The sequence below is a fragment of the Tripterygium wilfordii genome, chromosome 4 (assembly GCF_013401445.1).
Source record: "Tripterygium wilfordii isolate XIE 37 chromosome 4, ASM1340144v1, whole genome shotgun sequence".
Lineage (NCBI taxonomy): Eukaryota > Viridiplantae > Streptophyta > Magnoliopsida > Celastrales > Celastraceae > Tripterygium > Tripterygium wilfordii.
This window is the reverse complement of record NC_052235.1, coordinates 333,825-541,016: the sequence shown is the minus strand read 5'-3', so window position 1 is coordinate 541,016 and position 207,192 is coordinate 333,825. Positions and strand designations below refer to the sequence as shown.

At 37.8% G+C, this 207,192-nt stretch overlaps 32 protein-coding genes, 3 long non-coding RNA genes and 3 pseudogenes across 67 annotated transcripts; 23 read left to right on the top strand and 15 right to left on the bottom strand.

Moving 5' to 3' along the window:
* Positions 1–226: 226 nt before the first annotated feature.
* LOC119997455 (dynamin-related protein 3B-like) lies at positions 227–12,078 on the top strand. Of its 6 annotated transcripts, XM_038844493.1 has the most exons (26): positions 228–812; positions 1,379–1,661; positions 1,797–1,825; positions 1,941–2,042; positions 2,466–2,534; positions 2,633–2,692; positions 3,359–3,472; positions 4,079–4,127; positions 4,348–4,457; positions 4,850–4,942; positions 5,049–5,141; positions 5,242–5,379; positions 5,928–6,014; positions 6,724–6,822; positions 6,981–7,023; positions 7,698–7,801; positions 8,062–8,160; positions 8,317–8,359; positions 9,044–9,192; positions 9,455–9,553; positions 9,727–9,769; positions 10,473–10,603; positions 10,728–10,871; positions 10,961–11,013; positions 11,416–11,515; positions 11,618–12,078. In XM_038844493.1, the coding sequence occupies exons 1-26, from the start codon at positions 459–461 to the stop codon at positions 11,723–11,725; spliced, it is 2,796 nt and encodes a 931-aa protein (XP_038700421.1). In that variant the 5' UTR covers positions 228–458; the 3' UTR covers positions 11,726–12,078. The 6 variants fall into 6 exon arrangements, with proteins under 6 accessions (XP_038700423.1, XP_038700424.1, XP_038700425.1 ...); XM_038844495.1 differs by lacking the exons at positions 8,062–8,160; positions 8,317–8,359; positions 9,044–9,192 and having other exon boundaries at positions 227–812; XM_038844496.1 differs by lacking the exons at positions 8,317–8,359; positions 9,044–9,192; positions 9,455–9,553 and having other exon boundaries at positions 227–812.
* A 1,139-nt stretch (positions 12,079–13,217) lies between these two features.
* On the bottom strand, positions 13,218–15,927 carry LOC119997581 (protein TIC 55, chloroplastic-like). Its single transcript, XM_038844704.1, has 3 exons — positions 15,479–15,927; positions 14,899–15,001; positions 13,218–14,820 (listed from the first exon to the last, which is right to left on the bottom strand). Exons 1-3 carry the CDS (start codon positions 15,925–15,927, stop codon positions 13,702–13,704), a joined length of 1,671 nt encoding a protein of 556 aa, XP_038700632.1. The 3' UTR covers positions 13,218–13,701.
* A 1,021-nt stretch (positions 15,928–16,948) lies between these two features.
* On the top strand, positions 16,949–19,751 carry LOC119996498 (annotated as a pseudogene).
* An 894-nt stretch (positions 19,752–20,645) lies between these two features.
* Positions 20,646–24,679, top strand: LOC119996500 (aspartyl protease family protein At5g10770-like). Of its 2 annotated transcripts, XM_038843157.1 has the most exons (4): positions 20,646–20,679; positions 21,857–22,154; positions 23,036–23,473; positions 23,719–24,679. In XM_038843157.1, exons 2-4 carry the CDS (start codon positions 21,950–21,952, stop codon positions 24,537–24,539), a joined length of 1,464 nt encoding a protein of 487 aa, XP_038699085.1. In that variant the 5' UTR covers positions 20,646–20,679; positions 21,857–21,949; the 3' UTR covers positions 24,540–24,679. The 2 variants fall into 2 exon arrangements, with proteins under 2 accessions (XP_038699085.1, XP_038699086.1); XM_038843158.1 differs by lacking the exon at positions 21,857–22,154 and having other exon boundaries at positions 20,655–20,679.
* Positions 24,634–26,340, bottom strand: LOC119996501 (aspartyl protease family protein At5g10770-like). The gene is made up of 2 exons (XM_038843159.1): positions 26,163–26,340; positions 24,634–25,985 (listed from the first exon to the last, which is right to left on the bottom strand). Exons 1-2 carry the CDS (start codon positions 26,260–26,262, stop codon positions 24,814–24,816), a joined length of 1,272 nt encoding a protein of 423 aa, XP_038699087.1. The 5' UTR covers positions 26,263–26,340; the 3' UTR covers positions 24,634–24,813.
* A 934-nt stretch (positions 26,341–27,274) lies between these two features.
* On the bottom strand, positions 27,275–29,083 carry LOC119996502 (protein ENHANCED DISEASE RESISTANCE 2-like). Its single transcript, XM_038843160.1, has one exon. It carries the CDS (start codon positions 28,289–28,291, stop codon positions 27,413–27,415), a length of 879 nt encoding a protein of 292 aa, XP_038699088.1. The 5' UTR covers positions 28,292–29,083; the 3' UTR covers positions 27,275–27,412.
* Positions 29,084–30,022: 939 nt separating this feature from the next.
* Positions 30,023–32,966, bottom strand: LOC119996337. Its single transcript, XR_005467847.1, has 4 exons — positions 32,808–32,966; positions 32,632–32,722; positions 31,656–31,697; positions 30,023–30,258 (listed from the first exon to the last, which is right to left on the bottom strand). It is a non-coding gene; the product is annotated as an uncharacterized LOC119996337 (long non-coding RNA).
* Positions 32,967–34,778: 1,812 nt separating this feature from the next.
* Positions 34,779–41,080, top strand: LOC119997938 (probable protein phosphatase 2C 59). 2 transcript variants are annotated; one of them, XM_038845172.1, is made up of 9 exons: positions 34,779–35,095; positions 35,235–35,470; positions 37,880–38,007; positions 38,596–38,694; positions 38,851–39,009; positions 39,522–39,608; positions 39,711–39,802; positions 40,272–40,346; positions 40,590–41,080. In XM_038845172.1, the coding sequence occupies exons 2-9, from the start codon at positions 35,391–35,393 to the stop codon at positions 40,746–40,748; spliced, it is 879 nt and encodes a 292-aa protein (XP_038701100.1). In that variant the 5' UTR covers positions 34,779–35,095; positions 35,235–35,390; the 3' UTR covers positions 40,749–41,080. The 2 variants fall into 2 exon arrangements, with proteins under 2 accessions (XP_038701100.1, XP_038701101.1); XM_038845173.1 differs by having other exon boundaries at positions 34,779–35,113.
* A 1,953-nt stretch (positions 41,081–43,033) lies between these two features.
* Positions 43,034–48,377, top strand: LOC119997939. Of its 9 annotated transcripts, XR_005468099.1 has the most exons (9): positions 43,039–43,760; positions 43,849–43,927; positions 44,033–44,336; positions 44,745–44,860; positions 45,948–45,990; positions 46,166–46,756; positions 46,862–47,332; positions 47,601–47,873; positions 48,092–48,377. It is a non-coding gene; the product is annotated as an uncharacterized LOC119997939 (long non-coding RNA). The 9 variants fall into 9 exon arrangements; XR_005468102.1 differs by having other exon boundaries at positions 43,034–43,760; positions 44,033–44,118; positions 44,211–44,336; positions 44,745–46,756; XR_005468095.1 differs by having other exon boundaries at positions 43,035–43,760; positions 44,745–45,990.
* A 1,948-nt stretch (positions 48,378–50,325) lies between these two features.
* On the bottom strand, positions 50,326–51,873 carry LOC119998006 (zinc finger protein CONSTANS-LIKE 4-like). The gene is made up of 2 exons (XM_038845273.1): positions 50,938–51,873; positions 50,326–50,845 (listed from the first exon to the last, which is right to left on the bottom strand). The coding sequence occupies exons 1-2, from the start codon at positions 51,607–51,609 to the stop codon at positions 50,525–50,527; spliced, it is 993 nt and encodes a 330-aa protein (XP_038701201.1). The 5' UTR covers positions 51,610–51,873; the 3' UTR covers positions 50,326–50,524.
* Positions 51,874–53,906: 2,033 nt separating this feature from the next.
* On the bottom strand, positions 53,907–54,866 carry LOC119997718 (protein GLUTAMINE DUMPER 5-like). The gene has a single exon (XM_038844894.1). The coding sequence runs from the start codon at positions 54,652–54,654 to the stop codon at positions 54,169–54,171; it is 486 nt and encodes a 161-aa protein (XP_038700822.1). The 5' UTR covers positions 54,655–54,866; the 3' UTR covers positions 53,907–54,168.
* A 10,546-nt stretch (positions 54,867–65,412) lies between these two features.
* LOC119996277 (transcription initiation factor TFIID subunit 10-like) lies at positions 65,413–68,271 on the top strand. The gene is made up of 6 exons (XM_038842854.1): positions 65,413–65,582; positions 65,687–65,751; positions 66,568–66,630; positions 67,411–67,468; positions 67,550–67,600; positions 68,017–68,271. Exons 1-6 carry the CDS (start codon positions 65,484–65,486, stop codon positions 68,095–68,097), a joined length of 417 nt encoding a protein of 138 aa, XP_038698782.1. The 5' UTR covers positions 65,413–65,483; the 3' UTR covers positions 68,098–68,271.
* Positions 68,272–68,972: 701 nt separating this feature from the next.
* LOC119996578 (glutamate receptor 2.7-like) lies at positions 68,973–73,793 on the top strand. The gene is made up of 5 exons (XM_038843267.1): positions 68,973–70,196; positions 70,551–71,902; positions 71,996–72,308; positions 72,393–72,799; positions 72,945–73,793. The coding sequence occupies exons 1-5, from the start codon at positions 69,899–69,901 to the stop codon at positions 73,551–73,553; spliced, it is 2,979 nt and encodes a 992-aa protein (XP_038699195.1). The 5' UTR covers positions 68,973–69,898; the 3' UTR covers positions 73,554–73,793.
* Positions 73,794–73,998: 205 nt separating this feature from the next.
* LOC119995925 lies at positions 73,999–79,149 on the top strand (annotated as a pseudogene).
* A 707-nt stretch (positions 79,150–79,856) lies between these two features.
* On the top strand, positions 79,857–85,917 carry LOC119997903 (ubiquitin carboxyl-terminal hydrolase 18-like). Of its 2 annotated transcripts, none has more exons than XM_038845133.1 (11): positions 79,857–80,398; positions 81,250–81,469; positions 81,538–81,626; positions 81,930–82,015; positions 82,132–82,294; positions 82,438–82,561; positions 83,155–83,312; positions 84,182–84,266; positions 84,482–84,694; positions 84,972–85,033; positions 85,144–85,917. In XM_038845133.1, exons 1-11 carry the CDS (start codon positions 80,127–80,129, stop codon positions 85,730–85,732), a joined length of 2,061 nt encoding a protein of 686 aa, XP_038701061.1. In that variant the 5' UTR covers positions 79,857–80,126; the 3' UTR covers positions 85,733–85,917. The 2 variants fall into 2 exon arrangements, with proteins under 2 accessions (XP_038701061.1, XP_038701062.1); XM_038845134.1 differs by having other exon boundaries at positions 80,127–80,398; positions 81,250–81,445.
* Positions 85,918–86,295: 378 nt separating this feature from the next.
* LOC119997841 (PHD finger protein MALE STERILITY 1) lies at positions 86,296–88,920 on the top strand. Its single transcript, XM_038845044.1, has 3 exons — positions 86,296–86,806; positions 86,913–87,201; positions 87,294–88,920. Exons 1-3 carry the CDS (start codon positions 86,509–86,511, stop codon positions 88,678–88,680), a joined length of 1,974 nt encoding a protein of 657 aa, XP_038700972.1. The 5' UTR covers positions 86,296–86,508; the 3' UTR covers positions 88,681–88,920.
* On the top strand, positions 88,732–103,306 carry LOC119996071 (annotated as a pseudogene).
* LOC119997091 lies at positions 90,916–92,945 on the bottom strand. 2 transcript variants are annotated; one of them, XM_038843889.1, is made up of 2 exons: positions 91,383–92,945; positions 90,916–90,993 (listed from the first exon to the last, which is right to left on the bottom strand). In XM_038843889.1, the coding sequence occupies exon 1, from the start codon at positions 92,158–92,160 to the stop codon at positions 91,408–91,410; it is 753 nt and encodes a 250-aa protein (XP_038699817.1). In that variant the 5' UTR covers positions 92,161–92,945; the 3' UTR covers positions 90,916–90,993; positions 91,383–91,407. The 2 variants fall into 2 exon arrangements, with proteins under 2 accessions (XP_038699817.1, XP_038699818.1); XM_038843890.1 differs by having other exon boundaries at positions 90,986–91,001; positions 91,391–92,945.
* A 495-nt stretch (positions 103,307–103,801) lies between the features above and the next one.
* Positions 103,802–110,488, bottom strand: LOC119995858 (probable cyclic nucleotide-gated ion channel 14). The gene is made up of 8 exons (XM_038842311.1): positions 110,350–110,488; positions 107,485–107,589; positions 106,872–107,406; positions 105,964–106,176; positions 105,575–105,876; positions 105,336–105,447; positions 104,916–105,152; positions 103,802–104,828 (listed from the first exon to the last, which is right to left on the bottom strand). The coding sequence occupies exons 2-8, from the start codon at positions 107,511–107,513 to the stop codon at positions 104,091–104,093; spliced, it is 2,166 nt and encodes a 721-aa protein (XP_038698239.1). The 5' UTR covers positions 107,514–107,589; positions 110,350–110,488; the 3' UTR covers positions 103,802–104,090.
* LOC119995859 (serine/arginine-rich splicing factor RSZ22-like) lies at positions 109,354–113,579 on the bottom strand. 2 transcript variants are annotated; one of them, XR_005467737.1, is made up of 7 exons: positions 113,459–113,579; positions 112,797–112,899; positions 112,291–112,379; positions 111,570–111,792; positions 111,338–111,451; positions 110,350–110,863; positions 109,354–109,667 (listed from the first exon to the last, which is right to left on the bottom strand). XR_005467737.1 is itself a non-coding variant. In XM_038842312.1 (6 exons), the coding sequence occupies exons 2-6, from the start codon at positions 112,883–112,885 to the stop codon at positions 110,827–110,829; spliced, it is 552 nt and encodes a 183-aa protein (XP_038698240.1). In that variant the 5' UTR covers positions 112,886–112,899; positions 113,459–113,579; the 3' UTR covers positions 109,354–110,826. The 2 variants fall into 2 exon arrangements, 1 of the variants encoding a protein (XP_038698240.1); XM_038842312.1 differs by having other exon boundaries at positions 109,354–110,863.
* A 578-nt stretch (positions 113,580–114,157) lies between these two features.
* On the top strand, positions 114,158–116,557 carry LOC119996206 (cytochrome P450 714A1-like). Of its 2 annotated transcripts, XM_038842757.1 has the most exons (5): positions 114,158–114,209; positions 114,302–114,519; positions 115,019–115,245; positions 115,329–115,588; positions 115,685–116,557. In XM_038842757.1, the coding sequence occupies exons 2-5, from the start codon at positions 114,402–114,404 to the stop codon at positions 116,502–116,504; spliced, it is 1,425 nt and encodes a 474-aa protein (XP_038698685.1). In that variant the 5' UTR covers positions 114,158–114,209; positions 114,302–114,401; the 3' UTR covers positions 116,505–116,557. The 2 variants fall into 2 exon arrangements, with proteins under 2 accessions (XP_038698685.1, XP_038698684.1); XM_038842756.1 differs by having other exon boundaries at positions 114,168–114,519.
* Positions 116,558–119,067: 2,510 nt separating this feature from the next.
* On the bottom strand, positions 119,068–121,563 carry LOC119997953. Of its 2 annotated transcripts, none has more exons than XM_038845199.1 (4): positions 121,449–121,563; positions 120,241–120,871; positions 119,567–120,090; positions 119,068–119,466 (listed from the first exon to the last, which is right to left on the bottom strand). In XM_038845199.1, exons 3-4 carry the CDS (start codon positions 119,688–119,690, stop codon positions 119,141–119,143), a joined length of 450 nt encoding a protein of 149 aa, XP_038701127.1. In that variant the 5' UTR covers positions 119,691–120,090; positions 120,241–120,871; positions 121,449–121,563; the 3' UTR covers positions 119,068–119,140. Both variants share the same exon structure in this region; 1 of them encodes a protein (XP_038701127.1).
* An 8,184-nt stretch (positions 121,564–129,747) lies between these two features.
* Positions 129,748–131,647, top strand: LOC119995804 (probable WRKY transcription factor 17). Its single transcript, XM_038842249.1, has 3 exons — positions 129,748–130,581; positions 130,966–131,091; positions 131,203–131,647. The coding sequence occupies exons 1-3, from the start codon at positions 129,854–129,856 to the stop codon at positions 131,378–131,380; spliced, it is 1,032 nt and encodes a 343-aa protein (XP_038698177.1). The 5' UTR covers positions 129,748–129,853; the 3' UTR covers positions 131,381–131,647.
* A 1,232-nt stretch (positions 131,648–132,879) lies between these two features.
* On the top strand, positions 132,880–136,240 carry LOC119997868 (exocyst complex component EXO70A1-like). 2 transcript variants are annotated; one of them, XM_038845093.1, is made up of 2 exons: positions 132,880–134,665; positions 134,732–136,240. In XM_038845093.1, the coding sequence occupies exons 1-2, from the start codon at positions 133,385–133,387 to the stop codon at positions 135,434–135,436; spliced, it is 1,986 nt and encodes a 661-aa protein (XP_038701021.1). In that variant the 5' UTR covers positions 132,880–133,384; the 3' UTR covers positions 135,437–136,240. The 2 variants fall into 2 exon arrangements, with proteins under 2 accessions (XP_038701021.1, XP_038701020.1); XM_038845092.1 differs by having other exon boundaries at positions 132,882–136,240.
* Positions 136,241–139,392: 3,152 nt separating this feature from the next.
* LOC119996363 lies at positions 139,393–140,672 on the top strand. The gene is made up of 2 exons (XM_038842957.1): positions 139,393–140,026; positions 140,143–140,672. The coding sequence occupies exons 1-2, from the start codon at positions 139,707–139,709 to the stop codon at positions 140,516–140,518; spliced, it is 696 nt and encodes a 231-aa protein (XP_038698885.1). The 5' UTR covers positions 139,393–139,706; the 3' UTR covers positions 140,519–140,672.
* A 749-nt stretch (positions 140,673–141,421) lies between these two features.
* Positions 141,422–142,886, top strand: LOC119996365 (putative peptidyl-tRNA hydrolase PTRHD1). Its single transcript, XM_038842959.1, has 2 exons — positions 141,422–141,774; positions 142,642–142,886. The coding sequence occupies exons 1-2, from the start codon at positions 141,439–141,441 to the stop codon at positions 142,822–142,824; spliced, it is 519 nt and encodes a 172-aa protein (XP_038698887.1). The 5' UTR covers positions 141,422–141,438; the 3' UTR covers positions 142,825–142,886.
* Positions 142,854–143,903, bottom strand: LOC119996366 (uncharacterized N-acetyltransferase p20-like). Its single transcript, XM_038842961.1, has one exon. The coding sequence runs from the start codon at positions 143,521–143,523 to the stop codon at positions 143,005–143,007; it is 519 nt and encodes a 172-aa protein (XP_038698889.1). The 5' UTR covers positions 143,524–143,903; the 3' UTR covers positions 142,854–143,004.
* Positions 143,904–144,450: 547 nt separating this feature from the next.
* On the bottom strand, positions 144,451–146,339 carry LOC119996361 (F-box protein AFR). The gene has a single exon (XM_038842956.1). The coding sequence runs from the start codon at positions 145,671–145,673 to the stop codon at positions 144,570–144,572; it is 1,104 nt and encodes a 367-aa protein (XP_038698884.1). The 5' UTR covers positions 145,674–146,339; the 3' UTR covers positions 144,451–144,569.
* A 427-nt stretch (positions 146,340–146,766) lies between these two features.
* On the top strand, positions 146,767–151,959 carry LOC119996360 (pentatricopeptide repeat-containing protein At5g10690). Of its 2 annotated transcripts, XM_038842954.1 has the most exons (12): positions 146,767–147,089; positions 147,158–147,340; positions 147,412–147,544; positions 148,296–148,393; positions 148,580–148,741; positions 148,849–148,917; positions 149,189–149,324; positions 149,661–149,893; positions 150,500–150,577; positions 150,936–151,004; positions 151,270–151,446; positions 151,627–151,959. In XM_038842954.1, the coding sequence occupies exons 1-12, from the start codon at positions 146,871–146,873 to the stop codon at positions 151,897–151,899; spliced, it is 1,830 nt and encodes a 609-aa protein (XP_038698882.1). In that variant the 5' UTR covers positions 146,767–146,870; the 3' UTR covers positions 151,900–151,959. The 2 variants fall into 2 exon arrangements, with proteins under 2 accessions (XP_038698882.1, XP_038698883.1); XM_038842955.1 differs by lacking the exon at positions 148,580–148,741 and having other exon boundaries at positions 146,768–147,089; positions 151,627–151,946.
* A 254-nt stretch (positions 151,960–152,213) lies between these two features.
* LOC119996364 (54S ribosomal protein L24, mitochondrial-like) lies at positions 152,214–165,325 on the top strand. The gene is made up of 3 exons (XM_038842958.1): positions 152,214–152,547; positions 154,056–154,483; positions 165,185–165,325. The coding sequence occupies exons 1-2, from the start codon at positions 152,351–152,353 to the stop codon at positions 154,477–154,479; spliced, it is 621 nt and encodes a 206-aa protein (XP_038698886.1). The 5' UTR covers positions 152,214–152,350; the 3' UTR covers positions 154,480–154,483; positions 165,185–165,325.
* Positions 165,326–167,123: 1,798 nt separating this feature from the next.
* Positions 167,124–169,445, bottom strand: LOC119996272 (serine/arginine repetitive matrix protein 1). The gene is made up of 2 exons (XM_038842849.1): positions 169,307–169,445; positions 167,124–168,863 (listed from the first exon to the last, which is right to left on the bottom strand). The coding sequence occupies exon 2, from the start codon at positions 168,810–168,812 to the stop codon at positions 167,442–167,444; it is 1,371 nt and encodes a 456-aa protein (XP_038698777.1). The 5' UTR covers positions 168,813–168,863; positions 169,307–169,445; the 3' UTR covers positions 167,124–167,441.
* A 2,923-nt stretch (positions 169,446–172,368) lies between these two features.
* LOC119997863 lies at positions 172,369–177,334 on the top strand. 6 transcript variants are annotated; one of them, XM_038845083.1, is made up of 6 exons: positions 172,369–172,524; positions 173,998–175,225; positions 175,691–175,741; positions 175,814–175,912; positions 176,109–176,273; positions 176,941–177,334. In XM_038845083.1, the coding sequence occupies exons 2-6, from the start codon at positions 174,023–174,025 to the stop codon at positions 177,073–177,075; spliced, it is 1,653 nt and encodes a 550-aa protein (XP_038701011.1). In that variant the 5' UTR covers positions 172,369–172,524; positions 173,998–174,022; the 3' UTR covers positions 177,076–177,334. The 6 variants fall into 6 exon arrangements, with proteins under 6 accessions (XP_038701011.1, XP_038701008.1, XP_038701013.1 ...); XM_038845080.1 differs by having other exon boundaries at positions 175,688–175,741; XM_038845085.1 differs by having other exon boundaries at positions 175,688–175,741; positions 176,109–176,292; positions 176,941–177,079.
* A 502-nt stretch (positions 177,335–177,836) lies between these two features.
* LOC119996114 lies at positions 177,837–180,547 on the bottom strand. Its single transcript, XM_038842638.1, has 2 exons — positions 180,298–180,547; positions 177,837–179,993 (listed from the first exon to the last, which is right to left on the bottom strand). Exon 2 carries the CDS (start codon positions 179,606–179,608, stop codon positions 178,340–178,342), a length of 1,269 nt encoding a protein of 422 aa, XP_038698566.1. The 5' UTR covers positions 179,609–179,993; positions 180,298–180,547; the 3' UTR covers positions 177,837–178,339.
* A 1,958-nt stretch (positions 180,548–182,505) lies between these two features.
* Positions 182,506–185,657, bottom strand: LOC119996008 (COP9 signalosome complex subunit 5a-like). The gene is made up of 6 exons (XM_038842505.1): positions 185,169–185,657; positions 183,874–184,155; positions 183,650–183,797; positions 183,290–183,372; positions 182,898–182,975; positions 182,506–182,798 (listed from the first exon to the last, which is right to left on the bottom strand). Exons 1-6 carry the CDS (start codon positions 185,595–185,597, stop codon positions 182,709–182,711), a joined length of 1,110 nt encoding a protein of 369 aa, XP_038698433.1. The 5' UTR covers positions 185,598–185,657; the 3' UTR covers positions 182,506–182,708.
* Positions 185,658–186,622: 965 nt separating this feature from the next.
* Positions 186,623–188,855, top strand: LOC119996055. Its single transcript, XM_038842556.1, has 3 exons — positions 186,623–187,807; positions 187,889–188,693; positions 188,782–188,855. The coding sequence occupies exons 1-3, from the start codon at positions 186,623–186,625 to the stop codon at positions 188,853–188,855; spliced, it is 2,064 nt and encodes a 687-aa protein (XP_038698484.1).
* Positions 188,856–191,066: 2,211 nt separating this feature from the next.
* LOC119997406 (HBS1-like protein) lies at positions 191,067–198,147 on the top strand. 5 transcript variants are annotated; one of them, XM_038844403.1, is made up of 12 exons: positions 191,067–191,388; positions 191,504–191,718; positions 191,812–191,909; positions 192,196–192,351; positions 193,393–193,470; positions 194,886–195,256; positions 195,352–195,462; positions 195,548–196,035; positions 196,670–196,838; positions 197,352–197,486; positions 197,589–197,723; positions 197,812–198,147. In XM_038844403.1, the coding sequence occupies exons 2-12, from the start codon at positions 191,675–191,677 to the stop codon at positions 197,941–197,943; spliced, it is 1,917 nt and encodes a 638-aa protein (XP_038700331.1). In that variant the 5' UTR covers positions 191,067–191,388; positions 191,504–191,674; the 3' UTR covers positions 197,944–198,147. The 5 variants fall into 5 exon arrangements, with proteins under 5 accessions (XP_038700331.1, XP_038700327.1, XP_038700330.1 ...); XM_038844399.1 differs by having other exon boundaries at positions 197,244–197,486; XM_038844402.1 differs by having other exon boundaries at positions 191,068–191,388; positions 191,504–191,672; positions 197,244–197,486.
* Positions 198,148–198,660: 513 nt separating this feature from the next.
* On the top strand, positions 198,661–201,983 carry LOC119995830. Of its 2 annotated transcripts, none has more exons than XM_038842287.1 (3): positions 198,661–199,059; positions 199,783–200,839; positions 201,556–201,983. In XM_038842287.1, the coding sequence occupies exons 2-3, from the start codon at positions 199,941–199,943 to the stop codon at positions 201,563–201,565; spliced, it is 909 nt and encodes a 302-aa protein (XP_038698215.1). In that variant the 5' UTR covers positions 198,661–199,059; positions 199,783–199,940; the 3' UTR covers positions 201,566–201,983. The 2 variants fall into 2 exon arrangements, with proteins under 2 accessions (XP_038698215.1, XP_038698213.1); XM_038842285.1 differs by having other exon boundaries at positions 198,665–199,059; positions 201,591–201,983.
* A 2,195-nt stretch (positions 201,984–204,178) lies between these two features.
* Positions 204,179–206,745, top strand: LOC119996519. The gene is made up of 7 exons (XR_005467877.1): positions 204,179–204,324; positions 204,566–204,670; positions 205,052–205,115; positions 205,265–205,697; positions 205,790–205,858; positions 205,968–206,581; positions 206,677–206,745. It is a non-coding gene; the product is annotated as an uncharacterized LOC119996519 (long non-coding RNA).
* The last annotated feature ends 447 nt before the right edge of the window (positions 206,746–207,192 follow it).

Sequence of the window (207,192 nt, the reverse complement as noted above, 5' to 3'; positions counted from 1 at the left end):
ATTTTGCAGAAATACAAAAAAAATTATCTGCTGATTATTTGATCTATAATTATATTATTTAGAAAACCGATTTAAATGGGCCGCTGCCAGCTCGCGGGCTGGCACGATTCCATTCTGTATATAGCCATTGTTTTGGGCTGGGCCCGTTCTTTTCATTTAAAAACAATTCCAACCGAAAAAAATAATATAACTAATAATTTAAGCCGACCGACAATGGCAAAAATCATTTAGCGCTTTCTCCGACAAATATTCGGAAAGCAGTATTCGTTTCCCTCTCAAAGCAACTTAGTACGCAAGCTACTACTGTCACTGTCCCTCACATATTTTGCTCACCAAGAATGTTGCCCGTCACTTTAGGGTTTATCTATTCCTAATTTTATCATCTACTGAAACATCGCCACCTCTTCTGTTTCTTTTCTTTTTTAATTCTTGAAAATTTTCTCAAATTTTGATTAAAGATGAGTCAAGGAGCAAATTCGGAAGCAAGCATGACGATCGGTTCGTCTGTGATTCCGATCCTCAATAAACTGCACGACATAGTTGCGCCCGTCGGGGCCGAGTTGGCGAAGATATCACTACCGCACGTGGCGGTTGTGGGGAGCCAGAGCAGCGGGAAGTCGAGCGTTCTGGAGGCGTTGGTTGGCCGTGACTTTCTCCCCCGTGGCTGCGACATATGCACTCGCAGGCCGCTCTCCTTGATGCTTGAGCAGCGATCGGTGGCACCTGGCGATGATCACAGGGAGTGGGGCGAGTTCCGCCACTTGCCAGGCAAGCGGTTCTACGATTTCTTGAAGATTCGGCAGGAGATTCAGGTTACGTAAATGGAAAATTCAATTAAATACGCGTTCTTTGTTGTAATTGGCTAATTGTGGTACTTTCTTAGTCGGAAATTATGAAGTAACGTACGTATTGTTTTATTTAAATTTACTTGTGCTGTTGCAAAAATTTCTCTACGAGGTTAATATCTTTTTTCGGGGGTAAAATTCTGAAGTTAACATTATGATTTAAATAGTTGTTTGTGAGGGATGTGGTGGTTCAGGAATTTTTTGAAGGGTACCTACTGGTGTTGTTGCTCTACTAGAAAAATGTACGTTTTAGGAAAAATGGATGGACGGTTAGAGTAGTTTTGTTGTGTTGTGAGTTTTGAAACTCTTTGTTCCTTTTTCGGGTATACTGATTGAGAACCATATTTCTAATTATTATTGAGATTTTAAATAATACCCTATTACCACCCCGAAACATTTATATATCACATGCCTTTTGTAAAGTTTGATGATACATGCCTTTAAATGACCAAACAATTTATTTCTAGTATGGTTCCTGTAAAGATTATTTAGAAAGTCCTCTCTGCATGCCTCTTTTCCGTGGGTTATCACAGGCTGAAACTGAGAGAGAAGTAGGATTTAACAAAGGGGTCTCAGATAAGCAAATTCGGTTGAAGATTTATTCTCCAAATGTGCTTAATATGACACTTATTGATTTACCGGGCATTACCAAGGTTCCTGTGGGAGATCAACCCAGTGATATAGAAGCAAGAATCAGAAAAATGATAATGGAACATATCATCCAAAAGAACTGCATCATATTGGCAGTTACTCCTGCCAATTCTGATTTGGCTACTTCTGATGCACTTCAGATTGCCAGAGAGGCTGATCCAACTGGTAAGTACAGCAGTTTGAGTTTGGCATTTTCTCAATGTTTCTCAAAATCTTATGCTAGTTATATTAAGCCACTTTCTTTGTTAGTTATTCAATTTTGTACCTTCAGTGTCAGTGTGCTGACATAGACATTTGCAGGTTCTCGAACGATTGGTGTGATAACCAAGGTTTGCATTTTTCTCTGTGAGCATAAGAAGTTTATTTTACCTTATCTTTGATTGCAATACTGATATACCTTCAAGTAACAATTTTAGTCATGTTGTTTTCTGTCTCTCTGTGTAGCTTGATATAATGGACCGAGGCACCAACGCCTGTAACTTTCTGCTCGGAAGGGTCATTCCACTTCGCCTTGGTTACGTTGGTGTCGTGAATCGTAGTCAGGAGGTATATATTAAAAACTATCATTTGCTGGTTTCTGTTGTTGAATTTAACAATCACCATTCAGTTGCTATCTATACAGCTGCAATTGTGCTGAAAAATGTGTCACATTTAACTTTTTGATGCTGATTCATTCCTCTGTATTCCACATAGATTACAAAACTTTTATTTTAAATACCTTTTTTTTTGGACTTTTTTTTCTTATTGTTTCACAGGTATTGCTGTGAAACTGATCCAATTTACAATTTGGAATTGTTCTGTGTTGTTAAGGTCAAATTATGATGTTAATATTTTGGTTTGCCATCTGGGAAACCATCAATCACACTCAGCCTATATAGTTCACATTTGATGATGTGTGCGTTCATGTGTGTACTGTTGGACTGAGAATACTGAGTTTATATCTTACATCTGTACATTCAACTGATGCAGGATATCAATGAAAACCGGAGCATTAAAGAAGCACTAGCCCATGAGGAACGCTTTTTCTGTGATCATCATGTAGTTTTTCACTTTCTCAAGTGATGATTTTGAGCTAACAGTGATACACTTTTTGCTTGATCCTGAATGCTTTGCATGTATTTAATGCCGAAATGCAGGTTTATAACGGTCTCAGAGATTGTTGTGGCATTCCACAGTTAGCAAAGAAACTGAACCAGGTTTTTTGTTCCCCTTCTTTTGGTGTCAATGTCAGCACTCACTTTTTGTTCCCGTTTTTCAAAAAATAAACATTTCTTACTGCAAAGTTGGAACATGGGAAGTCACTCTTCCGAGTTGTATGGCCAGATTATCCATCCTTAAGATTGTTATATCAGATAAAGATTAATAACCAACCGTCTTTATTTGCATGATGATGAACTATGTACTTTTGTCTTGTGGTCATGGAATTGCCAAACAAGAGCTAATACTCCTGAGGCAAAAGGCCTCCGAAATATACTTGTCATCCTTCACATTCTTATTAATGTTGGATGTTGCTACTAGTATCTTTAAACCTAATATAAATTTTTTCAGTTCGCAGCTTAGAAATCTGTAGGTGCATCTTAGAAACTTAAATAGCATTTTTGTATACATGGGGCATTGAAAACTTGTGTACGACTTTCTTTTGGCGTCCATAATTTTCCTTTTATTCATTATGCTTCACTAAGTGAGAGCGAAGAAAGTTGTTTTTGATGGCTATTAGGATTTGCAGTATTTGTTATGTCATTTAGCTTATTAAGATTGAAGCAAGTATTGTTGTTACTGCATACAAATAAAAAATAGTCTGCTTCTGTTTTTTTTTTCTTTTCTTTCCCTCCTCACTTGTGTGTGTTGCTATTCTGCTTCAGATCCTGGAGCAGCATATTCAAAGAGAACTTCCAAGTTTGAGAGCTGAATTAAATTCTCGTAAGATTATTGTTGCAGAAGAGCTGCAGATATATGGAGAGGTTGTTGAATCAAAAGTGAGTTAGACAAGACAACAGTGACATTCTGAAAACCATCTTCATATCATTCTGCTATACATGGTGTACTGGCAGTATGTTTCTGGAATGAGATTATTGGAAGCAGGCATAGCCTGCTTCAAAATTATACTAACTGGTTGTATCGACCATTGCATCCTCGTATAGTTATTCTGTCATGTGCGTTTTGAGTTTTAATCCTTTTTGTGAGTGCAAATTGGATTGACTGTTACATGTAAAACACAAATTTTGTTAGCTGATATGGACCTATTTCCAGTCTCTGTACCGGAAAGTGTTGACCAGTGCTTATGATGGATCATTATTAGAAGTATTGGATGATCATCGATGCATTTCCATCCATTAATTATTGGCCTGTCTGCTTACTTTTGTGACAAGCTTCTGACTAGTTGAATCTGATGCCCTAAACAGAATTGCTCGCTTAAGTTGCTTTGTAAACAGTTGCTGCCTGCTTTGAGTATATAAAGCAGTACAGTACATGGATGTAGATATACATTTTTAAATTATTACATATGCCTTGTGGCTAGCCATCTAAGAGATTGTAATTTTCTTTGATTATAACTTTTGTTGCTGATAATTATGTCTATCTAGGCAGAACAAGGAGCAATTCTGTTGAGCATTCTGACACAGTACTGTGCAGGTGAGACCTCACTCTACAATATACTTTATTACCCTGTATGCTCTTTAACTTTTGAATTATATGTGTGGTGTGTATTATAATACTCTTCGAAAAAATCAACTTTTTTCTCCTATCTGCAAAAAATTGTGTCACATTCAAAGTCGAACATTTTGGTTTTCACGAGCTGTTGGTTTTGTTTCTTTTTTTTCCCCTCCAGGGTGATATTTACAGTGTTTTACAGATTTTATTGCCATTTTGGATGGAAAAAATGAGATGATGTCGTCGAAAGAGTTGTTTGGGGGAGCTAGGATCCTCTACATTTTTCAGACAGTTTTTGTAAGGAGCTTGGAGGTATGAAGTTGACTGTCAGTCTGTCACAAACACCCTTTTTTTTTAAAACAAAAATTCTGAACATAAACCTTTGCTTGACTTGTTTTGATTTTTATGTTGTAGCCCAGAACAGAAAATAACTGTCAGTCTGCATTCATATTATTAAGAGAGAACATACAAAAGCTTTTGCCTTTTTTAGCATAAATTTTAAGATCTACAGTAAGTTAAAACCTGAAGCATTCACAAGGGAATTCTTAAAGCTTAGAGACATTTTGTGTAATTACTCTTTTCAGTGATTGACAATTTGACATTACACAGTTATGCATTTAGGCTATGATTACTGGAAATCTTGATATTTTAATTAAAAAGACAACTGTTGTCCAAGCAAACACTAAGGGTTCCATCGTATGCAGGAAGTGGATCCCTGCGCAGATATATCTGATGAGGATATTCAAACGGCCATTAGAAATGCCAGTGGCCTGAGAGGTGCTTTATTTGTGCCAGAGGTAAGTAGCATCATAACTACATCTTGAATCTCTTTGCTTTGACCCATTTGTTGAGAATATGATTTTGTACGAATTCTTGGTTAAAATTGGTTTTGTGATTTTTCAGGTGCCATTTGAAGTTCTCGTTAGAAGACAAATTGCTCGGTTATTAGATCCCAGTCTTCAGTGTCTACGATTTGTCTATGATGAAATGTTAAAGGTGGTAATACTGCCTTTATTTTCGATGGTGCTTGTGACTTTCCATATTTTTTAAAGAACTTGAACAGCATGTGGCTGGAGTAAGATATTTTCCCTTGCAGATAGCTCGTGCTTGCAGAGTTACTGAACTGCATAGGTTTCCACTGTTAAGACGGTGTTTGGATGAAGTCGCGGGAAAGTTTCTGCGAGATGGTGTAATACCTGCTGAGAGAATGATTGGAAATCTTATTGAGATGGAGGTCATTTGATCCCCTCCCTCTCTTTCTTCTGAAAATAATCTTAGGTCGATTCACATTTATGCTATGTTAAATTTACTCCCAACTTTTAGTGGCTCCAAAAAATGACCTTTAATAGTAAAAAAAAAAAATTGCTTTATTTGAAACTCTAGGTATTGAGGTTCAAACTATGTAAACAACCTCTCCAAAATTATGGAGGGAAGGGTGTTAACATTCGTGCTCCTCAAACCTAATGTGGCGGGGGACTTGTGCCTTAGTTTTGACTTTCTAGCTCTCCGCATGGTGGTGAAATGTGAAACTGATTGATTCTTTAGTTTGTGGCCATCATTAGAAGCTATTATATCTCAGTTAGGCTAGAAAATCTTAGTAGTCTGGCAAGTATAATCTTATCTACTTTAAAAACATAAGGTAACCTTTCTTGCACCGCTGCCTTTTTTTATTTGACCCTTCTATTGAATAAATATGTCATTATCACTTATGTGATTCTCTGTGCCTTGAATTTGTAATTTTTTGACTGCATTCCTAGTCAAGAAGTTGTTTTCTTGATTTAGATGGACTATATAAACTCTTCACATCCAAATTTTCTTGGTGGAAAGAAAGCAGTTGATCTTGCCCATCAGATGATGAGGTCAATACAGGTATTCACCACCACTTTAGTAGAACCAATTTAATTATTTCTCTCCTCTTTTTTTTCTGATAAGTTGTGGTATTATTTTTTAAATTGTTCATCTTCTAAGTGAATAAATCATGTTCTTTTTACCAAACAGGTTATTGTTAGACACAATTGAACGAGTAAAAAGTGAAATTTAGATCCAACCAAACGTATTGATATTCAAATTGCAATATCAAATTCGACGATCCTTAATAGTAATTTTCAACATAAAATTCATTTTAAATCCGCTGATGGATCTTCAGCTAGTTTTGTCATTTTAAAATTGCATTGGATAATGTTTATCAGAAACTACCTATTAAAGAATAAGTATGGAGGCAAGCCGATGATTTATTTGAATTTTTCTTGCTGATTTTATTTACAATTTTGCACACAAATTTGATTTAAACGTGATAAATTCATAGGTTGGATTAAATTCATATCTGGGCTCTGAATTTATTGTCTAATTAGTTCTCTGATTGTCATCTTTGTTTTGTAATCTGATCTATCAGCAGCAATTTTCATGATTCTATGGCTTAAAGTTATGAGATTTAGCCGCTGTGCTATATCTTGTACGTTACCTGTGTTATAGGGTGGCGCCATCGTCTTGCCATTTTCTCCTTTGAATTATTATTACAAGGATTTTTTTGGGTTGCTGGTTAGTAATTGGTTATGCTTTTACACCATATTTTACTCAGGATGGAGTGGATGTTGAAAGGTTAACCACAGCTGAAAAGGGCCAGAAATCGCAACTTCTTCTTCCTAAGTCTGTTGCTACTGGTGCCTCAACAAACCAGGTAATGCAAAATTTTCAATAGAAAAATCTTACTGTAGTAAAGAGTTCTTACCAAAGGAAATGGAGTCTTTTTAGAGGGAACAGGGATCAACTCCAGATAAGATCCATTTGTGAAATCATTAGGCCAATGTCACTTTCCTTGTGCTTTGGTATTGGCAGGGAAATTGCAACCAATCAAGTAATGAGAGGTCCTCGGCAACCGGTAAAGTTTTCTATTCATGATTTATAGGTTAATTTATTACTCTATTTTTATGCCATGTATCGCATTAATTGTACTTTCCAGAAAAAAATATAGTATTTGTCATTATATGTGATGAGAGGAAATTGTCTCATTCCTTCTTCAATTTGGGAAAGGGTGAGGCTGGAAAGCTGTAGGTGTGGATCTCTGGATCATGGTTGATCTTACTATGGTTTTTTTCCCCCATCTCGAACTGGCCTACATAGTTAAAATCAAGAACAAAATCTCAAGGTTGTAAATCACAAACATCGAGCAGTAGCTTTGCTCATTGAGATGTCAATGAACTTCAGTAATATACATTTCCTGTATTAGCGATATCACTCTAAAGCAATCACAGCTCGAGAATTAAGTAAACAAGAGGTGAAAACAATGTTGAGAAGGATTGTGTAATTTGAAATTTTGCTATTTTATTGTCCCTTGCCAGTAGTTCATATTGATTGTAATTAGAAAGCTCCCAATTTGTTAGATAAAACTGTGTTGCGGAAACTTTTTTTATAATTGAAAGTTCAGAAAAGACACTGAAGTCTTAAACTTTAGGCAATGCACAAGTATGGTACGGCTGCTGCCATAACATGTTAGTTGTAAGTAGCTGCTGAAACTTTCCGATAAGCAGTAACCAAGTATTGGTGATAATGTAGGTGGTAATTTTTCCTCAAGGACTTGGGGATGCCCAATTAACAAACCCTCCAATGAAACATCTCATAACGTGGAGCAGATATCATCAACGATTCAATTGAGGGAGGTACTAATGTGCTTTGCATTTAACTGTATATCCGTTTCTAATATTAAAACAATTTATTGCACATCTGATCTATCAGCAGCCATTTTCATGATTCTATGGCTTAGTTATGAGATTTAGCTGCTGTGCTATATCTTGTACATTACCTGTGTTATAGGGTTGCGCCATCGTCTTGCCATTTTCTCCTTTGAATTATTATTACAAGGATTTTTTTGGGTTGCTGGTTAGTAATTGGTTATGCTTTTACACCATATTTTACTCAGGATGGAGTGGATGTTGAAAGGTTAACCACAGCTGAAAAGAGCCAGAAATCCCAACCTCTTCTTCCTGAGTCTGTTGCTACTGGTGCCTCAACAAACCAGGTAATGCAAAATTTTCAATAGAAAAATCTTACTGTAGTAAAGTTCTTACCAAAGGAAATGGAGTCTTTTTAGAGGGAATAGGGATCAACTCTAGATGAGATCCATTTTTGAAATCATTAGGCCAGTGTCACTTTCCTTGTGCTTTGATATTGGCAGGGAAATTGCAACCAATCAAGTAATGAGAGGTCTTCGGCAACCGGTAAAGTTTTCTATTCATGATTTATAGGTTAATTTATTACTCTATTTTTATGCCATGTATCGCGTTAATTGTACTTTCCAGAAAAAAATATAATATTTGTCATTATATGTGATGAGAGGAAATTGTCTCATTCCTTCTTCAATTTGGGAAAGGGTGAGGCTGGAAAGCTGAGGTAAGCTGTAGGTGTGGATCTCTGGATCATGGTTGATCTTACTATGGTTTTTTTTCCCCATCTCGAACTGGCCTACATAGTTAAAATCAAGAACAAAATCTCAAGGTTGTAAATCACAAACATCGAGCAGTAGCTTTGTTCATTGAGATGTCAATGAACTTCAGTAATATACATTTCCTGTATTAGCGATATCACTCTAAAGCAATCACAGCTCGAGAATTAAGTAAACAAGAGGTGAAAACAATGTTGAGAAGGATTGTGTAATTTGAAATTTTGCTATTTTATTGTCCCTTGCCAGTAGTTCATATTGATTGTAATTAGAAAGCTCCCAATTTGTTAGGTAAAACTGTGTTGCGGAAACTTTTTTTATAATTGAAAGTTCAGAAAAGACACTGAAGTCTTAAACTTTAGGCAAGGCACAAGTATGGTACAGCTGCTGCCATAACATGTTAGTTGTAAGTAGCTGCTGAAACTTTCCCATAAGCAGTAACCAAGTATTGGTGATGATGTAGGTGGTAATTTTTCCTCAAGGATTTGGGGTATCCCTTCAAAATTTTGGAACAGGGCATCATCTGGTCCAGGGGGATGCCCAATTAACAAACCCTCCAATGAAACATCTCATAACGTGGAGCAGATATCATCCACGATTCAATTGAGGGAGGTACTAATGTGCTTTGCATTTAACTGTATATCCGTTTCTAATATTAAAACAATTTATTGCACATCTGATCTATCAGCAGCCATTTTCATGATTCTATGGCTTAAAGTTATGAGATTTAGCCGCTGTGCTATATCTTGTACGTTACCTGTGTTATAGGGTTGCGCCATCGTCTTGCCATTTTCTCCTTTGAATTATTATCACAAGGATTTTTTTGGGTTGCTGGTTAGTAATTGGTTAGGCTTTTACACCATATTTTACTCAGGATGGAGTGGATGTTGAAAGGTTAACCACAGCTAAAAAGGGCCAGAAATCCCAACCTCTTCTTCCTAAGTCTGTTGCTACTGGTGACTCAACAAACCAGGTATTGCAAAATTTTCAATTGCAAAATTTTCAATTGAAAAATCTTACTGTAGTAAAGAGTTCTTACCAAAGGAAATGGAGTCTTTTTAGAGGGAATAGGGATCAACTCCAGATAAGATCCATTTTTGAAATCATTAGGCCAGTGTCACTTTCCTTGTGCTTTGGTATTGGCAGGGAAATTGCAACCAATCAAGTAATGAGAGGTCTTCGGCAACCGGTAAAGTTTTCTATTCATGATTTATAGGTTAATTTATTACTCTATTTTTATGCCATGTATCGCATTAATTGTACTTTCCAGGAAAAAAATATAATATTTGTCATTATATGTGATGAGAGGAAATTGTCTCATTCCTTCTTCAATTTGGGAAAGGGTGAGGCTGGAAAGCTGAGGTAAGCTGTAGGTGTGGATCTCTGGATCATGGTTGATCTTACTATGGTTTTTTTCCCCATCTCGAACTGGCCTACATAGTTAAAATCAAGAACAAAATCTCAAGGTTGTAAATCACAAACATCGAGCAGTAGCTTTGTTCATTGAGATGTCAATGAACTTCAGTAATATACATTTCCTGTATTAGCGATATCACTCTAAAGCAATCACAGCTCGAGAATTAAGTAAACAAGAGGTGAAAACAATGTTGAGAAGGATTGTGTAATTTGAAATTTTGCTATTTTATTGTCCCTTGCCAGTAGTTCATATTGATTGTAATTAGAAAGCTCCCAATTTGTTAGGTAAAACTGTGTTGTGGAAACTTTTTTTTATAATTGAAAGTTCAGAAAAGACAATGAAGTCTTAAACTTTAGGCAAGGCACAAGTATGGTACGGCTGCTGCCATAACATGTTAGTTGTAAGTAGCTGCTGAAACTTTCCCATAAGCAGTAGCCAAGTATTGGTGATGATGTAGGTGGTAATTTTTCCTCAGGGATTTGGGGTATCTCTTCAATATTTGGAAACAGGGCATCATCTGGTCCAGGGGGATGCCCAATTAACAAATCCTCCAATGAAACATCTCATAACGTGGAGCAGATATCATCCACGATTCAATTGAGGGAGGTACTAATGTGCTTTGCATTTAACTGTATATCTGTTTCTAATATTAAAACAATTTATTACACATCTTGTCTGAATAGTGAATTTTAAAACACTTTGCTCTTCTTATTGCTGTTGGTTAATACAGCCCCCATCAATCTTAAAGCCACTTGAAGGGACGGAGGAGGAAACTGTGGAAGTAATTGTAACAAAATTACTGTTGCAGTCTTACTATGATATTGTCCGGAAAAACATTCAAGACCTTGTTCCAAAAGCCATAATGCACTTTTTGGTATACTATTTTCTCGTCGTAGAATTTTAGATATTTGCTCGCTTTCTTCAAAGCGTTATCATTTAGGTGTTATATGAATGCTTGTACAGGTCAACTATACCAAAAAGGATCTTCATAACACCTGTATACAAAAACTCTACAGGTATCTCTTTCTTTGCTAATTATTTATTCTGCCAAAGTTTCTTACTCTCTGGTGCGCTCTGGGTAGTTTAGAAACTTCTTTGATTTATTGTGATGCAAACAGCCAGTAGAGGAAAACTTTATTGGTCCTGCCTGCCACCATTGGTGGGCGTACCTAAAGGATATTTGCAAAGTGCTTGAATAACGTAATATCTTAAATTTTCTATAAATGGATCATCGTGGCAAGAACACCCATCTCTTGGCTTTGGAGTTGGGCACTATGATAATTGGGCCTGTAAGACATGAATTATGTATGCCATTCCCTCTATTTTCTACACGAACACGGTTAGAACTATTTTTAGACGATTGAGCTATCGTTTGGACTTGCCGTACTTTTTAGCATTTGTAATTGTTAAATATGCAGAGAGAATCTTTTGGATGAGCTATTGCAGGAGCAGGAGGATGTTTTTGTAAAGAGAAAACATGCACGGGACATGTTCAATGTCCTGCAGCAAGCTGTCCAGGTTGGTTAAGTGTCCCAGATGCTGGACTGTAAACTTCGTTTAGATCACTTCAAATTGGCTCCCACATGTGAACTGTACCTGACTGTATACATTTTCCCGCAGACACTGGATGAGGTTGAATCTGAAATGCAATCCAAAAGCACAATTTCAAGCATGGGTGCTGAGACCACCACTGGATTACCAAAGGTTTCAGGCTTTTCTGGGCACTAGATGCGGGCCCACGCTACACGCGTTTTGTTTGAATACTGAATAATAAAATTTGATCATGGAACGATTTATTCCATTATAACCCCATTTGGTGTCTAGTGTGGGTTTTGTGCTGGAGAAAGATGGAAACACCCAATTGACCATAGATTACATATACAATTGATTGATCAAGTAAGCTTGAAAAGCTACTGAAATGAGCAAGGGCGTAAGAGGCAATTATTACACATAAAGACTGTAAGGTGGGTACTCATTGAAATGGCAAAATTAGAATCATCTTGGGAGTGAATGTATTCCATTCCTCGAGTACGGTTCAAAGTAATGGACATTAACTTCTCGAAGAGAATCAATTTTTGTGATAGCTTGTGTAGGTACGCTCTCAAAGAACCTTCTTGATAAGTATTTTTGTGCCTTTGTAGGGTCGCTGCTACAAACTGCATTACCAAATCAAATTAGATGAGAAATAATTCATTGCAGGGCAGCAACCCCAACAAATTTCTAAACAATAAACCTTATATATATATATATATATATATATATATATATATATTATGTGTATGCATATTTCCAATTTATTTCAAGGTGATTTGGTTCCTAATTAGAATAACAATCCATTCAAGCAAACAAAATACCGTTGGAATTGCCTTGACAAGCTCTGCATGTCTCAGCCCTTGAACAGTTGGAATAGTCAAGAATACTTATTTCATTGATCTTTTTATGTTATTCCATTGATTTTTTGATCGTCAATTTCAAGTGAGTGTGCTCTGAATGTTGAGGCCTTTTGTTCAAGTGGGTTATAATGAGATTATTGTTGAACTATTTTTATACAAAAGTTGTTGTAATTTTGAAGGGCTTTGAGGTGGATTAATATCTTCATATTGTACTTATTTATTCTATAATTTTTTGTCATTTTGGTTGTTGTGAGATTGATTCTTGAACTTAAAATAATGACTTTTTATCTATTCCACTGATTAAAACAATAGAATAACATTTTGAGATTGATTCTTGATTTGAAAATAATATATTTTTGCCTATTCCACTACTTAAAACAATGGAATAACGTTCTGAGATTGATTCTTCAACTTAAAACAATGGATTTTCACATACTCCACTGATTAAAACAATAGAATAACGTTCTAAGATTGATTCTTACACTTAAAACAATGGATTTTTAGCGATTCCACTGATTAAAACAATGGAATAACGGTGTGAGATGAATTCTTGAACTTTAAAACAATGGATTTTTTACCTATTCCACTTATTAAAACAATGGAATAACGGTATGAGATTGATTCTTGAACTTAAAACAATGGAATCTCACCTATTCCACTGATTAAAACAATGGAATAACGTTATGAGATTGATTCTTGAACACCTTTTGCAAAATTAAAGAAGTCCTCAGTAGGATGGAAAAACACAACACATGAGTTGGATAAACGGATCCTCCAAGTTGCAATCATGCAGAGACACACATGAATAACTAATAAGAGATGTCGAATCAAGAGCAATTTCACTATTGTTTTTTTGTATTACCTGGGAGCAGACATGAACACGGAAAATAATAAATCAATTTTAGAATATTACCTGGCAGCACACACGAACATGGAAAAAATAAACAGGCCATTCAGCGAAACCAAAAATTTTGGGCAGATCCAACGGATGGAGGATAACAAACTCGATAAACCCATATAGAAGCTTAAAATAGAGAGAAAGCTTCGTACCAAACAGCAAGAACTACCCCAATAAATCGTAGGAACTGAAATCTCATCCCACGAATAACAAAGAACGCGTTTTCGTACCGATAATAAGGGTGAGGGAGATGAAACAGTAAAGGTTTACTTGTAACGGATGGAAGTGGTGTTTCCTGGAAGAGGCATTAAAAGGCATGTTAAAGGAGATGGATAAGGTACATTATCACGTGTGAGTACTACCACATTTCTTTTACTTTTTTCCCCCTAACATAATCATGAGCATTTGCTGAATCACAATCTTCTGTGTGTTCTTACGAAGTTTGTTGTGTTCATTGCAATAGCAGTTGAGCATGCATAAACTCCAGCCAGGCACAAGCTTGCAGATACCAGGAAAAAAGCCTTCCACTGCCTTTGAGAGAGTAAAATAGCCAGCGCTGTCAGCGTAAGAGCTGCCACAGAAAGACCATTCTTCCAAGCAGTGAAAGCTTTGACAACGCTGCTGCATTCCTTGCAGTGGATCACATGCCGAAAATATCGGTTGGAAAAATTTGGAGTATACATTGTTCCAATCCCACCCTTAGCCGGGGAAGAAGCAGAAATTCCGGCAAAAAGTCCAGCTGGAGCATGTTCTACAACAGCAGGAAGTTCAGGAAGAGAGATGGTGCTATGTCCAAAATGATAGGGCATCCCATGACCAACTTTGTCCATCCACTTTCGGTACTCGGCAACCCATGTATCTGAGGACTTCAAATTAAGGTATAATTCCTTTGTGGGAACCTTCTCTTTTATTAAAACCTCGTTTTGAGATGACAGGAATCCCATGTCTTGCTCAAAAACCTTACTTGCATTCTGATGGAAGTACCATTTGGGAAACAGCTTTGCCAGGGGAGACCTCTTTGTTCCACCAAACCTTACAATGAGCATGGATTTTCCTTGTCCAGTAGGTCTACATAAGAAGAGGCCAGTGAAGTAGTGTTTTTCTCCCTTCTCATCAATAAGCTCTCTGTTATTTTGAAGAACACACGGTGCTTCAAACCGTAAGAAATTCGGCAAGGTGTGATCCTTCTCTTTACCCCACCACCCTGCAAAACCTCGATCAGTACGTTCAGTCACCTCAAAATGAAGAGGCTGAGCATCTTCCCTTCTTGCACTCCAATCTGTCCTATCATGTGATATTGGGATATGGGCTGGATCCATCAGGTTCTCGAGTAGTATAGAATGATCATATGGAAGCTCATGGATGGTTGAAGTATCTTGAAACCCTGGTCTAGCAAAGTTATCAAACCAAGGTAGTTTGCTAACATTTGGGGGAGTCCTTCGCGACATCCATACCCACACGACTCCCTGTGACTCCCTTACTTCATAGGTCTTGAGACATGCAGATCGAGGAATTTTGGCATTTGAAGGAAGCTGCGTTACAAACTTTTGTCAACAACATTAGCCTGGAGAAGGTGGAAATTAAAGGGCATATGATATGATGTTACGTACCTGAGGAATCCTTACACAAACACCCTCACCTTCAAATTGCCAACCATGGTAGAGACATTCTAGTTTTCCGTCAATCAACTGACCTTCTGACAGTTTAGCTAGTCTTCATCAAACCAAATGCATATCATCAGAAGATTTGGGAATGGTTTCTCCACTCTACTTATGCACGCAGCTTTTAACACAGACATACACACACAAACACTTCTCTTTAATTTAGGTGAAAATGAGATCATTAACTCATTGCCATTATATGTCAAATATCCTGCAATCCCTAGGATTTATGTTCATGTGATGAGTGAAATTCGTATTCTTGTAATTAAGCAGCAAAAGAAAATCCATATGACGGTGGATTCTAATACAAAGGATTAAAGTAACAGAACTTAATAATTTCATGATTTTAGGATGCAGATTAAGTATTAAAGGCAGCTTCTTGTGGATACTATTCAAATGAATCAAATCTCCTGTTCTTTCCACATACTTTCCCTTGATTTTTCTTGGTAACCAAACAGAAAATAGCACCCGTTCAATCAAGGCAGCTAAGAAGAAAGTTACTGAAAATTGAAGATTCCAAGAATTTTACCTGTGGGGGCACCGATCCTCGTAACACCGAAGCTCTCCTTTACCATCTTTATAGAGAACAATTTGCTTATCAAATACAGTGAGTCCCAGAGGAGCGTCATCGGGAACATCCTTGGTGAGATACAGAGGATACCACTCCTCTGTCCAATCATAGTCTGCCACCACCCTCTCCCCTCTCCTCTCTTGCTCACTAGCAGGACCTACAAGAACCTCTTGATCATCACCATCTATTCTCTGCTTATCAAGTGGAGGCACAGCAGTAGAACTTGCCATATCTCTGATTGCATGACACTTTGAGTGGTTTGATTTCATGGGTAACGGAGGCCGAAGAGATGTAATTGATGTGGGTATTAGCTTATTAGGTGAGAGTGGGATTGAGAGGGAAGAGAAAAGTAAGGGTTTGGAGAGAGATGTGGTGTGAGAGAGGAACAGTTGCACTGATAGAGCCATTTTCAGGGCTTCTCGGCTCCGCGAAGGGAGTAAAACTGTAAAAGAAAGAGGGGGAGGGGGAAGGGGAGGGGGAGTGTTAAGTGCGTAGAGAACGATGAAAGTGATTCACAAAGAGGACAGAATCTGGGTTTGGTGGATGCATGGTGTCACTTCTCCGGCCACAATCTTTGGCTTTGAAAAGTCTGTGGCGTGACTTAGATTAGAGCGTCTATAAGTTCTATTTCAGAATTATCAGTCCAATTTTAGTTTGCCGTGATAGCGTGCACGACTCTCTCCTTGTTTAACTTATGTGGGAAAACAATAATCTTACTCTGTAAATTCAAATTTCCTGTCATTCTCTCTCTCCATTACTCCATGGTAAGAGCAACTCCAGTCGTAAACAAAATATCAAACACTTCAAAATCATTTTCTCTCTTCTTCTCTATCTTGAGTGACATAATTTAATTGATTGAATAGGTCTTATAATATACATTATTCATAAACACTTTATACTTTCCAACACTTCAAACTCATTTCTCTATTTTCTCTCTCTTTCTTTCCATCATCCCTCTTACTTTTCATCACCTCTATCTTCATTTTCATCACCTCTCTCTTCCTTTTCATCATCTCTCTTCACTATTCATCAATTATATCCATACGTCATATTTCAAGTGTCATTTTCCACAACAACCTATAAAACAAGTGTCATTATCAGTGTATTTTCAAGTGTTCAATTTCATCCATTGTAGAACTCTAACACTCTAAGTTTTCCATAAAGTTCACTTTTAGACACTTGAAAACTATGTTTCTAAGTGTTCATTCGACATGCTCTAATCTTACTATGAACAAAATGACAATTTTTATATATATAAGGATTCAATTATACAAAATGTTCGTATTTATAAAAACTCTTTGGTCTGTCAATAAAAGTTATTTTATTGGAAAAAATAAATAAATTTGTTGAACGGTTGGACCCGTTTTGGTTTTGGATCCTGACCCATCTTTGATTTTTTTCAGCCCGTAACTACTACCCCTGGTGTCTTTCAGCTTTAAAGCAAACTACCCCTTCGATTGTTACCATCATTGACGCCTGCAGTTAAAAGGACACAACGTTGGTAGGTCCAGAAAGCTAGCCGCTTTAGATTCCGTGGTGTTTTCTATGGTTTACTAAATTGCCATTGTCTGCGCAGCTTTTTGTCTGTGTATTGTCGTGCCTTTCAAAACTCCCAGCAAATTTGGTTCTCTCGACTCTGTACGAAATACGTCAATGTGTATGATCAAAGTTGTTGAATTTACTAGTTTTCTGGAATTGGGCAGGCCCGAAGAAGAACAGGAGATAGTTTAAACCTGTTGTTTTACGCAAGTAAGTTTAGCTATGGTTTTCACTCATGAATGAGGTCAGTAAGCGCACTCGTTGAGAGCTCTACGCACTCTATTAACAAAATTTTGGCAGCACATTCTTGGGCAATAAGATCAGGAACTGTTTCCGAGGTTTACACTGCAAACAATATCCTGAGTGGGTACACAAAATGCGGCGAATTAGATGTTGCTCAGTCTCTGTTCGACGAAATGCCGCTCAGAGATACCGTTACTTGGAATACTATGATAGCTGGATATGTCAACTCTGGGAAATTCGAGACTGTTTTGGAGGTTCGTAAAGATATGGAACGATTTGGGTTTAAAGCTGATTTATATTCCTTTGGGAGTATGCTTAAGGGAGTGGCTTCTACTTCTCAGCTTGAGGTTGGGCAACAAGTGCATTCGATGATTTTGAAATTGGGTTATGAGGGAAATACTTATGGTGGCAGTGCTCTCAGTCTTTTGAACATGTATGCCAAGTGTGATAGAGTTGAGGATGCATATCAGGTGTTTCAATGCATACCAGAACGGAATTCTGTGTCATGGAATGCCCTTATTGCTGGATTCGCTCAAGTTGGTGATCTTGAAGCAGCATTTTGTCTTTTTGATTGTATGGAGCGTGAAGGTGCGAGGCTTGATGACAGCACATTTGCTCCACTTATGACAATGCTCGACAGTACAGAGTTGTATACCTTAACCAATCAAATGCACGCATAGATCATCAAACATGGGCTGAGATTTTATAATACTGTGTGTAATGCGGCAATCACTTCATGTTCAGTATGTGGTTCCATTGAAGACGCTAGAAAAGTGTTTGACAGTGCTGTTAACAATGGAGATTTGGTTACATGGAATTCTATGTTAGCTGCTTACGCAGTGCACGGTAAAGAAGAGCTGACTTTTAAACTTTTTTCTTGACACGCAAGCACTTGGTTTTGAGCCAGAAATGTATACTTATACCAGTGTCATTAGTGCTTGCTTTGAAGAAGCACATAAAAACCGAGGAAAGTCATTGCATGCTTCGATGATGAAAAAGAGATTCGTACAAACGGTGCCAATCTCTAATGCATTGATTATGATGTATCTCAAATCAAATAATAAGTCTGTGGAAGATGCACTCAGTGTCTTTGAATTGATGGAATTCAAAGATCGCGTCTCTTGGAATTCTATTCTTACAGGTTTCTCGCAATTCGGGTCTTGTGAAGATGCCTTGAAATTATTTGGTCATATGAGATCTTTGCAGGTAGAAATTGATCAATATGCCTCCTCAGATGCTGCTCAGACTTAGCAACCCTTCAACTTGGTCAGCAGGTGCATGCCTTGGCAATGAAATCTGGTTTTGAGTCCAATGACTATGTCTGCAGTTCATTGATTTTTACGTACTCGAAGTGTGGGATTGTCGAAGATGCTAGAAAATCCTTCAACAACACTCCCAAGCACAGTGCAATAAGTTGGAATTCAATAATTTTCTCTTATGCACAACATGGGAAGGGTAATGTTGCACTTGACCTTTTCTTCCTGATGAGAGAGAGAAAGGTGAAGCTAGACCACATAACCTTCGTTGCAGTTCTAACTGCGTGCAGCGATGTTGGTTTGGTAGAAGAAGGATATGGTTTCCTCAAATCAATGGAATCTGATTATAACATTCCACCTCGGATGGAGCATTATGCTTGTGCAGTTGATCTATTTGGACGGGGCTGGGCGTCTGGACAAAGCATGAGCCTTGATAGAATCAATGCCATTTGAACCTGATGCAATGGTGTGGAAAACTTTAATGGGTGATTGCCGGATTTGTGGAAACATTGAACTAGCTAGTCAGGTTGCAACTCATCTGCTGGAGGTGGAACCTGAGGAACACTGCACTTATGTTCTCCTTTCAAACATGGATGGGCGTCTTAAGAAATGGGATGAGAAAGCTAGTATAACGAGGCTGATGAGGGAGAGGAAGGTGAAAAAAGTTCCTGGTTGGAGTTGGATAGAGGTTAAGAATGAGGTCCATGCTTTCAATGCTGAAGACAGATCCCACCTTAACAGCGATGAAATATACCAGAGACTGGGAGAAATGACACAGGAAATCATGTGGTTGGATTCCCTTGCAAGGTCAGTTGTTTTACATGATTCTCTGATCATTACTTGCTGAAGAAATTGCTTATCGACCTCTGAATTATGAAGAATTGAAGATGCGGGGGTCCTAGAGGCCATATTAAGATAACCCATGTAGCCAGGCGAGGTTGTCCAGTGTCTACTTGCCGCAGGCCCAAGTAAGCCCATTACGACCTTCAGCTTCAAAGGCCCAATTTTAATATCATGAGTGGAAGTTGAAACTGACCCATTTATCTCCCCCAAACCTAAAACCCATAATAACATCTTCGCTGAGCTTCGATTGCTACAGGAGGCGATACTCATCTCCGATTTCGTCCCCTGCAATCTTGCCAAATTCTCTTTCCACTTGATAGAGACAGAATCTTAAAGCGAAAGAAGCAATCATGGAAGACGTTATGATAATGAACGAGATCGAGGCCACAGTGTCTATGTAAGTCCCGCATCATAAGAGACATTGCTAATCCTATGTTTTCTTGTTGAGAAAGTTCGTAGAGAAAGGGATTTATCCTTGTATTCTTGTAGACTCAATGAGATGTGAACATCTTCTGCGCATACAGATACTTCATATTGAAATTCACTTTAATACTTCCTTTTGTAGATATCCAGTATGGGTATGTTATATTGAATTATTATTTGGTTTTTATTTTATGTTGCTTTTGGTTAGTGACGATGAAGATGTTCACCAAGAGGATAGCATGGATTTTGACACTGGATTTGGCAACATTATAGTTGTTGACAATCTCGCGGTTGTTCCATTGGAAAATTTTAGAAAGCTTGAAGTAGTTATTCGGAAAATCTATTACCAGATTGGTGTGATTAAGGATGATGGCCTTTGGATGCCTATTGATCCCAAGACCCAGAAAACCTTAGGTTACTGCCTCATTGAGTATAACACCCCTCAGGTATTTTAATGTAGTACTGTTTTTTAACAAATATTTTGTCTTCGATATATTTTATGTTCTGCATGTTGAATTTGTTTCTGTTTTATTTCCTAATATGGTTTTTGTTGTACCACAGTTCATAGGACTGTGTGAACTTTTATGCTTTGCCATTGACAATTTTATTGTGCATTTGTATATTATGCCATCCATTGCTCTGTCAATCTCAGGGGAAATGGAGGATAAAAAAGTGGGGTTTTTGACTTTCTTACCAATTATTCTTTGCATTAAACTGGTATTTTCATTAGTGCTGTGAGATTTGGCAGTTTCTATGTAAGGTATTGGGTATGTTCTTTACTTGATCTGATTAATTTTCTTATCTGTCTCTCTTGTAGGAAGCAGAGCTTGTCAGGGGGAAAACACATGGATACAGGTTAGATAAATACCATATTTTCGCTGTCAATATGTTTGATGACTTTGTTATTGTTAATGGTAATGGGGTTTGATTTCTCTTACTTTGGCATTAAAGGCAATGGTAGTTGGGAGAACATGCAAGGAAGTGTGAATGCTGCTATGATTTGAACTTTGTTTTGAGTATGAAAATGAAAGAAAGTGGCTTTGAATTGAAATTTGGAAAAGAGAAAAGGCAAATACTTTTTTTATGGGTGACATCCCAGCTTTTTTCCACTCTATGACAAAACAAGATTCCAATATCTCTCTTCAATCTTCCGCACTGATTCTAATTGTTAACTACCCACTTGAAAAATATATTAGATTATAATCAAAGACCCCAAAACCTAACAAGATCCCAACCCTATCAAGAACCACTTATTGGGCCTCACAAGGCCGCCCGCCACCCATTTCACACAGTTTCTGGTTGGCATTGACAATGATTTGCACCCCCAAGGCCTAGGATTCGTGGAATGTCCATTATGGTTAAAGGTGATTTGTACTGTCTAACTGTGAGAATGGGAGAGACTGATGGAGAAATTAAGTTAGAACAACTCAATAGTTTAAGCTGTTAAGGCCTAGGATTCGTGGAATGTCCATTATGGTTAAGCCAGAGACATTATAGCGGTTAAGATTTCTAGCTAGCTAAAATGGATTTTTATCTAACTCATTAATTTGGACTTTGGTTTCGTGGGATTTTCTACGAGGTTTGTTCAAGCAACACTTTTAGTTCATATTATTTTAATGTTGTATGTGGTCTTACGTGGACTCCTCAATTATTAGTTGGATGCATTGCAATTTGCAATGATTTGATTTTTATTTACAATTTGAGAAACCAAAAAAAAAATAAATTATGGCGAGATTCTCTAAAGTACTATAAATCCCACGTTAACTAAAAAAATATATTTATTAAACATAACATGATTAATAACATGGATACCCCAGGCTTCTAGCCGGATTAATCGATGCTATTGACATTAACGTTGAAATTTAGTAGGTTTTGGAATAAGATTAATCATACCTTTTTCCTTCTCTTTTTTTTTAATAGTGTAAGATTCATATTAGTTGTATTCATATATAGGTATCGCCAATAATATATACTATAACGACTTCTCCACTACAAGATAGGTTCCTTATAACTTTAATATTCCTTATATAAGGGTAAGCATGGAAGGGGATATTGGGTCTCACTTGCAAGTTTGTTAGAAGACAACATAATTGAAAGAAGGAGGAATATTATTGGGGTCCATGCCATGGCCTCTCTAAGCAGGCTATTGTTCTTCTTCCATGCTTTGTTTGTCTCTATGTTCTTCCTCGTCTCTTTGGAGAACACCACCACTGTCTCTGCCTCCATTGATGGTAGAAAAGTTACTGATGCAGAGAGTACTAACCACCACCACACCATTAAAGTTAGCTCTCTTTTCCCAACCAGTGTCTGCAACCCTTCTACTACCAAAGGTTAGTTATATATTATCTCTGTCTCTCTCTCTTTGTCCTTCTCATCTTGTTCCTTCATATTTGTATTCATACACTCACACATATGTGTGAATGTATAATATAATAGTTACATGAATACATGGAATGGATTGTTTTAAATAGTAACTTTATGGGTATTTTCAATTTTTTCTTTTACAAAGAGTGGACTTGGGTTGGGTGACTGAAAAATCATGAAAATTAGGAGAGTAAGGCTCCTCCTCCTCCACAGAAGTCACCGTGATGTCATGTCACCTTCGATCCATTTTGTGCCTAAGAGCATGATGTGTGATTCAAAATACTTAATTTTCCATAAATTAGTTATATATTTCCATAAGCAAGTTCAAAAAAGTCAATAAATCTTGACAGCTTAATATGGAGTATATTTTAAGTGTCAGGCTATGTGTGAAGGGGAAACCACAAACTTAGATGGGATCTGGATAAAATCTATATATATATATTTTAGCATCCAAAGATTGACTTTTTTTTATAAGTAAATAAAGGCCAACTTGTGCTTGTCTTAGTCAATAATGATGAACTTCTGAACAAAAGGAAAAGGGGTGCTATTGGCTATTGCTATTAGATTTAGAGGTGGTTTTTGTGTTTGGACACCGAGAAAACACGATGATATTTTTGTTCACAAGGGTGGTTTTTACTTTTTATGATATCAACGTGTATTCATTTTTGAAGCTTCACTTGCGGACCTCGCATTCTTAAGACATAATAATACCTTCTCTCTCTATGGTTGCATGTTATTTTCCAAATTTAATAGCGAGCTATCAATCCAATCATTTATATATTTTTTATCATTGGATTTATTCATTGAAAAACAATTGTTTTTATAAATTCTTTAATTTTAATTTCAGTATCTAAAGGAGGATCAACTCTCAAAGTTCTGCACAAGCATGGACCATGCTCCAAACTCCACAACAACAAAGAAAACACACCAAACCACTCTGAAATTCTGAAACAAGATGAAGCTAGAGTTTACAAAATTCGTTCCCGGATCGCCAAGAAGTCCAGCCTCAACGAATTAGAGCAGACGAAGGCCGCAAACCTCCCTGCAAAGTCGGGCAGCAGTCTCGGCTCAGGCAACTACCTAGTTACAGTAGGACTTGGGACCCCAGCAAAGCAGCTTTCCCTCATATTTGACACAGGAAGTGACCTAACATGGACACAATGTGAGCCTTGTGTGAGGTCTTGCTATCAACAGCAGGACCCTACTTTTGACCCTTCTGAGTCCACAACTTATAGCAACGTTTCTTGCTCCTCTTCCACCTGTACTTCCCTATCTTCTGCCACAGGTAACAATACAAATGCAAATGCATCCCTCTTTTTATACATATAGAACACAGATACATACTTGCTGCGTACCATACATACTTCTGAGCCGGGCTTTTTCCGAGTCTTGGCTCTTTAAACAAGCCCAGTTATTTACCAAGGCTTCTAAGAAAGCCTGGGCCTTGGAGACTTCAACAACGAATGGGCTTTAACGGGCCGAATGAATTTTTTTAAGAAAAACTGTTAATTCTCTTGTTAATCCACGTAGGCAACTCACCGGGCTGCTCCGCTTCGACCTGCGTTTATGGTATCCAGTACGGGGACTCCTCATTCTCCGTCGGTTTCTTCGGCAAAGAACGGATTACCTTAACGTCGACCGACGTATTTGATGACTTTTACTTCGGTTGCGGCCAGAACAACAACGGCCTCTTCGGCAGCACCGCCGGCTTGCTTGGTCTCGGTCGGAACAAACTCTCCTTGGTCTCTCAAACTGCTCAGAAATACAACAAGATCTTCTCCTACTGCCTCCCGTCCACTCGCAGCTCTACCGGACACCTCACCTTCGGCGGATCTCCGTCATCCTCCGCAAAATACACTCCTTTCTCCACGATCTCCATGGGCGCATCCTTCTACGGCATTGATTTCACCGCCATCAGTGTAGGAGGCCGCAATTTATCGATCTCGAGCTCAGTCTTCTCCACCGCCGGTGCAATCATCGATTCCGGCACGGTCATAACTCGTCTCCCACCGGCGGCGTACTCTGCGTTGAGAACGGCGTTCCGGCAGAAGATGAAGAAGTATCCGATGGCAAAGGCATTGTCGATACTGGACACGTGCTACGATTTAAGCAACTATACAACGATTTCAGTGCCAAAGATCGGCTTCTCCTTCAAAGGCGGAGCACAAGTGAAGATCGATGCGACGGGAACATTGTATGCGAGCAGTCCTTCGCAGGTGTGTTTGGCGTTCGCCGGGAACACCAATGATACTGACGTAGCAATCTTCGGAAACACACAGCAGAAGACGATAGAAGTGGTGTACGATGGGGCTGGGGGAAGATTAGGGTTCGCTCCTGGGCGTTGTAAGTAAGATTAGCGTGATTAAGGGAGGTAAGGGTGATCAGTACTTTAATTAATCAATTAATGAATAAATAGATTGCAACATTGTCAAATAAAATGGGAAATAAGAAAAGATATAAATTGCTATTCCCATTAACCTCACGAGAGAAATGAAAGTAGAAGGGGTGTTTTTCAAATCTTTAAAACTATAGGGGGTGTACCTAGAAAATACCCAAACCATAGGGGTGTCTATAACAATAACCCAAGTTTTAACAAGTGATAGAGGATTGATGGTCCTCAGCCCATCAATTGCCACAAGCACCAGCCCCAAACTCTACCTTTCTTTCATTGATATCAAAAAGAATGTTGAGCATCCTCTGCTGATGATTACCAATAATGGTCAATTCTGTTTCATCTTTGTTTCCTGCGAAAGCCAAGCAAACCTGCGAAGCATTGTTCTCTACCCAAATCACTGCTTCAGGTTCCAAATCCACGCTGATTTTATCAAAATGCAGCACCATTTTTGGGGCGGTGAAGTTCTGGTAGCCTTCCAGGTTATAGCAAGTGCTTAACAGCGGCAATACTGGAGGTGCAATTGGGTATCCGGACATTGATTTCATAAATGCTGAACGAAGTTTTGAATACACTGAAGGAGGTAAGCGAGTGATGACAGTCCCTGAATCCAATATTGTGTTTGTTGAAGAAATCTTCAATCTTTGGTTGCGAATTGTTATCCCAAGGAGTTTCACAAAGTATAAGTAAGGCCTTTTGGCGTCACTTAATAGTGGTGTGAAATTACTAGTTTGACAAGTTTTAAGTGCCTGAATACCAAACAGGAGATATCCAGTTGAGGAATCCGAGTGAGGGAGACAATAGCAGAAGATTTTGGCAAAACTGGTGGAAGTTTGAGCCATTAGAGAAAGACCCTTTTCTCCACCAAGCCCTAGAAGCCCAGCTGCTTTACCAAAGCTTTTGCTGTTATTTTCTCCACAACCAAACACAAAGTTTAGGAACACTTCTGAGGGTGAAATTGTAAGGGTATCTCTGGCATAGTATCCCCTTGAAAAAGACTTATCGCCATAGGTGCTATTGTAATCACATGAAGCTGCAACTTTACAGGAAGCATTGGAGAAAGTTGAGGATTTGGAAGGGTCAAAAATTTGGTCATCCTGATCATAGCAAACAGGACATGGAAGGCACTGCATCCATGTGAGATCGCTGCCAGTGTCAAAGATTAGCTTATAGTCACGCCTGGGGGTGCCAAAACCAACCGTGACAAGATAATTTCCGGCACCTAAAGGAGGACCAAATAAGGGCAGGTTAGTACCCTCACCGTTCTTATCTATATTGTACTTATGGTTGGATGCTATGGAATTCATAGACTGAATTCTGTCTTGGTCCAGGAGAAGAATTTGGTGATTATCGGTAGATGAATATCTGTGGGTTATTTGTATGCCCTTAGATTGTTCTGCAGAACCTGAAAAAAGAGTAGCCATAGATTAGGCAGTTAGGCACTCACATGAGTCAGAATTTTAATGAGTTGAGAAAAAAATCCTTAATAGATTAAAAGCCATTCTTTATATGCTGAAGAATTTAGCAAAAATGATTGAATTGAACCATATAATTTCGAGAAATAATGTTGAAAAAATGTCACCTGTAGCAGCTTGATGATAATTAGCTCTGGAAAAACACATCTTGACCCGAAAAAGAAGGCATAATAGGACCAACTGAAGCAAGAAGTTGTGTCTCTCCATAGATCCAAGACAACAAGTGAAGAAGGTGGTTGCAGTTGTCACCACTCACCACAATATAGTTTCTTAAGACGTTTAAAAAGGGCAAAAGATGTTCAAAGATAAGAGCAGAAGACTTCGCGAGATTAAAAAAATAGGAGAAGACTTTGACTCGTCAATCGTCGTACTTCAAGGCCCGTCAAAGTAAACCCAATTGCTATCTTGACAACTGGCTTAGGGCCCCACCAATCCTGTCAAAACTGGGATAGGGGGCTGAAATTATTCCAGCAATTTCACCTCATCTCCACCATCTAATGCAACAATACATTGATTTGACAACGCTACACTTAATGCATTCAATGATGGAGATGAGATGGAATTGTTGGAATAATTCCAACAAATCCTTTTCCGTCAAAACTGTTATCAACTTTCTCTCGTCTGGACCAAATAAGCACTGTCAAAGTAAACCCAATTGCTATCTTGACAACTGGCTTAGGGCCCCACCAATCCCGTCAAATAAGCAATGTTCTTCAGTAAGTGTTAAATTTAGTACACCTATTTTACCACCCCATTTAATACTCCCCTTGAGTTGCTCTTAGGACTTGGAAGAAAAAATTTAGAGAACAAAAAAACACACACACTAGTGTAAGTATATTCAGAGATCTAGCCAAACGGTGAAAATAAAAGGAAATTTTCGGAATGGAAATAGGCCTAGTGAAAAATTGAGTGAAGCGTGGAAGTTGGGCTAGTTAAGGCTTGGTGTCATATGGGCTTTCACTGAAGTGGGCTGAGCTTTACAATTGATTAGGGGTTAAGCTGTAGGGTTCTTTGTAGTGGGCCTGAGCTTGACAATTGAGTTGGTTTCCTTAGTTCTCGGTTTCAAGCATTTGCTTTCCCGGAGGCAGGTACTACTCACTGCTGTCATCAAAATCTCTGATACAGGCTATTTGCATTTGCACAATGGTGATTGGTTAGCTCTAGTGTGGATGGCACAGAGATTTCTTTAGCCTGCAGATGAAATTCAAGACCCTTAAGATATGGCAGTGCAACATATTATTATTCATTCCAGATCACTCTTGGAAGATTTTTATCAACAAATCACTAAAGAGGGATCGGGAAAAAAGAAAAGCTTAGCCTTAGATTATTATTTTAAAAAATAAAATAAAATGTTATGTTAACAATTTTCATTGTCGTCATTGTAAACCTTGGCCGGCGCGTGGGGTAAATCAACAACAAGAGCCGATGACATTTCCATCTGGCAAACCCTAACTGCACCGATTAACCTCTCAGGCAACTCCTCCTCCGATTGTGCCTCAACTACGAACCCCATATCGATTGTCACGCTCATTGCGTATCCCAATGCGAGATGCAATATCGCCCTCGCGATCGTCGAGCTTCCTATATCCACATCGATTTCCAAATAGTTCTCTCCTCTATGGTAATTACATGTCAAGGCCTTACCTAACAGGCACGCACTGTAATTCCCCACCGCCTTCTTTACGATCCAAGGGCCCTTCACGATCCGGTTCACGATCTTAAATCGCTGGTTCCGGAATGCATCGTCACCGTTGATGAATCGATCAAGTAAGGAGCCGGAGGGGATAGGATCCTCCGTGGCGAAGTAGAAAACAGCGCTGTGTTGGTCCTTACCGGGAACCTGGAGGTTAACGGCGAAAATGAAACTCTTCAGGGACTTGCCTCTGGCTTGGGCCTTCTTTAGGGCTAAGGAAACGCGGTTATCCGGGCGAGCGAGTACGTTTTCGAGCTTCGTACTCGACTTGAGCCAGTCCATGCCAGCGGGAAAGAGCATGTAGTCGCCGGCGGGGGATTTTTGCCGTTTTGTGAAGTAATTTATAGAGCGGAGAGAAAATACGTTGCCTGGCGGTGACGCCCAGCCATTGATTCCGGTATGTAGGTCCACGTGGGATAAGGATCCGCCGTTGATAGATTCAGAGATCCAATCGGCGATTGAAGTTGTTCTGGCGGTGGAGTTGTCGGATCTGGAGGATTTACCGGTGACGGAGGTCCGGTGTTTCTGCGTCGGGGGGCTCATTTGATTTTCTTTCGCTCTTCTCCGTCTCTCCCGATACGAGACTCTCTCTTTGGAGACAGACTGCGTCTCTCAAGACTCTCCCCGAGTCCCCGTTGAAGAGTGGAGAGAGTGGCGGTATAACTAACGAAGGAGATGGAACAAATGTGCCTCTGGATTTTGACAAAACCACTAAAATGTCCCTGTAAGTATTTCTTTTTCGATATTTTTTAAAATACAATTGTTTTACAGGGGAAGTGGAAACATCAGACGATAATGCTGCATTTTGTGCGTTGAATTTGGATGGGATCGACACCGACTTTATTACTCAAAGATGAGTTGGGGTGTTCTAAAGCAAATACAGTTGCCTTATTATACTTGCCATCTTCTTCTTTTGTCCTTTTTATTTATATTTTCTCCTAAAATGGCAATTGTGTGAATTCGTTGCAACAAGCAGAGAATTTGGTCAGTCTACAAAAAGATAACGATGTGGGGTTGGGGACGAGCGATTTCATTTTCTCAACTTTATTCGATGTTGACGATCAAGATTGTGACACGTCATAGAGAGTGGACAGCTAAAAAATTAGTTTGTGAGTGAGGACTGATTATGTCACACGAATTTGACTCATGCAGATTTCCACTGGACGGTTACCCTACCACCTTGTGACAGGCACAAGTCAGAAGCTGATCACAAACAAAAGCATGGAACCGACTCCCTACAAAATCAAAATAGATTTCTGCAAGCCGTTCACGTGATCCAATACAGCTAAAAAAAATACAATTTATGTCAACGATGACATTTTCTTTTTGTAATCTGGTGAATTGATCGATGATCATAAACAATATTTCTGTCATGTTGCTACTCGCCATATATGATAGAGCTATTATTTATTTTATGGCTTTTTTAGTAGTACATGTGCATCATGCCACGTTTTTTGTATGGGATTTCTAGTCAATCAAGCAAATGGTAAGTACAATTGTACAAACTAAGTTATGGGTCCTTATTAAGTTATAATGGATACCTAAAGCAGTACTATACTTTGCTACTCATTTTTCCTAGAATCAGGCTTTTGGTTTCACCAACTTCTTCAGGATATATTTTCCTCGGCCCAATAATTTCCGGAGTAGATCCCTAATTAAGTCTAGAAAGTTATCGAAATTCATGTTCCAATCAAATTCATATCACCTAATTCTATAGTCTCCATACAGTCCATGTCAAAGGTTCAGTAATTGCCGTCCCTAAAAATCTCCCTATGAAAAAACTCTCGTCTTACCAACTCGGGCATTCTAATTTATCAACACTCGGCTGTTACAGAAAGTCCTAACCCTCAAGCTGCTTGTGGAACGTTTCTCGAGGAATGCTTCTTGTTCCAACTCTTAACTCTAAAGCTGCAATTATGAACTACACGGGCGGACTGTCGTACCTCAAGAAATGGACGGAAGGAGAATGAGTATTGATTATAGGAAACCCAAGACAAGTTACCGAAACAAGTCAACAAACTCATGAGGCAAATTTCCCACGTAACACGAATATAGTCCTCATATAAGGGAGGGGAAGAATGAGGCCCATCCCAAAATTCCAAAAACAAATTAAAAGACTGATATCAGCCTCCAGAATCGAGTCAACCCCCAAACTATCCCATTCCGGCATGTCAGGAAAGACCATAACATTAGCCAGAATTAGCGTTTTGAAATAAAAAGCTTGCCGCAGATGATGGACTAACTCTATTGGGAGCGCATAAACAGTACAATACAGAAGACAAACTCAGAACGGTGTGCATTCATTTGATCCCTGGAATATAGCTAGGTCTTAAGAAATAACTGTATAATACAGCAGCCAGACACTATAAAACTGCAAAAATATAATGTACACACATCTACTCCATATAATGTAAAGAAGAATGGAAGTTACTTGGTAAATGCAGTTTCTTACAATCTCGTATGAATGTTATATCTGCACAGTCCAATTCAGCATCAGAAGAAAGAACTTCCTGTCAACAAAGGAAAATGGCTAGTCAGTATCCCTTGGAAGACATGGGAGTCTCAGAAACAATAGACTCATTTTCACCAAAGAACGGTGAGATTTCAAACTTGCAACAACTCAAGGAGCTGATTCTCACCGTCATCAATGGGTAAAAAGTCCCAATTAGGTAGGAAGAGGAGTTAATATGAATGTACGAGATGGAAATGCAACAGCATGACAAAGTCATACATGTAAAGACCACATTCAAGATGACACCTACTAATAATTATCATCAAATTCTTGTTCCAAACATTTTGGGGTCCGTTACACGAATCCCTAAGAGAAATGTGTTGAAGTCCACTAAACAGATTCCCTTCCTGCAATTGCTGGTCTAAAACTAAGTTCTCCACTAGTCATATCATATTGAAGGCTACATAAATTGGGAAAAAATGTATTCGCCAAGCATATAGATGCATACAAGGCTTCTCAAGGGACATCACAACTTTAAGTGCCACGGCTATTATCAGGGTTGGGGGGCAAGAGATGGAATAGGTACTTGACAGCAATCCATTAAAGCAATCCATGAAAGTTGTATCGTATGCATCTCCGGTCTGTCTCTAACTGATAACTGGAAAGGTGGAAAAGACATGCTATTATAGGCCATGAACGTATGGACAAAATATGTTTTAAGCCAGAACATACTTCCAACAAACATTTCAGGCCTTCTTTTTCACTATGGTTCAAGGTCCACATCAAGAAGCATTGTTAAATGCACCTAGGAGCAGTTAGCTGAAACAAAGGCAAAACTGTCCATGGCTATATAGTTTTATTCAATACTAAATTAATGATCAAAAATTAAACAAGTTATCGATATAATTTTAAAAGTGAAGGAGTTAACTTATCTAAACACTATACAAGTCTAGTAAATCCTTTAAAAACAAAAAACAAAAAACAAAGAGCATTGAATAATATTACTAGGCTTCTTTCCACACAAAAATTTGCATATGAGTCATCCTTGAGCATTGAACACGGGACCACCTTAAACTCCATGAGTAAACTATAAGAAAACATTTCCTCTATTAAAAATGTGTGCCTAAGCCCATTCATGAAAGGTCTAGATAAGTGAAGAATCCTAGGCAAATTTAATCATGAATTTGAGTATATTAATCACCCAAAATTTCAATGGACCACGATGAAGAAGTACTTTTCCCTTTCAAAAATAAGTGTTATGATAACACAAGAAACCTTAACAGATCAATAAGACAACATGGATGCTGCAGTGGCTGGACCAAAAGAAGCACCAAGTAAAGAAACAACAAAACAGTATCATGCCACACAGAATCAAATTCCATACATGATACACCATTTAAATAAAAAACATTGTCATCATGGAAACAACAGAACGAGAGAAGAGTTGAAACTAACCAAATTCATTATGCACCAACTTGAAGAGAACCCCGCATGCCACTTATCAAAATAACAACAACAACAACAACAAAAATTAGTAGTAATAACTAATAATAATAGTAGCAGCAGCAGCAGAAACAGTAGCTGAAATAAATGCAAAAAAGTAGATAAAGAATATCCTTGAACATGAAACCAAAAGGGATTGAAAGTTTAAAACTAAAACTAAAACTATACTTAATTGGATTAGACCATAATTAGAATGTGAAGCCTTAGTTACTCATTACTAGTATAATATGGCAGAAAAGCCCAGCCTAATAACCTTCTTATGAATTCAGTGTACATTATAGTTTTCGTAGCAATAAAATCAGTGTAACGAGTTTAGTCACCTTTTCTCCTTTCAGAGAGCTTAAATGGAAAATCAGAAAAATATTGCAAAATTATAATGATGTTCACCCAGTAATCAAAATTGCATGTTATCTCCAGTTCCACACCACTAAACAAGAATTATAATCAAACATGTAGCATGTATGCTGATATAAAAAGCACAGACAAGTGCTAATTAACCACCATGAGAACTTATACACTTCTTTTGAGATCTGTGACAAACCCTAGTTCTCTATTTTCAAATCTAACTTCGTTCAAACTTCAATTCCAGTAACTCATACATAGATGACATGTGGCCAATGCACAAGCAACTGCAAAACGTACAAAGCATCACAGCGAATCTTGTCTCTAACATAAAGTAGCACTACCAAAGAGGAATTCTAAGACAAAGAAATTTGAAAGAAATTTCCAAAACTGTATTTAAGCAAAAGGCAACCGCAAGTTACACTATCTACAAGTTCAAAACCCTAGAGTTCACCATCAATTTTAGTTTTAACAAATTTCCAACGTCGAGAAATACGAATTCCACTAGTGCACAAAAAAATGAAACAAAAACATAACTAGACGGTTAATCAATGACGACAGTGAAAAATCAATGAATTCAACAAACCTTGGCTACGTCTGAAGTAACGAAGTGATCCTCAGTGCGTCTTTCTTCTTTGAGGCTGTTTATCAGTGGCCAGTCTATAAATCCAATAAACCTAAAAAAACCATGAAAACTCAGGGATCTACAGTGCTTAAATCGTTTAATTAATCGGCTACATAAACAGATGAGTCTGGGAGTACCAAAGCGAAAACGTGAGCTGCGATCAGGATGACCGCCAACAACGGTACCAATTCGAGGAACCATGAGGGAGTTAGTGAAGGTTGTGCGTTTGCCATTGCAGAAAGAGATGGAGCGATTGGCTTAGTAGAGTGTAGAGAAGCAAATTTTTATCATTTTTACCTCTGATACACGTTTTTGTGCGTCTGGACCTTAACCCGGCCCAACCCAAGAGGTTATTGCACCATTTTTGTATGCGACGTTTCGAGCCCATTGACCTACCTCCATTGGGCTTGCCTTCAAGCCCACCGCGTCAAAGTTCGCTCGAGTCCTATCCTATTTCACACTTGACAGCAGCTGCTTGGTGTCCCTCGCCACGAAACGTGCCTTTGATGGTTTCGTGAGTTCTTCTTTCAACCAATTGGGACCAATGAGGAATGTCTCCATTGTACTTGTTGCATAAGAATTTGCCTCTTTTAAGCTGGGATTTTCTCAATGTTTGTCAATAATTTAAATAGTTCTCGTCCTTCACTCAAATTCCTGATTCTGCCCATGCTTGCTTCTATATGGCTTATAGTTTTTTTGCACAGATATATAGGATTGAGCAGAGTACGTATGCCAAGTCGAGGAAGGAATCACTTGAAAGTGAATTCGGGCATGTTCTAGGAACTCATAGCTCCAAGAGCGTTTCCTTGATGTGTGTTATGGTAATTTTCTCGCCTGATTCTTCTTAGAAGAAAAGCTAGTAAGTTATGATAGTTTAGAAGAGTGGTCTATATTTTGCCCTAGATTAAATGCCAATGGAGAGCTCATGTCTCCTTCAAAACCAGTAGACATACAAGCTAGGGGAAGGTCGTTTCAATATGTCTTATATACTTTCCCTTTCAAGAGGGGAAGGATGTAAGAAACTTTCAAACTCTCATTTATAGCACAGCCATATGATATGTTTGAATTCAAGACACTTTAATCTTTCCAGGATTTAAGGACAAAGCATACCAAATGTTCTATATATTAATTTTCCACTATTATCTCTGTTTTGGGCTTTGGGTCTAAACATTTCCCTAAGCCGTCTCCGTGATATTTAGGTATAGAATATGTGTTTGTTATGTAAAAAAGTGTTTGGACTTCACTTATATATCACTCGGTTGGTTATGCCAATATAATGTGGTCATGTTGGATTACAAGTCTTAACACTTCATCTATTTGTAGGGCGAAGCACGACAAGTGGATATAGGTAAAGATCAGGTCCAATAAACGGAGACTTTGCTCTAATACTATATTAGAACTTCAAGTCTAAACGCGTTTGCTATGTGAGAGACTAAGAGATATTTGAACTTTACTTAAATATCACTTGATAATCCGTTACTAGAGTTGACATTTTGCGTTTGTATTTATCAATAATATTTTGCCAAAAGAGAGAGTATATGGTTTAGTAACAATAGCATTTTGTCTTGTATAGTTCTAAACTGAATTTGGTCAAGATATTTTTGATATGATCATTCTATGATTGAACAACCGAAAACTACTTCTTAAATTGCATAAAAGTGCTTTTGATTTAGATATGCCCAGGATTCATTTGTCTAATTCTTCCTCAAACCTAGGATTGGGACTGGGTTAATTTTATCGACCAACCGACTCATTGAATTTGGTCGATAATATCACTCGACCAATGTAAAGGTGGATCAGTTGATGGTTTTCAAAATACACAAAAATTGGTTGGCCGATAATACTATTAAGTATTTAAGTTAACTTTATCGTAAACTACTCCTAACATGATAATTATAAAAGGAAAATTTAACATGCTAATCGCTCACAACAAGAGAACCTATATAAGTGCTCTCGATGTGTGCCACGTGTTAGATTGAAACGACATGATGAGCCCATCCAGCTGCAATACACTATTTTTTCAATATTTGTATTGACTTGGTCCAATCTCTCACTATAAGACTGACACGCCTAAAATACACACCATTTTTAGGCGACAGAGAAACAAACCCCGTATTTCAAGCCAACTGGGTGACGGATTTCATAGTTCTTTTAATTATTTTTATTTTTATTTTTTTTTTGTGTTGCAATTCTTTGATTTACAATTTTGGAGGTTTCTGCTGGAAACAACCCAAAAACTGAAACGAGAGAATCATCATTCTCTCCAGTTTTCCCTTCCATTCTCATATCCTTCTCTCTAGCTTTCCACCTCTGGAACGACAACTTTCCTTCTCGTTCTCGTCGTTTTCCATCTTTAACGCCTTTTAAAGCCTCTGGGGTTGTTCCTTTTTCGCTAATGGCTTTTCGTTTGTCTTCTCTCCTCCAGGTACCCTAGTTTTTTTTGGTGAGATTTTAATTTAATTAGAAATTCGTTGTTTCGTTGGATTGTGTGTTGTTCATGCGTTTTAGGCATGTTAAGATCTGTGCATTATTGTTGAATTTGAGATTTGTATGTGTTTCTCCAGGTCAATCTCGATAATTCGTGAAATTCTATTGTCGTTGGATATCGCTGGCGTGCTGGAGTAGCGCTATTGTTGTTTTTGCTGTGGTCTTTGTTGTTTTGTTTTGTGATTTTGATCAAAGAACATTAGAGGTGGACAGTTTTGGTTTCAGCAAGAACGATGGGCTATCTTAACTCCGTCTTATCATCGTCGAGTCAGGTTTATGCTGAGGATGGACCTGTGAGCGGCGGTGGTCTCAGGTCAATTCTAAATTCTATCATCATTTTTTGTTAGATATATAGAGAGAGGTTTTTATTCTGTTTTATTTTTTTTCTTCTATGTTTATGCTTATCTAGAAAATAAAATCTGTGTAGTGAGTATCAATAATTCATGTAAGGTTGTGGCATGCATGTTGACTACTGGTTAATGCTGAATCATGGCCTTATTTATTTATTGTGGATTTGAATTCATGTTGTTGAGTATTGATGCAGATGGATTTTGTTACCTAAATTTATGACATTGTATGCGTGTTTCATGTATCGATTAGAATGACTATGCAAGTGTATGATAGAAAAGGCTTTAGTTGATCAGGAATGTTCTGTTAAAACTTTTGAAAACTGAGATATTATCTCTCTTTCCTGAATTATGATGTAGAAGGAGCCTTTTATTTCGGTGTTTGCTGTAAACTGTACGAGGAACAATCTTGATTGGCATAGCATAAGGCCATAACCCATAAGCTTTAAATTAAGAAAGATGAAGGAGATAAAATAGATTGAATTGGTTAATGTCATTGTCTGGAAGTGTATATGTTGATTTTCTGGGAAATAATTGTTCCATAAATTTGGAAAGGTCCGACATATATTCACTCCGAGATTATTTATTTTTGTCGATTTCATAGTGTTTGTCCCATGTTAAATCCCTGTGCTGTCATTTCTGTCTTAGCAGCACATGAGACAATAGAAACCTATTTGTAAATCACGTTTCCATTGTGCTTTCCTTTCGATTTTGCCATGTCAACGTGACAGCAGAATATCACTTCTTTCTTGTTTGACTTCTTGTGTGTGTCGTTTCCTGACTCTTAAAACGCTTGAGGCAAGAGAAACCTGTGGGTAAAACAGATATTTTCTCATGTTTGACGTGCAACTGAATAATATAATTATGACAGAAGCATATCGGTTCTTCTTGTTCTGTTTTTTTCCCTCCTCGTATTGACTTAATTAAATCTTGCCATGATCATTGCATAGGACCAGATTCACTTTTGTAGAATGATTATCCATGGCCTGGTTGGAAAAGACTGAATAAGACAAGAAAGTTTTTGAAACTGTGCCCACGTGGATAGAAGATTCACATGGTTTTGGTAACGTTAGTTCAATCCATTTTATGGAAACACCATAAAGGATTGAATAAATTAATTAATAAATAAAGGACAGAATCTGAATGGCTATTTTCATAAGAATAATATTCGCTCATTACGTACATATCCGATTTCATTTTTTTCTTCAAGGAAAAAATATAAAGCATATTTGGTGAAATTTCTTATTTTTCAAAGAAAGGATTTATCCTTAAAACATACCTTTTTTTCAGAAGGAAGAAAGAGAACTTTCTTGTTTTCTGTTACTTTTGTTTTTCCTTCTCTATGACAAACATAATACTTCCTTCAACTTTTTCCTTTACAACTTTACTCTACATATGTGGCCGAACAAAATGACCTCGGCAACCAATCCCAGTGATCAACTCAGGAAACAGACTCCTATGGTCAACTCCATCAAAGGATTTTGGTTTATCTTTCTCTCTGTATATGTATATATATATATCTCAAACTTATTTGTTCATTTGATATTAATTAGATTTATGCAATTCTTCTTTTCATTTTGGAAAGGAAAGGATTTTTCTTTCTTGCACATGATAAGATTGAATCAGTTTGTAGAGATTGAAATAGCTTGTTGAGATCGAATGCATGAACCCTAAAACCAAAGTGTACCAAATATCCCACAGGCCCTAAATCGTTTTCGGCCCCAAATAAATTTAATTATTTTATCAATTACGATATCTTTTTGTGTAGTATGTTTATGATATCCTTGGAATTTCAGTATGTTGATGAGATGGATGATTAAACAAGTTAAGCAACATAGAAAATGAGTAAATTGAAGAAAAATAACTGGTACCGGATAGGCCATAGATTTTGTCTGACTGAAATACTGCAGGTCCATTTTTTGTTGACTCATCTTGCTAGTCTGTTGGAGACCGTTGAGTGGTTTACGATGTCAACTGCCTCAAATGCGGGAGGGGGGAAATGTTTATTGTGTGTTGAAAATGAGAACATTTGAACACTTGTTATCTTATGGCATTTGCTATATGTGACGTCGTAATCTTTTCATGAAGGCCGCCAGCCCTTACATTGCTGAGTGTTATTATAGAGCATCAGATTAGTGTGCTTGATAAGTATGGTTTTTGTTTGTTGACTAATTGTTATGGGCTTGTGATCAGCTTCATTTCACCTGGCCGAATTTTTTTTGCTTATATTATTTGAAATTTTGAGGATGGTAAATGTATTATATGGCATTTCCCCCAAGTTAAAGTTCAGCTATGGATACGCAAGTTCACCATGTCTTATAGTTACGGACTTGTTTGATACTAAGTATACTTTTTTTTTTCTTTTTCTGGAACAGCCAGAATGGAAGGTTCAGCTATGGATATGCAAGTTCACCAGGGAAAAGAGCTTCAATGGAAGATTTTTATGAGACAAGAATTGATGGCGTTGATGGAGAGATAGTTGGTCTGTTTGGAGTTTTTGATGGTCTCTCTCTGTCTTTCTCTCACACACGCACACGCACGTCAATTTTTAACATATTGTCCTCATTTTTAATTCGTGCTGAACTCTTCCTTTGAAAATCATATGAAGATAGATCAAGGAAGTTTGAAATATAACATAAACAATACCACTATTGGTTGTAAAAGTCAATGCATGTGCCTCCAATAAGCTTATGAAGTAGGACCTACTAATTGTGTTTGCCCGACTTCCCTAGAGCTTGTCACTTAGTTATTATAAATTTAACAAGAAGAAAGATGGCCAAATGGGTTTCATGCTGATTTCTTATCTGCCCCAATGTGGTTGCAGTGCTTGAAGTCATCTTTGAGGGGCCTTATGATTGATCCAGTATGGTATGCTGGGATTTTTGCACTGATGTTATTTGCATCAAGTATTTTTAACTTTGTATACTTCTCTTAGTATGGGGTTATTCAAAAACTGTTTCTTTGTTGGCAATCATCTAACACAAGTGCTTTCACTTACCTGAATTTAATAGTTTAAACACGTTGCACCGCATTTGTTGGAATTTGCCTTTGGAGCCAGACTCAGTAAATTATTGTTTTGTGGTTTATTCAGGACATGGGGGTGCTCGAGCTGCTGAATATGTGAAACAAAATCTTTTCAGTAATCTGATCAGCCATCCAAAGTTCATTTCTGATACTAAATCAGCTATAGGTTTTGTTCCCAACGGCTCTATTTTCTTCTTTTTCTCTGCCCCACACTATTGAATGGCCTATTATAATGTTTAGCTTTTCAGCTATAATTTCTTCATGTCTATAACTGTATCACTCAACTAGCTAACTTTTTTGTTTAATTGCTTCATTATTGCAGCTGATGCATATAACCATACAGACTCAGAATTTCTGAAGTCAGAAAATAATCAAAATAGGGATGCTGGATCTACTGCTTCTACTGCAATCCTTGTTGGTGACCGTCTGCTTGTTGCAAATGTCGGGGATTCCAGAGCAGTTATATGCAGAGGTGGCAATGGTAGTACTCTTAATCTTTCTCATCTCTCTCTCTCTTTTAAGTAATGTACATTTTCATATAGATTTCAATGTTCATGTTGCATTGTGTGTGCCCTATATCGAAAAAATGCATGTAGCAAGAATGTGAATGCATTGTTGGATGTGCGGTCACACGAGGGAAGATAGGATAATAAATGAGATTATTAGTTCTAAATTAAAAGTAGTACCAATTGAAAATTAAGTTGCGAGAAAACCGTTTAGGTAGGTATGAGTATGTGGAACGTAGAGATAGCAGTGCGGTAGTGAGGAGCATCAATAGAATTTGTAGTGGAGGGAGTAGGAATACACTTTTGCGATAAAGTGGATTCCCGTTGATTTTCTCATAGATTTATGAAGCCGACCCCAAACTTTTGGGATAAAAGATTGGATTATGATGATGAAGTGAATAGAGTGCCCACCCTCTCTGTTTTTAGTAGTAGTGTGTTGATAGGGTGTTCTATTCAATAATTTTGTTTACCGTTTGCTTTCATGCAGCTATTGCTGTTTCTAGAGATCACAAACCTGACCAAACCGATGAGCGGCAACGGATTGAGGATGCGGGAGGATTTGTAATGTGGGCTGGTAAGGGCATTTGGTCAAGCGTACTACTTTGTGTATCAGTTGGCTTTTTATTTATCGGAGCTTCTGGTCGATTAGTTTTTTGAGCTTGAATTATTTTGACAGGAACTTGGAGAGTTGGCGGTGTTCTTGCTGTCTCTCGAGCTTTTGGTGATAGGCTTTTGAAGCAGTATGTTGTTGCTGATCCAGAAATTCAGGTCTGACTACAACAGTAGAGAACTAGTGCTTGAGTCAACTTTTGATTTGGTTTATGCACTTCTTAGATTCATTGGGATAGCAGGCAGGTCCTTAAAATGATCAATTTTTCCTTGTGTCATCATCTTGTCATTCTTGTGTATACTTTTAGATTGAAGTCTTTGTTTGAACTATGCTACATATATGAAATTCTAAGTGATTGTGGCGACCAATTTGGGATGCTGAAATGTGTAAACCTTGTTGGGCTATGTCCCAGTAATCCTTCCATAAGATTTCTGGATTAATGTCTCTATTGAAGATTTTCCTCTTCACAACCTGGAAACATGCTCCCACATGGTTGAATGGGCTGTTTGCAAGTTTTTATTTTTCAGTTGAAACAATCAGGATGCGCCTACATTTATTATCTTTTATCTTGGTGCTAAACTGCTAATGAGTAAACCTTAGCTGCTGATATATGGATGGATGTTGCAGGAGGAAAAGGTTGACAGCTCTCTTGAGTTTCTTATCCTTGCAAGTGATGGATTGTGGGATGTCGTCACCAATGAGGTTCCTTCTATTGAATTTCACCCATATTCATAATGTATTTTCGTAATGGAGGGTGAATTATGTGCCTTCGGAATCCAAATTCCTTCTCATCTACCATAAAAAATCCCCATAATAGGAATTACCTTTTATTGATGTCGTCATCATCTTGTACAGTATTTTTCATGACAGTGTATCAACAGAATGGGTCAGTTTTACATGAACTATTACTAGCTTTTTTCTGATGTTTTTAACTTTTTTCTTCAGGAGGCTGTTGCAATGATCAAGCCAATACAGGACCCACAGGAGGCAGCAAAGAGGCTGCTGCAGGAGGCCTACCAGAGAGGCAGTGCTGACAATATCACTTGTGTTGTTGTTCGTTTCTTGGCAAACCAGGGGGGTTCCTCTCTCAGTGGTTCTGGGTAAGCATCATGGCATTGAGTGGGGGTTAGTTCTTCCTAATGGAGAAGAGAACTGCAATAAAAGTCTGTGATTAATAGCTAGTCTCAGAAACACTACAGTAGCATCTTACTGTTATTTATAGGGAATGAAGAGGACTTAACTGGCAGCTAATGTGTCTCGTATTATCAGCCTCTAGCCTAGAACTGTACTTGAGTAGTTTTTGTACTTGGGTGCTAAGTGTAACTAGAATTCTGCATGTATGAATATGTAAAGAACCTGGAGACTATGTTCTCTGCATGTTGTAAATGTGGTTTGAAACTATTTGTCATTTGTTGGGTAAGATTTTCATTTGTGTTTTTTGTGGCGTACAGAGCTTATTCCATGTACATTGGCATGCGTAAGCCCCTGATTTTGGGAATATGCCCATTCTTAAGTCTTAACCATCCTGTGCGTAAGCAGAAATCATATTGGCTTTTGCTTGTTACAAATTCATCCTGTTACTCTGACCTGGGTTTGTTACCTTGATGAAGATGAAGTCAAAACAATTTGTTTTCCCGTTCCTATATGTCCTGTCCGGTTTCAATATGAATGATTGGTGATTGTTTGTTGATTGACTTGGATCTAGCTTCAGAGTAATGGTCACATTACATTTGATTTGGACTTAGGAATCTTTCAGTGTGTTGAATTTTGACAAGTATCCCCTTGCAATTTAATGTTGGATCTACTTGTATTTCTTTGACTCTTTAGGTATTAGAACTTTAAAAAGAGTTGATACTCGCAATGCTTGGCAAGACTCTATTGCAGCTGTTGTTGGTCTTTGCGAGAAAGGTTGGTGTAGGATGAATTGTTGCCTACTTGTGATTCGGTAATCTGAATGGAGTCAAATTGTTGTATTATCTACTGTTACAATTGAAATGGATTGAACCATTTCAAGTATGGATCTGTGTCTTCAACTCCTGAGTGGACGTAATTAACTACGTGTAGAATCTGATGATACAAAGCTTGTGTGAGTCGGCCCAGATGGCTGTGATGTGGCACTTCACTGGAAGAGAAATGTTGCAGATTCACTTTGCTTTTACAATCCTTCAGCTTGGAACTGTCTTGTGTTGAGAGCAAAACAACAAAAGAAGATCAAATTATACAGAGAAACAGTTACAATTAGCTCCAAACTTGCCATACCCAGTAAACACCTTTTTTTGAAGAACTATAAAACCTGCATATCAGAATGTCCGATAGTTATGAAGCAGAGACAAGCATGCGAGTCTATTAACTGCAAACAATAGAACCCGTACGAGTATGATGATGATATTAACGTAGTATATACTCAATAGAAACCAAGGAATTCTTGAATCTTGTCATGATAGTGTCTATACAATATACGCATAAGAGATTAGAGAGGACTCAGAAAGTTGGTGAATGTCGGCAAGGCAATAGTAATATTGCCAATACGCACGACGAGCGAACCAAGACAAATATCTTCATCGTCCGCCATTAAAGAGACCAAGCAATATCATATATAGCTACGCTAGAGAGTAGAGAAACACAAAAAACATTAATTCTATGACAGTGAGGGAGAGATCTTCTGTTTTCCCTGTGATGTAATGGGGAAGTATCAATTGAACATAGCCTGCACAGGAAGGAAGTATATATAATGGAAAAGAATTTCTTTATTTAGTTGCAAGTGGCTGAATAATGGAGTTTCTTTTTTTTTTTGGGGAAATAAGTTGAATAATGGAGTTGGTAATGAATGTTCTGCCTTGTCAACCAAGGAAATGAGGAATGTTTAAAATATGTTGAACATAAAGACTTGAAGGCCAAATAATGCTATTTGTCGTATGTGCCGAAAGAGACGAGACGAATCCACGAAACGATTGAAAGTTAAAAGTTCATTTCTATTATTCCTTCATATCATAAAGCATCTATCTATTATCTATCTATCTATCTATTATCTATTATCTATTATCTATCTATCTATTATCTATCTATTACTTTCTATTCTAAACTTGGAAGGATTGGGGTGATTTGGTGGCGAGTTGGCCGTCTTTTCCTTACCCGCGCGAATGGCTTAAGCAAATGGTCAGAGTTTTGAACTGACTGGTAGAGTGAAACGACGTCGTTTCACTTATATTTCTTTTGTTTTTTTCGTCGTGCGGCACACTCGCGCGTCAACCGGTCTTCGTTGGTCATCTGCGTCAGCCCCAAGACGTTTTTGTTTTGTTTTGTATGGTGGGAGAAACGACGTCGGTTTTGAGTGAGATGATTCAACTTTGTGTATAGTTTGGCTTGGGTGGGGCCATCTGTGCGAGAAACGATGTTATTCTTGCTTGCTACCAAAAACGCTTTTTATGTATCTCGATCGTTCTCATCTCTCTTCGATTCGGTGCATGCACCTGCCAAAGGGGTGCTGCGATTTGGGTCATTCATCCTTCACCTACGTCGTTCCTCTTGCTTCGGCGCATGCATCTTCGAGATCCAGTATCCCTTGCTTTCAATCTTGAACAATGCACTCCCTCACTTCGATTCATCTTTTCGGGGTAGTTTAATTTCATTTTTCGCCTTTGTTTTAGCTTTTGGGTTAGTTTTCTGCCTCTGCTATCCCTTCTCTTTATGTTCTTCTTCCAAGCAGAGATTGATGGTTATTGAGGTGGTTTAATTCCGTTCTGTTTTTGTCCTTTGTTTTGGGTTTGGGGTTTGTTTTCCGCCTCTGCCATCCCTTCTCCCTCCATGTTCTTCTTCCTCCAAATAGACATTGATAGGTATTGTTGGCACTAGGTCTATCACAATCTTGCAGTGGAATCGGTTTGAGCTGCTGGCAGAGACGGGGCTCAACTTCTTCAATCCATTGTCCGACAAATGTCTGGTGGGGTTCTCTCCACCAGGATCAGCTCTCTCGATGGGAATGAATTTAAGATGACTCTCTCGACAAACTACTTAATTTTGAGCGATTAATTTTTTTTGCTGTGTTCATGGGTTTAAACTAACAGGATACTGAAGATTGTGCGTATTGACGCCAAGTTCTACTTTGAAGGTTTAAAGGTTTCATTTCTGCCTGTTTTCTGTTTATATCTTCAGTCCTGACCTTCCTCATTTCGTTCACTTTCCTAAATTGGATCGTTTGATTTAGGTGCTCTCATTATAGAAGGAGATGCAAGATCAGACCTCCCAAATGTGCAAGATTCGAAGCTATGTCATGGATTCTCAAAGTGGGTTTTCTTTTTTTAATCAATAGTCTCTCATATTTTGTTGAACAATTTGAGATAAATGTCAAAATGAGTGATGTTGCTAATTCTGTTTTTCAATCGAGACAGGAACGATACTTGGATTTTGCTTCCAAACAGCTTATTTGGCAGTCACATAGATGAATCGATTCCTTGCAGGGAGACCCACTATTATTGTAAGACCAACTTTATACTTATTAATGCAAATCATTAAACACTTTCACTTCTATGTTATGTGTTTTTGCAAACTATGCTGCTGCAACTCAAGTTGATGAAATGAATTGATGATACGCATCATGGTGGGAATCGGAGAGATATAGAAAGGATGGATTAATCAAACAGTTGGCATCCTCAGTTCTGCTATAAGACAGAGTTTCAGAGTCATGAGCCTGAGGTAACTTTTCTTCATGCAGTTTTCAAATTCTCCTGAGCTTACCGTCATTTATTTTTTAGATTTAAGAATTTTGACTTGATAAGTGGCTTTCTTTTTCTTCTAACACAGAGAAAAAAAAAAGAGGATTCTTTACCTCTACTTCAGTTTTATTATCTCAAGAGCTTGGAAATTGAGGAGAAAATCAATAAAATTAGTGAATTGCATATGAATGTGTATGAACCACTAAACATGTCGCATATGCCGGAGGTAATAATGAGTATTGCTTTTGTAAAAACTTTGTCAGTTACTTATTATGGTTTCTTTCCAGATAAGAATTGTTAGGGAAGAATATTTCACAAAGAAAGAGAACTTGATTAGACAGGTTTTTTTTAAAACATTTATGTTTTTATTTTAAATTCCTTTTCCTAGCTTTGGATCCTTCTTCAGTAAATGACGTTTGGTGATGATAAGGATGATGTGGGTGAGGTTACATTTCCATGTCAATTTTCTAATATTCCACTTGCAAACCAAGTTGGGTGGCTTAGGTGAGTTTTCTTGCTTCTTGTATCTTTTTTTTTGGTGTTTGATCTGGGTTTCATTTGCTCGACTTCTTTAGGCTTTCACGACTTTTATTTGCTCATTCCATTGATCAGGGTTTCCTCTGTATGGGGCCTACGGGCAATTGGGGTATTTCGCTCTCCCACGTAGAGATCTGCAGATTTCTTCTTCTAACCTTTTCAATAAGCTCTCTTCAACCTCTCTCTTCTCTCCTTTCTCGCCCCTCCATTTTCTCTTCAACTTTTTTCCATGTTTATAAATGTCTCGCATGTGATTGGGGTCTCTACTGTCAAGCTTGTCTTGTAGTGCATCTTCTTCCAAGTCCTCCATGACCAGTACCAAATCCAATACTTTGTCGTAGATTCTGGCGTCGTCACTTGCCTTTGGATAGGAGGGGTAACAGAGGATGGGATTGGGTCTCCTTCATTTGCTGAGACCAACTTCACAAGTTTTTATTCATGGAAAACTGGGTTTTTATTTAATTTTTTTTTCTAAGTACATTTAGCACCTGGAAGCACTTTTAATTTACAAAAATATCTCCAAAGATCACTACACAATAACTTTAGGACAATTATGAGCGTAAGGTACTAACAATATTTTTTAGGTAATTCAATTATAGAAGTTAGTTGAAGAAACTTTTACAATTTAATTTATAACTTTTTTTTTTCTTTCATGGTCTAGCATTACGGTAATACTTCTTTAGCATTACGTTATTTTTTAAAATCCTACAAGAAGTGGTTATTCATTTTCTTTTCTTGAAAATTATGACTCTTCATTTGTGTAGGAAGCCAAGAGCTGGATCTCAAAGTTGTAGTTGTTGAGATCCCTAAGACCATCGATAATGACATTCCATATTACGTAGATACTCCTTTTTATAAGAAAAACTCAGCTAATAAGTAAATATAGTGCCATAAAACTATTGCTCATATAATTTAATTATTTTTGCATTTCATTAACTTTATTAATGATATTTTGGGGGATATATTTGTCAAAATGGTTCGCTCATTTTGAATCAAAGTAACGTTCATATATTTTCCCGCATTCAAATTAAAACACCGATGTTCATCAACACAGGGAACTGATTCCACAACTGATTTTGCACATCTTCAATTCTGAGGTACATGTGATCTCTTATTGATCTTTGTGCATAACTTTTTTCATCTTCACTGTTACAATTATATCGATGTTATTGTTTTTAGTGTTTCCAATTATTGCCATGCATTTTCATTTATGTATTCCATATTGTTGAGAAATTTTTTTAATTGCATATTGGCATGCATATATAATTATAGGATGGAATTTGGAGAATCGAGTAGGGATAATAGAAAAAGGCGAAAATGTTTGTTGGATGAGCGAAAGAGGAACATACCATCAACATCGAGTGCGACGCCTGCTACAAAACACAGTCATGCTGCCAGTAATTCTTCAGTTCATGAGCTGTTGTCTCATTCCTCTGTGCCTGCCACCGAACTGGATTTGGTTCCGCTGAATTTTAGTCATCCATTGTGAAGAAATACTGAAATAATCAGTGAAGAAAAAACCATCCAAGCTGAGACTGAGGATGGAGAAGTCCATAATTATTAGCCATTCTTCGGCTATTACAGGTGGTTGGGTTGTTTTGGCTTCTTGCTGCGTTGTTGATTCCTGTCCAGTCAATCATTGTTTCGTCGGGTAGATGCATGAATCTTCAGATGCCGAAAATTCCAAATTTCCATTAAGTTCTTCCTCGCTTGCGTTTTGAGCTCACAAATTTATGTGGTTCATGTAACCACAAATTGCTCGTGCGTCTTGATCTCTTCCTAACTCAATTAACTCCTCTCAGGCCTAATTCAATTCACTCTCCAGAACCCTCATTCTCCACTATTCTCTCTAAATATCATAAGGTACAGAATTATTTTCCTCTCAATTTGTTGCTATAAGGGCAAAGCCCTAGGTGTCTGTGTGGATTTTTATTCAGTTGATTCTTTCGTTTATCTCTGTCTGTGTAGGTATTATCAGTCGTGCCCTTAGAGGTTTTGGTGCGGAGGCCCAGGATTAAGGGATTAACTTTCTTACTCTTTTTAATTTTATGAGTCCTTATTTAAATGAGTTTCTCTGAAATTGTTCTTACTGTAGTAGGAGATAATAGTTGTTGAACTTTGCAACGGAAATGATTCTAATAGATCAGTCACTGATTTTCGGCTATATCATTCACTGATATTCTATGCTTTTCCCTAGGTTTGAAACTAAAAATGCAGGGAAATTAACTTGGAAGTTATGATCCAAAGGGATGTTTCAGTAAATAACTTTCACTGTTCATTGCAATCAGCAAACAGTGAAAAACATAGACAATAGAAGTGTTAGAAATATAGCATGGTGTAAGGATCAATTGGCTAAACTTACTTTGGATGCTCTGAGACATCTGCAATGCCAGCTTCATTATTATGAACAAAATCCAAGCATCAACAAAGACATTGAAGGTACGGTTTAACCCGTAGGTGGAAACTGTTCACTTTCAAATTGCATCCATATGTATCTCTTATTTATATTTTCTTTATTTCCTCTGTTGTTTATTTATAATGGATAACATCGATTTCTTTTTCATTCTGTTTTCATTGTTTACTGGCTGAGAATTTGTAGGCCATTTAAACATTATTTAATTAATTTTACCTTATGTTGTAATCTATTGTTTCAATCATGCATAGTCAGTTGTCTTCTTATACTGATACACTATTTCTGTTATTTCAGGAGAAGAAACTAAGGACAGTGTTGATACTTTCATCCCCACAACAAATAATGGAAGATTCTACATACCCATCATAGAAGACATTTTCCGTATAAGAGAAGTTCTAATCTACGGCGAAAAAAGACTGGAAAACAATATTGAGATTGGAGATAATAGCAATGATTCTCCGGTACAGAGAAACGACAACATCTCACACACTTCCAAAAGGAAAAGAGAATGATCCAAGTTGAGGAAAACGAAAATATGGTTTTTGCGTTTCACTTAAAAGTACAGAGGTATGATAAATTCCTTTCAACCATATGTTTAAAAATATCTATCATCACAACATTAAGGAAATATTTATCATACTCTACGTTATTTAAATTCCAGAATAATTTTTCTTTAAATACTTGTATCTTATGATGTTGAAACATTTTATACAATAGCCTTATATAGGATCACGTTGTATCATACTGTTGCTCTACAACTAACAATACATTTTATTACCTCGCAGGTTAATGTCTTCATATATATACTTTTGACACATGGGATGATGCTAACATGGAAAAAACGACCACATGAATGGCCATTCCAGAAAACGTCAGTTGATGAATTTTGTGTTTGTAAATAGTTTATATACCTCTTTAAGAACAGTTTTATCTATATATAGACTATAAAAGTATGTATAAAATATCAGAGTGTTTATGGTACAACCATAAAAGGAAATCAACTTCTTATTAACCATGTACCTGCCTATTGTGAATGTACTTGCCTATTCTCTAAGAAGCGCACGTTGGGTATACAGAGTGATTTAGTATAGTTAATCACAGACCTTCATGTTCCCGCAAGCTTTGTGGCACCTTCTCTTCATTCTGCTAATATTCTTAGCATGCTTATGCAAATATGGTAAGTTTACGTATGACAAATATCCAAAAAAAAAAAAAAGGGAATTATAGAAAATAATAGGACACCTGCCTGAGAAAAAAAATAGTCATCTTTCTAATCCTCCAAGTTACCAACAAAAGAACTATACCATTTGATCCCTCTCTTATTCAAAAAACAAATCTAATTGTAAGAAAATGTATCATAGAGGGATTTTACTTTTTACCATGAATCCATTAATTCTATATGACTTATTAACATCCCGTTAACACTTTATTCGGGCATGGGGTCAGGAGTAGTTTCTTTTTTTTTTTACTTCACAAAAGGTCGTGCTAAAAAATCGAATAAATCAATCATTAACTAACCCAAAACATTAATAGGAGACGATAAATAAGACAATGAAAATACAGATTAAACCACAGAGACACAATTCAACATGATTACATATTTATAATTGAAGTCACAGTTTAGGCCTTATCATTGTATAGCATGGGAGTTATTTCTCTTAATTTATAGTATGCCACCAACGCATAGTGCTTTTCATTCCTCTGCAGAAAAACTTGTCAATTTTTATGCCCAAAAAACAATCACAAAAAATGCTCGACAGAGCTGCATAGCCATATTCTTCTCTACAAAGTTCTATGGCCTTCTAAAATATCTTCAACTAAAAATAGGCTTATAAAAATGAACTAAATTGTATGGCCCAACAAATTTCTTCACCTCCAAAACCTCTTTCTTTGAAATTCAATCCTTTTTATCCACATCATGTTCCTCTCTACCAGATCTCCCACATAGCCTCTGACGTATTACACTCCAGAATCAACCAACATGCAAGGTCGCTTCCTTCCTCGATCTTGCGTTTAATCACTTCATGACTCCTCCCCGACACACCTTCTCCATTAACGCCCATTAATTCGATTTCTCTGGGGATTTCAGTATGTGTTTAATCAATTTCCTCGGCCAGCATCCAAATCAGTTCATCACAAAATTCGCCCGACATCTTCTTATTGTGCCAAAATCATGACCCCGCTGCAACGCACGGGCATGTCCCTAGTCCGATATATACATCATCATCAACATCAACCAAAAGAGTTGGAGCATAAAGAATTAGTTTTGGGCCACATGGGTTTCCTGCCCAACTCCACTGGGCTAAAATTGCAAATCCAAAGCAAAACACTCGTGGCTTAGTAGCAGACTTTGGGCTTTTAAGGATGCAACCCATTTTGCAATATGAGGTTTAGACTTGGACTGTGTGAACCAAAAAATAATAAGGTTTCAGTGGCAACCACTAACCAGAGAGGGGGGAAAAAAAAAACAAACAGCTGTTGACAATAATTTAAATTGCATCCACAATTTCTCTGACCCACCATTGGCCACTCTATTTTTGATTGACAAGGATGTAAGCTCAATCACAAGAACGACTGTTCGCGATTAATCAACAAAGGTCATTCTCGCTGCCACTGCAATACTTTTTCTTCTCTTTTTTATATTCCTCTATAAGGCAGGGTCTTTTGGACCCATCTCAACAGAGTAGATCTCCCAACTTGTGCATTGCATATTCGGAAGTTTCCATACACATTGAACGAGATAAGGTACCTTGCTAGCATTTTACTTGGTGGTGTGGCCGCAAAATACTAGCAAGATGTTTAGGATCCGTAGATTTTATGAAATGCCAAAAACCAACTTGACCAAGCCCCTGAGTTATTCCCACCGGCAATTCTTGATTTAACTTTTTAACGTTATCATCACCATCTTTTCATGCCTTCCCCTGAATACTAGTAGTAAAATAACTAATCATCTAATATACACCGATGAAAATTCAGATTATGACGCCTACTGTGTTGCACCTCAAACAAACAGTCAAAATTCATATGCAAAATCGACGGTTAGTTTCATATTTCCATCGATCAAACACCTCCACCAAACTATACACATAACATTGCCCTACCCTCCAACACAGCACATCCCTGCCAGAGGGAGAAATATAAATCACAATAAAACTGTAAAGATTAATTAACATCATCATATTAGTATATATTACAATTAGTACGGAGATTTAAAACCACTAAAACGACGGAACCAAGCCGAATCCGTACATACTCCGATCCACCGCTTCCACTTCTCTGTCCGACCGCTTCGCGAACCTTCCTTTGATTCGCGGCCTCGTCTCCGCATAAGCTTTACGTGACGCGTATCGGATCGTCTTCTCGAACTTTCGGTTCTTCCTCTTCTCTCTGTACCTCATAACCCTGGCCTCCCTGTCTGCCGGCGAGATCTGCATAGTCTGATTCGCCGTCGACTCCACTGCCCTCCCATACGGCGTTGATATGTCTATCATGGCGTTGCCATCAGGAACAACTCCGACGTCAAGAGGCGAAGATGAAACCTGCGATGGAAGTAGACATTCAGATGTATGTTTTGTTTTGATTGAATTATTGCGATAAATGATTGAAGTTCTGGTAAGAGATAGAAGTTTACGCTTTGACTGGGACACGAATGATTGCTGTAGCCATAAGCGAAGCAGTGTTCGTTCACCATGGGAGCAGCTTTGAAGTTTTTGCTTTGGACAGGAACGACCCCATCCGTACCGGAACTGTTTTGCTCTTGCGCTTCCAATTTCGGATCCACTGGCAGTCCATAATCCAAATGCAGATACGGATCCATATCCGAGAACGGATACTGGCCAGTATTCAGATCCGGACTCTCAGCGGCCTTTGGAGGGTTAGGGAGGAGCCACGAGGCGGCCTCCTCCTCCTCCCTGCTAACGTCAGCATCGATGTCGGAGAAGTAGCGATCGTCGAGGAAGTTGTTGATGGTGTTAGCAGCAGCAACGCTGGGCTTGACAGCAGAGTTAACAGCTTCGTAGAAGGGAGTGACAGGCACGCGCTCATGACGGCTGGCGAGTGGATTTGCGGAATGAATGTCGCGGTCGCACGTGACACAAAGTACCGCCGCGTCCGCCTTGCAAGTGACATGCCCCGGCGCTTGCTCGCACACCTGGCATACCCATACCCGAGCGTGCCGGGATGCAAGCTTGTTCGCTGCGTGAATCCTCGAGTCGCAGTTGAGACACAGAAACGCTGAGTCTGCTCTGCAGAATAGAGTCGCCGGTGCGGATTCGCAAGAGTCACATAACTTAGACGCCGCCATTTCTCGGTTCTTTCTCTTTGGGCTAGCACAGTTGTTTTTTTCTGAGTCTCTCTCTAGCGTTTGATGACTTGTAAGGGTGATTATTTTATCTGGTGGGACCAGGGAGATCTGGGATGGATGAATAAGAAGCTAACGCGTGGACTATGCTTAGCCAAATGTGGGCTCCGCTGGGAATGGGCCGATGGGGTTGCAATTGGACTTTTGCATGGGAAGCCTGCTTGGCTATTGTTGTGGTCCTGTGGACTTGTGACCGGTAAGAGTTCGAGTTAATACTTAATAGTGGTGGGTGGGGGAAGGGGCCCACAAGGATGGGGCAAAATTCATGTGGAAAAGAGAAGAGAGGGGACCCTGGCATGCACAGCTCAGCAGCTCAAGAGTCAATAATACGTGGTGCAGGATTATTAGGTCATCTACAGTAGAAACTCTTAATAAAAACTCTAAATTTATAATAAAAGTACACTTTTCATAAATTTACAGTTTCTTTTATAGTACCACAACACAGCAGACACTCTAAATCATACTCTAAATAATTTAAATATTCATTTCTATAACACTTTTTATGATTTAATATTAATATTTTTCTAAAATTATATATCACGTAAATGGTTACAGTATTTATTTTATTCAATATTTTTTATTTTTTGTATCAATAAGATTTAATATGTAATTTGTTGAAATCATTAAATTAAAAAAAATGAACAAAAAATAAAGTAATTGAGTGTGGCAGCGTGCTACCAAAGAGGTAAAATATATAGAAGGAAAAAAATAAAGTATAAAACAATTATAAAATAGTTAAAAACTTTAATTGCTGCGGGACCCACATCAATAAAAAATTCTCAAATAATCTACCGTTGCTACAGTAGCACAATGAATGTAGAGTTTTACTGTAGCACACCAGAAATTTACAGTTCCATTTAGAGTCACTGATGTGGAGTAATTTTTTACCAAACGACAAAAGTGAGACTCTAAATTTGGAGTCTAGTATCGGTATCCCGCTTCTGCTGTGGATGGCCTTATGTAATAAAGTTATAATTATTTAAATCATTAATAATATGAGGATAAATTGATAAAGATATGTGTAATTGTGCTAAAATGGTCTTAAAATTGTTCAAAATGGAACCATTTCAAAATGGACAATATATGATTCAAAAATTATCTTGGTTTTTGGGACAAAAAATTATAGGTTGATTGATGTTAACATATACAGTTCACTCACAATATATCATTGACAAAAACGGTCAACCAAACCAGGGCTGACAAAAATTGTCAACCAAACCAGGGCATAGTTCATTTTTAATTTATCAAAGCTCTACTATAGGCCTACATAAAAATGGTCAAGTTGGCCCGTCTAGGTGACGTGATATTTGTTCGTTTTTAAAGGTTTAGATTCAGGCTCATATTTGTGGCCCTTTTTCTTCTTTTTTTTTCTTTCTAAAATAGCCCAATTGAATGTGGACTCGAGTCGTAAATGAATTGGCTGGGCCTCCACATTTACTCGTGAAGTTATTTTGTTGGAATTTTTCTTGATAAATGCGATCGATCACAAGGACACTGAACTTGACTCGGCTCAATGACAATGACAATGACAATCACAATCACAATCATAACAACGGTGGAAATTGGCCGCCGTTGAAATCTAGACACAACTTAGCATCATAGTATCAGAAACCATTTGCAACCTTCCTTCGAATTTCCAAAAATTGATATTCGAAAAAGAGGAAGACGTGGCATTATTTCAGAAACTTACACAGCCTCGCGTCTCCGCGTCCCAGCTGCTTCCCGTAAATCTCACACGTTGCTTTCAGCCATCCAACACCAATGATATCCATCCACGTGTCATATTTTTTTACACCCCAATAAATATGAACACTGTGGACTGACCTCATATTTTTTCGTGCCACCACTAAGATAAATGCCCCCTCCAATCCACCACCGCTAGCCGGAGACAGACTCCGGTGGCGCAAAAAAAAAAAGTGATTCCTGTTTTCAAGAATGTCTCTCAAGTCATTTGCCGTTTTTCAATGTATTAACTTTATTCTCCATTAGTACTCAGAAGTAAATTAAGAATGTCTTCTCTAAAAGATTATTCCATCAAACATCTTATTGTCCGATTATAACATACGGCTTTTACAAAATTTGGAATTCGAAAGGCCGTGCCGTGATTGACGTTACGGTCATTTCACCATCATATGATTTTGACATTGTTCAAGCTCAACCCATCATAGATAATCTCTTACTTAACCTCATAATTACATCGATTGCTCTGTTTTTTTCTCTGTTTATGAATGCACCAGAGATGCTTCAATAATTACTTGAATTAGTGTTATAGAGGCTGATTGCTCAACTGGATATGCACAATTTCTTGGTGATCCTGATGATTAAAAAAAAAGTAGGTAAACTTCAGCTATGATTAGCTGGAAAGTGGAGAACTCTCACCGAAATTTACATTCCTGAATAGCTAAAGAAAACAAGCAAGATGCCCGAAAAAGAAAGGAAAATTTTTCTCTCTTTCTTAAAGGAGAGAGGGAATCAGCTCACAGTTTTCATTGTTGGGTCTTCTCAATGTGTCTCAGTTTGATCATGATTGGTACCGATTTCTTCTTCTCTCTCTACTTTTTCGCTACTGCTCTCTGTTTTCTCTTCTTTGCTCTGTTCACCCTCTTCGTTCTTGTCACAGAACGACGTTGTTCTGCTCGACACAGGTGTGGCCAAGAACGTCGGCTTCTCCTCGCCGGCCATTATAACCAGAAACTTCTCCTCATAAACCTTAACTGCCTTGTTGGCAGAATCTCCATTCTCGAGATCTCTCTCTTGATCCGCATTTTCACCGTCTGATCGACCCGAGAGCTTCCAATACGAACAAGCCAAGATCAACAGAGCAAAGGCGATCAGACCCAACATAGCCGCCAGGCCTCCGAAGAGATACGGCACCGGAGAGTGCCACTGCGAGCGTTGTTGTTGCAGGGTCGGTGTTGATGGCGGTGCCAATGATAGATATGATGGAGGTGATGCCTTTGTTGAAGTTGTTGTGCTGAGGGTCCTCATTTTTTTTCCTTGCTCTGTTTTTTGGTTTGTAAAGTAACTCTCTCAGTCTCAGTATTTCGTACGTAATTCTTTGGATTTTGATTCAGTGAATCTGGACAAACAAAGAAGGCGAGGGTGCTATTTATAGGGTGGATTGGTGAGAAAGAAAGAGCATTATATTTTTTTTTCCACCTTTTTATTGGGTCACGGGCTTGGCCCTTCAATGTTGTTGATGTGTATCTATGTATGTGAATGGGTATTACCATATTTATATATACAAATAACATATGGTTTCATTGTGATTAAATTACATAAAGGGAACTATAATTTTCTATTGGATTATACTTTGTTGAGATATACACATGCGATTCGATTAGAGTCTCATGTTCATGTGGGTTAAGTATGAGAAAGTTAAGTTGTTAATATAGAGAGATAGACTCATAACATATTTTAAGTTTGGATGATCGAGTAGTGTCAAAATTGTATATTAGAGCCTACACACACATACTTGCACAAATATTACGCTGCATGGCATTGTCTTCCTATGATTATTCTCGATTCTTATATATATACACACTTTTATATATCAAATAAATGTGATATTTTACTAGGAACCTTCTTGTTTTAGTTATCTAGGTAAATTTTGTCATTTTTTTCATTCAGTCCTTCAACTACCTCCTTGAGCCATGGGTGAAATTGTCTTTTCTCCGAAAGAAAAAAAAAAGAAAAAAAAGAAAGAGAAATCCCAATATGAACTACCTTTAAAGGGGGATATGTTGTCATGTTGTTATTATTCCCAATAGTGGTGTTCAGGAAAATCTTAAGCAACAATAATCACATAATCTTAAGTTGCTTTATTAGATATAGAAATTAAATAAAAACAAAAAGAAAAGATAATGGACAAGTGATTCCATAAACCCCACTAACTTGTCTAGAAAGGAATGTTATGTATGTGGCTCATGTACTTTTATTCAAATTCATTAATTATAGTGTACTTAACTTATCATTATATCTATATAATTAAGTGAAATTCTCAACCCACACACTATTGTTGAGGTTTTTGTTCGCCCCAACAACGCCTCCATGGCTCGAACCCTTGATTTGGTTGGTGTGGGGGAGAGCTACTACCACTACGCACCTCAACAACACACTACACGATAATCATAAGCAACAACCATCAATAGCAAGCGAAAGCATAAACAATTGTAGAAGAATAATTGGAGAAGTCAATTTAACAAGAAAAATATTGTCATGAAAAGTAAAAAGAAAAAAAATCGGGTATGAGAAACCAACCTCTCTCAAATCGATTATATAAAATTAAACATAGAAGAGAAACACCCTAAATCACAAATTTACATAAAGAGAATATGCCTATAAATTCCAATCGACTCTTTGATTGACTTCACTTCACAAAGTTGAGAGAACCGCATCAATCTCAAATTCACGGAGATGCCTTCAATCTATGCGTACCTTAGGTCACTAAGATACCACAAGATTTTTCACATTTGCAAGAGTGATTTGATGTGTCTCCACAATACGTCAAGTATAATAGCATTTTCATTAAGAACATCTATATTTTATGAGAGAGATTGGAGGTAGTTTGTGTGAAGTTTAGTTGGGGGTCCATATGAAGGATGTACATCAGAGTGAAATACCCACTTAATATTTCTCCAGTGTGATGAGATGTATGTGTCCCTAATGAGAGAGACCATAATGATTAATAAGAGATAAAAAAAAAAAAGGCATTGGTGATTATAGTGGCAACAAGCCATGGTGGCTTTCCTTTCCTTTTATTATATTGGATTTGTGATTTGATCTCATGGCGTCTCACCAAATTAAAATGCACCATTTTGAGATCACCCATGAAAACTTTATTTCATAAGAAATATAAAATCCATATCATCTCATATTCTAACAGCCAATCGAATTATTTATTGTGTTGGATATCCAAGCCCAAACACATCAAGGATATTGTTCACTCCGGGATACAAGCCCGCAAGAATTTATTCTTCTTGGGTCATCGCTAATTATTCTTAAACAAAAAAAACGTGTTACTTGTGTAAGAGATGCAATATATAACACTTGGCTGGGTTTAAGTCCTGACATATTGCATATTGGAAGTACAAAATCAGTTTATTTTCATGCAAATTAAGTGTGGTCAACATTTTAGATAACTAAAATTGACGTATTTTGTGAGAAATTAAGGTGAAGGAATTCATAGTTTTGGAGGGAGATTCTTTGAAGGTGATTGACGGAGGATTTTCTGACCCCATTGCTGGTGTTATAAGGGGTCTCCAAAAGTGTGTGGATTGGAGAGTTGAACATGTTTATAGAGAAGCAAATGTTGAAGCTGATATATGGTTTGGCAAGATGGGTTCTGTTAAATAAGATTGGAGACTTAATTACTTCAGGCTTTGCCTTTTGGGGCACTCTCTTTTGTCATTCACAAAACTAGGTTATAATTCATGCACGTCATCGTGTCCTTTTTTAGGCAACAGGCGCCATTTGGGCTTTTATCATTCACGCAAAATATTTCCTATCAAAAATTCATATTCCCGTACACATCAATAATATTGTTCGCTTTTGATTATTCAATTCCCGTTAATACATCAAACTTACACCACTTTGTTTTTCCTTAACCCAATTCACTAGTTCAAAGCCCAACTCACCGTGCCTTGTTGGAGATTGTAAATTAGGCCCCATCACACGATTTTGTCTGTGTGGATTGTGGATGCATGTCTAGCCACAGTCTAGGTGAGCATTTTTTTTTTCCTTGGTTCTTTTTTTTGATAATAAAAATTATAGTGAGAATCGAATTCAGAACCTCCGGAGATTTTTTATGTTCTTGTTTATATTTTAATTATTATAGTCGGCCCAATGAATTAATAAATTATTGGATTACATATAAAAAATGAAAGTATATAATTAAATTTGACCTTTTTGTTTTCTTTGTTTGTAGATACCCCTTCTTTTTCCTTTCACTTAAAGTCACTTGGATTTGATGAATAAATGAGTTCGTGTACATATATCTATATATGTATGTATATGAATATTATTCTTCAATTTTAATAGGTCCCTTTTTATATAATTAAGAAGATAATCTGATTCCCCCTTTTGTACTTAATTGATCTTTGCTTCTTGATAATCACTAGTTTATTCTAAATGCATGGTGGCTCCTAATCATTGATCACAAGTCACAACACCCAGATACCTACTATTAAACTAATAAGAGTTTTATTAATAAATTAACTTTCGAGCACCTCTCTGTCGTTTCTCCACGTATATTAAAGCCCAAACAATATTAAAATCATATGGTTAGGCATCACTTTAGACAGGATTTGTTGTTTCAAATGATATCTAATATGATGTAACATGTATATATACATAATGATATTACACTAGACATGCACTGAAGAAGCCAAGTGAAATATATATATATATATATATATATATATATGTTTATTAATGATAATGGATATATAGAGGGCACTTTCATTGGGCCTAAATCACTCCACTTCAACCAAAGCTTTGTGAACAAAAATTGATTAGAGAAACAGCACTTTTATATTTGGTGTTGGAATCTGTTGTCACATTATTATATATATCACGTATGTATGTGCTAGCTTGTAGAGAGAGAGAGAATTTGTTCCTGCACTTGCACTTTAATTAGTATTGGATGATGGATGTATGTGTGACGTAATATATATATATATTCCGCCTCTCAATAGGTAAGGAAACATGTACATATTATAAACCCTAGGGGGCTAGGCACCCATGCATATATACCTGTACTCGAAAATGTGTGTTTTTCACCCAATTTTTTTTTTTTTTAATAAAAAAGCGAAAATATTAGAATAATTAGGGGTGGTAGATGCTGAAACTGACTACATAGGATTAAAGCTTGTTGGATTAAATTTAGTGGATGTCAAGTCTTAATGGATCGATCCAAGTGATGACAGGTTGAAATATTTGAGAATGTCAAATGAAATATATGCTACAACAAGGCATCTGTAATTAACTGCACGTACATTAAGATACCATATATATATATATATATATATATATATGTCTATATGTTAATTGAAGAAACATATTGACAAAAATGAAAAATCCACTTCATTTGATATATCAGGAATAGTGAAAGGGGCACATACAACTGGGTCACATGTGTGATGTGTATGTAATTTTGCTGTTGTGCACCCATCAATGGAGGGTCCCCCCGCTGTGTTGTTACGAACTTTCGATCATCAACAAGACATACCTAAGAACTTGGAAACTCCATTGCATTGTTGAAGTTTGTTAGGAGTCTTGAGTTTATTTAGGCAGTCTTGATATTGCAGTTTGTTAAATAAGTCCTATTAAGTAGGATGTTGTTAGTTGACCTATTATTTAGCCACGTAATATGTTAACGTGGAGTAGCTGATTTTTCTGATTCTGTTACCTGCATTGTAAGGCTAGAAATAGCCATGCTTTTGATATTGAATTAAACAGTGAACATTCTCCAATCTCTAGTTTCATTCAACATCTGGTATCGGAGCAGCAGCTTTCCAGGAGAATTTCAGTGAACCATGACAAGTGAGAGCACCTTTGTTCAACCTGCAATACCCAAATTTGATGGACACTATGATCACTGGAGTATGCTCATGGAGAACTTCCTACGGTCCAAGGAATACTGGACGCTGGTGGAAACAGGAATTCCTGCAGCAGCAGATGAAGCAGACTTGAATGATGGACAAAAGAAAGTGATTGAAGACATGAAGCTGAAGGATTTGAAGATCAAAAATTACCTCTTCAAGGCAATTGATCGTGCAACTTTGGAGACTATCTTGAACAAGGATACGGCCAAAGACATATGGGATTCATTGAAGAAGAAGTATCAGGGGACAACTCAAGTGAAACGTGCCCAGTTACAAGCTTTACGAAAAGAATTTGAAATTCTCCACATGAAGGGAGGAGAATCAGTGGATGAATACTTCGCAAGGACACTCACCATAGCTAACAAGATGAGGATCAATGGTGAGAAGATGGGTGATGTGACGGTCATAGAGAAAATTTTGAGGTCCATGGACTCAAAATTTGACTATGTTGTGTGCTCAATTGAGGAGTCCAATGACTTGGACACCTTGTCCATTGATGCATTACAGAGTAGCCTTCTTGTGCATGAACAACGCATGAACAGCCATAAAGTGGAAGAACAGGCTCTCAAGGTCAGTCATGAAGAGCAATCTGAAAGAAGAGGACGTGGACAAGGAGGATTTCGTGGAAGAGGAAGAGGGAGAGGGAGAGGGAGAGGCAGGCAAGGTTTTGATAAATCCATCATAGAGTGTTACAATTGCCATGAACTTGGGCACTTTCAATATGAGTGTCCAAGAAAGGAGAATCAGACAAGGAGCAACTATACATAAATTAATGAAGAAATGCTACTAATGGCCAGTGTAGACATTACAGCAACTAAAGAAGAAGTATGGTTCCTTGACACTGGATGCAGCAATCACATGTGTGGCAAGAGGGACATGTTTTCCCATTTTGATGGAGAGTTTAGAGAATCTGTAAAGCTTGGCAACAACAAGTCAATGGCTGTAATGGGAAAGGGAAGTATACGGATGCAAGTGAATGGTATCTCACAGATGATCACTGAAGTGTTTTATGTCCCAGAATTGAAAAACAACCTATTGAGTGTCGGTCAACTGCAAGAGAAAGGACAGCAATTCTAATACAGCATGGGAAGTGCAAAATATATCATCCTGACAAAGGCCTAATCATGGAGACCACAATGGCAACCAATAGGATGTTCACTCTGTTGTCACAATCATTACCAAGTAAGCATGCTAGTTTTAACTCTTTTGTACAAGATCAAAGTAGACTCTGGCACTGCAAATATGGGCATCTCAGTTTCAGTGGTCTCACAACTCTATATCAGAAGAATATGGTTAATGGACTGCCAAAACTCACAGCTCCGTTGACTGTATGTGAAAGCTGTCTAATTGGGAAGCAACACAGAGACATTTTTCCAAAGAAAAGCACATGGAGAGCCTCACAAATCCTACAGTTGGTGCATGCTGACATTTGCGGTCCAATCTCACCTACCTCAGTAAGCAGAAAAAGGTACCTAATTAGCTTCATTGATGATTTTAGTCGAAAGACATGGATTTATTTCTTGACTGAAAAATCAGAAGCTCTAGTTACTTTCCAGAAATTTAGAAGTTTTGTTGAGAAAGAAACAGGTGCTTGCATAAAGTGTCTACGCACAGATCGTGGTGGTGAATTCATGTCACATGAATTCACAAGCTTCTGTGAAAATAATGGCATTCGAAGACAATTGACTGCTGCCTACACCCCTCAGCAAAACGGTGTGGCGGAAAGAAAGAATCGAACCATTATGAATATGGTCAGAAGTATGCTGTCAGAGAAAAAGATTCCCAAGACTTTTTGGCCAGAAGCAGTAAATTGGACAACTCACATCTTGAACCGGAGCCCTACCCTTGCAATCAGAAACATGACCCCAGAGGAAGCCTGGAGTGGAATTAGACCTTCAATTGAGTATTTCAGGGTGTTTGGACGCATATCTCATGTTCATGTTTCAGACAACAAGAGAACAAAGCTTGATGACAAGAGCTTGACATGTGTTATATTTGGTGTCAGTGATGAATCAAAGGCATATAGGTTGTATGATCCTGTTTCGCAGAAGATCATTATAAGCCAGGATGTAGTATTTGAAGAAGACAAAAGCTGGAATTGGAATGAAAAACATAAAGAGGCAGTCTCAGCTGCTTTGGACTGGCATGAGGAGACAGAGACAGAAGCAAGGACTAGCGTTGATTTGCATGAGAAAACAGTAGAAGCTGAAGAAGAAAATGAAGGCAGCCAACATGAAGAGGAAGTTACAGAAGCAATGGAGGATGAAAACTTTGAAGAACCTGCCAGGAGATCCAGGAGGCAGCCTACTTGGATGAGCAACTATGAAAGTGGAGAAGGATTTTCTGATGAAGAAGAAGATACAAACCATCTTGCAATGTTTATAGAAAGTGATGCTGTGACATATGCAGATGCTGTGAAGAGTCCAAAATGGAGACAAGCAATGAACTCTGAGATAGAATCCATTGAGAAAAATCACACTTGGGAGCTGACTGGCTTACTTGCTGGAAAAACAAAAGTTGGAGTGAAATGGTTGTACAAAACTAAGCTTAATGAAAATGGACAGGTGGACAAGTACAAAGCGCGGCTAGTGGCAAAGGGATACACTCAACAATATGGGATAGATTATGCTGAAGTATTTGCACCAGTGGCCAGGATGGATACAATCAGGTTAGTAATCTCACTGGCAGCTCAAAAAAATTGGACACTTTATCAATTAGATGTTAAATCTGCCTTTTTACATGGAGACTTGAGTGAGGAGGTGTATGTGGCACAACCTCAAGGGTATGAGCAAAAAGGAAATGAGCAGAAGGTATATAGGTTGAAGAAAGCTTTGTATGGCCTTAAACAAGCTCCTAGAGCATGGTATAGTCGCATTGAATCTTACTTTGAGAAGGAAGGTTTCCAAAAATGTCTTTATGAACATACCTTATTTATCAAAGAAGCAGAAGGAGGTAAGATACTAATTGTCTGTTTGTATGTCGATGACCTTATCTTTACTGGAAATGATGATGTGCTATTCATCAAGTTTAAATAGTCTATGATGAAAGCATTCAACATGACTGATTTGGGAAGGATGAGATACTTTCTTGGGATAGAAGTACTGCAAAGGTCAGATGGGGTTTTCATTGGCCAGATGAGATATGTGCAAGAAGTGCTGGAGAGGTTCAGAATGAGTGAATGTAATCCTGTTCACAGTCCAATTGTTCCTGGAGTCAAGCTAACGAAGGATGAGCATGGCAAGAAGGTAGACAGTACATTCTATAAACAGATTGTAGGAAGCCTTATGTATCTCACCACTACAAGACCTGATATCATGTTTGTAGTTAGCCTCATTAGCAGGTACATGGAACATCCCACTGAAATACACTTGCAAGCAACCAAGAGGATATTACGATATTTGAAAGGAACTATGGAGTTTGGATTATTCTACAAGAAGGGAGGAAATGAGAAGTTATTTGCTTATACTGACAGTGACTATGCAGGGGATGTAGAAGACAGGAAACAACCTATAGTCACCTTGTCCACAACTGAAGCAGAGTTCATTGCTGCAGCGTCATGTGCTTGTCAAGCAATTTGGATAAGAAGGCTCCTAGATGCTCTAAATCAAGCACAAGTTGAGCCTACAACTGTGTTTTGTGATAACAGTTCTGCAATTAAACTCTCAAAGAATCCTGTCATGCATGGTCGTAGTAAACACATCGATGTTCGTTTTCACTTCCTTCGTGAGCTCAACAAAAATGGTACAGTAAGGTTGATTCATTGTCAGTCACAGGAGCAGGTGGCAGACATAATGACCAAGCCTTTAAAGCTGGATGCATTTGGAAAATTGCGTGAGCTTATGGGAGTTTGTTCAGTTACAAGTTTAAACTGATTGCATGCATTCAGTTTAAGGGAGGATGTTGAAGTTTGTTAGGAGTCTTGAGTTTATTTAGGCAGTCTTGATACTGCAGTTTGTTAAATAAGTCCTATTAAGTAGGATGTTGTTAGTTGACCTATTATTTAGCCACGTAATATGTTAACGTGGAGTAGCTGATTTTTCTGATTCTGTTACCTGCATTGTAAGGCTAGAAATAGCCATGCTTTTGATATTGGAAAATGACAAAGAGCCCAAAATTTGGTAACCCAAAAGAACCCAAATCTAGTTGGCATGTCCATATCAGCATCCTATGTGGATGAAATTTGAAATTTGAAAATTTCACACAAATATTCACTCTCCCCTCCCCCTCACACACACACACACTCACTCTCTCTCTCTCTCTCTCCCCTTTCTCTTCCTCTCACCGTCGGTGGCTGGGTCACAACATGGGTCAAGCACCTCCGGTGGTTGTTCCTACCGATAGATGGTTGGGCTAGGTGCTCCTCAATGCGGGGAGTCCAGTGGTGGTGCCCGTTTGCAAAGGCAGCGTCGGAGGCTGTCGGATCTGACGTTCGAAGGTCCGGCTCCATGGCAAATTCCTTTGGATTTTCTGGTCAATCTTGCTACTAGATCCGGTTGATGAGGGTTGGATTGTGTTCATGATTATTGTCTAATCATTTTGGGACCAACACGAACACCAAACGTTGCCGGACGTCAGAGTTGTCGTCGGCCAGTGGTGGAAGCGGGGAGAGAAGAAAGAAGGGGAAAGAGAGTTAGTTGTTGCTCACATGTGCCACAACAAACTCTAAAACAGAGATGAGTTCTTCCTAACTAATCCACTTGAATGGGTCAAGGGTATGGGTGAGAATCCATTGTGTGCTATATGTGGGTTTGGTTATAGGAGGATCTTTGTACGATGAAGGAGCCATACCAAATAAACAATTCTTTCTCATTCTATTTTTTTGAATTTATTTTGTTTTCCTCTAAAATATTCAATTTGCTTCTCAGATAAAATCAATGGAATATCCCCATTCCATTGATTTTATCAATGAAATAGCCCAAATCCATTGATAAAATCAATGGAATAAGTTATTTCGTTGATATATCAGCAAAATTATTAATTTCATTGTTCTTAGTTCATATTGAAAAAAAAATCAGATTGGTGTGTCAACAGCCATGATCGGTGGTTGGATGATTGATTTTTGTTTTCACCGTGAAAATAAGAGAGATGGAAGGAGAGAGAGAAAGTAGGGGTCTCTCCATCTCTGACCATCTATGAGATAAGAGAATGAAAGTTTTGGAATTTTAATTTTCTCTCACTTGTACAATCATCAGCTGAGTCATACTGTCACCTAGATTTGGGCTATTTGGGCTACCATAATTTTGGGCCGACTAGCACCATTGTTTGATATTTGAATAAAATAGTGAACATTCTCCAATCTCTAGTTTCATTCAACATGCATAGCATTTTGTGCAGATATGGATCCAATTCTTTCGTTACATCTTTTTCTTTTATTTCTTGGTGTTATATTTTTATACATACATAAATACATACATAGACACACACATATACATATATATAGGATTTCTCACATAAGGGTCTAATATAAGGGTGTAAAATAAGGATGACTCTTTAATGGTGTGGATGAATGAGATGACAAGTGAATTAACTGCTTTAGGTCTTACATGTTTCAAATTAATGGTATAAACATAGATCTTTATTTTACACATTTACCTTATGTCATATAAGGGTTTAATGGAAGGGTGTATGTGTGTATATATATATGTTGCCAAGTTGCAGAAACCTTTATGAGTCCCGAGAGTCGAGAGACCATTGCAAGCTAGACATGGACAGATCATGCTGGCATGTTATAGGCTTTTAGCTAGTTTTGGGCCATAAAAAACTGCTATTAAGTTTGGGCTTTTTAACTACTTTTTGAGATGAGGAAAGTCCAGTCTATAGGCCCAAATTATTCTGGGCACCGGGCACGGCATGTCAGGCCCAGGGGATTAGGACGGAGTACTGATAATTTATCTGTCTTCTTTTATGTTCCTAAACTATCTAATTCAAGATTGGGCCCTCAGCCCATACGTAGCCCATCAATTAAGTTGTAAATTAACAGCCAATAGGGCCTCAGTTTGTAAATTAAAGGGCTGCATTCCCTGTGTCCACTTACATTACCCTACCTTGCTGGGTTGATTTGATCCGCCAGACCCATCTTTTTTAATATTCTTGTTTGCCTTGAAAATAAATAAATAAATATTATGCGCTTCGGCGTGGGCGTGGGCGTGGGCGTGGGCGTGAGATTGTGAGAGAAGCTGCTACTTGAATACGCATGTTTCCAGAACATTGAAGATGAACAATAATAATCTTCAGCAATCGAGTGACGGAAGACACGACGATGATGCTGCTCTTACGGAGTTCCTGGCGTCGTTAATGGATTACACTCCCACTGTGAGTTCCTCGAAACTCCATGTCAAATCTGTCTGTGACCTAATTAGACTTTTTAGTAATCATTTGGATTTTTCTTTTCAAAAATTGTTGTTTTAACTTTTAAGATCCCCGATGAATTGGTGGAGCATTACCTGGGAAAGAGCGGATTTCAGTATCCCGATGTTCGATTGTATGTACTTCTTACTCCATCAATTTTCTTTTTATCCGTTTGGTTGGTGATAATGTAGAGGAAACAAAAAGTCTACGAATGAACTTAGTCTGGTTGTCATGCTAGGGTTAGTTGAGTTCCTGATTGTTCGTGTTCTTGGATTCTGATACGTGCTTCAACTGGACAACTCGTAGTAACTATTATGAAGGATTTGTGTAGCTGGGCCCAATCATCTGGAGTAAGGCTTTGATGATGCGGATGATTTGTAATAATTGTGTTATGCTGGGCTAACTAAATTTGGCTTTCCTATCTCTTGTGGTGAACTTAGATGACAATGTGTTCTGCTAACTGTCAATCAAGCTGTCTCTCAATTGTTTATTGGAACTCTATATATATTGAATAACATAAATTGACACGTGAACTTAGTCTGGTTGTCATGCTTGGGTTAGTTTAGTTCCTGATTGCTTTTGTTCTTGGATTCTGATGTGTTTCAAATGGATGACTTCAAGGAACTTCAATTTAGGATCTGGTGTAGCTAGACCTATCATTTGGGATCAGGCTTTGATGATGATGATGCCAGTGATTCATGCAAACTGTGTTAAGCTTCGACAACTTAATTTCCCTCTGCCCATTTCTCTCTCGTATTTCCTTTCACCGAAGTTAGACGATAATGTGTTCTGGAAACTATAATCAGGGTGAATCTCAATTGTTTATTAGATCTCTTTTATATCTTGAATTTAAAGGAGAGGAAATGAGGAATAACCGTTAAATGTTACGAGTTGATCCTTTTGCATTTAGATATCTAGTCAACTTGAGTTCATTTTATTCTCTTTGCAGAATTAGGCTTGTAGCTATTGCTACACAGAAGTTTGTTGCAGAGGTTGCAAGCGATGCTCTCCAGTATGTATCCAAATCTTTTATTTTGTTTTTCAAATTCGTGTACTTCACATAGCCCCATTTATGTTAATGGTGACAAGTCTGTCAATCTGATGGTAAGAATAGCCATCATAAGAGATCTAATATCCACAAATTTTACAATCTTGAAAAGAGGTTGAATGGGTAGTTGAAGATAGCAAAAACTTCATAATACAATGTCTATATGGTTTGTCTACAAGTTACATCTATAACAATAGTTATGGCGGTAGGGAGGGGGTCTCAAGTGTTAAAATCGTAGCTTTTTTCCATAAGGTTGGAGTCTCTGTATGAGAGGATACTAGAAGGGAGTGGAATATGAAAATTTCTGTATGTTCTGAGACTGAGTATTTGGAAAAAAAAATTGGTTGCTACTTGTAGGCACAATTGTGTAACTGAAACCGCCTTTTAACCCAACTAAGGGGAATCTTATAATGTTATGTTGCTGATATTTGTTGTCCCGTAGATAAGCTTTGTATTTATATGGTTTTAGGTTCAGAATCTTTAACTTACTGTTTCTTAGCTCTCAGCATTTCTTTTGTTCAACAAGGAAGAGAACTTAAAAAAGAAGAAAAGAGAAAACAAAAGGGGAGAGGGCTAAAGTATAGTGTCTAATTTCTCTTAATGAAAGAAATTAAACAAGTTATTTGATATTATAGCTTTGATGATGGCGTTGAGGATTGTTTAGTTTGTTTTGTTGGTTTCCAATGGTAAATGTTAGTTTTGGTTTTGGGAGATTTTTATAACCACTCACACTTCCTGATGTAGGCAATGCAAGGCACGACAGTCGTCAGTTGTCAAGGACAAAAGGGATAAGCAGCTGAAGGTGTTCTTCAGCTTCCTTTTCTTCTATTATCTATTCATCTTTTTTCATGTGGCTTGTCTTTACTTTTTTTTATTGGGACAGGATAAGCGTCTTATATTGACTACGGAGGATCTGTCGAAAGCACTACATGAGGTAGGCCGTGAAATTTTCTTTATAACCCTAGACCTGAAGCAAAGTTTCTCTCTTGATTTCTTTGCAAACACCAAACACGTTATTTTTATAGACTGCAAATTTTGGATAAGTGAGAAGTGTCTATTGTTGTAGAATCATTAGCCAACACTTTTTTGATTGTAGTTCTTTGATCTTTCTTTAGCTCATCATTGCATTCTTCTGTATATACTCGACGGATACCATGATAACTTATCATGTATTTTTATGGATCAAAATGGTAAAAGAGTGAAAACAATAGATGACATTGTCATGGGAAATGAATGTTGTTACTTCTTTAATGGGTATACCTATCCATTTTCTATTCTTGACGTACTTTTTGATAAGATATCTAAAATAGATTCTTTTACTTGTTGTTTTTCCCAATCATTTTATGGCAGTATGGGGTTAATGTGAAGCACCAAGAGTATTTCGCTGATAGCCCTTCTACTGGGATGGATCCAGCTTCTAGGGATGAATGAGCTAGAACTAGCATCGTTGAACTTGTACTCATTCATTTCCTGTTTGAAGTCCTTCTTGGGATTTTTGTATGTTCACGAGTAATGTCGCTGCTGTTGCTTGTTTCTTGGTCTTTCTTGTGCATTTCATTTGTTGATTGTTATTATTTCATTTAAGGTGGTTTTACTTTATTGATAGCTTGTTCTTGTGCATTACATTTGTTAAATACGGGCTCTAATTATGTCCTATACAAAATAAAGCAGTTGGCCAGTGCCATTCAGTGGAAAGTCAGAGTTGTTCAAGTCCTTGCTGTGTGTGTGTTTTTTTAAAAGAATGGGCAACTCCTTAGAAATTATTGTGTGGTTAAGATGTAAGAATCATCGACCATGGATGCTTAGTCATGAAATTACAGAAAATTAATACATGCGCTTCATTATGGACTGCGTTAGTTGAAACTCCATCTAATTTTCTTAGTGTGACAAGCAGCTCTAGATTTTGTGTCATTGCAAATAGTGTATTAACATTGCGACCGCGTGAAGAATTGCTCTAATGAATGGCTCTTCTTCTGGACGCTTTGAATTTCAAAGGAAGATATTCGTTGTGAGCTTGAATTCCTTTGTGTCAGATGGTTAGAAGTTGCTTGACTCGAGTTATTACTTGCAATGGTAGACAATTATTGGGCCAACAAAGATGTTATCTTTTGCTGATGTGGTTGTATTGTAAAACGTGTTTTGCTTATGTGGTTGTATTGGGAGAAGTGTTTTGCTGATGTGGATGTAATGGTATTTGTGTTTTGGTGTAGTTTTGTTGTGGATAATATGGAGGAATAGAATGTTGTTGGGTTGGGTGGAAAGAGAAAGTGTGTGGGAAGAGAAAGTGTATAGAAATTTGTGTTTTGTTGATGTTATTGTGTTAGAATACGTATTTGACTTGACTTTTTGTGTAATAGAGGTGAGACTCAAAATTAATTTTGTTAGGGACATTTCCTCCTAAACCATTGCAAGTGCCTTTAGGCAAAGACAAATTATCCGTGTTTGTCATAACCCTTGATGATAATTAATAGCAGGTTCATTGACCAAGTCTTCCTTGGAATATTTGGAGAAGAAGAACTTCATTTTGGAGTCAAATTCTCCAGTGAACATTAAATAAGTCTCTCTGCATTCTTTGTTAGCTTGTATTGTATTTTTTATTTTAATCAAGTAAATCTCTGCGAATCAAATGGAGCAAGTTGGATGGAAGTTTTCATATCGATCTATGTGACTATGAGGAGGACATGTATATCTTTTTTAATAATATTCTTGGTAAAGTACGATTATATGACTTTTGAGTTGGGGAGGACAGTAGTCGTTATGTCTTGTCTGGTAATAAGATACTTATAAGTCATTCAAAACCTTATTGTACTCTATGAAATATGAATAACTTAAACTATTTCAGTATTTAAATCCTCTGTCTCGTCATTTATTTTCTTGAAAAAAAAAAAGAAAGAGGAGGAATTGAATTTAGTACATGTAATTATGGTTCGAAATTCAACAATCAACCTTATTAATATACATACGACCGGTGACCACAGTAACCTATACTCTGGGTTGATTTGGTCAAGGCAGGCAATGACTGACACAAGCCGAGAATTGAACCACATAATGATTGAACCAGGTGTAACCCAAGAAGCCTTCTACTTCACAGTCAACTGGAACAAAATATTACAAAAAAGTATGCTTACTTTTCAAAATTAAGACCCTACAAAAGCTTCCTCCTACAAATAGTACCATACTGCCATATTTTTCCTTCAAAAATTTAAACTAAACTATCAAAAGCTTCACAAACATGTGGAAGGACCTTCCTTTCAAGCTCGCCTTTTCTTCTTCTTCTTCTTCTTCTTCATTTCTCATATTCTCTATATGGGTTCTTCTATTCACAACAATGGGTTTGGCACAAAACAACGCCACAATCCCAGTTAAGATAGGAGTTGTTGTTGACTTGGAAACAGAGTTCGGAATGATGAGTTTAAGTTGCATAAACATGGCTCTCTCGGATTTTTATTCTTCTCATAGTAACTACAAAACCAGGCTGGTCTTGACCTCCAGAGACTCCAATGGAGATGTTGTTGGTGCAGCTTCAGCAGGTGCTGTCTCTCTCTCTCTCTCTCTCTCTCTCTCTCTCTGTGTGTATCTCTATCTCTCTCTAGATGTGCTTTATTTGTTATTACCACCCGAAAGAGACAAGGCCAATCATGGGCTTTTATCATGAATATTGCTTGATAATTTCAGCTTCTTAATTTGCAGAATGTGAGTCGCTTAGCATTCAAGAAGATGATTGGGATGCAATAGTATTTTTGTCTTAAATCTATTCATGTCCAATCTATATTGCTTTCCGTTTATGAAAAGTAATATCAGAAAATTATTAGATATCATTTGATTTTGTTAGCTTGGCATTGAAGCTAACGGTGTATGCTCATGCTTGTCATTTCAACAAACAGGTTTAGACTTGATAAAGAATGGACAAGTTCAAGCAATACTAGGCCCTGAAACATCCATGGAAGCAAACTTCTTGATCAAACTTGGAGACAAATCTCAGGTTCCCATTGTCACTTTCTCTGCATCAAGTGCTTCCCTCACATCCTTCCACACCCAATACTTTGTTCGAGCCACCCAAAATGACTCCTCTCAAGTTTTAGCCATCAGTGCACTAGTCCAAGCTTATCAGTGGCAGGAGGCCGTGCTTGTGTATGTCGATGATGAGTACGGCCAAGGGATTATACAGTTCCTTACCGACGCATTACAAGCTGTCAACACTCGAGTCTCGTACCGGAGTGTCATTAGCTCTAGAGCTAGTAGTGATGAGATTGAAGCAGAGCTTTACATGCTAATGACTAAGCAGACAAGAGTGTTCATTGTCCACATGTCGCCTTCTTTGGGTTCTAGAGTTTTCACCACAGCCAAACGGATTGGAATGATGAGGGAAGGATTTGTTTGGATCATGACAGATTCAATGACAAATTTATTAAGTTCACTGAACAATTCTGTCGTGGATTCTATGCAAGGCTTACTGGGTGTTAGACCTTATGTTCCAATAACAAAGGAGCTTGAAGAGTTCCAAGCTAGATGGAAGAGGAAATTCCAACAGGACAATCCTACAGTTGTTGGTGTTGAATTGAATGTTTTTGGGTTACGCGCATATGACGCTGTAGTGGCACTAGCCATGGCAGCTGAAAATGCAGTGAATTCCACCAACTCTTTGATTTTTCAGAACCCTAAAAATGGTTCTGCAAACTCAACAACCGATCTTGATTCAATTGGGATTTCCCAAAATGGTCCATCATTTCTGCAAGCATTGTTGAAAACAACTTTCAAAGGTCTATCTGGAGAGTTCAGGCTCATCGATAGGCAATTACAGTCCTCAACGTTTCAGATAGTCAATATAAATGGAAATGGAGCAAGAGGAGTTGGGTATTGGACACCAGACAATGGACTTGAGAGAAACCTGAATGATTCATCAGGAAATTCAACTATACATTCAACATCCAATTCTACTATTCTTGGAACAATTATATGGCCAGGAGATTTGAGATCAACTCCGAAAGGATGGGAGATTCCCACAAATGAGCCGAAGATGCGGATAGCAGTTCCTGTGAAGCAGGGTTTCACTCAATTTGTGAAAGTGACGACAGACTCAAGTAATACCATAACAATCACAGGCTACTGCATTGATGTCTTCGATGCTGTAATTAAATCTTTGCCATATGCTGTTCCATATGAACTCATTCCCTACTCCGGGCCTAATGGTGAGCAACCCAATTATGATGAAATGATCTATCAAGTATTTCTTGGGGTAAGTTTTTTTTATATTGATTATACTTGCTCATCCCATGTCTTATGGCAATTAAAGATTTGTTGTGTTGAACTGATTGATCTCTTGTGACAGAGATTTGATGGTGTGGTGGGAGATACAACCATCAGAGCAAACAGGTCCAATTATGTAGACTTTACATTGCCCTACACAGAATCTGGTGTGTCTATGATTGTCCCATTCAAAGAAAACAAGAGCAACAATGCATGGGTTTTCTTGAAGCCCTTGACATGGGACCTTTGGGCCACAAGCGGTTGTTTCTTTGTGTTCATTGGATTTGTGGTTTGGGTTCTTGAACACCGGATCAACGAAGACTTTCGTGGCCCCCCTGCCTATCAAGCTGGCACAAGCTTCTGGTTCTCTTTCTCAACCATGGTTTTTGCACATCGTAAGTCACGATTCATCTTGCTCGTCTGTGTTTGATGTATGAATGTGTTCTCATAACTCATTTCTTGTCTAATTTCGCCTGCAGGGGAGAGAGTAGTGAGCAACTTGGCTAGATTTGTAGTAATAATATGGTGCTTCGTTGTTCTGATTCTTACACAAAGCTATACTGCCAGCTTGACCAGTTTACTCACAGTGCAGCAGCTGCAGCCCACCGTGAATGATGTGCATGAGCTCATTAAGAATCAAGAGAATATCGGTTATCAAATGGGTACTTTTGTGTATGAACTGTTGATCGGATTAGGTTTTGACAAATCGAAACTCGTAGTCTATCAATCAGCGGAAGAATGTCATGATTTGTTTGAAAAAGGAACTGCAAAGGGTGGCATAGCTGCTGCTTTCGATGAAGTTCCATATCTGAGGATCTTTCTTGCCAAATACTGCTCCAAGTATACCATGGTTGACCCAACTTTTAAAACTGCTGGTTTTGGCTTTGTAAGTTACATCATCATTCTCTCTCTGTTCTTTCTTCTATAGTTTTTGTCAATTTGATTGGATTTATGGCTTGAATATGAATCACCAAACTCAAATTCCTTCTTTTTCTCATGTGGGTTTGATTTGTTTTTCTGTGTAAGTGCAGGTCTTCCCAAGAAACTCCCCTCTGGTACCTGATGTGTCACGAGCAATCTTAGAAGTGACCGAGGGAGATAAAATGAAGGATATTGAGAAGACATGGTTTGGAAATGAAAGCACTTGCCCAAATTCTAGCACTTCAGTCTCTTCCAGTAGCCTTGGCCTTGATAGCTTTTGGGGTTTATTCCTAATTGCAGGAGTTGCTTCAACATTAGCACTGCTCATATTTGCGGCCATGTTTGTCTATGAGCAAAGGAATCTGTTGAAGACCTCTGATTCAGAATCTTCAAAATGGAGAAAAATTTGGGATTTGGCAAGAATATTCAACCAGAAGGACCTCACTTCACATACTTTCAAGAAAAGTAAACTCTATGAAGAAAGTGGAATTCATGGTGATGATCAGAGTCCTGTTGGAACCTCTCCAAGCACCCACTGCTATCCTAGTCCATCAAGCTATGATCATAGTTTCACTTTCTTTGGAGAGCAAGGAACACCTTCTCCTGAGCATGGAGATCCAAATAATCCAAATGTTCAAGTAACTGAAGAGATTGATGTCATCATTGAACTTGCCAATCACACCCGAGAACAGCAAAGAATTCCTGAAGATAATCCATGAAAAACCAATAGATGTAGATCCTCTCACTACTTCCAGTAGATTACTCTCTCACATAGATCCATGCCTAGACAAAGAAACAATCCCAAAAGATTTTCTTCTCTCATGCATGAAAACTGCATCAGCATGGAAAATCATTCAGTCTTGTAACACACATCTCTCAAGTCTATAAACTCTGTTGAATAACATTTTCATGCAAGATGTAATCGTCAATGTTACAGGCCTTTCTCCTAAACAGGAAGCATAAGCTCGTCTTAATCATTAACCAATGGAAGTAATATTGCAACGTTATGCCCAAAGATAGAAGCCCAGAAAAATCCAAGGCCCAAAAAACTTTTAAGTTCCAGTGAGACTGTCAGGCCCAAGTTACCAACTGAGATTACTTTAAGCAGCCCAAGCCCGAGTTTTGGGACTGGACAATTCAGCCCATTATTAAGGAAGCCCGGAATTCTTTTCAGCCCTGTAATGTAAGAATGGACAGGCTCCGCAATACTAGGCAGCTGCCTGATCTCACTCTGAAACATTCCCCGGTGTCTTGTTAGGATCTTCGAGAGTGGTTGGAGGTGATGGGAACCCAGAAAATTGTTGGTTCGGTAACGTGAAGGAGCGACATTCTGTCGTATTCAATCGTGAGCTCTCGATATCACAATCTAGTGTACCGGAAATTCGCTCTGTTGGAGTTCAATGTTTTATGGGTTTTGAAGTTACTGGTTCCGAGGCTGAAGTTTGCAGAGGTGTTGAGCTTGTCCACTAAAATCGTAAGTTGATGTTATTCTAATCGTATTTGGTGTTCTGTTTGTAGTTGGTACTAGATTTTCGATGGATATATGTCATTGATCATATGGCATCACCTCTTTTGGTATTTATAATGCACTCCAGGTGTTTGATGTTTGTTCTCTCTTATTTATTTCTTCTGTGTCATTGTTAATCTTATTGATATCAAACGTTTATGACTCCTAGAAGAACAAAATACTGACAATTAGCTTTGCAAATATGGATGAAAAAGAACAGAAATTATTGTACAATTGTGGGGGCATTGGGCACAAATGGCTGATGACAATATGACATTAACTAAAATTACTCCTGCATAACACAACTGGTTTTTCTGTGTATTTCATGTATTTGATTAACCGATTATCAGAAAGTCAACTATGTTCGTATACTATGGACACCAGCTTTGTTTATGAATATATCAGAAGTAAATTTTGTCAAGAAACTCCCCAGTTAGTGACTGTTCCAGACACTTTGAATTTCAAATTCAGACATTTATGATTCCAAATTCCATGGTCAGATGATTACACATAATGATGAAAACCTTTCTTTGTCACTAAATCAATTACTCAACAAATTTATAACATAGCAAAGGATAATTCCTAGAAAGGAGCCATGGTCATGAAAATGAAGCTATACTTGCTTTTGCAATCAGTTACTATTTTCTAAGTATATCAAAGGATTAAGGATGGTTCTTAGAAAATACGTAGCCATAGTTTCCTTGAGCAATACTGTCTTTTATGCTAACAACATAAGTGATTGAGATTTCTGCAAAACAAGGTAAAAGAAAATTAATTAACTTATCTTAAATAACTGACTGATATATAATTAGGTTATTCAACCAAGTAAGCAAGTACAGCTCTGGCTGGAACTTCGACAATGAGTTTTCAAGATTCAAGAAACAGATACTTTGATTTGGTCAAGGCAAACTATGATGATATAAGACAAGGGATATCTTTTAGATGTCAACCAGGGGATCTATTTTAATTTGTTGAATATGAACAGTTGTGCTAAAGCCACAGAAGGAGCAGTCGCAAATAATTATTAGTCTGAGTTGAGTCCTCCCCATGCAATGAACTCAGTACATACATAATTCCCTTCCACGCACAGTCTCCATCTCTCTATATATACTCAGTCTAATTTCCTAATTAGAGCCTGAACAACACATCTTCCCTCTTCAAAGCCAAAACTGTCAAATATGTGGAAGAGTAACCCTGCCAAGCTTTCTTCTTTCTTTGTCTTCCTTTCTTTGTGGATTATTGTTTTTGCAAAATTGATGGGTCAGGCACAAAACAACACAACATCAATCCCAGTTAATGTAGGAGTTGTTCTTGACCTGGAAACAGGATTTGGGAAGATAAGCTTGAGCTGCATCAATATGGCTCTCTCAGATTTCTGTGCCTCACATGCTGACTATAAAACCAGGCTTGTCTTGAATTCCTGAATTCCAGGACTCCAATGGAGGTGTTGTTGATGCAGCTTCAGCAGGTTTATTGTCTATCTCTCTCTCTCTCTCTCTCTCTCTATGCTAGTTATGATCAAACTCAACTTGATTTTTAAATCACTTATCAAATTAATTGGTTTCCCCTATAAGTTTTTTTTCCTTCCTTTCTGATATCCGAGATATAATTCAAGTTCATCAAGAATTAGCTTGTTTGTGCACGAGAGTCGTTTAACTTTTATTGGGTTTGATAAAGTCTTTAAACCTTTTCCTTCTTTCTCTTAATTTCATTTCCAAACAAACAGCTTTGGACTTGATGAAGAATGTACAAGTGCAAGCCATAATAGGCCCTCAATCAACAATGCAAGCAAACTTCATAATTGAACTTGGAGACAAAGCTCATGTTCCCATCATAAGCTTCACTGCATCAAGCCCTTCCCTCACATGTTTTCACAGTGAATACTTCATTCGAGCCACCCAAAATGACTCCTCTCAAGTTGCAGCCATAAGTGCAGTCACACAAGCCTTTCAATGGCGAGAGGCAGTGCTTATTTATATGGGCAATGAGTGCGGACAAGGAATTGTGCCTTACTTAATCGACGCCTTACTAGCAGTGAACACTTGAGTTGCTTACCGGAGCGTCATCAGTTCTCTGGCCACTGATGTGGAGATTGAGGCAGAGCTGTACAAGCTAATGAAAATGCAAGCAAGGGTATTCATAGTATACATGCTGCCTTCTTTGGGATCTAGGGTCTTCACCAAAGCTAAAGAGGTAGGAATGATGAGTAAGGGGTATGTCTGGATCATGACAACTTCAATGACGAATTTGTTGAGCTCAGTCAATGCTTCTGTCATGGAGTCCATGCAAGGCTTATTGGGTGTTCAACCTTATGTTCAAGGAAGTACAGAGCTGGAAGAGTTCTGGGTTCATTGGAAGAGGAAGTTCCAACAGGACAATCCAACGGTTTTTGACACTGAACTGAATGTTTTTGGATTACGTGCATATGATGCTACCATGGAGTTAGCCCTGGCAGCTGAAATTGCAGTGAATTCCACCAACTTTTTGATTTTCAGAAACTCTAAATGTTTCTGCCAATTCATCATCAAGTGGTCTCGAGAGTCGAAACGATTGGGATTTCCCAGAACGGCCCAGTGCTTCTCCAAGCACTGCTAAGCACGAGATTTAAAGGAATTTCTGGAGAGTTTCAACTGGTCAATGGAGAATTACAGTCTTCAGCTTTTGAGATAGTTAACATAAATGGAAATGGAGCAGGAGAGTTGGATTTTGGACAACAGAGAGAGGACTTGTAAGAAACCTGAATTCATCCATTTCAACTACAAATTCTGCTCCCAACTCCAGTATTCTTGCACCGATTATATGGCCAGGAGATTCGACATCAAGTCCAAAGGGTTGGCAAATGCCTACAAATGAGAAGAAATTGCGAATAGCAGTTCCAAGGAAGTCTGGTTTCACTGATCCCAACACCAACTCCATAAAAGTCACTGGTTACTGCATTGCGGTTTTCGATGCTGTAGTGGAAGCTTCACCATATGCTATTCACTATGAGTATGTTCCCTATGCTCAGCCCAATGGACAGGAAACCACTTACGATGATTTGGTTTATCAAGTGTATACTGGGGTGAGTTCTCCTACCTTGCCTCATCAAACTTGCTTTGAATGCAACCAATAGTACTGTTCATACCAATGAATGTTAGACCTATACAATTAAATCCATCAAAACTTACTTTGACTGATATCCTAATGAAATGGTCTCTTCATGGACAGAAATGTGACGCTGTGGTGGGAGATACAACAGTCAGAGAAAACAGGTCCAAGTATGCAGACTTCACATGGCCATACACAGAATCTGGTGTGTCAATGATTGTTCCAATCGCAGACCAGAGCAACAATGGATGGGTATTCATGGATCCATTTACATGGGAACTTTGGGTGACTAGTGCTTGTTTCTTTGTCTTCATCAGGTTCATAGCCTGGGTTCTCAAACACCGGATCAACGGTGACTTCGCGGTCCACCTACCCATCAAGCTGGCACAAGCTTCTGGTTCTCATTTTCAACCATGGTTTTTGCACATAGTATGTTGCGTCTGTCATTTTATAGATTCACTGCAGAGGAACCTTAACTTTGAGTCAGAGCTCAATGAATACTGAATGTTGTTTGCAGGGGAGAGAGTGGTGAGCAACTTGGCTAGATTTGTAATTGTGGTTTGGTGCCTTGTTGTTCTGATTCTCACACAAAGCTTCTCTGCAAGTCTGTCAAGTATACTCACCGTACAGCGGCTGCAGCCCACCGTTACTGATGTGCATGAGCTTATTAAGAATGGGGACAATGTGGGTTACCAAGAAATTTTGTTTCTGAAATGTTGAAAGGATTGGGTTTTGACGAATCAAAGCTAATATTTTATGGTTCGGCTGAAGAATGTCATGATTTGTTCGCGAAAGGCACTGCAAATGGTGGCATAAGGGCTGCTTTTGATGAACTACCTTATGTCAGGCTGCTGCTTGCCAAATATCGCAACAAATATACCATGATTGAACCAACTTTTAGAACTGCAGGCCTTGCCTTTGTGAGTTTTTATTCTTCTTTTCTTTTCTAATTCAGCTCCTACCGAAACCAATGCCTTACAGTTCCTGCTGTCCCTTTTGATCTTGGGCATGGTTTATCTGTGAATTCGATTTTGCAGGTCTTTCCAAGAAATTCCCCTCTAGTACCCGATGTTTCAGGTGCCATGATAACTGTGACTGAGGGAGATAAAATTAAGGAAATTGAGAATGCATGGTTAGGGAATCAAAGCAATTGCCAAGACTCGAGCACTTCGGTCTCTTCTAGCAGGCTTGGTCTTAATAGCTTGTGGGGCTTATTCCTAATTGCAGGAGTTGGCAGCAATGTTTATCTATGAGCACAGACATGTCCTAAAGTACTCTTGAGTCAAAACCTTCAATATGGAGTAGAATCCTTGATTTGTTGAGAATTTTCGACCAAAAAGACCTCTCTTCACACACTTTCAAGAAAAAGTGAATTCTATGACCGGAGTGGCCAGAGTCCGGTTCGTACCTCTCCAGACACCCACTGTCCTCCAACTCCATCAAGCCATGATCATAGTTTCACTCTCTTTGAAGAACAGGGGACACCTTCTCCTGACCGTGGCGATACCAGTCCTAATGTTCAGGAAGCTCAAGAGATGACAATAATTACCGAGCATGCTAAGTACTAGTCAAGAAATCCTCCTGATATAACTCATGAAACACGTTTGATATAGATCTTATCATTGCCTGTAGACTACCCACATTGCCCAATCTAATTGTATATTTGTATTTGTATAAGTAACCCTTGTAAATTAATCTTATTTAATGAAGCCAACTTTCGTTTTTACTACTTCCCTACTGACAAATCTAAGGTTACTTCATCTAAAATGTTTTCAATTGGATAGCACTGACAAGAATGGAGAAGGAAAATTTTGTGGCTGACTAACATGCCATTTGAATCTAAGATCATAATTTCATGGCATGTGTAAGTGTAACGTCATTTTAGTTTATTTCTTTCGATAAAATAATTTCCCTTTTTGAAATACCAATTGAAATCGGGGACACATATATACCTAATCGAGTCGATTGCGAATCAAATAACTTCTCGTTGGTTATAAATGAAATTATAAATACACATCTATGTCAAATTTTTTTTAACGGGCAGGAGTTCTTAATTATGATTGAAAAACAAAATCATCAATTGAATTTAATTTTTCGCTTAATAATAATAGGGAGAGGCCTAAAGAATAATGATGGACTTAACTTGGTAATTTTCATATTTATTAAGTCATAACGGAGACCTTTTTTGACCAATCATGCGTCACTTTTTTATTGGCTTAGAAAGAAAAGATATCAGTCACTTTTAATGCATGACAGTTAACAAAAGGAAAGGTTTGGAAAACAAACCAACCCACTCCACTCAGATGCCTCCACGTGATTCTATGTGTTCGCTGTCTTTGAAATGTTAGTCACAGCCCCGTGAATCTATCTAAGACCTTGTGATTATGGTAATTTAAGTCCAAATTAACCCAGTAATCCCATCTCAATTGAAGGAAACCTTGTGTCTTTTTAAAAAAACAATGAAAGAAACCTCTTTTTTTTAGTAATTGTGGAGGAAACCTCACTGTATTCCCCCTATATATATTCTCCAGAAGCATCTTCAAAACCCTAAGTTCAATTAGGGCTTATGCAGTTAAGCTCAAATTGAATTTCAACAGTTAGCTCAAATTGAATTTCAACGTCGAAAAAAGCCCCAATCTTGGAGTAATTATCGATGAGAAGGGACAAGATTGAGGCGAATTTGATCAATTTGGTTTAGATGCATGTGAATGGTGTATCGTTGGATCTGAATTGGTTTCTGCAATTGATATTCACGGTATTTATAATCTCGTTCGGTTTGCTACACTTGGTGAAGAACACGGCGTCGAAATACTTCGAAGTCGACGCCAATTTCGAGGGGGGAGAAAAAGGTAGTGATCGAGGGGGCAATACAATGCCTGGGATACCCATGAAAGAAGACCTACCCTCTTGTGCCGTTTGCGGCAGTCCTGGCTCTAAGAAGTGCTCTCGTTGCAAATCCGTCAGATACTGGTAATGATGAAGTTTGATATTGTCTTTTTTTTAAAAAAAATTTATTTGAGTGATTTTGATGTGTTTATGATACACACCTCAGTATCGAAATAGGGATTTAGACGGAAAAATTGTTATAATTTATTGAATAACCGTGGTTTGGTCAAATTCAAGGACAATATGACCGGCAAAGAGTTGTTATTCTAATAGGGAAAAGAGTAAATCGAATATTTTGTTTCTTGTAATTTGAAAAATTGTACTCATTTAGTTGTTCACTTTATTTTTCTTCTTGAGTGATGTATATACTGTTTCAAAAGGCATAAATAATGGATTGCTTTTGGCATATTGGTTAAAGAAGCAGTTGTTATTGGTAGAGTTGTGAAATTGGTGGTCACATATGTTTGTTCCCGATAGAAATTACTAGATTTTTCTTGTTTGGCGTTGTCATATTTCATGGCATCTGCTGTCTCAGGTATTTTGTAGAGTTTTCAGGTGAATCAATAAGATGGTTGGTTTCTTTGAAAGAAAGATTGGTGCTTGACTAATTTTTGACAGAGTTTTTTGTATTATCGTATCCATTGCATATTTATGTTCGTAAAATATATGATTTTCAGGTTACAAACTAAAAATATTGATAGACTACAAAAAACTACTCTGCAAGGTTGACAGATTGTTTTCATCTGTCTTTTATTCTGACAATTGTGGTCTACTTTTTGTGAATTGCATGTCTGTTTTATAGATATATCGTTTAAGCTTTTAAGTTATTTATGTCTTTTTTTTTAATGTAGCTGCTGCCTATTCATGACAAATATTCAAATTTCACTTATTTAATCATATGGTTGTGTTGAATATCGTATCTTCTTCTTGTTTAGTTCATCAAAGTGCCAAACAGCGGATTGGAATTCTGGGCATAATAAAAAGTGTAAAGATTATGGCAAGGAAAATTCAACACAGATTGTGACAAGCTATGCTGGTGTCAAGTCTTTTGGGCTTGGGAAAAGAACTTTTTCAGGAATTGCACTGGTTCCTAACTCTGGATCCTCCAGCCATGTAAAAAAGCCAAGAAAGGTGTATTTACAGCTTCCTGTTTGTGTGAGTCTTGAATAATTTAGTTTTATGCTTCTATAAATGGTCAACTGTAACCTAGCGTGTGAATTCAGGTTCTTTTCCCTTATGAGGAATTTGTGAAACTTTTCAATTGGGAGAAGCCAGGATTTCCTCCTTGTGGGCTTTTAAATTGTGGAAACAGGTATGCAATGGCTCTTACTATTTATTTGAATCTATCCAATTGGATACTTTCACTGGCATGGAAGCTATGTGAGCACGGTCTCAAATGTGCAGACATAATCAGCCACACTAATGCTTCCCAAATTTCTATTGTCATTAGGTAGATACTTTCACTTGCATGGCACAGAGGTTGTGCTCTTGCTCGTAAATAGACGCATGCATGCACAACCAAGCATGCAAAGGAAAAAAACCGGCACCATACATGGATGCTCTTTTTAAGTGTTTTTCTCCCTCTATCCTTTTTAATGTTGCCTCTTTTTTGCAGTTGTTTTGCCAATGTGGTTCTACAGTGCCTCACATACACGAGGCCTCTTATTGCCTACTTGCTGGAGAATGGTCATAAGAGAGAATGTAAATTTAGTGATTATAATTGTTTCTTGCCCTTTTTTTTTTTTCCCTTTCTTGTCCAGTGCTTAAACATTTTCTCACTTCTGCTTCTTTTGTTCCTTTTTAATTTTTTTTTTCAGGTAGACGTAATGATTGGTGCTTTCTTTGTGATTTTCAAGATCATGTTGAAAGAACAAGCCAAAGTCAGCTTCCTTTTTCACCAATGAACATTCTGTCTAGATTACCCAATATTGGTGGCAATCTTGGCTATGGCAGACAGGAGGATGCTCACGAATTTATGAGGTTTGTGCCACTATAACTGGATTCATTTTTTACATCCAAGGACATCATTGTTTTTTTATATAGAATATGGTTGGGTAAGCAATAAGAATGTTAGTGAGGTGCAAAATTGAGTTCACCTTTGTGATCCTTTCTATTAATTGCAGATTTGCTATTGATGCAATGCAATCTGTGTGCCTGGATGAATTTGGTGGTGAGAAAGCTGTTCATCCCAGCTCTCAAGAGACAACTCTTATTCAACATATATTTGGTGGTCACTTGCAATCTCAGGTGAGGTATTCTAATGTACCAAAGCCAATAGTTTTGCTTATTATTTTTGGAAGTTTAGTTGCTGCCTGTATGTAAACAAGTCATTATGGTGGAATAATTTACATAGGTATTAGTAAGAAGTCAGAACTTGGCTTTTCCCATATATTGCTACGATTTCTCAAAAAGCTCTTCTATAACTTTCTCATTGAGTCATTACCTAGAATGGTTGATATGGGTGCCAGTGCCATCCATCTATCCATTGACCGTATTATACTTCTGGCGTAGAGGGGAACTATATGGAATGATAATAGTAGATGATGCTATTGTAGGAATTAGGTAAAGTTCCTAGGAGTGGAATATTATGTGCAGTAAATCTGAGAAAATGTGTTCATCCAGTATCTATAAAGTCACAAGTACGATTTTTTTGTACCTTGGGTTTGATTTCTGAGTTATGCTGAATATTCACTCTGTCCCTCCCTAACCTTCGTCCCCGTCTGCCACTTTTTGTATTGGAATATTAAAAACAATTAAAACTGGTGACAATTTCTAGTTGTTTCTCCATTAGCTTCAATCTCACTATTTTTTTTTTGTTTTCTATTTTTGACCTTGTTCAGGTGATATGTACAAACTGCAATAAGATATCAAATCAGTATGAAAATATGATGGATTTAACTGTCGAGATTCATGGTGATGCTTCATCATTGGAGGAATGCCTTGATCAGTTCACGGTCAAAGAGTGGCTTCATGGAGAAAATATGTACAGATGTGATGGGTATGGTTATCTGTTATTTTATCTCGGGCGCAAAAAGTTTATAATTCATTTCTTGCTTGTTTTGTTGTCGGCATTTTTTTGCTTTATGTGCCGTAATGTGTTCTGGCATTGTGAAGATCTTAACATAACATATTTGTGTTCTTCAATTAGTAATGCCACATTCATTGAAGTATTTGACCATACCAGTTCATTTAATGTCCCTTTTGAGTTCTGACTTTATGACTGACTTGATGCCTGTTTTTGTTTTTCAGTTACGTTTTCTAGATTCAGGGGTAAAGATGCATAATGCTTGGAATTTTTTTTTCTCTTAGCCAGTGGCTTGGCGTGGCCTGGTGAACTTGGTTGCCTCCATTTTTAAGTTTCTAAGATAGAGTGTTAAAATTAGGAATAATGAACCTTGAAGACTACATCTATATTTTGTTTGTCGAAACTAGTCATTCTTATTTTGCTTTTGCTGTTGGCCTTTAGGAATTTGCTATGAAGGATCAGTGTCTAACGAGTTGTTATGCTACCATCTGCTAAACATGGATATGGACAATTAACCATTGGCCAGGAATCACTAGAATTGGAGTAGTGTAAATAGTTGCTTCTTTCTTTTGACCATTCACCACAAAATCGTTCTCTGGCATTGTTCCCTGTGAATTTGTTCCCAACTCAAATTTTCATGTATAGGAAATGAGGACCTAGAGAGGCTTGTTAAAAGCTAGTTCTCTTTCTTATTTACAGTGAATTAATAAATTTTTCGTGAATAATATTTGTGTTTTTGTGTTTCATTGAAACTTCTTTGTATCAGTGTTGCAGCTTATTAAAGCTGTGCTTCTGATTTCCTTTGTTAATCTTATATGTATAATATTTTACTCTTTTTGCAGGTGCAATGACTATGTCAAGGCATGGAAGCGTCTTACTATCCGGCACGCTCCAAATATCCTTACAATTGCCTTAAAAAGATTTCAGGTCTGCCCCATGCTTCTTCTTTTTTGGTTCTAGTCAAATATATTTAATATCCAAAAATACTACTTGCTCCTATTGCATGAAACATCAACTTCGAGGGTTTCTAATGCTATTTCCATGCTCAAAAATTTTGCAAATAATATATGTTTTTTTCTTCTATTGTTTTATTTAAAGAGCCTTTTCTTTTCTGAAAGCATTCTGTGTGGACATCTTTGCAGAGTGGGAGATTTGGGAAACTTAATAAAAGAGTAACCTTCCCCGAGACTTTAGATCTTAGCCCCTATATGAGTGATGAAACATATGGTACAGACGTGTACAAACTTTATGCAGTTGTTGTTCATGTGGATATGCTGAATGCATCATTTTTTGGTCATTACATCTGTTATACCAAGGATTTCTGTGGAAGGTGGCACAGAATTGATGATTGCAAGGTATTCTATCCCTCTCCTTGAGACACGTAAGTGGTATAGTAGTTCTGTATACCGGCTTCACTTTTTTTTTTCAATGTCTTCCCAATATCCCTGTGAGAACTGGTCCACTCTTTTACCCTGTGTAATTTATGTACATATCTGTTATATGAATTGGCGTTTCTCAAAAAATTATCATTTGATTCTGGAAAGGTATGTGCATACATATTTTAGGATTTTCTTATTATGTTTAAGGTCCCCGGTTCTAGTTTCATCTAATCCCTTAACGTATCTTTGACAGGTCACAACTGTTGATTTGGATGAGGTGCTATCTCAAGGAGCATACATGCTTTTGTATAACAGGTGTCTTTAAACAATGTTTCTTCCCAAGAAAAGTCTCTCTTATTTCTTTAGTTGGGTAATTAATACTAATTACATTCTTCTGACGAATTATGTTTTCATATTTTTGTTAGGGTTCAGCCCCGAGCTTCGTGTCTTAGATTTGTTGAATCTTCAACTAAAGGGGATCAACAAATGGTGAATGGGGAAGCGGAATTTTGTCGAAAAGAAGATATCAAATGCTTTTCTATGGCAAATGCGGTCATTCCATTAAATGGTTCTGGTTGTCTGCCGTGTGAAAATGGTTTGCATGTTGAGCCACCCACAGGAGGAGTGAGTTCTGGAATTGTTAGTAGTGATTTAAAGGATATTGTGGATGCTGATTTGGAAAGTGGGGCTTCCACAGGGGAAAGCATGTCATCTATTGACATTAGTTTTGAATCTGCAAGAAAGCATGCAGAAGATGTGGATATGGATTGTTCCGAGTCAAGTCCGTCTATTTTGAAGGAGGCTAATGGCTATGAGAAAGATATCCCAATAGTTTGCAGCTCTGAAAATGTGAGAGGCGAATTAGTGGATACAAGTGTGATGGATTCTGATACAAGTGAAATTACTCCGGTCAAAATTCAAGATCTAACATGCGGATCAACCTCACGCGATTCAGATGACAGAGAAAGGAATGGACACATAAAAGAAGAGATGGCTTGCAGTTTTAGTCCATAGGTTTATGTTCTAACTCATTGTTTGTTAATAGTTTAAAAAACAATTTGCTCATTTAAGTTAAAAGCCAGCTTCTCCATTTTTGTCTGGGGTTTCTTTATTTGCGTAACCCTGGATTCCTAATGTAAAATTTCTAATGGGTTTTTAACTTAAACTTCCATTAATTGCCACGAGTATTAATTTAGATATGTGTTTTTTTTTATAACTGTTTTTGTGATTTGGGTATAATAAGTTCAATTTCCTATTGGTAAATGAGTTGTCGACTAGGTAGACCTCGCAGCGTATATTGAAGATGCTTCGTTTGCAGGGTTCTTTATCATATTAAGTTGTGATTATGAAATGTTAAGAGACAAGTTGTCATGGGAGGAAGCTTTGATTTGATAAAGTTATCTTCCAATGTGGTAGTTGGCAAAGAAGTGTTGTGTTTATGTCTTGTCTCGTCTCTTAGAAGATAGATTCAACATCTACCTGATGACCATAGAATTTGCCGCTTGCATTTAGTCTTTTTAATGGCCAAATGGTGTCATGATCGAAGCATGTTACCATTTATTAACTTCAAAAGTCCTGTCATGGCAAACGTTGCTGCGATAGAAATGCAAGGGACTCTAGTTTTGAAACAAATCATGCAGATTGTGAGTCATTACTCTGTTCTTCCGCAGGTTTATATAGGGTCCTTTTGAGTCCCCAGAAAATCTAGTTCCAGGCATAGGAAATTGTCATTGTTCGTTGGTTAACTCTCTTGAAACCTTTCACTTGTCTAACTTTCTTGGGATTTTCACATGTCACATTTGGAAGAAACTAGTTGCAAAAGGAGGAAGAGAGGTGGTGAGCGGGTGTATAGGTTCAAAACATTTGGTGAATGTGGTTACCCAGCTGAGTTTGATGGGTCATTTAAGGACAATGTTAAGGCACTCCTTGAATTTGGGCATTCTGAGAGAAATCTATGCAGTGGAATGCAGAGCTGGTCGTTTCAACTCGAAGTCCATCGCCACCCTCCTTTCCATGTTCTGCTATTGGTCGTCGAAGAACCAACAGAAGCATCGCTCAACCACCACTGCAAACACTGCCAATACATCGGTGAAGTACTAGTGTTTGTTGTTTCATATTACATTATATATTGCTTGTGGTGATTTCGTAAGAGACTGCATTCCCTAACAGTGTTGATGACTCTATGATAGCTCAGGCTGGGGTGACAATCTGATTTGCAACAAGAAGTATCACTTTGTGTTGCCTTCTAAGGACACAGTGACTGCTTGTTTCAACTGCGAGAGAGGGTGTGATGGAGTTACAAGTACACTAATGAAGGGTAAATCCAACATAGTGGAATTGCAGGGTCATATCATGCATGGTGTTTTTCATTCTAATGGTTTTGGCCATTTGTTGTGTGTCAATGGTGTTGAAATGGGCTCTGAACTGGCTGGACATCAGGTCATGAAGTTCTGGGATCGCTTGTGCACTGGATTGCGAGCACGGTCAGTCTCTACTCGTCGCCTGAGTAAATAAAGATCAAAATAGTCTTAATTGATGATTCTGTTTTTCTTTCTTTTGGTGTGTGTGTCTGCAGGGAGGTGAGCTTGAAAGACATGTCAAACAAGAGAAGCATAGAATTGAGGCTCCTCCATGGTGTTGCATATGGTCGGTCATGGTTTGGTCGCTGGGGATACAAATTTGGTCGCGGATGCTACGGAGTGACTCAACCGATGTACCAAAAAGCCATAGAAACTATACAAACCATGCCCTTGTCTTTGCTTGCACATAATTATCTTACCAATTATTCCGACAATGGCATTGGCATACCAACCATATTCTCAAGGTACCAAGCATCCTCAGAACATTCTGTGGCAACACTTGGTGACTTATTCCAGTTCATGTTAGATCTCAAATCCCGCCTTCCCAAGGAAAACAGTGTTGATTCCTTCAATGCAGGAATCTTCGCAGAAACTAATTGTAGGTGGTCTCTAAAGAGAGTTGAAATGGCAACTAGAGTGATCGTTGAAGCATTAAAAAGAGCTGAATTCAAATGGATTCCAAGGCAGGAGGTTCGCGATGCTGCTCGTGCTTATATTGGAGACACAGGTTTACTAGATTTTGTGCTAAAATCACTCGGAAATCACATAGTTGGGAATCACTTGGTTCGCCGCAGCTTGAATCCAGTGACCAAGGTTTTAGAATATTGTTTGGAAGACATATCCACTGTATGTCCTAGCCAAGATGTTTTGCTAGTGAACAACAACTCAAACTTGAAGGGTATGCATCAAATCACAAAGTCTCAGCTGATGAAGGATCTCCTTTACTTGTACAGGTCCATTCTCAAGGACCAAAAGCCAGGACAGAGCAGAGGGATTATCAGTGCAATACAAGTCGCTGCAACGATAGTTCTGGACTCAAAGTACCTTGTCAAAGAATATTGTGGAGATATGCCTTTGAGAATTGAATTAGGCCTTGAAGGGAAACTAAAGCTATACTGCACTGTGATGCTCAGAAGTAATGAAGATGGAACTCACAAGGCAATGCCACCATTTGAATGCATCACATTGAAAAACAATGCGACATTCGATGAGCTGAGGCTGGAAGTTGAGAACAACTTCAGGGAGTTGTACTGGGGATTGAGAAGCTTTGTGGTCGAATCCATAATGAACCTGAATGCCAGGGGAAGGGATTTAGTTTTTGGAGTCGTGGAAGTTGGTCGAAAAATCATCTTCCAGGGCAGCAACAGAGATAGAGAGATTATGATCAATGAAGCAATTTACGAAGGTGGGTTAAGTAATAGTATTGTGGATTGTCTTTGTGGAGCTAAAGAGGATGATGGCGAGCGAATGATCTCGTGTGATATCTGCGAGGTTTGGCAGCACACACGATGTGCTAATATCCCGAATGATGAGCACATTCCTCATATGTTTCTCTGCAACAGATGTGAGCACAAGATCATACTCTCACCTGCTCTACCATGACAATGCATATATAGACTACAGAATTCCTTTTACAGTACATTCAGCATGTTGATGTCGTATCACATATACTGTTAAGATTAATGTCAAGGAACAGACACTTGCTCTAGTAATGTTCATGTTGACGTTATTTATTTACAGATCAAAAGCCATAATTCTTGATCAAGGACACTTACAACTCATAGATAACAAGGTTGATGAGTAAACATCAGAGAAGAGATTGATCAACAGACAGCCACATAAGTAAAAGGAGTGTTTTTAATGCAAATTGGTCCACATCACAATTCAGTCTCTTAGCTTTCCTTTTCAACTTTGGCTAAATATGAAATCCAACCGACAAAAAGATTGGCTTGCTGGAGACATCTTATGGTAGAGACTTGACTTGACTCCCAAGTAGGGCATTTCTTGTGTGGGTGGTGGTAGTCTTCTTCGATTCCACCCCTCTTTCTTCTTCTACTTTTCAAATAGTTGCTGAATTTAAGGTCAAAATCAGGATTTGATTGAGCAATCTGATTTCACATGCAATGTTAGACAGATCTAGAAATATTGATTCAAAAAACCCTTTTAAAAAGAAATACTTGTATATATGTTTACACATATGTATATGTATTTACATGTAATTGTAATTGTAATTGTAATTTTGTGTATATGCACACCCAGGCCCCTGCTGTGGGAGATCATACCAGAAGTAGAGAGAAACTACAAGTACATACATGTAAAAGGGTTGATGTTCCAGACTTCCAGTTCCTAAAATTGACATATAACCGTAACCTATTTGAAGCACTAATTTTTCTAGATATTTAAATCTCACTGGTTCTACTTTAGGAAAAGATTAGAAAACAGAGGTAAGTTAGGATAGAATGACAATAATATACATGCCAGCTCTAGTTTCTTTAGGCATCCAAATTCCGAAGCTGAAGCCCTTGATTCTTAACTTTTACTAAAGTTGATTGTGACAGTAATTATAGTATAATGCAATGATCTCTTCATAGATATGTATATTTGCTTTTTTTCCTTCAAAAAGAATTGTGTCCATAGATCCGACCATAAACATTTATAGACGGCAGAAGACATGTTTCGGCAGTCAATAGCCTTTTCCAAGTACATGGAAAGACAAAAGGGTGATTCGAAATTTGTAGATAATTTTAGGACACAGACAATGAAAAAGAAGAGAAGAATATGCTTGTTCTTGTAACCGACATTATTCCAGTTAAAATTTGTTATTGTTAGTTATTACTGGTAATTTTCTGTTGGGTATGGCACTGCCTGGTTAAAGTAAACACCATTTAACTTCTTATTTGTTCAGCTTAATCAGTTATAAATATTTTTAATTAATTAGTCAATCACCATGATGCATCAATTCGGTCAACAACTGAAATTATTGGTCAAATTAATCTAATTTCACTAAATAAATTTATGACAAAAGAATGAGAATTTTTTTTTGGTAAAGGACAAACAATTTGTGTGTTACTGTGTCTGGCTTATCTGAGAAATACATGCCCGCATGGGTTTTAGGGTCTTAACAGCAGCCGATACCTTTCTTTGCCATGTTGGCTGTGTCTGAGGAATGTCTTTGAGAGTACAGAAGAACCTCCCATAATCCTCCTTCCATGGCTTTCCTTTGCCACATTTTTGTGTGAAAAAAATGGAGAGCCTTGCAATGGGTTTTTGAGTTCCTCATTGTAGATTAGAGATCTATTCTGTTCATGATTTTTGAGACTTGGGTTTTTGACATTTGGTGGGTGTGTCAGTGAAATTGGGTCCAAGATTGGATTTTTCAGAGTGGTGGGGGAAGGGTGATAGCAGGATGGGAACTCCAGTGATAGTGAAATTGGGGAATCCAAGCATTTCTGTGGTGGAAATCGACGGTGCAGATGCTGCATTCAGGCCAGTGGAGAAGAGCAGAGGGAAGAACGCCAAGCAAGTGACATGGGTTTTGCTTCTCAAGGTGTTACACAACCCGTGTAACTTAGCCAATCCACAAGAACAATACAGTTGCTACAACCGATAACCGGTAACAATAACCAAAGATATTGATATAATTCAAGGAAATATAGGGATATACTCCTTAACACAGCAACAAGACAGATAACGCCTATTCGAGAGAGGCGGCTCTCCACAGTCCTCAACAACAACAACAATATTCATCAACAACAACAATATTCATCAACAACCAGACCCTAGAAATAATCTGCTATATATATATCCTATGCACTTACACGGTGGGCCTAATTAGACATGCTCAAACATCAATCCATCCCGCTAGACTAGGCCCAAGCCTATTAGGTGAGACCCAAGTCAACTCAGCCCATCAACCAGGGTTGGTGACAATTGTTACACAACCCTCTGATACCAATTGTTACACAACCCGTGTAACTTAGCCAATCCACAAGAACAATACAGTTGCTACAACCGATAACCGGTAACAATAACCAAAGATATTGATATAATTCAAGGAAATATAGGGATATACTCCTTAACACAGCAACAAGACAGATAGCGCCTATTCGAGAGAGGCGGCTCTCCACAGTCCTCAACAACAACAACAATATTCATCAACAACCAGACCCTAGAAATAATCTGCTATATATATATCCTATGCACTTACACGGTGGGCCTAATTAGACATGCTCAAACATCAATCCATCCCGCTAGACTAGGCCCAAGCCTATTAGGTGAGACCCAAGTCAACTCAGCCCATCAACCAGGGTTGGTGACAATTCCTCCCCCTCAAAACACCTTGTCCACAAGGTGAGAATCCCACACAATGAGACTCTTGGAGCCACCAGGATCAAATGGAAAATGATTGGCATCAATAGCAATGAACACTAGTGCCTCTCGTGATGTTTGTGAATTTGTTGAACCATTTCCTTCATTCTCAACCTCCACACTTTCTATTGTACTCCAGTTCATGGACTGATCAAGAATAGCTGTAGCTATAGAAGTTGTGCCACCCATTGAGACACTAGATTGTTTCCTAGGCATGTTCAAATTAGATTGCTCCACTGGGAGCGCACCTTGTGTCATTGAATGAGTTGCCAAATGCAAGAAACCCACTTCACCTTTCACCAACTCAGTCTCTTCTTTCCAACCGTCAAACAATCTACCCAATACTTGATAACCATTAATATGGCAATCAGCCATGATGAACATATGTTCTCCCTTCAAATACTGATGTTCTAAATTCTTTTCGCTACTGGTTCCTTTTGGAAGCAATTGATCAAACACCTTATAAGCATTCCAAGTCTCCTCTTGTAGTTCCAAAATTATGGTCAATATTTCCTTTCCATTATCAAACTTTGTCACATCTTTCGTTTTGTCAAGCTTATTCAACACTACAATTACAGAATTATTCATCGCAGGACCACCCGGATCATAAACCCTTCCAATCACAATTTTCAATCGAAGTCGCTCTTCACAAAACCCCCTACTTAAAACTGCATCTACCACAAGAGTCGAAGAGCACAGTTCTTGTTGAAGCATTTTCACATACAAATCGTGTGCACAAGCCAATAATCCAGGTATGGCACTAACATCCTACAATCCAGCAACCAACCTCACAGCCAAATGTAAATCAAAAGTTTCGATTACCTTTTGCTTCATGTCAAGGAGGGGACAATCGTGTACAACATCAGCTCCACGGCTCTTGGCCGCAACCGGCAACTCAACATCAACCACGGTGGTTGGGTCACCAACTCTACCGTTTGTTAACTCTTCGTCTCCAGTCGATACCATCGGTTCGTCCATCACTTACCCTTCATCTTCATTCAGTACTATCGATTCTTCAAATAATGGCCTGTAACCAAAGCAACGATGAATGGCTTCTTTGAAGAGTGCCCAGTCGTTCAAGACACGGTGACAATGATATTTTTCCAACACTTTGAACCATTCTAAGGCTTCACCCTCGAAGACTCGTCGTGCCGCAATTGGTCTATCATTCAAGGGCACGCGCTGTTCTTCAAAGAATAACTCGGCAGTGCAAAGCCAGGCTAGGGGATCTGGTCCATTGAATTTAGGCAACTCCAACTGCACTTGAGAGATGGAATTCGACCTCAGACAAGCATAGCGATCTGGAAACAAGGCGCTGAAAGCTAAATATGCCATAGAGCTAGGCTAGAATCGTGAGCCTCTGATACCAATTGTTACACAACCCGTGTAACTTAGCCAATCCACAAGAACAATACAATTGCTACAACCGATAACCGGTAACAATAACCAAAGATATTGATATAATTCAAGGAAATATAGGGATATACTCCTTAACACAGCAACAAGACAGATAGCGCCTATTCGAGAGAGGCGGCTCTCCACAGTCCTCAACAACAACAACAATATTCATCAACAACCAGACCCTAGAAATAATCTGCTATATATATATCCTATGCACTTACACGGTGGGCCTAATTAGACATGCTCAAACATCAATCCATCCCGCTAGACTAGGCCCAAGCCTATTAGGTGAGACCCAAGTCAACTCAGCCCATCAACCAGGGTTGGTGACAATTGTTACACAACCAGTGTAACTTAGCCAATCCACAAGAACAGTATAGCTGCTACAACTGATAACCGGTGACAATAACCAAATATACTGATAATAATACAGAGATAAGCTTCACAAGGAAGCACAAATATGCCTATTCGAGAGAGGCAACTCTCCAATTCAACTAGAAACAACAAGAACAATATCATTCGACAACCCCCCTTAGAACTAACCTGCTATATATATATATCCTATGCACTTATACGGTGGGCCTAATTAGACATGCTTAAACATCAGTCCATCCCACTACACTAGGCCCAAGCCTACCAAGTGAGACCCAAGTAAAACTCAGCCCATCAACCAATTGGGTTGGTGACAATTCCTCCCCCTCAAAAACACCTTGTCCACAAGGTGAGAATCCCACACAATGAGACTGGTGGAGCCACCTGGATCAAATGGAAAATGATTGGCATCAATAGCAATGCACACTAGTGCATCTCGTGGTGTTTGTGAAATTCTTGAACCACTTCCTTCATTCTCAACCTCCATTGGAAATTCTATTGTACTCCAGTTCACGGACTTATCAAGAACAGCTGTAGCTATAGAAGTTGTGCCACCCATTGAAACACTAAATTGTTTCCTAGGAATGTTTAAATTAGATTGTTCCACTGAGAGCGCACCTTGTGTGATTGAATGAGTATCCAAATGCAAGAAACCCAGGTCACCTTTCACCAACTCAGGCTCTTCTTTCCAACCGTCAAACAATCTCTCCAATACTGGATAACCATTAATGTTGCAATCAGCCATGATGAACACATGTTCTCCCTTCAAATACTTCTGTTCTAATTTCCTTTCTCTACTGGTTCCTTTTGGAAGCAATGGATCAAACACCTTATAAGCATTCCAATTCTCCTCTTGTAGTTCCAAAATTATGGCCAATATTTCCTTTCCATTATCAACCTCTACCACACCTTTCGTTTTGTCAAGCTTATTCAACACTACAATTATAGAATTATGACCACCCGGATCATAAACCCTTTCCATCACACTTTTCAATCGAAGTCGCTCTTCAGAAAACCCCCTACTTAAAACTGCATCTACCACAATAGTCCAAGAGCACAGTTCTTTTTGAAGCATTTTCACATACAGTTCGTGTGCACAAGCCAATAATCCATGTGTGGCACTAACATCCTGCAATCTAGCAACCAAGCCCAACGCCAAATGTAAATCAAAAGTTTCGATTACCTGTTGCTTAATGCCAAGGAGGGAACAATCACGTACAACATCAGCTCCACGGCTCTTGGCTGCAATCGGCTGCCCAACATCAACCACGAAGGTTGGGTCGCCAACTCCACCGTTCGTTAACCCTTCATCTCCATTCGGTACCAACAGTTTGCCCATCACTAACCCTTCATCTTCCTTCATTACTACCGATTCTTCAAATAATGGCCTGTACGCAAAGCATCGATGAATCGCTTCTTTGAAGAGTGCCCAGTCGTTCAAGACACGATGACAATGATATTTTTCCAGCACTTTGAACCATTCTAAGGCTTCACCGTCGAAGACTCGTCGTGCCGCAATTGGTCTATCATTCAAGGGCACGCGCTGTTCTTCAAAGAATAACTCGGCAGTGCAAAGCCAGGCCAGGGGATCTGGTCCATTGAATTTAGGCAACTCCAACTGAACTTGAGAGATGGAATTCGACCTCAGACAAGCATAAAGATCTGGAAACGAGGCGCTGAAAGCTAAATATGCCATAGATCTAGGGTAGAATCGTGAGCTTCGATACCAATTGTTACACAACCAGTGTAACTTAGCCAATCCACAAGAACAGTATAGCTGCTACAACTGATAACCGGTGACAATAACCAAATATACTGATAATAATACAGAGATAAGCTTCACAAGGAAGCACAAATATGCCTATTCGAGAGAGGCAACTCTCCAATTCAACTAGAAACAACAAGAACAATATCATTCGACAACCCCCCTTAGAACTAACCTGCTATATATATATATCCTATGCACTTATACGGTGGGCCTAATTAGACATGCTTAAACATCAGTCCATCCCACTACACTAGGCCCAAGCCTACCAAGTGAGACCCAAGTAAAACTCAGCCCATCAACCAATTGGGTTGGTGACACAAGGCTCACAGAGCTGTTGGTTGCATTGCTTGGCTGGCTACTGTCTTCTGGTCACTGCTTGGCACCATTAGGACTGTTGTACAAGCAAGAAGTGGCTGTAGAGAATGACAAGCTACTGAAAGGGAAGTTACTTTTCAAGGTGATTAAAGTCTTCTTAGCAACTTCATTGGCTATTTTGGGATTTGAAGTGATTGCTTATATGAAAGGTTGGTACTATTTCAAGAACCCCAATTTGCACATTCCAAAGACCTCGGATTTGCAGTGCTTGCTTCACATGTTTTATGTTGCTTAATTATCATTTAGAGCTGATTACAATGCGCCACCAATTCAAGCTTTGTCCAGATTCTGTGTCCTCTTGTTCCTAATCCAATCTGTTGATCGAATGATACTGTTAGGAACTGTGTTTGGTTTAGAGACTAAGTATTTAAGTTGTTTTGTCTTAGACTTGTTGACTAATGTAATGTTATTTTTATATTTTTGTGTTGGATGGTTGTGATCTTGCCACTTGTATGGCTGGATGTTTTTTTGTTATGTAAAAAGCTAGAGCTTCTCTTTTGTAAGAGATTAGCTCGGTGATGTAAAAAGCATACAAGAAAAAAGTGTTTTCGAGTGTCTTCTTCTCTACTACTGTAGAAAAGAGAAGTGTGTGTTTTGATGTTCTGTCAAGGTTAAATTGCAGCTACCTAGCTTGGTTTCTTGGATTCTGGATCCTAACATCTGGTATCGGAGCAGAGCTTCTTGGTGGACCTGTGAGTTGCAGAAGAGGTTCCAGGAGAAGGTTGTTAAAGTCTTGCAAAAGTAAGTTCCTTTGTTTAGCCTGAATCATGTCTCAGTCTTCATTGCCTTCACCTGCTGTCTTTAAAGGAGTAAATTATGATCTTTGGGCAATAAAGATGGAAACTTTCTTTATGGCTCATGGTTTATGGAATTCGGTTGAAGAAGGGTTTGATCCTTCATCTCTTGCTGAGAATCCTACTGTTCAAGCATTGAAGGATTTCAATGACAAACAGCAAAAAAACTTTAAAGCTTTGACCTTCTTGCACTCAGCCATAGATGACACTATTTTCACTAGAGTTGCTGGTATTAAATGTATAAAGAAAGCATGGGAGAAGTTGCAGGAAGAATACCAAGGCAATGCTAGAGTAAGGCAGCAAAAACTTTTAACTCTAAAAAGGGAGTTTGAGTTATTGAAGATGCATAAATCAGAGCAAATTAAAGACTACTCTGATAAATTAAGTGAGCTGGTAAATCAAATGAAGCTGTATGGGGAAGAAGTTTCAGATCATAAGGTGGTTGAAAAGATTTTGATTAGCTTACCTGACAGATTTGAGGCAAAAATTGCTGCCATTGAAGAGTCGTGTGATTTAACCAAGATGTCTGTTTCTGAGTTGTGCAGCAAGCTACAAGCTCAAGAATTGAGATTTACTAGAAAGTCTGAAGAAGTGACAGAAGGTGCCTTTCATATGAAGCACAAAGGAAAACAGTTTTTTTCATCAAGAGAAGGCAAGAAACCGTGGAAAGGTGGAAAAGGAAAGCAAGTTAGCAATGCTGCCAATTTTAGTGAGTCACCTGGAAAGGGCAATTTTTTACCTTGTTCTCACTGTAAAAAAACAAATCATCCTGAGAGTAAGTGTTGGGAGAAATATGGCAAGCCTCAAATTCAGTGTAGGTTTTGCAAGAAGATGGGGCACATTGAGAAGTTTTGTAGAGCCAAGCAGAACCAGAACCAGTCTTCAAGTTTTACTCCTCAGCAAGCTCATTTCTGTGATGAACAGAAGAAAAATGATGATCATCTATTCATGGCTGCAGATGCTTCTCATGTACAGAATGATAATACTTGGTTTGTGGATAGTGGTTGTACAAGCCACATGACAAAAGAAGGTAGTTTGTTTACCACTTTGGATAGTAGTGTGAAGACCAAAGTGAGGTTGGGAAATGGTGATATTGTTCAAGCTGAGGGCAAAGGCTCAATTTCTATAAACACCAGAAAAGGTACCAAGTCCATTTCTGATGTTCTTTACATTCCAAGTTTAAAGCATAATCTTTTAAGTGTATCTCAAATGATGAAGAAGGGCTATGTCTTGAACTTCAAGGGAAATTTTTGTAGTATATTCAGTCCTGGTGGCAGTGAAGTTGCCAAGATTAGAATGGTTGAAAACAGTTTTCCATTGGTTTTTAATGCTGCAAAAGATTGTGCTCTTAGTGTGAAGACAGATGATTCTTGGCTGTGGCATAGGAGATATGGCCATTTTAATCTGAAATCTTTGAAGTTTTTGAAAGATAAGGAGCTGGTTAGGGACATGTCTGAGGTTCATGTTAGTGAAGATATATGTGATGCTTGTCAGTTTGGAAAGTTGCACAGGCAGTCATTTCCTTCAAATGCAACTTGGAGAGCAAAACAGAAGCTGCAATTGATTCATACTGATGTATGTGGACCAATGAGTCTGCCTTCACTCTCTCAGAACAAATACTTTATCTTGTTTATAGATGACTTTACAAGGATGACTTGGGTGTACTTCATCAGCAGTAAAACTCAAGTTTTCTCTGTGTTTAAGAAGTTTAAGGCTTTAGTTGAAGCTCAAAGTGGCTTGAAAATTAAAACATTGAGGTCTGATAATGGAAAGGAGTATACCTCTGAAGCATTTGATAGTTTTTGTGAAGACATGGGCATTGCTCACCAATTGACTGTGAGCTATACACCTCAGCAAAATGGGGTTTCAGAGAGGAAAAATAGAACTGTGATGGAGATGGCCAGATGCATGTTGGCTGAGAAGAAGCTTCCTAAACAGTTCTGGGCAGAAGCTGTTTATACAGCTGTATATCTCCTCAATAGGCTGCCAACAAAGTCTGTAGAGGGGATGACTCCTATTGAAGCTTGGCTGGGAGTTAAACCATCTGCCAAGCACTTAAAAGTGTTTGGTTCAATCTGTTACAATCATGTTCCTGCTGTTAAAAGGAGCAAATTGGACCAAAAAGCTGTTTTGGGAATTTTCCTTGGCTATGCAACTCAGTCTAAGGGTTATAGAGTGTATAACTTGCAGACTGAGAAGATTACTGTTAGTAGGGATGTTGTGGTTGATGAAACAGCTTATTGGGATTGGGAAGAAAAGAAAATAGTGAAAGCTACTTCAGATGTGTGTCAGCAAACTGGGAATGAAAAATCTGAGGCAGTCAATGGTAATTGTGGTGATGATTCTGATGATGAAGTTTCTCCAAAGAAAACCAAATCCTTGGCAGAAGTCTATGAAAAATGCAATGTTGCTATGGTAGAACCTGTTGATTATGCAGAAGCTGCACAGAGTGAACAATGGAGGCATGCAATGCAGGAGGAGATTAATGTGATTAATAGAAATGATACTTGGAAGCTTATGGACAGACCTAGCAATAGAGATGTAATTGGAGTCAAATGGGTTTACAGAACAAAGTTAAATCCAGATGGCTCAATTTATAAGCATAAAGCTAGACTGGTGGTGAAGGGTTATGCACAGCAAGCTGGAGTAGATTATTCTGCTACTTTTGCTCCAGTTGCTAGGCATGACACAGTGAGATTGATCATTGCCTTGGCAGCTTACTCTGGGTGGAAAATTTATCATCTAGATGTTAAGTCGGCTTTTCTAAATGGTGTATTGGAGGAGGAGATCTATGTTGATCAACCTGAAGGTTTTGTGATTGTTGGAAAGGAAAATATGGTTTACAGGCTTAATAAAGCTCTTTATGGTCTTAAACAGGCACCAAGAGCTTGGTATAGTAGAATTGATGCTTTTCTCCTTCATCATGGTTTCAAGAGGAGTGAGAATGAGCCCACTTTGTATGTTAAAAGTGGCAATGAACACTTGATTGTGTCACTATATGTGGATGATTTTTTGGTTACTGGAAGTGATCCAAAGTCTGTGGAGTTTTTCAAATCTCAAATGCAGCAAGAATTTGAGATGTCTAGTCTTGGTGAAATGAAGTACTTTCTTGGCATGGAGGTACTCCAGGACAACTCAGGTATCTTTCTTTCTCAAAAAAAATATGCACTTGATCTTTTAAAGAAGTTTAAAATGGATAAATGTAAATATGTGATTACTCCTCTGGTTTTGAATGAGAAATTGACTCTGGATGATGGTGAAGAGAAAACAGATGCATCAGTATACAGAAGTCTTGTGGGAAGTTTATTTTATCTAACAGCAACTAGACCAGACCTTATGTTTGCTGCTAGTTTGCTGTCTAGGTTCATGAGTGCTCCTAGTCATAAACACTTGGGAGCTGCAAAAAGGGTTTTAAGATACCTGAGAGGAACATTTGATTATGGTATTTGTTTTATGAAGAATGAAGGCGGAGTTCTTGAAGGTTTTGTTGACAGTGATTGGGCTGGTAGTATATCAGACTTCAAGAGCACCACTGGATTTGTATTTTCTTTTGGCTCAGGTGTAATGTCATGGAACTCTAAGAAGCAAGAAGTAATTGCACAGTCCACAGCAGAAGCAGAATATGTTGCTGCTGCTGCTGCTTCAAATCATTGTCTATGGCTAAGAAAACTTCTTGCTGACTTGGGGTTAACTCAAGATGAAGCCACTGTAATCAAGTGTGACAACAAATCTGCTATAGCCATTGCAGATAACCCTGTCCGGCATGGCAGGACAAAGCACATGAATGTGAAGTTCCATGCAGTACGTGAAGCTCAAAAGAATGGTGAAGTTCAACTTGAATTTTGCAGGTCTGAAGGGAATTTGGCAGATATCTTTACAAAGGCTTTACCAAGAGGGAAATTTGAAATTTTCAGAGCAATGCTTGGTGTCTCTAAACTGCAACTCAAGGAGGAGTGTTAGGAACTGTGTTTGGTTTAGAGACTAAGTATTTAAGTTGTTTTGTCTTAGACTTGTTGACTAATGTAATGTTATTTTTATATTTTTGTGTTGGATGGTTGTGATCTTGCCACTTGTATGGCTGGATGTATTTTTGTTATGTAAAAAGCTAGAGCTTCTCTTTTGTAAGAGATTAGCTCGGTGATGTAAAAAGCATACAAGAAAAAAGTGTTTTCGAGTGTCTTCTTCTCTACTACTGCAGAAAAGAGAAGTGTGTGTTTTGATGTTCTGTCAAGGTTAAATTGCAGCTACCTAGCTTGGTTTCTTGGATTCTGGATCCTAACAGATACTTTGTTTGTGTTGTTTTTTGATAAAATGCAAGAAGAATAAACCAAGGATTGAGGGAGATCCATTCAAGTCAGATGATGTTGAGAGATCAGGCTATGAATACCCTATGGTTCTTGTTCAAATTCCCATGTGTAATGAGAGGGAGGTAAAAGGTCTTAACACTTCTAATATGTATATTACTACTTCATTAATTTCTTCTATGCATTTTTTTGGTTTGAGTGTTTTGGGGTTCTAGCCAGTGACAAGCTTAGGATTTGGACTTTATTGCTTTGTTTGGATAGTAAGACTAATTTGATGAGCTTAGGACTTGACGACTAACTTTTTATAAGAGATTGGGAAGCCAACAGTGCTAGCGAATTTTGGAAGATTTGAGTAAGGAACAGTCTGAATTGGGAATTGATTTTCAAATGATATAGAACCAAATGGTTCAAGAGGAAAGATCATATGTCAAATTGTAAGATATTATGTGCTACTAATCACTAGTAAATTTGAAAAGCTATGTCCTCCGGTTAGATTTGTTGTTTTTTGTTAGTTGATAATGTAATAAATCCATCATATTTGTTTTTAATAAACTAAATCCACACATAACATTAGCTGAAACATCCGGATTTTGTGGTGTTAACTAGTTCTCTAATGGGGTTCTTGCACGGGCCTCATACAGGTATATGAGCAGTCTATCTCCGCTGTCTGCCAACTTGATTGGCTAAAGGACCACTTACTAATTCAAATTCTCGATGATTCAGATGATGAGAGCGTCCAGTGGTTAACAGTAAGTGGAATCAAAAGGGTGTCAACATAATCTATCGGCATCGCTTGGTTAGAACTGGATACAAAGCTGGAAATCTCAAATCTGCAATGAGTTGTGATTATGTTAAGGATTATGAGTTTGTTGTGATTTTTGATGCCGATTTCCAACCCAATCCAGATTTCCTTAAGCTAACAGTGCCACATTTCAAGGTGCATAGGAAAAACTTTAATTTTCAATTAAGTTCACAACAAAATTCTTTTCCAAGAATTCACTGAAATGTCTTTGTACCTGCTTTGTCGGATAATCCTGAATTAGGACTGGTTCAAGCTAGATGGAGTTTTGTGAACAAGGATGAGAACTTGTTGACTCGACTGCAAAACATTAATTTGTGTTTTCACTTTGAGGTTGAACAACAGGTTAATGGTGTATTCCTAAATTTCTTCGGTTTCAATGGAACTGCTGGTGTTTGGAGAATCAAAGCCCTTGAGGAGTCAGGAGGGTGGCTTGAAAGGACAACTGTAGAGGACAAGGACATTGCTGTGCGTGCACATCTGAATGGTTGGAAATTCATCTTCCTAAATGATGTGAAGGTACTCTCATGTTAGTTGACTTATAACTTTTGTTGGTGTTATGAGTTCTTGCACTCACGGATTCTGCATGTAGTTTTGTGAATTATCTTACGAGGCACCATTTCTTTAAGGTAAACAAAAGAAATTTTGTTGTGAAATATGTATGCATTGTCTTTATGTTTACTTGCAGAATTCATAAATTGCCCTTTGAAGTTTTTTGTACGTTGTTGAGGACTTCCCTTTCTGTCAGCAATTGTACTCATCAACGTGCTGTCTATGTAAATTGCAGGTTCTTTGTGAAGTTCCTGAGTCCTATGAAGCTTATAGGAAACAACAACATCGCTGGCATTCTGGTCCTATGCAACTCTTCCGACTGTGTCTTCCGGCAATCATAACTTCTAAGGCATAATAGTTAGCTTATTGTACTTCTTTTGCTATTACAATCTACTTGTAAACTACTTATCTAATTTAAAACCTTATGACACTGCAGATAGCGATGTGGAAGAAAGCCAACTTGATACTTCTCTTCTTTCTATTGAGGAAACTTATCCTTCCATTCTATTCCTTCACATTGTTCTGCATAATTCTTCCTCTAACCATGGTTGTGCCTGAAGCAGAGCTTCCTATGTGGGTCATTTGTTATGTTACTGTTTTCATGTCGTTCCTCAACATTCTTCCTGCCCCAAAATCTTTTCCTTTCATTGTTCCTTACCTTCTATTTGAGAACACAATGTCAGTGACTAAATTTAATGCCATGGTGTCTGGATTATTTCAGTTGGGTAGCTCTTATGAGTGGGTTGTCACCAAGAAGCAGGCTGGCAGATCATCAGAATCTGATCTGCTGGCTGCTGCAGAGAGGGAAACCAAGACAGTGAGCCAACCACATATCCACAGAGGAGCTTCTGAGAGCGAGCTTTCTGAGTTGAGTGAATTGAAAGAAATGAAAGATGTAGCTCATAAGCCTCTTAAGAAAATCAACAAAATATACTGCAAAGAGCTCATTCTTGGATTCCTCCTGCTAACAGCTTCCGTACGAAGCCTCTTATCGGCCCAAGGAGTTCACTTCTACTTCCTGCTCTTCCAAGGAGTGACCTTTCTCCTTGTGGGGCTTGATCTGATTGGTGAACAGATGAGCTAACTCTACATAAAACCAATTGAAAGTAAATATATTTTCAATTGCATTGCAGAATATTGGCATTGGAAGTGGAATTGACATGCAAAGTCTTTTCATGTTTCCCCTAACTAGTGATGGTGAAGCAATACCCTTCTACTCGATAGAGTGGAATCATCATTTATTTTTTATTGTTTTTGGCATTTGAATTTGAAGAACACTACAGGATCATCTTCTCTATTGATTGATCTCTCTCCATGCCATGCCAGTCACAAAAATTCTTTTGCTTAATATGTATCTGATTTTTCACGTAGGGTACCGGTCACTGCTGGGCATTGATTGTTTTAGGTAGAATAGAATAAGTCTTGATTTGTTTATATTTTGAACAGTTTGACATGTATAGTTGTATTCTTGTTTGGGTGTTATTTGGTTTCAGATTCAAGCCATGTTGTATTTGTGAAGTCCTCAGATGGTTCTGAGTGAGGTATAGGATGAGAGCTTTGCTTCGTACTCTTTATGAGTTTTACTTGTAAAAGTAATAACATCTACTTGTATTGAATGGGTAAGAGTGCTGGCAGCACAAATGGACCATGATTACCTCAACTTTTGCTGTCAGTCTTTCAACACTAGAGAGATCTCTCTGCGGAGACGTGACATGGTGGTATTAACGGGAGGCACATAATTAAAGACAAAATTCCCATACCTGGTCCACTCCACTCCTTTCCTTTGGAAGTAGGACGGCTAATGCCATCGATAGAAAAACACCATTTCTTTTTCCAGGTATGCCAGTGTTTCTTTCTTTTTCCTATTCAAAGCCTAAATGTGGCACCATATGCCTGAACTGGTCCTCTAAAAGTCAATATCACTAAAATTACCCCCCTCTCCTTAAAACTTTTTTGCTCTAGAAATGACGTCTTCGGACTTTGCCACATATTTTTTCCAATAACCGTGTCATATGCTTTCTTCATTGTCAAAGGGAATTCACATAAACTATAGTTCTTCTCTCCTTCAAGCTATAATGCAGTCTTAACAATGAGCTCTTGGCTACTGCCTATAAGATTTGAACCTCCCTCATGCTACTAATAACAATTTTAAAACAAACATGACTCATCACTAAAAAAAAGAAAAGGGAAAAAAAAAATTGCTTGGTGTTTGACAATGCATTTTAGTGCCTGACGTGTTGACTTGAAAACATTTTTCGTGATCATGAATGGACTTGGAACTAGTCATCATCCTGGTCTTTGGAGAAGTCTGGCTCTTCCGGCTTTTGCAACTTAGGCAATGAAGCATCCTTCATTTTCTGAGCTCCTCTCATTGTGTTTTTAGCAAACCGTGAAGCCAGTATAGTGACACCCAAATGCTGTTTGGCTTGACAAGAGTTTGACCATGAACTTACATGCACTTCCCCGTCCTCTGCTTGTTCAGTTTCATCACACTCTTCCCCATCAAGAGAAATTGCAAACGACTCGCTGATGCTCAAATTCTTTGCCATATTCCTCTTCTTGTATCGACGCCAAGCTGCCTGAATAAAACAGGCAGCCCATGTCCTCCAATGGTATGAGTAGAACCGGAAAGTATGCTGAAGCTTCTTGCTATGGAGACGTCTAAACTGATTTGCGACAAACTTAAGATCTTCTGCTCTCAAAGCAAAAGCTTCAACTTCATCAAGGGCTCTCACTGTTCTTGTTGACGAAGGTAAGTTGAGAGTTTTTGGAAGCAATGCCCATGCCAGCAGTTCCTCCCCACAGAAGTCTCCTGGTCTCAAAGTGATTGAATTGAAGAAACCGGTTCGGCCTCCGTTAGTAGTTGAGCTCTCTAGCCTTCCCCGGATGACAAAAAGCATCTCCGTGACAGGATCACCTTCGCGAACTATCCAAGTTTCCTGAGTACTCAAAGATGATTTCAAACGCTCACATATTGCATCAAGAAGCTGATCATCCATCTGTGAAAAAAAGGGTACCTGCACACATTGGATAACTATAAGCTAAGCCTCCTACTATAGAAGGAAAAGTCATCTTTGAAGTGTCATAGCTCCTTAAGAGCTTACACGTCGAACGAGGTCTAAGCACAGGTGGCGTTGGATATCTCGACGAAGATCAGTGGGTAATGCAGGAAGGATTGATTCCTCATTAACTCCTCGAGTTGCAAGCCACTTGTATTGGACAAATTTTCTCACACGCTCCCTTAGATCTTCGGGTAGTTGTCGGTGTCTCATCCACTCTTCTGTATCTCTTCGCTTAAGTCTCCATTCCTCAAGTCTCACAGTGATTGATTGCAGATAAGTCTGCAACACAAAGAATATGCTTTCAATGATTTTTCCGATGAAAGAACTGCACTGACTTATTGTGAAGAGCTTTGTTCTTAAGAAAACCCTAATTCTATGATTCATTACATAGCCACATGAATTCAACAACTTATTTCTTCATTCATTAACAGGAGATAGAAAGCGTATAAAGAATCATGATACCTGCATGTTTCCAATCAAGTGTGCAAACAAAACCAGACCCATGATGGCGATCAGTATGGCAAACAAAGTCTCCCCAATGAAAGTGCTTGTAGAGAGACTCTGGCCATAAGAACTGAAACAAAAGGTGAAAATTTGGATTAGATCAGATATAGCAGTATATTGGGGACATATGAAGATTTTATAACAGGCCGGCCATGAGGCTATCGCCAACATTGTGGAGTTTTAGAGATAGATTTTACCTTAAGTTCTGTAAGCCCCACCAGAGACAATACAAGAACTTCTGAATAAAACCAGAGGAGACAACATTCTTTGTCACAGCATTGGCAAAAATTCCATAGTCAAAAACAGTACTGTTATCAGGATTACAGCTGCTAAACACAGCAGTACTATTTGTCCATACTCTTCGATCTTCATCGTCAAAAGTACCACAATCCAAGTACTTAGGAATGCATCTATTAGGGCCAAGTTCACTTTTGCAGACAGACTTCCAACAAGTTGCATGTCGCTCTATCGATACCAGATACCAACATGCTCCTAAAACCTGCGAAAGAAATGTCTGAAATGTTCGCTGAGATGCCCAGAACATGAGGGCTCATAGATAAGACTGGCTTAAGGAGGCATTACTTACATGACTGGCTAACATGTAAAGAAGGAGATTATATGCTGCACCAGCCCAAGCAGTCTCTGTGACCACGCCAGTGGCTTTAATAATCTGAGAACTTAGTGGGAAAATCAAATACAGTCTGGGAACATATTGGAGTAGAACAATCAGTACAATGGCATTATTCGTGTGATTGGCATGGGAGCTTCTTATTGCTGGAAGGATAAACCATATCAAAATCTGCCCAAGAAAACATCAAATGTTTCTAGAATTTCCTTTTCGAGTGATAAAATTCAGCACTCACTCAAAACCACGTTCAGATGCTAAAATTACAAGTTCTCAAGAAATAAGGGTAACAGTTGGGGCACAATAGATTGCATAGAAATTAGTATTAAAAGGGGGGGAAAAATTTAAGAGAGAGAGAGAGCTTCAGCCTCCATAGTAGTTCACAAAAAACGGTTTTACTTTCAATTCCAACAGATTTCTGAGCAACCAAGTAGCCCCTAAACTTGGAAACAGTCACTTTCATCTTTAGACACTAAATCTTTAGAGATGAAGGCCTTAGGCCAAATAGATTGCAGAGAAATTGAAGGAAAAAAATAGAACAAAACAGTTTCCAGAGTTACAATAAATCTCCGTATCAGTAGTCGAAATAGAAAGTTTACTTTCCCTCCAGATTTTCTCAGCAATTAAGCAGACACTGAACCTATTACAACATATATTATCTCCACAATCCTACCTTATAATGAGCAATTCTGTGGATTCAACAATGTATTGTGATGATATCTAGGGCATGAAAACCACTTGTAGCTATGACAATCACCCTCCATATCATTACACATAAGGGTTAATTTCGATTTAGTATCTTTGACATAAAAAAAACACAAACAATGATCTATGCTTAGAGAAAATACTGAAATAGATAGAAATTAGACCTGAGGAAGAGGTAATGCGGCTATGAGATCTATGAAGAAATCAGATTTCAGATATCTTCGTGCAATCTTCTCAGTATCTGAAACAAGTTCCCCTCTTCCAAAAACTCTGGAACTCGGCGAAACAAATGCAGTCCTGAACTTCATAATCATATGCAACAGATAGAAAAAATCGGCGAAGGTTCGAAAACATGTCAAAGCAATTCCCAGGTTCAAATTAGTATCCATACAAGAGGAACTCTCGTTGTTTACTACTGATGGGAGGTAGAAGAACAATGGATCTACAAAGAGTGCAACTAAGCAGGAGAAAAGGAAAATTCTGTTCCATTTAAGGACAATGTGACTTCCAGGATCAAGAATTTTAAGATTTCTCCATTGCTGTTGATGGTCATTGGATTCTGGGAAAACCTTAAACCTCCCATACTTTGGAATCTTAAAGGAAGAATTACTTGTGTTGTTTTTCCCTTCAGGTTTCAATAGAGGAGCAGATGCTTTGAATGAAGGCAATGACTTCTCTTGGTATTGGGTGTCACCGAACCTGTAATGAAAATCTGAGATCTTTCGATGAATAGTAAAAAGCTTCACCAAAACCCAAGCATGGTCTGTATGGAATTACCTGACATACTTCTCCTTCGTGAAGTCCATACAGGGTACTTGGAATTACAGGTGAGATATAGAAATGATCAAGGGAGTTGTTAAACTTGTTCTCAAACAAAACTTGCTGCATTTTCCACCAAAAGCAGAATAATGGGTCAAAAGTTCCATCTTCAACAGAGAAACTAAGTTCAAATGAAAGAGCATTGGGCTAAATGAGATTAGATGGATGATGTGAAACGAGAGAGAGAGAGAGAGATGTGGCCGTCTCTCAATATGGTTGACTTCCGTGAAGAAAACAAACAGTACAAATGAAAAACACAGCTCAGGCACTATCCTATATTAATAGTTTGCTTTTTGTTTCTTTAACGCATATTACTGTTAAGAATTAAAAAAAGAAAGAGGATATAATTATGATATAGAGAAGACGTGGAGGGCATAACAGAAACTATGTGTAATATCATACACATTCAGGATTTGCTCCTACAGTTACACTTTAAAAGGCAGTTACACAAATTAAATCTAGAGGAGGGGGCTAAAAAATAACCCACCTCAGCTCTGGTACAGGTGAGCTTTTTTTTTTTTTTAAGAACGGCACAGGTGAGCTATTTAGGTGAACTAGTTCTAGCGAATTACTCACCATGTTCAATGTACCGGTGAGAGCTATTTAGGTGAACATGTTCAGTAATTTGCTAGAACAAATTCATTTTACATACAATATTTATAATAACGAAAATAAATATTTTTTCTTTTGTTGAAATTTTTTAGGATATCTCCCATCTCTTCTAAATTTATTTTTTATAAAAAAAATATCTTTGAAAATTAATATCTTATACTCCAATTAACTTTTTTTTAAGGAAATATTTTATACTTTTTTTTAAAAAAAAATACCACTAAGAAATATGATCCTCATTTGAATCAAATCTTGAACACACATATACCGAACTCAATTAATTACAAACCGAGCTACCTCCCATTGGTGGAAATATTTCAAACATATTTTTTCATACATATTTAAACTATAACCACTATACAATAATAATAAATAATAAACCATACAAAATTGTATATTAATATTGAAAAATATGACCGCTATATAATATACTTATTTGTCATAATATACATTTATAAGAAATAAACAGAAAAGGATTAAAAAAAATAAAAAGCAAATATTTAATCACTGTAAAAATATAATTTAGTATACGTGACGTAATAACTCCAGGACTATAAATTCTTTTTGAATATATATACGAGAAATTCCCTCTACACCGTAAGATATGTATTTTTATTGTTGCATATAACTTTTTATAAAGTTCGGTATTTCTTCCACCCTGTCGACCTCCTTCGTAATAATTTTTTTTCAAAAAAAAAAATAAACAAAATATTTGATGGTTGCAACTGGCACCAACCAGAGAGAATGATGACCTTCGGAATTGCCAAGGTGAACTTCAGAGATGGTTTATTATACACTATAATACCGCAAGCAGTCCGTCCATATACGCCAAACATCACCTTACAAAATCAAAGGCCGCCAATTGGGGCCCATATTTAAAAATAAAACCCCAACTTCCTATTACATTATAATTTGAAATTTAACGTAAATGGTTCCGTGTAATTGCTTAAATATTCTGCCAACTTGACAAATGGCAACGCACAAAGGACGACAAATCATTTTTAAATTATCCCCGTCCTAAAAAATAATTTACTTTGATGATCATTTTCAGAGTAAAAGACGAGACCAGCAACTTTCATGTTTCAAGCCTACACTGGGCTTTGATGCTCTGCATCTCGAAATATTATCAATTAAACCAAAATCATGTTCAACTTTAAAATATCCATACCCCAAACCCATTTCGGATGTTGAGAGCTAGATTACACCATGAACAATAAATGCCACCCATGGAAATTGAATTCTTCATATAACATTTGACTAAATGCAACCTTGGTTCACCATTTTTCCATGGAAAAAACAATCAGCAATTTGCCAAAAAAAAATTTCTTCACAAGTAAACTGTAATCAAATCGACCACTACGTATGTTGGCAATCGATGTGTCATAATCACCTTCCTTAATAAGTTCATTATGGTTCCTCACTCGAGAAGACGAACGGAAACAGCAGTCCCAACAAACAAAACCCCTCCGAACATTTCTTCTCGACTGAAAAATGGATTGAGTCCATTTACTCTTCAACCATTTTCCATCAACCTTTCCAGGCATCAAAAGAACGGCAACACACTAATTAACGACATATGCTCATAAAAATAATTGCAACAAGTAATCCTCACATATGCATACACAACAGACGAAAAGACGGAGGTACTAAATAGAAACACCTTATGACGCCAAAATTGGGAGAGGACCCTCAGCTCGTGATAAAACCTCTTCCACTAGGCATCACAACATATATTCAATTACCATAAAATATGAAGAATGCAGTAAGACAACCTCCTCCCCCAATTCCAGAAACGACACATGTAAGAGAGAGAAGGAAAAGGCAGGATATGGAATAAACGAACTTCAATTGCAATTACATACAAAAGAAAAAAAAAAGTTTGCCAGCCGGCTGAGCAACCTTCAAATCCATAGAATAAAAAGTGAAAGCATTTAATTTTTTTTAAGACTTCTGCACAGCAACTAAATAGAAGGAAGACCCGAAAAACCCTTTTGAAAAATCACCAATTCCCCACCAAAATAGTAAACAGTAAGAAAACAATAAAAGGAGATTAACCCGTATGTGCCAAATGCAATTCCAAGACATCCAACTATCATCAGTAAATTTCAAAAGGCATATCGACTTAGAAAATAAAAGTTAAAAAAACAACCAAAAGAAAAGTCAAACAAATATTCTTCCAAGAACCCAAAACCTGACTTCTGTGAACGGATGTACCTGCCAGAAGCATTTGAAGCAGCTCCGAATCCTTTTAAGGTTAAGTAAACGAAATGCCACTAGAGATTGAGGGACGCAGATCACATCGGCAGAGTTCAATCAAAGAGAAGCATCTAGAGACGTAGGCAGCTAAGACGACAATCATAAAATTGAAGATGCCAAAGCAGGGCAGCCAACAACAATTAAGCCTCAGCTTGGAAGCAGAAACCAATGAGGAGAACCAGAAGAAACCTCAACACAAAAAAGAAAAAGCATAAACTTTTAGCAAACACTGTTTAGAACAAATTACCTCCATATCCAACAACATCGAGAGAGAAAAAAACAGCTATTCCACATACCTTATAATGAAAAATAACCAGCAGTGACAAAAGTAAGAAGAAAACTTATCCAAGTAGCTGAGAACCCATTTAAAGATAGTTGAACTGAAGTTCACACACTAAACATACTTAATCTCAACGACCTATTGATTAAGACAACTTAGCTCCTGCTACGACGACGATCTCTCAGCCCATTGCTGCACAAAATTAAACAAAAAATAACAAGTCAACAATTAATAATATAAAACCAGCACAGGCGATATCAAAACACATGCAGACATCCTTAACCTTGCACAGACCAAGGTTACGAGAAGGAGACTACAAGCAAAAATCATTCAGCAAAAGGAGGGAAAGAGATATTTAAACATGTAAATATATATGTTTAGAAAAGCTATATGTTATTGTGTTCGTGTATTTGGTGATATTCACATAAATGAGTAAGGGCATGCCAGAGCGTACCCTGCAAGCGAAGTAGAGTACCACGAGAGTATAAAAAAGGTGGATAAAGACATATATGTTCCCAAATGATGTACTAATAATTCAAAGATTTAACTAATGACAAAATCTCCTCTGCGTCACATGGAAATTTCTCGCGGGACATATAAACTTCAAGGATAATGGATCTCTGTAAAAAAAAAGCTCAAACTATAAAAAGATCAAAGTTACTTAACCCATTGGCATATGGAACCTCCTCACGTCCACGATAAGCTGGAGACCTGTTGTCGCTACGCCCGAGAGGTGAAGGACTGCGATGTTTGGGAGATCGTCCACGGGGGCTATAACTCCTGCTTCACATTAAACCAGTATCACAAAAGAAACTGAAAACACATGGAGCCAACCTTGGCAACAACAAAATTAAGCACAACTAGGAAATACAAACAATACGTGATTTAGTGACCTTACCTTCGCCCATAGCTTGGGCTCCTGCGATACCTAGGACTGCGGCTACGTCTTCTTCCTGAACCAACCCGAGTGCGGCATTCACGAGCAAAGTGACCAGGTTCACCACATTCATAACACTTCAAGTCAGAACCCCCAAAACGGCCACGACCCCCTCCACGACCACGGTCACCACCACCACCACCCCTTGAATTGTGAGAGAGCTCAACTCTCCAACCATTCTTGCCTATTCCAACAACAAAACAATAAAGCATACAGGATACTATAGTAACTAGAAATTCTAAGAAATCCAACCAAATTGCAGCCAACCGGCAAAAACCAGTATGCAAACTTAATGAACTGAGCTGATGACATCTACATGCCATATGTTCTACATTACCTAAGGCCAAATGCAGTAAGTAATGTCACCACATACTCAACCCTCCATAATAAAGGACCAAGTGATGATCATAATAATTTAGAGTCAAATCCAACAAACCAATGAAAATCTATTAAAATTCAAAGGCCAACAAAAAAATATTTGTGGTATCACCATTGCAATAAATGCACCAGGCATTGATTTCTTTTCTTTTCAGTTTTCAAGAAATTCTAACACTAACGATACATATATTTTTCAAGGGCAGGGCAGGACCGATCGTCTAACATTTTCCACAACCTCACCCACTCATGAAGAAAACAGTTTAAAAAATGAGCAACATTCAGAAAAAGTGCTTTGTCAAATTACCATCTAATTCACGAATTGCATCCTGAGCATCTCTTTTATCATCAAAGTCAATAAAGGCGTACCCTGGTGGCCTCTGTGCAACCCATACACTGCAGAGAATATGCTGTGCATATCAAATAATCATAAATAAAGTGAAATTAAAGAGATGTATATTTAGGAGGCTCCTGCACTTTAACGCCATTCTCACTACAATTAAAAACTGTCAATAGCTAGGATGTTGACAGAGAAGAAATCATCAGTAGAATACTGAATACCAATCATCTTGTAAGGTAATCTCCTCCTGAGATCAGTTTCTAAACCCTATATTTAGCTATCAAATCAAATAAATCCCTGTAAATAACTGAGTTACCGTAACAAAGCACTCAAGGTCAACAACCACAACGTATTCCTTTGAATGGGTCTTCTATAGTTTTCTTTTTAGCTTTTTCTGGGGAGGGGGACTCAAACACTCATCACTCTTGCAAATTTATCAACAAATAGAAAACAATGCGGAGATTAAATTCCACCTTCTTATCACTCCAAAAGTACGGAACTCATCTTCAAGATCGCGTTCAGAAACGCGGGGGTCCAAATTACCCACATAGACACGAGACATTGTTTGAAAGATTTCTGTTGAGCAAGAGAGCGAAAGATCGTTAAATAATTAACAATCAGCACATGAACATCATATTCCACCAAGAAAACAGGGAGAAAGAAGTTTCAAATTCTATTCCACTAAGAGAATAGGGAGAAAAAAGCGTAGATCGGAAATAGGATTCATCAAAGAAAAATTCCGTGGGTAAAATCGAAAACCTAACACGCCTCACTTGCATGCATCTCAACCAAACAATTCCTCGCAGCTGCAGCGTCAAGCACAGTTAAAAAAAACCACGTAACAGTCATGCTACACTAGCGTTCGTGGAAAACATTTCGGTGATAAAACACCCAAAAAATCACAGAATAAATTCTCCACATATTCTAAAATCAGCAGGACAACTAGAAGAAAACAGATAATAAAAAAAAATTGAGAAACAAAAAGGGGTTAGACGAAACATGTAATTGTAAGCATCTCAGAAATCGCGAAGCGAAATCAAATCGTTAAAATCCGATCAAATACTGACGGCACAATTCGTAGACAAACGGAACGGACGGAGAAGAACAATAATATAAAGGTATCACAGATCTGAACCTGAAGCAAGGCGAACAGATAAACCCTAGCCGCTATCCCGCCGTTTCTCTCTCTCTCTCTCTTTCAAAATCTATTTTTAGGTTGGAACGAAGGAGGTCGAGGCTTGTTTATACACGGCAATAATGTTAAATGACTGGCCGCTCCCTGTACGTCCTGGATTTCCCAAAACACCCCGAGTAAGTAATTACAATTACGCATGACGTGAGTAAGCTATAAGAGTTTATAAAACCTTTATTAAAAAAATAAATAAATTATGGAGTACTTATTTAATTATATTTAGATGGTAGAATATTGCATATCTAAGTAACACTAACAGGTCCAAAGTTTCCATGTTGATCGATTTGTGAAATTTTAGGTTATATATTAATTGCAACTTGATAATATAATATCAGAGTGAAGTGTAAGTTGATCGTAATAAATTAAGAAAATTATTTGATCCCTATCTCCCTCTGGAAGAAGTTGTTAACAACTAACTAAATCTAATATTATTTAATGTAAATGATCTCTAGATGAATCACATCCCAACATGGAGTGATCGGAAAGTTTTACCAAATACTGTATATATATATATATATATATATATTTTATGTATATTATTATTATATGTGTAATTGCATATGCATATTGTTACGTAAGCAGTAGCTAGAAATTAAGTTTGACTTTTTGAGAATTATACTATATAAATAAATACCGATCGAGAGCAGAGGGGGTCCGAAGGTGGATAGAGAGCAGGAAAGAAATTAAAATGGAGGTCTCTCATCTGGTTTCTTCTTCTTCTTCTTCAGTTGTAATAAGTATTGTTGCGGGGCTTGTTTTGGTAATTGTTGTTCATCTCTACAACAGTACTAGTGTATGGATTAAGTCTCAAAGGGTGAAGAGAAAGCTTCAGGAGCAAGGGATCAAAGGTCCACCGCCTTCTTTCATCTCCGGCAATCTCAACGAGATGCAGCTCATCATCCAACGGGAGTCTAAAAGGAAGGATCCACCTCACGCCGACGTTGTTTCACAAGATTACACCTCCACTCTCTTCCCTCACTTGGAACACTGGAGAAAACAATACGGTCACCCTCTCTACTCTCTACACATACATATACGTATATAGCTATATCAATCATTATACGTGTATATATATATACGTACACATATGCTCAATCATTATCATGTAGTATTTAAATTATGGTTTGGTCAATTCAAATTTTCTTACATATTACTATAACCTATTTATATATACAGGTTTTTGTGTGTGTGTATGAAGTTATGAACTTAAAATAAAGAAGGTCAACTGCCTCTCTCTCTTTTCTTTTCCCCGTAAAAATATATATATCTATATATAGTTTACAGGCTTACAGCCCAGCCCATGCTAGGATTGCTAGCAGCTAGATCTAATATATATAAAGGGAACTGGGGAAGGAAGGAGACAACAAAGTGAGCTGGATTTAGGGGGGGTTACATTAAATGAATATTGGAGCAATGAATGAATGAAAAGTGACTAAACAATGAACTGTGGCGGTGGTCACTCACTCTATGACTCTAATAAGTCTTAAGGATGAAATATTGCAGGGCTAGTGTACACGTATACCTTAGCATTTAAGCAACACCTGTATGTGAACGAGCCGGAGCTAGTCAAGGAGATGAACCACTTGAACACTCTGGATTTGGGTAGGCCTCCTTACATGTCCAAGAAGCTCGCACCTCTCCTAGGCAACGGCGTAGTCAGATCCAATGGGCCTTTTTGGGCCCATCAAAGGAAACTCATAGCCCAAGAATTCTTCATGGACAAAGTCAAGGTAATAATTGCTTCATATGCTTACATCTTCTTCAATGAACTGAACCGAACTGAACTGAAACAAATTATTGTATTGGGCTGCAGGGAATGGTGGGATTGATGGTGGAGTCAGTGGTGCCATTGTTAGATAAATGGGAAGAGAAAATTAAAGCACAAGGTGGTGGGATGGAAGCAGAAATTGAAGTCCATGAGGATTTGAGGAGTCTCACTGCAGATATGATTTCCAGGGCTTGTTTTGGGAGCTCTTATGACAAAGGCAAGCAAATTTTCTCCAAGCTTAGGACTCTTCAAACAGCCATCAGCAATAGTAGTGGAAACTACCTCTTCAGTGCTGCTAATTTTGGGTACAAATTAATTCCAATCTTAAATATTCCGTCTTCTTTTTGTTTTTTTTTTGAAAGAGAGCTGTTTATTTATTTATATGTGTTAGAAAACTGTAGATTTCTACCCACCAAGAAAGAAAAGGAGATCAAACGTGTAGAAAAAGAGATCGAATCATTGATATGGGGGACAGTACAAGAAAGGGAATTAACACAATGTTCAAGAGAGGACAAGGATCTAATGCAGCTGTTATTGGAAGCATCAGTGAATGATGATACCAAGGAAGGCAAAGACAAGCTCTCCTCTAAGCAATTTGTCGTGGACAATTGCAAGAACATATACTTTGCTGGCCACGAAACTACAGCTATCACGGCCTCTTGGTGTTTGGTGCTCCTGGCTCTATATCCGGAATGGCAATCCCGGATACGAGCAGAGTACTCTGCGTTCTGCAACAATGGTGGACTAATTATCCCGGATTCGGACTCAGTTTCCCGATTAAAATCTGTGAAGATGGTAATCCATGAAACATTGAGACTTTATCCACCAGCAGCATTCGTGTCGAGGGAGGCATTGGAAGAAACTCAAGTAGGGAACATTTTAGTGCCAAAGGGTGTATGCATTTGGACAGTCATATCGACCTTGCATCGAGACCCTCATACTTGGGGATCGGACGTCAATGAGTTCAGACCGGAGAGGTTCGCGGATGGCGTGTCGAAAGCCTGCAAGTTCCCTCAAGCCTACATTCCGTTCGGAGTGGGTCCACGCTTGTGCTTGGGAAAGAATTTTGCCATGGTACAACTGAAGGTTGTGATATCCCTTATAGTGTCCAGGTTTCAGTTCAAGCTGTCTCCAAACTACACACATTCTCCTGTCTATAGAATGTTAGTAGAACCGGGATATGGGGTCGCCATTATTGCTCAAAAGGTTGAGGATCGATGAAACATGTCGTAAATATGCATCAACATGACGTTTGCATGATTTCTTTCTAGCTAGGTAGCTAGAGATTGCAAGTATGAGAATTGTTCCATCTTGTTGGAGGAGAAGTAGAGCCGTAGAGGTATTGTCCTCCTAGTCCTAGATGAGGGACATCATTCCCCTTTCATCCACAATAAAATAATAAAATGTTAAATGTTGTGGACAATGAGAAAGAAAATGTTAATCATCCAGATTCCAGATAATAAATTAAGCAAAGGACAACTTAAAACGAAGGAGAAAATGAGCACAAAAAACAAACCTACCTTAAAAACTTTAAAGGACATGGGCTTCTAAGCCCACATTGGTATTTGGAACCAATCCTATTCTACTCAGTCCCACACAGTTGACAAACAGGAGGCGGCTCCCAAAGTCCAAATCCTGTAACATTTCCTGAAAAAGATTAATGAAGTTTCCATTGATGAATGAATGAATGAATGAATGGAAAGTTGGGTAACTAAGCAAATAAGTTAAGTCTGATGTATGGTTTGTTCACAATTTCAAGGGAATTCCTTGTAACAATGCAAACTAATTAAAACGTTCAAATCGGCTTGTGCCATCTCTTCTTGTTGTCTTGTCTTACCCACATAACTAAAACACTGGTTTGTTTAATCGTCTTCATTCGGCCTTCTATATGATCAGTTTATTATATTCAGAAGAATTAAAATGCAAAACATTTTTTCAATGAATTCGGACCGATTGTTCTTGTCTTGTTTCTTGTTATTGTAACTTTAAAAAAACAGGAAGAAATGGAATAACATTAATCCCAAAGAGTCCCTTGCCCTAAACTTCAAAGCTTCCAACAGTCACTATAAAAGGAAAGAAAGAAGATTGATCGAGGACTCAAGTACTAGAGTTGTTGTGATTTTTGTTTCAATCTGAGAAGATGGCAGTGGTGCACAAGGCCTCAGATACTGTTATTTTCACAGCATTAGCACTGTTTAGTTTGAGCCTGTTTTCGTTGGCATCAGCAATTTCAGGAAACGCCACCTTTTACAAACCTCCCTACAACCGTAAGCACAATATATATATATCGATCGATTAGTGCTCGTAATCAAATACTAATCAATTATGTGTATATATATATGTGTGTGTGCAGCTTCTGCTTGTCTCGGAAAGAGGGTTGTCAAGGGAATAATGCTGGCGGCGGTAAGTAATCAGATGTGGAAGAATGGCAGGGTGTGTGGAAAACATTTGAGAGTGAGTTGTACTGGTAAAGCCAACGAAAGCCCAAGAGCTTGCAGGGGAAGTCGGGGTCAGTCGATAACGGTGAGGATTGTGGACCTTTGCGATGGGTGTAAGGGCAACCATATTGACTTGTCGCTACAAGCATTTGCCAAAATTGCAGATCCTGATGCTGGTGTCGTCAAAATCTCTTTCGATCTGTCAGTCATCGCTACCTCTTCTTTCACTCAGTTTGTTAATTTTGTTCCAGACCAACAACTCCTTTGTTAAATCCGTTACATTTATTTTACCTTTTTGTCTTATTCGAATCATGATTTTGCTTGCAGGGTTTAAGAGATTGGAGTCGCTTGATTTCGAGGAGATGGGAGTTTGCAGATGAATCTCTAGATTATATGTCTGAACAATAATGATTGTGTATATAACGATGAAATAACATTATGATAACCATATAGTATTCCCATGACCATGTGTGCTAGTTGTAATCACGATTTTAGGTTCTCATGAAAAATAAAAAATAAAACATGGATTACTTTGCAATTGTTTCAACTAGAAAAAAAACAGACGGAAATTAGCATCCACAGACCATAATTTGTTTATAATTTTCAACTATACTTGTATATGTTGGTATAATTTGTTTATAATTTTCAACTAATACTGTATACGTTGGTGATCAAATATAGCACAATCACCTTGTCAACAAAACCCTCAAACCAGAGCTCCAAAGAACCAGACTTCAGTCACCTTTGTGAACAGTTCATGAGCCCAGCCATCGAAAACAATGATGTACACAATCTGGACTACATAAAGTTCAAATATCCGTAAGTATGCCATAAGTGTTTGCTTAAGGTAACATACTAACCTTAAAACCCAATCAAATATCCATAAGTCTGGCATCACTCCATCACTGAGAAAAAGAAAAGATATCATAAGGCCTACCACAAACCATCGACCATGTCTGTCACGGGTCTCGTAAACCTTGGCACAATCCTTGATGTTGTAAGCGACTTGAAACCATGAACTATAGCAGAGAAAGATGAAATAAAAACAAAAAAACAAAGAGATTTCAATAATTAATATTAAATGACATGAAATGAAATGAAATGAAATGGAGAAAAAAAAAATAAAGCAACCCAAGACAAGTGAAAAGGACACGACAGAGTTACCTTTATCATCATCTTCATCATCTAATCTATTAGTATCAACAGGATCCATATCTACAGCAACAGCAACCTGATCATTGTTTCCTTTGCGGAGACTGCGAACTTGGGATGCCATGGAGGGACCCGTGAGTGTCCACTTGTTTATCTGCATCAAATTCCAATAAAATCAGATCCTAAGAATAAAATCTCAATAAGAACATCATTGGTGCATCTAATGACCTCTTGTTTATCTGCATCAAAATCCAATAAAATCAGATCCTAAAATAGTAAGAATAAAATCTCAACAAGGACATCATTGGTGCATCTAATGACCTCTTGCCTTAAGAAAGAGATCTCAGCATCACGATCATGCAATTGTGATTGAAGCCTTTCAACTTCAGCAAGAAGGCTTTCTGACAGATGATGAAGCTCATCAAACCTGCTAACAGTGATAGAAAGCTTTTTCATGACCTTTCCACGAGAAGCTTCGAGGTTCTCTACAACCACATTCTTTTGTTGCAAAACTTTTTCCAGTTCCAACACTTTTTTCGTCAAATCTTCCATCTGGGCCTCCTCGTCAAGTGCTTGCATAAGACACTCAATTTCTGCAAAAGACAAGTTTTTGCATTGAAAGATTATTCAAAGGGAAAAAAAATGAATATAGCAAGTTGAAAAGGGATATATTTATAAGTTAACCGAACAAACCTTGGTCTTTGGCAGCCAGAGTGTCAGTAAGTGACTTGGCCCTGCCCTGCAACTCTGTCAATGCAGCTTGCTCATCTTGCAGCTCCTTCACTCTCTGCTCCAATGAGTTTCGTTCCTCCTGCATTTCTACCACCCTTTCCTGTAAATCACAAACCTGAGCTTTCGAAGATTGAAGATCCAGCGAATAAGCTCTTGCAGCAGCTTCAGCTTCCTTGATTTGATTGACCGCTCCATGCAAATTTTCTCTTTTTGGATGTCCTTCTCCTGAAGCTCTTTCTGCAAATTAGCTATTGTAATTTTCATTTCCTTATGGCTACCAGCCAAAATGTTGTCTTTCACCTCTAGCCTCCTGCTTTGTTCTGTTTCATAATTTGTCCCTTCCATATTGTTCCCTTCTGAAGCAGAAATAGTTTCAGCACTTCCATCATAATCTAACAATGTGAGCCTCCCATCTTCTTGAAGCTCTAATCCACCACTTCTATCAATGTGCCTGAAACCCAAACCAGCAGCTTCCTGCATTGCCCCTACGCAGCAAAAAGTGGGAATTTAGTTATCCACAAAATTGCACATCATGCCCTGCCCCGCCCCTCTGATAACCTGATTTCTCTAGTAAAACCAAAACAAATATAAATTGAAGACAGGTATGAGGAGGAAGCACAAACTACATCTGTTACCTGGTCTCCAGCCTGACTTAATATCATACGAGTTTCATCCTTCTTTAAAGATAATGACTCCCGCCCTCCCGTGTTGCCACTCTCCTTTTCCACTCTGGCTGCCACACCCTCAGAGCTATCAACTGAAGCAGTCGGATGCGGCGAATCAACATTTACCAATAACCCAGAAAGTACAGGATCCCCTTTGGAATCATGAATAACAGAATTTTCCAAGGATATGAAACCTTCCACCTCAGAATCTAAGGTCCCAGTACCTTCCACTCCATTTGTATCTGAAGAACCAACATCATGCTCGTCAGCCTCAACCTTCGACAAAGGTAACTCAGAATTATGAGTCAATACTGTATCAACTACACCAATCTCATGTGTAAGAGGAACCAAAAGTGGTTCAAAAGTGTCAATGCCAGAATCTGGATTTAATGGATTTACGTGACACTGCATAATCGTCAGAACCCAGGTTTGAGCCAACATGAGAAGCAATATTCGCTTCTGGAACCTTTGATAACACTGTCATTTGGGAAGTACCAGATGGTGCCTCGGCATCAGATTCCTGACGCCCACTATATTTTTCTGAGGATTTCCCATGGCTGCTACTGCCTTTACCACCCTTCTTCTGTCGAAATTGTTGAAGCTGAGAAAATATTTTTAAAAAAGTATTACAACAGTAATCATGCCAAATTCACTCCATTTTCAGTGCTCTGGTATCCTTCTAAGAGCTTCTGTTTCAGATGAAACTCTACTCGGTAGCAAGGCTATCTAGTAAAATAATAACTTTTGGATCTTAAGGAGGGATGGAAACCCTTAATTAAAAGTAAATTGAATAGAAAATTTTACCTATATAATTTTATTTCCCAAATTTTAGGTACTTGTGGAGTATAATACGTTAAAAAGTGGAATTCTATTCCTTTTACTTTTCGTCTCTTCACTAAAAAGCAAAATGTTCAAGGTACTACATGATGATATTATAAATAGAACTAGAACAACTCTAGTGCCACATTCCTCTGGTAAGTGGATCAGAAACTAACATGGAAGTCTAGTTTTCTTTTTTCTCCCTGTATTTAAATAACCAGTGAAAAATAATTAGCGTAACTGATAAGTGAAGTGATATACCGAATACATATCCTCATGCAATAGTTTCTCTGGCACCAAATTTCAAAGTCTACTACGACATCAATATACAGAGCGACTGAGTGAGATAAGCATAGTACCTTCTTACGTCCAGCAGCAAGCATATCGGTACGGCCCTTGTTCTTGTCCATCTGATCCACTTCGTTTGACAACCCCACCGCAACTTATCACAATCAGTTGGATTATTGAATACAGAGCTGCATTATTGAATTCGATCAGTTGGACTGTTGTAGATACTTACATAAAAATTTAAATGGAAAACTAAATAACAAATATAATGGAAACTCCGTTCCTAATAATTCCCTCATATTTTCTCATCGATTCAAGTTTACCAAGAATCCAAACCCTAATTAACAACCTAAGGACATGTATAATTTCACTAGAAAACAAAACCAATCAGCATGAACGGTCTGATACACAGAATAAAAAAATTGGGAAATCGAAAGATTACGTGCGCGCTTCGATCTGATTTTCACTCGTTGTGAGACTGTGAACCGTTGGTCGCTGAATTGATTTGTTTCCAAGGAAAATTTTCGCGGCTACTTCTTGGATGTAACACAAACGTTGACGTGGCTGTTCTCTGTGTGCCGCTGACTTTGGCAGCCCTATTTGATAGGTGAACCTGTGGCCCATGTTATTCACTGAGTCTGGGCGAAAATATTGTTAAGCCCCTAAAAGGCCACGGACTACCGAGTCGTTTATTATTGGGATATTGATCCCAGACTCGTAAAATTAATGTGCAAGTGTAGAAAAATAGGAGCAATTGTAGAGAAGAATAGAGGCAATATTTGGTGTGTATGTATATTTGATCAAACATTACAATTACAACCTCATATATATAGGGATCAAACATTACACCCTAAGACAAATGTTCCATCATTTGAGGAGCAAATTATGGGACAAAGGTTCCATAATTTGAGGAGCAAATTATGGGACAAATGTTCCATAATTTGAGGAGCAAATTATTCCATAATTTGAGGAGCAAATTATGCCATAATTTGAGGATTTAATGTCAATACTCCCCCTCAAGCTGGATCAAGAGGATTGATTGAGCCAAGCTTGGACAATAATCGGTGAAAATGACCAGAAGACAGAACCTTTGTAAAAACATCAGCAAGTTGATCATGGCTTCGAGTGTAAACTGTTTGAATAACTTGATTCTGAACTTGATAACGAATAAAATGACAATCAACTTCAATATGTTTTGTGCGTTCATGAAACACGGGATTAGCAGCAATATGCATAGCAGCCTGATTATCACAAAAGAGAGTCATAGGAAGACTACTTGGAAAACCCAAATCTGCGAGCAAACTCTTAAGCCATATTAGTTCACATGCACTGGATGCCATTGCACGATATTCAGCTTCAGCACTATAACGAGCAACCACATGTTGTTTTTTGCTACGCCAAGAAACAAGATTTCCACCAACAAACATACAATAGCCAGAAGTGGACTTTCGATCAAGGGCATTTCCAGCCCAATAAGAATCACTATATCCTGTAATCCGTAAGTGACCGTGCTTAGCTAGAACTATGCCACGACCAATAGAACCCTTGAGATAACGTAAGATTCGTTTGACAATGTCCAAATGGAAAAGAGTAGGAGCGTGCATGAACTGGCTAACAAGACTTACACCATAAGCAATGTCAGGTCGAGTAATAGTGAGATAAATGAGCTTACCAACCAGCCGTTGGTAATCACTAACTCCTTGTAAAGGTTCACTGGCTGTATCAAGATTTAATTTGCTATCCAGTGGAGTGGATGCTGGTTTTGAATTCATCATTTCGGTTTCCTCTAGCAAATCAAGAATATACTTCCTTTGATTTAGAAATAAACCTTTGCTGGAAACTGCCATTTCAATGCCAAGAAAGTAATTTAAGGAACCAAGATCCTTAATAGGAAATCGAGATCGAAGAGTGGTTTTGAGTTGAGAAATAGCATCAATACTATTCCCAGCAATAATAAGATCATCAACATAAATTAGGACCACCACTATAGTATTGGAAGAATGACGAATGAACAAGGAAGAATCAGCTGTACTGCGAGAGAAACCAACCTCTTGAAGAACGGTACTTAACTTGGCGTGCCAAGCACGCGGAGATTGTTTCAACCCATAGATTGATTTGTGTAGGTGACAAACCAAAGAAGAATCCGAACTCTGTGGATGTCCTGGAGGTAGTTTCATATAGACTTCTTCTTCAAGATCCCCATGAAGGAAAGCATTTTTGACGTCCATTTGACTCATAGACCATCCACAATTTACGGCAACTGAGAGGAGAGTACGCACTGTATTCATCTTAGCAACAGGAGCAAACGTCTCTTTGTAATCTACACCAAAGGTTTGAGTAAATCCCTGGGCCACAAGGCGAGCTTTATGTCTGTCAATGGTGCCATCCGAGTGAAATTTAGTTTTATATACCCAGCGGCTCCCCACTGGTTGTTTTCCAGGAGGAAGTTTAACAACACTCCAAGTCTGATTTTCAGCAAGAGCGTGAATCTCTTCACCCATAGCTTGTCGCCATATTTCCTGAGAATTTGCTTCCTTGAAATTCTTAGGTTCATGAACAGTAGAAATAGCGGTGAGAAATGCCACATGAGCTGAGGAAAGACGATGATAAGTGACATACTTGGAGAGAGGATGACAAGCAGAAAAAGTGACATAATCTTGAAGTTTTGTTGGAGGGACACGGTTTCGAGTAGGATTCCGTCGAACCAATGACGGTGAAACCTCATGATTATTAGTGGAAGCAAGCACATGCACATCTTGGAGATTCTCGGGCTGTTCGGCTGGAGGATTTTCAACCAAATTTTCAGCTAGCACATTTGGAAGGAGTTCAGCTTGTCCAGTTGGAGGATTTTCAGCGGCCTGGTGCGGAACAAACTCAGCAATATTAGGCTTGTGAGGAACCCCTTCAGAAATAATCTCGGATATAGGCAAGGGAAACACGTCCTCTAAATCTTCTTGAGAATTTGTATAATAAGGTGTTGCTTCTTCAAACATAACATCTCTGGAGACAAATAATCTTCGAGAATCAAGATGATAACATTTATACCCTTTCTGGGTCGAAGAATACCCCAGAAAAATACACTTAGCAGCTCGGGCATCAAGCTTATCACGATGAGCTGCTTGTATATGCACAAAGCAAGTGCAACCAAATACTTTCAAGTGAGACACGTCAATAGTTTTCTCCTGCAAAACTTCAAGGGGAGATTTAAAAGACAACACTCGGCTCGGAAGCCGATTAATGATATGAACTGCTGCTAATACTCCATAAGACCAAAAAACTTTTGGAACATGCATGTGAAGCATCAAAGCACAAGTTTTTTCCAACAAGTCTCTATTTTTGCGTTCTGCTACTCCGTTCTGTTGAGGAGTACCAACACAACTAGTCTGATGCACAATGCCATGAGAATATAAATACTGTGTCATATTTTTAGACATGAATTCTGTGCCATTATCAGAACGAAGTGTTTGAATTTTAGAGGAAAATTGAGTCTGAACAAGCATATGAAAATCTTTGAAGATATTCATAACTTCACTTTTTGATCTCAACAAGTACACCCAAGTAACACGTGAGAAATCATCAATAAATGTAACAAAGTATTTAAAACCGTCAATTGATTCAAGAGTAGGTCCCCAAACATCGGAGTGAACAAGTTCAAACATTCTAGTAGTTCTAGAAGAAGAAGACACAAAAGGTAATCTAGTAGATTTTGACAAATGGCAAATTTCACAAGAAAAATAATTGGTATCAACATTTGGCAACAATTTAGTGAGAATATTATCTGAAGGATGTGCTAAACGTTGATGCCAGAGAACATGATCTGCCGAGGAAGAAGGAAAAAACGAGACTTGAGTACTTTTGCTAGGTTGAAAATTTCCTGAGATGTAGTAGAGACCTTGTAGAAAAAATCCTCTACCAATGATCTTCTTGGTGACAAGATCTTGAAAAAGTACCTCATGAGGAAGAAATATAACACAACAATTTAAAGGTTGAGTGAGTTTTCTAACCGAAAGTAACTTGACTGGAAAAGATGGAACATATAAAGCTATTGAAGTCACATCTTTAGACAACAATTTAAGTTTACCTTCACCAAGAACAGGAACACCATTGCCATTGGCAATTGACACATGGGATGGAGTAGAAAATTTTTTGAAGTCAGACAAATTGGTTAATTTATTTGTCATATGATCGGTGGCACCAGAATCAACAATCCAAAAATCATGCACGGTATTAAATTCTATAGCAGTAGAGAATGCACTGAAAATACCTTCAAAGTTGTCATTGGATTGATGTCCCGAGTTTGATAAGAACCCAGCAAACTTACCAAGGAGGGTTGTGGAATTAGAGTGTCCTATACCAGAAGCTCCATGTATTGAATTTGAGGTGTAATTTACTCTTCCCTTCTCCTGAAGATAGGTTGCAAACTCATTTATAAGGGAAATTGGATTTGAGGTGTAATTTACCATATCTCCCTGTAATGTTTCTACAACTTGACCTGCTTCGATACCATGTAGAAAAATAGGAGCAATTTTAGAGAAGAATAGAGGCAATATTTGGTGTGTATGTATATTTGATCAAACATTACAATTACAACCTCATATATATAGGGATCAAACATTACACCCTAAGACAAATGTTCCATCATTTGAGGAGCAAATTATGGGACAAAGGTTCCATAATTTGAGGAGCAAATTATGGGACAAATGTTCCATAATTTGAGGAGCAAATTATTCCATAATTTGATGAGCAAATTATGCCATAATTTGAGGAACAAATTATGCCATAATTTGAGGATTTAATGTCAATAGCAAGCCAGGCCTGACAGAAGCCGGTGGACTACTTAGGCCGTTATAGTGAGATTGAGTTTGACATAGAGATTGGGAGCCCGTGTAGAAGCCCAGAGACTACCGAGAAGCATTAGGCCCAAACCAAGGGTGTGTACTTAAGAATAAAACAATTAGAACAAATATTGTTCTTGTTATACACTAATTGACAAATAAAGGAGGAAACAAGCGTCATGTTTGGGAGATGAAGAAATCAAATCCTCGACCAAATCTCCCAGTTTGTTGCATTTAAAATTCCACTATCATTATAATAATAATAATAATGTAAAGTCAACCAACAACAACAAGCATGCAATTTGGTTCGATGACAAATATTTTAGCATAATTTTTAAGAACCACATCCTCTCACTTCCAGTGCCAAATTTTAATTAGTAAACAAATAACAATTTAAATAAACTTTGTAAAAGCAGCTGTGTAAAGTTGTATGTATGTATGTATAATCAAATGGGTTGGGCGTTTTTGTTTTAATTATGAAGATTAATCCAATGTTTTTTCATCCTAAAACTTTGTTGTCTTCATCCTTGCGCACATTTTGAGCTGAGGACACCTATCAAATATAAACGTTTTTCAAACAACCATTTATATTTGGACTACTTTGATACATCCATTGTTATTTTCGTCACACCATATCGTGAGACAAAAATGGCGTCAATACATATAAATCCCAAGCCAGCAGGACATACATAGATATACACAAATACTAGCTGTAGCTAGGTAGATGGATCTACGGTATAATTAATTAATTAAATATAATTATTGCATTCTGTATTTATTTAACCAGCATGTGCATATAAGGAGAATCAAATCGCCAGCATATCTTGAGGGAAAAAAAAAAATCCACTCTGCATTGATTGGCATTTGATTATTAGAGCTTTTGTAATAAAGAATGCAAAAGTCAAATTTATGTCGTGCATAACTGGTGATGGAGTTTGATTATTTTAATAGAGTCAATTGTTGTATAAAGCTTCGACCTGCCTAAGCCTAACTGCAGGGGATAATATAAAAAAAAAATAAAAAAGTTTTTTTTAGAGGTATAATGCGATGGACTGATCGAGAGGTTGAGTAGTTGTGTCTTCTCCTAACTTAATTGGTTTGTTCTCGGACTGTATAATGATTATTAATAAATATATTCTACCCACTGATCGAGCACGTCTTGTTGATTGGTGTTTGTTATTATTATAATCTTGTTATCTCTTTTGTTTTAATGATTTTATTAAATTTACATATTATGTCAGTAGTTCTTCTAGCTCTAACTGAAACTAACAAGGAATTAAGTAGTAAATTAAACAAAAACCAGGGAATGGTAAATAAACAATGAAATAGAATTACACATGTGGATGTGCATGAATTTATCTTGTGTGCCTCAATTTGATTGGAAACATGTGGGATCCAAAACAATAAATCTCACTTGTCATTTCACTTTTAAAACACTTGAAATTATTAAGTTGCGAACATCCGTACGTACTTGAGAATTTATGTATGGACGTGGTGTTGTGAATATTTGAAAGTAAGAGATGGTGTTGTTGGGTACGTTCAAAACTTTAGGAAAAAAGAAAACGAAATTATGAATCAATCGTCAAGTATTTGAATTAACATAATTACGACTTGTTCAACCCAAAACCACATTTTAAAGTTAGTCATTCATCCCCAGCTGGTCGAGGCAACCCCGATTACTTTTCATCTTATTCCTCAGCCCATGCAGCAGTCAGTCAATCATGTTCTTCAATATAATATTAATAGTACAGTAATATTTATGGCTTGGTGTTGGTGTTGGTGTTGGTGTTGGTGGTGCATCGAATTCGAACCCATTAAGAGTTTTGTGGAAAACAATTTTTATCTATCTATTGACTTTCCTTATTCTATTTTCAAACACATCCTCCCGTTAAATGGACTAATTTTTTACTACTTTCTTAATTAATTAAATATGAGATTTTTAGAGAATAAAATATGCTAGTATAATAATCTCATCAAGCAAATTGATTAACCCACCACATTAATGGGCTCCAGCTCGTTTTCACGACCCACCAAAGTCCACGCCACGCGGTCCTACCACTTTAGGGGCTTCTCGAACGCTAACAAAGTCCAAGTCAACTATGCCTTTCAACATTAGGAGAGCTGTTGGATTAAATCGGACGGTCCAGTTCACAGTTACCGGCTACGACCAGTCACCAACTGCGAGGAAAGTTGGTCAACAGTTTCGGGTTTTGAAAAAGATTTATATATCCGCGTGATCCCCTCCCCACTTTTGGTCAGCTTTTCTTACGTTGGACTTGCAGAGGATTTTTCTTCTTTAATATAATCTTAATTAATTAGATAGAAAAAGATCACTATATTTGACTTATGCTTGCATTTGCTGAGTATATAATGGCAATCAAATCAGCAAATATTCTTTCTTTTTTCTTCTTATTTTGATATTTTTTTTGTTTGGTGAAAATTACTTGTGGTAGAATTATTACTTAATTGGTTTAATACAAGTGTAAATGAATAGGGCAGCTAGCTAAAGTTGGGTTGGATACTCATACTGAATCAGTCCATCGAACTTAAATTTAATTTTGATATAATTTAATATAAAAAAACTCATTTTTCCTACCATATAGTATATACTCTTTTTTCTTTCTTTTTCTTTTTTTGGTGTTGGAAAGATAATAGAGAAAATCAACAAAAATAATATATATCCTAGTGGTCAATCATTTTTTCCATCCTAGTGGTTAAAATCTTTGATCTTGATCGTGTAATCGTAATAAAGGGTTTTACATTACAAAAAGGAATTATTGTCTCAACAACAATTCTATTATTCTCGTGGCTATGTGGAATATCACTCTCTCAAATTCGTGATTAGTTGTAAAATAAACAAAGTTAAAGAATAAAATGGGACGGATTGATTGATAAGTCACAAATAAATGGTTAAAAAGAAAAAGAAAGAACAAAAAAAACCACGGGATATTTCAATAGATGGTTGGTCTGTAGATGCGCAAAACAAATGGAAAAAACACACACGTGGAAATATAAAATATTGCATTGGAGAAGATTTAATAAGAAAGATTCTTAAAAATAAAATAAATAAAGATTCCCATGGTCTCCTTCCCCCCTATATCTATTTTAAATAATTTTATTGGGGACGTAGAGGAGAAATCAAGCTTCAATCAATCACACAAATCATGCTCATTACTAATATAAAAAATTGTTACCGTTTTTTCCAAGATTCTTCATATTAAAGACAAATGAAAATTAACCAATCCTATCATCCTATCCGTTTCATAGTTAGAAAAAACAAATTCCCAACTATCACCAGCTTTCATAATTTCCTTTTCTTGTTTTTTTTCATCTTCCAGGCTCCAGCTTCAACAAAGTTGGTTCTTCAGTCCTGTCAAAGCACTTTTAAAGCAAATTTCAAACCCACATAGGGCCCACCACTTACCATTGAAATCTTCAAACTTCTAATCTCCACCGTTGGATTAATAACCTCTTTTGACTCTAATCTCTTACCCGGTCACCACCTCCCTTCTTATAAACCACCCCGTCTTGTGCATCCCACCCTACTTTCTCCATTTCTGGGTTTCCATGGCCTGTTCCTCTTAATCGCCTTCAAATTAACGTCTTTTACTCCATACGCACTCGATTCACGATTATCCATCATGGCCGTTGAACTCATGGGCTTCGCGAAGATGAGCGATCAGGGCCGTCAGATGGCCATACAGGAGGCTGCATCGCAAGGATTGAAGAGCATGGAGCACCTAATCCGCCGCATGTCTCACAAATCTAACCAAGCGGACTGTACCGACCTCGCTGACATCACCGTCTCTAAGTTCAAGAAAGTCATTTCTCTTCTCAACCGAACAGGACACGCCCGGTTCAGACGCGGTCCGGCAAGCTCTTCCTCTTCCGCCTCCACCTCTTCATCGGTATCAGGGGCGTCTCGTCCTGTTGCTCGCTTACACCCTCAGTCCTTAACTCCGGCTCCGGCAACTGTCCGTCCTCCGCCGGTAGTTACTCAGGCAACCTTGCCCCAGCCGCAGATTGCCGCTCCTGTCAGTTTTGTTCAGTCACAGTCGCAAAGTTTGACTCTTGACTTCACAAAACCTAATTTGTTCGCATCTAATGCTAAGAGTACCGAACTAGACTTTTCGAAAGATACATTTAGCTTGTCATCGAACTCGTCGTTCATGTCCTCAGCTATCACCGGAGACGGCAGTGTTTCCAACGGAAAGCAAGGATCCTCGCTCTTACTTCATCAGGCAGTATCCGGTGGGAAACCCCCGCTGTCGTCGGCTCCTCACAAGAAGAGGTGCCACGATCACAGCGACGACGTCTCCGGAAAATTCTCCGGATCCGGCAGTGGCACGTGCCATTGCGCTAAGAGGAGGTACTTGTTTGTATTCCACGTCCCGCGCACTTTAGCAGTTTTACTTTTGTCTTTTTTTTAGCTTTTGGCCGCGACCCTGTCCCCGAAAGGAGCCATGTTATGGTTGACTGAGTTAACCCTTATGGCTCGTTCGTTCGAGGTAGTACATGGCTCATCCGGGTCCTTGGTCGACGAGTCAATCTGCATCTGCTAGTGGACACGGCACGCGTGACCAACTGACAGATGATAAGAATATGCGTCAGGCCATTTTCAGATTTGAAAAGACGCATGCCATCAACTGTGTTTTTTTTTTCCTTGAAGTTACAAATTGAGATTTTAGTTGGTAATCGTGATTAATTAGTGATGGCCTGACTGTCTAATATTTATTTTATTTTTTTATATCAGAAAAAATCGGGTGAAGAAAACCATCAGAGTCCCTGCAATCAGTACCAAAATCGCGGATATTCCCCAGGACGAGTACTCGTGGAGAAAGTACGGTCAGAAGCCTATCAAAGGTTCACCTTACCCGAGGTAAGCTACCACTGTAGTCACTCTCATATCTGACCGTCCAGTCCAACTTTATATATCGGGGGATCTAAACGTGGTGCGTTTGGTTTGGTTTGGTTTGGTTTGATTTTGCAGGGGTTATTACAAGTGCAGTACGATGAGAGGGTGCCCTGCGAGGAAACACGTGGAGCGAGCGACGGACGATCCAACGATGCTGATTGTAACTTACGAAGGGGAGCACCGCCACAGTCCCCAGGTTGCGGTGCAGGAGAACGTGAGCGCTGGCGTTGGATTCGTTTTTGAGTCGTCGTGAGTGGAGGAATTAAGTGGGAGATGACGTAGGGCTAGCTTTTGTTACATAAAATGGGGGGGGGGGGGGGGTTAGTTGTGGGGTGGGGTTTGGATGTAAATTTCTTAATTAACAGACAGGCAGAGGAATGGAATCATATCCTGTTTGATTTTTTAGTTTTTAAAGCTTCAAGTTGAAGTCATAATTTGATTTTTGACTTAATATCATTTTTTTTCGGCATGGCATGTTGTTTACTCATTGGTTTGAGTTTGTATATGCTTCTTATGGTCATACTCCACTTCTAATTTTTTTGGACTTTTGTAGTTGAAAATGAAATATCACAAATCTGAATTCGTCTTGCCATCCATGTTTTAGATTTTGTTTGGATTGGTGTTTTAGACGTAGCCAAATAAATAAATAAATAAATAAAACATATATTTACACACATAATCAATCATCAATCTATATATATATAATGGAGGATCCAAAAGGCTTCTCCTTGGTGTCACATGGATGCCTCTAAAAAAACCTACACAAAAAACAAAAAGTAACGGACAGAAAAAAAAGATAAATATATTAAATAACTTTAAGACCCACAAACACATTCAGTTAATAATATACAAATAATTTTAAAATTATATTTAATAATACAACAAATAGTCATATCAATTATCACGTTTTAATTGCATAGAAAAACAAAAAGATAAAAGCTTAAATTAAACATATTCACAATATATGTATAAAATAACACACAAAAACATACAAGATCATAATAAAGTTTTAAGAGATATTACTACAAAAACTTCATGGGAAAAATGAACAATTTCAACAAAATTCCTAACGATATGACCCTACAAATCATGGAATTAGTTGTCAAACAACAATCAAATTATACAATTCAACAAATTCTGATGATGAAAAAGATCCAGTTTAAGATGCATTCTTAGGAGATTTCATAGAGGATGATCCCGTATAAGATAATCCCTTAGTGGATGATCGTACAAATGAAGAATTTAATCAAATGTGAGATACAGAGTACAACAAATTATATATTATATATGTTTATTGACATAGTATGAAAAATTGTGGCTTGCTGACATAATAAGCAATAATAAATGAGATGTAAAAACTAAGAAACAAAGGAGATGCGCTATATTTTCTATAGAATTTAGAATTTATGAGATGTTTTTTAGTTATTTTACAACTTTGTTCAAAAAACCAACGCAAACAATAATTGTTAAACTCTGAGCATATTTTTTCCTTATGCATCAAATTTTTCGTTCCCTCTTAGAAAATTATTTCTTAACATATTGAGAAAAATGTATTGTAGTTATTTATTCATCTCACAATTATCTTCATTTTCTATAATTCAAGCTCTGTTGTTTATCATGGTAACAAAGTATCGAAAAATTATCAAAAATATTTATTTTTTAGTAAATAAAGAAAACAGAGAAGCTTTTGCTTTAACTGCCATGCACTTTGGCACGGCTCTTCGTCGGACATTGCAAAAATACTTGTAAAGCTCCCTTTTTTACTCCCTTCCTCCCCCCCCCCTCTCTCTCTCTCTCTCTCTGTGAATCCAAAGCCACCGATTCAGATTCCCACACCGTCTTTCCTTCCTGCTTGCTCTACTCGCCGGGTCAACTCGCTTCTCCATTTTTAGTAAATACCATTCAGCTTGATCACTCAATTTCACGGTGAGTTCTTCGCATTTTATCTAATTCTTTACATAGCTCAACAAAGGAAGCTACTTCGCTCTCTGGGTAGCTGTGGATTTGGTGGAATTTTGTGTTTTGCTTGTTAGTTGGTAATTGGGTTTGATTTCATGAAGTTAGGTGATGAAAATTTGTTGTTATATGGGTCCCGAGTGATTTTTACATTTTGGTCTTCGATGAATCTGAGGGAATTTTTTAAGATCACAAGTGGGATAATCATACTAGTTCTGTATTAAGCTTTTAAGCCTAGTAGAGAATCCGACAGAGATTTCAAGTTGGGAGCAGCGGGGGTTAGTTAGGGTTTCGTTTTCCAATGGCGGCATCTGTGAATGAGAATTCAGGCTCTAAGGATGGCATTGGGAATTTGGTAGCTGCGACGAAATCATTGAAACTAAGCTTAGAGAAGTCAAAGGCATTAGGGTTAGCGCTTAAGAAAGCAGGGCCTAGATTAGATGAGATTAACCAGAGATTGCCTTCTCTGGAGGCTGCAGTGCGCCCAATCCTTGCAGATAAGGATGCACTTGTAGCTGTTGGTGGTCACATTAACCGTGCGGTGGGGCCTGCCGCAGCAGTGCTAAAGGTTTTTGATGCAGTTCACGGACTTGAAAAGTCATTGTTGTCTAATCCGCAGAATGATCTACCTGGCTATTTATCAGTTATAAAGCGTCTAGAGGAGGCATTGAGGTTTTTACGGGATAATTGTGGATTGGCAATTCAGTGGTTGGAGGATATAGTGGAGTATCTGGAGGAAAATACAGTTGCAGATGAACGATACCTTTTGAATATGAAGAAGTTATTGAAGTGTCTTAGGGATTTTGGAAATAAGGAACAAAGACAGTGCCTTGATGGTGGGCTTTTAGATACTGCGTTGGATAAATTGGAGAGTGAGTTTCAGCGACTCTTGATGGAACATACTGTGCCGCTTCCAATGTCTTCTTCATTATCACTGGGTGAGCAGGCATGCATTGCACCATCCCCTTTGCCAGTTACTGTCATCCCAAAGTTGCAGGCAATTCTGGGAAGATTAGTTGCTAACAATAGACTGGAGAAATGCATATCCGTTTATGTTGAAGTTCGAAGCTCGAATGTAAGAGCGAGTTTGCAGGCACTTGATTTGGATTACCTAGAGATATCAGTATCTGAATTTAATGATGTGCAGAGCATAGAGGCGTACGTATCCAAGTGGGGGAAGCATTTGGAGTTTGCAGTGAAGCATTTGCTGGAGGCTGAGTACAAGCTTTGCAGTGACGTATTTGAGAGGGTTGGAGTTAACGTATGGATGGGTTGCTTTGCTAAGATAGGTTCACAGGCAGGTATGCTTGCATTTCTTCAATTTGGGAAGACGGTTACAGAGAGTAAAAAAGACCCGATCAAACTATTGAAATTGCTTGATATATTTTCTTCTCTGAACAAATTGAGACTAGATTTCAACCGGCTTTTTGGTGGAGCAGCTTGCCTCAAAATCCAAGACCTAACAAGGGAGCTCATTAAGAGGGTGATTGATGGGGCAGCTGAGATTTTCTGGGAGCTATTGGTTCAAGTGGAGTTACAGAGGCAAATAGCTCCTCCTCCAGATGGAGGTGTCCCTAGATTGGTAAGCTTTATAACTGAATACTGTAATAAACTACTCGGGGATGATTATAAGCCAATCCTTACCCAGGTTCTGGTCATTCACCGAAGTTGGAAACACGAGAAGTTTCAAGAGAGACTCCTCATTACTGAGATGTTGAATATCATTAAAGCTGTTGAGCTGAATTTGGAGACATGGATAAAGGCTTATGAAGATACTACGTTATCCAACTTTTTTGGTATGAACAACCACTGGCATTTATATAGGCACTTGAAGGGAACCAAGCTTGGTGATCTCTTGGGGGATTCAAGGCTAAAAGAACATGAACAGTACAAGGACTACCATGTCGCAATTTTCTTGAGAGACAGCTGGGGAAAGCTTCCGGGTCATTTAAGCCGAGAAGGCCTAATTTTATTTTCTGGTGGGCGGGCCACTGCTCGTGATCTTGTCAAAAAGAGGCTGAAGACATTCAATGAAACTTTTGATAACATGTATAAGCAGCAGTCAAACTGGATTGTGTCGGAGAGAGATCTCCGGGAGAAGACTTGCCAGCTTATAATTCAGGCCGTAGTGCCTGTTTATCGAAGCTTTATGCAGAACTACGGACCGTTGGTTGAGCAAGATGCAAGCTCCAATAAATATGTGAAATACTCGGTGCAGACTTTGGAGCAAATGCTTCTCTCTCTTTTCCAGCCAAAGCTGGGAAGATACGGTAGTTTGATAGTGAGGGATTCTAGTGGGAAGTTGAACAATGGGGTAGCGGACCTTCGTCGTACTACCTCTGCTGTTGTGTGAGTGATTATCCTGTCATCGACAGTTTTCGTGGTTAACCCAAAAAGAACTTAGAACCGGTTACCACATATTGACGTCAACCTCACCATTATTTGGCAGTTAGTTATTTATCGGTGAACATACATCCTTTCTCTGTCCTTATACATGGGTACTGGAGTTGCTTGAAACACAATCATTCCTGGAAATTCTATACTAGCTCAATTGGCTTGATGGTTCAGCAGCAGCAGCACAGACGGAGATCAAAGTGCAGCAGCCGTTGGGATATGAACATTCTGGACTGATGGACAATGCATCGCATCGAGTTATATGTAGTCCTATTATTATTTGGTTACTAGATGGGTGTAGAGACTAGCGATGATTATAGCATCAATTCATCAGGACTATCCGAAATGGGTCATAAATGTTGGAGATGCTCTTCTTTTTTTGTATGTTGGTTGGAGTATCACAGCTACCAAAGTTATTGTAAGCAATGGAATATGGGTTTATCTCTGCACTCTCTGTTCATGTCTTCCTATCTTGAGAGGGAGAAATATGAAGGAAAAAAAATAAAATGGATCAGAGATGTTGATAAGCATACACAATGGTGGTTTATACTTATATGGGATGATACAGAATTGAATATGATTGAGAGAGAAAGATTGGGTGGGGAGTGGGGATTGACTAAGATAAGGTATCTTTCTGCTCTGGGGCGGCTATGATGTGACATTATTATTATGTAAAAACTTCAAACCGCACATGCATAAACAGAGCGTGAATTGATTTCTGTTCTTTGAAAAATCCAAATAATTTCAGCTTAAAATTTTATTATTATTTTTTTAAAAAAGTTGAATTGAAATTGCGTATATTAGCCTATTAGGTTGAATATGTGGATGCCTTAATATTCCAAGTGTGTGTTTTTGTGATGAAACGTGCAATTAAAGTATTAGTTGATGCACATCCATCCAAGGCCAGTTGAAGAAAATATATTATGATTAGCATGACGTGTCCTGTCCTGACCACAAATGCATTTTTCTTTCTTCTATTGCATTTTGCATTGCAAATATCCACAACCCAAACTCTCTGTCTGTCTGTCTGTTGGTAATTTCGTATGATTTGAAAATTTAAAGTCTCCTGTTGGGATGGGAGACATGTATATGAGTGTATATCTTTCTTTCTTTATTCAAAAAAGGAAAAGTGAAGGGTGTAATAATAAGCAAATGGTCAAAAACAAAATCAATTATGTGAATTAATCCAATTTTAACCAGGATAGATAAGGATAATCAGAACCCAATGGCTGGCTAATAATTGAATAAATGTAATCAATCTTATTCAGGTTAAGTCTCGATTAACAATCCATTCTGGTAGCTGCAAAACTAACCCCAACCCCATATCTATTGTGTTTGAAAACCTGACAACTCTCTACATACTACACACCACAATTAATTGTTTAATTAAATACTCCTACAACCAAATCTTAAAGAGATCCATTCTGCTTCTGCTTTTGCTTTTGATTCAAGAAACAAAAAAAAAAAAAAAAAAAAAAAAAAACAAAGCAAGTTCCCAAAGAATAATGTGAATTTATATGATTATTCACACTCACACTTGGCGAAAATCAAAACCCAAATGTGTGTAATTAATTAATATATATATAAAATAAAACCCACACTTGCAAAATGAAAAGGATAGATATATGGAAAATCAATTAGTGGACTGGTTGTGTGGGGCCCTCTGAAGATCCCTACCGTTTGATTAACAAGATTATCTGGACTGGAGATCGAGAGAGATAACTGATAAGGTGGGTACTGAAATGGAAGAGACTAGAGAGGCCATTGGTCATTCCTCTCTCATTGACCTAATTAATTTCCTCCAATTATTCCATATATATTCAACTCAACTCAACTCAACTCAACACACACATACATACAATAATTGCTTTAATATTTCAAACTATTTTTTAATTAATCACTTCTTAATCAAGCCTAGCTATGTTAGAATATCTGTCTCCCAACTGTTAGGGCTTTACTTAAACAATGACAATTAATGTCTAATATTCCTCCAAAGTAATATATAATTACCATAGTTGCAAATTGGCATCATATAATATATATATATGTAAACCAACTGGTTCGTTTCATATGGGAATATTCGGGGCCTACAGTATATGGTGTAGGCCACCCTAATTTTACCCTTTTTTTTTTATTTTTTTATATGCAATTGTGATTGTCAATTTATTGTTTCAATGTGGACCATTCAACCCACTCATTTTGTCTCATTCAAGATTTATCCTTTTTACCCCGATTTATTAGATATAAAATATTTTTGTTTTATTATGAGATGATATCTCCATGATGATTGCACTAATCACTAACAAATCCAGTCGATCGGGTCATTGTTAGTTAACGTACAAAATGTGATTTACTACTAATCATCTATTCCATTACTCGTTAGGACTTATATCATTCCAGTTTAGTGCAACTTCCAAATAAATAAGACTACTCTTACTTACTCTTAGGTTAAGAATTGATTCCTAATTTGTCGTTTCAAGATAAAAATAGTTTGAAACGCTCTTTTCTTCCTTCTCGCTAATATCCTTCACAACTACAACAATTATGCATTAATTTTTTTAGCCAATTACGAAAAATGGAATATAATCTCCATACAACGAAGACAATTAGTTTTTTGTATAGTGACTAAATCTTGAATTATAATTATATGGACCAACTCAATTTAACAAATGCCCAAAATACACCCATGTAATCATTTTTATTCACACAAGAGTGTAATATATATATATATATATATATATTTTTTATCCATTTTGATGGGATATACATTGTACTAAGAAAGAAAGAGACTAGAAAGTTTCAGATATGAATAGAAAAAAATTCAAGGACCATTTTGTCATTTGTGTTGTAATAGTCTACATTTCTCCTGATGTTAGGAAAAAAGAAAATGAAAGAGAATAAAGTCCTATGTGTAAGGCACTTGTAAGGGTAAATTGTTATTGGATCAATAAAGATGTTATCTTTTATTGATGTGGTTGTATTGAAAAATGTGTTTTGTTGATACGATTGTATTAAGAGAAGTGTTTTGCTAATATTGTTGTATTGAGATTGTGTGTTTATGTGTAATTTTGTTGGGGACAATATGGAGGCATGAAATGTTGTTGACCTTCATGTTGGGTGAGAAGGATAATATATAGAAATTTGTGTTTTACTGATGTGATTGTATCGAGAGATGTGTTTTATTGATATGAATGTATTGAGAGACGTGGTTGGTTTAACTTTTTGTGTGTAATAAAGATGAGACCGGATTAACATTTTTATTGATCTAGCAAATAAGTCATCATTGCAGTTCTCCTAATAATGTTAAGTGCATTTTTCTGGTCACCTTACCTGCCAAGTCAGCAAGAACGTGTCAATCCCTATCTCGCCTCCAGCGGACGTTTCAGTTCTCCCCCTCCATCCCCACACACCACCCCCACCACCACCACCACCAACCTATACATCCACGGGTGCCCGGGACCTGCTGTAATAAAAATTACAGCAGGTCCCGCTGTAATATATTTTTAAGGTAGTAAAAAATTTTATTTTTATTTTTAAAAATCATAAATATGTAGTATTTTTCATAATGAATCCAACGGTATATTTTTTGTTTGAAACAAAAATCAAATTCATCGGGATCAAAACATTGAATATTTTAAGTTTATATCCGATAGTGTAGAATTGTCGTGTCTTTTTCATGTTGAATTTGATTTTTGTTTCTAACAAAAAATATATCGTTGTGTTCGTTGCGATGAACACTACATATTTATGATTTTTAAAAATAAAAATAAAATTTTTTACTACCTTAAAAATACATTACAGCGGGACCTGCTGTAATTTTATTACAGCAGGCCCCGGGCTTCCTACATCCACCCCCCACCCCGCTCTCTCTCTCTCTCTCGCTCTATATATATATATGGCTTATTATTTATATGTTTTTTAATTTTCTATTCATATTTCATATTCTCTCTCTCCTCTCAAAATATGGTTTCCCAGAAGCCGAGAAAACCTTGTTGTTGGACACTGAAGCGGTTCTCTTAACGTACCCTACGCCAGCCTCTTATCCTACGCACTCTCTCTGTTTCTTCTTCCGCTAACCGTCGATTGATGACAAAGAACCTTACCTTCCAGAAGAAGAAGCAAGAGACAAGGAGAAGGCAAAGGAGAAGAGGGGAGGGGTAAGACCGTAAGTTTAAGCAACAGTCACCGCCGGACGAGTACGAAGAGCTGTCTATCGGTTGGGTTGATCGATGGAGGTATTGGTAGGCTCGACTTTTAGTATCGATGTTTCGTCGCCGCCGGCATATGCAAGGGACCACGGCGAAGGTGGTGGTGGCGCACAGGATGAGGCCCATGACGGCATAGCTTCCCTTCGACGGTTCATCAAGGAAGATAACGAGACCCGAAAACTGAACGGGTTGGGTTTGGGAAATGGCAAGTCTGTTGATGATTCCTCTGACAGTTCGTCTATTGGAGCTGAAAGCGAAGATGAAGACAACGACGACGACGTCGTTTCGTCTGAGAAGGCCCTGTGTTCTCTGACTTCACTGGAGGAGTCTCTGCCTATTAAGTTCGTATCTCTCTCTCCGATTAGCTGTGTAAACTGTAGAGATGAATCGATTTTGACTGAAATTGGTTTAATTTTTTGATCGATTATAGAAATTGACAAATGGGGTTGAATTGCAGGAAAGGCTTATCGAATTACTATTCAGGGAAATCGAGGTCTTTCGCGGATCTATCACAGTTGGATTCAATTAGTTCGGCGAAGGATTTGCGGAAGCCTGAGAATCCGCTTAACAAGAGGAGAAGGATTCAGATGGCAAACAAGTGGTCATGCTCTTCAAGGAGATCATCATCGTCTCTGTACACCTTTCAGAATTCAATATCGGTGCCACTGCTTCCCCTGAATGAAGAAGACAGCGTCGTCGATGAAGCAGAGGGGCCGAAACAACAAACGCAGGAAGTGGAAGGGATATCGCAGAAGAAGGGGAATCCATGGTTGAAGTCTGAGAGTTGTTTTGAAATATCAGATCTTGAAGAAGAAGAAGAAGAAGAAGATTGATTAAACAACCGCAACAACAGTAGAAGCTAGCTTTAGCTTCTGTTTTTTCGGAGAAAAGAATCAAAAGATAAACATTTTTATTGATATATATAAATAATTGGATAAATCTTTTTGACAACTGGGAAATGGATAATTATTATGTTCAACTTTTTAATGTGGGTGTTCTTTATTTTTCTTTTTTTGGGCTTAACAAATAACATGAGCATGATTTTTTAAAAGACAAAACTACCCTTTTCTAAGGCAATTTTAAATATTATGTTGAATTAAGTATTATTGAACAGTTTTGATTTGCTTCTGTTTTGTTTTGTCTTGTTTTTTAAATATCATTTCTGATTGGGATCGAACTTTGGATACACATATGTATAATTCAATCAATTGTCAATCGAACCATCTCTTGTTGGTTTTGATTTACTTTTGTTGGGTCATTAATATTGTTAATTTATTTTGCAGTGTAAATGTTGTGTTTTATTTTTCTAGTTTATGATTCTAGTGGACCCACATATAAAAAAAGAAGAAGAAGAGAAATCTGTGGAATTAGATATATTTATTTTTGATTAGAGGATATTGTTGTCCTTCGGTGATAGAAATTTGTAGTATTAACCAAGTTTAATAGTGATTTAACGTGTATATTAAGTAGTGTATTAACTAGCCTTATTTTGGTGGCATGGATCGTTTTAGGCATATATGATTTTCTTTGGAGAGTCTGAGTGTTAAAAGTTGAATGGTGCATGCCAACTACCGGCTGCCACAATCAACATAATGAATATTGAACTTTTAGCTTTGTATGGGCCCTCTTGACCCGCATCTGAAAATAGTTGGGCTTGGCTCTTCCCAAACCCTTTCTACAGATAATTATAGGCTCGGCCCATTAACTGCTCTAAAAGCCCACGTAGTACACTTCGCGTACCAACTACCATGTCATGGCGTCTCTTCTCTCAGCTCGCCCATTCACTCCGCCTCTCCGCCATTTCAACTTCAGTCGATGTCCTTCTCCGCTTGTCAGGAATTGGAGACAGAGTCGAGTGAGTCTGAGCTCAATGAATCAACCCGAGAGCGACTCCAAGACTGAAGGTCCTCCGAAAGAGGACGTTCTGGTACAGTACGTTGTGCTCCGGCGAGACCTAATTGACACGTGGCCTCTGGGGAGCGTGGTTACACAGGGCTGCCATGCCTCCGTCTACGCAATCTGGTTCCATAAGGACGACTCTCACACTGCTCAGTATTGTAGCCCTGAAAACATCGATTCTATGCACAAGGTGAGGTTTCACTTGTAATTTACTTCTGTTGATTTTTATTAGTAACGGGGCTCTGAATATTACCAAGGATGTGGGTTGTTTTGTTTAGCATCATTGACCTTAATTGGGTGTAGTCAAATCTCACTTCTTGTTGGCTCTTATTGATATATATATATCTATGTGAACTATGCTGAGGTTGATTTGCTGTAAATGATCGGTTATAGTGCAAATTTGTAGTTGCAAGAGACTTGAAAATCTGACATTGTTAGCTAATTGTGGACTGAAGCTTGCAATGCCTGGTAAAAGATGAATTATTTGGATAGCTTGGTTGTTAGATGAAGAGAGAATATAATTTCAAAATTTTTATATGCGACACCTGATTGGTTATAAGGTTTGTCTGTCATGAGCCTTGTAGATGGAAGCATCATTTTCACATTTTACTGAATCTTGTAATGCCTGATACAATAAACGTGTGTAATTTTGTTTGTTTTTTTTATGCTATCCTTGTTTAGTGTATATATATCTCAGGCTTGAGGTGAAGACTCATTTATGCATATTCAATCAAGCAACGGTCTCTCTCTTGGTTCCTTTTTCATACTTGCAATATGTTGCAGTTAGTCCTCCCTGCTCTTGAAAACACTGTCTTAAAAAGGCTGATGAAGCGTGGTATCTTTGTCATTGCATATTTGTTATAAACAGTTTCACTCACAAATATTATTCTTATCTCACGGCAATATATAATCATTCGTGTATGTGAATCAAGGGAAAATTTCCTTATTAAACATCTTGTTGGTTCTTATTTAAACATTCTCCCAGCTCCCACAGCTTTACTAGAAATTTCGGGACATATATGAGAGTAGTTGACCGTGTATATCTCTTTTTTGTAAGGTTACACTTGAGGTGAAAGGAGAAGCGCAAATCTTGAACTTGTCAGACAAGCTCACTGCTGGTGGCATTGCTCATAAACTGTGGATTGAACAGCCTGAGAACATACCAACATGCCTTGCTACAAAGCCCTACCCCAAATCTTCAGTGTCATCGTTCTTTAAAAAGCTAAAACTTTGTAAGTGATGCAACTTTACCAGTGTCATTGTTCTTTATGAGCCTTAATAGTATTGCAAAATTTGTATTTATCAACTTTCGTGTTGCTAGACAATAATGAAAAAAAGAGAGTAGCAAATTAAAGAAGAAAAAAAAAATAAAGTTGTGGACATAATTGATAAAACTAATTAACAATCAGGATCTGGACTTCTACGTTTGAGGATCTGTGGAGAGAAGACTAAACATGACCATATCCCTGGATCTTCCTTTCAGTACAACATACTTTCTTAAGACACCTTCCCTTGTGAATCCTGCCTTCTCCAGCACCTTTTGCGATCCCACGTTTTGTACATCAACCAGAGCTTCAAGTCTTTCTAAATGTGGCCACTCGCTGAATATAGCGTTGGTCACCATTTTCACTGCTTTTGTTGCAATCCCTTTGCCCCAATACTTGGATCCCAAAACATACCCAAGCTCAGCTCTGCATTTATCAGAACCTGAGTTCGGTGCCACGGAAATGGCACCAATCGGTCTTTTGCCAAGACAGATTGCCCTGAACCATGGATGTGGTAGAACTGTTATTGTGATATAGTTTATGGCATCTTCTTTGCTTTTGTATGGTTCCCAAGTACAGAAATGGACCACCTTATCATCAGTAGCCCAAACCATGAAATCATCTATGTCAGAGAGCTCCAATGGTCGAAGAGAGAGATCTGAGATGTCCTCCATCTTTGAAGTTCTGAACTTACACACAAAGGATTAGAGTATGCTGCGTGAAGTTGTTTTTGTTCTGTACAAAGCATTTCTGGGTCTGTCTGGTTATATATTAAACGGGGATTCTGATAGATAGAAATTTCATGGAAATTGAGCCAGATGGGGGGGTCAAGTCAATTTTGGGGATACAGGGAGTCAAATATGGTATTACTTGGCTTGGAGTGGGGAGCAATGAGTGGCCCGTTGCAAGAGCCGCCTTCGTTGACCAATTCGGACTATGCAAGTGGGTCTGTGGGTGCCAATAATAATTTGTAAATTGGGGGTGGGGGGGCATGAGATTTGAGATGCATCGGTTTGTGGCAACAAAACGACCTTTTATTCCTCCTTTTCTTTTTTTCTTTTTTTTTTACCACTGAGCAGACAGGACTGAGCTTAGAGCCTCTTAGACTATTTCCTATTCCATTGGTATCGCGAGAGGGAAGTTTTTGTTCCCGAAGCTTCTCCCTTCTGGGATAAGAAGAAAGGGCATCATCATTTTCTGTTAATGTATTGGAGGCCATATTTTTGTAGTTTGGGAGAGCAAATGACAACCAAATGCCCTGTTAGAGCCTTAGACTATTTTCTATTCCATTTGTATCGCGAGTGGGAAATTTTTTGTTCCCGAAGCTTCTCCCTTCTTGGATAAGAAGAAAGGGCATCATCATTTTCTGTTAATGTATTGGAGGCCATATTTTTGTAGTTTGGGAGAGCAAATGACAACCAAATGCCCCGTTAGAGCCTTAGACTATTTCCTATACCATTGGTATCGCGAGTGGGAAATTTTTTGTTCCCAAAGCTTCTCCCTTCTTGGATAAGAAGAAAGGGCATCATCATTTTCTGTTAATGTATTGGAGGCCATATTTTTGTAGTTTGGGGGAGCAAATGGCAGGGGAGTAAGGAACATGACCCTAATAATTTTGTCAAGGTAGAAACACCTTTAACTTTAATTGAACAAAATTTAGAGGTGACATTAAGCCAACAACTTATAATCTTACAAAATTTACTACTGTAATCAAGGCTTATTAGGCATAAAGTACTTGGCAACTGCAAGGAGAGAAGTCATGAAATGCTTTGGGACCACTCACAACCTCCCACTCCACACTTATTTCTTTGTGCTTTCCCTCAAATACCCTCCCAATCGCCACATTTAACCTACATGCCACTACATATACCTTCCCTTCCCCTCCCCCGATAGCGAATGGCCTCTGCATTGCCTCCCGTGGGAACCTCTCACCACCCACATACCGCCATGTGTCACCCTCCGGATCGTACACCTTCATCGGGCAGTCACCGTGCTCCGATATCACAAATAACCTGCCATTTAACACCACGCTCACACCTGTCCATCCTTCCTTTATACCATCATTCATCTCCTGCCACGTGTCCTCGTCGGGATCGTAGACACCACCTCTTGGCGAAAACATGAACGGCCACGTCCACCCCTCCGTCACGTACATCTTGTCCCCCACCACCGCCGAGTCGTACCTAGCTAACCCTGTGCGCATCTTAGCAACAGAACTCCACGTATCACTCTCTGAATCATAGCACTCAACAGCTCTGACCGAGTCACTGATCCCGGACCCACTTCCACCGACGGCTAAGATCTTACCGTTCACACATCCGACGGCAAAGAAAGATCGCGGAGTCGGCATAGGAGAACCTATAGACCATTGATTCGTTAACGTTCTGTAGATGAAGGTTGTCCTCATGGAAGTCTCCGTGTCCGACCGCATACCACCAAGAACGAAGAGCTTCCCCTCATGAGGCATTGCAGTACACGCAAAGGCAGGCGCACATACTGCTTTCGGGGACGGCATCGGAGGCAATATAAACCAACGGCGTGATCGAGGATCAAAGGCTTGCCATTGAATCCTACCCGTTGATTTGTGAAATGCGAAGACGAAGATATAAGGCAAGGAGAGTGACAAGGCTTGTTTGGAGAGAAAAAAGCGAGGGTCCGTTATGGTCTCCTTCCATGAAGAAGAAACCGAGCGAGCGAAAGCTTGGTATGGATATGGAAGGTGGAGAAGACATAGCTGCCCGATATCATCAGGCAGTCCTGGAATCAACGGCTCGGAACTATTAATACTTTCCTTGTCTTGCAGATGTTCACTTTTTCTTGTCATTCTTGGAAATGAAACACAACACCAAAAAGAGAGAGTGCCTCCTCTATTTATATGTGGGAGTGATGGAACTTTACAGAGAGTGGTGAGAATCACTCCTGAGGGAGGATTGTTGTTGTTGCCTTTTTGAAGGTGGAATAATTTAATGGTTTAATTTAGAAGGCGGTGGTGTGTTGTTGAAGTTGGTAAAGAGAGGCACCGAATCCGGCAAATCCGAAGAAAAAAAGGACCTGTGTGAGTAAAACAAAAGCTAAAGAGATGGAAACTCGCCAGAATCAGGCAACATGATGTCACTGAAGCAAAACGACGCAGATGTGAGCCTGGGAGTGGGAGTGTTTTGAGGCAAAGCTTGTTGGGTTGTATTGAGGAATCTGAGACGTCTGTTGGGCAAACCAACCATCCTCCTGTGTAGGAGGGAGCGGTGAGATTATTATTATTATTGTTAGAGGAGATACCAAGTTTGGGTGGTGAAAGGAATGGACACGTAATCTGCCCATCAACTTCAATTTGTGCGTGGATCCAATTTGATCACTCAATCAATCTACATCTAGTATTTTTATTTTAAGCATCCCATATTCCCATATGAAATGATTGATAGAATCAATTAAGGGTTCAAATAATGTCGTGAATGAAGATAATACGCAACTCCCCATTAACATATTATTGTATCCATTTTCTATTTCTATGGTAGGCGTGCTTTATTTGTTGCGACATCACTTTCATCCATCAAACTCTGTGAAGCTTAATTCAACATTCAAGTCAAAAAGTGGGTATACAAATTGACTAGTATTTCTTTATTATTTCTATACTCCAAATTTCCGTATTTAATTTATTCCGTCTTAGACAGTGTTACCGAAATTCAAAATTACACATCCCTAGTTCCTCTTTATATTGATAAAAGGAAACTAAGGGTCTTAATACGTGTCAATTAAGTGCTAATCACATCCAACAAATCTTTAAGTTGGGATCAACTTCAAGGGGCCCATCAAGCCCAATGTATTTATGGACATTATCCAACATCTAACAGTATGGTCCAAGAAAATACATCACAGGCAGCCCAACAAGTGGACAATCGGCCCAGCTGTATCATCTTTACCCGCCACTGATTTTGCCTCTAATTTCCCTCTACTCACACTCCCTTAGCTGAAGCCTGAAGCTCTCGCGTTATCCATTCCCTCTCTCACACTTTTGGCATGGCCGATGGGTAACTCCACCACCACCATTGTCATCAAACACGCGCTTTTACCCATGGAAATAACGAGACAACCAAAACTACACCCTTTCCACAGCATCGTCTGCTCCTCCTCTGCTCCTATACGGCGTCGGATCATCAAAACGAGCCTCCAGCTCGAGCATCGCAATCTTAGGCGCCTCACCTCTCGCGTAGTGGATCTTACTCGCCGCAAACAACTCCACCAGGTAATATTTCGTCATCCTCCGGTTCTTCCATTTGTTCATTCTATATTGATATGGTATGTATTTTCTAGATTTTCGACGAAATCGAGATCGCAAAGAGACGGTATGGGAAGCTAAACACGATCGTGATGAACGCAGTGATTGAGGCTTGCGTTCGCTGCGGGGAAATTGAATCAGCTTTTAAGGTTTTCGACGAGATGTCCCGGCCTGGGAGTTGCGGGGTTGATGCTGTTACCTATGGTACACTATTGAAGGTACTTCAATTTGATTGAGTAATTGTAGAATATGGTGCTTGAGTTTGAATGATATGTGGTTTCTATTTTAGGGTTTAGGTGAGGCCGGAAGAATTGACGAGGCATTTCAACTCCTTGAATCCGTGGAACGAGGCAGTGTTTTTGGAAGGCCAAAATTATCATTACCGGTTATCCTGGGTCTGTTAAATGCTCTAATCAAAGCAGGTTTGTGCTATAACTTATATATGAGGTAGTTATGATTTGAACTGTCTATTAGAAGATAATTTTTGAACTTATTTGAATGCCTCGAGGGAATTCAAAACACAGGTTTCTAGTTACTATTGGATTGGTATCTTGATCATGTTTAAGACTATGTGAGAAAACAATCCCGTTTCACAGAACTAAAACTATTGACATGTTGAATTTGTATGCGAGATCTAAGAACTGCAACTCTTTTGTTTTTAAGAGCTAAAGTCTCATGGTAAATTTGCAACATGGATGTCATGCTCCTTCATTTGAAGTACCTTATATAATCAGATTAGAATGTTTGAAAATTTTCCAAAGGATTGAGCAACTTGTAGGACATGGAATCAATATTAAATTGGTGACTGGTTTGATTCTCGATGTTACATACAAAATTAATCCAATAAATTACACCCTAAGTGACATTTCATAACCTCAATCGAACCTTCTATCACTGTAGTTTAGATCCTTAACAAGGCTAAGTTGTCATCACTGTAGCTGAGTAGCAGTTAATTCAATCTTTGCTCTCCCATAATGAAATTGAGCGGGTTTTGACGTTTCGAAAGAAATATATTGATCTTCCACTAGGACTTAATACGATTCATACCTACCTACCTTTTTTTATCATACTTAGCCTTACACTCCAGTGTGTTGGATTTTCTGACTAGTATATCAGCATTAATTATAAATCCATGCTTACCGATCATGCTGCACTTGAACTGATTTAGTGCAGGAGATCTATTCCGTGCTAATGGTCTTCTTGCACGATATGGTTTTCTGCTTCGTGAGTCTGGCAGTCCCTCTATTATGCTATACAACTTACTTATGAAGGTTGGTGGTGCTACATGATGGTTTTGTAGCATTATTATAAATCAAGGAGTTTATTTTCTTTTCCCCCTTTTGCTGAGTTTTATTGGGTTTCGTCATTTGTCATGTCATCTTGTCTCTATGAGATGAAAATTAATTCATATTATAGCTTAACAATATTTTTGTGAACTTATTTTGAAAAATTTTCAGGGATATATAAGCATGGGCTTTCCGCAGGGTGCACTAGCTCTGCAGGAAGAAATATTACGCCTAGGTGTGGAGCCTGATAGAGTCACTTATAATACTTTAATATCGGCATGTTTAAAGGCCGAAAAGCTGGATGTGGCAATGAGTTTTTTCAAAGAAATGAAGGTCACAAGCATGCATTTAAAAGGCCAGTTTGGAGCCTTAACATGCATTTGAATTACAATGGAGAGGTGGCTGGATCTCCTAATTATTGTACTGTTGGCATTTTTCAGGATAGAGCATGGGAGTACAGCCACGAAGATCTTTACCCAGACGTCGTCACATACACTACACTACTTCAGGTCAGTAAATTTTGTTTATAGAGTCCAGAACTTCTGACTGTGGAAAATATTTCATAGTTATTTTGAAATATTTTAATTGAACTGTATTTGAATTCATTGTAGGATGCCAGTCTTTCTGTTAAAATGAATGCTGACAGTGTTTCTACTTAAACCTTATTAAAGAAATGAGTTGACTCTACTTCTCCTTCAGTCATTTGGGTGAAATGATTGTAATGATGAACCTAATGTTGTGTAAGGTTATTGTGTTTCCTCGTTTTTCTTGCCATCTTAGGGTTTTGGGAATGCCAATGATCTCCCCTCAGTTCAGAAGATTGTGTTGGAAATGAAATTGCGTCAAGATTTGTTTATTGATCGAACTGCATTCACTTCCATGGTTGATGCACTTCTAAGTTGCGGCTCAATCAAGGGTATGCTTTTTAAAATGTATTATGGAATATTGCAATAATGATTAACTGATTCCATTGGTTAGGTGCATTAGTTGACGAACTGTTTAATTGCTGCATAGTTAAAATATGCTGTATCTGATGTACCTAGTTTCTTTGCAAAACTCATTTTTCTTATGCTTCCTGTTGTAAGCATGGAGACATTACTAACATACAGCGTGAAGGCTGTATTAGCTGTAAAAAATTTTGTTTTTTTTTGACTTAAGGAGCCGAAGCCAAACTTCAAACTTTGTACCTTCTTGCAGTAAATGCTAATTATTGTGTATTTTACTGAATCATGTTTGTCCACAATATGCATAGGTGCTCTTTGTATATTTGGAGAAGTATTAAAGCGGGCTGGTGGGAATCCAGGCCTGCGTCCAAAGCCTCACCTCTTTCTCTCATTGATGCGTGCTTTTGCATCTTTTGGAGATTACCGTATGGTTAAAAAATTGCACAAGCGGTTGTGGCCAGATTCTGCTGGAAGAATAACCATAGCTGTTCAAGAAGAAGCTGATCATCTTCTTATGGAGGCATCTTTAAATTGCGGTCAGGTACTGATCTACTAGTTCAGGGAGTCTGTTTCCTGTAAATGTCATCTTGCTCTTGATTACTTGTGTTGTAGTTATTGATGCTGGTGCCACTTGGTTAATGCACATTGCAAAACAAAGCCAGCCTAGTAGACTTTGACTGGAAGTGACCGAATTAAGTCTGCACCTAGCACTGTGTTCTTAAAAATTCAAGCATAAATAATAAAGACTCCTGCATTGTATAAACATTAGAGGGATTGAGGTTTAATAAGACATAAGGGGATCCAGACTTGCCTGTCATTGTCTGGAAAGTGTCTGCTACTCAACATTTTCGTTTTTTTCCCAGCTAATAGTAAGGCATGTTTTGTACATTAAATGAGACAATGGATTATACCCCATTTTGTGAATCTAGGTTCCACTTGGATCAAACATGGGATGTGTTAGATAGGAATGTGCCATCAGAAGACAGAAGATATAGTCATCTATGTGCATACTTTTCTCCTCGGGAATGGTTGGGTTATATTTACGTTTCAGATTTGAGTAATTTGAGTGTCTTATTCCATCATCTATGGAGATTTCAGTTTATATTCTTTGGATATAATTTAACTTGATATTTTTGGGGTTTATTAGGTTGATTCTGCTATAGAAGAACTCTTAAATATTATAACAAGGTGGAAGGGCATATCATGGACAAGCCGAGGAGGGATGGTACGTAATCCATTTGTTGCACAGACTTCAAAGTTCAAAGCAAATGAAAGGAAAATAACTACCTAGTTTTTCTGTGATATGGAGAAAATTAATTGTTTTAGTGAGGGATGTGAAGGGAGATTTCTCCCTTATGAGAATAGTCAGAGTTGTGCAAACCAAGTTTTCTTGTGTCTATCTATTTGAAGTTTTATTTACAAGCCTCCTTCGACCAAACACTGTTCTGAATCAGTAAAACCACTAGTCATCAACCTTTCTTCTAAATGAATAGTGTGTGTTTTTCTTTTCCTTCGTTGGACTCTAAATTGATGTTTTCTGTCCAAGTAAAAAGTGCTCATCTTTGTATTTATCTGTAATGCAGGTTGCTGTACGTATAGAGGCCTTGTTGGGATTAGAAAAATCCATTTTCAGCCCTTACATTCTTCCTCTGGTATACACTCTGTAGTATATTATTAGTTACTACTGACTGCCAATGAATAATGTATATACAAGGCTGTTAGGAGATATCCAAATACTTTTTTCAGTAACTATCTCATACTCTAATGGCCTTTGGACCCACTGATAACTCCATTTTGATTGGCAATATTTATGGATGCAACTTGCAAGTGATGTTCATGATGATCTTATTGAACTGAATTTTAATTTGTTTTGAGCTAGTTACTTAAGTGCTGTCTGATTGAGATGTTTCTATTCAGGTTTCACCTTATGATCCAATTGAGGGCATCATGTTGCCATTTGAAGCATCTCGACCACTGCTGGGTACCCTGGATTTGAAAAAGGTAGTTATGCGCTTCTATAGGGATTCAGTTGTGCCTATTATAGATGACTGGGGCCGCTGCGTTGGACTATTGCATCGGGAAGATTGCAGTGAGGTACCTTGACATCACCTCTCTTAGTTATGACTAAGCTCTATCAGTGTTTGCTCAAGTAAAAAAAAAAAGAAAAAGAAAAAGAGGATTGTAATATGGCCAGTCAGACTGGAATGAACATCATATGGGTATGCATGCTTTTTTCAGTTGGGTGCTAATAGAATTTGACATAATTTTGTGCAGTTGAATGCCCCGCTTATTACAATGATGAGAAGCCCACTTGCTTGTGTTACACCCACAACATCAATTGGCCGTGTGGTTGATCTGATTCTGGAAAAGAGGTACGAAATGGTGGTGGTCATAAAGCATGGCAACTCTTGTGGCAGTGCTAGTCACAGCGGGAGAGCTGTTGGTGTTTTCGGAGTGGAACAATTATTTAAGCTTCTTATTAAACCTGCATCACATCTCCCAAGACAAGTAGTTTCTGCATGTAGAAGACAACCTAGACGAGAATAACAAATTTTTTTTTTTTTTTAAAGAGAAAAAGAAAGAAATAAAGAGAAGCCACATTTGACATACGCAGGACTCCTTAGTAAGGTATTAGCTTAACCCAGTCCCAGAGCAACTGGATTGAGATGTGGTAATTACATCTGCAAGATGAAGATGTATTCTAAAACTTTGTTATTCGTAGCCGACTTCGAGTGGAATTCGTGTAAATAATTTCATAAAAGAAACGTAACCTTCATATACAAAATCAATTATCTTTTGTTTAACACACGTGGACGTGGGTGTACACAAGCGGTGTGAAATTACCATAGTGGCAGTAACAGCAGAAAAAGAAACACAAAACCCCCCAAAAAAACCCCTCCTTCCCAAATCCAGCAACAGATCCTCAACGTTAGGGATATTTAATTTAGGGTCTGGTGATTCTGAGAGTGAGAAAGCGAAAGACAACATAAAAACGGAAATGGCGTTCAGAGGGAACGAGATGATGAAGAAGATACTCAAGAAAGTAGGAGACCAAAACGTGGCTCCAGGACTGAAAGACCAGCTCAAGAAATGCATACCCGACACCAAGGTTGTCATGGGCCGCGCCAAACGCGGCCTCTTCGCCGGCCGCCACATCCAGTTCGGAAATCGCATCAGCGAAGACGGCGGCAACAAGTGAGTCTCTATCCCTCTCTGTTTTAACTCCACCTACTCACTTTCCCTGGGATTTTTGTGTGATTTGTGAATATGTTTGAAGATTGCTTCCAATTTATGTTCCAACTAATAATAAGCTTCTATAATTATATGACGATACATCATCAGATTTTTTGGGTATTGCTTTCTAAAATCTAAAATTGTGCCTCATACTGTAGAAATAAGGGACTTTAGATTCAATTTCTGCCGGACTCCTTATTCTGCAGTTCCGATAAGATGCGCCCAGAAGGCCTAAGGTACCCTTTGGTGCATGATAGAACCAGTACTGAACATATTGGCGTATGAGAACCAGTACTCCCATGATCGATGATAGATTAGTATTTGCCATCTTTCCCATTAAAGCATTCAGAGCATGATTAGTGTCCTTATGTGCAATATCATTAAAGTTGTTTGACCACAAAGATCTCTGGAGATTGCATGCAGGCTTCCTTAAGTTTGAGGGATGCTGGAAATGAAAATCTCTCATCTGAGTTGTTTTTCCCTGGGTTACCCAATCCTTTATCATTGTCTAACGTGTACGCGCTGGAAATATGTTTTATAATTCTCTGTTGTCCCTGATTTAAATCAACATACATTTTGTTTGTGTCACTAGGAGAGTGTCTAGAGCTACAAGCTCCAACATCATGGTCTGCATAACCACTCTACATCTCCTTCACCTCCTACCATACTTCCACGCACTTCATGCCAACATCATGGTCAGCAGCATAACTCTTGATCCCTACACTGACTAATGTAGCTGAACCATGCTGATAAGCCCCATATATCATCCAGCCATGCACTCCACGCTCATTTGAAATTCTACCAACCCCTAACATGATGAGTTCATTGTCCTAGTGACAAGCACCATGTCTAACAGCTTCTGCATGCATCGAATTTAGCTCTTTTTTATCCATAAATTGTCCATCTTGTTGAGGAATTAAATCACTCACATTGCTGCTCCCATACGTGCATGCACTGCTTACCAAAAAAATAGGAGTGTCCTTCATACCAAAAAAAAATAAAAAAAATAGGAGTGTCCTTCATACCAAAAGGTTGTTCATCACCCTTATCTTTAGCAGGACCTCTTTTGTGTGGTTTAGGTACAATCTCACCCTCAGTTCCCTTTTCATTGACAATTAGTAATCAATTGCACGAGCCAGAATTGATCTTAGAATTGTACATAAGTCATAACTGTTCCTGTTTCTGAATTAGTTTTTCATTAGAGGAAGCTGGCTTAATCTTTCGATGTGGCTTGGTGTGCTTTAAAAATTGTTGATGTTATTCATAGTTTTCTAGTTAGTAGGCTTCTTCAAAAATGTTTTGTTATATTGCCTGATGATGATTGTTTACAGAATATATAGAAAGTATATACTCGAAAAGATTCTATTTCTTCATTGCTTTCATGTTACAAGGTTCTGGTACCTTTCATGGTCGGATAAATGAGTGAGAATAAATTATTAGGGTGAACTTGAATGTTTTGGGTACTGTAGGTCAAGAAGGATTTGGAAGCCAAATGTCCAGGAGAAAAGACTCTTTAGTTACATCATGGACCGTCACATCCGAGTCAAAGTCACTACTCACGCACTTCGTTGCATAGACAAAGCTGGTGGGATTGATGAGTACTTGCTGAAGACTCCCTACCACAAGATGGACACAGAAATGGGCCTGGAGTGGAAGGCGAGGATTGAGAAGCGGTATGAAGAGCTTGGGAAGATGGAGGTTGTGTTCTTTTCACCTGAAGATGAAGCCAAATTTGAACAGGGATTCAAAGATCTTAAACTTGCTAAGCGAGAGGCTCGGAGGGATTTTAGAAGGCAGATGAGTGGGTGGCATGAGAAACAGAAAGAGATCGAGGAAGGGCAGGCAGATGATCAAGTTGTGGATGAGGAAGAGCAGCTGGTTGCAAACTCTTGAGGAGTTTGTGATGGACCTAGGCATACACAAGAGGGGGGGTGAATTGTGTCCCCAAATTCCAAGTTAGGAATCCCCTTTAAAAATTCAATCAAATTAATCTCAATTTAACAAATAGCACACAATTTGGACTATAATAATTATCCTAATCAAGATTCAATCCAATGCACAATGTGATGCAATATTTTGAATGATTGAATATCAAATAATCAAGAATTCCAAAAACCAGATTTTTTTTTTTTTATTTTTTTTTTTTTAAATAACACCTTGCGCACAGATTTTGCAACACAGATTTCACTTATCAAACGATGTCGAAATGCAACGAAATTTTATGTGAAATATCACAACACCTTGATAAATACTATATCAAAAATTCAGATTAAAATTCAAAGTCTAGCTATGTGAACAATGTACGGACAGATTTGTGATCCAGAAAATTCTACAATCAAAACACTTAACCTAATGGTTTAGAGAAACCTTAACTACTGCAATTTACAACCTTAAACAAATTATCACCACACAAGGACAGAAAATCAGTTTTAATGTAAGGTCTTGCAATGACCAAAAATAGTTCAGAAAGCAATTAAACACTTAATCAATCAACAAGCAAGCAAGACAATCAAGAAAGTCGACACAACAATTTATAGTAGTTCGGAGATCCTTCTCCTACGTCTACTACCTAGGTTCACCAACCTAGGATTTTCCAACTTCCACTAAAGATGTGGCTTTCACAAGCTCACCACAAAAGCTTACACAAGGGCTTCAAGGTTACCCCCAACCTAGGAATTTCAAGCTAATTCCCAAACTTCCACACTAAGGTTTTAAGAAAACCCAAAAACTTTCACACGGAAAGGATAAGTGGTTAAGCTCTAGGTTCTCTTAAGAAAGTGTTTAGAATCACACAATAAGAGAACTCTTAAGGATTTTTCAACAATGAATGCTCACTGGTAAGGATTTAGGTGAAAAATGGCGCTCTCAAACTTTTTTTTAGTAGATTTTCAAGTAAGAAGGCTTGAAGAATGAATGATCAAATCTATAGCTAAATTCAGCACTACCTCTTGAGTAGAGGCTTAAAGATTTTATGATGACCACTCTCGATTAAAAATGGATTTCACACCTTTTGATTGAAGAAAAAAAATTTCACCTTAATGATTGCTTCTACCAACCGGAGAAGAAAAGGAATCCCTTTTTGATGCACTTTTCTCTTACTAGCTCAGCCATTGGATTAGTCTTAATCTTCAATCTCAGCCTTCAATTTCACATGCTAATCTGAATCATTGAAACAAATATATCATTAAATTATGACCTTCCATAAGATAGCCGTTGGGAGCATGCTTAGTCTTCAAAATGATTCTTCCATTCATGTGTTGTCACAAGCTCATCCTTTAGATCATAATCATTTCTTTAATCTGGACTCTCCAACTTAGCTTTAATCATAGACCGTAAGATGTAAAACTTATCAAATCTGATCCTTCAAATATATAACCGTTTGTCTCGAAATAAGCTCCAAAATATCTCCTCTTCAAGGACTTTACTGATGGTGTTGGCACATTTATAGAGATGGCGTTGATGACAGCTGTTTCTCCAAGAGATTTTAGCTCCATTCTCTTTGCATTTGAATTTAAGACAAATTTGAACTTCAACCAATATTGTAAATTCCAGGTCTGAAATCTTGCCTTTATAGCTGAATGTGCAGCTCCAGAATGTCCTAGGACCAAGTCCATTCTTGGGTAGCTGGATTACATTTCTCCTTAGAACCAAGTCCTGGTCATGACTGAACTCCCAACACATTGTACCTACTAAGAGTTTGGTGTATAGACACCTCATTTTGGCTTGTAAGCTTGTAAAAGCTTCATGCCTTGCACTTAGGTAAATCAATAGAAATTGGATTCAACAAATTTTAATTTATGTATGATAAATCATAATAAGTACATTAGAATGTCCATGTCAAATTTCAAAGTAATATTCCTTCATATGATCATTCAATATAGAAGAGAAAGCTCAACTAACACAGTTTCGGGTTTTTCACAGATACAGCAACTTCGAACATAAGATTGAAAAGTAAGGAGGTGAAATTTGATCATTTACTCTGCATAAGATGTGTTCATTTATGTATTAATTAAATTCTAGTTCAAGAAACACATTAATCAGAATTCATATGACTAAGTTATGGCATTTGGAAGTTAGCTTGCGCAGACTAACTTTTCAGCAGTTTTATATGCACAATACATATCAGGTTCCAAATCACTCAAGTCACGTAAAATATGATGAATCATGATTATCTTGATCAAATAATATATTCTTAAAAATTAAGCATGATTATCAATACATATCAATTCACTTGCTTGATATATTTATAAATTCATTAAATAATCAAATAGCATGAGATGGTGAATCATCAAAATTATACATGTAGGACCTATGGTCCAACAATCTCCCCCTTTTTGATGATTTACAAAACCTAAATGATGAAAGAGCTATTCGATACCAATTGAATTTGATACCAAATGTAATGAATGCATTTATCTAATGCACACTCTTTTTTTTTTTTTTTTTTTTTTTTTTAATTTTTTTTTTATTATTTTTTTTTTTTTTAAATAAAAAATTTACTCCCCCTCAAGTAATGCACTCCCCCTTAAGTAATCAACTTTGACACCAAATGAAACGACTTCCTTTCTCCCATTAACTTTCAAAAAGTTATAAATATTAAAGTTATCATCATTTCAAAAGTTATACATATGAAACGACTTCCTTTCTCCCATTAACTTTCAAAAAGTTATAAATATTAAAGTTATCATCATTTCAAAAGTTATACATATTAAACACATATTTAAAGTTATCATCATTTCCTTTCTCCCCCTTTTTGTAATTAATCAAAAGGAGAGTGAAAGATAGGGGTGGACTTATGCAGTAAAAACAATTTAGAATCATGCTCAACTTTGGTTATGACAAGAAAAGATATAGAATAGACCAACACTCATGCAATTATGGTGCTTCTCTCATTCCTAAGGCACCTCTCAATTTGAGAAATCGTTCTTTTCCTAAAGGTTTAGTAAAAAGATCCGCAATATTATGTTCACTTTCTACATGCTCAAGCACCACATCACCTTTATGCACATGATCCCTAATGAAGTGATGCCTTATTTCTATATGCTTAGTCTTTCCATGATAAACCGGATTTTTAGTTAGATGGATGGCACTTATATTATCACAATGTATAGGAATGTGGTCAAATGCCATATTGAAATCAAACAATTGTTGCTTGATCCATAATATTTGGGCACAACAACTACCTATAGCCATATATTCGGCTTCGGTAGTACTTAAGGCAACACTAGTTTGCTTCTTGGAAAACCAAGAAATAAGCATCTCTCCTAGGTATTGGCAAGTACCACTTGTGCTTTTTCTATCTATTCTACATCCTCCATAATCAGCATCAACATAAGCATGTAAGACAAATGGAGATTCCTTATTATACCAAAGCCCTAATGAAGATGTGTTCTTTAAATACCTAAGAATCCTTTTTACAGCCACTAAGTGAGATTCCCTAGGATTAGATTGATACCTAGCACACATGCAAACACTAAACATTATGTCTGGTCTAGATGCTGTCAAGTACAATAAAGAACCAATCATAGACCTATACAACTTTTGATCTATCTCTATGCCTTCAAGGTCATATTCAAGTTTGATTCCCACTCCCATAGGTGTGGATGAACCTTTTGATAATTCCATTCCAAACCTCTTTAGCAAGTCATTTGTATACTTTGTTTGACTAATATGAATTCCCTTAGATGTTTGTCTAACTTGTAACCCTAGAAAGTAAGTAAGTTCACCCATCATGCTCATTTCAAATTCACTTTGCATGCAAGAAGAAAACTCATTACACATAGATTCACGAGTTGCTCCAAATATAATGTCATCAACGTAAATTTGTACTACAAGCAAATCATCACTATCATACTTCACAAACAAAGTCTTATCTATACTTCCACAAGTAAAACCTCTAGAAGTCAAAAAGTTTGATAGTCTTTCATACCAAGCTCGAGGAGCTTGTTTTAATCCATATAAGGCTTTATCCAACTTATAAACATGATTAGGATACTTGTTATTTTCAAAACCGGGAGGTTGTTTCACATACACTTCCTCATTTATCACACCATTTAAAAATGCACTTTTAACATCCATTTGAAATAATTTAAAACCTTTATGACAAGCAAATGCAAGTAGTAATCTAATGGCCTCCAACCTTGCAACCGGTGCAAAGGTTTCATCATAATCAATTCCTTCTTGTTGGCAATAACCTTGGGCTACTAACCTAGCTTTGTTCCTAGTCACTTTTCCATTTTCATCCATTTTATTCCTAAATACCCATTTGGTTCCTATAATAGTATGGTCTTCGGGTTTTGGAACAAGTTTCCAAACCCTACTTCTTTCAAATTGTTCAAGTTCCTCTTGCATAGCATATACCCAACCATTATCTAACAAAGCTTCTTTAATATTTTTAGGTTCTACCAAAGAAATTAAAGCAAAAGAATTTAAAGAGTTAAGATTAGAGTTGACCGTCGAAACCCTTTTTGCTCTTGGTTGTCGTCCTTCATGTAAATCACCAATGATTTGTTCTTTAGGGTGAGATTTCATAACTTTGTACCGATGAAGACCTACACTTGGTTCTTCTTGATCATCATTGGTATTTTCTTGAGGTGTATCGCTTTCTATAGGTTGTATCCATTCTTCACCACTTGGAGTAGCTTTATTTTGTGATATACTCATCTTTTCCATGCCTTCCACCAATGGTGCAGCATTTTGATCAACTAGACCCTCACGGGCTGCAATGTCTTCTTTTTCTTTTGAATGATCAAGTCCTTCAAAACCTGAAATTTCATCTTCTACAAGCACATTTGGACTAGACAAGGTCATATCATCAAACTTTACATGCACACTTACTTCAACATTTTTAGTTTTAGTGTTAAACACTCTATATGCTTTAGAATGTGAAGAATATCCTAAAAATATGCCAATGTCACTTTTTGCATCAAATTTGTCAAGATTATCTTTGGTGTTTAAAATAAAACATTTACAACCAAACACCCTAAAATAATCAACTTTTGGTCTTTTTCCATATAAAATTTCATAAGGAGTTTTATTTAATATTTTTCGAATAGATAATCTATTTGACACATAGCATGCATTATTAATAGCTTCGGCCCAAAAATATTTAGGTAAATTATATTCAAGCAACATAGTTCTACCCAATTCTTGAAGTGTCCTATTCTTCCTTTCAACAACTCCATTTTGTTGAGGTGTTCTAGGAGCACTAAAATTATGTGATATACCATATGAGTCACACAATGCATCAAATCCATGATTTTCAAATTCTCCTCCATGGTCACTCCTAATTTTAGAAATATGCAAGTCAAATTCATTTTGCAATTTCTTTAATAAAATTTTAAAAACATGCAAAGCATCATTTTTATGTGCAATAAATAAACACCATGTAAATCTAGAAAAGTCATCTACAATAACAAAAGCATATTGTTTCCCACCTAAACTTTTAATTCTACTAGGTCCAAATAAGTCTAGATGTAACAATTGTAAAGGCCTAGAGGTACTAACAACATCTTTAGACTTAAAAGACTCTTTACATTGCTTTCCTTTAACACAAGCATCACACATATCATTTTTGTTGAAAATTAGTTTGGGCAGCCCCCTAACTAAGTCTTTTGCATATAATTTTTGCAAAGTAGATATACCAATGTGTCCTAATTTCCTATGCCAATACATAGTACTATCACTAGATGCAATCAAACATGGAATATTTTCACTACAAGAAGACTTAACATCAATCACATAAACATTTTCACATTTTTTACCAAATAAAATAGCTTCACCATTTTCGTTCTTAATCACACATCTAGAGCCTTTGAAATTAATTTCATAACCTTTATCATCTAGTTGACTAACACTCATTAAATTAAATGATAAATTATCAACATAAAGAACCTTATCAAGAGTGTAGGAAGAGTTACCTATGGATCCAATACCTAGGATCCTACCTTTAGAATTGTCCCCGAAGGTGACATATCCTCCATTTTTCTTTCTCACCAAATTTGTGAAGAGAGAGACATCCCCGGACATATGCCTTGAGCACCCACTATCCAAGTACCATTTGCATGGTTCAAATTGTGATTTGAAGCACACCTAAACATGTAAATTTAAGATACCTTAGGTATCCAAGCCTTGGATCCTTGAAGGTTAGTGAGCACAACAACAAAAGAATGAACATTCACATCAAAAGTTTCTTTTACATAAGCTCTCTTTTCCTCATATTTTAAATTCATAGGAACCCAAAACTTCTTTACTTTCATTTTCTTGACCTTAGGGTGTGTGACCCTAGTGAAGGAAGTGTGACCCGTGAGAGCCACATCCTTGACCATGGCATTTGTGCCATTCAAAGTCTCATGTAGCTTCATAGGATCATATCCTAATCCACTTTTATCCAAATAATGTCTTTGAGAAGCAAGCAATATATCCAAAGATTTGGAACTCATAGAAAATTTCTCAAATTGCAATTCAAGATCCTTGTTCTTAGATTTCATAACATCAAGTTCATTGTGCAAAGAAAATGCATTAGACATGAGTGTGCATTTATGTTCATCCCATGTCTTTAATTCTTCTTCCAAGTCATGCAACCTAGCTTTAAGCTCATCATATTCATTTAATTTTGAAAATTTCAGATCTGTCCCAGAGGCATCAAAATCAAACACGCATGTTTTCCCTTTTAAAAATTTGTTTTCTTCAATCAAGGCATCAAGGGATAATGTAAGGTCATTTACTGTAACATTTACAGCATCATTGGAGATGTTTGAAGTAAGCATGCTCAATTCATTTCTAAGTGTTTCATTTTCTTTCAAGGATACATCACACCGAGCATTTATTTTACAAAGTTTTGCATGCATGTCAACACAATCATTTAAGTGCTCATGCTCAACTTTCTTAAGTCTGGATGTCTCTTTCTTAGCAAGCTTGTATTTTGACATTAAATCACCAAAAGAATCACATAACTCATCATAAGCATCTTGCAATTCATCAAAGGAAAGAGAGTTAGAAGTTACCATTTCATCCGTGGGAGAAGAGGATTCTTCTCCTTTTGCCATAAGACAAAAATTTGCCCTTATCTCCATCTCTTCCTCACTTGATGAATCATTTGAAGATGAATCATCCCATGTAGCCTTAAAAGCTTTCTTCTCCTTCTTCTCACTCTTTCCTTTCCTATCCTTACCCTTAAATTTCTTTTTGTTCATCTTAGGGCACTCGGCTATTATGTGTCCTACCTCTCCACACTTATAACAAGTAGGTTTCTTTCTCTCTTTCTCCTTATCCTTGTCTTTTGAAAACTTCCTATTCTTAAAACCACCTCTCTTATTTTTTAAGAACTTCTTAAATTGTTTAGTTAGAAAGGCAACCCCTTCCATATTATCTTCACTATCATCTGAGTCACTAGACTCACTCTTTTCAACCATTAGAGCTATCCCCTTTTTTTTAGGAACATCTTCTTCCACTTCATTCATCATCTCTAACTCATGAGTCATTAGACTTCCTAACAACTCCTCTATCTTCAATGTTCTAAGATCCTTAGCTTCCTTTATCGCCGTGACCTTTGTATTCCATACCTTAGGCAAACTTCTCAAGATCTTTTGAACTTTATCCTTATCCGAATAAGGCTTTCCTAAAGAAGCAAGTTCATTACAAATACAAGTAAGCCTAGCATACATATCACTAATTGACTCATTATCATTCATCTTAAAAAGTTCATATTTAGTGACAAGCATGTTAATTTTGGAATCCTTTACTTGGGAGGTCCCCTCATGCCTCAACTCAAGCATCTTCCAAATTTGTTGTGCACTTGTGCATGTGGAAATGTGTTCATACTCACTACGAATCAAAGCAATATGCAAAAGATTAATAGCCTTTTCATTTATGGATACTTTCTTATCATCTTCACTTGTCCACTCACTTTCATCTTTCTCTACAACCTTTCCTTCTTCAATTTTCGTAGGTATAAATGGTCCATTTTCAATAACCCTCCATAAGTTCAAATCATTTGACCTAAGGAAAATTTTCATCCTATTTTTCCAAAAACCATAGTCTCTCGCTTTGAAGAGTGGAGGTCTATTCATGGAAAGGCCTTCGACCTCATAATATGAGCTAGAAGGTGTGTATGCCATCAAATTTGCTAATTCGGATGTTAATCCTACTTTTAGCTAACCTCGCTCCGATACCAATTGATGGACCTAGGCATACACAAGAGGGGGGGTGAATTGTGTCCCCAAATTCCAAGTTAGGAATCCCCTTTAAAAATTCAATCAAATTAATCTCAATTTAACAAATAGCACACAATTTGGACTATAATAATTATCCTAATCAAGATTCAATCCAATGCACAATGTGATGCAATATTTTGAATGATTGAATATCAAATAATCAAGAATTCCAAAAACCAGATTTTTTTTTTTTTATTTTTTTTTTTTTAAATAACACCTTGCGCACAGATTTTGCAACACAGATTTCACTTATCAAACGATGTCGAAATGCAACGAAATTTTATGTGAAATATCACAACACCTTGATAAATACTATATCAAAAATTCAGATTAAAATTCAAAGTCTAGCTATGTGAACAATGTACGGACAGATTTGTGATCCAGAAAATTCTACAATCAAAACACTTAACCTAATGGTTTAGAGAAACCTTAACTACTGCAATTTACAACCTTAAACAAATTATCACCACACAAGGACAGAAAATCAGTTTTAATGTAAGGTCTTGCAATGACCAAAAATAGTTCAGAAAGCAATTAAACACTTAATCAATCAACAAGCAAGCAAGACAATCAAGAAAGTCGACACAACAATTTATAGTAGTTCGGAGATCCTTCTCCTACGTCTACTACCTAGGTTCACCAACCTAGGATTTTCCAACTTCCACTAAAGATGTGGCTTTCACAAGCTCACCACAAAAGCTTACACAAGGGCTTCAAGGTTACCCCCAACCTAGGAATTTCAAGCTAATTCCCAAACTTCCACACTAAGGTTTTAAGAAAACCCAAAAACTTTCACACGGAAAGGATAAGTGGTTAAGCTCTAGGTTCTCTTAAGAAAGTGTTTAGAATCACACAATAAGAGAACTCTTAAGGATTTTTCAACAATGAATGCTCACTGGTAAGGATTTAGGTGAAAAATGGCGCTCTCAAACTTTTTTTTAGTAGATTTTCAAGTAAGAAGGCTTGAAGAATGAATGATCAAATCTATAGCTAAATTCAGCACTACCTCTTGAGTAGAGGCTTAAAGATTTTATGATGACCACTCTCGATTAAAAATGGATTTCACACCTTTTGATTGAAGAAAAAAAATTTCACCTTAATGATTGCTTCTACCAACCGGAGAAGAAAAGGAATCCCTTTTTGATGCACTTTTCTCTTACTAGCTCAGCCATTGGATTAGTCTTAATCTTCAATCTCAGCCTTCAATTTCACATGCTAATCTGAATCATTGAAACAAATATATCATTAAATTATGACCTTCCATAAGATAGCCGTTGGGAGCATGCTTAGTCTTCAAAATGATTCTTCCATTCATGTGTTGTCACAAGCTCATCCTTTAGATCATAATCATTTCTTTAATCTGGACTCTCCAACTTAGCTTTAATCATAGACCGTAAGATGTAAAACTTATCAAATCTGATCCTTCAAATATATAACCGTTTGTCTCGAAATAAGCTCCAAAATATCTCCTCTTCAAGGACTTTACTGATGGTGTTGGCACATTTATAGAGATGGCGTTGATGACAGCTGTTTCTCCAAGAGATTTTAGCTCCATTCTCTTTGCATTTGAATTTAAGACAAATTTGAACTTCAACCAATATTGTAAATTCCAGGTCTGAAATCTTGCCTTTATAGCTGAATGTGCAGCTCCAGAATGTCCTAGGACCAAGTCCATTCTTGGGTAGCTGGATTACATTTCTCCTTAGAACCAAGTCCTGGTCATGACTGAACTCCCAACACATTGTACCTACTAAGAGTTTGGTGTATAGACACCTCATTTTGGCTTGTAAGCTTGTAAAAGCTTCATGCCTTGCACTTAGGTAAATCAATAGAAATTGGATTCAACAAATTTTAATTTATGTATGATAAATCATAATAAGTACATTAGAATGTCCATGTCAAATTTCAAAGTAATATTCCTTCATATGATCATTCAATATAGAAGAGAAAGCTCAACTAACACAGTTTCGGGTTTTTCACAGATACAGCAACTTCGAACATAAGATTGAAAAGTAAGGAGGTGAAATTTGATCATTTACTCTGCATAAGATGTGTTCATTTATGTATTAATTAAATTCTAGTTCAAGAAACACATTAATCAGAATTCATATGACTAAGTTATGGCATTTGGAAGTTAGCTTGCGCAGACTAACTTTTCAGCAGTTTTATATGCACAATACATATCAGGTTCCAAATCACTCAAGTCACGTAAAATATGATGAATCATGATTATCTTGATCAAATAATATATTCTTAAAAATTAAGCATGATTATCAATACATATCAATTCACTTGCTTGATATATTTATAAATTCATTAAATAATCAAATAGCATGAGATGGTGAATCATCAAAATTATACATGTAGGACCTATGGTCCAACAGTTTGAAGTTCTCTATAGCTTGGATTTTGCTACACATTTTTGTTAATGTTGACTAGCAGTGAGGTTTCATTGTCAGCAGTGTTACTTATTAATATTAATTTGCAGAAATCCTCAATAATATGGTGATGTTTCTTTGATATCATTGTATCTGGTTTGGATGCTTTTTCAGGGCATAGACCTGGAACTCGTGTAAAAAAGAAGTGAATCAATGGGTTTGCCTTCTAGCAGGATGACTGAGATGCGAATTCATCTGGCCCAAGTGGATTAACCACCGACCAGAGCAAGCCCATGTCTGAGGCCCATAATTATGACGATAGCTCAAAACTTGGCTAGCAAGTAGCTGGTCTTTGCTCAGGATAATGCTCGAGACTGTAATGTGAAATGGGTTATATATGTGTATTTTTAATGTCACATAGATTTGAGGAGATTTTTAAGGGTCATATTTTGATGGTCAATTAAACCTTAAGAGTGTATGGGAACTTAATTTTTGACTTTTGTGTTTGGCGATCAACCCAAGTTTGCCGTCGTTTCAGCCTTCTCACTGTCTTCTTCATTGAAACAACACAGCTTATAGAACGCGCTTTCTTGTTTAAAAACCGAGTCTTGTCCGAGAATCCACATCGCTTATAAATAACCACACACAATCACTTGATATCATTCATTCATTCATCCATCCTGGCAGACACAGAGGCATAGCAGAGATCGGTTTTGGCAACATCGTCTGAATTAGAGATGGGTAGAAATGGTTGGTCAGTGTTAAGGCACCTAAAGAAGGCAGTGAAGAAGGTGAGCTTCCTACTCAGGTTTAATAACCTAAATTGGTCTCGCTTGGCTTCTTCAATGCTCAGCCGTTCTTTCAAGATTGAGAGACGACGGAGATTCAGCTTCAACGATCGACGAGGACTGAGATGCATCGATGATGAAGAAGATTTAGAATCCAAGGGAAGTGGTTCGATTCAAAGGACAAGAAGTTGCGGTTCTGAAGACGATATTGACCGGAGAGCAGAGGCTTTTATATCTAACTTTCGCCAGCAGCTTTGGCTTGAGAGACAAATTTCTATGGAGTTGCGTTATTGTAGAAGAAACGTACCATAAATATAATGCAGCAAAGCAATTCTGAGAGAAACTATATATATATATATATATAAATTTGAAGGATTAATGTGTGGTGTGGATCAGTTTTGAGGTGAGGTGTGAATGTGTGATACAGAGCTTCAAAAGAGTCTGTTCTTCTGGACTCTTATAAAAAGACAATGTGCAGAGTCTGTGGAGCCACATGATATTTTTATGGTCATTGAAAACTTAGTATGGTTTATGAAGATGAGCTTTTTCATTACCTCTGTCTCTTCCAGTCATATGATATTTATTTGGCGAGTTTTGTGAATTAATGTCAAGAATGTCTTTCCATATTGCTGTGTTTTGTTTTGTGGCTTCAATCATTCTCGATGACTCCAACACAATCCCAATCCCCTTACTTGACTGAAACTCCATTGTGCTCTTCATCGTTTCTTTTTCCATTTCCATTACTTGACGCTCCCTGTTTGTTTGTTACCAAGTCCCTAGGACTTTTTTATGGGGCTTGATCCTAGTCTAGTGGGATGGGTTGGGCTAGTTTTTGGATCAAACTTATTTGGGCCCATCATGAAGAAGTGTATCACTATTCACTCAGTCTAGAAACTAGAAACTAGTACTACACCAGGGATATGGAAGAGGAGGAGAAGAAGAAGAAGAAATTGGTTCTCTTGGTCTTGGAGACGGCCAATCTCAAATCCGGCAAGAGGAGACCGGCAATCTCGAAACTATACGACTTAGTCTTGTAAGACTGTTCGTCTAGATTGGGCCAATTTGAAGATGCTTGCGGACGTGAAGCACCACCAGGCACCAGGGGTGCAATGCAATGTAATCAAGATGTTCCCCATGATCCAACACGCTGGGTGATAGGTAAGCCTTATGCCATTTATCTTTGGTACCGTATCTGAATCTCTTCATGTTTAATCTGGTGTTTGATTCCACAACCCTAAACCCCAAATCATCCTAATATTTTGCTTTTTTTTTTTTCTTTTATCCACAAAAAATGCTTACGCATTTAGTTTATTATATATGGGAGCCGGCCTGTGTTGTAAATTGAGATTTATTCTCTCTTATTACAATATTATACAGAACCAGAAATAATCTTTACAGACTAATCATCAATTAGCTTACATAATGTATAATTGTTTCCACACACACACACACACACATATATGGCCTGGGAAGTGTCATTTGGAGGAAGATTCATAGTCAATGACAGTCTCAAAAGCTCCAACCAAAGCTTTGACCTTGTTCTTCCTCTTCTCAAGTAGCTTACTTGCAGTCTCCTCTATCACATCATTGTATGCAGGTGAGCTCTCCTTCCTGCCATGATTACTCCCTCCTGGTGTCTTTGTAGGAGCTACTATGTTTGGCAGTTTCACCTCCTCTTCAATAACCACAACCCCAATATCATCCCCATTTCCCCCTATTTCCTTATTTCCATCATCATTCACTTTTTCTTTGCCTTCCTCAGAAAGCTTGTTTTCAACATCTACTCTCTCTTTTTTAGTTGGCCTATCATGATTATCAGCAGGATTATCGATCTCTTTGCTTTTATCATCATATTCCTCTTGAGAAGATTCAAGCTGCTTAGTAGTCTCATCACTTGTAAGACTAAGATTAGTATTGTTACTTGTTTCTTCCTGATCACATTGACCATCTCCATCTTCTTCGTGAGTTTGAGTTGGTAATTGATCGATTTTCGACATAGTCAGCTGCTCTTCTGAAGATTTGATTACATCTAGCTTCTTCTCATCCTCTTTATCACCATTGAAAAGTGGCAGTTTCTCTGTATCTACCCCAGAGTTCGGCAATTCAGAAGGAACAACTTCCACAACCTCCGTAACGTTATTCGCCATCTCTTCATTGTGATCTTCCCCATGAACCAAAGCTACTTCTTCATGTTCTCCCTTGTTTTCTTGATCATTGTTATTGGGAGTCTCTGGAGGAGGAGTGCTAGCTTTGGATGATGACGCAGAAGCAGACTTCCTTAAAGGTTCTTTCTTGGAAGGGATATGAACACTAGTCTTCTTGAAATTATTCTTAGAAAATGTTGTTGGCGTCATGGTCATAGATTTAGTAGTACCCTTTGGAGTTTTTGAGATCCTGTCCACAATCGGCTTGGGTGATGCATTGATCTTCGATGAAGAAAATGAAGCAGATCGGACGGTTAAGGTTCTACTAATCCTCTCTCTAGGCCCCGGAGAGATAAGAGCTTTCTGTACTCGAGAAGATGGAGATGGAGATGGCACTAATTGAGGCCTATCAAATGACCTCCTTCTGAGAAGAGAAGGTTTGGTGGTTTCTTGGTCGTTGTTTTTTTTCTTGAAAGACTCATGTCTCGAACTCATAGTAGGCTTGAGATAGTTGGGGAATGATTTCCCATTATTAATTGTGGGTGAATTTTGATCTTTCATGGATGAAGGTCTTGTGCTGGAAGTTGTAGTAGTACTACTGCTGTTGTGTCCGTGACTGGAGTTATGAGAAGAATTGGGAGAGAAAATTATCTTCTTCTCCTTGTTATGAGTAGTATTACTTTCTCTGGCTGTTGTGGCCATTTTTTTTTATACTTTGAGAGCTTCAGCTTCCAATCTCTAGCTAAATGAGACCTGCCATGTCAAAAACAAGTTAAAGCCCAATGCATGGACCTAATTGTCATGAATTTAAGGGAGTTGAAAAGGAATGCAAGGAATTTCTGCAGCTATTAGAGGTCCTTTTGAATGATTCAACCAGCAGAGACAAACATATACATTTACTCCTTTACAATAAAACAAAATGGTGTTGATTAAATAAAATTGCAGGAGATAAGCTCATAAGCACAAGATCATATATATATTTTTCATGAATGTGATATCAACAATATAAAAGTATTTTTCCCAAGAAAAGATAATTTAATGATATATCATTAATCTGAATCATAACTTTTGCAAGTTGTTATATGACCAAATAAAGCCCAATTAATGGCCAATGGCAAAGTAGTAATCCCCAAAAGAAACAAACAAGAGAAAATTGAGAAAAGAAAAAGGGATGAGGAGATGTGAGGTTTGCGTACCTTGTATGATCATCAAAAGCATCAAAAGCAAAGTTGTTGATGGAAAGAAAAGGAAAGAAAAAATGGTATTGAGAGAAGAGTATATGAAGGAAAGAATGAGAGAAAATGATTAATGGGAGAGGGGAAAAAAAAACGTGAGCTTGAATTGCGTATAGTCAATGGTGGCTAATGGTTGTGGGAGTGGAGGGCATCAAATTACAAACTAAAAATAATAGAGGTATTTGGGTTTGACCTTTTCAATGCAATCACCATTTCATATATATATATATATATCCATAAACAAATTAAGTTTTTATGCACCATATATAGTTTTGGATTGCTCAATAAACAATCATCCCTTCCGTGCCTCCATTTTGACGGAACTTGTTTTGTTTTGTTTGTTTGGTCAAGTTTTTCATCTTTGAAGAAACTACCTTAATGTATGTATTTATTGGCCATTTAAAATTTTCCACCACATCAAATATAATATAATATAAATCAATTAATGTTTGAGGCAATGAGAGGTTTGGTAGGTTGAGTTGAATGTAGAGGCTTGAAGCTCACATTACCAAATACCAACCTTGCCCTAAACAACAAAAAATATCTATTACTTACATATAAATGCATCTGGTTCTGGTAAACCCAGCTTGATCCCTAATTAACAAAAAAACACTTTCTCTGTTGTTGGTGGATGCTTTTGGATTTTGTGCACTGGACACATCATAATCTTTAGTGGGTTCAGTCAACCTGTACATAATCTCTTCTAATGACTGATTTAATGTCCACATACATATTATATATACACACACACTTACTTGTTTTTCAGATTTCAATTAATTAATATAGTTAGCTTCACTCAATTCATCTATTAATTCTTAAACATCTTGTGCTTATCTTAATTCCTACTAGCTAGCTCATGTGTCAATTACATACATACAATTGGACACTCTTTTCATTGATTTTTATGTTGTTTTGAGCTGATTAATGATAGATTCTGCCTAATTAATTGTATTTGTGCATTCCAGGTATAAATGCATGATTCGAGAAGAAGGGAACCGAAAAGAGGAAAAAATGGACAAGTTTGAACCAAATATTTTTTCGATCGATCAAACCTCATTTCCAATCGATTGGATCGAGTTTGTTTACTGCATTGTTTCCAAGCCAAGCCAGTTTTCGATCGATCGGGGCCCATTTTCGATCGGTAGGACTTCATCAAATTCGTTATTTTGCAGATCAAGTTTCACGAAAATGCCCCAAACCCGAGTAGGTCCAGTCCAAAACGACATAGGCTTGTTATAAAAACAACTCTGGGGTTTTTGGGAGTATAAAAGGGTAGAAAATTAGGGTTTTAGAATCTTTTACACACTTCTTGAAGGATAGGTTTTGGGAGAGCTCTTGGGAGACATCTTAGGAGCAAGGAGAAACATGGATTTTAGGAGTTTTCTTGTACATATTCTTATTTATTGATTCTATGATTGTTATTTTGGATATTATTGTGTATTCTTTGGTTATGAGGAACTAATCCTCTAACTAAGGGTCCTAATGGAACCCCTCTTTGAATATTGAATGAAATTAATCCTTTGTTCTTGATTCTCTTCTCTATTGTTGATTTTCTGTGAATGTGTTTATTGCTTTCAAATGCTTGATCACCATTTGGATGATTTTATACATAGATTGAGATCGGAAGGAGATATCTAGGGTTGCAAGAATTCATAGAGAACATAGGTTGCATGAACCATAGAAATATAGGTTTATGACTTATGCAATTGCTAAATGATTTTCATCGCTCTTAATGAGTTTTTCATGTATTAATTGAATTGTTAGGAATAACATGGATTTGTATTGAAAATACTTTCGATGTATCTAGGAATAGAATATTGAATAGGTTGGGAGATCGATTGTTAACATTTGGATTGAGAATTGGTGATTAATGGAGTTCAATTGGATAAAATGAGGTGAAATTAGGAACCCTAGTGATTAACTCTCTTGAAAACTCACTTTCGTGTTTGTTTGTTTGGTTGATTAAATCAATTGTGAAATTACTAATTAGTTGTTAATCTCTTTAAATACTTGCTTTAGTGTTAGACAAATCAAACCCAAACAATTCATTTTCTCATTTTAGTGTGATAATTGCTCAAGTTGATACTTAATTGAATTTGTCAAAATCTCAATGAACAATGCTCTACTCATACATTTTATTACTTTTGTGACTAGTACACTTGCTAGAAATAACGCAACACTAGCAAACAAAAGTATGAAGACAAATGTGCAATTGTTTTGGACCCTCTTCCTCTTGTTTTGTTTACAATTGGCAGACATGCACCTACCCATGACTCACACACCTTTGTTATAAGGAAAATAAAATAAAAAAATTTAGTCTTTTATGCCTAATCATTCAATATGGGCATAAATTTTTGTAAAAAAAAAAATTATTTGATTTCAAGTCCATCAACTCCTAGTTTTGGGGGTGGGGTTTGGTCCACTCCATTAAGCTTTTGCCCAATGTGATCACCAAAGAAGGGAAAAGAAAAAAAGAGAGCAAGTGTTGAATACGTTGTGTATACTACTACTACTGTATTTGTATCTGTATGTATAGGCTTTACAACACAATTAAGACCAACCATGATGCCAACCACAATGGGCAAATTCAAGCACTAATGATCATGATCATTAGTGTCGATGATCATGATCTTTTATAATACAAAGTCCAGTAACACTAAGAGAAGAGAAGAGAAGAGAAAGAGTTGAATTGATGATAAAAGAAAAAAGGAGAAGCAAAGAAAAAGATGATCACAAACAAACACTCCTCAATTCAAACACAATTACGATTAAGAAAAATTCCATATTATCTCAAAAACAGAAAACAAAAGCAGGTCCGGTCTGGTCTTTAGGCAGGCGGCTGAGCCGGTAGTACTGGTGGTGTGGGCCTCCTCCGGGGCTTAACGGACTACGATCCACAAGAAATATTTAATGACCCAAAAATAAGAACCCTTTTTGTGATATCAGCGGTCATCAAAAGCCGTCCATCTTTGAGAAATTTGATCCAACGCTTCTTATCTAATTCTGGGACTCGGTTTTTCCATACAAGAAATGCCACCTTCTCTTGGCTTCTCTCTCTATACTATGACTATCTCTCTCCCCCTAGAAAAACGTCTCTCTTTTTAAAGCCTCCTTCGACCATTTGTTTCCCTCTGAATTTGCCGGAGAGAAAGGGAGGGAGGTTCAAGTAAAAGCCAAAGGTAGATACGATGATTCCAATCAATTTCAACACCAACATATTTAGATACCTGTTTCTATATAGTTTCGATTGTTTTTGGGGGGTTTTTTTTTTTTAAATATATGTTTTGGATTGATTTAATTTGAAATTGGTTTTGGATTGATTTATTTTGAAATTGCTTTTGTTCAACTGAATTACGGTTGTCGTTGTAGTTTGATTATTATTTTTTGTCAGTTTAATCAGTTTTAATTCTCTGGTGAACTAGACGTTCTGTCCTTGGCTTTGATTAGTTCTGAATTCTGATCGTGATTACTTGTAAATATATGTTTCGATCATTTAAAGTGTTGTTTTTTTGGGGAAAACTTTCTGGTTTACTGGGGGAGTTATGGGCTCTTTTGGGGTTACGCAGCTTCTTTTGAGCCCCGTGAATCACGGGTAGAGAGTTTCTTATTTTTAGGAAAAGAATGGAAAGGTGGTGTGGAGAAGAATTCAAAGAAAGCTTTGTCCTTAAAAAACGAAGGGACCCACTATTCTTGCGATGACATATGGTCATGTGGTCATCTGCTCCTCTTTCCCTCTTTCACTTCTCTTTTTATGTTTATGAAATGATCATCATTAGACTAAGCCTGGTTTTCTCTACTGGTATGGTTGATTATCAACAGCATATACAAAGCTGCAAAGTTTTTTAATTGAGATTTGAGTTGATAGGCACCTGGCTTTTCTTCACCTGATTTTTGGTATTTGTGATGATCTTACGTTCCTTCACGTTATGTTTCTGCTTTGTTTAAATACTTATCTATTTCAAAGCTGCTTTTGATGGGTTGGACAAGTCTATAAGTGGAATAAGCATATGGATTTTATTTTGAATTTTTGTGTTGATGTAGGAAAATTTCAGTATTGAAATTCGTGATATTTAATGACCTTTCTGGATTGTTATAACTACCTAAAGAGAGACTCAGTGAATAGAAAACTTCTATTAACTTTTCTGTATGCACTACAAATTTATTTAACGGGTTCCCAAAGCGCATGAAGTTTAGTTGAGCCATGGTAATTAAAACTTTGGTGGCTTAAAAGTTTACAAGTTTGAGTTGAATGTAAAGAGTTTTCGTCTTTTCGATTTAGCTACTAACTTTAGCTGTGCTTTTGTCGCTTTAATTTGGTTCCCGATATCGAGATGCAAGGATGGTTTCATTGCTTTATTTATGCCCTTTTTAGTTCCTTGAGAGCATATGTATGTATCAAAAATCTTAAATCAATTTCTCAAATCACGAAGACCTGTTTACATCAATGATGATTTCTAAGCATAACCCTTAAAAGCAATGAAATAAGAGAGAAGTTTCTGATAGTTTTGAATTTCCTTGTTTAGAGATGTATAATGTAGATAATCTAATTCTGTGCAGATCTTTTATCCAAATTTCCATGGTGAATGCATTTTCCCATGCAAAGGTTGACATATGATATTTAGAATAATATACTTGTGTTATTGCAATTGCAGATTGAATAGATTTTCATCATTATACATGGATGAATATTCTGGCAAGAGAGCTGTTGATGGGGTGGTTATCACTAGAAAGGGATCTGCCCTGGCATTGAGAGATGCTGCGAGTAGTAGAGATCGAAATGCTCAATTCTGCAGCCGAATTGGATGCAGTGGCAGACCCAACTCGTTGAAAGGTACCCGAGTGATTGGCTCAGAAAAAGGAAAATCTTCAAGGCCCTCATTTAGGTTCTCTTCTAACGGCAAGGAAATAATAGGAAATTCATCCAGGGGTTGTTCTGCGATCAACACCTCAAAAAAGTCCCTTGCTGAACCTCGAAAGAGGCTGACCACTCGGCTAGAAACAGATTCATCTGAAACTAGTAGTGTGCAGGATGAACCTGAATTTCCCGATCCTAGAACTCCTCTTGAAAAAACTCAAAGAGGGCTCCAACCTAGATCTGAAGGTGGTGAATCTAGTGAGGTTACATCTGTTGAATTGGGGAGCTCAAGTGTAGCATTAAATACAAGATCTAGGAAAAATTTCCCTCAAAGATCAGGATTGGGCAATACAAATAGTCCAGTTGGTCCCTCTGTTTCTTCAGCACCTAGAAGCACCAGCAACAATGCCCGAGCTAATGCCAGTAGATATGGTATGAAAAATTTCAAATGCAATTCTATAGCTGATTTCATACCTTCCGGTTGTTCATCATCAGAAACTAATGCTAGTAGAAAGAAAGATCCATTGAAAAAGAGAAATTGTGAAGGAGAAAGTAGTTCCTCTGCCAGGGGAAAGAAGATGACCGGGTCATCAGCGGATGGGCAGAATTCTATACCGAGCCATGGCATATCCATCTCAGATTCAAGGCGGGCCAGAAATTTCCCTACTAACCGGGATAATGGGATTCCATCAGTTAGGAATCGGAGATCTTTCAATGGTTACACGAGGACAAGAGTTGCCAGTCAAGAAAATAGAGAAAATAGAAACAGTTTCTCACAAAATGAGTTCTCTCTTGTTCCCCAACAAATTCCACAATCAGATATAACCATTGACTTCAATGATCCTAGCTCTTCGCACCAGTTTTCATTGGAGGCCTCCTCAAGTCTCTCAAGCTCTTACGATCGACTGGGAAATAGCAGTGAGTATATGAGAGGTATTAGGCCAGCGAGTCCAGCAGAAGGTGGAATGCGCTCTTTGATCAATCGAGAGAGCTTCCGACGCTACAATATGGATGGAATTGCAGAGGTATTTCACCTATATAATATGCTATTTGTGCTCTTTAACAATAGTGAAGAAAGTTGTTTTTAGTAAGGGAATTGAGAGGAATTTGCTTTGTATGAAATAGACAGCAAAATAGGCAGGCGAGCATGAACCAAGGAACTTATATGCATAAAATTTGATTTTCCATTTGGTTCTTTACCATTGTGTTTGCTTGCACAATAATTTATTATTTTCAAGTGGTACAAGAGGGGCAAACTTGCTTCTTATGATATCTTCATATGACTTGAAACTTTTCTGGTTTGAGTTTGGGGACACTTGGATGGGAAAAGGGAAGATTAAGACATTTTCCCTGTGCTCCCATCTCCTGATATAAAATTTTTTGTTCAACCTTATTATATATGATGCGTTATTGGTAGTAAAAGGAAGGTATATTTTGTGTTGTATTGCTAAAATGTTCTTCTGATATTGTTGTTTAATAATTTTAAGCAGGTGTTACTGGCACTTGAGAGGATAGAGCAAGATGAAGAACTCACAGGCGAGGTAAGTTAATTTTTTGGGGGATCTGAATTGGCATACTAGACTACTTATTAACTCTATTTTTTTTTCCTGCAGCAATTACTAGTTTTGGAAACAAGCTTGTTCCTCAATGGACTTAACTTTTATGACCAGCATAGAGAAATGAGACTGGATATCGATAATATGTCATATGAGGTCTGATATTGTCATAGTTATGCTACAATTTTAGTACATATAATATATGTGAAATTTCTATGTGATGGCGGTGGTGGTCTTCTACTAGTACTACTATTTATCTGCTGGCTTTTGCTCTTTCTCAGCATGTATTTATATTTTACTCAGTGCAGCATGGATTATGTTTTGAATTTTACAATGTAATCTACCTTGACAGGAATTATTAGCCCTAGAAGAGAGAATGGGTTCAGTTAGCACAGCATTGACAGAGGAAGCATTGTCTACATGCCTTAAGACTAGCATTTATCAGTCAACACCTATTGAGGATGTGATTACAGTCTGTGGTGGGGATAAAAATGATGTTAAGTGCAGTATTTGCCAGGTCTTTTTCCTAATACCATGTACTCACTCCATTAGCTGTTCAACTTCTGTATTTTTTTTATCCGCCTGTAATTCTCACTTGGGTGTCATCATGCTTAGGTTTCGTAGGAATAAACATAAACATAATTTTGAAGCAATTCGGTTTTATCAGGTAGATACAATCTTAAATTAGTTTGAACGTCATCCTGTGACTGCGTAAAAGAGATCAGATTGATACCACCAGGCTAAGATTTTGTGTACTAAGCATTCTGAAGAGCTGGACAAAAGAGTGTTGCTAGAAGTTTCATTCTTTACGCAATGGATCCAGTTCAGCTTATTTGTATGTCAACGTATCCCAATCACAGTGTTGCACTGAGCACTCATTTCGATTGGCTAATGGAATAGGTTGTGAATTTATGCGTAGTCAATCAGAGGGTAAGTTGTTTGTTAGCTGTTGGATTCAATTGAACTGTTAATAGTGACTTTGGGTTATGGTTTCAAAAAAGGAAAACAGCTTTTCTGGTTGCCCTCTTGAGAGCCCATGATTGCGAGAAACCGTGCGCACTAGATTCAGTTGTTCTTGTGTATTAATCTGACTCTTTTTTTTTTTTTTGAACTATGTATGCATCACTATCACCTATTTCTTAGCCTGAGTTTTGAGTTTTAACATGGGATCTTGTTCCTTGCAGGAAGAGTACAGAGTTGGCGATGAAGTGGGAAAGCTGGGATGCGAGCATAGGTACCATGTTACGTGCATACAGCAATGGTTGCGGCTGAAGAATTGGTGCCCCATCTGTAAGGCATCGGCCTCTACACCTCCGTGAAGTATTGGGTGGGTGCAGGGCTGACCGCTCATCTCATCTGATATTGTACAAATTATATTTGCCGGCTCCCTCATTTCTTCTTTTAATTCTTCTTCTTGTACATAACAAATAATCTCTTCGATTGAACTAATAAGCCTACACACTGTTGGCTCTTCCACGTGCCCCTTAAAATGGTAAACTGTGAATGGATTTGCTCACAGATTGCTGCTGCTATTTCAGCTTGACCTTCATATAAAATCTTGATGCATTTTGATGTTCATCTTAATCTTAACTCTCTGATTTCTTTGGGAATTTGTTATTCATTGGAAATGGTTACCAATAGTGGATTTAAATCGAACTAATGGGCAACATAAAGCACCTAAATATGCCAACATTTTCCTTGGTTGATTAGAAGGTTTGTTTTCTAAATGACATAGAGAGAGCTACATTTTCCTCAGTACGTAAACCCTGTTTGTCATCTCATAAAAACAGAGGAAAACTCCATCTTTGGTTCCACAATCGTTGATTTATCAGAACTGGATACTGAAGGCCAAGTTTGGTTCTTTCCACTTCTGATTGCAAAGATGAGAACCGACCTTGCCCTTCATATCAACATTATGATATCTATTTTCATGACACTTCTACCTTCCTAATCCTCAGCTTATCATAAATATATAAGAACATTACATATGCTATCCTAAATGATTTAACTAATAAATATGCTACTGTGATAGGTCAAGGCCACATTTGGTTTATTAGTGACAAGTATCCAGAACCAAGGATTATGAGAAAAGGGATGTCAATTTGTTATTAATAATGGAACCAATCAATTCTCAAAATCTAAAAGTGCATCATTGCAGCCCTTGCACAAGTATTTTACCTTTCACCAAGCTAAACAACAGTATCCCTGCAAAATTTTTTAGAATTCCCCCGGGCAGCCTGTACATTTTACAGAAAGCTTTGAAGCTGTAACAATCCAAGGAGACATGCTAATTTTACAACAGTGCAACCATTCAGGGTATTCTTTCTTAAAGTTACCCTCACTTGGTTGCCGCAATCTCCTGATCGTGCTGGCTCTGCACCCATAGAATAAAGTTATTTTGATGCCCCAACAACTAAATTCATGTTGCAAGGACCAGAGCCTTATGTAAATGGGACTCATCTGCTTCATGCTGGCAATAACTGGGCACATCAACAGTCTCCAAACACAGTTGTCAAAGCCTTTGAACCAGAACAGACTAACACAAACGTAGCTTCAGAAAAAACAAATCTCAGTGTACACATTTCATTCCTCACATGATTGCATGCAAATTTTCTCCAGCAGCAACGGCCAATCTTCACCAAGTTGCTGTGGATTTAGCTCCATGGCAACTTTGAAATCAAGTAAAGATATTGAACACCTTGATTTCTTCTCCTGCATACAATCCACAGGTTCACCGCTACTCTGCATATGTAAGTGATTGCTAGGCCAAATGCCGTTAATAATCTTGCCTGGAACCTGCTGCTTATGGGTAGGGCCCTGTTTTGCAAACTGTGCAGATCTGCCTCCAACCAGCTGAACGCATGATCGAATCAGCCTCTTTAAATACACATCTAACATATTATTCAGCGTATTAGCACATTCCAGCGAAACACCTCCAATGCCCTGAGAAGTTGCAATCTGCTCCATCCTTTTTCTCAATGTCTCCGTGTCAGATAACCCACCACTGTCATAACAGCTGAAAAATTTGCCGCTGCTTGCCACTGGAATAGCTTTACGGGCACCACCAACACTGGCAGAGTAAAAAGGAATTCCAGGTGGTGCCACAAGAGGTCTTTTTGAGAAATTAGGGTACCTTCCCTGCTCCACCTCTTCCCCATCTTCAACAACAGCAACTTTCGAGTGGTCTATGCTACCTATCCTTGTTTTTTCAGAGGTTCGTGTGACCAGATGCTCCTTTTCATTCTCTGGTTGTTCTGCTGCTTCTGCAACTGGCTGAAGTAGCTGCAATGGTCTTTGATAATCACAGGGAATCAACTCTCCATTTTCCATGATACCCTTACTACCATTATCTTCTGTACCCGTAGAATGATGCACCACATCGACCTTCCCATTTGGGCCAAGCGGGCTAGGCCTATCTCTAAGTTTGCGATCACGTATCCCGGACCTACCCTTTCGAGGGGACACAGGCAAGACCCCGTTTGACCAAATGTGTACATTTTGATTCTGAGCCGGAATGAGGGATCCACTTTGTTCATGCCCGTCTTCTTTACTAGGAGACGCTTTTGCAGTTTGAATCAATGTTTTTGCAGGACCCACTTCGTGAAATGGAGGTGGTGTCTTGGCATGAGATGCATTCTTCAAAATTGTACGTATAAGTTGATTGTGCAATGGAAGATTCTCCCTTCCGAGTACACGATAATATGATTTGTCAAATTCACTCTTACTAAGCTTCTGACTTAAGAACCTATTCAAGTTATAGAAATACCTCTTCGACCTGTCAACCCCAATCTTTTTCACTATCTGAGCTTTCAACTCACCCAAATCAACTCTTGAGCTCTGGTGTGGTTGCATTTCTCAAGAAGCAACAGATTTATACACCATCCACATTCAACAGAAACAGTAACTACGACTGAGCAGCAGATTGTTGTTATCCATGCCTCAAAACCATTCTAAATTCACCCCTCTACGTATCTTTCAATGCCAATCAAACATCCAGCTCCATATATTTTGGGAAATGCATCTGGAACAACAACTAATGCCAATAAACCCCAATTTTCAATGAATATACAATGCAATCCTGAGTCCCATCTCCCAAAAATCCAAAAACCCTAGAGATCAAACTCACTGGCCGAGCTCATTCCAAACCCTTCGAATCAACCCAATATTCGTTCAAATACACAATAAATGAAAACCCTAACTTCAAATCACCAAGCTCGGCGTGGTTGCTTCTCCCGAACTGCAGGAACCGCAAATTACATCACTTACAAACCAATTAAACCGAACCAGTCGTATTTGAGAAAGAATTCAAGAGCTTAAAACTTCAAAATGCGAAAATTAAACTTTAAGGAGAGAGATCAGTGAGTTCATGGATTTCAAGTTAAACGAACAGAGCAAATAAATTGCATAAAAAAAGAATCAAATTACAGTTGGAAAACAAGAAGCAAACGTTGAAGAGTGAGAAAAAAAACAAGGTAAGCTTTTTTGAAAAGTTTGAGATTGAAGGGGGTTTTCATATTCATTGATTGAACGAAAACTCTGACCTTGGAATGAAACGAACTCGGACGAATTGCAGAAGAGGAATCGAAGAGGGACTCAGTGACTTCAAAGTTCCGAATCTTCGCCTTCGCTGCTGCTTCAGGCTTTTGCCCTTTAGCTTCTTTTTTTTTTATTTTTTTTTTAATTTTAAAAATAAATAATTATTTGAGCCTCGCAGTGGCCGATATATGTTTCAGGTTCTCTCTGTGTAGCTCTCGATCGCTGGTGCTACTCTCTTTCTTCTTCTCTCTCTCTCTCTCTTTTTTTAAATTTTATTTTTCTCTTCGCTCTCTCTACATGTCTCAAAGGTCACCTTGAGTGTTTTTTTTTATTATTATTATTTTACATTTACATTGTTTTTGGTTTATTTTCCATATTTTGTTTTTTGATCTCTTGAATTGATTGTAATGAGAAATAAGAATAGGTAGAGAACAGAACAATCTTTTGTGCTAATTGATAATAAGAAGCATTTTCCTACATTTGTATTTTACTACAGTTCCATGAAAAAAAATTAACAAATAATTTTCATAAAAAAAAAAATAAAAAAATTAAGGAATAACATGGCTTGTTCAAATATAGAATTGCCTGCCTGCCTGCCTGCATAAATAAATAAATAATTATATCAGCACTCCAGTCTGTTTTTTACTTTCTACAAGGAAAAGGAATCATCCATCATACATTTCATTACCATAATTTCCCCCCCACCCCTCCGTTTCCCGCTTTATTTTACAGTATATATCAGATAACAGACTGTATGGTTCGGTTCCGGTTTGGATCCAGAAAATCCCTAAGCCGACACTGAGACCTCTCTTTTCGTCTCTCTAACACGACGTGCAACTGGAATGTACAGCGACGTCGAAGAATCGATCCAGAAGAGGCGGAGAAAGATCACATTCCCCTTCCCACCCGACTCTTCTCGGAAGGTTTTTTTTCCTTCTCTTCAAATTATTCCCAACAAAAAACCTAACCCCATTTATTCCCGTGTTGAGCTTTCCTGAATTTCGTTCAATTTTTTGCCATACCAAAGTTATTACTTTTTGTAAAAAAGAGGGAAGAAGGAAGCCCACAATAACCGGAAACAACAACAACAAAAAGAAAGAGGGGGAAGAAGGAAGCGATTTTGTCCCTCTTTCTTTTTGTTGTTGTTGTTTCCGGTTACTGTGGGCTCTAAATTGATTTTGACTTTACTCAACGGATGATTTTGAATGACCAGGAATAGCGCAGCACCTTGAAAAAATTATGTTTACTCTTCAAATTATATTAACTATGATGAGTCTCTGAGCCAAAAAAAAAGAAAAGGAAACCCTAGAGTTTGTTTTTTCAGTGATTCAATGTAGTTAAAAGGCGATCAAACACTTGTTTTGTGTTGGGCTTTTCAGCAATTCTATTAAATTCTTGGTACCTATTGAACTTCTTGTAAAAGGAGAGAAGAAGAGTGTTTTAGTGACTTTAATTTCGTCATTACTGATTTGTCAGTACTAAATGGTGGTTGATTCTGCAGACACTGATGTTTCTATGTACTCTACTCTCATTGCAGCAAGTTAACAGTCAACCTCAGGTATGCTCATCTTGTATCTGTACTTCCAACTCGAGTAAGAGTCTTAGCATGGCGGATGAGTCAGTTAGATAAAGGAAATTCCCCATTCCAGCTCGGTTATCTTATGCAGAGGATGCATTACGATTTCCCAACTGTGATCAGAGCTTACCAGGTGTAACTTCTCTCACCTCAAGCCTCTATATATTTTTGATTAGTCTTAAAATTACTTTTCCACTGACAAAATCTCTTTACTCTTTAGTTAAAATTTTCTTACCCGAAAACAACTGGAATCATTTGCAGCCGAAATTGAATTCTTGGCTAATGTTCATGATCAAGAATGCTTTCTAGTGATCTATTTTCTTAAGAAATTTTGTATGTGGACTTTTTTTAAGCTCAGAATCCACTGTCGCCTCCTTCCATTTCTCTGACCTTTCCTATCTTATGTTCTCTGCTTCACTGTCCCAGCATCAGCATATGCAGAGATTGTGCTGAACCTACCGCAAGCCCTTGAGCAAAAATTTAAGCTTAGGGCCCCCAATTAGCACTTTCTTTTTGTGTGAAAATCCCAGTAATAAAGTTTGAAGCACCTATCGCATCTCACTCTCACATTTGCATCCATTTCCACATCATAAGAAAAACCCCGATGGGAGGTTAGGATGGATAACATAAACCTAAATTTCCCAGCACAAATCAAGCATTTGAATAATAGTGTCAAAAGGGGATGGAGCCCCATCAATATTTACAAGGAATAGCTATGTGTTTGAAGCGGAACTAAATATAAAAGGTCAATAAACGTATAAGGGAAACTTCCGCTTCCGCTGACCGGGGTTAAATGTCTCAAAAAATCAAACAAGTCCAATCACAGTAAGATATATACCACTAGGCTTCAATCATCGGTTCAGGGCCAGATGGTTCTGTGCGAGACTTGTTGGATTGGTGCACAGAGTTGAAGAGGATGTCCTTCATAACCTAAAACGAAACACAAATAAAATGTCTTCAGGTCAAACAATAAAGTGTGGGCAAAAGACACTTGCTCATTTAACACCGAAGCCAATAACGTTAAATCACCTGTGACATCAGACCATGGACCTGCTCGACAGTTATCTTTGCACTATCACGTGTAATCTTGGCAAGTTGAGATTCCTCCTGCAATAACGAGAGCAGGCATGATAAGATAGCGGGAAGAGAGAGAGATAACAATGATGTATGCACTTGTTTTGTTAATCCAATAAATTAAGCCAGACTTTTAGTAGTATGCATTATATTAGTTAAGCTACAAAAGACCCATGATGACAGGGTTAGTGAATATTTAGACTGCCACTGAACAAAAGAATTCAAACATCTGCCTCTTTGAAACATTATACAGGAGAGAGCAAAAACAAACAAAATAGCCAAAGAAATCTGTTGTTCCCTAGGATTAAAGTTCAAATAAAACATCAATAATAAAAGAGCTACTCTACCTCTTTCTTCTTTTGAGGCGGCGCTATAAGTGGTCCAAAACGAGAGTGAGCTAATTGATTCTCTGCCTGTTCCAGCTTTTCAGCTGCATAATCAAAGATGGTTATTTCATCATAACAAAATACAAACTTGAATTAACAAAATGCAAACTTGAATGTATGATCCATGATACAAATGAACGGAAAAATGAATACAAGTGGTGGATTCCCGTTGATGTTCTAATAAACTCATGTAACCGAGATAAAGGCGATGATGATGATGAAAAAAATACAAACTTGAAAAGCTTTCAGCAAATCTCAAACATGAAAGATTATCCACTAATGTACTCAAATAACTAATGCATGACGGCACTATGGAATTACCTAAATCTGATATCTGTCCAGCTACATAATCTCCATTGCCTAGAAGAGGTGACGATGAAAGAGTATTCACCCAATACTTGTTCCATAGCAGATCTAAGAGGTGACAATCAAGCGAGGACTTGAAGTAAGTGATGTCCAATGCATAATACTGCCAAACAAATACAACCAGAATTAGCCAACAGTAAAATCATGAGAACACCCAGATTGTTGGATAACTTAATTACCTGTTTACAGTGCACGCCAAAGTCTTCAATCTTGTTAAGAGGGATGGTTTGATACTCTGACACGGGATCATCTGGAGGCTTGTATCCTTCTGGGTATGTCCTAAATGCGCCAATCTCAACTTTCCCAGCAGAAACTGTCCTGGTTGGGTCAATAACAACAGCCAAGAAGGGCTCCTGAAATTGCTGATTGAGCATTTGGGTTGAAACATCAATACCTGAAAGCCAACATCCATAACCAGGATGAGAATGGTACCACCCAACAACATTCTCCAACCGCCCCGCCTGCACCAAAATATTCTTGGTGGTGAGAAACATTCTCTAACAGATTCAGACCAATGTTAAGAAACTAACATTCAATGATAACCTCATAACCCATATGTTTCAATACAATAGAACTTTAAGATTTTCTTTTGAAAGCAAAGAGGAGTGGCAGTGGCGGTAGTGCAAGCAAGCGAAGTCGAATATACTAGATCAGAGTGCAGCAAGCTCAGTATAATCAGAGGTTAGCAGGAAAGTGCCTTCTTTTCTACTTCTTACTTTAGAACTGTCTGAAAGTGGAAGGATAGGCTGATTAATGGAGAAAATAAAACCCTATACAAAAAGGTAAACAGGACATCCATCAAGAAGTTTTCAGATCAGAAGCAAAGATGAAAGAACTAACGTATGACAACGATAAGAGTCACACTTTAATTCGTTCAAACATATATGTCACATATACTACAGTTCACGGGGTAGATATTTGTCCAATGTATGCAAGCCTTTAACTAAGATTTCCCAAGGAAAAAATATATATAGAAATACTGTTATTACTTTTGGAATTAGACTTGATGGAGCTTCAATAAAATCCCTAAGTTAACAGAAGTTGTACTTCAAGAATGGCCAAAGACATTGCTATCTGCAGACGTTCTGAACCAAAATATGCTATTTGATGATTTATCCAAATGAATCGAAAGAATTATATAGCTGGAACTCAACAGTAAACTACAGCAACTAAATAATCGAATCTCTAAAACATTAAGTGTCGACTATATTATTACAGGACTTGTTTGAAGAGCTAAACATGTAGAACTTGAAATCAACTGTTGAGCCGCCTCAGAGTTATTCTGTTACTTAAAAACCAAAACCCAAGCTCTAGATTAGGGTTTAGTGCCACAGCAGCCTAGGCTCTAGATTAGGGTTTAGTGCCACAGCAGCCTAGTATTGTTCAAAAAAAAAAAGGGCCTTAAGTAGATAACCCAAATCAGTAGGATTCAAGCAATAAAACAAACCAAAACCAAAACCAAAACCAAACCAACCTGCTTATTCGTCTGTGAATAATCGACCATATACTCGTATGCATCGGCCTGGGCATTAACCCTCGTCTCGGTACCTTCTACAGGCAGAGCAAAGGCATCCATAACGATGATAGCGTCACCATCAGTCTTCCCTTGCATGAGACCCATGACCTCGATGGTGCCACCGGAGCGCGCGTGGACCACCATCTTTAGAAGGGCCAGTGCTGAGATCTTGACCCGCTTGAAGTAGTGGGGGTCGTTGGCCCAGGGCTTCTCCCGCTGGAACTTGGCCTGCGCGGCTTCATCGTAGTAGAATATAGCGTCGGCCGACGGGTCCACCGTTGAGTTGGTAGTGGCTGTTCCACATGGCCGCGTGTCGACCGTCTCTATGTTGTTCTCAAGCTCCCAGGTTTTCTGGGCGATCGAGGAGGAGGAAGCGAAGTCATCCATGTAGTGTCCCGCACCCACGCTTTGCCTTGCCTCGCCTCGCGTGATTTTGGGCTATTAGGGCACTTGCAGCATATGTTACCAATAAAATTAATCCTAGAATCTCAGTTACACAAAAAAATCAAATCAAACATGTAATATTTAATATAATCATATCAGTAAAATATATCTTTTAATACAGTCACATCAATAAAACATAAATTATTATATATTTTTTCTTTCCATCCAAACAACATTTCATTCCTCCATATCATCTATAACAAAACTACACCAAAACACAAAATATCAATACATCCACATCAACAAAACACTTATCTCAATACAATCACATAAATAAAACCGTTTCACAATAGAACTACATCAATCAAAATAACATCTTTATTAACAAAAGACAATATCTTTAGTGTCCCAATAACATATTTTACCATTATAAGTGCCTTTATAATTTGTGAGAAGGAAAATGGGCTTTATCTATCGAGCCGGCCAAGCCTAGACCGGCCCAGCCCAGTCTACTGTTACACTATACGCTATAGTATGTAGACTGCAGTGCTACAGTGATTAAAGTAGTGAGATTAATGAAGTAGGCCTACATTAAATCAAAGGCTAAATCATTATTTATGTCCTCAATGTTTCCAAAATTTCTCGATTATATCCTTAAAGTATAAAATTTGTTGATTATATCACTGATGTTTTCAATAATTCTCAATTCTGTCTAGATTTATAAATTTCCGGTCATTCATGGCCGGAGCTTGCTTATGTGGCATCGGAAATACTGTTATCTATTTCCATGTCATATTTTAAAAAAAAAACAAAAGCCATATCACTAAAATATTAAAGAAGCCCGATATTCTTATGTTGTCCTCTATAATTGGAAAACCTAGTTCCTCCGTTCGCGAAGATGACGTTGTCGATCAATACGCACTGCAAGTCCATATCTTCTTCCTGGTAAATAACTTTCTCTTCATCTAATATCTTTTTGTGAAATTGATTTGCATTCTTATTGAACTTGAGCCATCGAAATTGTGAGAATGAGTGAATCTCCTCTTCAAGAAATTGTCGAAGAAGACAACGTTAGTCAGACGTCCGACGACAATGATGTCGATTTTGACATTGTCGATGTCCCTGTGGAAGACGACGGTGTTGACGAAGTTGAAGCTCAAGCATACATTGATGTTGGTGTTGAGGCAGATCCATCACTGAATGAATATATCAATGATCAAAATCGAGATGAAGAGTTATATGATCCTATCTTTGACTCAGTAAGGGGACTCAGTGATGATGAATTAGATGAAGATGAATTGAGAAGTATACCTAGTGAAGTCGATAGTGATGTAAATGACCTGGATGGTGGCAATCATTTTCCTGCATACATTCCTCTCAAAGATATGGGTAATTTCAACTGGGAAATTGGCATGGTTTTTAACTCTAGGCAACAATTTGTTGAAGCTGTATCAACATATGCAGTTTATTGTGGAAGAAGAATGAAGTGGGACAAGTTGGACCATACAAGGGCTAGAGTAATTTGTTATTCTTCATGCAAGTTTATGTTATATGCGTCGAAGATCACAAATGAGGAAACTTGGCAATTGAAATCTGCTAACATTGTTCATAGCTGTACGAGGAGTCAAAAGGTTAGGATGTTGAATTCAAGTTGGCTTGTAATTAAATTAGTTCCTATGTTGAGGAGGAACCCCAAATTGAAGTTGAGAGAAATAATTATGAAGGTTCAAGACAAATATGTGGCAAGTATTAGTCTTGGTCTTGCTGCCAGAGCAAAGAAAAAGGCTATGGATGTAGTTCAAGGGGGTCATAAATTACAATTCAAAAGGCTGCATGATTTCTGTGGTGAGGTGCTGAGATCAAATCCTGGAAGCTCATGTAGTGTATCTGCAATTTCAAATCTTTATGATGCACCATCAAGAACTTTGATGCCAGTGTTTGAAAATATATACATATGTCTAGAAGCATGTAAAAAATCGTTTGCTTCTTGCAGGCCAATAATAGGAATAGATGGTTGTTTCCTTAAAGGAGTTTATGGAGGGCAATTGCTTACTGCAGTTGGTAGGGACCCTAACGATCAAATGCTCCCTATTGCTTTTGCTGTAGTTGACAAAGAAACTAGGGCAACATGGAGATGGTTTCTTGGAAGACTACTTGAAGATATTGGGTCACACAGAGAGAATAGATGGACTTTTGTTAGTGACCAACAAAAGGTATGTTATTTGATCTAACTTTATCTTTATGACTTTTGCTGTAGTTGACAATATTAACTAATGTATTTCTTTCTTTTGTAGGGACTAGGTTTAGTTCTGGACGAAGACCTACAAGGTGTGGACCACAGATTCTGTGTTAGACACATGTATCAAAATTTCAAGAAAGTCTTCCCAGGGCTGCAGTTGAAAGAGCTAATGTGGAGGGCTGCTAGGGCAACATATCCACAAGAGTGGCTTAGAGTCATGAGAGAAATAGAACAAGTCAACAATAGTGCTTTTGCAAGACTCATGGGTACTGAACCTAGATTCTGGACCAGATCCCATTTTAATGGACACCCTAAGTGTGATACTTTGGTAAACAATATGTCTGAGACATTCAATAGTGTCATTCTGGCTGCAAGAGAGATGCCTATTGCTTCAATGTTGGAAGCAATAATTAATTATCTTATGTCTAGATGGGCTGATAATAGAGAAAAGATTCAGAGTTTTAAAGGTATTGTTCTGCCTAGGATACAGAAGAGGCTTGATAGGAATTGGAATGATAGTGGCAGATGGATTGCAAGGTGGGCAGGAAGAGGAAAATTTGGGGTGACTAACATGCAAGATACATTCACTGTTGATTTAGATGAGAAAGAGTGTAGTTGCAGATTATGGGACTTGACAGGCATTCCATGTAGTCATGCAATTAGTTGTATAAATTTCAAAGAAGAAAGTGTTGAGAGTTATGTACCGTCATGCTTCAAGAAGGATGCATATGAACTTTGTTATTGGCCACTTATTCTGCCAATGAATGGCCCTAAATTATGGGAAAACACTGGTATGCCTGATATATTGCCTCCACCAATCTGTAAAAAACGTGGGAGACCAAAGAAGAAAAGGAGACTAGGTGAAGATGAAACCACTCCATCTGGGAGGATGAGGAAGTCATCGAACCCCATGAAATGTGGTAGATGTGGAATACTTGGCCACAACAGGAGAGGTTGCTCTACAGACATACCATCTTCTTCTTCAACTCAGATTGAAGAAATGGGGGCAGACAACAATATAGTGGGAAGAGAAGGAATAGAGACAAGACCTCCAACTATATCAAGAAGAGGAAGAGGGACACGACCTCCAACTATATCAAGAGGAGGAAGACATCCTAGTGTCTCAAGAGGAGGAAGAGGGAGAAGAGGAACAAGGGGGAATACTAGATTATTTGAAGGCAGTACCTCTAGTTCTGTGAGCCAAGATGTTGTGGGGGTTAATCCATGCCAGGCTAACAATCCAAGAAGAATAAAGGTAAAACTTTAGACGCATGATACTGACTAAAGAAAATACTTTAATCACGTGATAGATTTTGAAACTTGAATGAGTTTGTTTTTTATTACTTTTTCAGCTATTGACAAGAAGGATCCAGCCCCACATGCAGAATTTTTTGGATTCCAGCGATTTGTTTGTTGGACAAAGAGAAGCAAGTACCACAGGTTTTATGAATGCAGACAATGTATCTTCATCTGGACAAGAAAATATCATGGTTGATGAGGACTTTGGGTTCTCTTTATCATTCCCTGGCTTGTTAGATGTGGACCCGACTGTGGAATCATCTGCTTCTGTTTTGGACCACTGACTTACCTTTAATGATAGTGTTTTGAAAGATGGTATGTAAATGGAGATCTACTATGTCTTGAATGTAGTATCCATATTAGCTTTTGTTAGGGACCACATTAAACTTTGTGTAATGTGGCTGTACCATGCTATTTCACTCTTGGACATGGTAGTATTATATATATGAAAATGACTGTTATATTATATATAGTGCAAATCACTAGCACCAACTTTGTTATATTAAATATAGTGCAAATGAGTTCCATCAATAGAACAATGCCATTTGCAACAAAAACAAAATATGCCTTCAGACCCTATGCCTAAACACTATGCTAGATCCAACAAAATATCATGGCAGTGGCCTTACATTTTTCTAACATCACTAGTAGCCTATATACATATGGCAGTTCAACAAAATACATACTAGTAGGCTAAATACATATTCCAATTCAAACGAAAGTCCATGCTAGTTGTCTATTTCTTCTTCCAATAGCTCATACTTGGCAGTCCAACCACACACCTAAAGTTTTCATGCTTGTTCACCCCTGCCATGCTTGCATCTGTCTCCTTTCCTTTCTCTCTATTCCTCAATACCATTTTGTGGACACTTGACGGGCTTGCATCCATAGCATTTACTTCAGTTTTCCTCTTCTTAGCAATGATTTCAGCTTCCTTTTCTTCTCCATCAGAAGAAAAGTCATCATCAATAATAATCACCTCCACCTGCATTAATAAACTTGCAAATTAATCACCACATATACTAAGATGTAGGAATCTTAGGTAAAATGTTATTGCTTTACCTTACTGGGTGACTTCTGATGTAAAACATCCCCACACCACGCACATTCCTTCTTACTCCTTTTGTTCTGCATATAGACATCATATGTGTATGTCTTGGTGTGGTCAACATACAGATGCACACTTCCATGCTCAACACCCATCCATCCCATCTCAAAATACTCTTCTTCATCCTCCAACAACTTCAATCCATGACATTGAGCCCTCCAAGGCTTCCGATACAATATTGAAACACTGTCAATGTCAATATCAAAACCCGACAACCACCAACCCATCTCCTCAAAACCCCACTCCTTTATGCTTACAACCTTGCATGGTTCAACAGAACCCCCACTGTATTTGTTAGTCACCATGTCCAAAGTCCCTCTACAATGGACAAACATCATGAATTTGGGGTCTTTTTCAGTATTCATAATGCTAAACCCTAAAGGAAAACAAAATATGGGATCAGCTAAAGTTAATCGCAGATGAGAGATTGTGTTGAGCGAAGACACGATTGTGTTAACTGAAAATCATACCTGGTTCGATTGAGCGCCGATCGAAGAGGAATATTGGAGCGTCGGAGTTGGAGCGTCGATGGAACTGGTTCTCAAGAGCAATCCCTCAATTGTATTTAAGATGTCTATAATATTGGAATGATTTGCTGATTTGTTTTTTAAAAATAATGACATGGAAAAGATATCAGTATTTCCGGTGCCACATAAGCAAGCTCCGGCCATGAATGATCAGAAATTTATAAATCTGGACAGAATTGAGAATTGTTGGAAACATTAATGATATAATCAACAAATTTTATACTTTGAGGACATAATCGAGAAATTTTGAAAACATTGAGGACATAAAGAATGATTTAGCCTTAAATCAAATGTGTGCTACTCATGAATTAATAGAATGGAAGAAATAAGAATGGAATGGAAGGCAAGTCTTCTCTTCTCAGATGAGCTCAATTAAGAAGAAGACCTTCATATCATAACCAGTAGAAGGTAGAAAGGCAGCTTCATTTGATTAACCTCCTCCCCTGTCTCTCCGCCTGTATCAAACACCGTCCATCCTGATCCTGCCCACCAAGCTTGCTTTTGGATTTGGCTGCGCAAGCTTCTCGAATGACTCATCATGGCCCACAAAGCTTCTCCTCTCCTTTACCGCCTCGGCTGGTTCGATCGCCAATTGTAATTTGGTTGTGATTTGGGTCTGCGGTACTCTCTCGAATCCTATCTGTTTCATGGGAAATAATATAGATTGAAACGAAGACCCAGACCAATACTGTTTTACTCACTCGAATGTTTCTAATTCGTCTTGTGTTTCTTCTAGGTTTTATGGATGACTTTGAACGCTTTAAAGGAATGTCAAGTTAATTACTTTTGATCTTCTTGCTGGTTAAAGAGGAAAATAATTGACTTGGATCAATCATTTTGTGTCGCTTCAGTAAGTTAAGCAGTTGGTGATATTGGCATTGTCAACTAGGCTCACAGTATTGAGTGTATGCCGTTTCCTTTTGCAGTTGAGGTCTCCTTCGTTTATGAATGGTTTGTGTTGAATTCTGCTCGTGGGGAGCAAGCATAGTTCATTACTGAACGACTGTGTTTTTCTTTGACTTGTTGCTTTGTAAATTGTAATAGGACCATGCCTCGTAAAGTGAGCTATGATGTCGGTTATGATGATGATGACTACAATGACTATGAAGGCTACGACGATTGCTTTGAATTAGAACAAACGGGTGGGGTGTTTTTCAGATTAGTTGATTAGATGTTTTCTCATGGGTGTTGGTTTTTTGGGTCTTTTTGCTAGCACTTTACTTCATATTTGTTTATGCAAGGGATATTGGAAGAATTTTGTTGCTATTCATAAAGTTTTTTTTAAAAAAAAATTAATTTCAGTTCTATATTTAGATTAATGGATGGACAGCCTCATGACGTTATGTTGTCAAGATTTTAATTTCTGTTGTTACATTATTTTGTACGTATTTCTGTGCACCAACTGCTTGCCATTGATTTCTGTAATAGGGGAACATCGATCTAAGCAGGAAAAGAGAAGTCATGGCGTATGGCATTGCGCCATTTGCACCTATGATAATGAGGAGAGCTTGTCTGTATGTGATATCTGTGGGGTTATTCGTAATCCTTTGTTAAACATTGACAGCAACGGTGATAAAGGATCAGGTTTCATATCTGTGTTCCTCCATGCTTTTTTTGGGTACAATTTTAAAATTTTAAGGACTGATATACTGCTATGTATTGGCTTTGATTTGTTCGTATTCAAGTGATATGCACACTCCTTATTTTTGAACCTGTTGTTTACAGGACATCCACCAAGTTAAGATGCATAGGCTGTAGACATGGCTTTTGTGTTGAAAATTGTGTCAGACTTTATTTCTCCCATTGCCCCCCTATATGGTACGGGTGGGCAATTTATCTATCTCGTAGTCCTTGTTACAAGGTTTCCTTTCAAGTTGGTTGCCCAATTATAGAATAGATTTCTTTCATGCGGTTAATGGCATATGCAAAGATTATGGGGTGTCTGTAATAGCCAAGTCTCATTTTGCATCAATGCCTCATCGAGCACCAAATATGGCAGTGGTGTGTCAACAGCAGATGATGATTTTGTGACAGAAGAAGGGAATAAATGTGGGAATGTCGGAGGAAATTTTCATGAATTCCATAAGGCTTTTAGTTCTGGTAGCGATTGTCGCATAACTATAGGTCTGCACATGTTCTAAAAGCATATGTGAATTATTAGATATGGAGGCTATGCATTTCTTAGCTAAATATCCTCAAGAAATGAAAATTTTTATATTCAGAAAATTTACTTTTTGTTGATGGCTGACCATTCATTGGAATCATATTTTCCATTTCACTTCTTGAGAATGTTGCAATAATATGTGGGGTAAGGTCTGCGTACATGCTGTCTGACCTCGACTCTGCCCATTGCGAGAGCCTTGTGCACCAGAATTGTTTATCTTTATAGGCGAGCATGTGGCCTAGTGGTAGAGTTGCAAGGGTGCAACCTAGAGGTTACAAGTTCAATTCTTGGAAACAACCTCTCCACATATTATGTAGGGATAAGGTCTACATACATCATGTCTATCTCCGATCCCGCCTACTGCAAGAGCCTTGTTCATGGGAGTTGTTTACCTTTTTTTAACTTCTTGAGAGTATTGCCTAGTTTACTTTGTGCTAACCATTCACAGGTTGATATTGCAGCTCCCTTCAAGTTTGATGTTCCATCTCCAGATGATTTGGTTTCTGATGGATTGCATCGCTCCAAAACAGGTTCAAAATGTATCCTTTCATGTTTACATTTTGACATTTCAGTAGAAATTTGGATTCTAAAAGCATCACTTTCCAACTTATAATGTATTCAGCTATCTGGGTACCAGATGACCACAACTTTGCAATTGAAAATCTATCTTGGCTTAAAACAGTTGCATCCCCCTGTTCATGCTTGTCACAAAAACTAAAAGGTGGAGTGTGAAACATGTAGAGGTCAATCAGAATAAGAGGCTGTTTGTAAATTGTACGTATGAAACATGTAAAATCATGGTCCCAAGTTATGACACCACAGTTGACTGTAAAAAGTTAGAAATCTAGGTCTTATGATATTGTCAGAAGAGCTTTCTTTGTTGAAAAGTATAGTAGGCTAGATGCTATCAAGTATCAAGACAGAATATGTGATGCAAGCAACATAGAGATCAATAAGAACAAGAGAAGGTCAAAGAAATCTCGGGTTAATGCATTACCCAAAGTTCTAATAGTTATCAGTATTATTATTAGTTTTAGTATGTTATCTTTGTTAAGTGTAAGTCCTAATCAAAGTCGCAAACTTATTAGTTTCTGTCTAGGGGTCCAACCGTTTGGATAAAAGTTCTTTGACAGTTTAGAAATATATAAAAATGCGTGAATCCTCTCGCATTTTAGTGTATAACTTATTGAACCAATTATGAAAGAACCTTCCTGCAAAAGCTTTGCTTGATTATGCAATGCCTGCATTATTTTTCTGCCTCCTTTTTCTCAAAGTAAGCTACAATCAATCAGACCTGATTACTGCTAATTCATGCTCTAAATTTCCTGTTTTCAACAGTTCTGACCATTCCCCTACTTAACTTGAACCGAAATAGGTTTCCCTATGATGTACCATTCTTTGGTACTTTGAAGCCAAGAGAAAGTCCAAAAATCTTCATTTTTCCTCTTTATTTCAACCTACCTCTGCCTGACCTCTACCCCAAGAGAAACATCGTCCCCAAGTATTTGTTTCCTTGACCAAACTTATCTCTCAATAAGGCCTAAGAAGAGAATGAGTTAGCAGTAATCAGATCTTATCCCACCCACGAGTTACCGTCACATCAACCTGAAAGAGCCAAGCAACAGTTACGAGAGCAGCTTCTATTGCATCAAGCACTGGATACGATCACACCAACAAGACCAGAAAGACCGGCTAGGAGAAGATCTGATTCAATAGCTGCCTACTCTGGGCATGAATGTTGATTATATCTACTAAAAGGATGTTGAATGCGCATATTATGCAAAACTAAACTCATTCTTTATTTTAAAAAGAAATTTGGAAGCTGGATTTGAGTTTAGCTTTATTTTCTAACTTCTATACTGCCTCTGATGAACTTTTATACTGCCTCATTTCATCAGCAGCCAGCTTTATTAACTCGAAATCATCGACAATTTCCTCAATGACACTGGTGCAGTATCACTGCAATCAAATGCCAAAAAGTTAGATAGTTCTTCTGTGCTGAACAGGAAAGATAATGTTGTGGGTGAGAGCAGTTCTACTTATGGCGTAGTTAATAAACAGTCATGTGAAAAATCATTAGAGGGATCATCTTTGTTGGTGCCTAAGAGCAAGCGTGATATTCTGGACTACAGCAGTTATTCGATCAGTGGGGATGAGTCACATGATCTTATCAATAATCTTAGCAATATATCTTTGAAAAATAAATCTGGAAAGTCAAATAAAGTTGATCCTGGAAAAGCCAACTCACGTGTGCATTATCAACCTGAAAAATGGATGTTCCCGAGCAAAGCACAAGACGATTTAACTCAACTAAATCTTGCAATTGTAAGTCAACACTATGATTATGGTCTTATACTCTTATAATTGTGGGAATTTCTAAATCTATTAGTAACATCAAATTAATTGATTTTTCTTTGTAGGTTGGCCATGTTGATTCTGGAAAATCAACACTTTCGGGCAGGCTGCTACATCTTCTGGAAAGAATAACTCAAAAACAAATGCACAAGTATGAAAAAGACGCTGAATTGCAGGTATGATCAGTGCCATTTCTGTGTGCATGTACCCATGCCATTAAGAATTGAATTTTTGCAATATTGATATTTGTGTTCCAATCAGGGTAAAGGGTCCTTTGCTTACGCATGGGCATTGGATGAGAGCAGTGAAGAAAGAGAGAGGGGAATAACCATGACGGTGGCTGTTGCTTATTTTGATACGAGGACGTACCATGTTGTTGTGCTTGATTCTCCTGGCCACAAGGATTTTGTTCCAAACATGATATCTGGGACAACACAAGCTGATGCTGCCATTCTTGTGATCGATGCCTCATTTGGTGCATTTGAAGCTGGTATGGATGTTACGAAGGGGCAAACAAGGGAGCATGCACAACTCATCAGAAGCTTTGGTATTGATCAAATTATAGTTGCAGTCAACAAAATGGATGCTGTGGATTACAGCAAGGATCAGTTTGATTTAATCAAACTGCAACTGGGAGCATTTCTTCATTCTTGTAATTTCAAGAAATCTTCTGTGACATGGATGCCATTGAGTGTGATGGAAAATCAAAATCTAGTGGCAGCTCCTTCCGAAGTTCGTCTATTATCCTGGTGAATTTCTCGTGCCCATATCATTATTTAAAATTTCAATGTCATATGTGGGGGCGGTGCTTCAGTCGTGCTTTTTGTTAATGGATAATTTAGGTGTCCCTTTGTGTTCTCATGTACCACGTAATTTGAGTCAGGTTGCCCATTTCATGGCTAGGAACTCTCATCGCACTCTAGGTACCAGAGTGTGGATGGGGGAGGTTCCAGCTTGGGCTATGTCTGGTTTGTAAGTTTTGTATTCTGGTGTGTTATAAAATTACCTTTCCTATCAAAAAAAAAATAACACCAAAATTAAAAGAAGAGTTACTTTCTAGGGGTACAGTTGTGCTGATGTGTTGAAGTGTTGAACATTTTATAAAGAATTCATTCTATCAGGCTCATTAGTTTACAATTGGGCTTAGCTTGCCAACCTCGATTGAGATTTGACTATGTTAATTATGGCCCTGCATCTAGTCAGCTATTACTCATTTATGCCTAGAAGAGCTTCTAAAGAAAAAGAACAAAGGAAGTTGATCGGAATGGAAGCAAATATGAAATCGTCTGCTATAAAAAAAAAATCTCACAATGTTTATAAATTATAATAATTCCTCTTCATTATTATTGTTTTGGATAATTTATTGAAATGATTTATATGTAGGTATCGGGGACCTTGTTTGTTGGATGCAATTGATTTTCTCCAACCTCCTTCACGGGATCTCTCGAAACCTTTACTTATGCCCATATGTGATGTTATCAAGTTACCTACAATGGGCCAAGAGTCTGCATGTGGTAAATTGGAAACTGGAGTCCTTCGAAGTGGATCAAAGGTACGAGCTTTTACTCTTTATTTTAGTCTTTCTTTTATAGTGTGCCCTGCCCTGTATGCAATATTGCAATGAAGGCTATCATTTTCTAGAATGTTAACGACCACAAAATTTTAGTAAGAAGCGACTGTATGTCTCAGTTAGCTAACATTTTTGGCTAGTAGAACCATCCAATCTGCGGTTTAACATTCTTTCCTATTCTATCATTCGTCCCATGATTTTAGTTCATGATTCTATTGCCGGCCAGGTTCTTTATCCAGCATCTACAGTACGAAATACAGATGCTTCTTCTTTGTGCCATTCTTTATGCTGTAAAATTTATGTTCACATTATCATCTATCGAGGGCATTGTTTACCATCAGCACTCTCTGCTAGTGACATAATTCTGACTTTAATTTGTGATTATAGATTTTGGTTATGCCATCTGGAATTGTAGGAAGTGTGCATTCCCTGGAGCGTGACTCTCAGGCTTGTGGTATTGCAAGACCTGGAGATAACATAGCTGTCAGTCTGCAGGGCATTGATGGAGGAGGTCTTGTGATGGCTGGAGGTGTTTTATGTCATCCTGATTTCCCAGTTGCGGTTGCAAAACATTTGGAGTTGAAGATTCTTGTTTTAGAGATTGCCACCCCGATTTTGATTGCGACCCAGGTAAACATGCTCTGGGCATGATGCACTAGTTTTTCCTGTTTGTTCTGAACTGTGTTTTAACTTCTCACCTGACATATTATAATACTTGAATGGAATTTGCAGTTGGAATTTCACATGCATCATGCAAAGGACGCTGCAAGGGTGACAAGGATACTGTCGTTACTTGATCCAAAAACTGGCAAAGAAAAGAAGAAGGGACCCCGCTGTCTTTTGGCTAAGCAGAATGCCATAATTGGGGTGAGCTGAGATGAAACGTATTCACTGGTTCTACAATCGACCCAATAGCAACAACTTGGTCTGATATTTGTGTATGCTCTGTTTTCAGGTCATTTTGAACGAACCAGTTTGCGTCGAAGAGTTCTCGAATTGCAGAGCTCTTGGAAGAGTTTGTTTACGAGCATTAGGTAGAACTGTTGCCTTAGGAATTGTAACCCGAGTTGTTGAAGAGCAGGAATAAGAAATATTCCAGGAGACATCCCTCGGAAATCAGTATTAGGTTTTGCATAACAAGGTTGTGTGAAACAGGGCAGTTTCTTAAGCATTGTCAGAATTAATGCAACATAGGGGATTTGTTGCTGCAAGTGACTGTTTATTCGTCACAGAAAGGAATTCTCAACTTCTAAATATGTTTCCCAAATGTAAGATTCATTTATTCTTTCCATGCTATCATTGTTGTGCTAATAAACTACTTTCAAAAATGGAGTTCAGTCAATCTTGACAAAAAAAAAAAAACAGAGCAAATAATTTGACTTCTTTTTGAAAACTGAGACAAAATTCATTATTTTAAATGACAACTAAAATAAAACTCAATTGGGAATTATTTGGTCATCGCTAACTATCCATTCTAGCAGAAAGAGGCACAAAGGTCAATCAGCAATTTAAACATGAAGAACTTGAGAAATAGAAAGGCCAAAGGTAATATGTGAAGGAGAGCCCATGGCCCATGGTTTGATGGAATTGACATAGACGACAGACAAATCATGGGAGAAAATAGATTGCACAATTTTAATATATATATATATATATATATATATAGTTAATTTGGTGAGGTGAGATGAGATGAATCCTGAATTAGGGGCCATTTAGATGATTATTTTTTTGAAACAATTTAGATGAAATTTTAAGATGTGTAATCTCACAATATTTATTCCACAAAAGTTGATTTTTCTAATCTAAATTTAATAACTCCCTTCGACCGACCTCTCCTAATAGGAAGAAAGAAAGACACGAACCTCGTCTGATTCAAAGCCTTCAGACCCTTCGATCGAATGCTTGAATCTGAGGGGCACCGAGGCGTTAATCGGACATCTGTCCCGGCCTTGAAAGAACTCTAGAAAGATAGGTAAGTCAATGATACAAAAAGGATATTTACGCCATTTAAGAAGCTCAAGCCTGAAGGAGGCCATATTTCGCATACCGACCGAGAGGGTGGAGGGGACCCTACCCACTACGAGAAACTGACCTCCCAAATCACAAAGCACACAGAAACAGCAAGCTCTTCCTCTCTTTTTCTCCATTAAGTGCTTCGTTAATCTGGGTGTTTCTTCTCCATCTGAAATCCCTCGTGTTGAAGGTCAGCCTGACTTCAGTTTCCGTTTGTTAATACTTAATTGATCTTTTGATCACTTTTTAAAAAAAAAAAAAATTGGAACTTTGATGGGTCTGTGTTCTGTTTGCTGGATACCCATGATTTATCGGTTTAAAGCACCACTGGTAGTTCTATTGCATCTCTTTGTAATAATTGTTGTTTCAGTCACCTTTCTACATTTTGGTCAACCCTCTGATTGTGGATTTTCAATTTCTCCATTTTTATTATTTGGTATATTTTCCCTTTTCTTCTTTTTTTGGGCATATTATACGACTTTTGCCATTGATGAAGTTGTTCTCAATCTCCGCTCCAATGCATACTTATGAATGTTTGGAGGTGAGAATTTGTTGATTTTTTCCGGCTTTTTGATTGAATTCTAGGTTTGGCTGGTTTGAAAATTTTGATGGAAACGTAGAGGGGAAATGAATGACTAATATGAGAACTGTGTTCTTCTGCTAGAGATTGTATCTAAGAAGGTGAACATGTTGCATTAGCTAAGCCATTTAATTGCATTTGATTTACTTGTTCATGTTTTGAGGTTAGGATGAAGAGAAGAAGTCATTTTTATTACTGCATTGAGAAGGAAAAGAAGAGAGGATATTGAACATTTGAGTCATCACTAGCATTTTACCTATTGATCTCTTTCCTATCACATTGTCCATTTCTTAGATCCTGACTTCTGCTACTGTTGTTGTTTACTTGTTGCAGCTATGTATGATTGCATGGTGCACTAGGAGGAGGGCCTTTTGGCTTTCTCATGAGAATTTTATAAGTTTTGTAGTTCCAGCATATTTTGTTGGCATCTTTAGCCTAAAAGAGGAAGAGTGTTTCATGTGTTAGTGGATTTGTTGTTGTTTGGTCTCTTCATGGCATTCAAGTCTTATTTCGAGAGTGGTATCCCACACAATACTTCCAATATGGAAGATATTCAGTTGAATATGAACTGGGAAGATGTAACCTGCCCCATATGCTTGGATTTCCCCCACAATGGTGTTCTCCTTCAATGCTCATCTTATGAGAAAGGATGCCATCCTTTTGTCTGTGATACAGACCATTTGCACTCTAATTGCTTGGATCGTTTTAAAAGTGCATATGGCCTGTCATCTCCTTCAGCTTCTGATGCAACTCCCACAACACACACTCAGCCTATAGTGTTGGAAGGCAACTGCAAACCAGCTTGCCCATTGTGTAGAGGGGAAATTGTTGGCTGGATAGTCATTGATAAAGCTCGCCTTCATCTGGATGAGCATAAGCGTTGTTGTGAAGAGGAACAATGTGCATTTATGGGAACTTACCTGGAACTTAAGAAACATGCTGAAGTGGTGCACCCCAATGCCCGTCCTTCGAGAATAGACCCAGCGAGGCAGCTTGACTGGGAAAATTTCCAGCGATCTTCAGAAGTCATAGATGTTTTGAGCACTATTCATTCAGAAGTTCCACGTGGAGTGGTTTTGGGGGACTATGTGATTGAATATGGGGGCGATGACTCTGGAGATGAGTTTGAGGATTTCCCTGGTGATGAAGGTAACTGGTGGACCTCCTGTATCTTGTATCAGGTATTTGATAACTTTAGGAATTCTAGAAACAGAAGAAGATCAAGAGTTGCTGATTCAAGAAGGGGAAGTCGACGCTCCAGTTATGATGCTTCGAATTCAGATGAAGGTTCAGTTGCATCTGTAGAGTTTGCTGAGTATAGAGTGGAAGAGACTGATGATGAGTTTATGCGTACGAGAGGCCCTTCAGGGGGTAACTCCGTTCATCGAAGGTCAGTGATGGTTCTAACTTCATTTGATTCTTTGAGTTCGTTATGTTTGATTGCCATTTGGACTGTTAAGCTTTGGCTCTTTGATTGGCCTGATAGTTTGTGAAAATAAATAGCTTGTTTGTAATAAAGACTGTGTAGAAATTTTTTGTGTTCTTGACACTAGGATACTAATGAATCAAGTTGAGCTGAACCAGCTTGTTTCACTAAAAACCCAAGAGAGTGTGCGTAAAGGTTGAGGAGGATTCAAGCTATTGAAATGAGTTTATGAGTGCTTAGTTCTGTTGGGATATCAAAGCTCGGGTTTGAAGCAGGATCCAGCTCTGTTTAAAATGAGTTTATGAGTGCAGAGCTCAGTTGGGATATCTATAATTAAATCCCCCTCCCTGACCAAACCCTACTTAAGAAGAAATGAAAAACAAATTTTTTTTAAAAAAGTAGGAAGAATGCATTGTCATTCTTGTTACTTTTTTCATGGCTCCTGAATCGTGATAGGTCCAAATAGACAAGTTGTCTTCCGATTGGCTGCCATGTAAGAATTCCTATATTTTTATATTTGGAGGGTGATTTGTTGTATTGGGTATTAGGTAAAACCATTATGCATGCATCTTCACGAAATCAATTTATTTATTTATTTTGTGTCTATTGTTAGTATTGTAGCTTATCTTGAATTACCTGTTCTTTTTCAGAATAATGTTAAAATATTCCCTGTTAAATAGGTGTAACTAATTCATAGTCTTAGAGTATTTCACAGTTCGCGGAGACGTCGATCTCGCCTCTATGGAATTTAGGTCTGTGCCGGATGGGATTCGATTAGCATTCATGATTGTGATGGCAGTGCCTCAACAGAAGTGAAGCAAAGGATATAAAAAAGAAAGACGGAATGTGATGCTGACCATTTTCAAGCATGTAAAAGCTTCATGGGGGCTATATCATCTCTTTTGTAACTATACTGTTGGTTAGGCTTACTTCCTAAATTTCCTGACAATTTGATGTGGTTGTATGAAGTGTTCCATTAAGGTTGCATGGATTGTTTCGGTGTATCTACTTGACCTGTTAGTTCTTGATGAAAATGTGTTTATTTCTTTGGGGGTCAGGTCAGTAATTTTGTTCTGGGATTACCAGCTTTGATGAAACTGACATCACATCTTGACGGTGTCAAATTTTTTTTTCTTTCCTTTTTCGGGTTAGCGGGTGCGTAAAGTTGTTCACAAGTTGGGAAGGATGGACTCAAATTATATCATCAAGCCCAATGATTGCCTCTGAAGTCACAAGTGTGGCTCATAAACGTACACCCCATCCTATCAAAGCCAAGCCAAATCGTTTTTTAGGACTAAATTGGCTTTCAGTTTGTCTAACTTGTTTTAATGTGAGATAGTTGGGCCTGCCGCTGTGCTGGTTTTCTTGTGTTGGGCTGATGTGGTGCTTCATGCTTGTGCTTTACAATCTGGATTTTGGGCTTGGGCCAGAAAGTGCAGAATGGAGAGCAAACAAATAAACTTTAATCACACCTCAAATTTTGATAATCACACCCCAATCTACGTTGACGTATTGTTTCTTTAGGTCTAAGCTTCTCACACACCACCCTTTTAACAACTCCGAATAACAAAAGAGAGTGAACTTATTGCTTCCTCCGTTCACGCCTCATTCTTCGGTCTTGATTTTAGAAATATTTTTAAAAAATTTGGAATGCAATTAACAAGAGGTGTGATTTATAAAATTTGAGGTGTGACTCAAGTTTTCCAACAAAACATAGAGGCTATGTTTTTTTTTTTTTCTTTTTTCCAATTAGAAAAAAGTGGCATAATTGGCAATTGTATGGTCATAAAGATTCCTAATAATCTTTCATAAACTCTGTCGACTTTTATTATATAATTTCTAATACTGTACTACGTTTGACCAGCTTTGCTATCTGTAGTATATATATGCATTTCGAATAAACACGTAGGGCTGAACCAAAGGAAAAGGAATATATATATACACACATATACACAGCACGTCTCTAGTACGCAGCCCGTGTTTTCTATGTTTTACGGGCTTTAGATCTCAACCGTTGGATCATTGCAACGACTGAGATTAAAATGTCACTTATAAACCCCAGAAGACCCACCCGGATCCGGATGGATGTTCACCTCCTCCTCCGCGCAACGGATCTTCTTCACGAAGGCTCAATCTCATTTATGTGATCCATCAAAAGCTGGAATGTGCAATTCGAAGGCTCAATAACCACCACAGCCATTGTTTCCTTTTGCAGATATTTTTGATATTCCAGATAAGAAATCAATGTTTATAAGTATAAGCAAAATTTGCATCGATGAAAATAATCTTGTCATAATCCGTCCACTGTCAAAGCCCTTAAAACATAGCAAGTACGGGCGTGCGTACTAGAGACCTGTTGTATAGGGGTGTTCATTCCGTTTTCGGTTCGATTTTTAATCATAACCGAAATGTTCGAATCGATTCGGTTATGATATTTTAGAATCCATAACCGAACCATATAGTTCGGATAGCCAAACCGAAATAACCATATTTTTAGGATCGGATCGGTTTTCGATTTTTGAAGAAATGAAAAAGTATGAATAAATCTCAAATAGAGTGAGAAAATAGCCATGATTGACTCCAACTCCATCTAACAAAGTTTGATAAAAATTCATGATAATAATAATAAATATATTATTTCATCACAATTAAAGAAAAATAAATTTACAAGACCGAGAGGAATAATATGATCAAGGAAAAAAAGAAAAGAAAAGAAAACGTATATGAAAATGTCTCCCCACTTTCACTTTAACAATAATCAATCTTAATTTATATGAATTTTAAAATGATAAGGCTATCATGAGTTTCAACTAATCAATCTTAATTTATAATTTGTATAATGATTAATTTAATTGGTATCTAAATTTATAATTTGTTATGAAGATATAATCAGAGTTTTAATCTAAATATGTAACTTATATATATATATGTAATGAATATAATGTTTGGATATTTATATAATATATATATATAATATAATATATCATATATATCATAATGTTTGAATATTTATATAATATATATTAATATTTTTCGATTTTTTGGTTATAATCGTAACTATAATCGAAAAAATATCTGAAATTTTACTAAAATCATAACCATATTCGAAATCGTAACCGAAAAAATCGAATCGAAAATTGAATAACCACGATTATGGATCGTTTCTCGGTTTATGGATCGGTTATAGACACCTCAACTGCTCTATATGAAAAGGCGGGAACATTAAGACAAAATGGCGGTAACTTTTCGGTCAAAAAGCATTTTGTTACAAATGTCAAATAAAATTGGAACGGATCTGTTTCTATCGACTCCGATCTGTGTCGTTCTTTTCATCTTCTAGGTTTGAGGAAATCAGGAAAATGTTTTCAAGCAGCCAGTTCGACGCCAACTCAGCCGGCGGTGGAATCACGCCTTCTCAACTTCCCGATTCCACTCCTTCGCCTGTAAAAGTAAACCCCACTTTCACTTGTTTTTGTCCCTTTTGTTTGGCTGACTAGGAAAACGTAGAAAAATTAGAGAAAAACAAGAGCACAAAATCGCCAAGGCAGTACTTCCGGTGGTATATTTTTGTTTTTGATTTTCACATGATCTCGTTCTGTTGTTCTCTGAAATTGAGGTCTATGTTTTAGGGCTTTTATTTGAGTCAAGGGTTGGAGGGAATAAATTTGAATTGTAATATTTTGGCTTTAGAGTCGCGATTCAGGGGGTGTGGTTCCTGTGAAGCAGATAAATGAAGCTTCCCCTGCTAGCAACGAGAAATCGAGTTTTGTGATCAACGGCGTGGATGTTACTAATGTAAGGATTTTCCACTGCATGCTTTCATTCGACATAGAATGTTTCCTTGAATTCGTTAAATTTCGGAATATGATATTTTGGTTAGTAGATTATAAAGTTTTTTGAACGATAGCACAGATTTCTTTAATCCTTGTTATCTAGAAGAATAGATTGTAAGCATGTGCAGAGATAATTCGAATATTGATTTCAAACACATTTTAGATGCATGGACTCACATTATTGGTGGAATATATTACCTTATCACGTTCATTTCATGTAGTTACTCCTCTGGGAACTTCTTTTTTTTTTAAAAAAAAATTTTATTGGTTTATAGCACTCCTCTGTTTCAGAGGGATATTTGATTTATTGTTACATTGGTTGGGATGGTGTTTGATAAAGCAGAGAAGGTCACAGATGTTGATTTCGTTTTGGATGATGGAACAGGGCGAATCAACTGTAGAAGATGGTAATTATAGTTTGTCTTGTAGATGCATGCATACAATAATGTGATCTACATAGGACCTTTTTTTTATATGCTTTCATATTAAAGTTCAGCTTGTGTCAGTGCTAATTCCCCTAAATAAGCTCTTAATAGGCTTTCACCTTTTTTGTTAGGGTGAACGAGTTTTTTGATAAGAAGGAAATGAGGGCAATACAGTGAGTTTTTTGCAGGTAATGCTAATTACACAATACAAGTTTTGCTTCAAGTGACAGTATTATTTACCGAGGCATTTATTGTAGACTTGCAAGACGGCAAATATTCTGCTTCCTTATTTTGATCATGTATCTAAACTTAAAGTAACTGAGTGGTGCTGCAATTCAATCGCAAAAGGTAGATTCATCTCTAAACACTCCTGTGCGTACATCCCCATCAAATCAAGTATGAAGCCTAATTTAGGAAATTTTCTGTATCTTGAGTGTTTAATGTTGTGTATACTACCGTAACCCTATAATTTTTTTTGATCTAGTTTTCCTAGCAATTCAGTGTTGATGTACTCAAGGACCATGATCAATTGGTCCTAGAGTATCTACAGCAATCCTCAAGCTTGTAAGTTGTGCACTTATGTTTTTCTTTTTGAAGCCTGCAATTCTTTCTTTTCTGAACCGTGGGAACCATTATTCTTTTCTTTTTCTTTGCAGTGGACAAGAGAAGGGGACACGTAGAGATGAAATTTCTCAACACCTGAAACTTCCAACAGAGAATATTATGTAGTAACTCTGCTCCACCTCTCTTTATGTTGATGCATGATGCAGGAACCCACACATTCATTTGTTTTCCTAACACGTTTTCTTTCTTAATCAAACCTTTTTTCTGCAGGGAATCTATCAGATCTCTTGAAGATGAAGGCCTAATATACTCCACAATCGATGAATTTCACTTCAAAGCTGCCTGATGAGGTTGTTACGATACTCTCCAACCCTTTGCGTAGTAGTTGGGATCTTGTTACTAATCTCATCTAGAAAACTGTTCAAAAAATTAAACTGGACTGTAAATATAATGCTTGGATTCTTCAACTATGGACGGAATGAGGGTGACAGATTTAAATCCGTATGCCTTTTTAAAATAAAATCTAAGATGGGTGCGGTCATGGTGTTTTGTTGCTATTGTCCTGAAATTGCTCGTCCTAGAATTGGGCCATTGGTGTGGTGTGGTGTAGGCTTTTGGTCTGAAATGCAGGCCACTCTTGGCCCATTATATGATTGATTAGTAGTGATTGCGTCAAGCAGAGGAACCCGTTTGAGATGATTGATTCAACCCTACAGACAAAGCAATTGCAGAAGAAGAATTGTGCAAGTCAAGCGAAGATTCAATTATGAACTTTAGCTGTAGTGATCTATATAAATATGGTCCTAATGGTTTTAGTGTTTTATGTACGAGACAGTTTGGCAAAGCCGAGGTAATGAAGATGGAGTGGCTGCTGCGCTGAGCTGGTCAGTAGTCGAATGCTTTATCCAATTCTACAAGTTAATAATAATGTTGCAATGTATTTGTATTTGTAATTTTTTAAATTTATTTTTTGCGGCAGGTTCTGTCATAACAAGTCGTTTAGTAAGATACAAAGGCCAAAACTCTCCTCAAAGGCCAATTGGTAAGGTAAGCGAAGTATTTGTTAATTACTTCCCGCTCTTTGTAATCTCTTCTTGTTGGGTGTAATTAAGAAAATGTGGTCACTTGATTGAAACGTTGGAGAGAGAGGAACCATGCGACCGATTCGAGTTTCTTGTACAGAAGAAATCACGTGCCTGACCACACTCCTCCTAAAGAAAACAAGAGGCGAGTGAGTGATATGTGCTTATGAATGGTCAAAATCCAATTCACGTGAAGGTCTGTGTCCTCTTCTTTTGTTTGTTTGGGGACCTCAGAATCATCCCTTCAATACTCGTATAATTGGATACCTCTCCACACGTGCAATTTTTTAATTGGATAATATGATAAAAAAAAAAATAATTGTGGAAAAACGATTCTAAACCATATGGTAAGCGACTTTTTTGATTGATGTTAAAAAATTCAAAACTAGAATTTTTTATGTTGTTAAATAGTG

Bases quoted from the DNA above. Each gene is read 5' to 3' on its own strand.
- LOC119997455 (XM_038844493.1), top strand. From the start codon at position 459: ATGAGTCAAGGAGCAAATTCGGAAGCAAGCATGACGATCGGTTCGTCT. The intron at 4,128-4,347 runs GTGAGACCTCAC...AGTGTTTTACAG, and splicing joins TCTGACACAGTACTGTGCAG to ATTTTATTGCCATTTTGGAT. The intron at 4,458-4,849 runs GTATGAAGTTGA...CATCGTATGCAG, and splicing joins TTTTTGTAAGGAGCTTGGAG to GAAGTGGATCCCTGCGCAGA.
- LOC119997581 (XM_038844704.1), bottom strand. From the start codon at position 15,927: ATGGCTCTATCAGTGCAACTGTTCCTCTCTCACACCACATCTCTCTCC. The intron at 15,002-15,478 runs GTAAAATTCTTG...GGTTTGATGAAG, and splicing joins GAGGATCGGTGCCCCCACAG to ACTAGCTAAACTGTCAGAAG. The intron at 14,821-14,898 runs GTACGTAACATC...TTTGTAACGCAG, and splicing joins TTTGTGTAAGGATTCCTCAG to CTTCCTTCAAATGCCAAAAT.
- LOC119996500 (XM_038843157.1), top strand. From the start codon at position 21,950: ATGGCCTCTCTAAGCAGGCTATTGTTCTTCTTCCATGCTTTGTTTGTC. The intron at 22,155-23,035 runs GTTAGTTATATA...TTTTAATTTCAG, and splicing joins CAACCCTTCTACTACCAAAG to TATCTAAAGGAGGATCAACT. The intron at 23,474-23,718 runs GTAACAATACAA...TAATCCACGTAG, and splicing joins TTCCCTATCTTCTGCCACAG to GCAACTCACCGGGCTGCTCC.
- LOC119996501 (XM_038843159.1), bottom strand. From the start codon at position 26,262: ATGGAGAGACACAACTTCTTGCTTCAGTTGGTCCTATTATGCCTTCTT. The intron at 25,986-26,162 runs GTGACATTTTTT...CTCTTTTTTCAG, and splicing joins TTATCATCAAGCTGCTACAG to GTTCTGCAGAACAATCTAAG.
- LOC119996502 (XM_038843160.1), bottom strand. From the start codon at position 28,291: ATGAGCCCCCCGACGCAGAAACACCGGACCTCCGTCACCGGTAAATCC.
- LOC119997938 (XM_038845172.1), top strand. From the start codon at position 35,391: ATGGGCTATCTTAACTCCGTCTTATCATCGTCGAGTCAGGTTTATGCT. The intron at 38,008-38,595 runs GTCTCTCTCTGT...TGGTTTATTCAG, and splicing joins TCTGTTTGGAGTTTTTGATG to GACATGGGGGTGCTCGAGCT. The intron at 40,347-40,589 runs GTTCCTTCTATT...TTTTTTCTTCAG, and splicing joins GGGATGTCGTCACCAATGAG to GAGGCTGTTGCAATGATCAA.
- LOC119998006 (XM_038845273.1), bottom strand. From the start codon at position 51,609: ATGGCGGCGTCTAAGTTATGTGACTCTTGCGAATCCGCACCGGCGACT. The intron at 50,846-50,937 runs GTAAACTTCTAT...CTTCCATCGCAG, and splicing joins ATTCGTGTCCCAGTCAAAGC to GTTTCATCTTCGCCTCTTGA.
- LOC119997718 (XM_038844894.1), bottom strand. From the start codon at position 54,654: ATGAGGACCCTCAGCACAACAACTTCAACAAAGGCATCACCTCCATCA.
- LOC119996277 (XM_038842854.1), top strand. From the start codon at position 65,484: ATGAACAATAATAATCTTCAGCAATCGAGTGACGGAAGACACGACGAT. The intron at 65,583-65,686 runs GTGAGTTCCTCG...TTAACTTTTAAG, and splicing joins TAATGGATTACACTCCCACT to ATCCCCGATGAATTGGTGGA. The intron at 67,601-68,016 runs GTAGGCCGTGAA...ATTTTATGGCAG, and splicing joins TGTCGAAAGCACTACATGAG to TATGGGGTTAATGTGAAGCA.
- LOC119996578 (XM_038843267.1), top strand. From the start codon at position 69,899: ATGTGGAAGGACCTTCCTTTCAAGCTCGCCTTTTCTTCTTCTTCTTCT. The intron at 70,197-70,550 runs GTGCTGTCTCTC...TTCAACAAACAG, and splicing joins TGTTGGTGCAGCTTCAGCAG to GTTTAGACTTGATAAAGAAT. The intron at 72,800-72,944 runs GTAAGTTACATC...GTGTAAGTGCAG, and splicing joins AAACTGCTGGTTTTGGCTTT to GTCTTCCCAAGAAACTCCCC.
- LOC119997903 (XM_038845133.1), top strand. From the start codon at position 80,127: ATGCATGTGAATGGTGTATCGTTGGATCTGAATTGGTTTCTGCAATTG. The intron at 80,399-81,249 runs GTAATGATGAAG...CTTCTTGTTTAG, and splicing joins TGCAAATCCGTCAGATACTG to TTCATCAAAGTGCCAAACAG. The intron at 83,313-84,181 runs GTATGGTTATCT...CTCTTTTTGCAG, and splicing joins AATATGTACAGATGTGATGG to GTGCAATGACTATGTCAAGG.
- LOC119997841 (XM_038845044.1), top strand. From the start codon at position 86,509: ATGTCACATTTGGAAGAAACTAGTTGCAAAAGGAGGAAGAGAGGTGGT. The intron at 86,807-86,912 runs GTGAAGTACTAG...ATGATAGCTCAG, and splicing joins CAAACACTGCCAATACATCG to GCTGGGGTGACAATCTGATT. The intron at 87,202-87,293 runs GTCAGTCTCTAC...GTGTGTCTGCAG, and splicing joins TGCACTGGATTGCGAGCACG to GGAGGTGAGCTTGAAAGACA.
- LOC119997091 (XM_038843889.1), bottom strand. From the start codon at position 92,160: ATGCTTCAACAAGAACTGTGCTCTTCGACTCTTGTGGTAGATGCAGTT.
- LOC119995858 (XM_038842311.1), bottom strand. From the start codon at position 107,513: ATGGACTTCACGAAGGAGAAGTATGTCAG. The intron at 107,407-107,484 runs GTAATTCCATAC...TTTTCATTACAG, and splicing joins ACGAAGGAGAAGTATGTCAG to GTTCGGTGACACCCAATACC. The intron at 105,153-105,335 runs GTATCATGATTC...TTTGTGTTGCAG, and splicing joins ACTTGATTGGAAACATGCAG to ACTTATCTGCAATCAATCAC.
- LOC119995859 (XM_038842312.1), bottom strand. From the start codon at position 112,885: ATGTCTCGTGTCTATGTGGGTAATTTGGACCCCCGCGTTTCTGAACGC. The intron at 111,793-112,290 runs GTAATTTGACAA...TTGTTGGAATAG, and splicing joins TGCAATTCGTGAATTAGATG to GCAAGAATGGTTGGAGAGTT. The intron at 110,864-111,337 runs GTTAAGTAACTT...AATTTTGTGCAG, and splicing joins GAGGTTCCATATGCCAATGG to CAATGGGCTGAGAGATCGTC.
- LOC119996206 (XM_038842756.1), top strand. From the start codon at position 114,204: ATGGAGGTCTCTCATCTGGTTTCTTCTTCTTCTTCTTCAGTTGTAATA. The intron at 114,520-115,018 runs GTCACCCTCTCT...GAAATATTGCAG, and splicing joins ACACTGGAGAAAACAATACG to GGCTAGTGTACACGTATACC. The intron at 115,246-115,328 runs GTAATAATTGCT...ATTGGGCTGCAG, and splicing joins TCTTCATGGACAAAGTCAAG to GGAATGGTGGGATTGATGGT.
- LOC119997953 (XM_038845199.1), bottom strand. From the start codon at position 119,690: ATGCAGGAGGAACGAAACTCATTGGAGCAGAGAGTGAAGGAGCTGCAA. The intron at 119,467-119,566 runs GTTTGTTCGGTT...TGTCTTTTGCAG, and splicing joins TCTGGCTGCCAAAGACCAAG to AAATTGAGTGTCTTATGCAA.
- LOC119995804 (XM_038842249.1), top strand. From the start codon at position 129,854: ATGGCCGTTGAACTCATGGGCTTCGCGAAGATGAGCGATCAGGGCCGT. The intron at 130,582-130,965 runs GTACTTGTTTGT...TTTTTATATCAG, and splicing joins TGCCATTGCGCTAAGAGGAG to AAAAAATCGGGTGAAGAAAA. The intron at 131,092-131,202 runs GTAAGCTACCAC...TTGATTTTGCAG, and splicing joins AAAGGTTCACCTTACCCGAG to GGGTTATTACAAGTGCAGTA.
- LOC119997868 (XM_038845092.1), top strand. From the start codon at position 133,385: ATGGCGGCATCTGTGAATGAGAATTCAGGCTCTAAGGATGGCATTGGG.
- LOC119996363 (XM_038842957.1), top strand. From the start codon at position 139,707: ATGGAGGTATTGGTAGGCTCGACTTTTAGTATCGATGTTTCGTCGCCG. The intron at 140,027-140,142 runs GTTCGTATCTCT...GTTGAATTGCAG, and splicing joins GAGGAGTCTCTGCCTATTAA to GAAAGGCTTATCGAATTACT.
- LOC119996365 (XM_038842959.1), top strand. From the start codon at position 141,439: ATGGCGTCTCTTCTCTCAGCTCGCCCATTCACTCCGCCTCTCCGCCAT. The intron at 141,775-142,641 runs GTGAGGTTTCAC...CTTTTTTGTAAG, and splicing joins ACATCGATTCTATGCACAAG to GTTACACTTGAGGTGAAAGG.
- LOC119996366 (XM_038842961.1), bottom strand. From the start codon at position 143,523: ATGGAGGACATCTCAGATCTCTCTCTTCGACCATTGGAGCTCTCTGAC.
- LOC119996361 (XM_038842956.1), bottom strand. From the start codon at position 145,673: ATGACAAGAAAAAGTGAACATCTGCAAGACAAGGAAAGTATTAATAGT.
- LOC119996360 (XM_038842954.1), top strand. From the start codon at position 146,871: ATGGGTAACTCCACCACCACCATTGTCATCAAACACGCGCTTTTACCC. The intron at 148,918-149,188 runs GTCAGTAAATTT...TTGCCATCTTAG, and splicing joins CATACACTACACTACTTCAG to GGTTTTGGGAATGCCAATGA. The intron at 151,005-151,269 runs GTATACACTCTG...GTTTCTATTCAG, and splicing joins GCCCTTACATTCTTCCTCTG to GTTTCACCTTATGATCCAAT.
- LOC119996364 (XM_038842958.1), top strand. From the start codon at position 152,351: ATGGCGTTCAGAGGGAACGAGATGATGAAGAAGATACTCAAGAAAGTA. The intron at 152,548-154,055 runs GTGAGTCTCTAT...TGGGTACTGTAG, and splicing joins AGCGAAGACGGCGGCAACAA to GTCAAGAAGGATTTGGAAGC.
- LOC119996272 (XM_038842849.1), bottom strand. From the start codon at position 168,812: ATGGCCACAACAGCCAGAGAAAGTAATACTACTCATAACAAGGAGAAG.
- LOC119997863 (XM_038845080.1), top strand. From the start codon at position 174,023: ATGGATGAATATTCTGGCAAGAGAGCTGTTGATGGGGTGGTTATCACT. The intron at 175,742-175,813 runs GTAAGTTAATTT...TTTTTCCTGCAG, and splicing joins ATGAAGAACTCACAGGCGAG to CAATTACTAGTTTTGGAAAC. The intron at 175,913-176,108 runs GTCTGATATTGT...CTACCTTGACAG, and splicing joins TCGATAATATGTCATATGAG to GAATTATTAGCCCTAGAAGA.
- LOC119996114 (XM_038842638.1), bottom strand. From the start codon at position 179,608: ATGCAACCACACCAGAGCTCAAGAGTTGATTTGGGTGAGTTGAAAGCT.
- LOC119996008 (XM_038842505.1), bottom strand. From the start codon at position 185,597: ATGGATGACTTCGCTTCCTCCTCCTCGATCGCCCAGAAAACCTGGGAG. The intron at 183,798-183,873 runs GTAATTAAGTTA...TTTGTTTGGCAG, and splicing joins TTGGCGTGCACTGTAAACAG to TATTATGCATTGGACATCAC. The intron at 183,373-183,649 runs GTAATTCCATAG...TTGATTATGCAG, and splicing joins TGGACAGATATCAGATTTAG to CTGAAAAGCTGGAACAGGCA.
- LOC119996055 (XM_038842556.1), top strand. From the start codon at position 186,623: ATGAGTGAATCTCCTCTTCAAGAAATTGTCGAAGAAGACAACGTTAGT. The intron at 187,808-187,888 runs GTATGTTATTTG...TTTCTTTTGTAG, and splicing joins TTGTTAGTGACCAACAAAAG to GGACTAGGTTTAGTTCTGGA. The intron at 188,694-188,781 runs GTGAAGATGAAA...TGGCCACAACAG, and splicing joins AAAGAAGAAAAGGAGACTAG to GAGAGGTTGCTCTACAGACA.
- LOC119997406 (XM_038844399.1), top strand. From the start codon at position 191,675: ATGCCGTTTCCTTTTGCAGTTGAGGTCTCCTTCGTTTATGAATG. The intron at 192,352-193,392 runs GTTTCATATCTG...TTGATATTGCAG, and splicing joins CAACGGTGATAAAGGATCAG to CTCCCTTCAAGTTTGATGTT. The intron at 197,724-197,811 runs GTGAGCTGAGAT...CTCTGTTTTCAG, and splicing joins AGCAGAATGCCATAATTGGG to GTCATTTTGAACGAACCAGT.
- LOC119995830 (XM_038842285.1), top strand. From the start codon at position 199,941: ATGGCATTCAAGTCTTATTTCGAGAGTGGTATCCCACACAATACTTCC. The intron at 200,840-201,590 runs GTCAGTGATGGT...AGTATTTCACAG, and splicing joins GGTAACTCCGTTCATCGAAG to TTCGCGGAGACGTCGATCTC.